This window comes from Xiphophorus hellerii, chromosome 12, assembly GCF_003331165.1.
Source record: "Xiphophorus hellerii strain 12219 chromosome 12, Xiphophorus_hellerii-4.1, whole genome shotgun sequence".
Lineage (NCBI taxonomy): Eukaryota > Metazoa > Chordata > Actinopteri > Cyprinodontiformes > Poeciliidae > Xiphophorus > Xiphophorus hellerii.
The window spans coordinates 7757827-8034363 of NC_045683.1; the positions used below are offsets into that span (position 1 = coordinate 7757827).

The window sequence follows — 276537 nt, forward strand, 5'->3', positions numbered from 1 at the left end:
AAAAAACAAGCAGAAGTATCACTAAGCAGATCAAAGAAAGTAAAATCATCGTCAAAAAACTGCAACCATTTTTCAGTGAGAGCTTAGCTACTGCAGTAAAAGCTGAATTTATTTTAAGAATTTCTTCATGTCTTTCCTAAAGGTGCCAGTAAAAGTGGTGCATAAAACATGATTATTTACTTGGTTTTTGTAGCATTTAACAGGAGTTTTGTGTAATTCTTGCTCGTTGTTATCAAGGTGCAACACTGTAAGGGACATTTATTAAAATATTACTACAGGTGTGTTTATATAGAAAGGTTTTCCTCGACCAGATGTTTCCAGTTTTTGTTTTTTAGTCACCATTAAATATTTCAGACATCATTAATGTCAGTGAATCTGTAGTTTTTCAAATAATTTTATTGATTTAAAAAAAAGCGCTGTCCAAACCAACCCGGGCTTTTGTGATTAATAATCGACCCATGAACATAATTTGTAGTCCCACTCTTGACAGCAACAACTTCCAGCAACATTTTCACCACTATGGAGGAACTTTGAGCCACTTCTCGTTGAAAAAGTGTTTCGGTTCCCAGTCAATTACCTAAAAAATACGACAATTAAAACAACTCAAACAGCTTCAACTCAAACAGCTTTCACTTAAAAACAAAACAGACATTGACTTCTTGTAAATCTGGATTTTTTTTTTTCCACGATGATTCCTTTGTGAAATATAAAAACCATGAAGAAGCAGAATTTGGTTTTCATTCTCCTCTAATCTGGAACAAACTTCCAGAACACTGGAAAACAGACAAAACACTGACTTGCTTTACATCAAAGATGTTTAGCGCTGCCTTTGATTGATAATAACTGGAACATTTATCAATATATTTGATGATTATTTGACAAAATGTAATGTTTATTGCTTACTTCTTATATGTTTTCATTTTAAAACACTGAACTGCCCTTCTGCTAAAATATTCAACAGAAATAAACTTGACTCAACTTAAATTTGACATAAAAACTGCACACTAGTACAAGTTCCCCAAACGGAGGTTTTCTACTCCAGTAAAGTGTTTACAAAGTGTTATTTTAACGCCTCTTAGCTGCTCTGTCTGGTCGCTCACACTAACTATTATGAGAGAAGGTGATAAATACTTTGAATCCACAGGAGGCGGAAGAGTTTGGTGCTGGACAAACATGTTGCAGTGTGTCACTGCAGACATGTTTCTATTTAAAATGCTCCCTGAGCTGCTTTATTTTTATCCTGCGGGATGACAGCTCGGGCTTCTGCTCAGAAGATTGAACACGAACAGATGTGAGTGAAAAAGTTAAAACCTCTTGCAACAGTGAAGATAACTCGGTTACAAAATCTGCTCAACAATGACCTTTACACTGTTTCTGTCTGTTGGTTAGTTATTTCTTATGCAAATGTTTTTTTAAAAACAGGTTTATTTTTGTGCTGACTGGTCTTAGGATAAATGATGAAAATGAGCCATTTTGCTAATAAACTATTTTTTAAAAAGAAGAAACGACACACAATGAAAACAGACATTCAAACAGAAAGTTTTTAACTGCTTTTTAAAGAGAGACAGTAAACATAGAGGAAGGCGGTTCCCCTCCCTTGGCCCCACAGACTGAAAGTCTCTGTCCTCCTGGGTCTGCTGAGTGAAACAACCAGGAAATCTTTAAAAAGCAGCATGTCTTAAAAAAACAAAAGTAGAGCTTCCTGCACAACCAAAAATAATGCAACATGCGGTTTCTGAACGGTAAGTCAACAACAAGACACCTGTGTTTTCCAGCAGCCATTGTACAGCGCATACAGAACCAGTTGCCCAAATGTGCTGGTTCTCTGCCTGGAGAGTGTAACTTAACATTCAGGAGATTTGTGAAACAATTCATTTTCCAGGCACCAAGAAACATTAAATTATTACCAAAAACATGTTTGGATTGTTTTTAGAAGGAATAGAAAACAAAATGGAAGAACATGAAACTTTGAAACTATGTGGAATTTATTTTAAAATTATTTCCACAAATATCAACATCCCACAAAAGAATTATTATTTACAGCTTCACAATTAAATTTTTCACTAATTTAAAACCTGAAATAATGAAAAAAAAATTGGTTCTTTAAAAATGACAACAAATTTCTAGTAGATGTGTCCTTTTTCCTACACTGCAAAAACACAAAATCTTACCAAGTAAGTTTAATCTGGTTTCTAGTGAAAATATCTTAGTACAGTTGAAATAAGACAAAACTATCTTAAAAGTAACTTCTCAGCAAGAAACTCACTTCAATTAAAACATTTTTTTCCATATTACAAATCAGTGGCAAAAGCCTATTTTCATCAATATTCAGGAATTATTGATTTGAACAAGCTCATATTTCGTCTTGAAAGGTTTCTTGTAAGTTAGTTTTGTCTTATTTCAAGTGTACTCAGTTATTTGAACTAGAAACCAAAAATACCTGGTAAGAGTTTGTGTTTTTGCAGTAATATTTGTGGCTTTAAACAAGCAAAAATGTCTCTTTGTTTGATAATAAAGGTTGCAGACCCTTGATTTAAAAAGGCTACTGGATAGGAGTTGAGGTTCCTGCAGGTGACCTTAGAACCAGCGTGTTATGATATGTTTTAATCAATTTAAATAGTCCAAGACCCAAAGACTTCAAACCAGGTTTTCAGCAGACCAAACACACCGGTTGTTTTACACCAGCCCCTAAAACCAGACTTTGAAGATAATCTTAAAGCAGATGAAGTAGTAAATCAACAGAGCAACGGTGGGATCTGTAAAAGGAAAGACTCGAGCAGAACCAGAGACACCAACAGGACTTCAGAACTGAGCTGTGCTGAGCCAGAATGAGAACCCAGATAAGACGAGAGAGAACAGATAAATGCCTGAATGAAGCAGAGCGTGTTTATTCTGCACAGACAGAAATTTGCATCACCGTATCTCTCTTCTTTAGTTATGTGTCTGTTCTGGATCAAACTGAGTGCAGTCATCACTTCCTGTGAAGAGGAGGATGAAGAAAGCTGGAGGGAGCCAAGCGGCGGTGAAGTGGGCAGAGTTCCCCAATAATCAATAATTACAAATATCCTCCCAGATCACTTCATGCAGAGCCTTCCTAAAGGATCCATACCCGTTTTTCACATTTTGTCACATTACAACAGGCTTCAGTTGATTTTGTTATTTCTAGAGAAACATAAAGTAATGAACGTTTTGGAAAATGCACTGCAAAAACACAAAATCTTACCAAATATTTTGTTTTGTTTAGTTTCTAGTGCGAATATCTTCCTACGCTTGACAAAACTAACTTACAAGTAAGTCAAAGCAAGAAAAATTAGCTTGTTTTAAGTCAATCATTCATTAATATTGGTGAAGAAGTACTAGTAATACTGGCAGATCATTTCACTTATAAAAATAATTTTTTCCATGTTATAAGTGAAATAATACAAAAGTGAAACTAGTATTAAGGAATTAATGACTAAAAACAAGTTCATGTATTTTGCTGAAAAGCTACTTGTAAATTAGTTTAGTTTTATTTCAAGTTTTCTGAGATATTTACACAAAATTACGTGGTAAGATTTTGTGTTTTTGCAGTGTGCAAAGTTTTTCTTTTTGTCCATTAAAACCTAAAAACTGTGGAGCACATTTGTTTTTTGTTTTTTTATGTTCTTTGCATTACAGCTCAAGCTTCATCAGCATACATAAAAAGCAGTTTCAGGATTCAGGTGTGGCCTTTGACTAGGCCATTCTGACACATAAATATTCTTTCTTGGTCCTCAATAAAAACAATTTAAACTCTAAATCTGCTAAATGTAAAATACTATAAAAACATACAAACATTTGTGGTATATAACAAACAGAGAAAGTTTAACTGTATTTATAGTGTTAAACTTTTATTAAAACTTTTTTATTAAACTTTTATTCAAAAACTGAACAGCTGTGTACAACTATTGAAAGATTAAACAAATGGTTTATAATTATTTCCTGGCCACTTTAAATAACAAATCCAAGCCCAAGAAACAGTTTAACAATACAAATAAATACAAGGTGAATAAAAGAAAGAGTTAAATATAACAAACACTTAATGAGCAGTGAGACGTTTCAGGAAATAGTCTGTCTTTCCTGTAAGACGCACTTTGAGACAAGATTAGATAATCTGAATGTTTCTGCTACACCAGAACAAACACAGATAATAAACACAAGATCTTCTGACAGTTCCCATCTGGACTGTTTTCACCCAGTTTCCACATTTATATGAGGAACGGATTCCTGTAACAGGAGGGCTAGGGTTAGGCCAAACAAAACTAGCATTTTACTCAAAAATCCAGTTTGAATGTTTTAAGATGGATATTTTTAGTGAAAACTGCAGAGGCGTTTTAAGTCAAATGCAGAAAGAAGATTTACAGAAATGAAAGAAAAAAGCAGAAAAAAGAAAAACTGCAGAATCAATCAATCAAATCAATCAATCGGATTTTATTTGTGTTGCACATTTCAGCAACAAGGCAGTTCAAAGTGCTTTACATCAGAAAAAACACAAAAATCAACAAGGAAGGAAAGAAGGAAGGAAGGAAGGAAGGAAGGAAGGAAGGAAGGAAGGAAGGAAGGAAGGAAGGAAGGAAGGAAGGAAGGAAGGAAGGAAGGAAGGAAGGTAGTTCAAAGTGCTTTACATCAGAAAAAACACAAAAATCAACAAGGAAGGAAGGAAGGAAGGAAGGAAGGAAGGAAGGAAGGAAGGAAGGAAGGAAGGAAGGAAGGAAGGAAGGAAGGAAGGAAGGAAGGAAGGAAGGAAGGAAGGAAGGAAGGAAGGAAGGAAGGAAGGAAGGAAGTCTTCATCGATCAAACTTCCTCTGGAGAGTTTTCAAAAACCAAATAACAGAATTAACAGAAATGATTGTAATCCACAGTCAAATTGTGTCAAACTCCAGTCCTTTATGTGCTGTCCTGCAGTTTTTAGATGTGCCACAGGTACAAAACACTGGAATGAAATGGCTGAATTACCTCCTCTTTGTGTAGATCAGTTCTCAGAGCCTTGCTAATGACCTAATTATCTATTCAGGTAATTAGCGACAGCAGACGTGCAGCAGAGGCACATCTACAAGTTGAAGGCAGCGGCCCTCCAGGATTGGAGTTTGACACCCCTGTTGTAAGCCTTCGTTTTTTCTGCCTGTCATCTGTTACTGATCAGCTTTAAATATTTTGGTTTTGGGTTGGATCTAAAGCAGCTTCTGAAAGTTCAGAAAGTGAATCTCCGTTCAACATACTGGAATAAAAACCTAACAAATGACTAAATCTGTAAAAACGTGTGTGTTGTTCATTACGTCACATGTCAGACTCCCTGGATTAAGCTCTGTTATGTCTGAGTCACACACAAACACAGTCTGTAACGGTTCATAAATTTCCCATTAAAAATTTAATCATCTTACTGACACAAGGAGTCAGCTGCACATTCTTTGTGTTTAGTGCTAGCTGTTGGGGTCAGAGGTCAGGAGGGTGTGGACAGGTGACCTGCGGTTCGATGAGAGTGGGAACGTGTTGTACTTCGCTGAAATCACCGGGCTCGAAGTTAAAAGGCCTGGAAAAGTCAGAACATGCATTAGGGAAATACAGCAAAAATAAGAGACCATTGCAAAATGATCAGTTTCTCTGATTTCACTCTTTATAGGAAAATGTTTGAGTTAAATGAACATTGTTCTTTTATTCTGTGAACTACTTACTCTGAAATTCCAAGCAAAAATTTTGTATTTATTTGCAGAAAATGAAAAATGGTCAAAATAAGGAAAAAGATGCAGTGATTTCAGACCTCAAACAATGCAAAGAAAACAAGTTCATATTAATTTAGAAACAGCAATACTAATGTTTAAACTCAGGAAGAGTTCAGACATCAATATTTGGAGGAATAAAAAGGAGGTTTTCAGTGCAGTGGGCTCTTAAATTTTATAGAGCTGAAGATGGATAAAAAAATTAATCTCACAAAAACGTCTCTCCTTCAGTTTTAGAAAAATTTATTCCAGCCACACATAGAAATTACTGGCATCACAATTATTATTGGTGCTTTTTAAAACTATTTACTCTTCACCTTTTTTAAATTGAAATGAGTGTCTAGGAACGATTATTAGCATTCAATGTCTTAATGTTTCCGTGGGGAACAAACATGATGTGACACAGAGAGGCTTCATCAGAGCTTAGAAACTTTCTCTGCTGTAAACATAGATGGAGTTATTTAAGCAAAAAACTGCAGAGGGCAATATTCTTATTGCCTCATAAATATATACTTACTAATAGGATCAAATAGTTTTTATTTAAGACATTATCCAGTTAAAGATAACATTTGTTATCTTTTCGTCAATGTGAGGGCGAAAGAATTGAACATTTATTTGTGGAGTGTTTTCATACTGTAATGTTTTGGTCAGATTTGCAAAATAAAATAGAAAGAACATTGTTTTATCAAATTTGCAAATATTGCTCATCTTTAACAATTCAACCTTTTATTTAGAATAAATATATATAGTTAATCTATTTATAATCCTAGCAAAATATTATGTCCACAAGATAAAATGGAGAGAATAAGCAGATCCCTGCGTTATATATTATATATTTATTTTTGCTGTAATACACCCTTTTTATACATGTTTGAATGTATTTTTGACACTTTTTGTTAAGAAATTTGCATAGACAAAAAGGTACACATTGTTTTATTTTACCAATTTGTGAATATACTTACTTAACTTTTGTTTTTTGCTTTATTTATTCTACCTTAACATCAGCATTGTCTATATAAAATGAAGATATTTCTTCTGTATTAGCATAGTAAATGTAAACGTTTTGTAGTTTGCTTCAGGAACCAGGGATGCACTGATTAACCTTTTTCACTTCCAATACCGATACTGATATTTGATGTTTCGTATCGGTTGATACCGATCCTATACAGAAATATAATGCTGAGTTAACTTATTTTTTTTAACACAGACATAAACATGCTGAATTTAAGTTTATTTGTAATTCAGTGTTTAAATTAAAGTATGAGATCATGCTGCTGCAATGAATTTATATTAAAATATTTTCTGCATCTTTACAAGGAGAGGCCATTACGGAGGGTGCAGTCACATAACAAAAATAAAAAACGCTTCCAAAGAAGTGGAGTAAATTGAAAACACAAGACAAGAGGCAGATTTACAGCTTACCGTCTCTGTTGTTGACTGTTTGCCGGTCCAGCTCTGTTGCCTCCAGAAAACGTTGCTTACTGTATGCGGCGTTAGCACAAACACACTCAGGTTACGTCACTTTGCTCAGACTGAAACACTTTGTTTAATGCTGTAAGAGAGGAAATGCTGAGAGAATCTTTAAAAACACAACCAGTTGTACTGAATACAGCGGGAAAGACAAACAGAGATGACTCCAGGGAGGGTCGGACAGGCTGCCTACCTGTCAAACGTTTTTCTCCTCACACTGGCGCAGACTTTCAGTCCTTCCTCGTCCTCAGCACTGCGTTAGGTGACAGAAGAAAGTGAACCATTGGTTAGGAGGTTTTCTGTGTATAAATCTGTAGATTGGATCACAGACTTAGGTTGGACTTATTGTGGCTTCAGTTGATGCACTTTTGGACTTTTTAATAATATTCTAATTTATTGAATATAACTGTAGATTTACGGCGTACTGCAGGAATGTTTGTTTACTTCAGCTGAAAGCAGAAACCTCATGATAAAAAAAAATCAAGCAAATATTTTCCAGAATAGCAAAGCCAATATATTATCAGTAGAATATGAAACCAGTGAGTGAACTCAGTCATATGGATCCACACCAGCTCCTCCTGCATTCCACTGACTTCTTGCACAATCAGCAGCATCACATGGTGTTCAAATGTGACCTGGGCTGCGATACAGAGGAAGCTAATCGTGGCAGAGTGTGAGAACGGAGACAGACGTACGAAGCGGAGGCAGCGTGCGGTCTCTCCGGCGCAGACATCCTCCTGCTGGCGGCGCCCTTAGCGCTGTGTGGTCTGTTGTCTGCTTGCATCTCTTTGATGAGAGCTCTGCGCCCGCACTGAGAACTCTCCTGCATTCAACATCCAGAGAAAAGGAAGACGTAAATAAAGTTACAGTAATAACAAACTGATAGGACTTATAAGTCTTGAAAAATTTTATTTGATCAGGTTTTACTTATTGTTTTTGGTTGTGTTTTAGTTATCTTCCAGAAAATAATTGTTCTTTACAAAATTAAAGTTAGTTAATTTTTAGTAACTATGGCAAACTGGCATTATTATAACATTATCAATATTACAAACAACATTATTGTTTATTGCCAATTCGCAATAATTACTGGGACAATTTATTCTCCAGGAAACTTTATTATCATGACAGGCCTACACTTGTGTCAAACTCAAGGATCGGGGGCCAAATCCAGCCCGCCATAGCGTCTGGACTCCAGTTAGCTACGTTAATTGAATCTGGAAGATAACAGTTGTGTGCTTGAATATTATTTTATCAATTAAATCAGTTTTTATCTGTATACTGCTAAATAACATCAGTCCCTCCAATGTTTTGCTGAAGCAAAATCAACAGACACTTTTTTGCACTAATGCATAATTGTGAGTCTATTGCAAATTTTCATCAAAAAGTGTTAAAAAAACATCGGGTTTAAGTAATGCTAACTCCATATGCTTAAAATGAAAAATAACAGCGTTGAGTGGAAACTGGATAAAACAGAAAAGGTCCCACTACCAGTTTGGCAGTATTTTAAATATTTAAAACAGAAAAACTAATCAATAATTATCAATGTCGACTGATAGAAAACACTTATATCGTGATATGTTTTCCAGCAATATCGTCCTGTATTTAGTGAGTTTTAGTTTCTCTCCACATTGATCACAGATGATAACTTGACATGAAGTAAAATTGAGGCAGCAGTGGAGTAGAAGTAAGGAATACTGCCACCCACAGTTGGATGAGGTACGGTGGTGACAACTTAAACTGCTGCCACGCCAGTTACTCAAAAGGTTGTTGCTAGGTAACCACAAGCAACTCAGTAAGCTGTTGCTAGGTAACCAAAGAGAAAGTGAGTTAGTTGATTCCACCATCCCTTTTTAGCTTGCAGTGAAAGGTTGAGCAGCTTAAGCCTTTCTTCTGCCTACATCTCCCAGAGTGCTTAGCAATTCAGCATCGGAGTTCAGTGAATATTCTATATAATAAATATTGAATATTCTATCATACGTATTATCTACCACTTATCCCGTGTATATCGCGGTATATATTGTTATTGATTTATTATCCAGTCCTAAGCAAATATCTTGCAAATAATTCCACAATAGCTCCACAAAAATCACAGATTTTGAATGAAAAATATCCCCAAAACAAACGATGTGAAAAGATGCTCAATATTATTTGATTCTAAGAGGTACATAATGAACTCAGACAGATCTATTTATTAATATTCAACACATTCTGGTACAACCAGCCCTTTGAGAACATTCATGACCTTGACGTGGCTCGAAATAAAAAATTTGTTTGCTTTAAGATAAAGTTGTGTTGAAGTTACCATCTGATTTCCCCTCATGGAGCAGGAATGTGTGTTTGGAGTGTTTCTGATTTAAAGACGAAGCAGATGTGCTGAGCTGGGGCCTTTGCTGCCAGATAAAAACGATTAATCCGTGCGCTCGACGCGCTGGGACCACAGGGACAGACAAAAGGCAAAATGATGTGGGGGGGGGGTTCTGACCCGTACCTTGATCTGGGTGTTGAAGGAGAGCCGGGGGGAGGGCGGGGCAGTCTGTGTAGACCGGGTCCTGCAGTTCAGATCAGATGGAGATGGAGCCAAACATGTGCACAGACTCCCACCCTGGAGTTCCTGCAAGTACAAAAGAGGTTTTGAATGAAGACATGCGAAAAAATCTTCAACATTAAAAGCAATAAAATGAGCATGAAATGATGATGGAAAGTTTTTAGAAACATTCTGACTCTGATACTTGCTCAGATTTCAGTTTTCTACAACCAAGTTGTGCTGAGGTTGGCTCAGTTTAAAAGTTGATTGGGTTTTCTGGGAGTCTGCCCTCCACCAACTGTTTTATTAACAGATCAAGTTTATTTGTTTAACACATTTCAGTAAAAAGGCAATTCAGAGTCCTTTCATCATAAAACCATCATACAGGACCAATTACCTGTATGATGTCAAATATCCTCATCAATCAACTGTTGACATGTTGATCAATGCTCCCGTTACTATGAATTAGACGAAACACTACACGGAGTTTCTGATTTAAAAGAACTCAATGTTTCAGTTGTTTTGCAGTTTTCTGAAAGTTTGTTCCAGATTTGCGGTGAATACAAGCTGAATGCTGCTTCTCCATGTTTGGTTCCGGTTCTTTGTTCTGCAGAGCAGACCAGAACCAGAAGACCTAAGAGGTCTGGAAGGGTGATACAACAGCAGCAGATCTTTAATGTGTTGTGGTGTTAAGCCGTTCAGTTATTTACAAACTAACAGCAGTATTTTAAAGTCTATTCTCTCAGTGTAGGGACTTAAAACTGGTGTTATGTGCTCTGTTGTCCTGGTTTTAGTCAGAACTCCAGCAGCAGCACTCTGGATCAGCTGCAGCTGGAGGATAGACTTTTTAGGCAGACCTGCAAGGACACTGTTGCAGTAATCAATGCGACTGATAAAGATAAATGCATGAATGAGTTTCTTTAGATCTTGCGGGGAGATTTGTCCTCTAATCCTGGAAATGTTATTCAGGTGACAGAAGGCCGACTTTATAACCGTCTTTAAATGGCTCTGAAGGTCCAGGTCACTGCACCCAGATTTTGGGCCTGGTGACTAGTTTCAGTAATAACTGAAGATAATAAATAAACTGAGAAGATTCATTCTTTTAAAAAAAAAAAAAAAACTCTGGCGTACTGGTTGAGGGTGAATTTACCTTCAAGTTCAGAGCATGTTGGAGTTTCAAGCGAAAATGTTCCTGCTCTCTCAGCTGGAGGAAATCCTGACAGTTCGCCAAACTTTCACACATCTTTAGGAACATAGAAGAAAAAAGATGTTGAGACCGAGAACGACGCTAAAGGAAAGGAAGAAGATCTCAGAGTAAATGTTTTTCTTGGGTCAGGTTTAGTTTCTTGTTTCACCTTGTGAAGGATTCCCTCCAGCTCAACGATCCGCTCCCGCAGCTGATGGTCTTTGGAGCGAAGGGCCTTCATTTCACTGCCAAGCTGCCTCTTTTCCTCCCTGACGAAGGTGAGGTCCTGAAGCTGATGGTGTGCCTCCAGGTTCAGGCGACGCTTTTCCTGAAAACAGAAAAAATAAAATAAAAAACAGCAATAGAGTAAATGTTACCTAAAACAGAGTGGCCACTTCCTCATAATATTTCTAGACTCAAATATCAAGAATTATCAGCTCATTTTAAAATATTTATACAAAAGTTCAATATGAATTTAGTACAAATTTACCTGCAAAGGTTTTAAGTATGGAATCCGAAAAAAATCGGATTGTAGAAAGATGGATGGATGGATGGATGGATACATGGATGGATGGATGGATGGATGAGTAAACAGATGGATGGATGAGTAAACGGATGGATGGATGGATGGATGGATGGATGAGTAAACGGATGGATGGATGGTAACATGGTTACATGGATGGGTAAATTGACGGACTATACAGATTTTTCCAGATATTTTTTCTTTGTATCAAATGATTATAAATTAACGGGCCTGCACGATATTATAATAAAACATTTTCTGTTATTATTCTTATTTCTAAGATGTCTTCAGTCAGGAACTCTGCAGGTGTTTCTCTACAAGTGAGAAACTGCAGCACCTGGTCTGCCAGTGTATGAAAAGTGTTGAAAAGTTTTAACCTGGTGCAGTTCCTCCACTTTCTCCTCCAAATGCTGGATTCTGCTCTGCATGGCGTCAACCTTCTCTCTCCTGGCAGTGATCTCCTTCTGCATGTCCAAAGCCACCTGCAGGCCTGGGAGAGCCGTACATTCATTAGCACATTCATTAGCACATTCCTTAAACCTAATGACCAGGACTCCAGATTTTACTAAAAGAAACACAATTAGGGCTGAAACCAACGATTATTACAATTATCGATTAATCTATTGATTATTCCGACGATTAATCGTTTAATCCGATAAAATAATTGCCACATTCTGCAGATTTTTTACCTAAAGCTTCTTTATACAATATTACAAACACATAAAAATGCAAATAAATAACAAAATAAAAAATTTGTTGCCTAAAATGAAACAACGTAGTCTTCCTTTGGTCACGCTTGATCATTTGTACATCAAAATGATATTTCTGCTTTATTTAACATCAATACAGGCTGATCTGTACAACTATATTTTTTCAATAAACCAATTAATAATTGGATTGCAAAAGTTTATTAGTAGATGATTTTTTCACAGAATTTGATCTGGGTGAAGCTAAAACTATGCCAACTGTGTTCTGGGTAGAATAAATTCACAAATTTTTGTTTTTAATTCATCTTAATGCAAAATTTATATATGTTTATATTTGTAGCTTAATTACTGCTCTGACTGTGTTGTTCTTTCAGCAAATGGCCTTTTTTGTGTCTGTGTATTCCAGTTAACAATTAATCAATTACTAAATTAGTTGACAATCATTTCAATAATCGATTCATCCCAATTAATCCGATTAATCGTCTCTGCCCTATTTATCTGTGCTCTTTATTTCATGAGGAAGCATCAAATGCAGACCTGTCACGATAACAAATACTGCTGGATGTAAATTGTCCCAGAAGTTATTGCGATAAACGATATTATTGTCGTTTTGAGACCATTTCCAAGTAATACAGAGGTGATGGCATAATAATGCAAATAATTTCATTGTTATGCCATTAAAGATAGAAGATAACCTTCTGGAAAACATTTTAAATGTACAAAATAAATAAATAAAACAAATGAAACAACATGTAAAATGAATACAGAAGTCAAAATTAAAAAGGAGCTAGTTGAGACCAGTTTTTGGTAGAAAAAGAGACAGAAAAAAAAAACAAATAACAATCATGCCAATGAAAATTATCTAATTCTTTTTCTTTTTTTTTTTTTTTTTTTTTTTGTAACCCCTCCAGGGGGTCTTTTTGTGGGCTCTAGTGTCCCTTTTTATGAAGTAGGCTGACAGGAAGGGGGGAGGGAGAGGGGGGAAGACATGCGGTAAATGTCGCCGGGTCCGGGAGTCGAACCCGCGACCGCCGCGTCGAGGACTTGAGGCCTCCAAATGTGGGTCGCGCTAACCCCTACGCCACCACGGCACGCCCATCTAATTCTTTTTCAATTTATCATGTGATTGATTGAGACTTTTGCTTATTGTGCCATGTCTTTTCCTTTAGTTTCAAATGAAGATGTAACACAAACCATGGCCATCGGCTGCTTTCAGGGTCCTCAAGCTGCGTCGGATCTTGTGGAGCTCATCGTGGGCGCTGCCGAGCTGGCTCTGTAGCTGCAGCACCACGCCTTCGTGCTCCTCGTTCTTACAGCTGTGGAGCCGCTGCAGGTTCTCCAGCTGCTCTGAAATTGCGCCCACAAAAACACGTGAAACGTCTAAAGAGTGAGCGATTGCATATAACCAAACAAATGCAACAATGGAAGGGCTTGGTTGACTTTGTACACATACCAAAGACAGTTGTGCGTTTGGTTTACACAGCTGGACAGAAAGATGATCTGATCTGATACAAGAGCCGATCTTTCTAGAAAAAGCTGTGTGAGATACTGTATAATACAAGCTGCCACTATAACTAGTCCTGTCACGATAAATGACTTGAGATCATTTTCAGGTAATATATTGATAGTACCATAATAATGTAAGTTCACTCACTCTTTAATTTTGTAAAGAGCACTTTACACTAGAACTGGAAGATATTTTAAATATCCAAAATAAAACACAGCTATCAAAAGCAACAAATAAAAAACAACAGAAACCATAAATAAAATAGATTCTGATGTCACTGTGAACAAAATGGCCCTTCAAATAACGAGCAATCAGTTGAAGATATTGTACATTTGCAGGAAAACAGCTCCTTTTTTTTGTTTATTTTTTCCTCCAATAAAAAGAACAAAAATTTCAAAACAGCATTTTGTTTTTACTCTGATGATCGGAAACACTTAAAATCAGAATCAGAATATTCTTTATTGATCACCACCAGGAGAAATTGCTTATTTGTTGACAAGTGTTAAATATTAGCAAATACAAATATAACTTAAGCTATAAGTAATACAGTTTAAGTAAGAAATTATTTAGTATTTTAAATATGAATTAAATAAAAATTGGTAAATAAAATAAAAACGTATGCACATTGAAATGTGTTAATCTCTAAAATAGTCCAGAGTAAACTTAAAGACATTGTATAATCTTAAGCCTTTGTGATGCATTTTTAAAAATGTGATTTTAAAAAAGCTATATCAGAAGAAATCTGCGAGAGGAAAATACTTTTGTGACAATTTTACCTCAAATTAATAAAGTTTTACCCTAATATTTAGTGAAAACAACAGAAATGATACAGAATCAACAGCAGCAGTTCTTCTGTGATGATATAAACTCTACCTACTGTTGACATTGAAAAGCTGCGCGCGCTGCAGCTCCAGCTGCTTCACAGCTTGCTGTTTGTCCAGAGTTTCCTGATGAAGGTGCTGGTTCTGGTCGGTCAGGGAGTTCAGCAGCTGATGCTTCTCACATTCCAAACGCACCAACTCAGACTTTTGTCGGGCTAATTCAGCCTGCAGAGCCTGGCACTGAACAGTTACAAGTAGCTGAGAGTAAACTTGGACAGAATGGCAGGTAAGGAATCAATTAATTAATATAAGGAACAATAGATGACCTGCTAATCATAATTTAGTCTGGGAACCTGCTGGTTTTGTTGTTCCTTTATCTAACATTCTTTGTCTTTTTCCTGCAGAAGTTCCTGAAGTTTCCTTACCTCCTGTGACCTTTGCTCTGAAAGCATCTGCAGGCAGGATTTCTCCTCTCCGGCTCTGAAAAGCTGCTTCCTGGTCGACTCCAGCTGTCCTCTCAGAGCCTTCATATCTTCCCTGAATTCAAGCTGCTGATTCTCACAAATAGACTGAGTGAAAGATGACAAAACAGAGGTGTGATGACATTTAAATGGGAAAATAAAACAGATTCTTACACATTTAAGCTTGTTTAAAACTTATTCTAGACCTGGCATAATAACACATTTTGCTGGGCGTTAAATTGTCCTAGAAGTTATCGCCATAAACAATAATATTGTTGTTTTGAAACCATTTTCAAGTAAAATAATGATAATGCAAGAACACATTCTCACTAAACTTTAAAATCTAATGAACATTTCTACTGAAAGACGTTTTAAATATACAAAATAAATAAACAAAACAAGACATAAAATGAATTATGAAGTCAGTAAACAAAATGAAGACTTTTTACTTCCACTTTTTATTAGAAAGAGAGAAAAAAGAAAAACGATAAATCATGTAAATGAAAATGATTGGGCTAATTTTAATTGATCTTGCAATTAATTTATTTATTGCTTATTGCGACAGGCCTATCTTATATAAGAGCTGCAGTGAATCTTATGCCTTGAACTTTTCATATTCTGTTAATTTATAGTGACAGACTGCAATGAATCTTCATGTCAGACCAACAAAAATTAAAGCAAAATTTTTTAATGGAAGGACAGAATTACATAGCTTTATATGTTTATTAAAATTAGCAATCTGAAAAGTGTGGCATGCATTTATATTCAGCCTTCATGAATAAAATCCTGGTAGTCACTATTACAACTGGAAAGCTTTGGCTGATTTAGTGTGTGGCATTTTGCTCATTCTTCGTAACAAAATAATCACAAACTCAGATTGAATAAGGAGAATCTTCACAATAACTTATAATATTTTTGCAAATAGGTCAAAAACGTTAAGTTTAGGTCTCATCTTACCAGAGAAATTTCTTCCATATTTTAGCTGCTTCTTGTACATGGATTGTAGCGACATAAATGGGACTTCTTATGGCTTTCTTCCATAAAAGCAGTGTAGATAACACATCTAGTTTATGGCCAAAATGATCAAAATCTGTTTAGTAAGGATGATATGGTAATATTTTGTGGTTCTATTGAGATAACAATAAAAAATTAGGATTAAAAAATTAATTTATTACTTCTTCTTTGGCTAATTATATGGTTGTTTCTGAATGGTGCAGCATTCATAGCCTCACAAATACAAATACTGCTATTGAAAAACATTCCCATTTGAAATGGACGCCACCAAACTGCACACAGTAACTCCATTCAGTTATATTTTAAAATTTACTGATTTTAATCGATGCTCTCATGGAACAAACAGTGGAGAAAATAGTAAAGTAAAATTTTAAATAGTACTGTCAGTTTTTTTTCTAACATTGTTAAATGAAATTCTTTAAGACAACAATAAATCAAAATTCTACTTATAAAACATTTATCTCGATAAATGCTCCCCACTACCTTACTTATTTATACAAACTTCTTAAAAATCAAGTGGCATTTTTCTCACCAGCCCAGCAGAAGAAAATAACATTCATTAGTGGATTCAGATTTGTTTTGGTGCCATCTGTGGAATATTTTTGAGGCGAAAATGGGAAATGATTGAAAATCTACTTCTACTTGTCATGATATTTTGACAGAAATGCAGCTATGTATAATTAACAGCATCACATTTCATTAGTTTGTATTTGGTACTTTATAGTTTTATTTGACTTCTCAGCGACTCCACACGCAGATATTCAAAGGAAAAAAGCCACATCAGTGGAAAACAAGAAAAAGACTGACTCACACAGGAGGAGGAGAAGAGGACAACTAAAGAAAGGGAATGAAACATTTTCTGGGAGTCTAAAAATAGAAGTGCAAGAAGGAAACAGCTGATGAATGAAGTGGCACAGAAATAAGTTGATATATTGTAATGCGGCTAAATTTGCAGTATTTAATTATTTAAATCTATCAACTGGATTCACTTTGTGGCCACTTTTAGCAAAGTAAACAACATCTCTAAATTATCACAGAAGCTTTTAAGGCTCTGGCATTTTCACACAAACAGTGAAGACGTTCTTCGCAGAGGCACATCTAATTATCTGCATTTTAAGCATTACAGCTTTTGCCATGATGCTCTGCTTGATGTATATAAAACTTTATTAGAAATTCTTTTGGGTTTATTTCAAAAGATGGAGAACGGTTTAAAGGGAGACATAAGCAGGGGAAAGATAGAAGGTTAGAGAGAACGCAATCAACATCCTAGAAGTCTGCCTCTACACCTGCAGAAAGAGAAAAAAACAGTCAATTTTAGTTTATTGTGCTAACTGCAAAAAAGTTTTCTATCTAAGGGAAATAACCCACCCAATTATTTAGAGTCACTGTCCAGCAATAGGTTGTATTTAATATGTACATGTGGTGACAGTAGAAAGGAAAACTCCATTTCTAAAAAGCAGAAACGTCTAGTAGAACCTGGCTCGGCTGCGTTTCCTTGACAAATATACGCAAAACTTTGTCAATATTCCGCTAATGTTGAAAAAAGACAATTTAGGCATTCAAAAACATGGCGCGCCATCCTCCTCCTACTACTTCCTGTCGTCTTCTTTGTCTTTTCCCCCAGCAGTAACATCTGGTTGTTGACCACATGATTGGTGTGATCTGAAAAAAGTGTTTCCATTGCAGGTTTACGAAACACACCAACTTCCATACAGCTGGAAAACCATCTCATCCTACTTTTACTTATTGAAAACGTGAGTTTTTTCAAAATTGGGGTGTTTCCATTACGCTAATTTATTTTCATAATTAAAGTTTGAGCAATTATATGGTAAATGGAAGCACAGGCAGTGTGAACATTATTTATTTATTCTATTGAACTAATACAGAAAAACAGAGGCCAGGTCTGGGAGTACTTTCTATGTTAGAGAAAAAGTAATAAAGCAGCAGTAAGTAGCAGGTATTGCTCTTTCCACTCTTTAGTCAAGGAACGAGACGCAATTAAACACAAAAAGACAACGCCAAGCGTATCATCTCTAGAGAGAATATAACGTCATCGGCACCAACAGGTTTTAAATACTGTGTAAAACATAAATATGAATTAATGGAAGATATTTATAAAGTGGTCCAACATGAATGATGGAGATTAAAATAAACTACTGACTCGGAAGAAGAGATAATTCAAATTTACCGATGCAAATGTATGAATCTTTCTGCCCTTATAACACGTCTGACATGTTTGGACGTCTACAACAATGAGCAGGAAATAATTTTTAACTGTTTAGGAACGCTTAGGAAAGTGTTACATCATGTAATAATCTGCTGCTTTAGTCACTCACACTGCTTTTCCTTAATCTACTGAAACATCAGTCTGAATGTAGATTTTTAATAACACAGCATGAGAGGACTGAGGCGACGTAAGTAGGGTTTATTCTCGTACTTTAAGTAGTTGAAGCTGTGACTGCAGCTCTTTGACCTGCTGCAGCGATTGGTCTCTCTCTTTATGGGTGGCAAACAGTTCAGTCTCGGTCTCCAGCATCTTCTTCTCCAGGTAACTAACCTACAATGACACAAGCAGGAATCACAAACCTGAGATAAAGAGACTCATTTCTGCATAGGGAGCATTTCCACATGTTAACTGTGATGTTGGGTTGCTTTCTGTCAGGTTAATCAAACTTTAACTGTATAAAACAATGTAATTAGCGCTGTCATTGTAGATAATAACATCATGATTTGACTCTTTACCTTGTCTCTGTAGCTGGAGACGGTTGACTCCAGTTCATTGATCTGACAGAGCTGCAGTGAGGTCTGACTTTCAGCCAGGTTCCTACACAGACAGACTGCTTCAGTGACCAGGTGAAATATTGGTCTAGAATGTCCTGATTAACTCAGCATGAGACACACATTCAACATTTTCAGTAAGAGATTCAACATTTATATATTTACTTTAGCAGCCTCAACTTGTTGCATAAATTCACTCCGCAGTGTTTGGATTTGTCAGTGAACATCGCCATCTCCTGGTCAAGACTTGCAATAAGGTCTTCCACCCTGAGGCAATAAAATGCAGAGGTAGTTTTACAACTGAAACAAAACATTATTCGTTTCAGTTTAACAGGTTTTAACAGCAGTAGTTAGCAACAAGCCAAGTATGCTGTTGATGCAGATGTAAATTCATCCTTTCCAGTTATCTACTAATTGTATTGTCTTCTTGTTTGTGGTTAACTGTGATAGAATGTCGGTTTTATTTCCTATTTTAACAAGAAGGTATGCATCTTGATGTGTAATGCAGCTGGAACATTTCACATTATTTAGCACATTTTCAGAAGCAAGGCAGTTTAAAGTGCTTTACATGAATTAGAAGGAAATACAACCAAAAAAACAAAACCAAAAGAAAGACAATAAAGTAAAGTACAAAACTAAATATTGGTTCCACATGTTTGATAAGAATAATATGTAGTCCATAATTTCTAAAGTAATAGGGGTTTCTCTACAACTTAAGTTTGTTCTGGATTAGTGAGGTATAAAACTAAATGTTGGTTAAGTAAAAACTAGATGTTGGTTCCAGTTATTCTGGGTTCAGTTCTAGATTTGCATGAAGCTAAATGTGGGTTCTCCATGTTTGATTCTTGTTCTGGGATACTAAATAAACTAACAGGAGTTTCGCAATTAAAAGTATGAAGCTAAATGTTGGTCTAAAGTAACAAGTACTATATAGTAATAAGTAATTTAAATGAAACATTTATAAAGTTAATAAGCTATTTAAAAGGACATTGCAGCAGATCGTTTACCTTTCTTGGTTATTTAATCCTTCATATTCGCTGTTCCTCTGTTGGTCTTTTGACTGGTGTGGAAGAAAAGAAACAAAGAAACATCATGCACATCAAGAGCTTAACGGTACTGAATGATATCCTTAGTTGACTTTTACTACTTACTCTAAAACATGTCCAGTGTTGTTTATCTGAGTCCTTGTGGACATTTTCATATCCAGATTGTGGTTCTTGATGCTTCACAGTCTTATTGCCGGCTGAGTTGTCCCCAAACTGCTTTTCATAAAGTATGTGGTAAACCCTCCTTACGCACTTTGCCAGTGATTCTACTTCTCTTTGAAGAGCAAACGCCTCTTCTTCTGTCTCCGGAAGCTTCCAGACCTTCGACGTTTTGACTTTCTGAAGCTCTTCCAACAAGTGCAGCATCTTCGCCATCTGACTGACCTGTTTCCTTGAGTCCTTCAACCTAACAGTAAGAAGATCTGTGGGTCAAAGTAAGTTATAGCACCTTCTGTACAGGAATGAATTAAATATATGTTCACCTAAGGTCAGTCAGGGAGTCGTTCTCCATCTGAGCTTCATGCAGTTTAGACTTCAGGTGCATGATGGCTCTTTGGGGGCTAAATGTCTCCTCTTCCTCACTGTGTGCCTTTATTTGAGAAGGTAAAGAACCAAATTGAGATCCATCAATATAATAGCACAGGGAATCAATGGCTGGAATGAAAATATAAACCTTATTAAGTTGTAAATGAGACAGCTGTTCTGCTGCATTTTCCAAAGCATCCATTTCACTTGAGCCTCGGTCTCGCTGCACCTCGTCCTGTTTTAAAGTATCCATACAGTCGACAATAGCCTGAGTCAGCGCGTCAATGTGGGCTGAAAAACCAGTGGATTCTTCAGCTGAGTCATCTGCCACCAGTGAAAATGTTGTTTAAAACATATTGTGGGCAGCAGCGTTGTAATCATTGAAGAGAGCAGAAAAGAAACACATTAAACAGACTGAGCATTTATCTGTTCTTCTTTGCAAGCATTGTTATTCCAAAAGTCTTTGACAAAAATGTGCAATGAATGCTGGATGACAACACATAATACAATTAACTTTTTAATTAGAGCTAAATGAACAGAATTCTTCTGCTACGTTTCTGCAGACAAAAAGAAATACTTCTAACATCAATATGAAAAGCTCAGCCCTTTCTGCTCGACTTAGCATCAAACCAGGACTAATCTGTTGATTGCTTTTTGATTAACGGATTAATAACTGGACAGCAAAAGGTGCTTAATAGGAGATGTGTTTTTTTATAGAATTTGAACCAGGTGAAGCTAAAACTGTGCCTGGGTAGTACTGATTTAAATTTTTTTTAATCTTAATTGCAAAATGTATATATATTTTTGTACTGTCGTGTTCTTTCAGCAAATGGCCTTTTTCGAGTTTGTATACTCCAGTTAACAATTAATCTATTACTAAATCAGTTGATAATTATTTCAATAATCGATTCATCACATTTAATCGGATTAATCGTTTCAGGCCTACAGTAAATCATTTTGAAGCAGAAAAAAATGGGCATTAAAACCTACTTTTGTGGCAGCTTCGTTCGGGCGATCTGTTTCTGTAAGGAGATCCAAACCTCCTCAAAGCTTCGCTGGATGCATTTTGAATCTCCTCGTGTATGTCTTGTATTTCCATATGCCTGTTGAGTTCTTCGCTGCTCAGAAAATTTACACATGTGTCACCTATAATCTGCAGTTTAAAAGATGTTTCTGCAGACATTTATTCTTTGGAAAAAATAGTCACTTTCCACAAATTTTAATTAAAAAATACACATTCAAGTCATTAAAATCACACCAAACAGTAAAGATTTTGAGTATTAAACAATCTGTCGTTTTATCTTGGTTGTGTAGCAACTCAACCAAAACATTTGTAATATCCATTTAAAATTTTTATTCATCTATATGATGTTTTCCACTTATCTGAGGTTGGATCATAGAAATAAAAGGTTGGAAATACAGACAACAACTGGCAAAAATTCAGGATAGACAATTGTTTCCTTGATTAGTTCTGATTAATTTTAGGCAGCAAAAAAATCTCAGTAAAACAGAGATTTCGACATATCTAACCAGAGCTTTTCTAGCTTTTATATTTTGATCCATTTGTATTTTCTATTATTTGTCTGTTTAGTGTTTTTCATACTTTTCATGTTTTGTGAATCCCAGAGAGAACAGACTTGTTAAGTTGTACACTATTTAGTATACATCGAAGCTACAAACAGATTTGATTTGACAAAAAGGCAAAGTAATATTCAAACGTAAATAACTCAGGTTTTCAGCAGCATTACCTCAGTTCATCCAGAGTCCGATTAAATCTCAGGCTAAGGGAAGTGTTTTGGGTTACTGTGAAGTAAGGAACAAATTAACAACAAAATCACACTGTAAACACAAAGGCAAAAATAAATAATTAAAAATAAAACTTTAGTTAGCTTACCTCTTTCTGTCTCTTCATTAGCCCCAGGAGAATCGCCAAAAGTTAAAAAGTACGAATCAGTATCAGCATGAGGCTTCCGAGGCCCAGGAGGTTTTGAATTAGACATTAATAGTTAAACAAATAAAAAAATAATAACAGAAAAAAAATAAGGCTAAAAGAACAGCCAACAAGTCGTTAAGATTCATCTCCATGGAAACAGCGTCGGAAGCTAAAATGGCTAACTGTTAGCACACGTTCAAAATTACCTCTTAAATATGTCGTAGCACATTTACGGAAACTGTCTCGAATAAAGTCATATCCGGCGTATGGTTTCTATAATATTAATAGGAACTAAACAAGAAAAAATAGTTCGCTTTCTGAGACAGGAAACTGGAAGGTGTTGACATTAGCGCCACCGACACTTTGAAACCGCGCGTCATAGCAACAAATCCAGGCGTCATGACGTTTCAGTTCCAGGGTTGCATGACGGTTAACGTAGTCCAAGAGCAGATTAGCGCTAACTTGTTTATTTAGGGTGTCGCTCTTGGACTCGGGTCGAGCATCCTGGGGATTTTATAACATTTTTAAATGATCGCAGGGATCAAAATGGAACAATGAGAAGGTGAAGGTTACAGTTCGGTGGCAGAGCTGCTATCTTGCATGTCGGCGCTTCTGGACGAGGTAAAATTAGGGGTTTTATATGTATTCAAGCTAGCTGTATGCTACAAAGGCTAACGCTGACGAGTTTATTTCATTTCTGTTTTAATTTTCAACTAAATGATTGCTACTTACCTAAAGATATTATCTACAATTGACAATTAGCACATCATTTACTATTGCCTGCATTTGTCGTACAGTGTTTCCCTTTGTAGGATTTTCTCTGACCCACTTTCTCATAGACACTGAACTACATTAACTTTTATGGAACTGTTTTATTATTTCTGCATTCTTTAACACATCCATCCCATTGTTTTGTTTACAACAGCGTAACAATCAGGACATTTTGTTTTTCTGTTCTAAGAACTTTCAGTTCAGACATCTGACACCCAGTAGGTGTGGTTTGGGAGACAACTTTTAAATACGCTGTTCTCCTCGGCCCTTTGAGGAATCCCTGCTCTAGGGGTCTTCTTGGACTTTAATGTTAATTGGATTTTTAAATATGCTCTTCTGCAGCATGAGAGACCTTCAGGGCATTGACAACCTGCTCTTGAATGAGCTGAAGTCATGCTGTGCAAAGGAGTACAACTTTCTCCCCAGGGAAGCAGGCCTCAACCTGATGGAGTCTACGTCCCCAGAGGTGACCTACTTTTTAGGATTTTCACACTTAATTAGTGAAGACATGATAAATGCTGTTACCACATATTTACTCCAAATGGATAACAATCCTTCTTATTAGATTCACAGCAGAGTGTCTGCAAAATGCAGAGACAGCAAAGTGGAAGAGTTGTGGAGCCTGACCAGTTTCTTTGGCTACAGGACTCAAACCTTTGTGCAAGCTGTCAATTTGCTCGATAGATTTCTCACCATCATGAAGGTAAGAATTTCAAGTTTAACACTTATGTTTTTAAATTCAAAATCTTCATATCCACTTTCCACTTTAGATCTTAGTAGCAAGTTGTAAATCTTCAGATTTTCCATAAATTTTTCTTTTTTAAAGTACATTTCCAAAGACCTTCATGATGCAAATCTTACATTCATTCTATGAACTGCTATGAACTCTGTGTTCCTCTGACATCAGTCAGTTGTTCCAAAGACCTTTGGACATGTAGTGCTCTACTGACATGTTAAAGCAAAGATCAGATGGAGTTGTTGACATCAGGGCTGTACAATATTAGGAAAGCATGATATTGTGCACTGATTAGGCTTTTAATGGCCAAAATACCAATTTCTCTCTAAGCAGCATCATGGTGTATTATTTATTTTACACTATATTTAGAATTCCTAATTGGACTTTCTGAACCATTTGAAAAAAAGTTTGTTGCAGTTTATATTTTGCATGTCTGAACAAGGTTGTCAATCTGTTGTTTCTGTCAGTTTCAGTTTCTTTATTATTTATTTTAAATTGGCCTCCATACTCCTATGACTGAACAAATTAAATTTGTGTTGTTTTTACATTTCTGGCCAAGCTATTGGTATATTTAAGTGCTATATCCTGGTGTAGTTATAAAATAAATTTTTAGTTCAGTACATTTATGTCTGTGTTAAAAAAGAAATATTTAAAGTAAATCCAGAACTGCTTTTCTGTGTCGTATTAGTATCGAAAGAGGAAAAAGTTGATCATCCCTCTTTAAGTTAATCATGATTAAATGAAGCACAGACCATTGGACGTCCATTAACGAGGCGCTGATCCAGATGCATCTCTGCTGTTGGGCAGGTGCAGCCCAAACATGTGCCCTGCATCGGGGTGTGCTGTCTGCACATTGCTGCCAAAATGGTCGAGGAGGAGAGCAACGTCTCACCCAGCCATGAACTCATCCGCATCAGCCAAAGCAGGTTCACCGTGTCCGACCTCAACCGCATGGAGAAAATCATCTCAGAGAAACTCAGCGTGGATCCCGACGTGGTGACGGCCCTGACCTTCCTGCACCTCTACCACTCCGCCGTCGGCTCTCTGTTTGCTGAAAGGTAAGGGCTCTTCTCTTCCTGCTTGTTGTTTTTTTTCTGTGATGGCTCCAGTTTCCATGAAGCCGGTTAAACAGATTCTTCTTCATGAGGTCTGTAACCAGCGGATCACAGTGGGGTTCCCTTTATATTTTAAGGGAGGAGATCCCAAGCATTGGGAGGCTGGAAGCGCAGCTAAAAGCCTGCTTATGCCGGCTTGTTTTCTCTAAAGCAAAAGTAAGGATTGCTCTCAGGTGGCAATTTGTCAGAATAGCGATTTTTGCTTTGAATCTCTGAAATGTTTTTTTTTGTTTGTTTTTTTTTTTTTTACAGCCATCAGTGCTGGCGCTGTCCCTCATCGCTCAGGAGTTTGAAGACCTCCAGTCAGCCACGTTGTTGATGAGCATCCAGCAATTCCAAAAGCATCTAAAGGTATTTAGTCTCTCTTCACACTGAAAGCGTTTGTGTTTCACTTTTTGAGTCAAGAATTTAAAGGTGCGGCATGTACTGTTTACAAGGTTTCCCCCAGAAATCTTGCTAAGCCTGGTGGTTGGGCACCAGGCCAGTCATTCATCCACCGGCTCGTTGTGTTTGTGAGTTAAAAAATGTTTAAAGTTGACGGGAAATTTGAAAATATCACTTGATAATTATGTGTTATTGGAATATTAGAAAATTAATATCTGAACACCAACTATAAGGCCTTAAAAAATGCAAACATTTTAAAAAGACTTATTGCTTAAAAATAATCAATGTTTAGCCTGGTGGAAGCACAAGTAAAGCCTGGTGGCCCTCCAGGCTTATAATACACTGGGGGAAACCCTGTGTTTATAAGAAATATGTTTTTTACATCTTTGTTAAAACTGTCACCATTTTGTGACAGTTTGTTATGAGACAGATAATCTGAGAAAAGATTGATTTCATCCATCTTCACTCTGAACTACTATTGCTGTTTGAAGAAATGCAACACACCTGACCAAAAACAACCGAACAGAACCAGGAGTGTCTTAGCGCTGTCAAACAACCTCATGTAGTCGCTTCTCAGCGTGCCAATGGCAGAGAAACAACTTACCCTTACAGAAAAACCGTTTATCCTCTGTCATCGGTGGCTATGCGAACTACTCTAGCATTCACAACAGGCTATGCTAGCAAGGAGGAGTTATGGAAGGAGGATGAGCAGCGCCACACAGATTGTGATTGACAGTGCTACAACACGTCTCCTGGCTCTGATGTTGTTTTGGTTTAATTCTTCACAGATTTTCTGTCTCATATGGTGACAATTTCAACAAATATGTAAAAAAATATTTTTTATAAAAGTTACATGGTAACTGCTGCTAAAACATGTTAAAGTTATACCATTTATGATGACGGAGTTGCTTTCAGCAACCATAAGAATAATAAATAAGCGCTTTGAATTGCCTTGTTGCTGACAATGTGCTATATGAATAAAATTACTTTACCTTAAAATAGAGAATCCTTTGATTTCTTGATGACAGCATGATTTTTTTTTTTTTTACCAGCAGCCTCTCAGTTGCTTCCTGTTTATCATTTCTTCAGATCGGTGACAACGAGCTGCTACACTGGAAGGAACTCGTGACCAAATGCATGATGGAATATCGCTCGAGTGAATGCAACAAACCAGACAACAAGAAGCTTGTTTGGATTGTTTCCCGGAGAACGGCACAGAGTCTGCAGACCTGTCACTTCAGCGTTCCCGGTCTGCCGACTATTCCTGAGATGAGCTGGGATGAGAGCGAGAGGTTGATAGTTTATTCTAATCCTCTTTTAATATAAGTCAATTAAATGCATATTATTGACAAACTGACAACATATTTTGTTAGATATGATGGTTTGGTGATATTTCAGTCTGAAGCCCAAACTTTGGACTTGACTGTATGAGATTCTCACAGTTTGATAACATTGAATACATTTACCACATCATCCAATAAAAACATAAACATGGAAATCATAAAAGGTGTTACAATGTATAATATAATCACTTTTCTTAAAGGGAACCTATTATATAACATTCATGTTGCACATGTTTATTCTTTCATTTGGGTTTCTCCTGCTTCAAAAAACAGCCCAAGACCTTAACAAAAAATAACCAGTCGATTTTTGGCTATAAGTTCATGTTCTTTGGTGTCTAGAAAACCTCATGTTTGTCAAGTCACATTCAATGGACACTGCACCGTTACCTAGCAACCCAAGTGGAGCTCCGCCCATCACCTAGCAACAGTAGAAACAATGTAGCTCAATACAGGTAGAACTGAGCAGACTAAAATCTCCTTACCTAAGAATGATTTTGAGCAGAAATTGAAATGAAAATGTTTTGTATAGTTCATTCACCTATCCTAACCTGTTTAAGGACGCATAATAGGTCACATTTAAACAGTGAACCAACAATTACTCCTACTGCTGTTAAAATATTCAAAGATACTAATACAGTTAAGATATAATTATTGACAGTTATTAACTTTTTTCAGTTTGAATTCAGAAACTCAATAAAATGGAATTATGACCTACTGCAATGCAGAACATTACACCCTTTTGCCATTTATAAAGTCTAAAAATCTGATATTATATGGTTAATTAGTCAAGCTATCTGCTAAGGAACAGCCTGAAGTCAGCTTTAGTTATGCTACTCTTATCTTTCCAGCTGCAGTTTTAAAACGGTGATTTTAATCAAGATTAGTGAGCGCCTCTCCTTTAGTTTCCCCACCATGACTGTGGTGGCATTTCCCAACCCGAAATATTCCCAAACAGATTTTCTTTCTTGGTAGTTGACTGGCAGCAACAGGAAGGGGCAGAGCGACGCTACTGGCTACGAAAAACCTAAAATAATCTTCTCAAATGTGATATTATCCACAAGTTTAGCCTTCACGGACTAAACAGCTTCTGTGTTGTTATTTCTAGCTATCAGTAATGTACGTCTTCCACCCATAAGAAAGCTCAGGATGTTATTCTGTCTGTGTCTTTGTGTTTGGTTAAAAGAAAATATTGCTTACAGAATATATGAACAGGTCTAAATTTGTTTTCAGTGCTTGTACATATGCAGAGTTAAAAGGAAAAGCAGAATCTGATGTAGAACCGGGAATTTTTACGCAGTCCAGAAAGCTGGAAAAGTGAAACATTTATCTAAATGGATCGTTATGGGAAAGAGAAATTTGGCAAAAACAATTGAGTTTACAGAATGTTTTCTTATTCTGTTATTTAAAACAAGAACATCTGAATTTCTGAAAATAAGGATCTGGATTGGAGTTCAGTGAAATTATTGACATTCTATGAGACTTACTATCTACTGATCTAATGTATTTATCCAAATATATATTGTTATTTATTTATTGTCCAGCCCTAACTGAGGGTGAAAGTGGCTCTTTGTACTGTTAAGATTGCAGATCTTTGGGTTAGACTAAGTTCCCTGGTATTTTTTAGTTTCTGTCTCTAACACTTAAATGTTTTCAGAAAGAAATCTGAAATATTGAAATTGGTTGTAAGTGTTAATATTTGTTTGTGTCTCGCAGCGAGGACTCCTGTGAGGACCTGAGCAGCGTGGAGAACAGTCCGTGCGGCTCTTTAGGAAGCGATGGCGAAGGCACCTTCTTCCCCTCCTTGTTCCACCACTGACCAAACAGCTGACCGATGTGAAGCTACAGCAGAAATCTGCAATGTCTACCAGTTTTATATGATTCCAAAGCAGACACGTGTGTTAATGTGCATGTTTTGGATCTTAAAGGTGAATCTGTGTCACTGCTGCTAGACCCTGCCCTCAATGTATCTAAGCCTGCAGCTACTACTGTAATATCAGAACAAAACAAAAAAGGTTTTATTTTATTTTTGTTTTTGCAACAACAGACCCAAAGTCAAGACAGCTATGTGTGCTGCAGGCAAATAAACCCAAACTACATCAGAAAATATCCAGATATTTAAATGGCAATAAAATTATCCCAACAAAGAAATTACTTCAGTTTGTGAGTGTAGAGCACAGGTGTCAAACTCAAGGCCTGCGGGCCAAATACGGCCCACTGTACCTGTTTATGAGGCCCCCTAAACTCTAGACGGCCACATAAATAATTGTGAACTTTAAATAACAGTTGTGTTCTTAAGTAATATTTTATTTGCCAAATCAAATCAATTTTCATTCGTATAGGACCAAATTGTGTGAAAAGATGCTAAAAATAGTTAAATTTAAGAAATTTTAACAGTTTTTTATTCTGCCTTAACCTACTCTTTGAGGACATTCATGATCCAAGCCAAAATAAAAATGAGTTTGACACCCTGATAGCGGCTGGAGTAGCTCACACCCGGCCAAGCCTCTCCTTTTTCTGCAATTAAAATGCAATTATCTGATTTATATTATTTGTTTTCAACAGAAAGCAGGTAATGTGGTCTCCTGCATACAAGTAAAAGCAAACATGTTCAGGAGAAACTGACATATAAGATATATTTTATTTTCTAGTTCTTGGGTGCCCCTCCCTTTCTGGTGCCGCCCTGGGCAACCGCCCATATCGTTCATATCACAAGCTGCCACTGTTAGCATGCATGTTAGCCCTACTTTTCAGCTTGAACACATAAAAAATAGGGATAGAGTTACAGAGTACCTGGGGATTCAATCAGTGTGTGTGTGTGTGTGTGTGTTTGCAAAATGTCAGATTGTTCATGATAAAGTGCCTGTGTTACATCAGCTTGCTGTCTGTTTCATGATAAATATGACATATCTTAAAAATAGTCTAGAAAATTGTAATACACTTGGCAGCTTGATAATAACAGAACTTTAAAGTCTTCTTCCGAGTTGTTTCTCTTAGTGTTTTTGCCCAGCTGTGACAAATTTAAGGAGAAATAGCGAAGCACAAAGGACCCGAGGATGCCTGTAACGTTGCACATTCAGTGTTGAATACCAGCCAACATCCTCACTAGCTGGTTTTTATACTGTGTACCATTTAATGACATGCAGTGTTCTGTATAAACACACATATGTTTGCTTACATTATTCTCATGTGTCATTGTAATGTTAATATGACTAACCTGTAAATGCATGATGCTTTCAATTGTGAATATGCTTGTTGTTCATGCTAACCAAGATAAGCTCACTTTTAAAACAAAATGTTAAAAAAAAATGTAAATAACATGTGAAAGAGATTATAAAAAGTTGTTTTGTGATGTCACATACTGGCTACTGTATTTATATTTTATGTGGAATAAAGAAAAAGGATACAAATAACCCTTATAAATAAAAACATATATTTTTAACTACTTGTGTGACATCAGTTGCTTTTATTTACAGAACTGTAGAAAGGTGGATTAGATTATGTGACAGATTAGATGTTGGTCATAATTACACCCGTTTATTTTATTTAAATTCAAAACTGTTCTGTCTGAAAGCTGCAGCATGTAACTTCAATTAAAAATATGTTATATATATATATATATATATATATATATATATGTTAAAACTGTCATGTCTTGAAACCAGAGCAGAGTATCCAAAAATTGTACTCAAGTAAGAATAGCAGTACTTCAACATAGTTTTACTCAAGTAAAAATGAAAAGTTAGAAAAGTATTTAGTAAAAAGTCTATTCAAGTACTGAATTACTGATCAAATGATCAATTATTTAATGTCTTAAAATTACATCATCAGAAGGACCAAAACATAAAGTTAAGTGTGAATTTTGGTATTTTAAGACCCGAAATGACAAAAGTAACAAAACATAACAAAATCAAGCAAAAAAAAAAAAAGTTTAAAAATCAGCTTCTTTCAATATAAAACTTTTAAAACTTTAACAAAAACTGCAGGTGTGTGTCTGTGTCTGGTGAATTTTTGGTTCAAACAAGTTTATTTTTTTTCATTCAGTGGGTAGAAAACCCAGAGATTTTACTCAAGTAAGAGTAGAGATACTTCATAATAAAATTACTCAAGTAAAAGAAAAAAGTACAGCATAGTAAAAATTCTCCTAAAAGTAATTTTTTTTCTCCAAAAGAGATACTCAAGCAAATGTAATTGAGTAAATGTAACTAGTTACAACCCAACTGTGCATGAAACAGATTATCTGTGAAAAGATCTATTTCCTCTCTCTAATATTATTGCCATCTGAAGAAAAGCACTGCTCCCGACCAAACACAACCAATCAGAGGGAGGAGGAAGGTCTTAGCGCTGTCAATCATCCTCATGTACTTGCTAATAAATGTACTAATGAATGAGAAACAACTTACAGGAAAACCATTCATCCGCCGTCATCGGTAGCCATGCTAACTAGCCTAAGCACTCACAACAGCTGCTAGGTAGCAGAGATCAAATGCAGGAAGAAAAAAGAGGGATGAGCAGCCCCACGAGGAGAATGATTGACAGCTCTAAGATCCACCTCCTGCTTGTTTTTAATTAGCGCTGGTAGAAGGCGGAGGAGCTAATTTTTTTTCACAGATTATGTGTCTCACAGTTTCAACAAATTGTAAAATATATATATATATATATATATATATATATTTATGAAAGTCACATACTGCAGCTTTATTATGGTAATTTTCCATCAGGCAGCCTGTAGTTGCAGCAGTTCGCCACCAGAGGGCGGATCGAACAGGCACTGACTCAGCAAGCCAACGGAAATTCTGCGCTGTAACGGTTCTTGTAACGGAAACGCTCGTTGACGCTCCTGTCTGTCTGTTAACAGGTAAATACAAATGATCAACTCATTAATAGCAATATACAGGATGTATAAATGTGTTAGAAGTCCATGCTAATGTGGGGAAAGTTGTTTTTATCCCTGAGTGCCTAGTGGTGAAATGTAATGTATTTGTTAGTTTGAGTACGTTTGTAGCTTATCCGTTACCGGTGATACAGAGCAGTGATGCGAATCTTTTTTTTTTATTTTCTAGGAGAAGTGAGCTAAGTAAGGTGGAGTAATTTATTCGTTCAAAAGTTATTAATATTTTTTTTACTTGAGCAAATAAATTATTTATTTATTCATATGAAGCAAGCCAACGGTAATGGCCGTTGGTTAGTGGAGACGCTCATTGTTGCTCCGTTAATAGTCGCCTATAGCTAAGTCGCAAATCCAGACATTTCCATACAGTAGAATTTAAAAATCAAAATACAGAGAGTACATACGTTTTTCTGCCTACATATTCATATAAACTACATTGCAACCTCCTAATTCATATGTAAATATCAAAAATAGAATAGAATAGAATAGAATAGACTGTCTTGATCTCCAAGGGGAAATTGCTTATATACTTACAGCTTCTCCATCCAAAGCGTTAAATATTGGTAAACATAACTATAAGCAATATAAAATATATAAGTGTGATATTGTAAGCAAATTAAATATAACTAAATATATTAAATAAATAAGTTATTTATTTTAATAAATAGATTAAATAAATAAATAATTTAATTAATAACTAAATAAATATTTATTTATTTAAAATAATATATCAATTATATGAATTTACGTATTTATTATTATAAATAAGTATAGTTTTTTATAATAATAAATACTTTGTTTATTATTATAATATTTATTATAGTATTTATTATAATATTTATAATATTTATTTCTAACAAATAAATAAATATTTATTCATAAAAATATATGTATGTAAATAAATAACAAGAGTGCGCGTGGAAATAATCTATGAATAAATAAGAGTTTTAAAAAATCTAATTATTTTGATATATAAAAAAATAAAAAATCATTTCATGCTTCTAATTTATCTGAAACTGTACATGTTTAGTGTAATTTATGTCAGAACAGTCGTGCTTTCTGGTTTTAACTGCATGTTTCCGCTATAAATTAAAAGCCAGCGGCATCCGTGGATGTTTAGCTTTGCTTCCAGGATGTTTCCTATTTTAAAAGCTTCCCTTATCTATTTCTGCCCCTCTCAGCCCATTAGTAGACAAGCTCGCCTTTGTGCTGCAGAGAAGCCTGCATCAGTGTGAGCGGGTGGAGGAGGAGGTGCTGCTGGTGGTGGGGAAGCTGCCGGTACTGTGAGGACTGGGCTGGTCGTGCAGCTGACTGGATGTTGACGCGCATCTCCGCTCAGTCTCATGATTTGATCACCGGCAGCCTGAGGAGGACCGAGAGCGCACCGAGCCGCGGCGTCTGCACCATGCATCATCCGTCTTCTACGCGACTGTACCCGTCGATGCGCCACGTTTCGCCAGCTCCAGCCCCGACCACGGCAACATAAAAGCTGCGGCTTCCTATCGGGAATGACAAGGCTCCCAAGATGGTTCGCATCGCCAAGGCCCTGGGCTTGTTTATCCTGAGCGTCGTGGTGCTCATCCTGTCGCTCATCAGCTACGTGTCTCTGAGGAAAGACAGCCTCTTCGGCTCCGGGAGATATTACTCCGGAGGTCCGCGGATTATGTTTCATGCAGGCTTTAGGTGAGTACGGATTTTCGGCTGCAGATTGAGGGCAGTTAATGAAATGCAGACCAGGGCTGGTGTGAATGTAAACAGAGGAGTGTGGCCTGTTTGTGGGTCCCCGCATCTCCATTTCTCATACTGGACTTCAGCTGAACGGTGAGCTCTCCAGAGTGCTGATGTTTGTGCCTGTACCTTCTTAAAAACAGTCCCAATTTAGGAAATCAGCTGTATATTCACTGTAAAAATATGCAGGTTATCATAATCAGTTTCTGTGTTTCTTTGAACAATGGGGTAACTAATCCACACTTTAGCTCCAATCTGAACTAAAGATGTTGGATCTTATTTCATTGAAATATTTACAAGCAGTTCTTAAAAACATGCAACATGATTCTATCTGCCAGTGTCATTGCTTTTAAACTGTTTTGTAATTTGTTTCAAACTTGTTCATATGTTTTATTTTTTTACTTATGTGTAACCAGGTTGTTAGGTGATTAAAATTTCTGGCCAGGTCCCTTTTGAAAACGAGATCTGGATCTCAGTGAGGTTTTACCCAATTAAGTAAAGGAAAGATAGAAAGAACATTTTAATTTACTAATAATTGGGCACCAATTTATGCCCCAATTTAGGAATTTCCATTTATGGTGAGCAGTTTTACAAAATTTCTGCTCGTTTTGTGTCCCAGGAACAAAACTATTTCTAATAATTTAAGGCAGTTTTTAGAAAAAGATCATTAGAGATTAGGGAAGCATTTTGCGTTCAAACTTTGCAAAAAGAAAGTCTGGAAAATTTGAATGACCAATTGTTTTCTCTTAGTCATTTTTCCTAGAAATGAGATTTTGGATCCTTTTATTTTAGATATTTTATGCTTTTTTTTTTGGTATCTATGTTATGTTCCGGGGTTCTCTGGTTCTCTTGGTGGGGTTTTTCCTGTGCGCCTTTTCCACCTCTTACCACCAGATGGCGACAGGTTCCGGTTGGAGTGCGATGGTGTCATCATTATCCACAGCTGTCATCAATTACCCTCATCAGCGGAGCATACTTAAGGAGTTGACCGCCAGTCCAGCGTCGCCTGAGTGTTTGCCAGTCACGGTACCTCTGAGCCCCCTTGAGCCCTGTCTCTGTGTTCCTCGTTGCCTTGAGCCTTCCAGTGATTCTCTTTGTGTTCCTCTGTTGCCTTCAGGTGATCCCTTTGACACTCTGGACCCGCTGACCAGATCCTGGCAGTTTTCCTGGTTTTAGAACCTCCCTCGTGACGCCGTGGAAAATACCCACTGGTTGCCCGAGTTCCCAGACTCACCTCTCCGTTGTTTTGCAAGTATCTCCTGGACCCCACGGCTGGCGGTCGAACCACTCCGCTGTGTCTCCCTTGCACCCGAGCCTACCTGTCCGTTCTCCGCCGCACTCCTCCGTTTGTTCCTGGACCCACTAAGAGACCGAGACCCTGGACATACTCGGTTACCCTCCAAGATTCAGATCCAGCCACCACCAAGTAAGAACAACCTGCGTTTGATCTGAGATTTCCATATTCCCACGACCCCTGAACTCACCAGTCTGCTCTTTCCCCTCGCAGTGAACCACTGCTGCCCGTTACCGTTGATTCCCTGGACCAGACCTCCTTCCCACACTCTGATAATTGTGTTATCTTAATAAATCACTTGAACTGATTCTTACTCTCCTGTCTTGTGTTCTGCATGTGGGCTAGAAACCTTTAACCCATCATGACAATCTATCAATGTTTTTTGGGTGGAATGAACTGTTCTTGATACGATTCTTAGTATCTTTTTTTAATTCCTTAATTTATTGATTCTTTCTGTTGCTGATTGTTTTACTTTGACTATGCAGAAAGCTTTCTGTTTTAGTAAATTACCTGTTTCATTCAGGATTAGTCATTTTTCTCACTGGCCTGTGTATCGGCAACGCTGTAGATTTTCTGTGCGCTGAAAACTACTCGAGGCTAAATACGCCCACCCACTCTGTCCTACAATAAAACCACAAGATTGATCCACACTGAGCTCTGGTTCCCTGATGCTCTGTTGGTCTGTGAAGTATTTGGACACTGGCTGCTTTTTATCCATTTACACCCACCTTTGTGCATATTCATAATAACTCAGTCAAGAATCAGTCGGTATCTCTCCGTTTTACTTGAAGTGGCATCAATAACATTAAAACAGTCTAACCTAAGCCTAATGTCTAAAGTCAGATTGGGAGGCGGTTCAGACTAATGTTGCAGCTCAAAGATCTTCTTCCCTCAACCCGTCCGGAATCTCAGTAGATTTGTCTAACGTCAAAGTGTTTGGTTCAGGGTGACCTGCAGTTCATTTAGTCACTTTACAATCTTTAAGTTACTGAGATAATATGTGACAAACCAACACAAAGTAGAACAGGAATGTAGAGTGGAAGATCACTTTCAATGACCTGTGTTACAAATAAAAATCTGAAAAGTGTGGCATGCACTGTTTACTTTTCTGTCTTCCATCTGTGTTGCTACGTGTCTGGCTGCAGAGAAACGGCTTCAGATAGATGGATAGACGGATAGACAGACAGATATTCTTTAATGTGATTCCATAAAGGCACAGCAATGAATTTGGCAAAGAATAGCGTTGCTTTAATATCTGAGTCCATAGAAAATACTTAGCACTTAGAATTAGCTCATAACTAAGAGCAATTTGGAGAGATAAATTAATGTTTTTGGACTTTGGGGGGAAGCCAGAGTACCCAGAGGGAACCCACTCATGCACAGAGAGAACATGTAAACTCCATCCAGAAAGACCCCAGCCTCCTATTGCTGCAAGGCTCCGGTGTTATCAGCATGAAACCACCGTAATACCACTACAGAGGAATAGAAACAAGAAGCTTTAAAAGCAAACTGCATTTCTTTTTGTTGTTTTCAGGTCTCAGTTTGCCATGAATTTCCTGGACCCTTCCTTCATCCCACTGACAAACGCCTTGAATGAGGAGCTTCAAGGAAAACCATTCAAATGGAAGTTCAACAGGACAGCATTTTACAAGCAAAGGCAAGAGTTTAACCACCACTTTTTAAATATATATCTTTGGTTGATATTTTTATATATATCAAGGGGTGCAAACAATTTAACTAAAACAATACCACAGAAGAAGAAATAAAGAGGATGGGCTCCCAATCTTAAAGTCACACAGTTATAGTAATGAAGCAGCTTTCTAAGGTGTTTACAGTCACATAAAGGAACAATCCGAATAACAAAAAAAAAAGACATTTTGTGTAATTATGACAAAACAGGAATACAATCCAGTTACAAATGCAGGAAAAATACTAAAAGAAGCAGAAATGAAATCTGTACCTCTGAATGTTTGAATAGACTAGAGGATTAAACCTGCTGGTGGTTTGGTGCTGAAGTCTTTTCTGTTTTTCAGGAAAGAAATCTTCAACTACATCGACATTCCCCACAACTTCTCCCTCACGAAGGACAGTGTGCGCGTGGGCCAGCTGATGCACTTTGACTACTCCAGCCACAAGTACGTCTTCTCCATCAGCAACAACTTCAAGTCTTTACTCCCTGACGCTTCCCCCATCCGCAACAAGCACTACAGTACATGTGCAGTGGTGGGAAACAGCGGCATCCTGACTGGGAGCCACTGCGGCCCCGAGATCGACCAAGCCGACTTTGTCTTCCGCTGCAATTTTGCTCCCACTGAGATCTACTTCAAAGACGTAGGCAAGAAGACCAATCTGACCACGTTTAACCCCAGCATCCTGGAGAGGTACTACAACAACCTGCTGACCATTCAGGACAGGAATAACTTCTTCCTGAACCTGAAGAAGCTGGAGGGAGCCATCCTCTGGATCCCCGCCTTCTTCCTTCACACCTCCGCCACAGTAACCCGAACCCTGGTGGACTTCTTTGTGGAGCACAAGGGTCAGCTGAAGATCGAACTGGCCTGGCCAGGAAATATCATGCATGATGTCAACAAGTAAGATGGATACAGAACCATATATAGGAATAACACTCGTCAATATTAACATTTGATTTCCTCTTATTTCCATGTATTTTCAAACACATGTGCTGTTAAAGAGGCGGTGTTATGTATTTTCCAGGCACATAGTATCATTTTATAGCACAATCAAGTAACAATGTTACCTTCAGTAAAATGCTGTTTACATCAAACATGACTTAAAATAAATTTGACCTTGCAATTTTTTATAGTCTCTTTTATAGTTTTAGTTAATTTGTTTAGCACATTTCAGCAACAAGGCAGTTCAAAGTGCTTTACATCATAAAAACACAAAAATACTAAGTCATAGAAACACAGTCAACAATTGAAACATTACATTTTGCCATCGATGCATATCAGATTGTTGATGAATTTTTCAATAATTATGTTTCAAAAGCAACTCTGAACAGGTGGGTTTGTGTACTGTTGCATATTGTGGTGCTAAGCAGTTCAGTGATTTATAAACTAACATTAGTATTTTAAAGTCTATTCTCAGTGTAGGGACTTTAGAGCTGGTGTTATGTGCTTTATCTTCCTGGTTTTAGACAGAACTCTAGCAGCAGCATTCTGGATCAGCTGCAGCTGGAGGATTTTTTAGGCAGACCCGAGAAGACACTGTTGCAGTAATCAATGTGACTAAAGATAAATGCATGAAGGAGTTTCTCCAGATCTTGCTGAGACATTAGTCCTCTAATTGTGGAAATGTTCTTCAGGTGATAAAAGGCCGACTTTGTAATTGTCTTTATGTGTCTGTGAAGGTTCAGGTCTGAGTCGACTCACACCTTATTACTGAACAAATAAGCACATCTGAACAAGTTTAGAAGTATATAAATGTTTAACTTCCAGCATCCTTGCTGAACCCAAAAAAAGCCAAACAGTGGATGAAGCATTTTTTACCTTCACCATACCTTCCTATTTTTGCATGTGTCAGGACTCCAATCTATGAATGACACGCTGTGAAAGAGCGACAGAAAGAGAAAGAGAATTACTTATCTACAATTTAGAGAAATCACACCTGTTTGATTGATTCCTTACTTAACGCCTCATTTCTCCCACAGATACTGGAAAACTAAGAACCTCTCTCCCAAGCGTCTGAGCACGGGGATCCTCATGTACACGCTGGCCTCCGCCATGTGCGATGAAATCCACCTCTACGGCTTCTGGCCGTTCGGATGGGACCCCAACACAGGCAAGGAGTTGCCGTACCATTACTATGACAAGAAAGGGACCAAGTTTACCACGAAGTGGCAGGAGACGCATCAGCTGCCCAGCGAATTCAAGCTGCTGTACAAGCTGCACAGGGAAGGCGTGATCAAACTCAGCCTAACACACTGCGCATAGACGTACGAGTGCCAGATCGTCTCACACATCACTCTGGAAACCACGACCCATAGATAGCAACCCATTCCCAACATTTGTTGTGTGACACATAAGCATGATAGATGGCAATTGATTTTTAATCTGTAGACACACTCAGTTTATTTTATCTTGATAATGACCATCTTTCTGGGTGTGTAGATCACACAAATGTTCAATATGTTGTCGTGCTAAGTAGAACTGTCATGCTTCTATGATTGTCTTTTGCATGACTCCTTACTATAGCGTGACCATTTGACAAGAATAAACATCCCTTCCAGCTGTAAAGTCAAATCTTCCAGTTCTGATTAATGCAAATGATTCACCTTTAAAACAGTGTGCTGATTATTTACACTGAAATCACTGCCTAATCTCAGGGATTGAGTTAGATCAGTGTTTTTTCTAATCAGATTTTATGCCTCAAGAGTGGTACAGTTCTTCTTTTCAGGATTTTATCCCCATGATTTATCAGACAATCTGCACTGCTCTCTAAGATGGTATTGTTTACAAGATTGTCACTATAAATATCTTCATGTTTGTCATTTAATTTCTATTGATAGTGCCACTATCAACCTTAAATTATGTTGCAATGCTTCACTTATTTTTTCTTACAACTAACATTCCAACAATAAGCCATAAATTCATAAACAGACAATATCTATTACCATTTATTGCAGATATAGGTGTCAGCCTACGTTTTATACTTGGACTAAAGATATTCCACCAAAACGGGAAGCATTTAAAGTCACAGAGCATTCACTTTCCAAAATTAAATATGCTGTTTAATAAACTGACATGAGACATGAGTTCAGTTGTACAGTTACAGAAAAAAAATGTTAGTAGAAAATAAGTGAACGCTAAGTGGATGATTGTTTTCATTCAGTATTTCACGGAATATGTTACTCAAATTTAATTGCTATAACAATATACAACAAATACAGTCTTCATACTAGTTTTAGTCGGTTAACATTCATGTTTTACTTTTATAATTAGCCTGGATTTAAAAAAATATATTGATTGATAATTATTGAACTCAAATAAGTTACAAAATGGTTTCTTCAAATGTTTGAAGATTGAGAACTTTTAACCTGAAAGAGCCCGTTTTTGTATTTCCCTCTTATTTTCAGCTAACATCTGAGCTAAATTTTTAGTTAAATGCTTTAATTATATTTTAAATCTTAACTGCATTTTAAATTTTTAATCACTGCTTGACAATCAAGCGATTCACATTCAAAACTGCTGAATGTGACAAAATGTTTGTCATCCATTCGTTAATGACTGAAAAACTCACATTGTTCACTGAAATAACTTAAAACTGACAGAAGTATGAATAAAACAATATTGGACATTAACCAGTAAAAATCAAACATTGCTTCTGAAATGTGATTTAACAGAATCAGCTGGAAAAAAACACAAAAACTAATGTGAAATGAGCAAAATATTAAGTTATAAGTACCATCATTTCAGGCCTGTTTCATTATTATTATTTTTATTTATTTATTTTTAAGACTTTGTTAAACCACAATTCAAATTCAATGTAGGATTCTCATTGGTTAATTTTCAGTAAATTTTTATTTATTATCAGTTCTGCCCGTTTTAACTTGTTTCAGTGACTATTGTGGACTTTTTGGTCATTAACAGACGGGGAACAACAGTTTTCTCCACGTATGTAAATGGCGCGAGCAATGGGAGGGAATATGTATGCTTTGGATAAAATTGTGTGAAGTAAACAATCTAGAGGTTTAACATGAATTAAATTTAAATATATTAAAGAAGATACAAAACTTTTTTTAACTGCAAAAATGCTGTTTCACTACAGAAGCCTATCTGGGACATTTCCAACCTGAAATGAATGAATTTTATGTGACTTGCTGCATTTTGACTAAACGCATGAGGATTCAATTTACTAACATTGCATGGAAAGCCAACATATATTTGGGCTAGTTTTATAAAAACCTTTTTGCAGATTGTTTGAGGGTAAATTTAGAATTTTGAAGTCATTTATATTCCTAATTGTATAATCCATAATCAAAATCTTTCTATGAGACTAACTAGAGCAAACCTATTGCTATAAAGCGGTGTGGACCAAAATCGCGACATAAAATACAAGAGATTTTTTTATTTTAAAATGTTATCTGAAATAATCCACCAAATCCAACATGAAACAGGGAAAGAACCCAAACAGTAAAAGTTTACCACGTAATTTTAGGCTTCAACTTTGGCTGATGTTCAATACACAGAGCAACTCATTCAGGTTTAAATTGTTTTAGTGTTTCATCGCCACCCTGTCACAGAAGTTTTATTAATTTGTCTAAGTTTCACATTGACATAAACAGTTATATGAACTGTCGTTACTGTCTCTCCTTAAAGCCAAAAACATTACTGTGGATAAATATTTGACCTCATATAGGTTTTTGTTTTGTTTTTCTTTTTGGGCACACTTAAATGTTTCAGATCATAAGACAATTTTTTAATTGAAGATCATGTTGGTTGAGAAAAAATTATGCTTTTATGTAATGAATGAAAACAGGATATACTGTAAACAAACCTTTCTCAATGTGAAAATGTAATTTCACACTGATATAGTTATTAGGTTATTAGATATAGGTGCAATTCTCAATGTTTCATTTTTTACATTTCTGAGGGTCTGTCCAGCTTTTTGTTTTATTAATGAATTTAGCAACAACTTTATATAAAAAGAAGTTTCTTATGAGGTTGTCTGATAGACATTTAGTGTTTCTGGAACATATTTGTGTGTTCAAAATAGTAAAAACAAACAAAATTTGACAGTAAACACTTCTTCATACCTCTCACTGCACATGAAACAACACATTTGCAGTTTGTCATATGGACTCTTACTTGATATCATAGATGTATAGGAATAATTTATGTGGTTCATTTATAAAGGGACTGACACTCATTTTTGATTTTGTATGCTGCATAAAATCAAGCACTAGGTAAGATTTAAAGTTTTTTTTTCTTTAATATTGATGTTAAATTTTTTTTTTTCTTCCTGCTAAATAATGATGTGGTATGGCTCCATGAATGTCCTTCATTTGGACGGATATCTTTGAAATATCTCCTGGTTCTGAGATGAATTGTGGACGGTACAAATTCATGTCAAATGCCGGTACATAGAATGTGTGTAAATTTAGCCATTATAATAAAATCTATAAGGCTTGTAATGCCAGTTAATGTAAAAGCCAGAATAACAGTATATTGCTTTTTGTGCATTAAATGAACTGACACTGACATGTATCGCATAATGTATTTTTATTTTGAAATGCATCACTACACATAGTCTGTCCCAACTCCCCTTTAAGAGTCATGGACTTGTGTTTTCTCTGCACGGCATCTTCGTTTCATGATGCATATGGAAGCTTGGCTGCTTGTGTACATGCCATAAACAATGTACTGGACTGTGGTATCTGGTTTGTTTGAAAAAAGAAAAAAAACAATGGTTCTTAAACTGTCATAAATGTTTTAATTATACTCCATGATAAATAGCCATTATGTGCCTGTGAAATTCCTTCCATTAATGTTCCAGCGTGTCAATAAAAAGCGCTTTTCTCAGTTCAGAGTTGTGTTACCAGTTTGCCTAAAAGATAAAATATATACAGTCTTAAAGTAATCTAGTCTGGCCAGATAATTCAAACTACTTTTCAAAGCATCAGCAATCTCCACACTAAGACTGTCTTAAAATGCTAAGTTATATATATTTCACAATTTATTATTATTTCTATTATTCTGGAATTTTTAAATCAGTTATTTGATTTTTTTTTTCTTACCTGCACAATACTTGTAAACCTATATGTATTTATGGTCACTAAAAAATTTTAAATATTTTTTTCTGACCTTTTGTTGCCAAATTCATCGTTGTGTCTTTTTGCAACAATAAATTGAAATCATGTGAATTTATGACTACTATTTCTAGACAAGCAAACATTTAGCGCTCTTTAGCAGAGGTTATATAGAAAAACTTGACAACATCACAAAACAATTAAAATGTAATGAAGATTTCTATGAACGAAACATTAGCTCTCTCCATCAATTGGAAAACAAATAATTCTCAGTTTACAAGTTGTTTGATGTATAATTTTAATTTTTTCCCCTTGTAAAATGAACAGTGTTTATGATGAGCAATGGTAAACAAATGATCAGAACTGTACTTACTTCTCTATTTACACCTGACAATAAGATCTTAAAAGTCTTACTGAATTAAGTCAAATAAAGTAAGACATATTATAGAGATATATTTAATTGTGGGCAATTGGTATAATTTAAAATAAAAGTGGATTGAAGGTATTTTACCTGGCTTTTCAAACTAACAGTAAAAACTAACTGCAGATTTAGGGGAGGTTGTGGCTTAACTGGTCTTGATTTTCAGACCGTTATACAATAAAGCCGGTTCATGTAAGACCTTGTTTTTCAAGCATTCTAATACGGGGCCCTCCTATCTCTCATTCTAATGTTACCCTGATAATTGCTCCCACTTCTATAGCCTTTACCCAAAAAAGTGGTTTGAATTGTCTGTGATAAAATCTTTGTTTTAGTACCCATAAATGAGAAAAGTTCTGGATAACGTTACCTCTTTATCGGATATCACTCTCATCTATCTTTATCATTTAGACCATTTATTCTTCTATTTAGTCCCTGTAAACAACCTACTTAAACAAGACGTTGCTTGTATTTGAGCTTGGTCATGAAACATTGAGAAAACTACTCATAACAATATTTATGTCTCAAGTGTGATTTCATTTAATCTTATCTTTGCATACACTGCATAAAAATATACATTACTTTTTGCCTCTTCCAGCTGCCAGTATTTCCCCACAAACGGCACAGTAGCAAAAAAGCAAATTAATGGAATCCACACAACAATTAATCTAATTTCCAGGTGTTGTTAATCAAAGGCAATTCTAAATCTAAATATAAATCTAAATATATTAGATTTCACACTTGATTTAAAGAAGCTCGGTGTTCCAACAGTTTTGCAGTTTTCTGGAAGTTTGTTCCAGATTAGATAAATGCTGTTTCTCCATGTTTGGAGGAAGAGTAGAGTTGTACTAGAAGAACTGAATGATCTGGAAGGTTGATACAATGACAGCGGGTCTACGTATTCAGGTTTGCAGCTACTACTGACTTTATGTAGAATTTTATTTGTACAATTTTGTTTCACATGAATGTTAACATGTTTAATGTTGTTTTTGGTGGGGTTTTTTTTTTAATTCTCCTCTGTGAAGATGTTGTGATGTGAGTTTGTAAGTTAACTATCTTGTACCTTCTAGTCTGTACCTCGACACTACGAAAAACTCCACGGAAAGTGTGGAAAGTTATTAAAGCTACCATATTTCTTGTCGTTTCTCTAAGAAATTGACCCTTTCAAGATGGCGGTGTTGGTTACGTACGAAACGTTCTGTGACTGGAAAGTGCGTCGAATGACGCTGGTGACGCCCTGCTTGTTTGAACGCAAAGAGGAAAGCGTGAGTGAAATAAGGTAACAGTCCGGCGACGTGATCTCTGAGGGGAGTTTAAACTTTTTCAGCCAGCAAACGGGTCCCGTACAGCTTTTTAAAAAGTTGTTTCGAGAAAGACTCGTTGGAGCTCAGACTAGTTTCACTTGTCACAAAGCGAAACTTTAACGGTCACCAGTGGCGATTCTAGCCCTTTTTCTCAGCACCCCTGAATAGGATCGCCACCCATCCCGTAAAATATGGAGTCGTCCCATATTTGGCCGTTAAATGTGCGTCCCGTGTTGAACCGATACATAACTGTCCGATAGAAACGCCTATAATACACACATCAACACTAAGTTTAATAATAATGGCCCAAATAAAACACAGGAAATATTAAGGTCAGCTACATTGTCGAAGAGGGAGCTAAAGGACCCCTGAACGCTACGGACCGACGCTGAATGTCACGGTTGCCTAGAGACGGACATTACGCAGCCGCCGTGAGCTGCTATCATGACTAATGGACCTTACCAGAGGGGCCGCTTTTCATTGGCTGATGCCCATTCTACGTGGTCACGTGCGTGGCCGTCTCACAAACATACTTAGCTTCCCGTTAGCAAAGTACAGCATAATGGCAGAACTGATACAACTTCTACACCTTGAAGCCTGTCTGCTACACAGTCTTACGTTAGCTAAACAGATCAATATGCAATGTGTCCTGTATCTGACATACACTAAAGATTTTATTTTAGCAGAAAAGGCTTTGGACTAAACCAGGCATGTCCAAAGTCCGGCCCGGGGGCCAATCATGGCCCGCGGTCAGATTTCATACGGCCCGCAGCTTCAGTCTTATAATGTATTATTTATGGCCCGCCTGCACTGTCAAACAGAATAAATAAATCATAAAACTTGAAACTGTAATTCCTCCTTTCACCAAATGGTGGCAGTACCACTTTAATACTATCAGTCTGCCTTCGTGCAGCGAACCCCTCTCCACTCATTTCTGCCACTGCAAAGAAAACAAGTTGACAGTGAGGGCCGCCGCTTTCAAGAGAGATGGGAATTACAATACTTCTTCACTGAAAATCAAGGCAATTGTGCTTGTCTAATTTGTGAGACGGTTGCCTTGTTTAAGGATTTCAACGTAAAGAGACACTACCAGACTAAACATGCTAACGCATACAACAAGCTAACAGGGAGTGACCATGTTGAAAAAGTGAAGCAGCTCCAAGCTGCACTGGCATCACAACAGCAATTCTTCACGCAGGCCTGAGTCAAAAGAAAATACCACCAAAGCAAGCTACGAAGTGGCCATGTTAATAGCTAAACATGGCAAACCTTTTACTGAAGATACTTTTATCAAAGACTGTGTTATGAAAATGGTGGAGAACATTTGCCCTGAGAAGAAGCAAGAATTTGCGAATGTTTGCCTGGCACGTAACAGTGTGGCACTGAGAGTTGAGGACATGAAATTGAGTATTTTGAACGATAACATCTGTCACTATCAACAGTGAAGAGCCAAAAGAACATTTATGCACTTGGATTTATGGCACTTATTTTTATTAAACTCTTGAGTAAGATTTGGTTATTACAGTTGATGTTATGAACCTGTAGATGTGACACAAACTATTACTTTCTGAAAGATATTGTAAATGACAAGAGCAAAATTAACTTGTTTTAAGATTTAATAATAACAGACAACTTTGCATTACTTATAACTCCTGTTTAAAATGTTCTTGAGGCAAAGATATTTTTAAACTCATGTAAATTTAAGGTATTTCATACAGTTTGTTCAATGTTATCTGACTCTCCAGATATGAAAGAATTGCAGAATTTGTGTTTTTAGAGTTGTTCTCATCTGCCTGAGTGGCTTATATTTGGTTTTTTTGTCATTTGAAAGATAAAGATAATTGTGACAATGAAAATAGTTTTATAACAGTGTATTTGCATGAAACTTTTGTAGTTAAAAAATGTCCGAACAAACTATTGGCCCCCGGGCATCTTCACTTGATCAAATCTGGCCCTCTTTGCAAAAAGTTTGGACACCCCTGGACTAAACTGTTACTCGTGTTAGCCACGCTAGCACCAAGTACAGCTAGTCAGTCAACCATCCTGTGTTCAGGGAAGCGCTGATTAATAATCGAGAAATAAATATCAAGCCTGGAAACTTGATATCGTAACGGACTGAATGTTATGTTTTTAACGTAATCTTTGCTCGTCTTGCGGGGCGCAGGCGGTTGCCACGGTAACAGGTGTGCTTAAACTACAAAGAGAGAGAGAGAGTAAAAAGGTATGAGTGGTTTTGAGTTGATCACCTGTTCGGGTTATTTTACCTTTGTTTCCCTTTGCTGTGGCCCATTACAGCCGCTGTAGTTTCTAAACATTGGACTAATTACCTCGTTCGTTTGTGAGTAAACGTCATTCACAACAAACATCAAATAGAACAAATATATTTCATAAAATTTTAACAAACAAATGGCTTCTTCCGCGATAATTATGTGAAATTAAATTAATTACATCCCAACCTCAGAAGATTTGCCTTTACCTTTACAGAGCTCTTTGGTTCCTCCTATCAGTCTGTAGCTTCTCATATTGACGTCATCAAACCAAATTTCAGATCTACCATAACTGACTGACACCTGCTGGCCTCAGGTTTGCAACCAGCTTGTGACTGAGAAACCAGTAACCTCCTCCCAGTTGATAGCATGAACTTGTTAGTTCCTCTGTCCACTGTAGTAGCTGATATATTGTGAAAATCCGGTAGAAATGATGCACTAATCGAGTCATGTTTACATAGCAACAACGCGTTGCGAGGCTTTGCTTGTGAGACTTGCGGTCATGTGGGTTGGTTGTGGGCGGAGCTTGGTAAGGTCCATTGTTTTATTGGTGGAAAAACTCAACAGCTGTTGTCAGTTTAAATATTCACTCTGCTGAGACTTTCCTCATTTTTTAGATGTAACCTTATAGCCAGCCTTTTCAATTATTGAACAGCCTCCTGTCATGTTTGAATGAAACATCTGAGAAAAATGTTTGTAGCAAGAATAAATTTAATATTTTGGGCATGTTTACACTGCGATTTTTTTGTCAGGACAGATTTCTATGTGGCAGATATATTTTTTTCAACTGTTTTGATGTTTTAAACAACTCTGATTTATGCATTCCTACTACACTTCCCAGGATGCAATGGGTAGTTCCTCTGAGTAGAGCACAAAAAAAGGCTCAAGATGCCACCACTTCAAAACACAGAAGACATTTTGAAAGTTTAATACAATAAAATTAAAATAAAAGATGTATAAAGGGAGTCCTGCTAATGTTTGAAGAAACGTTAACCTGCAGTGACTGGTTGAACCAGCAGGTGGCACAGGAGAGCTGAAATCTCTGAAATGTGACTGAAAAAATGTCCGCTCCTGGATTATTCCAATAAATTAAAGTATTTCTTGATGAAAGATTACTTTTATATCCTGTCTCACTCATCATCTGTGCAGAATCTGATATGAAATAGTTCTTATGCTACAAAAACCCACATTCACAAAGCAAAATTTTCCACTAAAAATGTATGAACAAGTTTGAACATAAGACAATAAAATGCTGGCAGATTGTTTGAAACTACTTTTAACCAAATACTATTTTACTCTTATTTGAATAATTTCTTCAATATTTACTTTTTACCAGAGTAAAATATGTGGGTACCTTACCCACCTCTGGGTGTAAATCAGTGGTGATTCTAAAGAAATTATACTAAATAAATGTCTTTTTTAAATATTCAGTGGTAGATATTTTTTAAACCTTCACAATTTTATTTTAACAATGAATTAAAATAATATTCTGCACTTTTAGCTGCTCTATGGAGATAGGATCACACTTTCCATCTGCTGGGTCAGGATCTGAATCTCTGGAGACACAAGAGATGTGTTTGGTTCACATTATTAAATGATGAAATATTGCTCTGTTTGTGTTTAATTCTTTGTTTTCTCCATAAACAAACACTGTCTGCAATGGGCAATTTTAGGTGGCAGCCTTGTTAATTAGCCTTGTTAATTACTCTTATTGCTCTTTTTTGAAGTTTGATTAGTGACAGTTGTGCTATTTTGTAGTTAATTACCCAAACCTCTCTGGAGTCAATTAAATAAGGTAAAACTAAAGAACAACACAGAATGTTAGGCTGTTTCTGTCTCTGTGAACAGAAAGGTGTTTGGTACTGAAACTATGATAGACTCACTTCATGAACTGTGAACTGAAATATTAAAACCCTGACTCATAATGTCCACTTTTCATGTTTGTCGATAGATGGACAAACATTCATATTTAAAGAAAAAGGCCAACAGCCGCATAACGTTCAGATAAAAATAAGGGTAATGCAATTTCTAAGTATGATTTTCTAAGTATGATTAATTTCTAAGTATGATTTTCAAATAAAGTTCAGATTAAGGACTCATTTTCACGAGTCATTTACCTGACCTTCTACCTTGATAATAAACTGTTTTTAGTAAAATGTTCTTCAAATGACTGGAAATGCATAGTTTTGAGTAGATTTTATTTAAATTTCCGGGACAGCAGACCACACTAGGACTGTGTCGCTCCACAGCTGCTTGTGTCTCATTAATGTTAGCAGATGTTGGCAGGCATGATGTAGTCTAGAGATTCTGTTTCAAACTGAGTTTATACACCTCTGGAAAAAATTAAAAGTTTCTCTGATTTTGCTCTTTATAAGTATATGTTTGAGTAAAATGAACATTGTTCTTTTATTCTATGAATTACTGACAACATGACTCTTAATTTTGTTTGTGAATGTATGTAAATAAGCAGTTAGATTTAGAAAACCGCACCAACAAATATCTTCTCATGGGTCTTAGACCTGCTGGGGGCTAAGCACCCCTAAAGGTCAGATCCTAGAATCGCCCCTGAATGAGCTGCATGTCAACATTATCCTGTACCTGTTGGAAAAGATGGGGGAAACTTCTGGGTCTGAGTGATGCAGAAAGACTCCGTCATCCTCTGGACTTCCCGGCTTGTTATGCAGGGAACTGAGGGACAGCGTCACGTCTCTGTCCCAGCTGTCCTTCGGCGGCGTAACGGCTCCGGCTTCCACCAACAAGCCAGAAACGGCAAGTGAACCGAGGAGAGGAGCTTGGAACCGAAGCACAACAGACACAGAGAAAACAATCTGTTATGTTCTGCTATTGCATGAAAAGGACAGAAGGGGGAGCTCTGAATATGATGTGACAAAATACGCTGTATGTGGTAGAGAAAGAGGAGAAGGAGAACGGACGAGAGTAAAGAGAGGACAAAACCTGAACTACGTCTGATGCTGCTGATTTTCCACTATTTCTATATAGCAACACCACAACACAATCCAACATTAAAAACCTTTATTAAATGTATTTTTAATGCAAAATGTAGAGTGGAACCAGTACTTGGCAGAAGGAGACCAGTGTCGGGATGATCTCAGCCACTATGCGGTAAATCCAGCTGCGTTTCCTGACGCATGGCAGACTTAGAAGCTGAGAGACGGTTGGTCTTTCATTTGGTTCGTCCTCAGGACTAACTGAAGCTCAGCAGACAGGCCTGGAAACAGGCAGAAAAAACCCCTCCTTATTTTATCTGGATAGATTCATTACTGGAAGACGAAGGACGGATGTTATCGCTGATCTCTGGGCTTTTAAAAAATACATTTATACATTCATATGTGGCACCAAGAATTATTTAACTATTCAAAGACACCCCAACAATTTTCTATTTTATTACCTTTGCTTTGATTGCTTACGCTATGTGGTGCTGGCTCACATTCACCAGTATTTGGTACAATACCAATTTATACCAAAAGATGGCAGTAGTGGCGCATGGGAGAGAGACTGACTTCCGAGCTTTATGCAGAAGAAGCTGATTTAAAGCGCGTAACGTAGCACGTAAGACTGATGAGTCAGCAGCACAGTGAAGCCACTACTAAAGAATATGTTTTCTGTTTTCACAGGTGGGTTATTTTTTATTTAGTTTTTCTAATTTTTATAATTTCAGTACCGTGCTTTGTTGACATCAATTCTATTTTGAGATATTTCTGTATATTAGAAGTGAATGTTTACTGCCGCTAGCCTAAATGCTAACTACCGTTAGTGCGACCGTTAATTTCTTGGGGCCAAAAGCTAGCAACAGTTAGCATCTCAGTTGAAGAAGTTAGGCTGTTATACGTTATTTTCCCCGTGATATTGGATTAGAGGACAGTTACAAAGTATCTTGTATCATAGATGTATAACACAGGTCCATTATATGTATAAAATTGAAGATTTATTTATGTTAGTAAAGTAATATATGTTCTCAATTGTCTATCTATGGTGGTTAACAAGTCACTTTGTGTATAATATACTGTACAAACAACAACTGCGTAATTATTAAATTGCTAATCTTAATCTTTGCTCATACATATGATTAAAGCATTTAGATATAATGTCTGTTTTTCTTTTAGTAATTTAAAAAACATTTAAATAAATACAAAGAGAAATCCAAATATCAATAAACTGACTCATATATTCAGCAAGCGATTGATTTGACATAAGAGACTAGGAAAACATCAATTAGATACTAAAGTTTTGTTGTAAAAAGGGTTCAAAGGGTTCTTTGTCAAACTGCATTGATTTCTCCTCCTCTCAAACAGAGTCACTCTGTCAACAGATTTCCTGCTTCCCTCCCAGCCAGAGACAGTTTGTCAGCGAATCCAGTGCTGACTCACCTTCATTGCACAAACTCATGACGTGTAGAGCAGAGATCAGGGTGGACTCATTTCTCTGAAAGTGAAACTTAAACCGTCTCTGAGAGGAAAAATGGCGCAGAAAGGAGTCCAGCTGGACCGAGAGAATTTCTCCTGTTCAGTTTGTCTGGATATACTGAAAGATCCGGTGATGATTCCCTGCGGACACAGCTACTGCCTGAAGTGTATCAAAAACGTCTGGGATGAAAAGAACAAGAAAGGCGTCTACAGCTGTCCTCAGTGCAGGCAGACCTTCACACCAAGGCCTGTCCTGGTGAAAAACATCATGTTGGCAGGATTAACTGAGCAGCTGACTGGACTCGGAGCTTCTCTTACTGAACAGAGTTATGCTGGACCTGAAGATGTGGCCTGTGATATTTGTACTGGGAGGAAACTAAAAGCTATAAAGTCGTGTTTGATGTGTTTGGTGTCTTATTGTGAGAAACACCTGCAGCCTCATTACGACGTGGCTCAGTTAAAGAAGCACCAGCTGGTGCAGCCCTCCAAGCAGCTCCATGACAACATCTGCTCCCATCACGATGAGGTGATGAAGATGTTCTGCCGCACCGACCAGCAGACCATCTGTTACGTCTGCATGGTGGATGAACATAAAGGTCACGACGTGGTTTCGGCTGCAGCAGAGAGGAAGGAGAAGCAGAAAGATCTGGAGGTGAAGAGAGGAGAAATCCAGCAGACAATTCAAGATGGAGAGAGAGACATGAAGCTGCTTCAGCAGGAAGTGGACACCATTAACGACTGTGCTAATAAAGCAGTGGAGAACAATGACGGTATCTTCTCTGAGGTGATGCGTCTCATTCAGAAAAAAAGCTGTGAGGTGAAGCAGCAGATCAGATCCCAGCAGGAATCTGAGGTGAGTCGAGTCAGAGATCTTCAGGAGAAGCTGGAGCAGGAGATCTCTGAGCTGAAGAGGAAAGATGCTGAGCTGGAGCAGCTCTCACATACAGAGGATCGCATCCAGTTTCTGCAGAAATACCCCTCCCTGTCTGCTTTTAGTGAGACCAAACACTCATCCAGCATCGATGTTCGTCCTCCTAGGTATTTTGAAGATGTGACAGCAGCCTTGTCAAAGCTGAGAGATGAACTGCAGGACATCCTGAAGGAGAAATGGACAAACATCTCATTGAAAGTCACTGAGGTGGATTTTCCACTGTCAGAACCAAGAACCAGAGATGACTTCCTACAATATTCACAGGAAATCACCTTGGATCCAAACACAGCTCAGATGAACCTCCTACTGTCTGAGGGGAACAGGAAGGTGACCCTTGTGAAACAAAGTCAGTTCTATCCCGATCACCCAGAGCGGTTGTCAGTTAAGTTCCAGATCCTGAGTAAACAGAGTTTGTCTCAGCGATGTTACTGGGAGGTGCAGTGGGGAGGACAAGGAGGACGAGGAAGTTATGTGGCAGTCGCATACAAGGATGTCTATAAAACAGACAGTGTGTTTGGACAAAATGACAAATCCTGGTCTTTATTTTGTTGCCCAAACAATCATCAATTTTGGTACAACAGCATCCGAACTTCCATCCCTGGTTCTGAGTTCTCCAGAGTTGGAGTTTACCTGGACCAACCAGCTGGTACTCTGTCGTTCTACAACGTCTCAGAGAACATGACTCTTATCCACAGAGTCCAGACCAGCTTCACTCAGCCGCTCTACGCTGGAATACAACTCTGGTTCAGCATAGGAGACACAGCCGAGATCTGTAAACTGAAATAATTATAACTGTATAAGAAATTAATTTAATGAAGTTCATTGTTTTGTTTTTTATTATTATTATAATTTTTTTTTTGCTCTTCCTTAGATTGATTTTTCTTTAAATATCTGCTCATAAAGGTTAAAATTTCTGTCTCTTGAGGTTTTGTGGATCAGACACCAGTCAGCAACTGGTTACAAGGTAGCAACAAATTCCCTTCAGGTTCCTGAAGTTTAAAATACTTTTAATGAGATCCCAGAGAAAGAGCTGGAGGGAATTTTCCCAGCCAAAAGGGGTATAGTGTAGCACTTTGCTGCCCATCCCCCACCTGTTGCTGCTCACTTTGACCAGCTGGACTGCTACAGTAGTCACTCAAAGACAAATTTGGTTGTTTAGGAAATATTTTTCTGGTTGTGAAAAATTGTGTGGAAACTAAAGCTAGCAAGCTGAGTAACATCTTGCAGAATGGTTAGTGTTTGATTTTTGGTTTATTTTAGTCCCAGTGTTAATCTAGAAACAGCAGAACTTTAAAAAATAAAGTACTAAGTTCTGCATTTTTCTACATTCTTCTTAGAAAAAGATTTACAAAATAACATTGAGTTTCCATGACATAAAAAAGTTAGTTATTAGAAGTTAATAACAAAGTTTGTGTAAATAACTGTTTAGAGATTTGCAGCAAATTTAAAGATTCAATCCAATCGACTGTCCTGTTTCTACTTTCTCGTCCTGGAGGAATGAAACTGCAGTGACAGGATGCTATCTCCTGGGATTCCTTGGATAAAACGCTTTTTACAAATTTGAATAATAAACTGATCTTTTGTTCATTGTTTAATAAGAAGGTTTGAACTGTAATCCATGCAGTTGACTCTGAATTTGTCTTTGTGAAATCGATCGAAATGACTGTATATTATATGTATAAACTGGAAGTGACCCTACATGACATTTGTTGTCAATTATATAAATAAACTAACTTGAAACTGAATATCTCTATGAATATTGATTCAAATGCTGCTGTTTTTCATCAGTCATACTGTATATTTGTGTTTGGTCTTCTGAGAACCTTTAAGCTGGAGACATAAACAATAATATATATAAGTTATCTGTTGTCCAGGAAATAACCATGATGTATGTATCAAAATTTAAATGTGTAATACTGCTTTAATTATTCCCCTTGATACAAATACATTATTCTGTATATTTTGTCAGGCAGCACCTCTAATAGACATTAGTACAGCATAATCAACCACTGTAAGATTATATTTATTTTTTAAATTAACGCCCAACTCTTACAGCCTCCCCAAAATAAGAAAATAAATCCATTATAGAAATTAACCTACATTTACATTTTGGCCTAAATAAACTGTTTTTAATCAAGTTTCGTGTATTTCAACACTCCTGTTAAAACAGGTTGGTAGGTTTTTAAACACAAATTAACCAGCAGATGCAATATTGATTAACTTACGCCAGTAGGTAGTACTGAAGTGAGTATTTTTAGATGTGTATGAAATTTCATAGCCTGGATGTGTGTTTACATGGTTGCTCAATCACAGGATGGGCAATCATACAAACACACACACACACACATACTGATACCTAAAGGCAATTACGAACGATCAGTCAACCTAATATTGATGTTTCTAGACTGTAGGAAGAAGCTGGAGTATCTGGAGAGAATCCACGAACACATGGGAGGAATATGCAAACTTTGTGCAGAAAGATCCGAGGCTGGGATTTGAGTCCAGGAACATCTTGTTACAAGGTGAAACCACAAACTATTGATCCACAGTGCAGATGAATAAATGTAAAATTAAAAGTAAATACAAGAGGTATATTTAAGTTTGACTGTAACAGTACACCTTTTTTTTTTGCTGCCATTTTTATTTGATAGTTCATAGCTGAAGAGTTTGACTCAGAAATTAAGTTGGTTGAATAACAGATATACTGCTTTTTGTTGGGTAGATATAGTTTAAAAAAGGTTTATGTTAATTAAAGCAACAACTGTTGCTTCTTTAATTTCCCCACAAAGGCTGTTTGTGGTTGCATTGCTGCCATTTGCTGGATCAAACTTTCGACAAGAAGCAACTGTTCCAACATAAACGTGAACCAGCTTCTGATCAAGCTTGATCCATCTTCCTTCCCAAGATTACTTCCACTTAAAAACATGCTACTATAGGATAGTATTATTTCTTGATTGTTTCATTTGATTTAAACATTTTAAATCTAAATAATCTCACTGAAACACAGGGTATTATTTTCCTGACTGTCCTGTTTTAAAGGAGGGCTATTATGTTCTTCCATTTGGGTCTCAACTGCATCTAAAATCAGCCCAAGCACTTAAAAACAATAATCTCGTTTTTTGGCAATAAGTTAATGTTTTTTGGTAAGCTGTTTCATAAACCTCATTTCACAGGGACCGCACCGTTACCTAGCAATCCGAGCAAAGCCCAGCCTGTTACCTAGCAACCCCAGAGGAGCTCCAACACGTTCGGTCAGCTGGTTAGTAGCTGTATGCGCTGTGCAATGGCTGCTGGAAAAGACAAGTGTTTTGTAGTTGACTTAGCATCCAGAAATATCTGCTTTTCAAAAATGTACAGCTGTGTAATTGCACATCTGTTTGTGAAGTTTATTTGTATTAAAAGTGACAAGAGACACTAAAACAGCTCGTTCTGGAAGGAGCTGAAAATAGTCAGAACTGAACAGATTAAAATCTCATCATCTAAGAATGATTTTGTGCAAAAATTGTAATGAACATGTCTTGTATTGACTAGACGTATCCTAACCTGTTGAAGGAAGCACCTTTTAACAAACAGACATGTATTTGCAAGAGTTATGTGATGAGAAATAATGTAAAACAATAAAGATTAAAAAAATACTATTACAAGTAAAATATTAATACTTTCAAGGATTTATTATAAAATTACTCACAGAAATCAATAAGAATAATAGTGCTTTGTAACTTAACTAAGTTTCTTTGCATAAATTCACTTTGTGCCTCTCAGGTAAGACTGATGAAGAGGTTTGTTTTTATTTTATTTTTTTAAAGTTCATAACTATATACTTTATTGCTTCTTTGATTTGAAAACAAACTAGGAGGAGAAACTGACAAAAGTAGTTTATTCTGTTCTTAACACAACAAGAGAAACCAAACGAAATATAGGAAATTCCAATAAGTCTTTGTCTATACACCACTTTTTAAAGTCTGTTTCTCCTTCGCCGTTGCTGCTGCTGCTGGGAACATTAACAGGAGCACCACCTCCTGATGGGGGCCTCCTCCACCTCATGGCTGGTGGTGGGGCTCCCATTGGGTTCAGAGCCAGGGGCCCCATACGTGCTCTGCTCCATCCTCTTCATCACCAGGTTCAGCAGGGTGAGCACAGCGGCGTCCACATTCACTCCCGACACAGCACTCGTCTCAAAGTAGGGGATGCTGAAGGGAACAGGAACATTTCACAAAACTACAAGATGCAGCATCTTCAAAACACTTCATGAGATCTAGACAAATATTTTTATCTTTACATTTTATTTTGCTTAAATGTCTTTAAAAGGATATCTCATCCAAACGTTGAAACGGAGGTTAAATCATTGATTTAGCCAACAGTTGCTAAATTTAATAAAATTGGGATAGGAAGAAAATCCTATCAACAGATAAAAGGCCAATCTTCCTCACTGATAAAGACTGATCAGTTTCCACTCACCCGTATCTGTCAGCCATCTCTCTGGCCAGTTTGGCGTTAACGTTCCTCGTGTCTCTGATGTCTGCCTTAGTGCCCACCAGCACCACATCTGGGTTATCGCAGTACGCATTGGCCTGAAGCTGACCTGCATAAACACCAGGGAAACTGCTTCAATCAACCTGAAACTGCGAATCAACCAGGCTTAGGAATCAACAGGAGGGAAACGAGAAGACACAACATACTCATCCAGTTCCTGACGTTAACAAAACTTTGCTGATTGGTCAAGTCGAACATCAACAGGAAGCCCATTGCATCTCGGAAGAAAGCAGTTGTGAGGCTGCGAAACCTTGGAGTGAAGGATATTTAACCCTGCTAGCAAAGAGTATCTTCTTAACACAATCAATGTCAAAAATGTCAAACTTACCTCTCCTGACCCGCTGTGTCCCAGAGCTGGAGGTGGACTCTGAAGTTCCTCTCACTCGTCCCATCAGCACCGGTCCCCGTGTAAACCTGAACCAACCAGAACTCCATCGTCATTTGCTTGGAAAACCAGGACAACTTTGTTTTAATCAGGATGAAAAAAAAGTCATCAGGGGTGTTCCTCCAGGCTCTAACTTTGAGCCACTTTCATTCATTATCTTTATTCTCCACTTTGGTCAGATTATATAATTCCAATATGCCTTATGCTGATGACACCAAATTTTACATTTCTTTCACCAAATTACCAACGTCCCTTAGAGTCAACAACAAACCCCAACATGTTTAACATTGGTTCACTCCAAAGAGATGTGGTTTAGTCAGCCATGTTCAATGTTGAAAATACTTTTTTGATCCCAAAGGGAAATTAAATATTATTGTTACTCATTTAATTAAAGAGTTGTAGATGGTAATGGTTGTGGGCAGGAGAAGCCTCTGACTGGAGATACTGTTTTTCTGACGGTCAAACTCTTGTTTCATTTTAGATGTAATATGTTACAGCATCTAAAAAGACAGCAACATGGGAAATTTTGATGTAGAACATCAATTTTACATATGATGTAGAAATTCTAGGCACATATTACATACAGTTGAAATCAGATATTTACATAAACTGAATAAAAACACAAATCAAACCAAACTTTTTTGGTTTTAGCATAGTTAGAATTACCAAAAAGATTTATCTTGGCATGTTTTTGTTCCATATTGAACTTGTTTATATAATGGAAGGACTTTAGCTAGTTTTATCTTCCCCAGCACTCACCACTCTCTTTTCCCTGAAGTCAATTCCCACCGTGGTCGTGAACTTCCTGTTGAACTTGCTGTCCGTGTACCTGTAGAGGAAGGTGGTCTTTCCCACGCCCGAGTCGCCGAGCGCCAGGAGCTTGATCAGATAGTCATAGTCCCAGTCCACCATCGTGCTGCTTGGTTGAACCTGTGAACGACCCTCTGCGGATTTTCATGGGAGTTCAGAAACATTAGAGCGATTTTCAGTAAATCCTGACAGGGTGAGTTAAATTCTTCCATCAAAGCTACTGTTTTCCTTCTGCATGACCACCAGAGAGGCTTAACAGCACATAATAACTCCCTGATCACAGAAGGACAAGCACATGACTGGGGCTGGATTCCACATGAGCAGTCAAATGCCTCTCTGGAGTTTTCCTTGAATTCGCTCAGCAAAATAAGAATCCTTTCATTGACTTAGAGAGTTATGCCACTGAGGTCATCGTTATGAGATGTGGCACTGACTGGGAGCAGCCTGGCCGTCAAAAACTGAGTGGATTCCATTTAAAAATAATAAACAGTCAATAACTATTTCTAAAGTAGGTGCCGTAACAGTTTAAGGTGATTGAAAATTCAACCAAACAGTAGTAAGTAGTATTTCTGTGAAACTGACAAATTATTAAAAGAATGAAGCAGATTTAGTTTCTTAAAATTCTCAGCATCATTGAATGTGACAGGAATCTTACCAATCTATCTGCTGGAAGCACAGGCATCCATTCAGAAGCCGTTCACCACTTTATGAAATAAAACTATTAGCTGTCATGAAGCGAAGGCACATTGCAGACCCTGAACCTTTTTCCTCGCCTCACATGTGATTCGGGGAGGAGTTTCCAGCCTCTGAGATCCAGGCGGAGCCGTGCTTACAGCCTGTGTTTACTGCTTTTTCTCGTGAAGGAAAGGAGGGTGGAGGGGAAGAAAAGTCAGAAAATTCGACTAATAATGTGCCGCCTTGGATTTTAGTAAAAATAAACATCCCAGAGAGGAATGTGGCCCACTTCTACAGACTGAGTAATCCTGCTTCTCTTAATATTTTACAAAAACAACAAAACAAATTTAAAGCTGACCTAAAATTCTTTCTATGGTCTATAGAAAACATTATAGAATTAATTACATTTTTACACAAAATCGTTCTTAGTTAATTTTAGTCTGGTCAGTTCTGCCTATCTTGAGCTTTCAGAATAAGATGTTTTAGAGCCTCTTGTCACTTGAAATCCAAATAAGCTGCTGCTGGCCACGCCTCCCAACTCAATGTTTACACTCACCTGAAAATGGCTGCAAATAGACGCACAATTACACAACCGTATATCATTGAAAAGCAGAAGTAGAGCCTCCTGCACAACCAACAAGAATACAGCAAGTTGTTTCTGGATGTCTTTTCCAGCAGCCATTGTACAGCGCATACAGCTGTAAAACCAGCTCCACAAGTTGGAGCTCCACCTGGGTTGCTAGGTGACGGGCTGGGCTTTGCTGGGGTTGCTAGGTAACGGCGCAGTGTGACTCAACAATAGGGATGTTCTGAAACGGCTCGTTCTCTACACATAAAAAAAAAATAACTTATTGAAACATGAATTTTGCATAATAGTTTCCATTTCAAACCAATTTTTTCCATTAAAATAAAATCATTTATTGAACTTAAGACTCCATAACGTTACATTTAATTTGTTGTACTGACACTGAAAATCAACTTTAACGAGCAGTGAGAAGTTTCTTTTATTTTCCTAGAACCTAAAAGCGAGGACTTTGTTTCTTTAGAGAAACAAAGTCCTCATTATGACCCAACTGTTTTTCTCTAACCGGGTTTGAAATACTTGAGCAGATTATTTGACTGGCTGCTCTTTCCTTCAGCCTTTCTGTCTTTGCCTTTGGAGATGGAGCCTTTTCCCATTTTCCTGGATGACGGAGTCTTCAGAACCGGGTTCTGCTGCTTCCATTCAGACATGAGCTCCTTCTGGACGTCTGGGGGAAGTTCAGAAAACACCTCAGGGTCCACGTTTCCCGGGAAGTTACAGTCAGATGACCGGGGGAGCGATAATTTCTCTTGCTCCATGACGTTTTCTTCATTAATTACTCTTATTCCCGCCGGCTGCTGGTGATTCATTCTGGACCGGTCTGCTTTCATTGATGAATCGTTTCCCAGCGGCTCGTGTTTCGACATGTGGCTTTGCAGGGAATTCAGATAATAAGGAGACAAAAGTTCCTTCTGGATTTCTTCTGGAAGGAGCCGGAACACCTCCGGGTCGACGTGCGGTGGCGGTTTGGTTTTGTCCGAATTTATTCCCTCTGTGCTGCAGGACGCTTCATAGTTTTCCTCTGATTGTTCAGAGTTACAAGTCATTTGACCTTTCGGTGGAACATTTCTGCTGCATTCACTGATCTCATGGTCCAAAAGGCAACTGCCAGTATTCTGGGCTGAATTATTCTGCAGGAACAGCAGAAGAAGAAAAGCTTTAATGATCTAATAAATTACTGTAACAACAGAGCAAGAAAAAAAACCCATAAAATACACAAAAGTAGACTAATTAGATTAGAATATTATAGAAAATTGATTAAAGTACCGTAAATGAGTCAATTTCATGAATAGTTAATAGAGAAATAATTATTTTGTTAGCTCTGGTCAAAAACAGAACTAACAACTTTTATTTTTCTGCTCAAATAGAAAATTTTCTTTTTTATTCATAAAAAATTGAAAATTTTGGTTACGGAATTACAAAAAAATTAACTATATTTTTATTCACTTATGATTAAAAAACTTTTACAATTTTTAGTAGGCCACAAAAACAAAGGAAGTGACATGAAAACAAACATACCAACATTATTGATAAGTTTTGTTTTTGAAAGCTGATGTAATTTCATAAATATTATACACTGTGTTCCAAATTATTATGCAAATGCAAATTTAAGTGTCATAAAGAAAAATTTTTTTGTTGTGCTATTAAATTTATAGATGATATTGTGTGTCAGGGCTCTTTGAATCACTATAATTAATTTCAGAGAGCTGGATTAATTAGTTTGTCTGATGAGCTCAATTAAAGGAAATCTACTTAAGAAGGATGTTCCACATTATTAAGCAGGCCACAGGTTTCAAGCAATATGGGAAAGAGAAAGGATCTTTCCGCTGATGAAAATCATCAGATAGTGTAGTGCCGTATGACAAGGTATGAAAACTTTAGATATTTAACAAAAACTGAAGCGTTATCGTACAAAAATGTGTTTGTACAGATGGAGGCAGAATCAGGAAGGGGTCTGTTAGACAAATTCATCGGATTAAGAGAGCAGCTGTTAAAATGCCCTTACAAAGCAGCAAACAGTTATTTGAAGCTGCTGGTGCCTCTGAAACCTCAAGGTGGAGGATCCTCCAGAGGCTTGCGGTGCATGAATCTACTATTGGGCCACCGCTAACCAGAGCTCACAAGCAGAAACGGTCGCAGTCGGCCCAGCCGAACATGAAGATTAATTTTCAAACAGACTTGTTCACTGATGACTGCTGTGCAACCCTGGATGGTCCAGATGGACGAAGTAGTGGATTGGTGGTGGATGACCACCACATCCCAACACGGCTGTGACGTCAGCAAGGAGGTGGTGGAGTCATGCTTTGGGCCGAAATCATGGGGAGAGAGAGAGCTGGTCGGCCCCTTCAGAGTCCCTGAAGGTGTGAAAATGATCTCAGCAAAGTATGTGGACTTTCTGACTGATCACTTTCTTTCATGGTTCCAAAAGAAGAGCCGTACCTTCAGTAGCAAAATCATCTTCATGCATGACGATGCACCATCTCATGCTGCAAGGAATACCACTGTGTCATTGGCTGCTGTGGGCATAAAAGGGGAGAAACTCATGGTGTGGTCACCATCCTCCTCTGACCTCTGACCTCAACCCTATTGAGAACCTTTGGAGTTTCCTCAAGCAGAAGATCTGAGGGTGGATTGCAGTTCATATCAAAACAGCAGCTCTGGGAAGGTTTTCTGACATCCTGCAAAGAAATTCAAGCAGAAACTTTCCACAAACTCACAAGTTCAATGGATCAAGAATTGTGCAGGTGATATCAAAGAAGGTCCTATGTTAACATGTAACTCGGTCTGTTAAGATGTTTTTGATGGAAATAGCTTTTGATTTTAGTACATGTGACCGCTTAATGCCTCACATTCAAAGAATGACTGTTTGCAGTTCTTTATAATCCATAAAATGTTTAGAAAATCTGCTGTGCATAATAATTTGGAACAGTGCATTTTGAGTTTTTTAATTTTGAAAAAAATACTGTTCTCATGGGGAACTTTGTTCAGTAAAATTTGATTTATACTGTAATAGTTCATGACTTGAAAATTATACTGACCATCATTTGCATTGACCATTTAGGAAAATCTGAGAAAATATCACTTACATAATAATTTAGAACACGGTGTATATTATAGGTGTATTATTTTAGTCCAACACAATATTTCATAAATTTATTATGACAATAGGAGCTTGTTTCAGGTAAATAATTTCTAATATTAATGAAAAAGTAATACATTTTCCCCATGTTATAAGTGAAATAATCTGGAAGTGGAACATGAACTTCATCAAAATTAAGAAATTATTCACTTAAAACAAGCTCCTATATCTTGCTGAAAAGTTACTTGTAAGTCAGTTTTGTTTTATTTCAACAGAGCTAAAATATATAATTTTTGTTTTTTGAAGTGTAAAACATAAAACTAACTCTGACGTCTTTAACTTTAGTTCAAATCAGCAGCTTGATGTTTGAAACTTGGACACAGTTTGTTTTTCTGCAGTTTCTGGTGAGAGAAATTGATTTGCTTGATTACAACAATGGTGTACTTTTTTGTACCCAGCAAAGGGACATTTACCCAAATATTAGGTTTTCAGCATTTCATACCTCCAAAGATATTAGCAGCTAAATAAAGTTAGCATTAAAGACCATGATTACCTGGTTTTGTGTGGACGATATCTGGGATTTCCTGGGTGATGCGTTCTGCGTGAAGAATGACGTTATGGCGCCCTTCCCGCTCGCAGCCGGTCCTCTGCTCTGCAGATTACTGAAGCAGACGTTGATGAGTGTGAGGTGAAATGCCGCGCTGCTGTCCACCATCTTATGGAAGAGCTTCACAGCCAACGGGACCAGCTGCGAAACAGCGTCTTCAATGTTCCCTGGGGATAATTGATCATTTTGAATTTTCCCCAAAATGAAAGGAAAAATAGAATATCTCCATTTATGCAACTAACCTTACGCTTCTAACCTTATTTGATTTTATAAAACTAAGTACAAAGTGCATCAAATTCACTTTTTGGGCTTTACATGTTGAAAAAGTAAGATATTTTATCTTTAATGGATATAATGAACCTAAAAATGGTTTAATTTGGCAATAATAACTGAAAGAATTTAGACGCATGGGGAATTTTTGCATCAAGTTTGTGGAAACAAAGAAAGCTCTTACACTCATCATTTACAATCAAACACTAGACCAAAACCTGAAAATGTTACTTCTTTAACAAAAACATGCAGTTCAAATTTGCACATGTATAAACAGACAACCATTACATCCTTTTGGGCATTCTTCAAAGCGTTATTAATGTTGTATTTCCTGTCACTTCAGCCTACCAGAGACGATCTTCTGCCCGACGGCACCTGGGATCGGGGCCTGGCGGCTCTCCCTACTGAACCACTTGTTGGTCGCTGAGTATCTTCGTATTGTGAGCCTGAAGGTTTGAGGCTGACGGCCATCTTTGTGCATCCTGGTTTTTACAAGCAAAACACAATTTTAAAAGAAAAATTATGTTTCATTCTAGAAACACACGGATTTAGTGATGACCCGACCTTTCCACCAGACTGCCGAGCAGCTCCCGGATCTTTGCCATGACTTCCTTCACTGAACACATTTTCTTAAAGGAGTCTTCATCACTAAGAGACTGGAACATAAAGAGGACAACAATGTGGCCAGTAAATACACCAACATTCACTTATAATATGAATATCAATCACAATATTCGAGTTTGCAAACATTATAACATTACACTTTCTGTATAGAGTTCTTAGTGATAAAACAAATTAATTTGAAAGGACAAAAAGTATTTAGATTTTGCGTCGTCTATGTGTATATATATATATATATACTGTACAGGGGTTGGACAATGAAACTGAAACACCTCTCAGTCCAACCCCTGTATATATATACTGTATATATTAATAATAAGTAAAAGTCACAAAAGAAAGATGATAATTTTTCCATTTATTACAATGTCGATTGACTGCAGAGTTAAATTAACAAGCAGTAAATCGGTAAATTAAGAAGAACTTTCCTTGTTCTTTTGGTTGCAGGATTATTTAATTAATAAGCAATTTAAAAAGTATTCTCAGTAAACCACAATTTTTATTTTGTGGAGGTAAATTTGGGGCTGAGTCCTACCTGTGGGGCCCCAGTGGGTGTGACAGCTGATTCATCAATGCCGAGAGCCAGATTCCTCAGGCGCTGAGCGGTGGTAGCCCCCAACTCCCTCGCCAGGTCACCCAGAGGGTAGAGCTGCAGGTCTTTCACACTGACTAACCCCAAAGCTTGAAGCCTCTTGGCCGTTTGGTGGCCCACGCCTGAAAGAAATCCCAGAAACACAGAAGCGGAACATCAACACCATTTAAAACATCTGAAGGTGTTGCCCAGGGTTGTGTTTAAGCCTCCTTTTATTCCTTATACTTCGAAATGAGATGGGGCAACTGCAAACAGAATCATTTGTACGCCGATGGCTCAGTTATTTATGCTTTTTTAAGTTGCATCCCTTTTACTGAAAGCTGCTTAAGATGAAATTGGTTGTGAATGAAAAAAAGACAAAGTTTATGACTTGTTTCATTCTTTCATCAGGACAGCTGGCCCTACAAATAGATGGCAAAATTATAGGGAAATTAGGACGTTAAGGACAATATAAACATTTTATATTATTTTGACATCAATAATTATTGATTTGTTTTTTGCTTTAAATATCTGAAATACTTCCAAACTGGTGGTGTGACCTTTTCCGTTTCGTTCACAGTTTTTACTCAATGTTCGTTTTTATTTTTAAGCAGTTGTGAGGCACAGTGGTGAAACCTGAAACTGCTGCTGTGCCAGTTACTCAACAGGCTGTTGCTAGGTAACCAAAGAGTGAGTGAGTTAGTTGATGCCACCTTTCTTGGTTAGCTAGCTGTGAGAGGTTGAGCGGCTACAGCCTTTCCTCTGCCTACACTTCCCAGAGGGCTGTGCGTTATTATTGAATATTCCATCAGACGCATTATCTATTTATATTGATTTTGTGTCTATCACTATAAGAATTGTTATTGATTTACTGTCCAGCCCTATGAGAAATTACTTCATATAAATACTTTTGAATGTGGCTGTCTATAAAACAAGATCAGTTAAACTTTTTTTTACTGTTAAGCTTTTGTTTTAAAAGGTTTAATTGTAAAAAACTTTGAATGAGTTAATCCAGCTTTGAAATGTTTTAGGGTGGGTACCTGGTACTTTTCTGAGGCCACTCAAACATCCCATAATATCTCCGACGTTCTCCTGCAGTAAAACCGTTTGCTGGTTTGGTTTGAAGGTGCCTGAAACCAGTTTGGCCAGCAGCTTGTTTGTGGCGACGCCAGCACAACCAGTCAAGCCGATCTTGCTGCGTATCGCGTCTCTCATCTCCGCTGCAATGTGCGAACCAATAGCCAGCCCTGGATGGTGGCTAGCGTTAGCATCAGCACCTGCGCAGGGGAAGGAAAACAGGCTAAAGGAGAACCTGTAGGTGTGAAACTGAAACTGCCAGGCAAATATTTCACAGATGTTAGCGTCTTGGCTCTTTCACAAGCCAGTTTCAGTAAGCCAGATGTTCAGCTGCAAACCAGAAGAACATTTTTAACTTACTGGAATGACTGAAGACATTTCCTTTAAATGAGAGGCTGTCGGTCTCTGATATCCCAGCCAATCTTTGTTCAACCATTTCTGTGACATCCACAAAGTTTTCGTCAAATCCAAGCCTCTCTACCAGTGGACAGTAAGACAGCAGAAGCTCTGAGCAGGAAGCAGAAAGGCAAGGTAAGCAAAGAAATGTAAAATATTTGAGAGTTTTGCTGCAGAAAACACAACTTCATTAATCATCAACAATCTAAAGAGTTTTCCGTTTTACAGCTGCTGACGACAAAATTTCACAAGAAATTTGCTGGCCTTTGCTTGCTAGTTGGCTAAAATCTTTTCCACTAAATTCTGGTTTCTTAAAAATTAAAATCGCCTTTCTTACGACAAACCCAAACCAGAGCTGGATAGAGTACACAAAAATTGTACTCAAGTGATATTAGCACTACTTCAACATATTTTAATCAAGTGAAACGTAACTGTCCAAGAAACTAATCAAGTAAGAGTAAGAAGGTATTTGGTAAAGAATTACTCAAGTACTGAGTAGCTGATCAAAACATCAATCATTTAATATTTAAAAATCACATCAACAAATGGAACCAAAATATAAAGTTATGTGGAAATTTTGGAATTTTAAAAAGAGGGGGGTAATATTGAAAAAGAAATCCCGATATATTTTTAAATACCTCAGTAATGATAAGCAAAAAATATTCAAAATGGTTTGCTTTTCCTTTTTTTAATGTTATTTATTTATTTTTAAACTTTCCATTATACACTTTTAAAAATATTAATATGTAAATACATTACACAATATGTTTAATGCGTCAAAGAAAATACAAAATACATAAATAGAAATGTAAACTAAATAAGCTAACAAAAAACAGTCTGAATGGTTTTTGCTTCTAAAAGATGTGTCTACAGACTTCTAATTAATGGGGTGTTTTATTTATTTCTCACATTTTTTTCTTTTAAAAAGCCTCGTGAAATATTCCTCAAGCTTACCTGTGACTTTGTAGGACATTTCTCTGTAGTGTGTCAGGTCTTCTCCTTTAACCAGCACCAGTTCAGGACATTTCTCCTTAGCATCAGTAACAGACATCAGCTTGGTGACGCCCCGCTCCCTGGCCACATAGTTACAGGTGACTATGATGTATTTCTGCTGTATACCTGATGATAAGAGAACGGGCTTCAATTGTTACCCAGAGAACAATGATTTTTATATTCTTCACCGGCTTTGTACCTAAAGGGACATCTCTTAGAGCTGGGTTTCTGATCATTTCCACCTGAGCATAAAAGCAGTCCAGGTCAAAATGCAGAATAACTCTGTGTGCAGATCCAGGAATCTTAATGACTGGCCCTGAAATAGACCGTAAAACAAATCACACGCAATATTCGTCATAGCTCCAAATGAACTTAGGTTTCTGGCGTCAGACTTCAGAGTTTACCAGAAGCAGCAGCTGGAGAAGTGGCGGGACAAACAGCAGCTGAATCCACGAAACAAGTTTTCCACTCGCTTTCATCTTCCTCCACCTCAACGTCACTGTTATCCATCTCAGAAAGATTAATGTTAGCGAGTCTATTTACTCTGCAGCACCAGGCGTGACGTCCCGAAGGTGCTCGCTGCATAGACAGGGGAGGTAACATGAGCATCCGGATCAAACGTCAACGTCGCCGCCATATTGAGAGTGGCATTTTGTTCTGACTTGAAAAAAGTGGGCAGAAATATTCCAAAAGTTTCAGCTGTAAGAAATGAATTAATAACCAATCAGTAACTATTACAACGATTTACTCTGAAAAATACGGTCTACCTGGTAGTCTATGTGCAGATTAGTAAAACAAAATAAAAATCAAAAAAGGATAATGTTGGATAATAACTGTCAATGAATGAACACTGTCAACTTCCATATGTCTTACTAAGTTTAGATAACCTCTTCATCACCAGACTGTCATATGAAACACTTTAAATAGTGTTTAAATCCTTTCACTATCCTCCCTCAACCTCATTCCCTAATATAGGATTGACTCTAACAATAACAATTTTAAAATGTAGCTGAAAAGTGTAATCACAATAACTAAAACTGAGTTTAATTAATTTATTCTGTATATTTTTGAGGTAGTTCAAGATTGTTAAATACAACTTTATCAGATTTTTATTTACAGATCCCTGTCATTTTTGTCTTACATATCACCATTTTAATAACTACAATGGGCATAAGTCATTGTATATATATATATATATATATATATATATATATATATATATATATATATATATATATTTGGACTTTACCGCCATTGACTTGTGACTTCATTTGGATTTAAGCGTTTTAACTTGAAAATGGTTGAACTTTTGTTTCATACAAAACTTATGTTTTTCAACATATTTCTTTTGCCATTTCTTGAATCAAATAATGTTAATATTTACTGTGAAAACATTAGATGGAGATTTATATATATATATATATATATATATATATATATATATATATATATATATATATATATATATATATATATGATTGTTTAAAATGAACTGTAAACATTAGTGCTTCATTTTTTTGTTCCTTGTTTCCACTCACAATATGAAGAATGTTCAGTCTATTTCAATGGTATACAACAGCGCCATCTAACGTTGTGGATGAATTACTGCGGAACGTAAAATCATAAGGAACAAACAAACAATGTTTAAGTCAATGAAACTAAGCTGAATTATTATAAATATGTATGTGGTACATCTCTATAATTATTTGTTTAATTATTCTAATAATTATTTAATTTCATAATTTATCGCGACTTTTCCAAAGCCTATATAAATCGGTGCTTAACGCCCGGCTGGCTGAGGTTCGCTGTTAATGTAGTCTAATTGTTTCGACAATTTTCCGCCATGTTTCCTTCCTCTGGTCTTTTTATTCACATAAACTGTCCTTTTTCGCTACGTGGGCTTTGTGAGAGGCCTCATTGTTTATACAAACACGCCACAGAATCGAGGGGAACGTTTGGTGGCTTGTATAAATCACCCGTGGTGGATTTAACAGGTCAGTGGAGTTTACATGAGTTAACTTAATGTTAAATTTGATGCGTCAACGCATTTTACATGAAAAGAAACAAAAAGACTTCCGCATTATGTGACCCTTTCACCTGGTTTAAACGTTATCTACTCTCTACTAAGCTTTGAAGTCATTGAGAGATTATGAAAGTCAAGATGAATCAAATTAAGGTTAAAACCAAACATTTTAGATTTATCAAAAAGAAAAAAACGTATTTTATAGTTGTAGATTTGCTGTGCCCAATATTAGCGCTCATAAAGTGATTTCGGATGCTTTAAAGGTAAAGTAAATTTTAACTGTTCCCGTCCAAATCAGTTATTTTCTACACCTGGTAACTATTGGTAGATGATTGTTGAATTTAATTTCATTGCAGTAACATGATCTCACACTGGAAAATGTAGAAAAAAACAACCTTTAACTTGTGTACATTTATTTTGTTGGGGGTTTACTAAGAAAAATGGGTGTAGTATTTTTAAAGCTCATTCTTTATCAGCAGGACAACACTTTGTGTTTTATCATATTTCACAAGTTTGCTTCAATGATCCTAATGTCTCTCTGATCCATGTTTGTGTTGGATCACAGAGTCCTCCTTGCTATAATCGTACACCAGAAACACAGAAGTTAAAGATTTGTTAGTGGAAGTGTTTTGCATTGAGATTTTTTTAATCTAAGCTTTTCTAGATGCATTTCAGTTTCCAGTGGCATCCCAAAGGGGGGGACACGGGGTGCCACAACCCCTTTTTGAAAAACGTTGCCTCCCCAGAGAATCATGTTCAGGTCATAGGAAGGCATGCATACTCATCTTTTTCAAATAAGACATAAATGTAAAACTCAATAAATAAATACATATATGTAGAAAATAAAAAATTCATTGATATTTATATTTTTTACTTGTCTGGCCAGCTCTATGAAAATTTTCTGATGCTTTTCTATTGACCTTAAAATTGGAATTACGAAAATAAATTTGCATAATGGAAACGCACCAATTTAAAAAAAGATCATACTTTTCTATACAAAGGTTTTGCACTTGGATGAAGTTTTATTTTTCCACAGCCATATCAAAACAGAATATTTCGCAAAACTGGAATGGAAACACTTTTTTTTGCACCACACGAGTCACATGATCAACAACCAGATGTTGCCACTGGTGGAAATAGTAGGAGGATGATGGTGTATCATGTTTTTTAAAGACTTATTAAATGAACAAACTCATTCACATGTGATTTTAACAGGTTTTCTTATGTAATGGAAACTTTGCAAAATTGTGTTTTTTCATTGTTAGCAGAATATCGACAAGGTTTTGTGAACATTTGTAATGGAAATTCAGCTACTGTTAATTTCACTGAGGAGTTATTTATACCTGGTGTGTGTTGCACACACCAAATAGTAATATCTATTTTTTCCTGTGGCTAACAGGGGATCAGCGTGACAGCAATTTTACAACAGTTAACGACGACTCCCTGCATGCGCTGGAACGACTCGATAAGGAGATTGAATCTGTAAGGCACGAAGTGGAGCTGGAGCAGCGGCGCCTCTCAAGCTATCAGACTAACCAGGCGGGCAAAAGCAGCAATAAACTCTCAACAAAGTTTGAAACAAACCTTTCCTATGGATTTTCTTCTAGCAAAAACCATAAATCCCACGTTCAAGCAAAGAAATATGTGGTCGACAACTCCAAGCCGAGGACTGATTTAGAGTACGATCCGCTGTCCAACTTTTCTGCTGCTTTGCATTCTTACAGCTCATCAAGAAAGGAAGTGAAGAGCCGACCAGACGGGGAGAGCTCCAGGTCTTTTGGTGAAAAGCTGTCCACTCATCAAACCCAGATGAACCCACCGCAATCCCCAGAAATCCTCGACGACTACTCTACTGAAGATGGTGTCCTGGTTATTGATGTTTCTCTGTCACCTGACAAAACGTTGGATCAAACTGAACACACTGCTGACTTGGGAAAATCCTCCCAAAATACAGAAAGAGACTTGAAGGAGATTAAGACGGTGAATGTTTATCTCGACTCTCAACCTCAGATGGTAAAAACGAAGGTGGTAAATGCTGCTTCCTGTGATGATGCAAGCAAAGTCCCTGAGATCCATCCTGTGTCGTCTACTTTTGATAAAACAAAATATTGCAGCAATGATGACGGGAATGTAGTTGACTTAACTGGATGTTTAGAAGAGCTTGAAAGAGAGTGTGAGAATATTGGTTTCCAGTCCCCTGAAAGGAAAAAGAAACGGACTGAACTTGGAGGTTTTTCCTTCCCCTCAGATCAACCAAGCAATCCTCTGATTGAGCTGACTCATAAAGTTCAGAAAAAAGATTTAAAATCTCAAACTTCGCTTGCTTGTAAACGATCAGATCCCACCACTCAACTTAAACAAACCTCAATAATGGACCAGGACAAACTCCAGGTTCAGAACCAGTTATGCTGTTTACAAAATGGTGAAAAAACAAAGACGAAAGTTTTCACCAACCAGAAACAAGTGGAGGCAGCACAAGGCAGCAGCCAGATTCAGATTCACAAAGTTACATCTTTGAATCGACACAGCAGTTCTGAATCAACAGAGAAGCTGCTGCAGGAGGAAGATGAAACTGTGATAATAATAGACTCCAGTCCTGAGGATGAAGATCATGAAGATGAGGACAATTACTCTGAGCCTTCTGAAAGCGACCCGATGGAGGAATGCTACCGGATCTTTATGGAGTCAAACGCCGAGGAGCAGAGCGGCGCGTCTGTAGGTGTATCGAAATGAGTCTTTAATTTAGCGTGAAGATTTTCTGATTCACTTTTTCTGTTCCAGATTAGAGCCGAAGTGGAAAAACCGGAGGCGAACGATGCAACTCAAACTTTAACCGGGAGGAAGAGGTTGGCTCACGAAGCCAAGAACTCGGAGGTAAACTCTCCAAACATCATAGTTCAGTGTCACGTGACAAACTCGAGGCCCGAGGGCCAAATGTGGCCCGGCACAGCTTGTTTTGTGGCCCTCTAGTAGGACTGAACAATATGGCTGAAAAACGCATCACAACTTAAGCGTTTCATTCATAATTATTGATTAGTTTTTTGTTTTAAATATCTGAAATATTACCAATTTGGTGCTGTGACCTCTCCTGTGTTATTCACAGTTTTCACGCTGTTATTTATTCTTAAGCAGTTACAGGCACTGTCGTGAAACTTTAAACTGTTACTGCGCGAGTTACTCAACAGGTCGTTGCTAAGAAACCACAAGTTACTCAGCAAGTTGTTGCTAGGTAACCAAATGAGTGAGTTGGTTGTTGCCACCAACCTTGCTGTGAGAGGTTTAGCAGCTAAAGCCTTTCCTCTGCCTACATCTCCCAGAATGCTGTGCGGTTCTGGATCGAAGTTCGGTGAAATTATTGAACATTCTATTGGCCGTATTATCTGTTGATATTGACCATGTGTCTATCAGGATATATATTATTGGTTTATTGCCCCACTCTACCCTCTAGACTCCAGAGGGACGCATAATTGAACTTTCAAGATAACAGTTGTGTTCTTAAATATTATTTTATCACATCTAAAGAAAGTAATAAGTGGAAATATTGCAAATATTTATAATTTGGCTCCCAAAATTGGTGATTTTGATTGCAAAAAGTAACTGGAAAGAAACCCCTGAAAAAATGTAATATTTATCAAATGCAGAAACAGCTATTTATTAATATTTTAGCGTTGTGTTAATGGGTTTTAGCTACACATTCTGGTAGAACCGGCCCTTTTAGAACATTATGATCTTGATACGGCTCAAAATGAGTTTACAGTGTTTAACCTTTTCCACTTAGCAGCCACTGGCCAAGATGAGACCTCAGCCTCAGGTTTTGGTTCCTCTGTGGGAGCCTGGAGCTTCAGGGTTTGGCTCCCGGCCGTCCATCTGTTCTAAGGTCCAGCAGGTTCAGTACCGGGCCTCGGCTGCTCCGGCTAAACCGGGCCAGAATCTTCTTTCCTCAGTGAGTCAGAAAACACCAGAGATGCAAACCGTTCCTGCTGCTTCAACTCCAACCCAGAAAAACCTTCAGTCTTATCCAGGTCAAAAGGGTGAGTTTCTGGAGAAAGTAAAGTGTTTTAACGTGCATTTATATGTTAAATTTTGAATTAACGAGTCAATAATTGGATAGGAAAAGGTGCTTAATGCGAGATTTTTTTTAATCAGGAGTTGAATCAGGTGAAGCTAAAACTATTCCACTTGAGTTTTGAGTAGAGCATTAGTTTTTTTAATTTTTATTTGTTTGAGCTAAAATGCAGAATGTATCTATTTTTGTATTGTTTTGGCTTAATTACTGCTCTAAATCAATTGAGCATTTTTTTTTCTTTAAACTCAAAAATTTCAGAGTTTTTCTAGATTTCTGAAATTAAAGGTCTGAGCTCCAAATGTCAAACATTTAAAAGAAGAAAAACTTCGACATGCAAAAGAAATTTAGATTAAACTCAAAAAAAATTCCAGAAAAAGTGGAAATTTCTGAGTTTAAAAAGTAAAAATGTTGGACTTTTGAAACTCAGAAATTTTGAAGTTTGTTTTAATCTAAAAAACTTATTTTTTCCTTGCAAATGTTCAACTTTTCAAGCTCAGAAATTTCAATATCTTTTCTAGAAAATCTCTAAGGTTAATCTCACTATCTCTGATTTTAAAAAGCCATCATAAGAAACTTGTGTTGTACTATTTTAATGTTTGTATCTTCCCCTGAGTCTCTCTGCTTGTTTTTCTGCTCCTCAGCTTATCTGAACTGCGTCCCTCTGGGAACTGCGGTTATCGAAGTGGGAAGCGACCTTCACCTGATCCTGCCTCAGGGCCTCTTCCCTCTCTCTGCCACCTCCTCATCCAGCCCAGTTTCATCGGTTCTGACTCCAGTGAGTCGGGTCCATCCAAACCCTAACGCAGTCAGGCAAACGGCCGCTCCAGCTGCGGTTTCCGCTCCGCCTAAATATCGCTCCATGGCGCCTCTGCTCATCGCTGCTCCGCCTCGACGACCCGCGGTCAGCACGGCTTTTGGATCGTCTGTCCAGGCGACAGTTGGCGCTTCCACAGCTTCTCAAGCTGCGACTCAGGCAGCTGTCAAGGTAGAAAACAAGTAGATGTGGAAAAACGTACAGCCAAATCACCCCAACGCTCTGTGGAAAAGTAATTTCTCCCTAAACCTAATTACTGGTTTGACTGGCAGTGCAGTTTGGAGGATTTTTTTCTCTGCATTGGGGCTTTAATTCATAGAATTTAGAAATTCTGATGTGCAAAAAAAAAAAACGTTAGGCTGGTTTGAATTGTTTATTTTTAATGCATGTAATAATTATTTAAAAATTGTTTGTATTTATTCAGGTTTTCTTTGGCTACGTTAACAAAGGCGGCAAATGCCACCGATGGCCAACTTTTTCACTATTCTCATCTTTTCACCCGAAAAACAAAATCTTATTTATGCTACTTCTGTATGAAACTAATTCAGATAAAAATCCAATTGTTTTCACAGAGATTACAATAAATGCTCCACAAAAAGCCATTTTCTGTTAATCATACTTTTTTTTAATTAGTTTTCTTCTTCTTGTTATGATCTTGTCGGCTCTCGTTGCTGAAGAAACTTTAAAATCGGTCCATAAACACCTCACTGCATTATTACTTCTGTAAACGGTGCGCTGCTGTGTGACGTCAATGTTCTTCTTCTGCGCGTTCTGGTCACTTTTGGGTTGTAAACCGTTCACACAGAAGTCTGATTACGGTTGAGTTTAATTAGTAGTATGAACGACTATCCAGGAAAAAAAACAAACTTATTTCAGCAAAACAATTTAATTGAGCATCAAGATCTGCTGTGTGAACATAGCCTTTGATATTTTAATATGCTTAATATGAACAATTGGGACTAAAAGTATAAACAGAAGACTTTTGAAATGGGGGATGATGCTTTTCACAGTATTTACTTTCAGCCGCTTCCTGTTAAACGTAAACCGAAGCAGCAAAGTGAGGCAGCGAAGGACAAAGTGCCTCATGACGTCCGCCAGCGTTACGTGAACATGTTCACCGAGGAGTTTCTCAAAACGACAGCTGATGTCAATGAAGCTTTTGAGAAGGTGAACATTCAGCCCCCTTTACTGACACGATTCTGAGTATTTATTATGATTCATCCTGGTGCTTACTGACGGCAGGCCCTGTCGGAGGAGAAGAGTGTGTACAATCGCAGCGTGAACAAACTGAAATACCTGAGCATTGCAGTGAACGCCCTCAAGAGACTCAAGAACCAAAGCGCTGCTGCTAAAAGTAGGAAAAAAATAAATGTATTATTGATATTTAGAACAGAGCTGACTCAATGTAACATTTAGCTGAGTTAAATACTAATCTACGTTTTGTCACACAGAGGAAAAACAGACCCAGAGTCAAAGACCAAAAGGCAACATCCCGTTTAACCAAAGGAAGATGAAGGAAAATGGTGAGAATTTTTTATTTCCCTGAATTTTGTAAAAATTTTAACCTCTTCTGAGTGTTTTCTTCTTTCAGCAGGTGATTTTGTGTTGTATGAAATCTTGAAGGGTTACACTTTGACTGACGAACAAATGATAGAAAACAACTATCCTGTCCAGCACCCAGAAAAACCCTGTTCAGCTGTTCTTTTTACTGACAAGAAAGTGAGCACAGGCAGTAAGTAAAGTGATCCAACTCGGCTGTGTTACCTGGAGTTCCCTTATTGAGCCACCAGAGGGCACATTCAACTCGTGGATTTGGAGCAAACTTCTGCTTAAATCTCTTTAAATTACCTTTTTGTGTTTTTAAAAAGCTCTGAAAAGGATCTGCTGTCGATGTGGGGCCACCTACTCTGTTGGCAAAACAGGGAAACATCTCAGAACAGAGGAGTGCAACTACCACTACGGGAAAGGAGTTACAAACCGAGGTCAGCAGCCAGCTTGTTTTCAGGGTCTGCTGTAGTTTGAAGTACTGCAAATCAGGCCAGGGCGACATGGCTGAAAAATAAAATCAGATTTTTTATTGAAAAGGTGACCTTTATTTCAGTCATCCCTTCTGTGACTTGTACTGCGAGAGTATTAGGGCAAGGCTATGAGAAGTTTTGTTTAATTATGAGAATATAGTCATATTAGCAGAAAAGACACAATTTTACCAGAATAAAAACATCTTTAAATTATGTGAAAAATTTTATATTAATGAGAAAGGAGCTTAGTTGTCGGGATCTGATGTCAGTTCATGTCGTCCTTTTTTTTCCCCAACGCCGTTTGCACCATTGTTTCAAAGTCCTGCTACATAATTTGATGCTAAATTATTTAGTATTTCTATTAAAGATTATCTCTAAAACTTATACCAAAGTACTTCACAAACTGCTCATAATTCCTCATTTTTATTTTATTTTTTGTGTTGGCGTTCTCATAAAATTACTTCTTTGTCTGACTTTATTCTAGTAATATTAAAACTTTTTTCTGCTAATATTATGATTTGAAACTATTATCTTGATTTTTTTTTTTTTTTTTTTTTTTTTTAAATCATCGCCTGTCCCTTTATTCTGTCCAAATAAAACACAAGATGGCCGCCCTGGGCGTTCTGACGTCGCTCTGAACTGCGGGAACCCAAGAAGTGAATGTTGGAAAAAATCCAGATTTTCCAAAAATTTAGTTGCTCAATAAAAACGATTTATCGCCCATTCCTACTGCAAATGGGGAAATATAAAATATATTACAAGTGAGACTGAATAAGCCAGTTAAAATGGATTATGTGAAAACAGAGTGAAGCATCAACAGTGTTTTGCTTGCTGCAGTTCCAGGTGGGGTGGAAACTCTCTACAGCTGCTGTCAGGGAGTCATGGGAGCGCCGGGATGTCAAATGTTTAAGGTCAGAACACATTTAGTGGACACACATTTCACTGATTAAAAAGGACCAATAAAAGTTTAACATTAGTTTGATTTTTCTTGTTTTTTCACCCAGCTGCATGTCCATGATTACCTCAGCCTGGATGGGTTTGTATCTACAGCACCCAGACGCCCCTCAGACTTCAGCTGTCCTGGAGTTTATTCCTTGGATTGTGAAATGGTAACTTATAAAAACATTTATTTATGTTCGGCTCTTTCTAGAATATGTGATAAGAGATTAAAACCTTGTGCGAATGGCTTCAGTGTTACACTGTTCAGGGCCTGGAGCTGTCCAGAGTGACGGTGACCAGCTCCAGTCTGCTGGTCGTCTACGACACGTTTGTCAGACCTGATAATGAGGTCATCGATTATAACACCAGGTAACGTCTCTACAGACGGAGTCCAGCGCCTAGTTTATGTCTGCAGTTGGTCTAATTTAGCATTAAAGTTAAAGGTATTCATTCCCTTAGCAGATTTATAGGCAGAATTTTTATTCAGCCAGAATTTGTTTATAGAAAATGACATTGACCTCTTGCAAAAGATGAAGAAATTGCATACATTTTCATAAAAAAAAATTATTTTTATTTGTATGTAAAATACAAATACAAATAAAAATGATCAATGAAAAAAAATCTGGAAAAATTATTGGCATCAAAATCATAAATCCCTTTTTATTATTGACCAGCTCTATGGTCTTTCTTTTTATTTTTTGTATGCAAACAACCAATCAGAGCCAGGAGGAGCGTCTTGGCGCCGTCAGTCAAGCTTGTGCATGTGCCGCTCGACGTTCTAATGGAGGAGAAACAACTTACCGTCCAGGAAAACAGTTTATTTGCCATCATTGTGGCCATGCTAACTATCTTTATTCATTCCCTCCACTCTTAAACTGTCTGTAGGTTTTCAGGCATCAGTGAGGAGGATGTGAAAGGTAACCACACCTCCCTCAGGGAGGTCCAAGAGACTCTGTTGAGCTTCATCAGTGCTGACACTATTCTCGTTGGACATGGCCTGGAAACAGACCTTTGTTTACTGAAGGTGACTGTTGCTAACATTTGGTTTTTTTTCCTCTTTGTTAAAGGAGGATAATGATCTGAAATTTGGGATTCTTGCTCAAATATCAGGCAGTTCTGTATTTATTTTTGTTCTCTAAATCTATTTTAATTCTGACTGTTTTCACACTGGCTGTTCCAGCTGCACTCATCCCTGTTTATTTAAATTAATGCCTAATATTTTAGAGATATGAAGCTTTAAATAAGCCATAATTTTATTCACGGTGTCTTTATCCTTAAAATGTCTTAGACTTAAATTAAGGCCTTAAAATGTCTGAAATTCATTTAAAAATGTAAGTCGGCTTAAATGAATCTCAAGTCTTAAATCTTAGCTGGTAGGACTTTGCAATTTGTAATATTCTATGTAGTTTAGTTTTTGTGCTGGACTTTTCGGTCACGCAAACGTCTTTTATGATTTAGGCTACCGCTGAATAGCTGCTAGCATGCCTTTGCTAGCAAGCTAGCTTTTTTATGTTTATCATTGGAAAGTATAAATTTATTGCCAACTGGCTGGACGACGTTTATCTTTGCTATTGGCTCACGTTCTATTGCAAACCCATATATTACGTGTATTTGTGCTAAAAAGCTTGCAACTACTAAAACATAAAATGTGTATTTTTTTATTTATTTTTTTGTACATTTTTGTCATGATACTGGTCTTAAAGCTGCAGTACAAAAAAATTTTTTTTTTTTCCGTCTGTTAAAACTGTCGCCGTGTTGTAACATTATAATATGAAGATTGATCTCTCCCACCTCGTCAGTGAGCTACTATTGTCAGAAACAACCAATCAGAGCTGGGAGGTGGGTTTTGGTGCTGTCAATCACTCTCATGTACATGTTGTTAAATGTGCTAGTGGTGAAGAAACAGGAAAACCATTCATCTGTTGTCATCGATGGCCATGCTAACTAGCCTTAGCATTCGTGGCAGCCTATGTTGATGAACTTAGCAAAGAGCAAACAGGAGGGAGTGAGCATGAGAGTGATTGACAGCGCTAAGATTCTCCTACTGACTCTGATTGGTCATTTCTGTCTGAATATATTCCTGCAGTAAGTATTGGGAGAAGAAAGAAGAGCTTGATTTCTTTTCAAAGATTATCTCTTATACTGTCATGACAATTTTAGCGAATGTGTAAACCCCCTCAAAAAACCTTTTTCGTAAAAGTTACATACTGCAGCTTTAAGTTTAATCCATAAGGTCCTTAAACGCCTAAAATGTGAGTTGGTGAAACCTGCAGAAACCCTGTTGTATTCAGTACAATGAAATTATTAGAAAAGGCTCAATCACGTTATTTTATTTATGAAGGGTTTTTGAGCAGCAAATGAACGCCTAATGGTAGCATCCATGTGCAAAAGACACCAACCATTCTTCTGACGCGTCACTACTGGCTTTTTTTATTCACCTGTGCATGTTGGAATATGAATTAAACTAAGGAGGGTCTGACAGGAGCTTCTGATGTTTGTTTGTTTTTGTTGTTGTTTTTGTGCTGTAGCTGCTTCATGGGACAGTGGTAGACACTTCAGTGGTCTTCCCCCATCGTCTAGGTCCGCCCAACAAGCTGAGTCTCAACAGCCTCACCGCTGAATACCTCAGGAGGATTATTCAGGAGAGTGGTGGGTTGCCACTTTACAACCAACTGGTTTTGTTTCTAATCATAATCTGTTCAACCACAGCTGCTTTAATCACTGTAAAAGACTAAGTGAATATAAACTAATAAAGGAATGGAGTGTGTTTTAAAACTGCAACATGTTAAATCCGTGTGCCGCTGTTTCTCCCAGTTTGTGGCCACGACACTGCAGAAGACGCAACTGCCTGCATGGAGCTCATGCTGTGGAAGATGAAAGAAGATGGAAAACTGAAAAAATGAGGAACTGCCACTAATTATACATGAAACATGATATGTATAATTGTGTATTTGAAGACAAGTAGGGCTGTTAATTTGTGTTTATAATTTGATATGTTTTCTGCTATTGGACATTTGAGTTAAAGCCCATGTATAATATCTATATGAATATTTATGAGACTCAAGGATAAAGCTACTCTTAAGTGGTTCTCAAATAAAGGCATAAAATAATTTTTTTGTTTGTTGTCCCTCCCTAAGTCATAACCAGCCAATGAGGATTCAGTTTATAATATCTAATTAGCTTCAGGTGCAGCTAGTTAGCGCAGGTGCAATGTATAATGACATCATTCCAAATCAGGAAAGGCCAACAAACCCGATGCTGTTCCAGTTGTACAGGAACTGGGAATTAACGATTTCCCAGTCTGAAAAATTAACTGGAAGGCAATCAGAGGTCGGATTTCCCACGGGGAGCAGCTCCAACTAGTTCCGTGGACTTCACTTTTCAATATGGCCGCTAGCTCCTAGCATCAACAGTAAGAAAAAAATATTTCTCTTTATTTATTGAGAAATAAAAACGTTTATTTCTCAAGACACAAAAACAAGAGTGCGTCTTAAATCAATGTTATATGTAGCGCTTTTATACTGACCCAAATTAAAAGTGTTTTTTTAGAGAAAGGAAAACCGCTTCTAAAGCTGTATGTGCGGTAAAGGAATTGCAGACAATGGGCGTCGCCATATTGAAATTCTGCTACGGAGTATTTGGGGCAACCTGAATATATAAATATATAAATAAATTACGAGAATTATATCGTAATATGAATTTATTTTCAAAATATGACTCTATTCTTAGATTTTTTTAAACTTTTTCTTGTAATATAAGGACTTCGTTTTCGTCGCCTTAAGATCCCAAAATTCAATTTAGCATCGTTATATTTATATTTCTTTTAATTTTGTCCTAATGAGTATACTGTACTTGAGTCAGTTGTTCTTACTGTTTTTACTATTTTAAATAATGAGCACTGGGCCATTTTGGATAATTTTATATTTATATTTATTGTGTACCTGTAAAGTTTCACCTCACCTACCTAATGGAATAACATTGATTGGTCATACTATGACTTTATTCTCAAAATATTTGTCATATTATTTTGACTATTATCGTACAACTTTATTCTCAAAATATAACTATTTTCATATACAGTAGTTTCAACTTTATTATTCTATGACTTTATTCTTGTACAATTTTTTTTTTTTATAATATATTGTCATAATTGTATTACTTTATTTTGGACTTTTTTGTCGTACGACCTTAAACTTCCGTCATAAAATTATGACTTCTTAGCTTCCACATCTCTGTTAACCGTAACACAGCATGAAGCCAGTCCCAGTGGTAACAAACACAGGAACCAGGTCCCAAAAACTAAAATCTACAGTCTGTTACTCAGCTTTTCTCTTTGTCTGTTTTCTGCTGCAGCATCTCTTGAAACAGAAGCTGCAGCTCTTGAAGAGGATGAAGATGAGGAGCAGATCTACAATAAGGAGGAAGGTTAGGACGTCCAGACTGTGGTACTGGTACCAGGTGAGTTCGTGGGCCTGGACCCTCAGGTGTTTGGCTCCTTTGTTTCTCATGGTGAACTCGATCCAGAAGACGGCCTCGTCCCGAGGACTCATGGGTCTGTCATGGTGGATTCTGGACAGTCGCATCATGTTTTCTTTGTAGCTGTGGATGAGTTTGTACAAGTACTTGTCAGTTTTTAACTCATCAAATAGGGAGATTGCCATGATAGGAGCCATTTTTAACCCTTTACAACAATTCAAAGGTGCATCCTAGAGACAATAGCACCTTTTCTCTTTAACAATTTTGAAAATGTGGACTTTTACATTTAAGCTTACAAAGCTAAACGTTGTGATTTTTTTTTTGTGCGTACAGAAATTAGATTATGATTCTTGGTTCACTTTGTGATATGCAAATTCATTGGGAGACACTTGTATTGTCGATTTCTTCAAAAACTGAAACCTTTAAGTCGTCCAAATGAACTGATTTGATAATTTCTTTATATCTGTTATTCAAAACGTACGATTTGTCATTAATGACAGCCTTGATTGCATCTCTGAGACTCTTGGTTGTCATAAAGTTCAGGTTCTGAATGACTGCAGCTCCTTTGGCCTCCATGTGCACCATGTTGTCTGGCTGCTCAGCGAACATGGGGATTCCCACCATGGGAACGCCGTGGTAGATGGCCTCATAGATCCCGTTTGCCCCACCATGAGTGATGAAAACTTTTGTTTTAGGATGACCTGGTAGAAACCAAAGCATGAAACATGTGAGTGTGAGTTAATTTTCAAACTAAAGCCATTGAAGGTCAGCGACGTATAATGATAAAAGCTGTTTTATATAAAGACATTTCAATGGTCTTAAGCCAAGCGGTGAGTTGACCCATTTTTATATTGTACAGGATTTGGCAAATGGCGTGTTTTTCTTTTAAACAGTAAGTTGGCTTTTATTTATTTTTATTCAATCAATAACTTGAACTCTGCAGTAACTTCTGCTGAGCACCTTTGTTAGCAAAACCAGGCAGTCTGACCGCACAAACCCAACATTTCTGTTGACACGGCGTTTGTCTCTGAATGACACGAACTTCACTCACCCAGCAGGTCGTTCTGAGGGATCCAGCTAAATATCCTGGTGTTGGGACCTAAAGTTTTTGGTTTTTCACCGTTGTATCGCCACAGTATCTAGAAACAACACAGAATCTTGAGAAAGCTTAACAGAATTTAAATGTTTTTGATGTTTCGATCTTGCATAGTGATGAGCCAGGAGATTTGGAAAATTTGAGTATTGTCATTCATATTGCCAATCAAAATCCTGCTTATGAAATCGATGAACCTTTCTGTCTTTATTGAGTATTTAAACTACTTTATCTTAGAAAAAAATTGCTCAACCCTTCGAACATGTTTTTTCTTTATCAATCAGGTACATTTAAATGGCTGCTTGTACTTGTTTCTTCCTGTTAAAAGGGAGTTTTTCCTCTCCACTGTTGCTATATGCATGCTCAATAAGAGGGATTGCTGTAAAATCAACGACACAATGTAGGGCTCGCAATAAATAAGTAACAATATATAGACATGTGATCAAATATCAAAATCAATAATTGTTAACTCAAAACACATTTTTATATGTTGTTAGTTTTGTCCTATTTCAAGTTTACTACGCTATTTGCACTAGAAACTAGACCAAAAACACTTGGTAAGATTTTGTGTTTTTGCAGTGAGGTTGGTAGCATCAACTAACTCACTCACTCTTTAGTTGCCTAGCAACAACTTGCTGAGTAATTTGTGGTTACCTAGCAACAATCTGTTTAGCAGCAGTTTAAGGTTTCGCCACTGTGCCTCATATTTGCTTAACAATAAAAAACAGTATTTCAGATATTTAAAACAAAAAACAAATCAATAATTATTGATATTTACTGATATGAAACGCTTATCGTGATGTTTTTCAGCCATATTGTCCAGCGCTATAATTAATTTATTAAGGAGATCCTTTTATATCAAACTACAGCAACCCTAAACAAGAGAAAGGATATAGTTAACTTTCAGAAAGTTAAAAAAATTGTTACATCTAAAGACATTTTTAAGTTTGAAGCACTTTATATCGAAAATGAGATTTTCTACTGCATTTATAAAGGTCAGATAAATTGAATGTTAGATTCTGCTTGTGCCAGTAGTGAACAGTTACCTATTTAGCCAATAAACCTGTAGGTGAGTCTCAGCACCCGTCTGATCAGGGCCAAGTTTGAAAAAGTTGCATCAGACGATAAATGTAGGTCATTTGGAGAAAACCTTGGACAGATTACCAACCTTTTGGGGAAGCTGAGCAAGGGCTGAAGCTATTAGGTTCGCCTTCTCTGTAGTTACATTCTTAATCATGGATCCTAACGTGAAGACAACGATGCCATTCTCTCCAGAGCTCTGCACGAATTCTTCCATGTCCTGAAATATCAGTAAAGTTTTGGAGTCAGTGAGTTTGGTTTTCTATGGAGACAGAATGTGATTCGTTTATAGTGTTTTTAAAAATTCCTACCTTTGGTAAAGGTTTAGCTGGTTTGCAGTGGATCCCTCCAACAAATTTAAAGTTCGGGAGGAACGGACGAGGAAAATCAAAATCCCAGTAGGTTCTCAGTAACCAGATATCAGCTTTACCCATCAACTCACAGGCACTGGTGGGTGTTCCTGATACAAAGCATTTTATGTAGTAAACTTCCCCTAAAACAATTTCCAAACTTCATGTGCCGCATAAGTGTACACATAGTTCTCCGGGAACTTTGTAGCTCACAGCCATTTTGGTAGGTATCGGACACGAACTGTTGCTATGGAGTTGTTATGACAACAATAAACAATCCACAAGCAACTAGCTTGTAAACAATTAAGGACATTACAGCTATTAAGTTTTAAACCTTTTTCACATATTTTCTTTTTGTCAGTCTCTCAAAGACATGGTTCACCTATCCTTTGTGCTGCGTTTGCCTACCAAGATGGCGGTTCAGTGGCACGGATCACTTGCGGCTCAGACTTGTGGGAGCTATGTATGTTGAGGATTGTTGTTGAATTGCTCACCTTTGACTTCTGAGTAGTATTCATCGAACATATTCCACATAACATGGTCGATCACGACGTCCTGCAGAGCGTAGAAGAGGACGTTCCACAGTCTCTCTGAGAAGTCCATCTTGTCCGTGAGTTTGCTCATAACTCCAGGGACGAAGGATGGAGGAGCAGGAAGCTGACCACACATCCTCTCCCAGTTATGAGCCAAGGAAAAACGTAAAGAAAAGACCAGAGGGATTCCCAACATGTCTGCTGTCAGGTCACTGCCAGGCAGGAGGGGATCAGCAAAGAGCAGGTCGTAGTTTTCCTTCTTCAGCTTCTTCATCAGGGTTTCTGATTTCACCACGCCGTCTAGCATCTTAAGACTATTCTGTAGGTCAGTCCTCATAATATCCATATATTTGATATAAATCTGGAAGTAGTTCATGTGATCTATCTCGTACATAGAGAACTGATTGAACTCCTCCAAAAGATCCTCCATGTCCTCTAATGGAACAGAAACATTAAAAGGTTCGTACTGGAAGCGAGACGGTTCGCTGCTGTTCATGAACATCGACGCACTCGGGATCAGTACCGTCACCTGGTGTCCTCTGTCCACCAGTGTTTCCAGTACCGGCTTCATGTTGATCCAGTGGCTGGCCTCAGTGTACCACACCAAAATCTTCCCTCCATTTGAGCTTCTGGTTGCACAAAGCAGCAGCAGGACGCAGATGGAGAGACGCAGCTCCATGGTGGCTGTGTGTCTGCAGAAATACCAGCTGTGGTCTTTTCAACAGGTTCACCTGAAAGATATTTATTAACTAAATGAACTCTGACTCTGTCCTGTTGGTACTGAAGTACAAAAGATAACGGCCTCACCCCATAAAAACAGCTGCAGGTAAAGGATTATAACAGCTAACTTAGCAGTGAGTGAATCAAATATGTACAGGAGGATTTTTATTGAGCCTTTAACTGGTACACTGCAAAAACGCAAAATCTTACAAAGTATTTTAGGTCTGGGTTTTAGTAGGACTGTGCAATAAATCAACAGCAATATATATTGTGATAGACGTGATCTATAGATAATACATCTGATAGAATTTCACTGAACGATCCAGAATCGCACAGCATTCTGGGGGATTTAGACAGAGGAAAGGCTTTAGCTGTGCAACCTCTCACCGCTAGCTAAGAAAGGTTGGTTAACTCAATCACTTTTTGGTATATACCAAATATATACCATTAAATGTGTCATTAAATAATGTACAGTGGTATACCTTAAGACTTATTTGACTCTTTTTATTTTTTTATAATATAAAGTATACATAATATTTTACTACTAAATGTGAAACCTCATTACTTTGCGTTCAACACACATAATACACATGTTTTTTATTTCATGTTTTTATTTCAGACATGAATTTGAATTCAAGAGTGATTGCTTAATAAAGCTACTTCCATGAACAAACTGTTGCTTAGCACTTTTATGACAACTATCAATATGCTAATCTAATATTTGTTTAAAGACATTTTGTGCCATGTTTTCTCTGAATATTTGTGATAGTTGTAAAAGGTTTGGTAGAGATATTTCAATTGAAACCATGGAAAGAAATGAGACAAAACCATACAACTGTGCATTTTTTAAAGACAATTTTAAGAATACAACACATATTGGTACAACTTTATGTTCTGAAATGTCCTTTTATTCAGCGATCAGATTTATTCACTTCAGTCTGTTACTCAGCTTTTCTCTTTGTCTGTTTTCTGCTGCAGCATCTCTTGAAACAGAAGCTGCAGCTCTTGAAGAGGATGAAGATGAGGAGCAGATCTACAATAAGGAGGAAGGCTAGGACGTCCAGGCTGTGGTACTGGTACCAGGTGAGTTCGTGGGCCTGGACCCTCAGGTGTTTGGCTCCTTTGTTCCTCATGGTGAACTCGATCCAGAAGACGGCCTCGTCCCGAGGACTCATGGGTCTGTCATGGTGGATTCTGGACAGTCGCATCGCATTTTCTTTGTAGCTGTTGATGGATGAGGAAACAAATTAACAATAATTTTTTAAAACATGTATATAATGATCTTTGCATCGCAGTTCTTTAAAAACAGCTGTTTCTACAGTGCATCTTATTTTGTGACACTTTTTCTTCCACTCCAAGCTGTAATTTGAAAGCATGACTCTTCCATAAATAACAGAGAATTAGCAGCTGGTATAAAATGTACAGCGTAATTTCACAGTTGTGCTGTTTTTCACTATGATTCTGTATTTTCTATAAATTACTAATAGATTAATTTTTTAGGTAAATGTGTAGGTATAATAGCAATCACAAATACTGGCCTTGAAAAACATTCCCCTTTGTAATGCACCACTACAAAAAGAAGTGTAGTTTGTATCATATTTTCAAACAAATTAATATTTATTGGTATCTTCATTAAACAGTGGAGAAAATGGCAAGACTAAAGATTCTGTCAGTACGAACAGTTTTGACAGAATAACTGTTTTTTTTAAAAATAGCATTAATTGGAATTTATCACAATGTACGATAAACGGTACAATAAATGCCCAACAATAGCACAAAGTAACTTACAATTTGTCATTGATGACGGTGTTGATTGCATCTCTGAGGACTTCAGTTGTCATGAAGTTCAAGTCGACAACAACTGCAGCTCCTTTGGCCTCCATGTGCACCATGTTGTCTGGCTGGTCAGCGAACGTGGGGATTCCCACCATGGGAACGCCGTGGTAGATGGCCTCAAAAACTCCATTTGCGCCGCCGTGAGTGATGAAAGCTCTGGTTTTAGGATGACCTGACAGGAACCAGTTATAACACATTTATTGTTCATTTGTGTATAACAGTTCAGACGCAAAGGCTTTTTGATACGCGTAGGCGCTCCAGATAAAAGTCACATCTTGCTGCAGTTTTCTAAACAGTGTTGTGCTAGAAAGTCTGTCCAGACCTGCTTGTCACACTTCCAGTTGCACATCCTGTTCATAGCAGTTTTTTTTAGCGCTCATTTTTAAAAATGTTTTTGCTTATCCTTTAGTGTCATAAGCTTAATTTTTATTTTTTTCTTGGATGACATTGTGATTTCACTGTAAATTTACCAATAGACATTATGTTTTTGGTGTACCGTACTTTTGCTTCAAGCCGTTGGGTTTACTCACCAAGCAGGTCATTTTGGGGCATCCAGTCATAAAGTTTAGTGTTGGAACCCAGAGTGTCTGGTATTTTCCCACTGTATCTCCATAACACCTGCAGACAGAGAGCATTTCAGTGTGGCTAGCAGAGTCAGTGCTTTAGAGTGACCATCACAAAGCCCCAATCTCAATTCAAGCCTGACTCCATTACACCAGTTCTGTCTGGAGGAATGGGCCAAATGTCCAGCAAACTATTACTAGAAGTCTGAAGTACTATCTGAAAGGTTTTACCCAAGCCATGCAGTATTGAAATAATTTGACCAAATATTAGGGAGTTACATTCGCTCTTCTGAATTTCAAAGCTGGGGCATTTAACCTTTATTAAAAAAAAAAAAGTTTTTTCACACATTTGTTAAAACTGTCATTATGTGAAGAAATCATAGTATGAGACAAATAATATGTGAAAAAAAAAATCAAGATCCTCTACCTTCTCCCAGTGCTAACTAGAAAATGCATAGTATGGCCAGAACCAATCAGAACCAGGCGGAGGACTTTAGCACTGCCAATTATACTCATGTATGCACCACTCACACCCTCCCAATTGCTCTCTGTTAGCAGAGTCAGCCACGAATGCTAAAGCTAGTTAGCATGGCCATCGATGATGGTGGATAAACAGTTTTTCTGGAATAGTGAGTTGTTTCTCTGCCATTACAACAGTGAGCAGCACATACATGAGGATGATCGACAGCGCTAAGACCGTCCTGGGTCTTAGTGGTTGTTTTTGGTAAGGAGTGGTGCATTTGCACAGACACTAATAATAGCACTGGGAAGAGGTGTAAGCATTTAGGAAACAAAAATAGTTTTAGTAATCCTAATTGATTAAATAAATATCAAAAGTTAATTCTGATTTGATGTCAGTGAGAAAAAACAGCTTTTATATTATATTTTTTTATACAGGCTATTAAAATATCTGAGTTCAACGCTATTCTCAGTTTGGGAAAATTTATCTAAAGTTGACAAAACGTCCGTGCTACTCAGTGGTTGATTATGATGACAAAGCAAGAGAGGCTGTACAGACTATAGTGTAAAATCCTGATTACAGCTGACATATGGAGATCCTACTGACCTTCTGTGGAATCTGAGCGAGCGCCGAGGCGATCATGTTCGCTTTATCTGTGGTCAGGTTTGTTACCATCGTTCCTAAAGAGAAAACAACGATCCCAGCATCTCCAGAGCTCTGGACAAACTTTTCAATTTTCTGTAAAATAGTTACATTTTCAGCTTCAGGAAACCAGTTAGTTGGCTTCAGTCAGAATTGTGTTTGTGATGTGGCTTTGTTTACATCAAGATTTAAGAGTGTTTAATTAAATTGGTGGATTATAACTGCACCTTTGGCAAACGTTTAGCTGGTTTGCAGTGGATCCCTCCAACAAATTTGAAGTTGGGGAGGAGTGGACGAGGAAAATCAAAATCCCAGTAGGTTCTCAGCAGCCAGAAATCAGCATTACCCATCAACTTACAGGCACTGGTGGGTGTTCCTGTTATAGTAGACAATGGAAGGGTTATGACACCTATTTTAACAAAATATTATCCACATTTCTATGTATTTTTGTGATAATTTTAGATTACTTACCTCTGATTTCAGAGTAATATCTGTCAGCCTCTTTCCACATAACGTGTTCCAGGACAAAGTCTTGCAAAGCGTAGAAGATAACGTTCCACAGTTTCCCTGAGAAGCCCATCTTGTCTGTTAGTTTGCTCATTGAACCAGGGACAAAGGAAGGTGGAGCAGGTAGCTGACCACACAGCCTCTCCCAGTTATTAGCTATTGAGAAGCGTAAGGAAAAGATAAGAGGAATGCCCAAAATGTCTGCAGTCAAGTCACTGCCGGCGTAGATCGGATCCGCAAATAGCAGGTCGTAGTTTCCCTCCCTCAGCTTCTTCATGATAGTTTCCGATTTCACCACTCCGTCCAAAAACTTAAAAGTTATCATCATGTTGCGTTTCATCAAACTTATAAATTTAATGTAAATCTGAACAGGGTTCATGAAGTCCATCTCATACATGTTGAAATGTAAGAACTCCTCAACAAACCTTTCCACAACATCCAGGGAGATGTTGACGTTAAAAGGTTCGTACTGGAAGCGAGACGGTTCGCTGCTGTTCATGAACAGCGATGTGCTCGGGACCAGAACCATCACCTGGTGTCCTCTGTCCACCAGTGTTTCCAGTACCGGCTTCATGTTGAGCCAGTGGCTGGCCTCAGTGTACCACACCAAAATCTTCCCTCCATTTGAGCTTTTTGTCGCACAAAGCAGCAGCAGGACGCAGACGGAGAGACGCAGCTCCATGGTGGCTGTGTCTGTAGATAAACCAGCTGTGGTCTTTTTAACAGGTGGACTGTACAGATACTTATTAACCACATGAACTCTGACTTGCTCCTGTTTGTACCGAATGATGTAAGATAACAAGTTCACCCCAGGACAATGACTAAAGAGGTAAAGGGCTATAACTGCAAAAGTTCAAAAAGGACAGCTCAGAGATGTAAAAAAAATCAGGGCAAGTCGGTAAATAATTAGCTTGGACATTGAGAATAGTTGAGCCTGGTTATTCAGTATTTAATTTTTCTTTATCCATCTTTTTGTCTGATTACTCAGGGATTTTTAAAGGTTACCAGATACAACTTGTCACTGATCGGCTTCCAACTGTTATCACATTTTTAAAGGTAATTTTTACTCACAAGTTCATGAGGATGTACATTTGCCCTTGAGTGAGTTGTAAAAATATACAATCTCCATTGTGCTTTTGTTTTATATCTGGTGCAAATGTTTCTTTGGTTTTTTTTTAATGATTATCCGAGATATATTCATTGAATTTTCCCAGGACTTATTGTCATTTTATAGCACAATCAAGTGGCTGTGTTAAGCTATATTTTTAAATCAAACAGATTATGTTTGATGTTTTTAGCTTATGTTTAGTTTAACTGAAATTTGATTTTGTGTCATAGCTGTTTCTGGCACCTTGAATTCGACCTCTATCTCTTCAAAAATCTCCTGATAGTTAAGTCACATTCCATGGATATTGCGTCGTTACCTAGCAACCTCAGCCAGCCCAGTGCATCACCTAGCAACGCAAGTGGTCAGCTAGTTTTACAGCTCTGTTCGCTGTTCAGCGACCGCTGGAAAAGACAAGGGTTTTCTTGTTGATTTACTATTCGGAAGCCGCTTTCTGAATCAGAGCAACACTGCAGGAATGTTTTTCATGAGAGAATTACATTATAATATGATGTAAAGCATAAAACACCCTGTTTGATAAAATTGATGCTCTGTTAAATTTATGTAGCAATTTTTAATGATCAGTTTTAACTTGGAGTGCATTAGAGTACAATTAAAAAACATTTAAACACATTGAAACAAACAAAAGATGTTTTTTAAAAAAACGCCAACTAGCTACAGAGCATACTCTCCTCACAGATAAGCATAATGGTGGCCTGGTCATGCTGAGGTGAAATGTTTTTTGGCTTTAAAGATGTTTGTATTTGATATTTCAAATGGACATATATCAGAAAATGTAAACATTAGTCATGATCACACATGTAATTTAAAAAAAAATTAAGATAGCTCTTAAACAGAAAAGTGCTACAAACACAACTCTCACTTCAATATTTTCATTCAGCTTTTCTCTTTGGTTGTTTTCTGCTGCAGCATCTCTTGAAACAGAAGCTGCAGCTCTTGAAGAGGATGAAGATGAGGAGCAGATCTATAATGAGGAGGAAGGCTAGGATGTCCAGGCTGTGGTACTGGTACCAGGTGAGTTCGTGGGCCTGGACCCTCAGGTGTTTGGCTCCTTTGTTCCTCATGGTGAACTCGATCCAGAAGACGGCCTCGTCCCGAGGACTCATGGGTCTGTCATGGTGGATTTTGGACAGTCGCATCATGTTTTCTTTGTATCTGTGGATGAATTTGTACAAGTATCTGTTAGTTGTTAAGTTGCCACGATAGCAGCCATTTTTAACCAATTACAACATTTACAAAATGAAGGGGGACACATTGTGAAGGGATAAAAATGTTATTTAAAAAAATAAATCAGAACATTTATTTATGATTTGAACAAATCATAAATATTTATAAATAAATATGCAGCCTAGAAATTGGGGGTGCACCAATTTATCAGCCAGCCGATTTATTCTTGCCGATTTCCTTAATTTTGGGAGTTCAGTGATGGCCGATTTTTACAAATGAAGCTGATCTTATCCACCGATCTTATCTAGCTTGGCAGATTGTCTAAGAATCAACCACTGTCTTCTTTTGCTCTCTTGTGAGAAAGGTTTGACTGACAGACTGGACCTCCAAGTTACTTCTGCACGTTTATAATCAACAACTTTCTTACTATATTGTGCAACATTTCAGACAAAAAAAATTGTATCGGCCAAAATCGTAATCAGCAGAATAAGCTTTTTAATCGATGATTGGCCAGAAAACTGCAATAGATGCACCCCTAATATAAATTGGTGTGTATTTAAATGCCTTCAAAACTTCGTCTTTTATATTGTATTTTTGATTTCCAGGAAAGAAAGAAAAGTGTTTGATTATAGTAAACATCATCAAAATAGGAAAAAATAAGATGAAGTACTGACGATTTGTCATTGATGATGGTGTTGACAGCGTCTCTCAGGCTCTCAATAGTCATAAAGTTTAGTTTAACAGTAATTGCAGCTCCTTTGGCCTGCATGTGCACCATGTTGTCTGGCTGGTCACCAAACATGGGGATTCCCACCATGGGAACGCCGTGGTAGATGGCCTCATAGATCCCGTTTGTTCCACCGTGAGTGATGAAAGCCTTTGTTTTAGGATGACCTGGTAGAAACCGAGGTTATTAAATATGTGCTGTTTATTTTTCATGGTGTAATAATGATGTAGGCGGCAGCTCTGAATAAAAGCAAGTCATGGCTTTATAAAACATCAGCTTCTTTTTGCATTGACATAAATGTGAGCAAACAGAAAATCTGATATGGATCATTGTCTAATTTTAGATTTATGTCTAGGCTTTTATTCTTAAACCTTAGAAAAAGCTGTTTTTTTACGTAACTAAAGGGTTTTGTAAATATAAACAATATTATTGAGATTTTTCAAAAAGGGCTTTTTCCTCCCGCCAAAGCACAAAATCAGCCCTTTTAATTTTTATTGACATCCTACTGGTCAAAGACTGTGATGATATTGTGGTTTCTTTTATGCTATTTGAGTTGGCTCCAACCTTTGATTCAATTCACCAAAAAATAATTGATCTCACCTGGATAATCAAACAATAGTTGTATTATTACAAGGTTCTGCCCTGAGCTGGTTGAAGTGAAATAAGTTTTCTTTTAGTTTTATCTTTTCATCACCTTTCTTGTGGGGTGCCACTGGGCTCCATTCTTGGCACTCTTCTTTTTACATTATGTGTACTTGCCTTAGGCTCTATTTTACATAACATAGGATCTTGATATTATGACATGATGATGACGGCACTTAAGACAAGGCCTGTTTCAAAGACTCGACCTGTATCTTATGTCATAAAGAGAGCTACAACCACTCCAATTCATTATATGTTGGTTATCTAACTGTGCAAGTATTATGTTATGCTTTTTTAAATAGCTGTTTAAGAAATGATGCTTGTGTTTACTCACCCAGCAGGTCATTCTGGGGAATCCAGTCGTAAGTTCTTGTATTGGAACCCAGAGTTTGAGGTTTTTCTCCGCTGTATCTCCAGAGCACCTATAAATATTTAAAATAATTTGTAACTTAATTTTTTAGAACAACTTGAGAAAATCAGACAGTTAAACTTTGCTCTTTTTATAAGAAGCTGATGAAATGATAAATATTCAGAATTTAAATAGCGCTATGCTAGTCACTCCGGTGTATCAATGTGCTTTATACTAGAGTCGTATTTATCCATTTCTATTTGAATTGACCGCATGCACATATTCATTTCAAATGCCACAGATAGAAAAACGACTTGGGTTATTCTCATTAAAAGCTGAATTTAGCTGCTTGGAAGTTTAAATGATCAATTCTTGACCTTTTGTGGAATCTGAGCAAGGGCCGATGCGATCATGTTCGCTTTCTCTGTGGTGAGGTTCTTAACCATCGATCCTAAAGAGAAAACAACGATCCCAGCATCTCCAGAGCTCTGGACAAACTTTTCCATTTCCTGCAAAATAGTTATAAACACTTCGTAAACCATTTAGTTGACCCTTACTCAGACTTATGTGGGTATATGAACCTATTTTACATCAGGAATATTGTTGTGATGTAATGGGGTTTAAATTGGTGGATTATAACCACACCTTTGGTAAAGGTTTAGCTGGTTTGCAGTGGATCCCTCCAATGAATTTAAAGTTGGGGAGGAGTGGACGAGGAAAATCAAAATCCCAGTAGGTTCTCATCAACCAGATATCAGCTTTACCCTTCATCTTACAGGCATTGGTGGGTGTTCCTGTTTTGCAGTGGACGAGTAAGACATGGACATGTTAATCTTAATTACACTGAAGACTTTTAAGCTTTATTTGACATTATATAATACATATAGTTTGTTTCTCTGCTGGGATTCTTTATAATTTGCTTACCTCTGATTTCAGAGTAATATTTGTCAATTTCTTTCCACATGAACTGGTCTACTATGATGTCCTGCAGGGCGTAGAAGAGGACGTTGAACAGTCTCTCTGAGAAATCCATCTTGTCTGTGAGTTTGCTCATAGCAGCCGGGACGAAGGACGGTGGAGCAGGAAGTTGACCACACATCCTCTCCCAATTATGAGCCAAGGAAAACCGCAAAGAGTAGACGAGAGGAATGTCCAAAATGTCCGCAGTCAGGTCACTGCCGGGGTAGACGGGATCAGAAAAAAGCACGTCGTAGTTTCCCTCCTTCAGCTTCTTCATGATTGTTTCTGATTTCACAACTCCATCCAACATACTGAAAGAAAACTTCATGTTGTTCTTTATCAGTTCTATAAATCTAATGTAAATCTGAAAGTAGCCCATAAAATCCATCTCGTAAATGCCAAAGTGAAGAAACTCCTGAAGAAACTTTTCCATATCCTTCACGGAGAGAGAGGTGTTAAAAGGTTCGTACTGGAAGCGAGACGGTTCGCTGCTGTTCATGAACAGCGACGCGCTCGGGATCAGGACCGTCACCTGGTGTCCTCTGTCCACCAGTGTTTCCAGTACGGGCTTTATGTTGATCCAGTGGCTGGCCTCAGTGTACCACACCAAAATCTTCCCTCCATTTGAACTTCTTGTTGCACAAAGCAGCAGCAGGACGCAGACAGAGAGCCGCAGCTCCATGGTGGCTGTGTGTCTGTAGAAAACCAGACACAGCCTGGTTTTTATGAGCTTTACCATAAAGATACTGATTAACTAAATGAACTCTAACTTATTTCTCTTTGTACCTAATGATGTAAGACAACAGCCGTCCATGTACCTCTAATAGATTTCCTGGGTTGAGCCTAAGCAAACAGAGGAAGTTCAAACAGATAAATGTGATTCACATTGGTATTGTTTGGAATTTAATTAATATACTGTAATGCACAGTTTGGCATTAAAAATGAATGAATTGGGATTCCTTTAATTTACCAGGATGAATTATCACCCAGCATTCTTAGAGTAAATTAATATACTTTCATGCTAACTTTGACTGACATGTCAATATAGTTATTATATGCAAACTAATGCCTTGTTAATTTAATGGAAGGCACATCATTGTATTTGCACCTTAAGGAGGACCTACACCATCTTCAAACTACCTATAATCATCAATCTACTACTATCACCTAAAGTTATCCTCTTACTACTTCCTGTCCTCTCATCTTTTCGACCAGGAGTAACATCTCCCCATTTTCTTGTGTTCTTGAGATCATATTTCAACATTTGTCTAATTTTGTCGTAATTCCGAAACAAAACGGAAAAATAAACCTAGAAATAAGAAGTTATTTTCTAACAGACCCTGATACTACTTCTCAGTCTCTGCTCTCCAAGTTGTGATATAAGCAGTGTGATTATTTCTGTCTCATAAGACATTTAAATACATACAGTATGAGGGAGATGAAAAATAAAAAAGCCTGTGTTTTTTTTTTAACGTTTTATTTCCCATGTCTCCTTTTTCTTGTCTGGGTAAAGGGTTAAATTCAGTCAATAACAAAAAGCCAGTGTAGATATATGTGCAATTCAGGAGATGGTTGTAACAAAAACAAATAAAATAGATTATCTTATTACTATTATTTCATTTGATTATTTCTTCAGTGTCTGAAAAGTATGAGCAACTACAGCTCCAGTTTTACAGTTTTGCTACACAGATACGCCACTGGAGGGCGCACTGTGTCCAGAGGCACCAATCAACAGCAGCGTTACCTTGGTAAGTCCAGAACAGGCTGGTGTCTATTTCGGCTCGTTTGCTGGTAACAAGCTCATAGGCTCTGCTCTGCTGGCGCAAAACAAGGAGGAGGCAGATGAAGAACTTGTCGAACTTTATTTCTCTTCTTGGCAAAAACGAGACAACTACAACCACTCCACCTCTCGAGCCTCTAGCTAACACACTTACTCTTCTTCTCCGTGCTACTACTGATTGCTCTTTACCGCCCCCCCTCGGGAGAGGCTGGGCCTGTAACAGCAGGCAGGCGCGCGGTAGAATAAATCCTGCCAACGGCTGATCCCAATGTGCACCTCCGACTTGTCTATCTTAACCAAACAGATGGGTTGTATGTCTCCAGAATTAATCAGTTCAGGTAGAACTTCTATAAAAAGATTGATAAAACTGTGAGGAGTTGACCGATGACGAGCTGGCTCTAACACTTGTGTTAAATACAGTGCTAACGGCTAACTAGCTAAGGTACAAATGATGGGTTATGTTTAGTTTATGCCTAAAGTGTACACTGAGTAATGCTCAAAGAGCTAATTTACTTCGATTACTTGTACATGCGATTCAGTTAATGCGTTTGTTAGTGTGAGAAATCCAGTTAGGAGGAGCTTTGGGTAAATACCGAATTGTATGAGGAGACTAATGGCTGCCACTGGAAATTCAAGACATTCATAAAAGAGTCCCAAGTAACTCCAGGTATGCTTTTGATGAGGAAATGACATACCATGATGTTAAGTTTAAAGTCTATTTCTAATAATACCCCATTTTATAAAGATGTAATTGAAAAAAGTGATGCTCTTTGAACATTTGCTAAATATCACTTTTTAATGATCAGATCAGAGTACATTATAGTACAAAAAAAAAACTTAATACATGTACATACTTAAACACATGTAGGAAAATAAGTCCTACATGTGCTAATAAACACTTTTTTGTAATTAAAAATGTTTCAGCTCTGAAAGAGCAGTGATACAACACCAAACATAAATCAATATTCAGTTTGGAAAACACCAGAACAGGAAAACTCGCTTCTGTTTTTTCATTCAGCTTTTCTCTTTGTTTGTTTTCTGCTGCAGCATCTCTTAAAACAGAAGCTACAGCTCTTGAAGAGGATGAAGATGAGGAGCAGATCTATAATAAGGAGGAAGGCTAGGACGTCCAGGCTGTGGTACTGGTACCAGGTGAGTTCGTGGGCCTGGACCCTCAGATGTTTGGCTCCTTTGTTTCTCATGGTGAACTCGATCCAGAAGACGGCCTCGTCCCGAGGACTCATGGGTCTGTCATGGTGTATTTTGGACAGTCGCATCGCATTTTCTTTGTAGCTGTTGATGGATGAGGAAAAAAAATTAAAGAGCTTGGGATATTTTACTAAGTTTAATGAATGGTTGCTTCCAAGTTAGCATTTGTGTAAATGATGTTTGGTTTTTGTGGATTATTTACCAAAAAACCCACAAACTTTATGTTACATCTTCAGTTTTTTCATTAAGGAATTTTTCTTCTTTATCAAAAGTCTCAGAAAGTGAAAATTTTGCCTCAAAATTATAAGAAGTGTTTATTTGAATTATCTTTCTGATGGAGGTGGACTGATTGATCAAAAATATTGATAAGATAAATACAAAGTCAGTATTGATCAGTATAGGATCGATACTTTAATTTCAGGTTTCCTCTTGAAATGTAACTTAATTTTTATATATTAGTTTCTCACATCTACTTCACAAACGATTTTCTTTTGATTTGCACTTTGTTTTAAGATGAAATCATCACTAATTTGTTTTTCTATTGTATATTCATCATGTCAATATATTAAAGTATTTAATCGACAAGAAGAAGCCTACAAAACATTTGTTACAATTTTGTCCAAATTCTGTCCTACTTTTTAACAAACTAATTCAAAGGGAAAAACAAAAGTTTGATAATATTTCAAACCTAAATCCTAAAAAGGATTTATCAGTGATAGTGCCCCTGTTATTTACTTGGTTTTGGATTGATACTAAAGTAGAGTCACACATCTCTACTGCCTGAACCAGAAGGCCAAAATGTTGAATTTTGCTAGTGCTTTACATCATGACTCCATGGTCATTCTAACCAGTTAGGATAAATAAAGCGTGTTTTGTTACCATAAACCTGAGTGTTGCCACATAAGGAAAGAAAACTACTTACGATTTGTTGTTGATGACCATATTCAGGGCATCTCTGAGGCTCTCAGTTGTCATAAAGTTAAATTTAACACTAACTGCAGCTCCTTTGGCCTCCATGTGCACCACGTTGTCTGGTTGGTCAGCAAACATGGGGATTCCCACCATGGGAACGCCGTGGTAGATGGCCTCATAGATCCCGTTTGCTCCACCATGAGTGATGAAAACTTTTGTTTTAGGGTGACCTGAAAACAACGTTATCAAACATTCTTTATTAATTATCTTGAAAACTGTGCTGTATCAAATCAAACAAAAACCAAGTTAGGATTGTATAAATCAGATTTTATAAATTACAGTAACTACACATATTTGCATTTTTGTCTGAGGTACTTCTATTCATCAAAATAATTAATATTCAATAATTCATTATCTTATGAAAAAATGTTTTCAGTTGGACCATTTGGAAATTAATCAAGTTAGCAGTATCACAGCTGGACTTGCAGTGTAGTTTTTCCTGTATCTCATTTCTTTTTATTTTAGCATAAATTATTCTACAGTGTTGTGGATGCTATTATTTACCCACCCAGCAGGTCGTTCTGTGGGATCCAGTCGTATATTCTGGTGTTTGAACCCAGAGTCTGGGGTTTCTGGCCACTGTATCTCCACAGCACCTAAAAATGGTCAAATGGGTTTTTTGTAGAGGGTTGAGCAATGGCTACAGGAAAAGTTCTTTAAAACAGTATCACTAATCAGAAGTATTCTTAGCTGTTTTATTCCTTTTATATTGTGTACATGCAACTTTTTATCAGTAGAGGGCACTATTTGCAGGTCTGCCAGGAATAATATTTCTAGGTCTGAGCATGCCATAACATTAACTGCCAAAATGTTAATCATTGTGAGAAGACGAAATGCTTTTGTCAGTTTGGTTATTTTAATTTAAGCCAACATTTTCTTTTATGAATAACTTTTTAAATTATGTTGATACAATATTTTTCAGTTTTTAAAAAAAAGTTGATTCTTATCTCTATTTTAATATTTGCAGGTTTCATTTTGTGTCTTTGTGAGTACTCAAGACACTGTTGATTGTATTTGTTGGAAATGCATCTCAGGATAAATGATCTCTGGCCGTTTCAACATGGTAGCTTCTGTCTCCCCTCCCTCAGTGTGTATTGGCTACACATTGCTCTGCAGCCTATGTGCCACTTGCTGCTGACCAAGACTTCCCTTCCCTGACTTTTGATGCCAGCAACACAACAAATCTTGATGTCTGGGATAACCTACATCAGAGCTTTTAGAAGCTGGGCATGCTGCCTCTGGAGGGCGCCAGAGCTCTTCAGCAGGAGCCATTTGAGGGGAAACAATAAACCAGAACAATTCAATGCAATCATTTAGCCAACTTCACCAAGCCTATGCTTTGAAGAGACAAAATGTATAGATCTTTAGGACCTAAAGCTGTTATCAGTAAGGAGAAAGAGTCTGGGCTTACAAAATAAAAGGAAGTTTGAAGTTGATTGTTTAGGTTTGGGTTGGATCTGAAGATGCTCCTCTGACAGTGTGGTCTGCCAAACCCTGGGAACTTTTTGACCGGACGCAAAATGAACTGCGATCACAGCAGAAAGCAGGTCACACTCTTAATACTAAATGACAAGGCAGCTGAAGCATCATGAGGTGCTACGCATAAAGCAGGTAAACCCCATGACATGAGTGAAACATGTATGAATGGAACATCAACTCTCCATCACTTTGAAAACCCCTGACTTACATAGGTCAAAGTTGGCTAAATAAACTCTACAAGTCTTCAACACATGATCATTTATCTGGATCTTCTTGACCTTTTGTGGAAGTTGAGCGAGCGCTGAGGCGATCATGTTCGCTTTCTCTGTGGTGAGGTTCTTAACCATCGATCCTAAAGAGAAGACAACAATGCCAGCATCTCCAGAGCTCTGGACAAACTTTTCCATTTCCTGAAAAATAGTAATATTTTCGATCATTGAGCCAGTTAGTTGGTTTTAAATTCAGAATTTTGTTGGCTGATTATTTGAATTGGTGGATTATAACCCCACCTTTGGTAAAGGTTTAGCTGGTTTGCAGTGGACCCCTCCAACAAATTTAAAGTTGGGGAGGAGTGGACGAGGAAAATCAAAATCCCAGTAGGTTCTCAGTAGCCAGATATCCGCCTTACCCAGCATCTTACAGTGGGTAACGGGTGCTCCTGTTATAGTGGACACAGGAAATCAAATAAAATTTTATTTGTCTGGCACATTTCAGCAGCAAGGCATTTCAAAGTACTTTACATCATATCAAACACAGAAATACAATGCAACATAGAATCAACAATCAAAACACGACAGTAAGTCAAGTTCCATCAATAAATTTGAAATTGATTACATTTCAAATACAATCCTAAACAGGTGGGTTTTTAGTCAAAATTTAAAGGAAGTCAGTGTTTCAGCTGTTTTACAGTTTTCTGGAAGTTTGTTCCAAGTTTGAGGTGCATAGATGCTGAATGCTGCTTCTCCTTGTTTGGTTCTGGTTCTGGGGATGAAGAGCAGACCAGAACCGGAAGACCTTAGAGTCTGGAAGGTCGATACAACAACAGCAGGTCTTTAATGTATTGTGGTGCTAAGCCGTTCAGTGATTTGTAAACAAACAACAGTATTTTAAAGTCTATTGTTTGAGCTACAGGGAGCCAGTGGAGGGACTTTAAAACTGGTGTTATGTGCTCTATTTTCCTGGTTTTAGTGAGAACACGAGCAGCAGCATTCTGGATCAGCTGCAGCTGTTTGATTGATTTGTTGGACAGACCTGTGAAGACGCTGTTGCAATAATCAATGTAACTGAAGATAAACGCATGGATGAGTTTCTCTAGATCTGGCTGAGACATTAGTCCTTTAATCCTGGAAATGTTCTTCAGGTGATAGAAGGCCGACTTTGTAACTGTCTTTATGTGGCTCTGGAGGTTCAGGTCAGAGTCCATCACTACTCCTAGGTTTCGGGCCTGGTCGCTGGTTTTTAGTTGTAATAACTGAAGCTGTGCATTGACTCTAGATTGTTCCTCTTTAGGTCCAAAAATAATAACTTCAGTTTTGTTTCTGTTCAGCTGGAGAAAGTTTTGGCACATCCACACATTTATCTGTTCTAAGCATCTGTTCAGTGATTGGATGGGGTCAAAGGTCACCTGGTGACATCGTAATGTAGAGCTGTGTGCCATCTGCATAGTTGTGGTAGCTAATATTATTTCCTGTTATAACCTGAGCTAGTGGGAGCATATAAATATTGAATAAAAGGGGTCCTAGGATTGAACCTTGTGGTACTCCACATGTGACCTTTGACCTCTTTGATGAGAAGTTTCCAATTGAAACAAAGAAATCCCTGTTCTTTATGTAAGATTCAAACCAGTTAAGCACTGGACCGGAGAGTCCGACCCAACTCTCCAGTCGATTCAGTAATATGTCATGGTCAACAGTGTCAAAAGCTGCACTGAGGTCCAACAGAACCAGCACTGTGGTTCTCCCACAGTCCGTATTTATATGGATGTCATTGAACACTTTTACAAGGGCGGTCTCTGTGCTGTGGTGAGCACGAAAACCAGACTGGAAGGAGTCAAAGAGGTTGGTTATCGTTAGGAAGCTAGTTAATTGTTTACACACAGCTTTTTCAATAACTTTGCTGATGAATGGGAGGTTGGAGATCGGCCTGTAATTCTGCAGTAGTGATTTGTCCAGATTGTTCTTTTTTATAAGTGGTTTGATTACTGCTGTTTTCAAAGCCTGGGGGAAAACGCCTGATGAGAGCGATGAGTTTACTATTTGGATCAGATCAGTAGCAATAACAGGCAGGACTTTCTTAAAGAAATGTGAGGGTAAAACATCCAGACAGCAGGAACTGGAGCTTAGTTGACTTTTAATTTCCTCTAAGGTTTTATAATTAAGTAGTTGAAATTGCGTCATTTTTCCTGTATTTGTTTTGTTTGGGCACAGAATTGGTACTGACTTTATAGTGGATGTACAGATTAATCCTCTGATTTTTTTTATTTTCTCTGATAAGAAGCTGGAAAACTGGTTGCAGGCGGCAATACATTGGAATTCAGGCGGTAACGTCACAGGAGGGTTTGTGATTCTGTCAACTGTTGCAAATAAAGCTCGAGCGTTGTTAATGTTTTTGTTTATGACATCTGCAAAGAAAACCTCTTGCATGTTTTAGTGTTAAATGATAATTACGTAGTCTTTCTTTATAGATGTCACAATGAACGTGGAGTTGAGTTTTACTCCATTTTCGTTCTGCCCTACGGCAGAGTTGTCTTGCAGATCTAACTGTTTGTGCATTCCTCCATGGAGATTTCTTCCTACCAGACACAACCTTCATTTTAATTGGGGCAATGGAATCAATAATATCTGAAACTTTAGACTGAAAATCATTTACCAACTTATCTACGTCATTACATCTTAAGGGTGAGGAAGAAGAATAGATTTGATTAAATGTTTCTGCTGTGTTTTCAGTGAGAGAACGTTTTGTGATGGTTGCTGTTTGTCCAAGTGGGTTAAAAGATAAAGAACTTTCAAAGATAACAGCGAAGTGATCCGACAGGGCGACATCAGTTACAGAGACATTGGAAATATTCACACCCTTACTGATAACCAGGTCCAGTGTGTGTCCTTGAGTGTGTGTTGCGTGTTTGACATGTTATGTTAGACCAAAAGTCTCTAAAATATTAGCGAGCTTTTTTGCCCCTCAGTCTTGGGAGTTGTCAACATGAATGTTGAAATCACCAACAATTATTAAACAATCATAATCAATACATATGAGAGATGGAAGCTCATTCAAGTCAGTAAAGAAATTTTCCACGTATGTTGGAGTTTTGTATAAAGTTAGTGTCAAAGTTCGTTTGTGGCCTTTAACCTCAATACCAAGATACTCAAAAGAGGTGAAGTGACCCAAGGAAATTTTACTGCAGTTTATGGTATTCTTAAATATTGAAGCCACGCCTCCTCCTTTTTTATGTTTTTTATTCTCACTTAAGAAATTGTAGTTAGGAGGCGCTGATTCAATTAGTATGATTGGTACATTATTGTCATTCTACCATGTTTCTGTCAGAAATATAACATCGATATTATGCTCAGTGATGAAATCATTAATTAATAGAGCTTTAGCACAGAGAGTTCTGGTATGTAAAAGAGCTAGTTTAAGTGACTTGGAGGCCAAAAGTTCTTCACTCTGAGGTTCCTTTAGGTAGGGGAACAGTCTGATGTTTGAATTAGGTCCGCTGTATTTTATATTTCTGTTTTTTGTAAATTTTCTTGTAGTGATCCGGACAGTTAATGTCCTGTTTGCAGTGCCGGGGGGCCAGACACATTCTGGAGTAAGAAGACGGGTGTAAAGATAATATCTGGACCCCGGCCTCAGACCTCAGAAACGCAGAGTGATGGATTCTCTGGGAAGTCAGAGGCAGGTTGCTTAAATGAAGTGAGCTCTGCTACACATAACATAACAAAAAGCAAGAGATTTTAAAGCTTTTATGGTAATTTTGAAAAATTTGATTACTCAAAAATACTAATGGAACACTTACCTTTGACTTCAGAATAATATTTGTCAATATCTTTCAACATGAACTGGTTTATTACGACGTCCTGCAGAGCGTAGAAGAGGACGTTGAACAGTCTCTCTGAGAAATCCATCTTGTCTGTGAGTTTGCTCATAGCAGCCGGGACGAAGGACGGTGGAGCAGGAAGCTGACCACACATCCTCTCCCAGTGATGAGCCAAGGAAAAACGCAAAGAAAGAACGAGAGGAATTCCCAGAATCTCTGCCGTCAGGTCATAGCCAGGGTAGATCGGATCAGCAAATAACACATCGTAGTTTCCCTCCTTCAACTTCTTCAGGATGGTTTCTGATTTCACCACGCCATCCAAAAACTTAAAAGAAATGTTCATGTTGTTCTTTGTTAAATCTATAAATGTCATGTAAATCTGAATGGGGTTCATAAAATCCATCTCATACATGGAGAAGTGAAGAAAATCATCAAAAACCTTTTCTATATCTTTTACTGAGACGTCAACATCAAAAGGTTCATACTGGAAGCGAGACGGTTCGCTACTGTTCATGAACATTGACGCGCTCGGGACCAGGACCGTCACCTGGTGTCCTCTGTCCACCAGTGTCTCCAGTACCGACTTCATGTTGAGCCAGTGGCTGGCCTCAGTGTACCACACCAAAATCTTCCCTCCATTTGAGTTTTCTGCAGCACAAAGCAGCAGCAGGACGCAGACAGAGAGACGCAGCTCCATGGTGGCTCTGTGTCTGTAGATAAACCAGCTATGGTCTTTTTAACAGCTTTATTTTAAAGATACTGATTAACTAAATGAACTTTGACTTTCTGCTCGTTGTACAGAATAATGCATGATAACAGTTCACCCCTGGAAAACGTTTAGTAAGGCAAAAGGCAACGACTGCAAAGATAACTTCCTGTCTTTATGTAGACACACCAGTGCCATTGCTAACCTTTTGGCTGCCCCAAGCACAAATGCTTTGCAGTGCACCTTCACCCAAAAATGTATGCATTATACCACAAAAATTATTTTGTGGTATAATATTGAACGACTCACTTAACTGTAAAAGCGTCATCCTAGGCAAATTTGAATCTTTGAGAATCGAGGTAAAATTCCATGAGTGAGCTCTGTGCCAAATTTTTCAATGACTTCAGTGAACTCCTACCTGTTATATATCGGTGTTGACTATAACTGGTTAATATTTGTGGGAGGCTTCAACACCTATGGTGAAAACCCCCAAGACAGAGGGGCAAAAAAGCTGTCTGATATACTTCAAAACTTTGGCTTTGACTCAACATGTTAAACAGGCAACACAGAATTGATGAAAACTCTGGACCTGATTATCAGTAAGGGTGTAAATATTTCCAGTTTCTGTGTAATTGATGTCTAATAATTTCTGTTGTATTTGAAAGCACAATCTCTGTTTACTCATCTAGCAAAAGGGATATAACAAAACAACACAGCTCAAACTTTTAATGAAATCTACTCTTCCACCTCGTTTCTATGCTGTAACCCAGTAGATGAGCTGGTAGATGACTTCCATTTTAAAATTTCAGGCTTCATTGATTTGATTGCTCCCTTTCAGGTGAAGATCGTGTCTGTTAGGAAGAAGTCTGTGTGGAGCGAGAAATGAAAGACACCTTTGTCGAATGTAAATGGTGTAAAACTTGACTTTATGTTTATTATGGGATCTACAGAGAGACTGCAACGCTAGCACTCAACACCGCCTGTCTTGGTTTACTCGGGTCTAAGGCTGTTGTGGGACAAAAATCCATTGACACTGTTGGATGAAAATTCCTCAGTCAGATTTATTTATACCATAAGCAGGATTTGACAGTTTACAAAACAGTTAACCATGAGCAGGTAACTAAAAATAACTCTACTAGCTGGCCGATAACAGAGATTTTTAGGGACAGTAAACGGGTGAACAAAATCAATACTGAAAATGATGTGAAGGTGTGGATTTTTGCTTTACTGAAGGTCATTCAGCAAAACCCCTTCAGTGAGTTTGCTCTGACAAATTACCCACTGGGAAAGCACAACCCATGTTTGGGTTGTGCTTTACCCCTGCGTTATCAAAAACTTTCAGATCTCAAGTTTTACTCACTAGTCCAGCTCTGATTGGCTGTTCAGTCCAACATGACACCTCTCAATAATCTAACATTAGTAGACATGAAAACAAAAAACTCAATAATTACCACAAATAAACTGAGAGTTTATACAATATTTTTATGACTGATTTTGAATAATGTGATTAATTTTTCTGAGCTAGAAAAGCAATGGAAATGAGCATAAAAAATTTTAATCTGATTATTAATAGAAGTGTCTGAAATGTCAATAACTGCAGTCATTTTTACAGCTTTGCTGAAGCTTTGTTTGTACACTACAGAACGAAAGCAAAGCACACTAAAAACATGGGTTCAGTTTACTAATAATAGTAATACCATTTTATACATAAATTGAAAAGAAAAGTATCATTTAATACATGATTTAGTATGACAGAGTGAAAATGTGATTGGGAAAATAGTTCATGGTTTTAAACTCGGTTAAGAAGACCGATTTATGGACTGGCTTTTTCTTAAGAGAAGCCAGTCCATAAATCGGTTTTCTGTCAGAGGCATTCTAGATTTTTCTCAACATTTTGCCACACCATGCCACATTGTGCCACATTGAAGCATGGTAGTGGCAGTGTCATAGTTTGGTCATTTATTCAGCAGGACCTGGAAAGTTGCTCAGAATTTGAGAAATGGAATAAGGAGCTAAATACAAAACTACAAAAAAATAATCAACACTAATTTCTCTTCAGTCCTGATTTTTTTTTTTTTGTTGCTATTGTTTAAATGTGTACACTTTAAAACCACCAAATAGAGTCTTATTCTGTGTGAAAAGCACCTGAACAGTAGATCTCACTTCAGTCTGTTACACAGCTTTTCTCTTTGTCTGTTTTCTGCTGCAGCATCTCTTGAAACAGAAGCTGCAGCTCTTGAAGAGGATGAAGATGAGGAGCAGATCTATAATGAGGAGGAAGGCTAGGACGTCCAGGCTGTGGTACTCGTACCAGGTGAGTTCGTGGGCCTGGACCCTCAGGTGTTTGGCGCCTTATAGTGCAGAAAATACGGTATTCACTTGAAATGAACTCTGGCTCAGTTCCAATGCATATGTGGACACAAGTGGACCAGAGACTGCAGAGACTGCTCCTAAAGCAGAAAGTAGACTACAACGCAAGGCATTCTTGGAAGTTACAACCACACCAAATCACTAGAGGGAGAAATGGCTTGTGGTCTTTTATCAGCAATAAAAGCAAAATCCTATAATTACTAAAGTTTGACATCATTTCACCTTTGTTTACCTTTCGTGAAGAAGGAAGTGGCACTCTCAGTCTTCTTCTAAGGTTCTCATGTCATTTCCTTTAGTATTTCTTGGTGAAGCGCCACCACAGGCGAGGGCTGGAACAGGTTTTATTTAAACGTTTGGTTGGTTTGACACAGTGCAGTGTGAAAGTGAACTGCACCAGCTGAAAATTTAACAAATGTTGCAGTTTTGGTTCCTAATCAAACCAAGTCTACTGGACTGTCAGATGTGGAAACACCTAAAATCTAAACCTGTTTGCTTTCAAGAGGCATTCTAGGTTGGCATCACAGTGAAACGTGGTGGTGGCAGTATCATACTTGAGTTGGTCAGAATTTGAGAAATGCTGTACTGAGAATAAAACGAAAGAATTAATGAGAATACTTATTTTTATGTGTCCTCAATCCTGATGTTTTAATGTTTAATATTTGTAAATTTTAAAACTGCAATTCCATGAACACCTGGAAATACTTTATTATGTTAGAAAAGCACCTGAACAGTAGATCTCACTTCAGTCTATTACTCAGCTTTTCTCTTTGTCTGTTTTCTGCTGCAGCATCTCTTGAAACAGAAGCTGCAGCTCTTGAAGAGGATGAAGATGAGGAGCAGATCTATAATAAGGAGGAAGGCTAGGACGTCCAGGCTGTGGTACTGGTACCAGGTGAGTTCGTGGGCCTGGACCCTCAGGTGTTTGGCTCCTTTGTTTCTCATGGTGAACTCGATCCAGAAGACGGCCTCGTCCCGAGGACTCATGGGTCTGTCATGGTGTATTCTGGACAGTCGCATCGCATTTTCTTTGTAGCTGTTGATGGATGAGGAAAAACAAATTAAAGAGCTTGGGATATTTTACTAAGTTTAATGAATGGTTGCTGCCAAGTTAGCATTTGTGTAAATGATGTTTGGTTTTTGTGGATTATTTACCAAAAAACCCACAAACTTTATGTTACATCTTCAGTTTTTTCATTAAGGAATTTTTCTTCTTTATCAAAAGTCTCAGAAAGTGAAAATTTTGCCTCAAAATTATAAGAAGTGTTTATTTGAATTATCTTTCTGATGGAGGTGGACTGATTGATCAAAAATATTGATAAGATCAATACCAAGTCAGTGTTGATCAGTATAGGATCGATATTTTAATTTCGTGTATCCTCTTGAAATTTAATTTAATTTAATTTTTATATATTAGTTTCTCACATCTACTTCACAAACGATTTTCTTTTAATTTGCAATTTGTTTTAAGAATAAATCATCACCAATTGTTTTTCTAATGTAAATTCATCATGTCAATAGATTAAAGTATTTTATTGACAAGAAGATGCCTACAAAACATTTGTTACAGTTTTGTCCCAATTCTGTCCCACTTTTTAACAAACTAATTCAACGGGAAAAACAAAAGTTTGATAATATTTCAAACCTAAATCCTAAAAAGCATTTATCAGTGATAGTGCCCCTGTTATTTACTTGGTTTTGGATTGATACTAAAGTAGAGGCCAAAATGTTGAATTTTGCTAGTGCTTTACATCATGACTCCATGGTCATTCTAACCAGTTAGGATAAATAAAGCGTGTTTTGTTACCATAAACATGATAGTTGCCACATAAGGAAAGAAAATAACTTACGATTTGTTGTTGATGACCATGTTCAGGGCATCTCTGAGGCTCTCAGTTGTCATAAAGTTAAATTTAACACTAACTGCAGCTCCTTTGGCCTCCATGTGCACCATGTTGTCTGGCTGGTCAGCAAACATGGGGATTCCCACCATGGGAACGCCGTGGTAGATGGCCTCATAGATCCCGTTTGCCCCACCATGAGTGATGAAAACTTTTGTTTTAGGGTGACCTGAAAACAACGTTATCAAACATTCTTTATTAATTATCTTGAAAACTGTGCTGTATCAAATCAAACAAAAACCAAGTTAGGATTGTATAAAGTAGATTTTATAAATTACAGTAACTACACATATTTGCATTTTTGTCTGAGGTACTTCTATTGATCAAAATAATTAATATTCCATAATTCATTATCTTATGAAAAAATGTTTTCAGTTGGACCATTTGGAAATGAATCAAGTTAGCAGTGTCACAACTGGACTTGCAGTGTAGTTTTTCCTGTATCTCATTTCTTTTTATTTTAGCATAAATTATTCTACAGTGTTGTGGATGCTATTATTTACCCACCCAGCAGGTCGTTCTGTGGGATCCAGTCGTATATTCTGGTGTTTGAACCCAGAGTCTGGGGTTTCTGGCCACTGTATCTCCACAGCACCTAAAAATGGTCAAACGGGTTTTTTGTAGAGGGTTGAGCAATGGCTACAGGAAAAGTTCTTTAAAACAGTATCACTAATCAGAAGTATTCTTAGCTGTTTTGTTTCTTTATATTGTGTACGTGCAACTTTTTATCAGTAGAGGGCACTATTTGCAGGTCTGCCAGTAATAATGTATTTCGAGGTCTGAGTATGCCATAACATTAACTGCCAAAATGTTAATCATTGTGAGAAAACGAAATGCTTTTGTCAGTTTGGTTATTTTAATTTAAGCCAACATTTTCTTTTATGAATAACTTTTTTAATTATGTTGATACAATATTTTTCAATTTTTAACCCTTTCATGCATAGTGGTCACTACAGTGGACAGATATCTAAAAGCCATTTTCTTGTGCTTCCTGTGGATTTTTATGTTATAAATGCACACAGACCACTGAAGTGGACACTGATGCATCATACAATATACCATCAACTACTGGCCATCAGCTGCAAATGCAAGAAATTATTTTTGTTAAATACAATATGGCCGACAGACAAAAAAGCATGAGAACTGACCCGGTCTACTGTAGACGACTCTTGCAAGTAAAAAAAATATTGTGACATCAGATAACCCCTAGGAACAATACTACTGATGTATTTTTCAAATAACAACTTTGTATTTGGACAAAATTACAATTGATCACATAAAAATAAAAAAAATAAAAAAAAATATTTTTACAAAAAAAAATTCCTACCTTTTTTATGCCTTAAGAAAAAAATTTAAAAAAATGGAAAAAAAAATTCTGACACAAAGGATCATAATTCATGCATGAAAGGGTTAAAAAAAAGGTGATTCTTATCTCTATTTTAATATTTGCAGGTTTCATTTTGTGTCTTTGTGAGTACTCAAGACACTGTTGATTGTATTTGTTGGAAATGCATCTCAGGATAAATGATCTCTGGCTGTTTCAACATGGTAGCTTCTGTCTCCCCTCCCTCAGTGTGTATTGGCTACACATTGCTCTGCAGCCTATGTGCCACTTGCTGCTGACCCAGACTTCCCTTCCCTGACTTTTGATACCAGCAACACAACAAATCTTGATGTCTGGGATAACCTACATCAGAGCTTTTAGAAGCGGGGCATGCTGCCTCTGGAGGGCGCCAGAGCTCTTCAGCAGGAGCCATTTGAGGGGAAACAATAAACCAGAACAATTCAATGCAATCATTTAGCCAACTTCACCAAGCCTATGCTTTGAAGAGACAAAATGTATAGATCTTTAGCACCTAAAGCTGTTATCAGTAAGGAGAAAGAGTCTGGGCTTACAAAATAAAAGGAAGTTTGAAGTTGATTGTTTAGGTTTGGGTTGGATCTGAAGATGCTCCACTGACAGTGTGGTCTGCCAAACCCTGGGAACTTTTTGACCGGACGCAAAATGAACTGCGATCACAGCAGAAAGCAGGTCACACTCTTAATGCTAAATGACAAGGCAGCTGAAGCATCATGAGGTGCTACGCATAAAGCAGGTAAACCCCATGACATGAGTGAAACATGTATGAATGGAACATCAACTCTCCATCACTTTGAAAACCCCTGACTTACATAGGTCAAAGTTGGCTAAATAAACTCTACAAGTCTTCAACACATGATCATTTATCTGGATCTTCTTGACCTTTTGTGGAAGCTGAGCGAGCGCTGAGGCGATCATGTTCGCTTTCTCTGTGGTGAGGTTCTTAACCATCGATCCTAAAGAGAAGACAACAATCCCAGCATCTCCAGAGCTCTGGACAAACTTTTCCATTTCCTGAAAAATAGTAATATTTTCGATCATTGAGCCAGTTAGTTGGTTTTAAATTCAGAATTTTGTTGGCTGATTATTTGAATTGGTGGATTATGACCCCACCTTTGGTAAAGGTTTAGCTGGTTTGCAGTGGACCCCTCCAACAAATTTAAAGTTGGGGAGGAGTGGACGAGGAAAATCAAAATCCCAGTAGGTTCTCAGCAGCCAGATATCCGCCTTACCCTGCAACTTACAGTGGGTAACGGGTGTTCCTATTATAGTGGACACATAACAATAATCAAAAGATTTTAAAGCTTTCATGGTCATTTTGAAATATTTGAACACTCAAAAATACTAATGGGCCTCTTACCTTTGACTTCAGAATAATATTTGTCAATATCTTTCAATATGAACTGGTTTATTACGACGTCCTGCAAAGCGTAGAAGAGGACGTTGAACAGTCTCTCTGTGAAATCCATCTTGTCTGTGAGTTTGCTCATAGCAGCCGGGACGAAGGACGGTGGAGCAGGAAGCTGACCACACATCCTCTCCCAGTAATGAGCCATGGAAAAACGCAAAGAAAGAACAAGAGGAATTCCCAGAATCTCTGCCGTCAGGTCATAGCCAGGGTAGATCGGATCAGCAAATAACACATCGTAGTTTCCCTCCTTCAGCTTCTTCATGATGGTTTCTGATTTCACCACGCCATCCAAAAACTTAAAATAAATGTTCATGTTGTTCTTCATTAAATCTGGAAATTTCATGTAAATCTGAATGGGGTTCAAAAAATCCATCTCATACATGGAGAAGTGGATAAGATCATCTAAAACCTTTTTTATATCTTTTACTGAGACGTCGACGTTAAAAGGTTCGTACTGGAAGCGAGACGGTTCGCTACTGTTCATGAACATCGACGCGCTCGGGACCAGGACCGTCACCTGGTGTCCTCTGTCCACCAGAGTTTCCAGTACTGGCTTCATGTTGATCCAGTGGCTGGCCTCAGTGTACCACACCAAAATCTTCCCTCCATTTGAGCTTCTTGTTGCACAAAGCAGCAGCACGATGCAGACAGAGAGACGCAGCTCCATGGTGGCTGTGTCTGTAGAAAACCAGACACAGCCTGGTTTTTATGAGCTTTACCTTAAAGATACCGATTAACTAAACAAACTCTAACTCACTGCTCTTTATACTGAGTAATGCAAGATAACAGGCTGAGCCCTGTAGAGCTGCTAGTAAGAGAAAAAGTAACAGCTGCAAAGGTAACTGTAGACACACCTCTAATTCGAGGGAAAGAGGTGTGTTCTTTGCTGACGTTCAGTGAGGGGAAAGTTGAATCTCTGCATTACGTCAGCTTTTTATGATTGCCAAATCTTAAGGTGTGGTGAAAGCTAGAGTAAATCTTATTTGTCTATCTTGTTTCTCTTTGAGACTTGAATCTTTTTAAGTAGTACTTTGATGGCAATACAAAGCACATGAAAACCACAGATTTCATGTTTCAACTGGAAAAGCAACTGACCCAAAAATGTCCTTGTTGGGCCTTATAGATCTAGTTGTAATACATTGTTTCCATGCAGGTGGCGTCCAGTAACTTATGTAGTTTGAATGTTTTTTACTACTATCACAGTTTTTATGCACAAGAAGAGTTTTGTCAGAATGCCGGTTATTATGTGTCAAAGGTTTCTTTGTACTGATTGTACTATTTTGATTTTTTTTTTTTTTTTCCCAAAATATCTTTATTAGAATTTTAGTGGTTTAAACAAACAACTTGATCAGTATGCAAATTGTGGCAACAACAATAGTAGTATTACTGTTCAAGTCAAAATAAAATACAAACAAAAAAGTACAACAAAATGTCTCTCACAATCCTGGTTCCAATACAACCCATCACATATTTTACATATCGTCTTTAAATTGAGATTTTAACAGTATATGTCCTCAAAAAGAATTGTCTTTGGGAACTGCAGTTACCATGTTCTTCAGTCACATACCGTCTTCCGAGATGTTCAGATCCTTGACATACCTAATGAAGGGATTCCAGATGAACTCAAACAAATCTTGTTTTCCCTTTAATATATACGTAATTTTTTCCAGAGGGAGGGCAGATAACATCTGCTGTACCCATTGGTTTATGGTCGGTCCAGGAGTCTTTTTCCAAAACATTGATGTACATCTTTTCTCATTAAGCAAACTTAAGTTTATAAATGTCCGTTCATTTTTAGTATAATTATGTTTTTCAGGGTACAGTCCAAACACAAACAGCTTTGGCTCAAGAATTATTTGTTTGGAAATTATTTTCTCAATTACATCTTTTACCTCTTTCCAAAACAGTGTAATTATCCTACAATACCACATGCAGTGAACCAGAGTTCCTCTGTCCTCTGTGCATTTCGGACATACATCAGGAATCTCCCTGTTATACCTATTAAGGTTCACTGGTGTTATATAAACCCGCATTAACCATTTGAATTGAATCATTTTGAGAGATGTGTTGATAGAACTGGTGTGGGCCAGTTTACATGCTGTTTGCCAATCTTCCTCAGATATCTCTAGCAGTAAGTCTTCTCTCCAAGCCTTAAGTCTATCATGAGATCCTTCTGATATATGTAACATTATTGAGTGATAAAATTCTGATATGATACCTTTCTTCAAACTGTCCTTTGTTAACATTTTTTCTAAAGTTGACTTGGCAGGTTTTGTCAACTCATTATTTTGACTCGTTCTTATGAAGTTTCTGAGTTGAAGATATTTAAAGAAATGTTTCCTATCTAGGTGAAATTTATGTTGCAGATCCTGAAAGCTCATTAGTATGTCTGAGTCTGGTACATAAAGATTCTGAATCATTTGGAGTCCTTTGTCTTTCCATACTTTAAATATTAAATCAGCTCTACCAGGTACAAAAAATTGGTTACCCCACACTGGACTGAACAGCGATAAACAATTTGGTTCATTTAAAATTTTTCTTACATCTATTTTGATTATTTATTAAGTAAGAATCTTTTAGATTTTCTCATGATAGCTTTAAATACTAATTAATGATATCATAAACTTTAAATGTTGCTGTTTTTCTTAAGTTGAATCATTGCGTTTGAAACTTCAAAAGTGAAAAATAGTTTCAGTTTCGCGTCGTTCTCATGACCAACTAGAGGGAAAAAAGAGGGTGAGTGTGTTTTAGGATGTAGGTTTTATTAACCTGGTGTCACATTCATGCTGTGAAACTCTTCCTGTTGAAACTGAAACTGTGTTAATGCAGAGAATTGAGGGATTAAAAGCTCTCTCACTGACCTTCTATAGTCAGTCCTTCATGGCTGGAGTCACAACATTCACACCTGTTTAATCCGCTTTAATCAAACTCTAGTTCGTTTGCCATGAAAGTCTGATGTGGACCAAAAACGAGGACTTACAGTATTTTCCACACTATAAGGCGCACCTAAAAACCTTCAATTTTCTCAAAAGCCGAGAGTGCGCCCTATAATCCGGTGCGCCTTATATATGGACCAATATTGAGCCACAACAGGTCTCGCAACTACGGTAAGCAGCCGCCGACTTCATTTTCCCCCGTAGAAGAAGAAGCGCGCGGTGCACACTGGGTTTTGTGTAAAGGCCCCAAAATGGCTCCTATTAAGAGACACGCTTACGACGCAGAATTTAAGCTCAAGGCGATCAGTCACGCAGTAGAACACGGGAATAGAGCAGCAGCGAGAGAATTTAACATGAACGTATCAATGGTGCGGAAGTGGATATATATTGTGATTGCACTAACGTTTGATTTACCGTAACAGTATCAGACTGTTTTTTAAATCGAGGAAAAGTTCCCCTCCACTATATATTATACCTTGCTGTTGTTAAAAGATAAACTGTGTCACGAAAATACCACTTCACTTACTTTACCTCGGGGAAAATAATAAAACAGCTGTTTATTCATTTTGGGAATGAACAGAGTTTTCAGAACGCTGGTTTTAATCTATTAATAAAGTTTGACTGACCTATCTGACTATTTTGTTGACATTCCCTTTAGCGCAGTTCCATCTAATGGATGCATAACTTAACCCCAGCCTCTACTGTAGCATCTATTCTATGCGCCTTATAGTGCGGAAAATACGATAGTTCATTTGAAATGAACTCTGGCTCAGTTCCAAAGCATATGTGGACACAAGTGGACCAGAGACTGCAGAGACTGCTCCTAAAGCAGGAAGTAGACTACAACGCAAGGCATTCTGGGAAGATACAACCACACCAAATCACTAGAGGGAGAAATGGCTTGTGGTCTTTTATCAACAATAAAAGCAAAATCCTATAATTACCAGTGTTGTATAAAGTACTGAAATCTCAGAGTCAAGTAAAAGTACCTCTCCAAAATACGACTTTGGTAAAAGTCCAAGTCACTGACTGAAATGTTACTTGAGTTAAAGTCTTAAAGTATCTGAAACTTCTTGTACTTAAGTATGGAAATTACTGTAAAAATGGATGTACTCAAGTAATGTAATGAAAAGTACAAGTAAAAAGTAAAACAAGGCAAATGCAGTTTGAATGACTTTTTTTATATTTTGGTAAACTTGTCAAATACACTTAAAATAATGTACACAACCAAGTGCAGGCAAAATTAAACCTGCTAATAAATTGCAGTGTTGGCTGCACAGTGGCACAGTTGGTAGCACTGTTGCCTTGCAGCAAGAAGGTCCTGGGTTCGATTCCCGGCCGGGGTCTTTCTGCATGGAGTTTGCATGTTCTCCCTGTGCATGTGTGGGTTCTCTCCGGGTACTCCGGCTTCCTCCCACAGTCCAAAAACATGACTGTTAGGTTAATTGGTCTATCTAAATTCTCCCTAGGGGTGTGTGTGTGTGTGAATGGTTGTTTGTCCTGTATGTCTTTGTGTTGCCCTGCGACAGACTGGCGACCTGTCCAGGGTGTACCCCGCCTCCCGCCTGGAACGTAGCTGGAGATGGGCACCAGCAACCCTCCCGACCCCATTAGGGACAAAGGGTGAACAGAAAATGGATGGATGGATGGATAATAAATTGTTCCAGTTTTAAAGAGTAGCACGTTAATGGTTTGTGGTTTTGAACTTGCATGCCTTTCCTATATTCGTTAAATTTAGTCTAAATTGCTATCGCTATGGCTTCTGTCCCCCCTTGAACAGAGGAGTCTAGGTAGCCTGCTACAGTCAACATTAGGCCTAAGCTAAATACACCACGTGTGGAACTGAAACAATGCCAAACAAAGTTCATTTATACAGGTAACGTTATGCTTAAGATTTCACAATAGTGCCTAGTGACCAAGCTATAGTTACTGAAACAGGAGGATTATAACCATTTCATAAGACGTTACCTCGATGTGTTTCTTCAAGTGGGACGGGGAGTTTTTGTAAGATAGAATTTCCACATCTTTGGGCAGGAATAACATACACTGCATGCGCTACGACGAATCTTTAACACCCACGAAAGAGTATATTGTGTTTAAATAAGGCCATGGGCTCTCATCACCAGCTGGTGGTTCCCCTGGAGCCGTGTCCGACGTAGTTGCAGTCGTTGTGGTCTCCGTCTCCTCCTCCATGTGGCTGCTGCTGATTGCGAGACTTGCTTTGTGTTTAATGGGAGAAGCGAAACAGGTGTATCCTATTGGAGGTGATGAACAAGCCCAGGCAAGCAGGCTACCGACTTTGTTGCAGTCAATCAGTAGGTGGGGTCAAAACACTTGCGTTTCTCTCTCTCGCTTTTTTGTAACGAGTATCTAAACCACACATTGAAAATGTATCGGAGTAAAAGTATGCGATTAAGTTCGGAAATATAGTGAAGTAAAAGTGAAAGTCATCAAAAATTTTCATACTCGAGGAAAGTATGAAGTACTCAAAAATATACTTAAGTAAAGTAGTGAAGTATTTTTACTTCGTTACCATACAACACTGATAATTACTAAAGTTTGACATCATTTCACCTTTGTTTACCTTTCGTGAAGAAGGAAGTGGCACTCTCAGTCTTCTTCTAAGGTTCTCATGTCATTTCCTTTAGTATTTTTTGGTGCAGCGCCACCACAGGCGAGGGCTGGAACAGGTTTTATTTAAACGTTTGGCAGTTCACTTTCACAGTGCAGTGTGAAAGTGAACTGCACCAGCTGAAAATTTAACAAATGTTGCAGTTTTGATTCCTAATCAAACCAAGTCTACTGAACTGTCAGATGTGGAAACACCTAAAATCTAAACCTGTTTGCTTTCAAGAGGCATTCTAGGTTGGCATCACAGTGAAACGTGGTGGTGGCAGTATCATACTTGAGTTGGTCAGAATTTGAGAAATGCTGTACTGAGAATAAAGCGAAAGAATTAATGAGAATACTTATTTTTATGTGTCCTCAATCCTGATGTTTTAATGTTTAATATTTGTAAATTTTAAAACTGCAATTCCATGAACACCTGGAAATACTTTATTATGTTAGAAAAGCACCTGAACAGTAGATCTCACTTCAGTCTATTACTCAGCTTTTCTCTTTGTCTGTTTTCTGCTGCAGCATCTCTTGAAACAGAAGCTGCAGCTCTTGAAGAGGATGAAGATGAGGAGCAGATCTATAATAAGGAGGAAGGCTAGGACGTCCAGACTGTGGTACTGGTACCAGGTGAGTTCGTGGGCCTGGACCCTCAGGTGTTTGGCTCCTTTGTTTCTCATGGTGAACTCGATCCAGAAGACGGCCTCGTCCCGAGGACTCATGGGTCTGTCATGGTGGATTTTGGACAGTCGCATCGCATTTTCTTTGTAGCTGTGGATGGATGAGGAAAAACAAATTAAAGAGCTTGGGATATTTTACTAAGTTTAATGAATGGTTGCTTCCAAGTTAGCATTTGTGTAAATGATGTTTGGTTTTTGTGGATTATTTACCAAAAAACCCACAAACTTTATGTTACATCTTCAGTTTTTTCATTAAGGAATTTTTCTTCTTTATCAAAAGTCTCAGAAAGTGAAAATTTTGCCTCAAAATTATAAGAAGTGTTTATTTGAATTATCTTTCTGATGGAGGTGGACTGATTGATCAAAAATATTGATAAGATAAATACAAAGTCAGTATTGATCAGTATAGGATCGATACTTTAATTTTGAGTTTCCTCTTGAAATTTAATTTAATTTTTATATATTAGTTTCTCACATCTACTTCACAAACGATTTTCTTTTAATTTGCAATTTGTTTTAAGAATAAATCATCACCAATTGTTTTCTAATGTAAATTCATCATGTCAATATATTAAAGTATTTTATCGACAAGAAGATGCCTACAAAACATTTGTTACAATTTTGTCCAAATTCTGTCCCACTTTTTAACAAACTAATTCAATGGGAAAAACAAAAGTTTGATAATATTTCAAACCTAAATCCTAAAAAGGATTTATCAGTGATAGTGCCCCTGTTATTTACTTGGTTTTGGATTGATACTAAAGTAGAGTCACACATCTCTACTGCCTGAACCAGAAGGCCAAAATGTTGAATTTTGCTAGTGCTTTACATCATGACTCCATGGTCATTCTAACCAGTTAGGATAAATAAAGCGTGTTTTGTTACCATAAACATGATAGTTGCCACATAAGGAAAGAAAATAACTTACGATTTGTTGTTGATGACCATATTCAGGGCATCTCTGAGGCTCTCAGTTGTCATAAAGTTAAATTTAACACTAACTGCAGCTCCTTTGGCCTCCATGTGCACCATGTTGTCTGGCTGGTCACCAAACATGGGGATTCCCACCATGGGAACGCCGTGGTAGATGGCCTCATAGATCCCGTTTGCCCCACCATGAGTGATGAAAACTTTTGTTTTAGGGTGACCTGAAAACAACGTTATCAAACATTCATTATTAATTATCTTGAAAACTGTGCTGTATCAAATCAAACAAAAACCAAGTTAGGATTGTATAAAGTAGATTTTATAAATTACAGTAACTACACATATTTGCATTTTTGTCTGAGGTACTTCTATTCATCAAAATAATTAATATTCAATAATTCATTATCTTATGAAAAAATGTTTTCAGTTTGACCATTTGGAAATGAATCAAGTTAGCAGTATCACAACTGGACTTGCAGTGTAGTTTTTCCTGTATCTCATTTCTTTTTATTTTAGCATAAATTATTCTACAGTGTTGTGGATGCTATTATTTACCCACCCAGCAGGTCGTTCTGTGGGATCCAGTCGTATATTCTGGTGTTTGAACCCAGAGTCTGGGGTTTCTGGCCACTGTATCTCCACAGCACCTAAAAATGGTCAAATGGGTTTTTTGTAGAGGGTTGAGCAATGGCTACAGGAAAAGTTTTTTAAAACATATCACTAATCAGAAGTATTCTTAGCTGTTTTGTTTCTTTATATTGTGTACATGCAACTTTTTATCAGTAGAGGGCACTATTTGCAGGTCTGCCAGTAATAATGTATTTCGAGGTCTGAGCATGCCATAACATTAACTGCCAAATGTTAATCATTGTGAGAAAACGAAATGCTTTTGTCTGTTTGGTTATTTTAATTTAAGCCAACATTTTCTTTTATGAATAACTTTTTAAATTATGTTGATACAATATTTTTCAGTTTTTAAAAAAAAAGTTGATTCTTATCTCTATTTTAATATTTGCAGGTTTCATTTTGTGTCTTTGTGAGTACTCAAGACACTGTTGATTGTATTTGTTGGAAATGCATCTCAGGATAAATGATCTCTGGCTGTTTCAACATGGTAGCTTCTGTCTCCCCTCCCTCAGTGTGTATTGGCTACACATTGCTCTGCAGCCTATGTGCCACTTGCTGCTGACCAAGACTTCCCTTCCCTGACTTTTGATGCCAACAACACAACAAATCTTGATGTCTGGGATAACCTACATCAGAGCTTTTAGAAGCGGGGCATGCTGCCTCTGGAGGGCGCCAGAGCTCTTCAGCGGGAGCCATTTGAGGGGAAACAATAAACAAGAACAATTCAATGCAATCATTTAGCCAACTTCACCAAGCCTATGCTTTGAAGAGACAAAATGTATAGATCTTTAGCACCTAAAGTTGTGATCAGTAAGGAGAAAGAGTCTGGGCTTACAAAATAAAAGGAAGTTTGAAGTTGATTGTTTAGGTTTGGGTTGGATCTGAAGATGCTCCACTGACAGTGTGGTCTGCCAAACCCTGGGAACTTTTTGACCGGACGCAAAATGAACTGCGATCACAGCAGAAATCTGGTCACATTCTAAACACTAAATGACAAGGCAGCTGAAGCATCATGAGGTGCTACGCATAAAGCAGGTAAACCCCATGACATGAGTGAAACATGTATGAATGGAACATCAACTCTCCATCACTTTGAAAACCCCTGACTTACATAGGTCAAAGTTGGCTAAATAAACTCTACAAGTCTTCAACACATGATCATTTATCTGGATCTTCTTGACCTTTTGTGGAAGTTGAGCGAGCGCTGAGGCGATCATGTTCGCTTTCTCTGTGGTGAGGTTCTTAACCATCGATCCTAAAGAGAAGACAACAATGCCAGCATCTCCAGAGCTCTGGACAAACTTTTCCATTTCCTGAAAAATAGTAATATTTTCGATCATTGAGCCAGTTAGTTGGTTTTAAATTCAGAATTTTGTTGGCTGATTATTTGAATTGGTGGATTATAACCCCACCTTTGGTAAAGGTTTAGCTGGTTTGCAGTGGACCCCTCCAACAAATTTAAAGTTGGGGAGGAGTGGACGAGGAAAATCAAAATCCCAGTAGGTTCTCAGTAGCCAGATATCCGCCTTACCCAGCATCTTACAGTGGGTAACAGGTGTTCCTATGACAGTGGACACATAACAATAATCAAAAGATTTTAAAGCTTTCATGGTAATTTTGAAAAATTTGAATACTCACAAATACTAATGAGACACTTACCTTTGACTTCAGAATAATATTTGTCAATATCTTTCAACATGAACTGGTTTATTACGACGTCCTGCAGAGCGTAGAAGAGGACGTTGAACAGTCTTTCTGAGAAATCCATCTTGTCTGTGAGTTTGCTCATAGCAGCCGGGACGAAGGACGGTGGAGCAGGAAGCTGACCACACATCCTCTCCCAGTGATGAGCCAAGGAAAAACGCAAAGAAAGAACGAGAGGAATTCCCAGAATCTCTGCCGTCAGGTCATAGCCAGGGTAGATCGGATCAGCAAATAACACATCGTAGTTTCCGTCCTTCAGCTTCTTCAGGATGGTTTCTGATTTCACCACGCCATCCAAAAACTTAAAAGAAATGTTCATGTTGTTCTTTATTAAATCTATAAATGTCATGTAAATCTGAATGGGGTTCATAAAATCCATCTCATAAATGGAGAAGTGAAGAAGATCATCAAAAACCTTTTCTATATCTTTTACTGAGACATCAACATCAAAAGGTTCGTACTGGAAGCGAGACGGTTCGCTACTGTTCATGAACATCGATGCACTCGGGACCAGGACCGTCACCTGGTGTCCTCTGTCCACCAGTGTCTCCAGTACCAACTTCATGTTGATCCAGTGGCTGGCCTCAGTGTACCACACCAAAATCTTCCCTCCATTTGAGTTTTCTGCAGCACAAAGCAGCAGCAGGACGCAGACAGAGAGACGCAGCTCCATGGTGGCTCTGTGTCTGTAGATAAACCAGCTGTGGTCTTTTTAACAGCTTTACTTTAAAGATACTGATTAACTAAATGAACTTTGTCTTTCTGCTCGTTGTACAGAATAATGCATGATAACAGTTCACCTTTGGAAAACTTTTAGTAAGGCAAAAGGCAACGACTGCAAAGATAACTTCCTGTCTTTATGTAGACACACCAGTGCCATTGCTAACCTTTTGGCTGCCCCAAGCACAAATGCTTTGCAGTGCACCTTCACCCAAAAATGTATGCATTATACCACAAAAATTATTTTGTGGTATAATATTGAACGACTCACTTAATTGTAAAAGCGTCGTCCTAGGCAAATTTGAATCTTTGAGAATCGAGGTAAAATTCCATGAGTGAGCTCTGTGCCAAATTTTTCAATGACTTCAGTGAACTCCTACCTGTTATATATCGGTGTTGACTATAACTGGTTAATATTTGTGGGAGGCTTCAACACCTATGGTGAAAACCCCCAAGACAGAGGGGCAAAAAAGCTGTCTGATATACTTCAAAACTTTGGCTTTGACTCAACATGTTAAACAGGCAACACAGAATTGATGAAAACTCTGGACCTGATTATCAGTAAGGGTGTAAATATTTCCAGTTTCTGTGTAATTGATGTCTAATAATTTCTGTTGTATTTGAAAGCACAATCTCTATTTACTCATCTAGCAAAACGGATATTACAAAACAACACAGCTCAAACTTTTAATGAAATCTACTCTTCCACCTCGTTTCTATGCTGTAACCCAGTAGATGAGCTGGTAGATGACTTCCATTTTAAAATTTCAGGCTTCATTGATTTGATTGCTCCCTTTCAGGTGAAGATCGTGTCTGTTAGGAAGAAGTCTGTGTGGAGCGAGAAATGAAAGACACCTTTGTCGAATGTAAATGGTGTAAAACTTGTGGGTAATGAGATAGAGGGAAGACAAGGGGCAAAGGTCATCTGGCTGCGAATGGAACCTGTGGCGGCCGCATCGAGGACTAAGGCCTCCATGTTTGGGTTGTGCTTTACCCCTGCGTTATCAAAAACTTTCAGATCTCAAGTTTTACTCACTAGTCCAGCTCTGATTGGCTGTTCAGTCCAACATGACACCTCTCAATAATCTAACATTAGTAGACATGAAAACAAAAAACTAAATAATTACCACAAATAAACTGAGAGTTTACACAATATTTTTATGACTGATTTTGAATAATGTGATTAATTTTTCTGAGCTAGAAAAGCAATGGAAATGAGCATAAAAAATTTTAATCTGATTATTAATAGAAGTGTCTGAAATGTCAATAAATGCAGTCATTTTTACAGCTTTGCTGAAGCTTTGTTTGTACACTACAGAACGAAAGCAAAGCACACTAAAAACATGGGTTCAGTTTACAAATAATAGTAATACCATTTTATACATAAATTGAAAAGAAAAGTATCATTTAATACATGATTTAGTATGACAGAGTGAAAATGTGATTGGGAAAATAGTTCATGGTTTTAAACTCGGTTAAGAAAACCGATTTATGGTCTGGCTTTTTCTTAAGAGAAGCCAGTCCATAAATCGGTTTTCTGTCAGAGGCATTCTAGATTTTTCACAATGGTGCCACATTGAAGCATGGTAGTGGCAGTGTCATAGTTTGGTCATTTTTTGAGCAGGACATGGAAAGTTGCTCAGAATTTGAGAAATGGAATAAGGAGCAAAATACAAAACTATTAAAAATAATAATCAACAATAATTTCTCTTCAGTCCTGATTTTTTTTTTCTATTGTTTAAATGTGTACACTTTAAAACCACAAAATAGATTCTTGTTCTGTGTGAAAAGCACCTGAACAGTAGATCTCACTTCAGTCTGTTACTCAGCTTTTCTCTTTGTCTGTTTTCTGCTGCAGCATCTCTTGAAACAGAAGCTGCAGCTCTTGAAGAGGATGAAGATGAGGAGCAGATCTATAATAAGGAGGAAGGCTAGGACGTCCAGACTGTGGTACTGGTACCAGGTGAGTTCGTGGGCCTGGACCCTCAGGTGTTTGGCTCCTTTGTTTCTCATGGTGAACTCGATCCAGAAGACGGCCTCGTCCCGAGGACTCATGGGTCTGTCATGGTGGATTCTGGACAGTCGCATCACGTTTTCTTTGTAGCTGTGGATGGATGAGGAAAAATAAATAACTTAGCTGTGTACTTTATGGTTTACCTTAGGTTTTTTTTTTCAAGATTTTTATTTGCATTCTTTTTTCAAAGGTCTCAAGTTGGAGAACTTCTTGACCAGACCCCTATTGTGATGCATCTCACTGCTTTCCACCGTAACTCCATGGCCATTTTTGCATTTGCCCACTCAAACTCATCAATTGACGAAATAAATTTATGAGTTTTAATTAAACTTGTAAATGGGTCTGGGTTGGGCTTTTCAAAGTGTGGACCCAAAATAAACCACAAAAATTGACTGCAGATATTCAGCAAAGTTCACAGGGCCTATGAGAAAATGGATACATTTTCAGTACCTAAAGCTTCGGTGACATGTCTGGGCCAAGAAAAATTAATTCAAAAAACAGGAAAGTATGACCATGACTATTTAACGTTCATGTTATGGATATTCACGAGCTGTTTTTTTGTTTTGCCATTGTAAATGATGGCAAACTGAAACATCATAGATATGCCGGTAAGCCCCACATGTAAATAAATGTAGTTAAGCAGTTATTGAAAAAAAATTATATAAGCCTAGCTAGCATTTAGTTTGACTTGATCCACTATCATTTTCATGAAAAATACTTATGAATGTTTAACAACATCAGAGAAACATTTATGAATGGAACATCAAGTACATCAACAGCAAACAGTTTACAGAAATAAAAGGGATAATTTAGGAAAGGAATACTATTTAAACTAATAATCTGTAAGTGTTATGAAAGACTTGCCAGTCATGACAATACTGCAACACTTAGTGATGACTTCATCATTGACTCGTTGTTAAATTCATGGAAATAAACAGTCAAAAGGCGTCACCACCTCTCAATTGTTTTGAGATGGTGTGCTTACGACGTGCAGTTTGCGCCTAATACACAGGATTATGTTTTAAAAAATCAATGCCAAAAGGATTACTAACCGATTACTCTTTCATTCACAAGGGGCTTTTTCAAGTTGTGAGATCCTTCAGAATAAACATGGTTTTGCTCAGAATGACTTTTACAGATATTTGCAGGTTAGACACCTGAAAGTAATCTTTGAAAAGAAGAATTTGGGCTTTTTACATTTATTCCTACCACTAACAAGTCTAAACTATACAACTATAATATATCCAGGTTACACAAGGATTCAAGGAAAGTAAACATGACAGCTCTGAAAGTATAAAGAAAAGGTGGGAAATATGAGTATCTCAAAGGGGAGCTGGATCAAAATATGCCAACTACAATTGACAACAACAGGGTCTGACACAAAGATACTTTATCACTCCCATACAAAAATGCCATCAAGGTAGAGGATATATGCATGTTGCTGCCAGTTACTTTCATATCTTCTGGGGCTGTCAGGTTATAACCAACCAGTGTGAACACTTTAATAATATACTTGGAGCTAAAATTTCCTTCAAATGTGAAACAATGTACTGGGGTGATGTATGTCTAACTAGAATGATAGAGATAAAAAAATATAGAATATGTTGCTTGTTGCAAATAAGAAAGCTATCTCTAGAAAATGATTTAAATTGGATTCTCCTACTACTGATTTATCCAGTGACAAACATTATACACAACATACAGTATACTGTATGTCATTGAAAAGTTTTCATTCTCCATCAGAATCCCCCCAAAATCTGGACTAAACTGACTGAGTGCATAAAACTCTTTTGGTCAAATTTCCTTTAAAAATTGAGTTCAGGATTCAAAACTTAGTCTTGATTGATGATATACGTCCTTTGACTGTTGTGTGTTGATGCATGTTTGATTTGATACACTGAAAATATATATAAAAATTTGTAACTTTCACATAAGGAAAGAAAATGACTTACGATTTGTTGTTGATGACCATGTTTATGGCATCTCTGAGGCTCTCAGTTGTCATAAAGTTAAATTTAACACTAACTGCAGCTCCTTTGGCCTCTATGTGCACCATGTTGTCTGGTTGGTCACCGAACATGGGGATTCCTACCATGGGAACGGCGTGGTAGATGGCCTCATAGATCCCGTTTGTCCCACCATGAGTGATGAAAGCCTTTGTTTTAGGATGACCTGGTAGAAACCAAGATAATCAAACATAAGTAGTTTTCATGAAAATTATGGTGGATCGCGTCAAACTAAGTTCTTGCTAGACTTGTATAAAAATTGTTTTGAATAACTGCTTATCTACATTTATTTACATTTCTTGTTAGCTACATGCATGCATCAAAGTAATGAGTCTTATCCATCATAGCTATACGGATATACAGTATATTTGTGTCATTAAAAACTAAGGCCAAATTCTCAGTTGAACAATTTGAACAAGAGTAAAGTTAGCAGAGTCACAATTGTCGTTGCAGTGCTGTGTTTCTGTATATCTCATTTAGCATGGTTTTTATTTTAACTCTAATGATGCTAAAATCTGATGGACTCTCTTATTTACCCACCCAGCAGGTCATTCTGTGGGATCCAGTCGTATATTTTGGTGTTGGAACCCAGAGTCTGGGGTTTCTGGCCACTGTATCTCCACAGCACCTAAAAATGGTCAAAAAATTATTGTTCAGTTGTGTGGTTTGATGTTTTGTTCATGTTTTTAACACAGAACGAGTGAGTCATACAAAACTTAATGTTTGGAGTAGCATACATGGTTGAAAGTTGGTTAAATAAACTCTACAAGGCTTTAAACACAATCTTTTTTCTGAATTTTCTTGACCTTTTGTGGAAGCTGAGCGAGCGCTGAGGCGATCAGGTTCGCCTTTTCCGTGGATACGTTCTTGACCATTGATCCTAAAGAGAAGACAATAATACCAGCATCTCCAGAGCTTTGGACAAACTTTTCCATTTCCTGCAAAAAAAGTAATACTTTCAGTCATTGAGCCAGTTAGTTGGTTTTAAATTCTGTATTCTGTTGGCTGGTTATTTGTTTAGTTCAGGCCTTTAAGCAACTTTTGAATTGGTGGATTATAACCCCACCTCTGGTAAAGGTTTAGCAGGTTTGCAGTGGATCCCTCCAACAAATTTAAAGTTAGGGAGGAGTGGACGAGGAAAATCAAAATCCCAGTAGGTTCTCAGCAGCCAGATATCCGCCTTTCCCACGAGCTCGCAGGCACTGGTGGGTGTTTCTGATACAGTAACAAAAAGCAAAAGATTTGAAAGTTTTCATGTTAATTTTGGAAACTTAGAATCCTAACTTTGACGTTTGATTGCTTACCTTTGATTTCAGAGTAATATTCATCAATCAATTTCCACATGAACTGTCCTATTAAAATATCCTGCGAAGTGTAGAAGAGGACATTGGAGAGTCTCTCTGAGAAGTCCATCTTGTCTGTGAGTTTGCTCATAGCAGCCGGGACATAGGAAGGAGGAGCAGGTAGCTGACCACACATCCTCTCAAGATTATGAGCAATGGAGAAACGCAAAGAAAGAACGAGAGGAATGCCCAAAATATCAGCAGTCAGGTCATAGCCAGGGTAGATCGGATCAGCAAATAACACATCGTAGTTTCCCTCCTTCAGCTTCTTCATGATGGTTTCTGATTTCATAACACCATCCAAAAACTTTAAAGAAACATTTATGTTATTCTTCATTAAATCAAAAAATTTGACAGAAATCTCATAGGGGCTCATGAAATCCATCTCATACAAGGAGAATTGAATAACATCTTCAAAAAGGTTTTCTAAATCTTTTACTGAGACGTCAACATCAAAAGGTTCGTACTGGAATCGAGACGGTTCGCTGCTGTTCATGAACAGCGACGCGCTCGGGATCAGGACCGTCACCTGGTGTCCTCTGTCCACCAGAGTTTCCAGTACCGGCTTCATGTTGATCCAGTGGCTGGCCTCACTGTACCACACCAAAATCTTCCCTCCATTTGAGCTTCTTGTTGCACAAAGCAGCAGCACAATGCAGACAGAGAGACGCAGCTCCATGGTGGCTGTGTGTCTGTAGAAAACCAGACACAGCCTGGTTTTTATGAGCTTTACCTTAAAGATACTGATTAACTAAACAAACTCTATCTCACTGCTCTTTATACTGAATAATGCAAGATAACAGGCTGAGCCCTGTAGAGCTGCTAGTAAGAGAAAAAGTAACAGCTGCAAAGGTAACTGTAGACACACCTCTAATTCGAGGGAAAGAGGTGTGTTCTTTGCTGACGTTCAGTGAGGGGAAAGTTGAATCTCTGCATTACGTCAGCTTTGGATGATTGCCAAATCTTAAGGTGTGGTGAAAGCTAGAGTAAATCTTATTTGTCTACCTTGTTTCTCTTTGAGACTTGAATCTTTTTAAGTAATGCTTTGATGGCAATGCAATGCACATGAAAACCACAGATTTCATGTTTCAACTGGAAAAGCAACTGGCCCAAAAATGTCCTTGTTGGGCCTTATAGATCTAGTTGTAATACATTGTTTCCATGCAGGTGGCGTCCAGTAACTTATGTAGTTTGAATGTTTTTTACAACTATCACAGTTTTTATGCACAAGAGTTTTGTCAGAATGCCGGTTATTATGTGTCAAAGGTTTCTTTGTACTGATTGTACTATTTTGATTATTTATAAAGTAAGAATCTTTTAGATTTTCTCATGATAGCTTTAAATACTGATTATTGATATCATAAACTTTAAATGTTGCTGTTTTTCTTAAGTTGAATCATCATGTTTGAAACTTCAAAAGTGAAAATAGTTTCAGTTTCGCGCCGTTCTCATGACCAACTAGAGGGAAAAAAGAGGGTGAGTGTGTTTTAGGATGTAGGTTTTATAAGCCTGGTGTCACATTCATGCTGTGAAACTCTTCCTGTTGAAACTGAAACTGTGTTAATGCAGAGAATTGAGGGATTAAAAGCTCTTTCACTGACCTTCTATAGTCAGTCCTTCATGGCTGGAGTCACAACATTCACACCTGTTTAATCCGCTTTAATCAAACTCTAGTTCGTTTGCCAAGAAAGTCTGATGTGGGCCAAATAAGAGAACTTAGTTCATTTGAAATGAACTCTGGCTCAGTTCCAATGCATATGTGGACACAAGTGGACCAGAGACTGCTCCTAAAGCAGGAAGTAGACTACAACGCAAGGCATTCTGGGAAGATACAACCACACCAAATCACTAGAGCAGGGGTGTCAAACTCAAATACACAGTGGGCCAAAATTTTAAATTGAACAAAGCCGCCGGCCAAGGTTGAACAAATGAATCTTTTAATATGGACCCAAACAAATTTTGATTTAACAATAAATATTGAACAAGCAAGGCTTATATAACTTAAAAGTGCAGGCGTGCATAATTGAGTTGCTAAAAATATAAATAAAACATATAAATGGCATTTTAAATAAAAATTGAATGCCTCCTTTCTGAGGTAAATGTCAAAATTAGCTTTGTACACAGGCTAATAAATTTGAAAATAAAATAACATAACAACTATGAATAAATCATTAAATAAACTATGAATAAACCATTCAGTCCTTGGAGTAACAAGAAAAAATGCGTAGAAAACTTATTTATTGCTCATTTTGCGACACACTGATCTGCTCTGATGCGGCCAAGCCAGATACCTGGCGTCTTTTCTTGGATGCCAGTTCATCAATGTCGGGGCTCAGGGTTTGAGCTGAGGAAACCTTCATTATCGAACAAAGATGTTCGTCAGTCAGACGTCTCCTGTGAGACGTTTTCGTCATCTTCACTGAGGAGAAAAGTTGCTCACATACATATGTAAATAGATATTCTGTCTCCCACCTGTCCAGAAAAGTTCTATTTACTGCCTTTCTTTTCACCATTTTTTGGTAGGGTAACACAGTGACAGCTGTAGTTTGAGGTCGAAGTGTGGTTTGGGGGAGAGGCACGGGGATGCGGGGTGCGCCGGGGCTTTCAACCGCAGGAGTGCGCAAGAAGACGGATCACCACCTACCTAATACATCCATGTCCGCTACCATAAGTGCTACTGACACAGGAGGATGCGTGTCTGCCTCTGACCTGATTGACGCGCCAAAAAACAGCCGAGCATTATGGGATTTGTAGTATAAGCGGTGAATGCGGCGTTACCACCGTATAATACCGGCGGGCCGGCTCTAATATTAATTTGAAATTGCCTCGCGGGCCAAATATAATTACACTGCGGGCCAAATTTGGCCCGCGGGCCAGAGTTTGACACCAAATCACTAGAGAAAGAAATGGCTTGTGGTCTTTTATCAACAATAAAAGCAAAATCCTATAATTACTAAAGTTTGACATCATTTCACATTTGTTTACCTTTCGTGAAGAAGGAAGTGGCACTCTGAGTCTTCTTCTGAGGTTCTCATGTCATTTCCTTTGGTATTTCTTGGTGCAGCGCCACCACAGGCGAGGGCTGGAACAGGTTTTATTTAAATGTTTGGTTGGTTTGACACAGTGCAGTGTGAAAGTGAACTGCACCAGCTGAAAATTTAACAAATGTTGCAGTTTTGGTTCCTAATCAAACCAAGTCTACTGGACTGTCAGATGTGGAAACACCTAAAATCTAAACCTGTTTGCTTTCAAGAGGCATTCTAGGTTGGGGTCAGTGGCGTCACAGTGAAACGTGGTGGTGGCAGTATCACACTTGAGTTGGTCAGAATTTGAGAAATGCTGTACTGAGAATAAAACGAAAGAATTAATGAGAATACTTATTTTTATGTGTCCTCAATCCTGATGTTTTAATGTTTAATATTTGTACATTTTAAAACTGCAATTCCATGAACACCTGGAAATACTTTATTATGTTAGAAAAGCACCTGAACAGTAGATCTCACTTCAGTCTGTTACTCAGCTTTTCTCTTTGTCTGTTTTCTGCTGCAGCATCTCTTGAAACAGAAGCTGCAGCTCTTGAAGAGGATCAAGATGAGGAGCAGATCTATAATGAGGAGGAAGGCTAGGACGTCCAGACTGTGGTACTGGTACCAGGTGAGTTCGTGGGCCTGGACCCTCAGGTGTTTGGCTCCTTTGTTTCTCATGGTGAACTCAATCCAGAAGACGGCCTCGTCCCGAGGACTCATGGGTCTGTCATGGTGGATTTTGGACAGTCGCATCGCATTTTCTTTGTAGCTGTGGATGATGAGGGAAAATAAATAACTTAGCTGTGTACTTTATTATTTACCTTAGGTTTTTCTTTCCAAAATTTTTTTTTATATCGTTTTTCAAAATTCTCAAGTCAATGAGCATCTTGTCCCAAAATTGAAAGAAAAAATGATCTAGAAGGCCACAGTTTTACTGTTGCTCAATTATTAATGTGGACCGCACAAAATCATTTCAAGGGTCACAAATGGTCCACTGACCCTTGTTGTATATGATACATCTGTTTATAACATAACTACATGGCAATTCTTTTCATTTGCCTATCAATAAATAATGAATGTTTTGTTACCATAAATATGATAAATGTAAGAGCCTTATGATTGAAATGAGCAATTACTGATGTGGCAGGAGCACACGGCTTTGACACTTGGGTGGTGGGTGTGTCGAGGTGGGCGTGACTGTCACTAAGGTATGAATGGGAGCCATACTGGCGCGCTGATTTGTATGTATGAGGAAGCGGGTGTGCCGGTGGTGGTCATAATTTCTGTTGACCGTTGTAATGTCGTTTATTGTTAGCCACATTGTATGGTTTAGCCTGGTCAGTATGTCTCAGTTAGGCCTGTCGCGATAAACGATAAATCGATTAATCGTACGATAAATTAAAACTATCGATGTCATTTTAATTATCGGCATTATCGTCTCTCCCGGCCTTTTTCTCTTTCTGTTAATGACACTGAATGAAAAAAGGCTCAACTCCGGTGCTCTCCACTGACTCCTCCCTTCCTCATTTCCTCAGTGTAAAGCCCAGCGCACACTACACGATCTTAGAGCTGTTGGCCGATTGTCGGCCCATTTTCAAAACCTGACAGACCACACATGAGCCGACAGAAATCCTAGGTATAACGGTTCGATCGGGTTCGTTCCTGCCGTGTGGTGTCCAACAATGGGCACAAAATAATGGCTACAAGTCCAGTGAACTAATTTTAAAACAAGGCATTAATCAATGCTTTACTGCAATCTACCTGCAATGCATGTGGCTAGTGTCAGCGTAAAGTCCTGACTGAATGAAAATCATTATAACCTATTTACGTCACGTTAACGAAGAACAGCAGAAAAGTTACCGGGTTTATCAACTGCGGTAGCAATTTCGCTCCAACTCCTCCTCTTGTCATTTCTATATTCTTTGCATGTTGAATAAACATTAATGTTGTTTCCACATATCATCTCCAATGTCCGCTGGACTTCGGGTTGCGCCGTTTCAGCTGTTTGGGATTCCCCGATGTAATTTCCCCTCAGAAAGTGCGGAGGAGAATCCGCGCTTTCTGATTGGCTGCCTGTCACATTCAACAGGCTGCGTTAAGCTCCCAGTCTGGGAAAAACCCTGATTTGGATCAGAGGACGATCTACCGTAACACACCACACAATCTTAGAAAGATCAACGTTTTAAGATTGTTGTAAAGGGAAAAATAGGAGCAAAAAATCATGTAGTGTGAACTATTGCATCAGGTAGTCGATGTGCCCATCTTCTCTATTTAAATCAGTGACGTGCGGTCAGGGGAGGCAGGTGAGGCAGTGCCTCACCAGCCATCATGGAAAGAAACAAAATATATAATCATAAAGTAATTTAAATTGTTATATTCATCCGGTGGTTTGTACTAAAAAATATTTATTTTTCATGTAGCTTCACCAATTTCGATTTTTATTTGTTCAAAATCGCTGAATTTTCTTATTTTCCCATTCAAATGCTTGGAAGCGATGCCGGTGAGGCAGCAGCGAGCTCTGCCTCACCTTGGATTGCGCAACCCCTGGCTCTGCGCTGGCTGCTAAGCGGAGAGAGCATGTTGCTGTACGGCGTCAATAAAATGGTTTAAACAAATTTAATATGTGAACTTATTTCCAATAATTTAGCTTATGTATATAATGTACAGTGCTTTTTGTCACCAACTGTGTTTGTGTAACGTGTTTCGTGTAATGAGCGATTATAAACGGCAGAGAACAGGTTCGAGGTGAGGCAGGCAGTTCTCTTGCCTCATGGCAGGGGGCGCTCAAGATCCCAGACGTTCGTCTTGTTCACTCCTCAACTGCCGAGTAAGTGACAGCGAGCTAGGCTAAACGATTCGGGAAGCAAGTCAAGTGCTATAAGTAAAGGTAAGACAGTAATAACATTTATTTTGTTTTGTTTTTTAAGGAAATGTGTGTTTTGTGAGCTACAGTTTGTATGTGTAAGGATGCAGAAGTGAAACATAACCTGTAAACTGCTGTCAATCTATGCATCTATTTGCAAATCTGATTCTGATGACGTCAGTGCCTCACCAGCTATGAACCTCACCGCACGTCACTGATTTAAATCTAATTATTACTGAAGGGCAACATAATATACAGACTTCATAATCTGCACTCTTTTGGTTGAATGCAGTATTTATTTCCACTTTTACTTTATGTTGTTTAGTTTTTTTTTTCAAGTGCGTTTTTTGTTAATGGAGACCATTTTATTTTCGTTTTTGGTTGTTTTGTTTATTTTGTTTATCAGTTCCAATGTTTAGTGTTCTTTTGAAAATAAAGTGTATCTATCTTTGGCAAGAAATCACATGCATTATTATGTCATTTACATTAAATCAGTGTAAAAAGGTCTTCAAACAATATTATCGTTTATCGCAATAATTTTTGAGACAATTAATCGCTCAGCAAAATTTGCTATCGTGACAGGCCTAGTCTCAGTCCTTGTAAAGTCTGAAGTATGGCTGTCGCAGTGGAATAAATTGATGATTGCAACAACCTGAAGCGACTTGGAGTATATTGAAGCACGCGTCGGACAGTTTGAAATTCACCGCGTTAACCCAGTGCGGCCCTCTACAATACCGCTAGTTTGCCGCACATTTAATAAATGTTGCATAAGGAAAGAAAACTACTTACGATTTGTTATTGATGACCATATTCAGGGCATCTCTGAGGCTCTCAGTTGTCATAAAGTTAAATTTAACAGTAACTGCAGCTCCTTTGGCCTCCATGTGCACCATGTTGTCTGATTGGTCAGCAAAGATGGGGATTCCCACCATGGGAACGCCGTGGTAGATGGCCTCATAGATCCCGTTTGCCCCACCATGAGTGATGAAAACTTTGGTTTTAGGATGACCTGGTAAAAACCAACATTATCAAACATTATCAGTTAATTTTCATAGAAATTATGTTGGATGAAATCAAACTAAGCCAGTTAGGGTCACATAAAGTTGTTATTTTAAATGCATAACTACACACATTTACATTTCTTCTGAGATACGTCTATGCATCAAAATAATGAATTTTTAGAAAAAATTAACTTAGAAAAACGTTAGCAATGTTAACAAATGTTGCAATGGGGCATTTCTGAGTATTTCATTTATCATTGTTTATTTTAACTCTAATGATGCTAAAATGTGATGGATGCTATTATTTACCCACCCAGCAGGTCGTTTTGTGGGATCCAGTCGTATATTCTGGTGTTTGAACCCAGAGTCTGGGGTTTCTGGCCACTGTATCTCCACAGCACCTAAAAATGGTCAAAACCGGTTTGATGATTTGATATATCATGATTTTAAAATGAAGTATGTATAAGTCATTCAAATCTTGATTTTTGGGATATTCTACATATTTAAAAGTTTACTTTGTAAGAAATAAAGATTGAACTATTGCAACACACCCAGACCATTGGGAACCTTTGCCCTGCACCTCCTGGTGCAGCTTAATGGATCAGCTGCACCTTTAAAATGCTCTTTATTCACTAGGCGGTTTTGGACTGACTGTACAGGTAACCCTTTGTTACTTCCATCATTGCTTTTTGAAGATCATTTAGACTTTGAACCATTATGCTAAATGGTTCAATCAATGTTTCAATCAGATTATTCAATCTGATAATCTAACAGTCTGTTAGATTATCAGACATTTCTGCAGTTTGAAACCAGCATTAGTTGCAGGTTGGGTGGTGCTTCTCCACCATGTTTTGTTTGGTTTGTTTTGTGGTAGTTTAGAAATATTGAATGTTTTATTTTCAGTAGATATATTTTACCCAGCTTACCAAATCTTTGTTTGGTTTTGATTGTTTATCGGTTTGAGTTGTACCTCCAGTCGCCGATGTTTCTTGTAAGAAACCTTTTAAATCCTTTTTTTACCACCTGGAGACTTTGTGTTACCTCCCCTGACCCTGAGCAGAGTTTGATTGTCACATGGATTTTCTTGACCTTTTGTGGAAGCTGAGCGAGCGCCGAGGCGATCAGGTTCGCCTTTTCTGTGGATACGTTCTTGACCATCGATCCTAAAGAGAAGACAATAATACCAGCATCTCCAGAGCTTTGGACAAACTTTTCCATTTCCTGCAATAAAAAGTTATATTTTCAGTCACTGAGCCAGTTAGTTGGTTTTAAATTCTGTATTCTGTTGGCTGGTTATTTGTTTAGTTCTTTAAGCAACTTTTGAATTGATTGATTATAACTATACCTTTGGTAAAGGTTTAGCAGGTTTGCAGTGGATCCCTCCAACAAATTTAAAGTTGGGGAGGAGTGGACGAGGAAAATCAAAATCCCAGTAGGTTCTCATCAACCAGATATCAGCTTTACCCATCAACTCACAGGCACTGGTGGGTGTTCCTGATACAGCGGACACAACAAAAAGCAAAGATTTTTTAAGTTTTCACTTTTTAAAAAAAACGAATAGTCTGGAATTACAAATGGGTTTCTTACCTTTGACTTCAGAATAATATTTGTCAATATCTTTCAATATGAACTGGTTTATTACGACGTCCTGCAGAGCGTAGAAGAGGATGTTGAACAGTCTCTCTGAGAAATCCATCTTGTCTGTGAGTTTGCTCATAGCAGCCGGGACGAAGGACGGTGGAGCAGGAAGCTGACCACACATCCTCTCCCAGTAATGAGCCGAGGAAAACCGCAAAGAAAGGACGAGGGGGATGCCTAAAATATTGGCAGTCAGGTCACTTCCGGTGTAGATTGCGTCTGCAAATAGCAGGTCGTAGTTTCCTTCCTTCAGCTTCTTCATGATGGTTTCTGATTTCACAACTCCATCCAGGAATTTAAGAAAAAACTTCATGTGTTTCTTTATTAAATCTAAAAGTTTTATGTAAATTTCAATGGGGTTCATAAAGTCCAACTCATACATAGATAAGTGAATAATGTCTTCAAAAATCTTTTCTAAATCTTTTACTGTGACGTCGACGTCAAAAGGTTCGTACTGGAAGCGAGACGGTTCGCTGCTGTTCATGAACAGCGATGAGCTCGGGACCAGAACCGTCACCTGGTGTCCTCTGTCCACCAGTGTCTCCAGTACCGGCTTCATGTTGATCCAGTGGCTGGCATCACTGTACCACACCAAAATCTTCCCTCCATTTGAGTTTTCTGCAGCACAAAGCAGCAGCAGGATGCAGACGGAGAGACGCAGCTTCATGGTGGCTGTGTCTGTAGATAAACCAGCTGTGGTCTTTTTAACAGCTTAAAGATACTGATTAACTAAATGAACTCTGACTTGCTGCTCTTTGTACAAATTAAGCAAGATAACAGGCTGACCCAATGAAAACTGTTGTGAAATAAAGTCTAATACATAGCATAGTGAGTAGGTGAGTGTTTTCAATTTTTAACTTTGAATAATATTGTAAAATCATCGTCCAGTGGCAACCATTCCTACCAGCGCTCAGTGTTTGTTCTAACTAGATGAAGAGTCTCTACCTTTTATATCGGTGTTGCCAATGAGAGGTGTTACACCGCTGTATCTTAGCTGAGATATGGGAATCTTCAGCCTGGATTAGGTGAGCAGCGTTGTAAGTCTTCAGTTAGACAGTTGACAAAAATTGACCTTTGAACCCAGGAGGGAGTGCTGTCCTTATCTATATGTCCCTGATCCCAGTCAGGGACATATAGATAAGGAGGGTGAAATACAATAAGCTCAAGCATAAATCTGTCTGGCATCAACAGGAGGGTGAATACTTTTTTCTTTTTTTTAGCCCTCCAGGGGGTCTTTTTAGTGGCTCTAGTGTCTCTCATACGAAAGTAGGCCGACAGGAAGGGGGAAGGAGAGGTGGGAAGACATGCGGCAAACGTCGCCGGGTCCGGGAGTCGAACCTGCGCCGGCCGCGTCGAGGACTCAAGGCCCCCAAATATGTGCCACGCTATCCCCTACGCCACCACGGCACGCCCCAGGAGTGAATACTTTTTATCAGGTTATGAAAAAGTGTTAAAAAGAAACTATTTTCTAAAATTGACCAAGGAAGATTACCTGTCAAATTTTACTCCTCCGCTTCCACTATCGACAGTAAATTATCTTTTAGCGGTTGAATTTTACTTTTGATCATTTGTCTTCATTAGTTTATGATTCTCAAAGCGAATGCTTGAACTTCCTCAGCTCCCTCTTTGGATGATGAGTAGTAGTAGTTTGACTTTATTCTTTTATTACACTACGTTCAATAAAAGAATAAACAAGTTATACACAAACTAAATAAATTTAAAACGAAATCAGACAAAACAGAAGAAGAATCTGAAAAGCAGCAGCTCTGCTTATAGCTTTACTAAGACGACAACCATACACCATATTAATAAGTTATTGTGGTCTAAAACCAGGTGTTTCAGTTTCATTGTCCAACCCCTGTACATGGACCAGTGAAATGAGAACTTAACTTTTTAGCTCAGTTGCGATCAAGAAACCAAGATAGTTGAAGTACTTTGATTGGCAGAGTCCAACCTGAACAAGGTACTCAACTTATTTGTTTCAGATCATCGTGATTTTGTTTAGACAGTCGGTGGAGAGTTATCTGTGGTTTGTGAATATTCAGGAAGAGTATAGTTTTTCGGAATCAGTGTTTCTAGGGTAATGTCACTTCTGATTGTTTCAGCACCTAAAGTCTTAGACATCCTCAAATGTGGGCACTTTGTCCCCTTCATGACCCATGCAGATTACTTTCCTGAATGAAACTGGGTCCAAAGAAACAATAACACATTTGAATATTGGTTTAATCCCTTTTGATGGAGTCTGTAGTGTTTCAGGGTGTTCAATGAATAATGTTTTCAACCTCGGACCTGCCCTCCAGTCAGAAGTGTTTACTCAGTTTGACTGTTTCAGATTAGAGCCAAAGAGGAGGCAGAAACCCAAGATTCACCAGCAGAGAAGAGAGTTACTGAAAAAGATGAAATAATGACAAAGGAAACACACCGGTGGTTGTAATGTGAAGCTGTTCTTTACTGTCGCCCTTGGAAAGCTTTCATGAGGACACCGGAGTTATCAAGACAGTTCAGATCAAATCTTGGAATAAATATTTGAGGAAATACTTATTTTTCTTTCATTAGTATTAATAATTCATAATTTTAAAATATATATTTAAAAAATTACACATTGCTATGATCAATAGCAATGTAAATGACACATTGCAAATGTCTTTTTCTTCTTTTCAAATTTTATTGTACAAAAGCGATTAATCTTTTTTTTGGTTTTTACTCAGCTTTTCTCTTTGTCTGTTTTCTGCTGCAGCATCTCTTGAAACAGAAGCTGCAGCTCTTGTAGAGGATGAAGATGAGGAGCAGATCTATAATAAGGAGGAAGGCTAGGACGTCCAGGCTGTGGTACTGGTACCAGGTGAGTTGGTGGGCCTGGACCCTCAGGTGTTTGGCTCCTTTGTTTCTCATGGTGAACTCGATCCAGAAGACGGCCTCGTCCCGAGGACTCATGGGTCTGTCATGGTGGATTCTGGACAGTCGCATCACGTTTTCTTTGTAGCTGTGGATGGATGAGTTAAAAAGACATTGCTTACAAAATTTTACTATGTTTAATGAATAGTTGTTTCCAAGTTTGTGTAAATTAAGCTTGGTGTTTGTGATACTATTAACTATAAACCAAATATTTTATGTTGTACATAAGGTTTTAAATTCTCAGGTTAGAGAAAACATTTCACACCAAAATTAAAACAAAAAGGTTTTCATCCTCATATACTGCCTGACCTATAAGGCCAATTTGTATTGTTACTAAGTTTTAATAGTGAACTGCACATAATTATTCCAAGAGTCACAAATGACCCACAGACCTCTGCTGTGTATGATACATCTAACTGCTTTACACCATAACTCATCTACATTCACCATTCCCTCGTCTACTCATCAAGAATAATGATCAAAACAATAGTTTTGGTTTAAAAATTATAAATGGTATATGATAAAAACAAAACTACTTACGATTTGTTGTTGATGACCATGTTTACAGCGTCTCTGAGGCTCTCAATCGTCATAAAGTTCAGTTTAACAGTAATTGCAGCTCCTTTGGCCTCCATGTGCACCATGTTGTCTGGCTGGTCAGCAAACATGGGGATTCCCACCATGGGAACGCCGTGGTAGATGGCCTCATAGATCCCGTTTGCTCCACCGTGAGTGATGAAAACTTTGGTTTTAGGATGACCTGAAAACAATGTTATCAAACATTCATATTTAATTTTTATAAAATTATGCTGGATCAACTCAAATTAGCTGCTATTTAAAATATTTGCATTTCTTCTGACCTACTTCTTTGGATCAAAATAATGAATCTTTGCAAACCAAACAAATCTAAGATCCATTTGTGTAGCAATCAGAATAACAATTTTCAATTGAAACATTTGGAAAAAATTTTTGCAGTGTCACAATTGTTGTTGCACAGTGGTGTTTTGCTCATTTAGCGTTTTTTTGTTGTTGTTTTTTTAGCACCAATGATGCTAAAATGTTATGGACTCTTTTATTTACCCACCCAGCAGGTCGATTTGTGGGATCCAGTCGTATATTCTGGTGTTGGAAGCCAGAGTCTGGGGTTTCTGGCCACTGTATCTCCACAGCACCTAAAAATGATCAAAACTACTTTTTTTTTTCTGGTATTACGTGATTTGATGTATCTTGTTTTTAAAACAAAGTATGTGTAAGTCAGACAAACTTTGATGTTTGATATGTCCATAGTCGTAAGTTGGATAAATATACTCTGCAATGCTTTAAACAGATAATCTTATTAAAAAAAATTTTTCTTTACCTTTTGTGGAAGCTGAGCGAGCGCTGAGGCGATCATGTTCGCTTTCTCTGTGGTCAGGTTCTTGATCATCGATCCTAAAGAGAAGACAACAATCCCAGCATCTCCAGAGCTCTGGACAAACTTTTCCATTTCCTGCAAAGTAACTACATTTTTCAGTCAATAGGCCAGTTAGTTGGCTTTTATTCTGTATTTTGTTTGTGATTATTTTTTTCAAAACTTAAGATAACTTTTGAATTGGTGGATTATAACCCCACCTCTGGTAAAGGCTTAGCTGGTTTGCAGTGGACCCCTCCAACAAATTTAAAGTTGGGGAGGAGTGGACGAGGAAAACCAAAATCCCAGTAGGTTCTCATCAGCCAGATATCCGCCTTACCCATCAACTCACAGGCACTGGTGGGTGTTCCTGATATAGTGGACACAACAAAAAGCAAAGGTTTAAAAGTTTCTATGCTGTTTAAAAAAATTTTTATTTGAGGTGCAAGCTATCGATTAATGAGTTAATCTAAAGTTGATTGACCTTATTGATAAGAAGTCATTTCCTTAAAAACTTGAGTTTTCTCTTGTATCAAGAAGGCGGTTTCCATAACATAAAGGGTTAAATGTTTCAAAAATGTGCTGACTTTAATCAAATAAATAAAAAAATAATTAAATCTTAATCTGTATTGCTAAATTAGTAAACAGAACATTGTGATTTTCTCACATTATTAAACATACGTATTTATAAGGTATAATAAAACAGGAACCTTAAAGGTTGCTGAAAAGAAAAATAAAATATGAAAAGAATATTTGAAATAGTTAAATTAACAAAAAGATGTCTTATTCTTGAAGGAATACTAAAACTTCGCTCCATGAAGCGCATTAACTAAAGACCATCAGCTTATTAGCATCATGTCTTTTAACATCAAGTTATAATTTTTCGCGTTATTCCCCCCGCTTCCTGTTTTCACTACCCGCTGCTCAGCCACGCATCACGGCTGACTGAGCGCTACTAAAGATAAAACTTAAACAGCTTGTTAAACAAATCTTCATATTTCAAAACAAAACCACATAAAGTGCATTTGCAGGCCTCTATTTGCAAGTTCACCTCACTGCAGCAAACAGAAAGGGTTGGGGACGGACCACTGTCACTCTCGTACCTTAATTGCACTCCGGAAGTGAAGGGGGCGCTATAACCTATATTATGAAAATGAAAATATATGGTGTTTTATAAGATAATTTATCTTTAACGGTGCCAGAAATGCCGAAATGAATAGTAAATAATAATTTACTAAACCATTAGACTTTGTGGTATTCTGATTTAGTAATAGCATTTGATTAGTTTTGTTACCACCCCTAAGCCACTAGCAGGGCCGAAAAGAGGTGACGAAGGAGCAGATTTAGAAGTACACCGAAAGGTACAGAATTTGTTAAAAACTGTGAGCTGCGTGGAAGTAAATAAAAGAGATCAGTTCAAATACATGCTGAGACTGAAAATCCTTCCCAAAGGTGAAGATATAGCACAGATTTAAAAAAATAAAATAAAAACGGGAGACCGCGGAAAATATAGGAAATATCGCCCCCTTCACTTCCGGAGTGCAATGGTCCCATTTCCAAATAAGGTATGAGACTTACCGCCCCCTTTCTGTTTGCTGCAGCGAGGTGTACTTGGTTTCTCTTAACCGTTCTGGGACAGTGCCGCCATCTTTAATTCTGTAACAATAGTCTGGATGACCAGCGGCGCCCTCATCAGGATGGCGGGTAAACTACAACACTAAAAGAATGTCTGAGAGGATATTGGTTAATTGATTGGAAATAATTTTTTACAAATCTATAAAAAAAACTTTTTATTTCTAGTTTTAATACTCTGCAATTACTAATGAGTTGATTACCTCTGATTTCAGAGTAATATTCGTCAACTTCTTTCCACAGTATTTGATCCATCATGACGTCATGCAGGGCGTAGAAGAGGAAGTTCGACAGTCTCTCTGAGAAGTCCATCTTGTCTGTGAGTTTGCTAGCAGCACCGGGGACGAAGGAGGGTGGAGAAGGCAGCTGACCACACATCCTCTCCCAGTTGTTTGCCAAGGAAAAACACAAAGAAAAGACGAGAGGAATTCCCAAAATGTCCGCAGTCAGGTCGCTGCCGGCGTAGATCGGATCAGCAAATAACAGGTCGTAGTTTCCGTCCTTGAGCTTCTTCATGATGGGTTCTGATTTCAGAACGCCATCCAAAAACTTAAAAGTAAGGTTCTTATTGTTCTTCATTAAATTATAAAATTTTATGTAAATTTCTAAGGGGTTCATAAAATCCATCTCATACACGAAGAAGTGAATAATAGTTTCAAAAATCTTTTCTAAATCTTCAAATGAGACGTCGACGTCAAAAAGTTCGTACTGGAAGCGAGACGGTTCGCTGCTGTTCATGAACAGCGATGTGCTCGGGACCAGGACCGTCACCTGGTGTCCTCTGTCCACCAGAGTTTCCAGTACCGGCTTCATGTTGATCCAGTGGCTGTTATCACTGTACCACACCAAAATCTTCCCTCCACTTGAGGTTTCTGCAGCACAAAGCAGCAGCAGGATGCAGACGGAGAGACGCAGCTCCATGGCGGCTGTGTGTCTGTAGATAAACCAGCTGTGGTGTTTCTAAGAGGTGGACTGTACAGATACTTATTAACCACATGAACTCTGACTTTCTCCTCTTTGTACCGAATGATGTAGGATAACAAGCTCACCCCAGGCTGTGTGTCTGTAGATAAACCAGCTGTGGTGTTTTTTTTTTCCTTCTTCTTTTTTATGGCGGTTGGCAAGCAACTTACTGATGTGCATTACCGCCATCTACTGGAATGGAGTGGGGATCGGGATGCTACATAATTCCCCCCCTCCCAAAAAAATAGAATAATAATAATGAAATAAATAAGTGCAGTAATTATTTTACATTTTTTAATACTGAATTCTGGAGCAATGAATGACATCCCATTATTGCTATTTGAGCAGTAATGGGATGACGTGGCCAGCTCTGTCTGTTTTCTGCTGCAGCATCTCTTGAAACAGAAGCTGCAGGTTTTGAAGTAGATGAAGATGAGGAGCAGATCTATAATAAAGAGGAAGGCTAGGATGTCCAGGCTGTGGTACTGGTACTAGGTGAGTTCGTGGGCCTGGACCCTCAGGTGTTTGGCTCCTTTGTTTCTCATGGTGAACTCGATCCAGAAGACGGCCTCGTCCCAAGGACTCATGGGTCTGTCATGGTGGATTCTGGACAGTCGCATTGCATTTTCTTTGTAGCTGTTGATGGATATTAGGTCAAATGAAGGGAACACATTCTGTAGAGCTACATTTAAAATTTTTCTCCTGTATAAAATATTAAACCAGAAACCAGAACCTGTTTAACTCAACTCTGTCACAGCTGGAGACATTTGTTAAAGAAATAGTGCCATCTAGTGGCATTTAGTCTTTCTACAACATTGTAAATACCCTAAACCAGGGTTCACAAACTTTAAAACAGCTTTGACTCTGGCCAGGGACTTTCTTTGCAAACCCACAGACAACAATACAAAATATGTAAAAAGAAACAAAACAAAAACATGTATTCACATTTCCTCCAACTTTTACTGATTTAGTTTCACTTTAAAATTATATAATATGTTTACATTTTCTTGCACTACAACCACAAATGTATTGTGTCGGTATTTTATGTGAATGAAGTGGAAGAAAATTGACTATTAAAATTAGAAAAATTTAGTGTACATTTACATTCAGCTCCACCAACGCATTACTTTGAATCACCACATTTTGCTGCATGTTATTTTCTTTTTTTGGTCCCCAATCGAACCGAGTCTACCGAACTATCAGGTGTGAAAACACCATCATTCTTGGTTCGAATCCAGATGTGAACATCAAGCAGACTGGAGATTAAATCGCTGGGCATTCTGGGTAAATACAACAAAAACAAACTCACAAGAGTCTTGTTCTAGTGGGAGAAATGGCTCGTTGTCTTTTACCAGAGATGAAATTTAAATCCTACCGCCATTAAAATCTGACGCTATTCCATTTTTGTTTTCATTTTTTCAAGAAGGAAGTTTCGCTCATGTCTTTTTTTTTTTTTGGAGGTTTCTGTGTCGTTTCCTTAACGTTCCCCTCCTTCCACAGGCGAGGAGGGGAACAGGTTTTGGTGTGAAACAGAACTGCAGCAGCTGAAAATGTCAAAAAAATTTCCAACTTTGGTCCCCAATCGAACCGAATCTATCAGGTGTGAAAACCCCCTAAAGCTGTGCACTTCGTCCCCCTCATTAACATCGTAGATTCCCTTCTGACGCTGGATTCAGGGGTGGCAGGAAAAACAATGGCTATTTGAATACTGAATTCAATCCCTGTTGAGCGAGTCAGCATCCATTCACACCGCGAATATCTTCCGTTCTTATTCCTACGCCTCCCCCTGGTGGAACACAGCAACCTGAGATGGAAACAGCAAAAATCCTTGATTTCTGATTTATTTAAATTAAATTTTCATAGGAATTTACTGTGCATTTGCTCACATTCCTGCTGCTTCCTCTGCCTCCTTTGCACCACTTGCTGAGGGTTACAGAGTGTTGCCTTTTGAAGTAGACATTTGCATAATCAGATTAGGGTGCGTGATTGTCTCTGCGCGCCCCCTGCTTCCTTCACAGGGTGCTCCAGAGGAGAGAGGGTGCTGTCCAGCCCAACAATGGAGGACTCCCCTCCTCTGGCAGTGGACACGCAGCCCTTGCACCTGCATCTTCTGCTCCCACGTCGCAGGTCGATTACAGCCGCTGCTCAGCCCCGGACCCGCTGAGATTGGGAGGAGGAGGAGGAAGAGGGCGGCTCGAGTGCGATGGGAGAGGAAGGGCAGGGGTTGAGCTAAGATATTTAAACATGCAAAGAGTGAATTGGCTTTAAGGGGATAAAGAGCTCAGGGCCTATCGGCTGGCGCCCAGCTCCAGAAACGCTCTCTTTATGGAGCCGGGAGAGCGTGGGGCTGCCTGCGCCGATCTGCTCCATTGTGATAACGGATTCAGACAGCATGCCAGACGCTGATAAGGAAATGTGCTCTCAATAGACGATTACCCGCATGCTCGCGAAGGAATAGTCAATCAGGAAGATGTGGAGGGAGTGAGAGGCATGCAGATTTGTTGTTATGTTGTTTTTTTTTACACATCAGGTTTTTCCTAACTCTGCAGAAACACCGTAATGTTCCGACCTGATTGGGAGGAATCTGTAAATAAAGTGTTACCATGACAGCATTTTTACCTCATATTCCAGTTTTCGAAGAAACCACAAAGCTTATCACTGCAAAAACACAAAATCCTACCAAGTATTTTTGTCTAGTTTATAGTGAAAATATCCTAGTTCACTAGAAATAAGACAAAACTTACTTGGAAGCAACTTTTCAGCAATAAATAAGAGCTTGTTTTAGGTAAATTATTCCTTAGTATTGATGAAAAATGCCTAGTTCCACTGGCAGATTATTTAACTTATAACCAAACATTTTTACCATGTTTAAATTAAAATAATCTACCAGTACAACCAGTACTTTATTTATCAATATTAGGGAATTATTGACTTGAAACTAGTACATATTCCTGAAAAGTTACTTGTGATTTAGTTTTGTCTGATTTCAAGTGCACTTAGATATTTTTACTTATTTTAGAATAGAATAGAATAGAATTCAACTTTATTGTCATTGCACTGTCACAAGTACAAGCAACGAGATGTAGTTTGCATCTATCCAGAAGTGCTCTACGAGATATAAATATTTATTTACAGATGTACAAGACTATGTATGTATGGACTATAAGGGGTTATAGCAAGGGGTTATACCATAAATACTTGTTAATATTTTGTGTTTTTCCAGTGTTACAAAGGTTCAGCTGTCATTTCTCTCCAGTCGTTGAGTCCAGCTGCTCTGGCTTCGTTTAGTCAGAGTTTAGCTCCCCCGGTTGAAGAGCCTGCAGTCAGATCAGTGTTTACTCTTCAGCTCAGTTAGCCGCCATGTTTGGTCTGAGGATCGGCCACAATAGATGGTTAAGCAACTAAATGTTGGCCAGGCAGCTGAAATGAACCGACTGCTGCCGTTAGCTCAGCCGTTAGCAAGACAATAACTCAGAAAATCACAGATGTCTGTGGTAGCAGTTGTTCATTCTCAGGTTTTCATTATGGAAAATTGTTACTTTTCTGTAAAGGCAGCCTGGAAAATCCTGAAAAAACCTGGAAATTTAGTTTCTGTAATATGGATTAAAAATCCATCCAACCAGTCAATATACATCCATCCATCCAGTCAATATACATCCAACCATCCATCCATCCAGTCAATATCCATCCAACCAGTCAATATCCATCCATCCGTCCGTCCGTCCGTGTTGTTTTCTTTTAGGTTTATTGTTTTTACCTTTACATCATCCTGTTTAAATAACTTTTGTTTCTGTTTTTCTTCCAGGAATTCCTTCGTTCGCTCTCGGCGTTTATGACATCATCCCTCCAGCAACGCCGTCCGCACAACGACCAACTGGACAGCGTTTGACTTCAGAGCGACCTCTGACCTCAGGGGTTACAAGTTAAGCAGGCACATCGAGCCGTTCCTCTGTCTGGCCTCTGGTCAGCGGACAAAGGGCAAAGGTCAGCCTTGTGTCCACATGGCTGCAGAGGAACAAACCTCTGAGCTTTGATGACACAAAGCAGCAGCTTTTCTTCTTTGCTTCAGTGATCACAGTGTGACAATATAAGCGGGCAAAATGGCGGCCATCTTGAAAAATGGCTGTCATCCTGAAATTCAAGTGGTTTTGCTTTTTGAAAATTTGGAAAATTACCTTCATAGTTTCTTTATTTCTGGATAGTTATGGAAAACAAACTAATAAGGAAAAATATAAATTTTCGACAACTTTATTGAAGTAGGATGAATATTGAATATTAATTTATATAATAATAATAACTGCCAGGCTTTACAAAAAATAAAAATGTACATTTAGATTAGGAGTGTCTATTTCAGATCGACTTGCAACAAGAGCAATGAAACGACTCAGAGCTAAACATCAGAAGCCTTTTCTTATTGTTTTGTTTGATAATTGTGGTACTTTTAGATAATTGAACCTTACTTTTAGTTGATGTTTGAGGTGAAAACTTTGAACACAAATACCTAGAATGTTATTTAGAAATGTAAAAAAATATCTGGAAATTTATAGCCTTAAAGTGTTGAATGTAATGAAAACTGGGTCAGAACTTCTGTCAGTTACAGTGTTTCTGTGTAAATATTTCACAAAATGCATAAAGGAAAAACACCCAAATAATTAACAAATCCTTTATTGAATAAATAGTTAAAATAAATAAGATACTATGTGTCCACAAGTAAATCAAAAATAAATTAGCAAAGACGTATAAGATTGATAATTTACACACTCCTCAGGGATGCAAACATGGAACAATCAGTTCAGTATCTTTGGCCATCATATCACATGCATATTTACAAAAAATAAATTAATTTAAAAAAGCAAAAATTCCTTTGAAATCTGATATTTGTGAGCAATGACTGAAATCAGATTGTCAGTTTCATCCAAACATCAGAAATTAGCTGCTGATTTTTGAGAAAGAGGAAGAAAAACAGGAAATCTGGTTTCTCTGAAGCCTCAGAAACTTGATAAATAAAAAAAGGTCAGATTAGATATTAGGACTAAGAAATGATGAAAGAAAACTTCAGAGAATAAAGTCATAATATTATGAGAGTAAAGTTGTATGAGAATAATCAAAATAATATGAGAAAAACGTCAAAATAGTGAGAATAAAAACAAAGTCTCGAACAAAGTCATACGAGAATAAAGACATAAATTACCAGAATAAAGTCATATTGTGACTTTATTCTGGAAATACTACAACTTTATTCTCATATTATTTCGAATTTATTCTCAATATTTTGACTTTATTCTCAAAATATTAACTATTCTCATATAATTGTGACTTTATTCCTGTATTACTTTGACTTTATTCTTGTAATTTTCTTATTTTTTATTTTCTTAGCATGGCCCTAGTACTCTGTTGTTGATTGAGTTGTGGTATTTTAAAGGAAAAAAAAACTAAAAGTGCTCGTTTGCAGTCTGGAGACGTATCTGAGCCTTCATCTGTTGCTCATTTAATCTAAGTCAGAATAAGAAAATCCATAATCCTCCATTTCCCTCATTGGAAAACCAGGAATTCTTTCAAAATTAAATCAGTTCCAGCAACAAGGGATGCAAACATGGAGACACGAAGGGAACGTGGGACACTTCCATGCAGAAAACGTATAAATTGCTCCTGGAAATTATATTTTATAAATAATTAGCGTCGCAGGAAGGACGCTTCTCGTCTTCCACAACACAACAAGTTTTTATTCTCCCGTTAAAAAAAACAGTTTGAAAAGTCCTCCATGTTCTTCTCGTCTACCAGGCCTCGGAGCTGTCACTCCTGGATCCGGGCGATGGCGCCTCGGTGTCGCTGGTGGCGGTCCAGGTTCGGGGAGGCGAGTGCAGCCGCTCCATGTTGCCCCTCAGGAAGCTGAGCAGGGCGGTGGAGGAGTGGCCGGCCGGCTGGCCGCTCTGGCTCTCCAGCAGCTGCACCAGGAAGTTGATGTAGCGCATGGCCAGGCGCAGGATCTCGTTCTTGCTCAGCTTCTTCTCCGGAGGATGGGTGGGGATGAGCTTACGGAGCTCTGCGAAGGCCGTGTTGACGTTGTGCTGGCGCCAGCGCTCCCTGGTGTTGGTGAACACCTTCCTGGTCATGATGCTGGAAGGTAATCGGGATTGAATGAAGCCTTTTAGCACAGTTTATTCATCTGTTTTAGATTATATTGATTCAATATTTATGCTTTGTGTAAAAATAATTGTAATCTTACTAAACATACAGCTCTGGAATAAATGAAGAGCCCACTGCACTAAATCCCACTGAAAACCTCCCAGTCATTCCACCAAATATTGGTTTCTGAACTCTTCCTGAGTTAAAACATCAATATTGTTGTTTCTAAATTAATATAAACTTGTTTTCTTTGCATTATTTGAGATCTTAAAGCACTACATCTTTTTGGTTATTCTGATCATTTCTCATTTTCTGCAAATAAATGCAACATTTTTGAGACATGTCAGGAGTTCATAGAATAAAAAAACAATGTTCACTTTATTCAAACATACACCTAAAAAACGTAAAATCAGAGAAACTGATCATTTTGAGTGGTCTCTTACTTTTTTCCAGAGTTCTATTTGGTCTAGTTTCTAGCACAAATATCTTAACTAACTTGAAATAAGACAAAACTAACTTACAAGTAACTTTTCAGTAAGATATATGAGCTTGTTTTAAATAATGATATTAATGATAAAAAGTTCCAGTTCAACTGGTAGGTTATTTCACTTATAAAATGGGAAAATGTATTGTTACGAGTGAAATAATCAGACAGTAAAACTGGTCATTTTTCATCAATATTAAGTAATAATTTACTTAAAACAAGCCACTATAATTAATTGAAAAGTTACTTGTGAGTTTATTTTGTCTAATTTCAAGTTATTTGTAGAAACTGGACTAAAAATACTCGCTTTGTGTTTTTGCAGCTTTACAATGTCTTTAGTTAAATTTAGTATCAGACAGGAATGTGACTGTTTTCTGTTTATATGTTTGGTTTCTGTTGGTACACATTAGATTTTGCAGCATTGAATCATATTAAGAACAAATTTCAGTTGAAGGATTATTTTATCCTTTTAAAGGTACTTTAGGAAAAGTTGCAGAAGCAGTGTGTGTCTCATTGCTTTATAGCTGATTTACGACCTGAGTTTTTAATTTTAAAGACAGTTTTGTTGTTGTTGAGTGACGGTATTTATTTGTCAGTGACTTCTTGTATCTGTTCTGCTGTCACGACTCTCTTGTGAAAATAGATTTTGAATCTCAAGGAGTTTTTAAAATCTTGGTTAAATAAAAGTTGATGATAATTTATTGTGTATTTCTGTATCATGAGTCCAGTTTTTCTTTAAAGCACCTTTAGGTAAAATTTCCTCAAAATCTATATAAATGCGTTCAATGTAATTTCAACTCAGTTTAATATACAAGTTAATTGAAATTATGTAAGTAGATAGATCTGAACAAATGCATTTTACAAGACACTTTGATGTAAGTAATCAAATTAATCTAATAATATAGAAAAATTATAAATTCAATCTTGGCTATAAATATGAATTCAATTTAAAAAGATGCATATTTTATATTTTTATCTTTGAAAATAGCATCTTTGTTCAATGTTCAGCCCTGATCTGTGTGTAAGTTTTTGTAGAATAAGTTGTTTTTTTTAATTCATGATCATTTAGTGAGAAATATTAAGTGAAATTATTTTCAGCAGGTTTTCTTGCAGAAAAAGGCGAATTTTCAAAAAAGAAAAATATAATTTTCTCCCACTATTTCTTATAAATGACATCTATAACCAAAGCAAACATGAAAAATATGAAATATCTGACCTGTTTGTGTAGAAATGTGCAGAAATCTCAGAAGGCAGGGCTTTTGTCCGCAGGTCTGGGAGTCCTTGGTCGAGGCTGCGCTCAGCAGAGCCTCCTCATCCTCACTGGATCCGGTGGAGCGAGAGGGAGAGAGAGGAGCCGGGGTGAGACGCGGCGCCTCCATCCCACCTTTTATAGCCGGGCGGCCCCATTGTGTGACGTGTGTCGTGGTGGTGCTTCATTGTGGTCGCTGCTCAGTCCCCACCTCCACCTCCTTTATTGTTATTGTGAATAAATTGATGTGAATTATTGATGTTGCCCCGCGGAGGTCGTGACTTTAGATGGTTTTAAAATGATTTTATCAGGTTTTTGTGTTCAACTTTTAAAATGTCTGAAAGTAGGCCACCTTTAAGGTGATTGTTTGTGTCATTTAATCCCTGAATGATCCCACTGAAGGTCATAAACTCCTATTGAGGTGAAACTGAGACGTTCGGATCATTCTCTTACTATTCTGGACACTGATTCCTTTCTGCTCCTCTGACATTAGGTGTGGACGCCCCACCAGGAGAAAAACCTGCTGCTCTGCCTTTAAACTCCGCCTGATTGGCCCACAAAAGGTAAAAACACCACATGCAGATTGACAGTCGAACAATATGTGTTTTGTTATGACTACGGTAATCTTGTAGAGCGATTCCAAGGGGCCACACATAAATTAGAGGAAACATGGAGGCCAGAGTCTGACTCCCGTCTCAGCGGCCACTCTGCACTTCTTTATTTTCCCTTCAACCCCCGTTCAGATAAAATAACAAGTCCAGTTTAACCAATTGTCACTGTTTCTTTTTACACCCTTCAAGTGTTGTTTCAAAGACGCAGCCTTCCAGAAAACCGTGTGTGTGGAGTAGGAATTTACATAATCCGATTAGGCGGCGGGATTAGCCGAGGGCCTGGAGAACGGGCCCCGATGGGGCCGTTTGCTCTGAATCGCCCATTCATGGGTACTGCTGCACGTCCGAGAGATTGCACCTGCAGGCCGCCGTCCGCCTCCACTCAGGTCTGCAGACGCACTCGGAGTCAGGTGGTTCAGTTTGGTGACGCAATGCCCCGACCAAAACCCTTTAAAGGCACGCCATCTTGATTATTTACATTTGTAACATTTTGCACAACGCAACCCTGCGACACTGGCTTAATCTTTTTCACATTTTGTCAGGTTTCATCCACAATCTTCAATGTGTGCAGGGGGATTTTTAAAATGTGACGGAGCAACACAACGTGGTGGTGGAGCTGAACGATACGGCTGAAAAACTCACCACAATATAAGCGTTTCATATCAGTTGATAATTATTGATTTTTGTTTTAAATATCTGAAATGCTGCCAAACTGTTGGCGTGAACTTTACTGCTTTATCCTTCTTTTTTTTTTGCACTTTTCAGAAGTTATGAGGCACAGTGGCACAACCTTAAGCTGCTGCTACTCAACAGGTAACCAGAGACTGGTTGCCTAGTGACTCGATACTCTGGTTGCCTAGCAAATCTGCTTCTTTTTTTTTTTTTTTTTTGCCTTAGTACGACCTGTGTTAAGGTCATATTAATTTATTAATACAGGTCATGACAGTCTGAACAACACAGATCGGATTCTTAAATGCGACTCAGGCCGCTTGGATATCCGATACGTACCGATCCAAACGTGACCTGAACGTCATTGATACTTGACAAACGTCACTATTCTGCGCCCTGATACTCACAAGCGGGAAGAAGAAAAACAACGACCATGGCGGACTAGAATGAGGATTAAGTTGTGAAAGTGCTGGCTCCGGTCGGACAACAACTTCAAAATCGTAAGCTATGCTCCACCGTTAGCGTCCATGTTTACTTGCCGAACACTGAGCACTTCTGGTTTTTTATAGAACTCTGTGAGTGACGTTATTGCGCCCTCTACTGCGCATGCGAGGTACTTTTAGGTTCTTCACGCTGGAGATCACGTTCAAGTCACTTATAGTTTGAAGTTTGAACGATCACGACAAAAAAATAAATAAATATGGGAATTTAGCATTAAGACCTGCAATGTGAACGTAGCCATAGTCTCCTCACCCTTAATTAATATAATAAAAAGTTATTAGTAATTTATAAAGTACTTATAGATAAATTCACGTCTACGAACTATTTATTAGCCTTCTATAATCAAAGTTAGTAAATAGTTACATTTACTTAGTTACATTTACCTGAGTAACTATGGAAAAAATGTACTTTTAAGAGTATTTTTACTACGCTGTACTTTTTACTTTTGAGTAATCATTAGGAAGTATTGCTTCTCTTACTTGAGTAAAATTTCTGGATTTTCTACACACCGAATGAAAAACAAATGTTTTAATCAAAAATTCACCAGACAAAAACACACACCGGCAGATTTTATTAGTTTTTTTTATTAAAAGAAACTGATTTGGAAAAATTTTATTTTATTTATTTATTTATTTATTTCGATAATTATACAAATTATTTTCATTTTGGTCCTTAAAATACCAGAATTTCCTCTTAACTTTTTGTTTTGTTCCATCTGACGATGTAACTTTTAAATATTAAATGATTTACAATTTGATCAGTTACTCAGGATTTGAGTAGACCTTTTAACAAATACCTTTGTACTCTTGAGTAAAATATGTTCAAGCACTACTACTAGAGTATGATTTTTAGGTACTCTGCCCTCCTCTGCCTATAACAGAGCAGAGTACCAAAGTGGTACCTGCATATTTATAGGTTTCTTTAACTTTCGTTTGGTCCTGATCTGTAATCCGACCCGGAGGTCGTATTCCTCGAAACTTGAAAACACACAGGTGACGGTTTAATTGCCGTCTGCGATGAGAGATAACGGCAGTGTGACCTTTTCAGCTGAATCCAGAGTCGGACCCGGTCGGGTTTAAACAGCCTGTTAATTCCCACATTATCTCTGCCGGCCCATTCACTCCAGCGCTCAAATATGTTCAGGAACCATTACTGCACCATTAGGCCGCTGTTTACCTCACCCTCAAAGAGAGACTCCGTTGACCACCCGACCAGCTGCTTTTGTTCCTGAGCAAGTAATAAAACGAGCCATTCCTCTCTCTTTGTCCGGCCGCCGCTCGGAAGGCCGGGCTGAGGCGCAGAAAAGACGGCGGCGGGTTATTGATGGCGGCTCGGCGGTGGCTGGCCGGAGGCCGAGAGTCCCCAGGGCTCTTTGTCTGGGGATCATTCCTGGGGGAACTGGCTTCAGTCTGCTGGCTCGTGCAGATAAGCACTCTCTTCACACGCTGAGAGAGCACGATAAGGGGATTGCTTCACTAAATTATATATAAAAAAGAATCCCCACCAATGGAGCTGCTAAAATGAGAGACTTTATCAGTGGAGATGGGAAAGACCCTCAATCCCAGCCCTCCACCCATAAATCACTGCTTCCTCTGCCACTGAGCGCGCTCAAAAAATGAACAACCAACTGCAACTTTTACTTTAACCATTTAATTAGGGCTGCAGCTAACCACTGTTTCAGTAATCAATTTAATAATCACATTAAAAATGGGAAAATTCTGCAGATCTTTTTTTTGACCACATAAGTCTTTTTATACAATTTTAGAAATGCATTTAAAGTGCTGATAAATAAACAAATTACTTTTCTTCCAAAAGAAAACATTTTATTGCACAAAATGCAGTAACAGCATTCCTTTAGTGAATGCTTGATCGTTTGTAAAATAAGCTAAAGAAATCCTAACATTTTAAAAGTTCAGCGCTTTCTGCTTCACTCATCAAAACAACGTAGAGCCGATCTATTGATTATAAGCCAACTAATAATTAGATAACAAAAGCTACTTAATAGGATTTCCAGGTGAAGGAGTTCTGGCAGAATTTATTTACAAAGTTTGTTTTTAAACCTTAAATGAAAATATTTTTATTTTTATGTGCTCTGAATATGTTGTTTTTTCAGCAAATGGCCTATTTTAGAATCTGTATACTCTATTTATTGGTTGACGATTATTTCAGTAATTGATTCATCACAATTAATCCTACATTTAATATTTACTACTTATTAATTGAACCTCCTTATGCCAGTAAATGTTATATAAATATGTTTTTCAATATAAAACTTTATATTTATTTAAAACAAACTTGTTCACTGAAGTCACAGTTTCCAGAAATTTCACTCAAGAGCAGCGATACTTTTATACTGCATAGTACAAATACTCCTAGAAGTATTTTTTCAAAACGTTACTCAAGTAAATCTCAGTAAATGTAATTAGTTACTACTCAACTGGAGGAAGTAAAGGATATGATTTAATCCACTCATAATTTCTCCCAGATTAACAAGACGAGCTGATCTCATTTTATTAAATCTTTTCTGTCAAAATCTTTCAATTACAATGAATTACATATGAGTGACATGTTTTACATCACAGCTACTGAATTTACTCAGTTTCATTACATTTGAATTTATTTTTTATTAACTTCTAAAGTGGAACTGGTAAAACTCATAAATATGGAACAGTAATGTTGGAAAAATTTACAGCTACAATAAAAAGAAAATCTTATTTTTAAAAGAAGATTAAAACAGTTTAAGCCTCGTCTGTCCGTCCTTTCTGCCGGGAACCCTCTCATAGCTCAGCCTTCCCCTCTTCAGTGGCGTCAGCACTGCAAAACAAAACCACTTACATAAGAAAACAATTTATTTTTAGAAACAGAAAACATGAAATAAACATTAGCTGTGTTTCCATTGACCATATAGCTGCACAAATTGACATCTTGAAATCAACTTGCTTAATGGAGACACGTCAATCTAAAAAAAAAAAACTGATTTGGTGTTTTTTAAAATATTTTTTGTATTGAAATTTGTGTTTTTTTTTGCAAAACTGCAGTGGAAACATTTTTCTCAAATTGTACGAGTCACATGATCAACAACCAATGGTGCAAACCACAAAGATGAAGACAGGAAGTAGTGGGAAGATGATAGTGCTGCGTGTTTTTTATGTCTTATCACATGAACTCAAAGTTTTATTACAATATTTTATAGAACCATTGTGATAATGATACAAGTGTCAATAAGAATTATTTATTGCATTTACTCTTTGTGACTGAGTGTAACAGCAATCAGCTGCTCTAGAAAAAAATTGTAATATAATTTTTTTGGACACCAGTCACATAAAAAAAGTGTGATTTGTACCACTGAGCTGCTCACAGTAACTGCATTAACACTAATCATATTTTAACATTTATTGATTCTCTCAATGAAAAAACTGTGGAAAAAATTGTAAAATTAAAAATCCCAACACTTCCAGGAGATTTTAAACATCAACTGAAATTTATCTTGGCAGCGTTAAATCAAAACTCTTATAGTAATAAATTTATCACGATAAATGGAAAACGATGCGATAATTGCCCAACTCTAGCAAAACTTATTTTAAGTGTTTCTTGTTTAATGGAAACGACGCAATTAAGAAATTAATTGATTAGCGAAATATCAACAAAGTTTTGCTTGTTTGTAGTGGAAACGCAGGAAGTGAGCTGCTCTGACCTGATTCAACCAGATCGGCTGCGTCTCCGCTCCTCTTCCTCTCCTGACCGCTCCAGAACTTGGATCCAAAAGAAGAAGAACCGCTGCTGGTCAAACTGTGATAGCTTTGATCCAAGACGGCCGCAGTAGGAGGGCTCTGACTGAAGATGAAGTGAGCGCTGTGGGGATGCTGGAGGTCACTGTAAGAGGTGTGACTGGAACTGAACCGAGAGTCCAGTAGAACCGGGCTGTTTGATGTCTGAAGGTAAGAAAAATCGGGGGAATCTCTTGGGGTCCACAGATCACCGACTCGTTCAACGATTCTCCCTGCCGCTCCAGCTCTGCCTCTCCACACAGGAAGCCTCTCCTCCTCCTTCCAGGGATCTGGACCGGTCCAGTCCTTAACCGGACTCCCAAAGGAATCGTTCAGGTCCAGTTTGAAGTTCGAAGACTCTGGGTTCTGGTTGGGGAACAGGTCCTCTGGGTTCATAGCTTCACATAGGAAGCTGCTGTTAGGCTCTGGATGCAGAAGGTTCATGAACTCGGACTCGGTGCCGAAGGTCTGAGCGGTTCTGAAGGGTTGTTGGTTTGTCTCGTTAATCTGAGGGGTTGCTGGTTCTGTGTTGCTCAAGTACAAGGAAGTGATGTCACTGAATAGCTAAAAACAGGAAAAAGAGAGGTGAAATAAATCACTCATGCAGCATATATGTGGTTTCCAGATGCTCTTCATCTGTTTGCTTTTCGTAGACATAAATAAAGCCTCTTCTGTGCATGTCTTCACTGCAGTGGCTGTCTGCAGTGAAGACATGTTTGTCAACAGCCTTCAGTGTCTGCTGCCCGTGCATCAAGTAGGTGTAGAACTGGGCTGGGTCGGAACCACAGCAGATGACGGAGGACAGGTATTATCACTCCGTTCCACATTCTCCTGTGTCATCAATGCTCGGGTTGGGAATGACTCTGTGTTTTGAGGAATTACACCTGGCCGACTGTGGCAGAAAAAAGACCAGAACATTGTTGTCGGTGAGGCAGTGTTTGTGATTTAACACTGAGCAGCCTAAGCAACAACCTTTGAGCCCCAAATCCACCCAACAGCTAAAAAGAGATGCTATGTTGTCTGGCGATGTGGAAGGTGAAGTACAACCAGGGGGCCGTTACTCAACAGCTCTAAGGAATCCATTTCACATGTCGCACAAGTGCTTGCACTGTACAACTCCCTATCTGTACCGCCACCAAAAGAGTCGAGCCAGACCAACACGGATTCCAGTAAACACGATATCTCACAGTCTTTTCCTGTGATAAAATAAAGCAGAGGCAACGCGCAGAGGCGACGCGCAGAGGCAACGCGCAGAGGCAACGCACAGAGGCTTCAGCCGTGTGATTGGTCCGCTTTCCAGCTTTAAATGCATAAAGTATAAACCTATCTTCTATAAGCCTATATTTTAGGAATAAATATGCTCTGCCAGTGAAACAACAGATCTTGCAATCCAGCTTGATTTAAAAAAAAAAAAAAAAAGCTAATTTAAAATTTTTTTTCCTAAAAACAAGCAACGCTTGGCCTGGCGGGGGGGCTAGTAAAGCATGGCGGGCCGCCAGGCTTATGTTACACTGGGGAAACCCTGCACTAATCTTTTTTTTGTGCAGCATTATTTATTTTCCAGGCACATAGCGACATTTTACAGCACAATCAAGTAATTATGTTACCTTCACTTGTTCAAATCAAAGATGACTTAAAAGAAGTTTGACTTTGTAAACTAATGCCTTGAAATTGTGCCTCTGACTCTTTAAGAAACCTTTAGTCTTTCAGAATCACAACATGTCTCCTATATTAACCCTTTAACGTTTTTACCGGCGTTGCTCTGAGAAGTAGCTTCTATAATGAGCTCAGCTGATGTGCAGTTCCACTAGTTGGCTGTTTGCTAATTGCTGCTGGCTAGTCTGAAGGAGCTGAGTGGAGAATTTGTAAGGAAAAGGTCCCTAAAAGCTAGTTTTACATATTACTGCCCCTTTAATAGTGGTGGCGTTACCTTAAGGACTTTCTGTGGGACTTCAGGAAGTAACAGTGAGAGCTGAGGCAGGTCGGCCCCCAGGAGCCACTGCAGGGAGGGAGCTCTGCTCAGCATGAGCTGACCGACCAGAGGACTGACACACGGGAACTGGGACAGACACGCCTCCTCCTAAATGAAACAACACGCAGCATCTTTACAGCTACATTTAACTAAAGTTACAGACCGTTTGCTGAACAACTTTTATCATGCAGTAGGAAAATTCAAACCTAGATGATTTATTAGAATAAAGCTCAGATTTTTCTCTCAAGTTTGAATCCTTGAACATTTGACTTCAGGTGTCCAAAGACACTTATAAAGCTAAGATGTGAAAATTGAAAAACGTTTAAAGCTTTTTGGTGAGTGAACTTTATAGGAAACTACGACGGAGTATTAGAGCCAGACTAAGAGATTTTCTTTGTTGGAAATGATTAAAGTAATAATATTATCAGCATAAATAGGCCTGTCACAATAACAAAGTTTGATGAGCGATTAATTGTCTCAAAAATTATTGCGATAAACGATAATATTGTTTGAAGACATTTTACACTGATTTAATGGAAATGACGTAATAATGCATCCGATTTCCTGCCAAAAATAGATACACGTTATTTTCAAAAGAATATTTAACACTGGAACTGATAAACAAAATAAACAAAACAACCAAAAACAAAAATAAAATGGATTCTCAGTCTCCATTAACAAAAAACGCACTTGAATAAAAACTAAACAACATAAAGCCAAATAAATAAAGTGGAAATAAATACTGCATTCAACCAAAAGACTGCAGATTATGAAATCTGTATACTACATTGCCCTTCAGTAATAATTAGATTTAAATAGAGAAGATGGGTCTATCCGACTACCTGATGCAATAGTTCACACTACACGATTTTTTGCCCCAATTTTTCCCCTTACGACAATCTTAGATCTTTGGTCGTTCTCTAAGATTGTGCAGGTAGTTCATCCTGTAGTGTGTGGTGTGTTACGGAAGATCGTAGTGGCCGCTCCGATCTAAATCAGAAGTTTTTTGTACATCTTTATTCTCATATTATTATGATTGTATATTGGTAAATTATGATTTTTTTTCTCATATTATTCCAGTTTTATTCTTGTATTATTACAGCCTTATACTCATAAAATTACTTTGTTGTACAACTTTATTCTTGCGTTTTTTTGACTTTATTCTGATAATATTATGACTTTTCTGGTATTATTTCGACTTACTGTTGTACAACTTTTTCTCACTATTTTATGACTTTTTTCTCATATTTTATTTATTTTTATTTCTCTAATACCTTGTCGTGGGAAACAATTCCAATTAAGCATCGTTGAAATATTTAAAGCATTTTTCAAGAGAAAACCAAACCTAAATAATTTATTTATGTCCTTATCTACTGCAGGAGAGGAGCAGAGATGCATTTAAACATTAAATATAATAAAACTTGAGTTTAGTGTCACCTGAGAGGGGCTGACAGTCAGCCAGTCTCTGTCCAGGTAGCTCACAGGATCTCCATATTTGGACATCAGGGAGCTGAAGCAGATCTGATTGATAAACTCGGCCATTTCCAACACTTCTGACACAATCAGCACCTGAAAACCAGTTGAGAGAACTAACTGGAAACAACTGGTGAAACTGTGACGGTCATATTTTAGTAAATAATACTGCAACACAATAATACAACAAATTAAACACTTTCTATACCTGAACAGTTTGCTTGATATTAATATAATTATGAGTCACTAAGACATAAAGTCATATTCAGTAAGGTAGAATATTACTGAAAGGTTCATTTATTTCAGTAACTGACACCCACAATGTAGGTTAAGTTAATTATGATGCTTTTTCATTTACAGCTGATAAAAACACAAAGTTTAGATTAGAATACTACATCCAATCAGACCAAAATAAACCTTATTAAACTAGAAATGTTGCTTAATTAAAACTATGTATACACTGCAAAAAACAAATCGTACCAAGTATTTTTGGTCGAGTTTCTAGTGCAAATATCTTAGTAAACTTGAAATAAGACAAAACTAACTTACAAGTAACTTTTCAGCAAAAAATAGGAGCTTGTTTTAAGTCAATAATTCCTTAATATTGATAAATATGTAATAGTTATAAATCAAATAATCTGCCAGTGGAATAAGACATTTTATGAGAAAAACATTTTTCTCATAAGTTATGGCTTAAATATTTCTTCTTCTTGAAAAATTACTTGTAAGTTAGTTTTGTCTGATTTTAAGTCTACTAAGATATCTAAAAGAGAAACTAGACCAAAAACAGTTGGTAAAAGTTTATGTTTTTGCAGCTAATTTATTAAATATGACTGTTCATTAAAACTTTAACATATTTTAGTTTTTTATGTGAGCCACTCCAGGCAGAAAACCTAAAAACATTTGTGTTTCTACCTTCACATCCAGCTCCTCGGACTTCATGCCGAACAAAACCAGAGACGAATAAACCAACACCAAGTTGCTGAAGGTTTCTCTTGAAAACCTGCAATTACACATAAACTTTAAAGTACAACTTAGTAGGTTTTAAAATACTCCTAATTTATTTAGAGGTAAGTCTGGTTATCCAAAAGAGGCTTCAGTTCACAGATTCATAAAAAGAAAATCATTAAAATAATAAATAATTTTAATTTATTATTAAACAAGTTTAGATAATAAGCTGTAGAGCTGGATGATATGGCTGAGGTTCATATCAGTCGGTATTGATTAGTTTTTTTTTTGTCTCAAATATCTGAAATGCTGCCAAACGTCAGAGGAGAAACTCAAACTGCTACTGCACAAGTTACTGAAAAGGCTGTTGCTAGGTAACCAAAAAATCAGTTGCTAGGTAACCAGAGAATGAGCGAGTTAGTTGACTGTTAAATATTCTATATATTCTATATTGAATATTCTATCAAACATATTATCTATTGTTACTGATTTATTGTCCAGCCCTAACAGGTCGTCTCCATATTGGTTAATCCTTTGAGTTTAGGAGCCTTTTTATGCCTAATTAATTGAAAGTTTTGAGTTTAATGGCTTATATGGCAAAAATATTTCTCTGAAATTGTCAGAAAGTGAAGCAATGATGAGTGAAAAACCAGCCAAAGTATGAAGATCTACAAAAACCCCCCCCCAAAGAGTTATTGATCAAATCAAGTTCACCAAGTTATAAGAAGGTCTGCTAATAGGAAGGAAGGACTAGTTAGTGCGTAATGAAGTTTTAGTGAACTCTGACCCTCCGCCCCGGCCGTCAGGGCAGTGCAGGACGAGCCAGCAGCAGCTGTACTGCAGAGAGAGCGCGCTCAGCCTCATCACCAGCCTCTCACTGGCTCGGTCTTGACCCAGTTCATCCTGCTCCTACACACACACACCAAACAGCAGAGACTAGATGAGTCAGTCATCAACAATGATGTCACTTACGGTGGAAAACTGTGTCAGTGACAGACACGACAACCAAAGTCACCACATTCCCTTACTTTAAAACATTAAGCTTTATATGTTGGTTTAATACAGACTTTTCCTCTATTTCCATTTAACTCTGTGTGGAGGTGAGGTCAGAGCCTGGAGTTGGTCTGACTGATGTGTTGCTCTTCAGTGACACGATTAGTTCATAATTATAATTTTTGTTTACGTCCAGATTTACCAAGTCTGACTTTTTATATTGCAGAATTATGACACGTTTAACACCAGTGACATAAAAGTTGAATAAAATAAAACAGTTCAGACTGAAGACGCTTTGCAAGTTTTATCCGAATTAGTATTTAAATGTTGAGGTGGAACAGATACTGCACAGAGACTGGATACACCAGAAGTCTGATGTGTTACCTGAATGACGATAGCTGTACTTTCGTCTACAGTGATCACGGTGTAGTTATGGATTCCTCCGAGTTTCTGCAAAGTCGGACTGTGGCTCCTCTCCATCACAGTTACACCGAAGCTGCAACACAGACGGACACTCAGAACCGCGAAGCTCCAAGATAAAGTTTAAAGCCAACATTTTAAGACATTTTTCTGGCAAAATTGCATTTCTTAGCCAATATTATGACTATATTCTTGTAATGAAACAAAAATGGTCATTGCATGGCCCTGAAACACCACACAGACAGGATGACTAAAATAAAAGCATTTTAAAAAAATATTTTCTGTCATTTGTAATTTTCTTATTAGAAAAGAAAGGAGGGGTGTTGATTAAAATCATAAATAGGATCTGTTGTGAAAAGAATCTGAGCTTTTATTTTGAAGCCCTAGCGGATGTTGGTGCTGTGTGCAATTGTGATGATAACAATAAAGGTGACGATAACTATTTATATTTATAGTCAGCCCCAATAAACTCCATACAGTAACTTCATTTAATCATATTCTCATATTTTACTGATGCTCTCAATGAACAAACAGTGGAGAAAATTACAACAATAACAATCCTGACAGTTTTTTTTTTTTTTTAAACAACAATAATTGGAATTTATTGTGATATCGATAAATCAAAATTCTCATCATGACAAGAAATTTATCACGATAAATGATAATGGATGTAATGAAAGTCTCACCTTGACTCAAGTGTCTGCAGCAGCAGAGGATAATTCAGAAGCCCCTCGGTCACCAGCAACACAAACGGGACGTTTTCCTCCAGACGCCAACAGATTTTCTCTGCGTCTTTAAGGGAAGAAACAGACATTTAGAGAGAAAAATAAATAAACACAACCCTTTATATCCCCTGCATGTTATTGTTCCATGTGCGCACAATGCTGAGGGCAAACAGGCTATTCTTTACATGCTGCTGCGGTAGAGCAGTTCAGCTGTTAGCTAAATGAAACCTGGAGATGTAGGTATTGCCAATGTAGTGCAGTGCGCCACATTTAAGGGAAAATAACAGAAAACCGTTGAAGAATAACTCAAAATTCGTATTCTCATCTTTTCTCGCTTTCTGTGCCGGCTTCGCTATTCGTTACCATAGCAACTGACAACAACGCCACTAATGTATCAGGATTCAACGCCAAAAAACACTCAAACTTTTCCCACACAAAGAAAAGAACATTCAGTCCGTTAGTTTTGTGTTTATAGGCTCAGTGTTTATTTTACAATTATTGTAAATGCCATTATCTAAACTAACACAGATGTGGTAGATTAGCTAATTTACCCCTTCACTAATGAAGGACCCATGTTTGGGGGCAATAGCCTTGGTTCCAAGAGACTCGAGGGGTCAAAGGTTTAAACTCTTGCTCTAACGATGATCTGTCAGAGTTGTGTCGCCTTTTTTAATTTTGTAGCTGAACTGAAACGCACCAAATTCCAGATTTAGCACATTATGTTGACAACTTAACAGCTAAAACCAATGCTAGCCATCGTCTGCCAGCAGCCTTGCAGCAGGGATGTTGATGGTTGACAAGTGAACAGGAATCAAACCGGAGTCGGACAGGCTGGTGATGAAGGAGAGGCGGCTGATGCTTCGGTCGCTGCAGATCTGGGACCAGCGGGACGGGCCCGGATGGTCAAACTCCACCAAAACTGAGAAGCAGCTCCAGGGAAAATCTGGTCCGATGTTCTCCTCAAATACCAAAACACAGTCGCTGCCGCAAACTCTGGGAAAACAGGACAGGAAGACAGAAACAAAGTAAAGCTTCTTACAGGAGCCAGGCATTTTTCTGTCTTTATTTTATCTTAAAGTAAAATAATAAACCAAAAGAAGAGCCAGGCGATACGGTTTAAAAATAAAATCTCACATATCCGATTTTAATCTTTTTTTGTTTATTTCTGTTTAATTATAAGAATATACTCAAAATATTCACAGAATAATATTCACCTAAATAAAACATTAACAAAACAAAATGGCGGCTGTGCTGATGACATCACTATGGAAATCCAAGGAGCGCATTGGGGAAAAAGTGACTGTTACATGCCCGGCAGGCTGTTTGTTTCTTTTTCCCCTCCCCCTTTGTTTCTTCACAGGTACTAGGGAAAGCTGGTGTCAATCTCCCCTGATTGATCCTCATCAACTGTGGGCCAATCAGCATGCAGGGAGGCCTTATTTAAGCAGCCCAGCTGGGGAGAGCGGCCCGGCTGGCTTTGTTACCTGACGCATGTCTTGTTGCTCTTTGTGTGAAGGTTTGTGGTGGGAGTTAGAGGGCGAGGTAAGTTTGGGGTACCCTGTACGTTTCATCACGTAGGTGTTTTTCTGTTAGATACACTAGGTAAGGAGGTGGGTGCCACCCATGTAAAGTTTTGGTGGAAACTTTTGTTAGATAAAATAAGCAGGGTTTTTGTTTTCTTTTTGTTTCTTTAGTTCAGACGGTAGTTAGGCCCTGTTTTGTTTTATTATTTTCTATGATTTGGCACCCCCCTAACCGCCCCTTTCTCCCCCACAGTTTGTGTGAGCCTTCTGGGATTTTCGTTATCAATAAATCCCTCTTTTTTACAACATTCACCTGGACTCTGTCAAATGATTGTGGCTGTCGTGTTACTCCCCTCCTCATAAAAAGTCGGGGGTCTGTAACAGTGACCAAAAATTAAATTGATTGATAGATAAAACTGATTAATTGCCTGTCGTAGCCGATAGATTCACATCCAGCCTGCTTGTTGTTTGTTTCAGCGTCATAAAAAACGTAAATGAAGGAAGAAGTCTAGAGTTTTGCCCGAATGTAAAAAATAATGACAAACTTTTTTCATAATAAATGTAGTACAATATATCAAGTTTAAATAGTAATTTAACTTAATATAGCATTCATGTAATAATTATTCTCACAGTTTGGAAGAAAACACTGATTGAATTTAATGCTTTCAGGACCTGCTGACCACAGAGGCGCCGTTTAGTTTCTTCTTCTCCTCATCGGGACAAACTGAACTCACTGCAGCTCCTGCAGCAAAACAACAAACTCAGCTGAAAATGGTTCCAGGTTAATTTATTTTGTGTAAATATTGCAACAGGAAATGAAAGTTAATGAGAATTTCTGCTAATTAAATCTGAAACCTGCTCACCGGTTACTTTGCTCAAGCTGGTGGCGACCTTTGAACTGGTTTCATGAGATTCCACAGAGAGAATGACGAGAATCTAAAGAAACGCAGGAACTGATTTATTACTCTGCCTTGCAAAAGTATTTAAAACCCTTAAATTTTGTCACATTTTAGCTACAAACCCCAAATAATTTTTAGATTTTGTTTTAAACCAACAAACAGTAGTTTATATTTGTGAAATTGAAATCAAAATTACTTTTATTTCCTCGCTTTCTTCTGCACAGCTTTATAGAGTACAATAAAATTACTATTACACTAAATATACAATTAGATAATATAAAACTTATTTTCAAAGAGAGTATCTATGGAAGTTCATTTACACCATGAAGGAAAAAATTTAAACCCAACAGGAAGTCGTGACTACAAAAATAAAAGTTTCAATCATAAGAGTCAAAGTCCCGATTTCAACTTCATGCTGCTTTTCAAAGCACAATCGCTCCAGTGGAAGCCCAGATCTCATAATTAAGAATTTTAAAGTCATGACTTTGAAAGTTGAAATGACTACTTTCTATCTCAAAATTATGACTCTTTTTTTTTTTTACCCCTCCAGGGGGTCTTTTGTGGGCTCTAGTGTCCCTTATATGACAGTGGGCTGACAGAAAACGGGGAAGGAGAGGGGGGAAGACATGCGGCAAATATCATTGGGTCCGGGAGTCGAACCCGCGATGGCCGCGTCGAGGACTCAAGGCCTCCAAATATGGGTCGCGCGAACCCCTACGCCACCACGGCACGCCCAAAAATTATGACTCTTAAAGTAAAAAAAAAAATCACTCTGTATCTCAAAATTATGACCTCAAAATTTAAAATGATGACTTTGACTCTCAATTATGCCTCCCACTGGCATCAGAGTAGACAGGGCCTTTGATAAACGCACGGTTTTAAAAATAAAAACCACACTTTCATATTATGCACTACTTTTGTTTTGATGTATTAAATTGAATCCTATACATTAATTTCTGAGACTACAATCTGACCAAAAGTTGGAAGCTTACAAATACTTTAGCAACTATTTAAATATGCAACAAAATCTTTTGTGAAATCCGACTTTCTCTGTAGAGTTGCTTCCTTTTCTCATTTGCAGCATTTCAGCCAGAAGCTGCTGCAGCTCCAGCAGTTTGAAGTCGGGTTCTTCCTTCCTGTAACTGAGGAAGAGGATGATCTGCAGCCTCTTCCTCAGCTGCCTCAGGCGGTGATCCTCACACGTCTCAGCTGCTTTGGTCAGGTACTCTGAAGAGTCACAAAATGTCACATGGCAACAAATAAAATTGTTTCACTTCCTTCACTTTATTACAAAACTTGGTACGGTTTTGGTTTTGTTATAACATATTTCATTATTTAACCCTCTGTGTGTGTGTGTGGGGGGGGGTTTAATGTTATTTCCACAACATTTTAATAGGTTTCCAACATCTTTACCTGTGATTAACTTAATTCAAGAACTAGGACTGTGACTCATGATTATTTTAGTAAACGGTTATTCTGATGATTAATTGATTAATCAATTAAACAAATTAAAAATTCAGTAATTTTTTTATCTAACCACTTAAGTCTTTTATGCAATATTAGAATTAGATTAAACATGCAAAATGCAGATAATCCAATCCTCTTAAATACAATAACATTTATTCCTTTACTGTTTGTTTGATCATTTGCAGCTAAAACAAAATACTTCTAACGTCAACATGTTTATAACTGGAGAGCAAAAGCTGCTTAATAGAATATTTTTTTCACAGAATCTGAGCCAGGTGAAGCTAAAACTGCCACTTTAGGAGTTTTGGAAAGAACATATTTGCAGACAAAGGTTTATTTCTACCATAAATGCAAAATGTGTATGTTTTTTATACAGTTTTGGAATAATTACCACTTTGAGCGTGTTGTTCTTTCAGTAAACGGCCTTTTTGAGTCTGTTAACAATCAATCACTAAATTAGTTGACGATTATTTCAATAATTGATTAATTACAACAACTTGGTCTAGAAAACGAATAAATTTATTAATGTTAGCTTACATCTCAGGAAACATTTTGTCTAAATCTTCAGAAAAGGTAAAGTATGATCAATAAAAAACAGGGTATCTTCAGTCAGAGGCTTCTTCAGATTCACTGTAACACAGACTGCTACAGGAACTCTTTCCTGCCAACAGGCATCAGTATCTACAATAACTGAAGAATCTGAATTAATGAGTTACAGCAACATTTAATTTTCCTTTGGGATCAATAAAGTATTTTTAAATTTGAAATGTTCACCTTTTGGCTGAACCTGAACGACTCTGCTGTGACGTAAATTAATTGACGATTATCTCAATAATCAATTATTCACGATAAATCCGATTAATCATTTCAGACAGGAGATTTCAGTTCACACTGACCCACAGCAATGCTCAGGTCACACTTCAGCAGCAGCTCTTTGAACGTCACTAACACATGGACGAGAGCCGCCAGGTTAAAAAGCTGCTCCTGATCTGCAGCAATAGGAACACAATTGTGAATATCTGATTAAAAAACATAATAAAATGTCAGATCAGTGAAAAGAAGAGCGGTCGTACCTCTGACCAGTTCGGAGCTCCCTGCCGGGGTCCTGCTGAGGGCCTGATCCTGCTGTTTGAGCAGGAAGTGCGTCTGGTCTGGGGACAAGCAGCTGAAGTCTCCCCACGACGGGAAGTGGAGCCCCAGCTGCCTGGCCGAACTCAAACAAGGCACAGCGACGGCCAGCAGCTCGCCGTAAGCTCGCCGCTGACTCTCTGCAGGGCAGCAGCGACTTTTAGGAACATTTCAGACATTTTTCTATGATTGTTCAACAGACAGCAGTGGATTCGTTAGTAAAAATACTAACTATTATTTTAGTAATCGATTATTCTGACGATTAATGGGCTAAAATATTGTCACATTCTGCCACTTTTCTATTTATCAGAAATACTTTTTAAAAATGCCGATAAATCATTAAAAAATAAATATGTTTTATTGTCTAAAATACAACAAAACAGCATTTAGTTTACACTTTATCATTTGTAGCAAAGGATGTATCTGCATCTAAAGAAAATACTTTTAACATCAACAAGTGAAAAACTGCTCGATTTATCAATACCGACTGATCGTGTGATTATTTTTAAGGTGGAACATATTTACAAAGATCTTGTTTGGTAAAATGTATACATTATTGTACAGTTTTGGCTTAATTACTGCCAAAGTATTTTGTTCTTTCAACAAACAACCTTTTTTGAATCTCTTAACTCCAGTTGACAATTAATCAATTACTAAATTAGTTAATGACTAATTGATCATGATTAATCAGATTAATCGTTTCAGCCTTATTTATAACCACTAGTTATTAGTGGCACAATAGTGATAATAAAGCCAATATATTTCTGTTTCTCTGACAGGAAACAGTTGATCCAAACGTTCACCTGTTGGCTGAACCTGAATGACTCGGCTGTGATGTTTGAGGTCCGAGTCGCCGACAGGACGACCGTCGATCCGACCCGCCCTCACAGCGGCCGGGTTCTGCTCTCTGACTGCGTCTCCCATCACAGCGAGGCTCACGTACGCTGGCTTCCTGTCAGTCGTCTTCATCTCTTCTGGATGATGATGATGCTGCTCTGGTGTCTCATGGTTCACCTCTTCTTCTTCTGGTACTATTAACACGATGGAAAGAGATCACAGAGAGAAACTTAACATAAAAAGAAACTGAGATTCTGTTCTTCAATTAACTTTAGAAAGAAGAACTTATGGCACAAATTTGGATGGATTTTCTCTAATCCACACATGGTCATAATTACACATACAGGTAAAATATGAATAATAACTCAGTTAGACGTCCTTTAGTAAACTGCGCTTCTGTAGTCACCAACGAGCTGCTGGTATAATTCTTACTGCATATCTCACTTCACATGTGAGTATCAGCCGGTCTCACAAAATTAAGGAAATTGGTGCAGATTTATCGATGCATCTTTACTGAAACTGTTTGTCAAATCGTATCGTCCTGAAAAAGAAAGGTCCAAATAAATGATTAAAGTACTAAAATCCAAACCGAAGAGTGTCCACGTAAACTTTTTACCGTCACTATAGGAGATCTTTCCGGCCAACAACCATCATTGACTCTGAACATTTTGAATCAATATGAGTTACAATAACATTTAGTTTCCCTTTGGGATCATTAAGGTGTTTTTGAATTTGAAATTTAAAAAAACTAAAACTTTTTGTTGAAGGTTCAGAAAGCATCAATGCATCAATCTAATTCAAATATGATCATTTGATAACTGACAAAAAATTAAACCTTTTTATTTTAAATTAACCAAGGCAACACAAGATAAAAAAATACTAATTTAAGTGTTTTACAATTATAAGAAGAGCTTGGTAAAAACCTTAAAGACTTTGAATTGTTGTTGAATGTGGAAATGTTCCTGAAAAACACATTCCTAATTTCTGGCACTGCTGAATTTTTAGTGACAACTTTCTCCTTACAGAGTCAGCTACGATTTTAGATTATTGTCAGTGTTTACAGAAGCTTTTCAGCCTTTTTGTTGTTATTAAAAGTGCTATTATTATTTAAAGTAAGAAAAGCTCTGCTGTATTAACTGTTGAGGAGAGAAATGTTAAAAATGCTGTAAACCACAGGGGTTTTTTTTAGAGAAAAGGAGCTGATAACTGTGTGGCTGTACCTGCAGAGATGCTTGTAGTCGCAGCAGCTGCAGCCAGCTGCTGCGACCTCAGCGTCATGAAGTCGGACAGAGGGTCCAGGTTCTTCTCTGGTCGATGTTTCGTGAAGATCAAACTCTTCTGATTATCTCCAATGTTTGATCTGGAGGGCAGAGAGCACCCAGAACCGCCGGAGCTCCTAAACCAATCAGTTACGCCACTGCTGACGTTGACGAGAGCAGGAGAACCGGCAGCAGGTTCCGAACGTGTCTTCTCTGGACCGGTGCTGGTGGTGCTTCGTTCCCGACTGTTTGGGCTCGAGGACGAGAACCGGGGTGAACCAACAGGGCTTTTTTTTAGGAGATTGGCGTTGTTTGGAGAATCCACATGGAGAAATTCAACTAAAAACAAATATTAAAGGAGACTTATTATGCTTCCTTGAACAGGTTATGTTTATGGTTTTTCCCTGTATTTGTTGTTTGCATATACATATATATGTATGTATGTTTATATATATTTGTTTTTATTTAATCATAATTTAGAAAGAAAGAAAGAAAGAAAGAAAGAAAGAAAGAAAGAAAGAAAGAAAGAAAGAAAATCTTTATCTCTTTTAAGAAGATAGAAAGAGATTTTATCTTCTTGTCCCTTTAAATCCTAATAATCTGCTGCTGGCCACAGCCCCTAACTCAACGTTTACACTTGCAGCTGAAAACTGCTGCAAACACATGCAGTATTAAAAACATACATGTTTGAAAAGCAAAAGTAGAGCCTCCTGTACAACCAACAAGAATGCAGCACATGGTTTCCAGAGGATAAGTCAACAACAAATCACTTGTCTTTTCCAGCAGCCATTATACAGCATAAAGCGATAAAACCAGCTGACCAAATGTGCTGGAGCTCTGCTTGGGTTGCTAGGTAACCATAGCTAGGCTCTGCTGATTTGTTACATTTGAAAGTTTTATTAAATGGATAATTTTCTGGACACCAAAAGCCATTTAACTTATTGTGAAAAACCCCCCCGAAACAAAACCAAAAAAAAACAACTGGGTGATTTTATTTTTTAAGCGTTTGGATTGTTTTCAGAAGTCGCTTAGACCCAAATGGAAGTACAAAAATGTGCAAAAATAATGTATATTTCTGCTTATTGGCTTATTTATATGTTATAAAAGAATTCAAATATTTATTTTAAAGAACAAAACTTCTGTAAGAGACTGTCATAAAAATATCTTTATACAGATCCTCACCCTCCTCATGTTCAGGTGTCATTCTGTTGAAGTCTTCCTTCTCGTTCTGTCCGTTTGTAGGAACCTCAGTCGTCATCATTTCAATCAACTCAAGGTTTTTACCCAGAATTATCTCTGGTTTTCCTGTCTCCAAACGTAGTTCCAGTTTGTCAACAGCACTGCTGAAACTTTGTTTTTCTAGTTTAATAACTCCCAACGCTTCATGCAGAGGATGAAACCCGGAGGCTGCTTCGTGTAAAGCAGGCTCTGTGAGAAAATGAAAAAGAGTCATTTGGGGAATAAGAAGATATATTTAATATGGATGATATTGATGAATTAATCAGTAATTTAATCTATAAAAATAAATAAATGTGAAGGATGGAACAAACTCTAACATATAGAAATAAGAAAGTGGAGATTTTTGTATATTTCTCTGGATTATAATTTACTTAAAATCAAAACAAAGATTAATCAATACTTATCCTAACGAAGAAAGATGGATGAAAGCCAATCATTATTGTAATCAATAATTTATTATTAAATAACCAATATTAGACTAAGAAATATCTACACTCTACTGATTAACAAAGTAAAAGTAACAAATAAAGTACATAAACCTTTTCCTCAGGAAAATACCGACCCCTGGTGGTTCACAGAGACTACTGCACTCACTCACTTTTATTGTACAATAAAAGTCCAAAATTTTGACAGATAATAATAATAATTAAAAAAAAATACTTCAATGGTTTTAAATATCAGCACATAATAAAATATTTTGTGACGGCAGGTGAATAAAACCAAATCATTACTGGACTAAAACAAGATAAACAAACCAAAATAAAAGCCTAAATGGATTCTAAGCAGGTTAAATTAATCAAATATTAATTGGTAAGTGTGAGAATTTTAATCAAAGATGATGTTTTGAAAGTTTAGAGTTACAATCTGTGTTAAATTGATCATTTGAAAGAACATCAGCAACAATTTTAGTCAAATAAAGGTTCCTGCAGTACAGAGGAGGTTGTAACGTCTCTGAACTGCAATATAATAGACTTTTTGCTATCAAACAAACAAAGATCAATACCTTTGTTTAGCAATCTGTAATGTTTTTTTTGTGCACTAATTGGTGAATTAATTAAAATAATCATAACAATTCTTGAATATTGTTAAAGTATTAGCTCCATTTGCAGATTGCTAAACATCTATCTTTTTTCATTTATTTTAAGAAGAGAATTTTTTGCAGTGAAATTAATATGGCAAGCAAAGTTGTAAATTTCTCCAAATAGCTATAAAATACAAATAAAATCATCCAGATATAGTATATCCTATAATGAAAACACTTTTTGCTGCATAGATTTTTCTTGGTATTATGTTTTCTGTAGTATTTTTTAATTAATAATGTAGTAGTAAAGTTATTCGTCCCTGTTTTGCAGTGACGGTTTCTAACGTCTGATAAAGTTTTTACCTGACAACAGGAAGCGAAGGACAGAGGTCAGATGCTTCTCTGAGCTCCAGACTGTTTTCTTCATCTCATTTTTGGTTCTTGTTGAGAGCAAAGATCTGAAAAACAATCATGATAGTTACTTCTCTTTAAAAAGTGCATCAACATAAAGAATGTTACAGAAGTCAAGTGTTTGTTTCTGTAATAAAAAGTCGACTGAAATTTGAGTTAATCTCACGCTGGTTTGAGATTTCCGGTTTTGAGTCGTTTTTATTATGAATATTATTTTATTTTATGAAATGTAGATGAAATTTTATCGTCTTTTGGAGAACTTAGAGTTTGAACAATGAAGCTGAAATATTTTCTCACGTTAGTGTGAAAGGAGAAAGTTTTTCTTCCTGGAGATGAGATGTGGACAGACGGATGTGGGTTCGGTTCTTCTTAGGAATCGGGCTCAGAATAAAGTCCAGCTCTGTTCCAACTGGAGATGCAATACTCCCTTAAAAAAAAAAACCCGTTTTGGGCCAAATCACAGTTTGGACTCCAGACTGCAGAGATTTTTTGTGTGCATTTACCTGAACATCCTGATTCGATCAGTTTTCCACTCTGTTTCTTTTCTTTTATTTGTTTTTGTTGCAAATCAAACTGTGAAATTTCCACTGGAGACTTTGAAAGAGAAGCTACAGGAAAAAAGAGAAAATTATAATTAAATACACTTCCTATACACTTTTACACAGTAAAATTCAAACATTTTTCAGGCATTTTTAAGGTAAGTTTTCAAACTTTTCCATCATTCTAGATATAAAAACTATACAAATTAAAAAGGTAAAAATATAATAAAATTATATATTTTGAAATGTCTCCCTCTCACTCACCGTAAACACCTGATGGGTCTGAGAACAAAACACGAATTTAACAAAAAAAAAAAAAATCCCCATTTTCAACAACGTTTCACTTATAAAATAAAAAACAATCTCTATTTCAAATACACAGATTAGTCATTGAGGAAAAAGGAATAATACATATTAATTACATTGAAACAATCCAAACACATCGACCTTCCTGTTCAAGTTAAAGGCTTAAACACAATAAAGAGAGTTACATAAAAAAATCTCTAAAAAAATGTTCTCCCTACATTTTCTGGCTTTTGTCAAATAGAAATAATTTTGGTAATTCTAACTAACATAAAACAAGAAACGTTTAGTCTGATTTAATTTCAAACTGTGAGAAAAAAAATGTGTAATGTATGAAAATATCTGATTTCAACTGTAAATAACATTTCCCACATTTAGGCTTTTAATCAAACATTAGATTGAACTTTATTTCCAGACTGAGCATTTTGAATACCAAGCACTTTCCAAACCTTTAAAAACATCTCAAGGAAATTCAAGGATTTTCAAGGATTTTTAGCACCATGGATAATATCTGTTACTCACTTCTACGAAGTAAATCCAGGACAGAACATTCCTCGTCTACTGGTTCTGGAGAAATGCTCACACAACCACCGACACCAGAAAAAGCCGTGAAGTTTTGTGTTTTAAGCTGGGAACTGTCGACTACAGGCGGTAACAGCAGCGACTGCAGAGAAGATAATAAAAATATATATATACATAACCAAACAATCTCACACTAATGAATATGCTTAATAATAATTTATCATTGATTTTATGCAATAAAACAACGATAAGTAGTCCATGCATTAAAATTTTTTACACACTATTTGCAGAGTCCTGTACCTCTGTCTGCAAGAGAGGAAGTTTAAGAAACGGATCTTGAAAATCTCCACATGTGACATCACTGATGGCGTTGGCGTCTGCAGGTTTCTGGTAGGACTCACATCGTCTGAAGCAGCTGGGATGAAACATAATCCTGGTAACAAAAAGCTCTGGAGGCAGCAGAAATGATTCTGGATCAGAAGAGCACCTGAACATGGCGTCCTCAGAGATGCTGATTCCTGTTGAGTTCAGCAGCGGGTCGGACACAGGAAGCGTCTTCAGCCTGGACAGTTTGGCTTTCAAAGACGGTAAATGTCTTTTTAACTCTGCCACCAAATCTGGAGCAATGAAGTCCTCAGAGAGGAAGAGATCTATGTATGTAAGCAGGTTTGGGAGAATAAAACACATTAAAATATCCTCTAAAAAGATATTTGAGGGAAGCACCAGTGTAATTAGTTACCTTTGCTCTTAGTTTCTGGACTCGTCTGGTCAGGTCTGCATTTAGAAAACGTTTCCTGATATGAATCATTAATCTGCTTATTTAGGAGGAAAATAAACTGATCCTCATCGAAGGAGTCGGGATTAGAGCTGGGAACTATCTCCACATCCTTTTCCACAATAAATCTGAAATTTGTACACAGATGTTTACAAAATTCATTTAAGAAGTTGAATTTGTTGCATTGTAGTGCTGATACCTTTCCAATGAATTAACAGGTTGATTTTTCTGTCCAAGGTCATCAAGAACTGAACCACTGACAAAGAGCTTGCAGGAAGAAATCACCTTTCCTGTAGATAAAAGTAAGGAGTAGCTGAATAAATACAGCAATTTGTGTAATTTCTCTTTCAATCCCAGTTAGGATTATTCTAAAAAATTTAAAGATTAACAAATGGAGAAAGAAGTCTCTGTAAATTTACTAGTATTTATAAAAGTTGCTTATACATTTATTTCTTTCCAGCAGAGATTCAATACCTGGCTTTTCACCAAGCAATTATTTCTTTTGGTTCTGAATCCATGCTCCGATCTTAAACCCAAAGAAAACCTTTTTCCAATGCATACAATATTATAAAAACATGCAAAGTTTGCACATCGTGGAACAAAAAGGTAAATACTGGCGATAGATCAAACTCTACTTGAATTTTTTGAAATTTGTGATGCATCAACAGTGCCTCCTTTAGGACTTCTACAGCTATGACCAAAAAATCTAAAAAAAAATCTCTTGTGGAACCAAAAACTGAGTAGCTAAACATTTTTACATAGATTTTTGAATGCAATAAACAAGTCCTGAAACATAGTTTTAACAGGAATGGGTTGAAGGAGAAATTTCCAATCTAATGTCCTGTTTACGTGACAATGCCAGGACAATAAAACACAACATTTTTGTTGCGTTTTGCCTCTCACTTATAGACTTACAACTTATCAGTTATTTACCTTTTATATATAACTTTGTGAGAGTCCCACTCAATAAAATATGTATTTTGTACCAGGAAAGTGTTTGTTTGGTCTAGTGTTTCAGTTCAAGATCAAAACGTGACGTCCAGCTGAACAAAATTTGAAACAAGCAAAAAGAAAACATGAGAAAACTGATAATAATGGGTTACTCAAAGATTGCACTTGGTGCTTCTAAAGAGTACAAAATAGATAAATTGATGCGTTTTTAAAAAGCCTGATGACCTGCAACTAAATAAAGCAAACTATAAAAACAAATCAACTGTTTACACATTATTGCTACATTATTGCAAAAAGTCTTAACACTTTTGAGTATGATAAACAACAGGACAATTATCTTTAAAAAACAGTATTAAGATAACAATTTATTTCCAATAGCCTCTGCTGCTCCACATAAATAAATTGATAACTGTTTAAATGTATCTTTGTGTTTTGTTTACCTCGGATCCATGGCTTCCTGTAGGTGTCATCAGGTAACCTGCCACTGTGGGGGTAAAGGTCACCGGTACCAGTTACATACGGCGCTGGTAGCGACAGCAAGTTTATGGAGATCTTCAGAGTGGTGCTAGCCTAAAAAAGAAGATTTAAAAAACACTAAGGTTTAACTTAGGGGTACTGTCAAGTTAAAGCAAACGCCAAACCTCACCACAAAGACATAAACTCACCTTAAAGGCAAAGACTCACCTCAAACACATAGTCAAGAGCTTTAAACCGGACAGCGGAGAAGAGTTCATTTGATGCGTTCTTATCACACCTTTAAAATGTAAAAAAATCAATTTTAAAAGGACAAAAGCTCAATTTCTCCCACCTTACAGCAAGATATTTGACTGTGTTTTCACTCTACGGAAGTATGCCCAATACTTAAAATTAAACTGTTAAATGCTAATATATTTTTAGCCTATTTAGCTAGCTAGTTTTTAAGCTAGCAGTAGCTGACTTGTTAGCTAAAGCTGAAAAGTTATTTTCTGTTCCTTAATTTTAGACTTATAAAAAATAAATACTTAAAGATAATAGATATAGACTTTTATAATAATAATTTGTCACATAGCATCAAACCTACATGTCTTAATTGGGGGTTTATCAGTATTTTAATTCGGAGCGGAAACGGTGTCGTCGTGCCAGTGGTGACAAAGATCGTCTATTGTGGTTCGATGGGGTGATGCGCTCCTGGACAATCTAACAAATATCTAAAGTAAAAATAATGTATGTGCCCTAATTACTGTGTATGGTTTCGGTGCTATATACACAAAAAAGTGTATATCACATCTGCTTAGACAATAGAACAAAAATAAAGTGATGTAAGATTTTAAAATTACATTGTAAAAAAAAAATATAAAATAAAAAGATGTTAGATGAGAATTCATCAGTTTTATGAAGAAAACTTAATAATTTAGGTTAATGGAACAAGTTGCAACAGATATGAGAAACTGACTGATCAGAAACTGAATAGAAACTTATAAAGATATTAGAAAGATAAGACAAAGATATATACAGATACTGTCTGAAGCCTGCACATGTTTCAGCTAAAATATTAGTCTATATGTTTCTTTTTGAGTACTAAACGTACCTTAAAACTGAAAAATCATTTTAGTTTTGCAGCTGAAAGTATCTATGCTTTTTATAATAAATCTATTGTTATGCAACCTACAGTTTAAAATTACAGAACAAAAACATTAAAAATAATCAGAAAGTCTAGGGATTTAGAAGAAAATATATAAATAGGATATCTTCTGTCTAAAAAAAAAACTAATCAAACTTCAATATTGAAAGATTTGACTTGATTCAGCTTTCCCGGGAGAAATCTATTTCATTTAATATCACTAGATGTCACTATTTACTACAAAATCAAGATGCAGTCATAGAGCAGATTAGAGAACAAATGAATCAAAATATGCTCACATCTAAGGAGTTTTCAGTTACTTAGTTCTTTCTAATTAATTTCAATTCATGTGTGAGTGTGAAGCGTTTTTCTTCCTTTCGCCAAACATTCCAGCTCAATGCTCTAAAGCTGTAAAATTTTGCTCATGACCTGATTGGACGGCTTCATCTATGTTTAGTTTTTACATGTCTTTCATCAAGGTGAGAAAAATACTGTGTTTAACAAGCCGGGGGTTTGTGCATGATTTGAGACCTGATCCTCTGAGTAAATGTGTTTTCACACTGAGGTGACGACCTGCAGATGAATTCACACTAACGCGACGCCCCACTGAATGCAGGCGTGAGCCCAATCTTTTTACTTCATCCTCACTTTTCTCACAGAAGATCCACAAAACACAAAGTAATGAAATATGACAAGAATCTCACCCCACATATTCATTTCTTAAAACTAACTAAAAATAGCTTATTCTTAAATAAAATTAGTTTGAATAAAAGAAGAATCCACCGAGGTGTTTGTTTTTTCTTATTATTTCACTTATGGCAAGACATTTATCTAGGGCCATGAGTAAAGTAATCTGCCAACAGAACTAGTACTTTTACGTCAACATTTAGAAACTATTGACATAAAACAAACTCGTATATCTTGTTGAAAATTAATTTGTAAGTTAGTTTTGTTTTTGACTTTGCAGCAAGAAATAGATCTTTCTATGAAATAATCTGCCTGTGGCGCAAGACAGTTTTCACATAATATAAATTGAAATGTTTTGTTCCACTGGCAGATTATTTCACCTTTAACTAGAACTTTTTCATCCATATTAAGCGACTATTGACTAACAACAAGCTCCAATATCTTACTGAAAAAATACCTATATGTTAGTTTTGTCTTATTTAAACTGTACTACATAATTTGCACTACAAACTTGACAATGATATGTTGTAATAGTTTGTATTTTGCAGTGTACTGCAGCCTTTTTTATATAAATACCATTTGAGATATTTAGAAAGACATTTCACTGCAAAAACACAAAATCCTACAAAGTATTTTTGATCTAGTTTCTAGTGCAAAGCATCTCAGTAAACTTTAAATAAGACAAAACTAACGTACAAGTAACTTTTCAGCAATAAATAGTAGCTTGTTTTAAGTCAATAATTGCTTAATATGGATGAAAAAGTTCTAGTTAAGTGAGATAATTTACCAGTGGAACAAAATATTTCAACTTATATTATGTGAAAACTGTCTTATTCCGCTGGCAGATTACTTCACAGCAAGATTTATTTCTTGCTACAAAGTTCCTTGTGAATTAGTTTAGTCTTGTTTCAAGTATACTAAGATGTTTGCGTGAGAAACTAACCCAAATCTACTTGGTTAGATTTAGTTTTTTTGCAGTGTAGCCCCAATTAACCCTGGGCTTTCGTGATTTTTTAAAACTTTTTCCTCTTCCTGTAGTGACAAATATGTCTCATCACATCAGAACCAGGACAAAAGGACTTTTGAGTGCTGGACAAAGCGAGAATCTGTTCGTCCACAATAGAGCTGTGCTGGGTGGAGCTTGGTGGAGTTAAATCTAACAGTCAGTATCATTTAGTGATCTGATATATCCTGGAGAATAATGCTCAGGGCAATTAAAAGTGATACATGTTTATAGCACATACAGCAAAAAGGAGATTACGTATTGTAAAGGTGTGGAGATAGTTGACCTGTATAACGTTTGTGAGGTTTCCAGTTCAGCCAGGTCTGCCTCCGCCCTGCATTTCTCTGTACATTTCTCAGGGGTTTTTACTTTCTTTTCACTCCATCCTTGCATTGTTCTCCCCTCCAGTCATCTGAGTTGCTGTTCAGCTTCTCACATCTCACCAGCAGCCATTGTATTCTTCCTCAGTACACCTGGGTCTGGTGCGTGCAAACCACACAGGGCTCTGAGGAAGAGCTTATCATTGTTTGGAGATGTGAGACCAAATATTGCCCTGAAAACTAGTTTGTGTGCTGCCAAAACGAACAAGGATACTGTTGCTTTACTTAATTTATCTCACTATAAAAGCACAAAATCTTACCAAGTATTTTTTGGTCATGTAACTAAAATGCAAGTACCTTTTCAACAGGACATAAGAAGTAAATAATTCCTTAATACTGATAAAAACATACTAGTCCCACTGGTAGATTATTCCACCTTTAACAAGCCAAATTTTTATAGAACACAGTAGAATAGAAACAGCCTTTATTGTCCCGCAAAGGGGAAATTCAAGTGTGACAGCAGGAACAAATAAAAAAACTAAATTAATAATAATATTAATATACTAAACAAGACTATAACATAAAATACTGTTTAGTTATTAGAAATAGGCAACTGAACACTTTTTCAAAAATATAAGTGAAATAATCTGCTACAGTAGAACTGGCACTTTTTAATTATTAAACCTTTATTGACTTAATTAAAACTTTCATATCTTGCTGAAAAGTTGTAAGTCAGTTTTGTCTTATTTCAATTTTACTAAGATAGTTGCACTAGAAACTGGACCAAAAATGCTTAGTAAGACAATTTCCTGCAAAATATCAGTTTTAACCATATTTAAAGTGTGTTTAAAGGTAACCATGCACCTTTCCTTCCTTAAATTAAGCTTTAAAGGTCATGTTTGCTGAACTCATGACTGCCTTCAGGTATTCTGCTCGGTGTCATGTTGCATCCCTCTTCTTGTTTGCAGAGGGGCTGGATTCCCCGGCGGCGCCTCCTCTCTAAATACGGTCACCTGTGTTCAGCTGCTGCAGCAACAGCAGTCACTTTCACCTCCGAGAAGCAGAAAGTCGGCCGAGCAAAGCAAAGAAAGACCCACTGACGCTCTGAAGCACATGTAAGTACTGCTTCTCCTTCAAACAGCAGCTCTAACACAAAAACTGGAAACTTTTCTGAAGAAATTATCACTCTCTAACCTAAATATAACGCATAAGATTCAGTTTTCACAGGAAGTTTAATAACTTTTTATCATTCTATTTTTTTTAAAAGGGGAGACATGTAAAGCAATAATTTGCTAAAATAATGGCCTATGTAATTTTTTTTGCCAAAATGGCCTAAATCAACTTTTTGAAGCCTATTTTAGTTATTTATCTTTGCTAAATCACTTTTGGCAAAACATGGCGTGGGCCATTATTGTAGGAAGGTGACCACATGAAAACGTTAAAGTTATGTTTCAAGCAATGGGCTGGGCTTTACTGGGGTTGCTAGGCAATGGGCTGAACTTCTCTGGGGTTACTAGGTTACGGCACAGGACTGTGACTTAACAATCAGGAGGTTTTTGAAACGACTCCCTTTTCAGACACTAAAAACATTAACTTATTGCCAGAAAAGTCTGGGTGGTTATCCAGTTTTCACAAGAAGTAAAACTCCTATGAAAACTTGAGTTTTCACTCGTGTGAAAACCGGCTCCCGTTGCCAAGCTTGGGCACCGGGAGCCCAAGCTCCTTGGTGCTTGGGCACTTAAAAAAGCCAGAGCAGTTTTTAGAAGCAGTAAAAACACAAATGGAAGTATAAAAATGTGCAAAATGTGAATTGTGCGTAATATGTGCCCTCAGTAGCCAAATACGGCCCATAATAACTTTTTCTGTGGCCCTTACATGAATATAACTTCCGAGATAAGAGTTTTGTGTTTAAATATTATTTACTCCATCAAATCAAAGCTGTTTTTATCTGTATTGCCAAATTACATTATTGTGAAATGATGTTCATCAAATACAAACAGGTATTTATTCATATTTACAGTTTGTTAAAGGGTTTTATCAATACATTCTGCCTCAACACCCCTGCCTTAAGGGAAAAGCTAACTCTAATCTAAACTTTCTACAGAAACCACAATGGCCTCCACCCTGTCGGTGCGCAGCCTCTCAGTGCATCAGCCCTCCTTCTCCAGCGTCACGGTGAGAGACAGCGGGCGCAGCCTGCGCTCCAAGCCCCCCGTCTCCTCTCTGTTCACCGTCAACACGCTGTCCCTGTCCCGCTCGGTGTCCATGGGAAACGGCCTCAACATGCTGGGCTCCAGCCTGTCCCTTAACGGCCTTGGGGCCAGCGAGAAGGAGACCATGCAGGGCCTGAATGACAGGCTGGCCAACTACCTGGACAAGGTACGGTCACTGGAGCGGTCCAACGCCGAGCTGGAGGCGAAGATCAAGCACCTCATGATGGAGAGAACGCCAAAAGGCCACGACATAGAGGGCATGATGGCCCAGGCACATACCATCGGGCAGGAGGTTAGTGACTCAGCAGAAATACTTTCCATGGTCACTGCAAAAACATAAAATATTACCAAGTAGTTTTTAGTTCAGTTTCAAGTTCAAACTTCTTAGTAGACTTGAAGTAAGATAAACCTAACTTACAGGTCACTTTTCAGCAAAAATAGGAGCTTATTTTAAACAATTCCTTAATACAGACGACAAAGTATTTGTTATAAGTGATAAAATTTGGAACAAGATATTTTTCTCATTATATAAGTTGAAATGTCTTGTTACACTGAGAAATGATTTCACTTATAATAAACTTGTTCATCAATATTAAGTAATTATTAACTTAAGATAAGCTCCCATTTCATGTTATTTGTAGGTTAGTTTTATCTTATTTCAAGACTTTTTTGGTTTTGCAGTAAAATCTTTTGTCTAAATGTACCTCAAATGGCTGCAAAAACACAAAATCTTGCCACGTATTTTTGGTCTAATTCCTAGTGCAAATATTTTAGTACAAAACTAATTTACAAGTAACCTTCCTGCAAGACACAGGAGCCTGTTTTAAAGTTGGAGAATCTTTTATACAAAATGTTTTCACATATTTGTTAAAACTGTCACCATGTCATGACTGTATGAGGCAGATAATCTGTGTAAATATTGATCTCCTCCTTGAGCTTCTCTTGCCGTAAGAAAAAATGCTCCACTCCTGATCAAAAACAACCAGTCAGAGCTAAGAGAAGGGTCTTAGCGCTGTCAATCAATCACATGTACTAGCTGCTCAACATGCTCAAGTAAGACATTTGCACTAGAAACAAGACCACCAATGCTTGGTAATATTTTGTGTTTTTGCAATGCGACTTTCTCAATCACACGTTTTCCTCTACAGATGAGAAAGAGGACGCTGGAGAACGCCCGCATCATGCTGGAGATTGACAACGCCAAACTGGCAGCTGATGATTTCAGGGTGAAGTGAGTGTCATGCAGAGGTTATTTTTTCTCTTCTGCCTTCCTGTGAGTGTTCACACTGGAGTGCCAGACAACAAAGCATGAGAATAAATGACCTTTCTGTCAGACTGTGAAACAAGAGCCCCCTTCTCACGGAGCTCAGGTACTGAACAACCAAGAAACACCAGTTGGAGCTGGTAGAGATAGATTATGCAGGTCAGAGGGATCCCATCTATCTCCAAAGAGACCAGAGCTGGTAAAGAGGGTAGACTCAAAAATCACACACTGGGTTTTCATGATGTACTGACGGTATGTTGCTTGGTTTCATGTTTATTACGACATGGTTTCTGTTAGGATGAAAAATGTATCACGATATAAGCATATAATTTCAGTCATTATCACTAATTATTGATTAGCTTTTTGTTTTAAATGTATAAGATACCACCAAACTGATGGTATAACCCTTCCTGCTTTATTCAGTTTTCACTACATGCTGTTGTTGTTTATTTTTAAGCAATTTTGAGACATGGTGGTGAAATGTTAAAATGCTGCTGCATCAGTTACTCAACAGGCCGTTGCTAGGCAACCACAAGTTACTCAAAAGGCTGGTACTAGGCAACCGAAGAGAACACGAGTTAGTTGATACCACCAACTTTGATTAACTGTCCATGAAATGTTGAGCGACTAAAGTCTTTCCTCCGCGTACATCTCCCAGAATACTGTGCAGTTCTGGATTGGAGTTTAGCGAACATTATATTGAATATTCTTTCGATGTATTATCTGTCCATTCATATATATTGTTATTGATTTATTGTCCAGTCCTAGCTTCTGTTCATTTCAGCCCAATTCCTCTAAGTTCCCATCACAGCATTAGAAATAGTTGGCTAATGGCAGAATATTTTATTTATAACAATACATTTTTACATGGTGTGAGTGAAATAATCTGCCAGTGGAACTAGTTCTTTTTCATTTATATTAAGGAATTACTCACTTAAAACAAGCTCCAATATCTTGCAGAAAAGGTACTTCTAAGTTAGTTTTGTCTTATTTCCAGTTTACTAAGATACATTTCAAAGTAAACCAAAAACACTTGGCAAAATGTTACATTTTTGCAGTGCACAGCCAAAACCAAACAGCAGACCAGGTGTAGCTTCTATGGAGAGAATAAACACTGATATAAAACAAAAACTTAACATTTGAAACACCATCAAATAGTGCAAATTGGAGAGTAGTAGAAGACGAAAGCAGAGTGAGGAATATGGTCAAACTCCTCTTTCTTGGTCTTATTTGTCCAAACGGCATTATTCCAAAAGTTTTTTGCAATTGTATAAGCCGGGGTCATCCTGACAGTTTTTATTCTTCTGTAAAGTCAGATTGGTATTGCGTCAACACACACTAAACTCTGCAGAAATTATCAAATTTTTTTGATTCTTGGATAAAGCATTAGTAGCGTCTGGCAGCTACTGTCACTCTGAAGTTTTGGAAGCAACAAAGACCCACTTTTATTTTTTTCTGCAACTATTTATTTCCTATCTCTTTCTTTTTTCCTGCAGATGGGAAGCAGAGGCCTCCCTGTGCCAGTCGGTGGAGAGGGACTGTCAGGCTCTACGGAGAGCAAAGTCAGACCATGACCAGATCATCGCCACTCTGAGAGGAGACCTGGACAGCCTGAAGGAGGAGATGTACTACCTCAAGAAGAATCACGACGAGGTGAGAAAGAATTGGCGGTCTGGGCAGAGCGGAATGATTTTCCCACAGAAAAACAGACGCCAAAGTTGTTCACAAGCAGTGATTTTAAACAATAATGCCTCACTAGCCGCGTTTCCTTTACAAACATGCAAATATTTGTATTTCGCAGATTCGGTGTTTTCATTAAATAAGAAATCAAATGAAAATCACACGTAGATCAGCTTTTTCACGCGATAAGCCGTTAAAAAACATGGCGACGACAGATGTAAGCAGTTATGGTGACGCTCATCACTCATCTGTGAGCCATCAGGCGGCAGCGGCTACGCAAGCGGCGTTTAGGGGAAATTGTAATTTGTGATTTTTACAGAAGAGCTATGGATTCAACACGTTAAAATACACAATTTCCTCATAAACTGTGTGATGTTGTGACAGCTCTGGTGGTTCCAGCTGCACATTGTTCGTAAAAACATAAACAAACCTTCATCTTCCTACCACTTCCTGTCGTCTTCTTCTTCGTGGTTTTTGTCGGTAATAACATCCGGCTGTTGATCACGTGACTCTTGTGACGCAAAAAAGTGTTTCAATTGCAGTTTTTGTGAAATACAAGTCGTATCAAAATGTTGCGCAAAAACGTTTGATTGAAATACTTAACCTTTTCGAAATTGCCGTGTTTCCGTTAAGTGAATTTATTTATTTCTTTAATTTCAAGATGCTCTATTTTATTTTATGGCTAATGGAAACTCAGTTACTGTTAAAATTTGACTCTGTTTGATATTTTTGGGATAAAACTAAAATGAGACACATTTGACCTCCTGAGCTGGACAAAATGTTTTTGCTCCTCTGATCTCAAACTGGTATGAAACTGGGACAGACAGTGTGTACTTTCTCAGTGTTCAGCAGGTTTATCAGTGTCTGAAACATAATAATCATATTATACAGTATGAACACAGACACTCCCTTCATCATCAAACTGAGAGTGTTTAGATAGACAGGCGTGGTGACCAGGATGTCACCTCAGACTTAATTAAGCTTTGCTTTACAGCTTACATAGTGCACTACAAAGATCAAGAAACAATTATTATCCACTTTAAATTATCCACATTGATGGGAAGAATCCTGCCTAGCATTACTTTATTGTTTTCTTTTGGGATCTGAACTTGTGAAGTTAAGTTTGGAACATTTTGATTTTCCTTTAAAGGAGTCCAACACAGGGTAGGTCTCTGCTTTTTTTTCTCTTCTTCTTCTTTTTATTGGGTGACAAAGTAAAGCAGGGACGGAGATTGGGAACAGGTGTATGACCCATCAAAATCACTAATTTAAACAAGATTTACCCTTTTTTTTAACACGTCTGACAATGTGGCTCTCAGAAGTGTTGTCTTAGACAACAGATTTACTTTTACACATGGAGCATTATGGCTTTTGCCATGGTGCCACATTAGATATATGAATGAAACTTTATTAGAAATTTAGCTTTAGCTTTATGTCAAAAGTAATGAACACAGAGGTGGAAATAAAAGAAAGATGGGGAAAGAAGGTGAAAGGAGTGGAAAGAAGCATAAAGAGAACACAACTGAACACTAAGAGTCTGCCTCTACACCTGCAGAAAGAGAAAAAACAAAACTGAGGAACCGCAGTAACAATACATTCATATGTACTACAACCAGATTTCTGTGAATTTTATCCAGCTTATTCTTGGACAAAATGCCTACAAATGGAAAGTAATTGACAAAGCGTAAATAAAAACAGAGAAAATGTCCTTTAAAAAAAAATACAAAAAACTATTTTAATCATTTTGGGCTCAACTTAATACATGAGCACTCCAAATCTACAAAAAGAAGACAGATAATTATCTTGCAAACTACATATATCACCCATTTGTTTGTCTTCACAGCCATTCTGGTTGCAAATTGCTTAAACACTTTGTCATCATTGTTCAACTAACTTAACTCTAATGACTTGAAATATTTCAGGTTTTTCTTCTTCCTTTTCTCATATTTTGATGTTCATACTCTAAAGATGCAGAGGAAATCTGATAAACATATTTTAGTAACCGATTCTTCAGCTGAGAGAGTCTGCAGCTTCAAGGGTCGGTTATTATCGGTCTTTGTGTGAAATCAAGGCTCCATTGTTTAAATCTTTGCCATGTATTCATAAATACATTCAAAGACTATATGTGCAGTTGGAAAACTGTGCTGAAGAATTATGCTGCCTTCCAGTTGTACTCAGAACTGGGAAATTCTGACTTCTCAGTCGAATCTGGGAAACTGGGAGCATCTCCAACTACCCCCAGTTGAAAACTTATTAGGCCAACTTTGCGTTTCAATATGGCCGCTCCTCACATCAACAGTAGTAAGATGTAGTGGAGACATTGCCAGATATGTAAAAGTATGTCTTAAATCAATGTTGCATGCAACACCTGCAACTCTAAACTGGACAAATTAAAAGTTCTGTTTGGTTTTGGATAGTTTGTCAGAGGTAGCAGACAATGTTTATTGGGATCGCTAAGTTGAAATTCCAACTTCTTAACTAGAACGCTGTAGAGGGGCAGTGCTCCCAGTGCTAACTAGAAACAACTAATCAGCACCAGGATGAGGGTCTTAGCGCTGCCAATCATGCTTGCGTGCACGCCGCTCCTCTAGATCCCCGCTTTCTGCTACGATAAAGCTTTTCCCGTGAGCAGAACCTGTTGTAATTGCTAATTCTAATTAGCATAACCACATGCCGAATATGTCGGCATAAACGCCAGCATATTCCGACAAATGAAGTTGTTTCTCCACCATTAGCACATTTAACAGCACGTTCACAAGGTTGATTGACAGGGCTAAGACTTTCTTCCTGGCTCTGATTGGTTGTTTTTGGTTGGGAGCGGTGCATTTCTTCAGGCGGCAATAATAGCTCAGGGAGGAGATTCATTTTTCACAGATGATCTATCTCATAACATTCTGTCACAACATGATGACAGTTTTAATAAATATGTAAAACCATATTTTTTTATAAAAGTTACATACTTCAGCTTTAACATGAGTCTGACGTCAAACCCAGCTCCAAGTTCCCACTTCCCAGGTAGCTGGACCGCAACATTAATACCAACTGCACATATTGCAGGAGAAGAGCACCCTGAAGGCCCGACTGGCCACGGAGCAGGTGAGCGTGGAGGTGGAGGCAGCTCAGGGGCCCGACCTGGGGGCCATCATGGCTGAGCTGAGGGTCCAGTATGAGGGCATCGCGCGCAAGAACAAGGAGGACGCCGAAGCCTGGTACCTCAAGAAGGTTGGTGAAAATTGTTCTTGTTTCTGCTGTGATTGTTGCTGAAAGCAGAATCTGTAAGCGATGACTCGTTTTACCAATGCTTTTCCGCAGTTGGATGCTGTTCAGTGTGAGGTGAAAGAAAGCAACGAGGCGCTGCGCTGCGCCCAAGGAGAGCTCAGCGAGAGGAGGCGCTTCCTGCAAGCTCTGGAGGTGGAGCTGGACAATCTACGCAAACAGGTAATCCAGAGTTTATGGGTGGTGTGAATATGTGTCACCTAGGACTGGACAAATAAATCAATAAAAATATACATCACAATATACATGTAGTCAATATCAATAGATAACACTTCTGATAGAATATTCAATAGAATATTAAAGATTGGTGGAATCAACTAACCTACCTGGAAAATGGGTTGTTTCCTAGCAACAACCCATTCCATTTGGTTACCTAGCAACAACTTGTTGAGTACATTTAAGGTTTTGCTACAAAGCAACAAAAAGTAATGGAGTGAATACTGTGTATTAAGGAGGAAAAGTCATATCACCAGTTTGGCAGTATTTCAGATATTTAAAACAAAAAATTAATTTAAAAAAATGATCGATACACTGATATGAAACGCTTATATCATGAGAAGTTTTTCAGCAATATCGCCCAGCCGTGATGTAATGTTTCTTGTTCGTTGCAGGAACAATGATTTGACTTCACAACAGACTCAGATTCACCCTATTTGTTCTTAAAAGACAAAAGTAATCAAGTTGGTGGAATTTAGCTCAAATTTACATCAAAAACACAAAGTTAATAGATCAATTTTTCAGCCAGTTTCTGCACCAAAGAGTTAAGAATGTATAAACATGTTTTCATTGAGGCTCTTTAAAAGGTAAATATATACAATTTTATCTAAAAGAATAGAATAGAACAGAAATATACATTATTGGAGAATATTTTGTGCAACAGTGGCAAAGTTACATGCAATTTAAGCAAATAGTCACACAAATATAGGCTATTTATATAAACAGAATAAAGAATAAAAATACAGTAAGGGCAAAATTTCAACATAAATACTGTGTAGTTATACAAAAAATACTCTAGTCCAGAAGAATGTGGATCTGTGTTTGTTAAAATGTGCATGTCTCTTTGACACTTTATTTATAATTAGTGAACAAATTTACATTTTTTATCACTGTCACTCTGCACAAAATAGATCAAGGTGTATTTGCTAATTTATTATGAAGGAGTGCACTACTTCTTATTGCAAAAATGAAGTACTCATCGCAATAATAGTGTTTTCTTTTTTTTTAAGTAAGAAAATATTTTTTTTTTTAAAAAAGATTGTCTCTCATTAGCCCACCTGCTTCTCCTCATCCTCACCTCGTCTTCGGAGGTGCAGACGTGTCGGGACAGTCAGTGGAAAACAGCTGCTTGTTCTTTGTGTATAAAGAGCTATTAATGTATAGATACACAAAGTGTGGAGCAGATTCACTAAACTACTGTGATCAATCAGCATGTCAGGACATTGACATCTGCTGGAGAGGCACATAAAGCTCTTAAATGTTTGCGCAGCATGAAGGCAGGAGGTTGACATCGTCATGCTGACAGATGTGTCAGGCTAAGAACTGTGACTGAGTGGAAGGGTGAAAAGGGTGAGCTTATTGTCAATAATTTGTTTATGATGATTCAAAAGTTTCAATCTTTTATCCTCACCTTTTGTCTCACTATTCATGTTGCGACATGAGCAGCCTGCTTCATGCACGGTATATAAAGATTCAATGGTATTTAAGTGTGCCATATTATTTTAACTGTTGGAAAGTAAGATGAGCTGATAAACACTAAATTTACAGTAAATAACAAGTTTGATATCTTACATTTCAGAGGCAGCAGCCATCAACATGATGTGATTTCTATATTATTTTTATAGTTTTTATTTTTTCCACGTGTAAAAACTTTACGTTTGTATTATTCAATGGTATTCTTGGTGCTCCTGGAAGACCCTTGGTGGTGTGGGGGGGGGGGGGGGGGGGGGGGGGGGGGCTATAGCAGTCGCTTAACTTTCATATGCCTTGGGCCGGTCTTCTGTTTATCTGTGCTATCCACGAAGCATGTGGGGGAATAGTCACAGCTCACTGTGATTGTATGGCTGGGTAGGTTATATTTAATTTATTTAGCTTTTTATTTTTATAACATGAAAGTCCCACTAAATAAACATTATCTTTTCTGTCCGTGACTCGGCACTGAGCTAGCTGCTAACAACATTAGCACTCTGAGGACAACCACGCTAGGGGATAAAAATAATATGTCTTACCTTACATATGAATGCTTGGCTTTCTAAGTAACTATCCAATAAAATATCTGTAAATACAATTTAAACAATGGATCGTTACCTGTTAGAAAGTGAGGCTGCAAGCTCTGGCGTTAGTTTCCGCACTTCCTGTTTTTAGCTGTAGATTGTTGATCCACTTTTCTCCTCTTTTTCAGTAAGCTTTTTAAAATTAACTTCTTTCTGACCAACTACCGGTTGGAACAACCATGCAGGATACAGACTTTAGACATTTTGATGCTGGATCAACAGAAATAAATGGGCTGCATTTACTTCCGGCCCTCCATCTGCATTGGGTGACGTCGGTGCTATGTCATCTGAAACCCAGCAATAGACTTAGCCATTTGTGCTACGGCAGGAAACTCTGACGAGGTAGCACTGATAGTCAGAACACCGGCTCTGAACATAGCTTATCTCATATTTCACATAAATAGTAATGAAGGTATATTTTTAGTACTGGAAATAAAATCACAAATATATGTTAAGGAAATTTATTTGCATTAATTTGCATCAAAAACAAAAGAAAAAGAATTTGAGTTTGTAATTATCAGTCCAGCAGCTTCTGCCCTTATATTAAATAAAATGCAATAAATAACCCTCAACAAACTACTTAGGAATGGTTCCCAGTGAACAGTTGACAATAGTTAATAATCGTAAATTAAACACAGCTAAAAAGCACAACATTATAACAGTTAAAAACTTAAACAAAACATGGCAAAATTACACCTAAAACCCTGTATTAATATAGTTATATCTTAAAAGTATTACTTGTAAAGAATACATAGCTGATCCCAATACTTACCACTTTACAAACAATGAAAAAGGGGAAGAGCTGACAGTTAGTGGTTGCTATGGTAACCACCAACGGTCAAGAGCAGCATAACTCATACAGCTATGAAAATCAGGATAAAATAACTTTGACTAAACAAAATGAATTTGAAGAATAAGTAAGCCAACTTTGACAAACTTCACATCTATAAAAATGCTAAAACGAAACCTGTCAGTTACTGGTTTCTATGGTAACCACCGACTGTCAAGCGCAATGGGCCTAATATAGACAGAAATCAAGAGAAAATAACTTTTTTGACGAAAAGAAAAACAATTGAAGCATAAATAAACCATTTTGGACCAACTTCACTTCAATAATAATGTTAAATACAAAGCCTATTTTAATGATTTTACATTTCGTGTCACCAGGTCAGCGTGTTGGAGGGAAACCTAGGAGAGACCGGACACAAATACACCGTGGAGATGGACCGCCTCCAGGCTACCCTGACGCAGCTGGAGGACGAGCTGTCCCAGCTGCGTTTGGACATGCAGCGCAACAAAACCGACTACGAGCAGCTTCTGCGCATCAAGCAAAACCTGGAGATGGAGATCGCCACCTACAGGCGGCTGCTGGAAGGAGAGGAAATGTAAATACGGAAGGGCAACTGGGAAAAAAATTTAATCAAAAGTAAACGCTTAAATTAGGATTTTTCTGTCCCAGATTCTGACTAGAGCTCTTCATAACTTTGGCCAAAATGATAAAGAAGGAATAGTTTTAAAAATTTATTAGTTTTTATGCATAGAATTACAGCAGAAATCATTATATTTGTGTCACTTTATATTTTACAAGCATAAAATAAAAACATTCATTTCATTTATGTAAAAGTTTGATGCTTCTCTTCTTTGAAAATATAAGAATCAAAATAAAATAGCTGATTTTTGATAACATATTATTAATTTTTTTTTAAAAAGTTTTTTTTAAGTGTCCATCCATGAACAAAAGTTGTTTAGCAGGACATTTTAATTCGAGTTAACTGCAAGTGGAAAAAATAAAAATGTACTCTCTTGGTTTATAAACTTGTCGAATCAGGTCACATGACACAGAAGCTGCAGCAGTACTTTTTTTACTGTAAGCATCATTGGAAAGAGTGGAAAACTTTGAGATTGTTAGAGAAAATATGTCCTCACAGAAAAAACAACTGATGTTAGGAACTACAGTTAGGATTATTATAGAGATTGTTTAAAATGGCCTCATCAGAACATCCAAAATGTTCTTTAAAACTGCTATATTCAACTGCATGTCATTTTGTTAAAACAACAGACCTTTGATTACTGGGAATAATCCTTTAAATTAACCTTTAAAACAACTTTAAGCTCAAATTTAGCCAAATTTAAAATGCTGTCTTATTCCTCTAGTAAATAGTTACTATAAATGATTATATTTTAGTCTAACTAAGAAGTAATGAAAATAGAATAGTCAAGTTTACAGTAGCAACACTGCTTTACTAATATTTTACACAATAAAAGCATCATACAGTAACCAATTATGAAACAAGCAATAATTACATTTAGTCAAAAGTCAAATCATTAAGCAAATATATGTCAAATATATTGATCAATGTTCAAGTTATTATGAGTCAAAGGAGGGTTTCCAGCCTTGATTTAAAGAACTCAGTGTTTCAGCATTTTTGCAGTTTTCTAGAAGTTTGTTACAGATTTGTGGTGCATAGAAGTTGAATGCAGCTTCTCTAGAATATAATAGAATATAATAGATCAGAATGGTTTTATCCTTTGTAAAAATATTCTGCTTTTGCACAATTTTTGTGAAAAAGCCTCCAAGATTAAACTAATGATTTTTTTTATTTATCAAACGCAGATCTGAAGATAAATGAAAAAGGAGCTCCTCATAGAATAACATTCATATCTTAAATCTTAGAGATAAAAAAAGTCCATTTGTACAGCACATTTCAGCAACAAGGCAGTTCAAAGTGCTTTACATCATAAAACACAAAAATAAAACGTCATAAAAACATCATTGAGAAACCAGTGACAAACATGACATGAAGTGGACCTTGTTGTACTTTTTAAGTTTGTGTTTGTTTCATTAATGCTGTAACTTTTTATTACAGGGTGAAAGAAACGCTTCCGCCTCCCAAAAGTAAGTTTAGACTATTTTATTTCGCAAACATTTTTAAAAAATCTAATTTGTATCTTTTTCACTTTACCTTCGGAAATTCCAGCAAGATAAGAAAAACATTTGATCCTTTATGGAGTTTTTTTTGTTCACTTGATCCCCACAAAAGAAAAGAAATGAAATCTCTCCCTGTTGGAGTCACTGACCCAGATCATCCAGTCATTAGATTTCAGTCCAGCTTGAGGATTTCCTCGTCGGCGCCGGTCCAGCTGGTATCAGATATTTGTTCTTCTGTTGCAGAAGACCCCGAGGTTCGGACCAGGAAGATCGTAAAAGTCGTCACGCAGACGATGATCAACGGCAAAGTGGTCGAGGAGTCCAGTGAGGTGGAGCAGATTGAGGACAGCAAGAAATGAGCCAAAATAAAAAACTCTGCTGGGTTTTATAAGCCAAATAATCCGACCTGCTTCTCTGAAAACTCTGGAAATGAGGATTAAAATTTTGGTGGAAAGTTTTCACTCATAGTTTATTTCATTTAAATTCTTATCTTTACATTAATCTGCTGGTTTCTAATGTTTTGTTCAACTTTTACAACATTAATTGATCAATTATTGGTTGTATTGAACAAGCATTTTCTATGCAATTCAAACACTCTGAAGTTTTTACCCAAACAGAATCGGTTTTGAACTTTATATTCTTTTTTTAAAATTATTTTACAAATTTCTGTAAAAACATCAGAAAGATCTTACTGCCATTTATTTGTTTATAAATTAAATAAATGTTCTTCCACTTAGAGTGTAAATCTGAATGACTATATAGATATTGTTGCAAAAGTATAACAGAGTTTTATGGTCACACTAAAAAGAATAACACAAAAAAAATTACAAGAATAAACAGTCATAATATTGCCAAAATAAATTTGTATGAGAATAAAGTCAAATATTAACAAGAAGTCATAATATAACAAGAAGAAACCCATGCAAAAATAAAGTCATATTACAAGAAGTCATAATATAAGAAGAATAAATAAATCATAATATTATGAGAATAAAGTTGCAATAATGTGAGATCTGCTGTTTTTATAGAAAAAAGGTTAAATATTAAACATAGAGTCAGAATTATGTCAGAAACTTGGCAGGTTACAAAACCTCTATGATTGAGGCAGAAAAAAAATCACCATAAATTAAAACTTGTGCGTTTATTTCTTGCTTTTAAAAACGATTGAAGTTGCATAATGTATAATTATTCCATCCTGGGAAAAGAAGTAGTTGAAATAAATCTGAAAAAGCCTCTAAATTAATGCATTCATGCAAATGGTGAGTGGATGCAGATTTTTATCTGTAATGTGACAGACACTTAATTATGCATTACTTAATAACAGTTACAAATGAATCAACCTGGAAGGATTTGAGCTCAAACTGAAACTCTGACTGATACTCAGAGAACAAAAGGAGAACCAGAGAAACACGATTCGGCTCCAGCAGGGCACAAACAGCAGCAGTTTCACATTACGACCCGGTGGGAGAGTTTGTGTCAACACATTCACCACCTCAAATATTTCCAAATATTTCAGAGAGAGACGGATTGGAGCAAAATCCTCCAGAGCTGAAAGTGGAATGTGTTTTAAAAGAAGTTAAATGGAGAGATGAAGACCAAAGAGACCTTTAAAAATCATTCAGAAGTTTTTGCTCTCCACCTGAAACCCGATCATGTCCCCGGAGACAGAACGCTCCGAGATCCTTTGGGGATTTTTGTGTAAATTTTAAGTCTAATATGTGAAACTTCTTGTTTGGTAAAAGTTTCTCAGAGGTGTTGCCGTGTTTTCTAAATCAGGGATGACAAACTCATTTTCGATTTGGGCCACATCAAGATCACGAATGTCTTTAAAAGGATAGAATATATTAATCAAACTTCCCAAAAACAAACTGTTAAAATATGAACAACAGTTAATGAGAAAAACTTCTTGAAATTAAATAATATTAAGGATCTTTTGGATCTGCTTCACCAGAATACAGGAAAAACTGCTGTTTGGATTGATAAAATAATATAAAATAATATTTAAGCACATAACTGTTATGTAAAATGTTCTATTTCTAGAGTCAGAGCAGAGCTGGGCCTGTTTATCTGTAGAAAGTGTGACTAGACTTACTGTGCAGCACAAACGCCTCCTTTTTCTGCAGTTCTTTGTCATGTTTTCGACAAAACGGGGTTTTTATGGAAACAAAAACTTGACAACAATTAAAAAATGCATGGAAAACACGTTAAAGAATGCAGAAAAGAACAATATGAGCTTATATGCTGAGAGAGACGTGGAAATGACAAGGCAACCAGATAATTGGAGAAATGAGGAACAGCTGCAGCAGAGAGCAAGCAGGAAAACATTTACAGTGGAGCTGAATGAAGGAGAAGAGAGGAAAGAACAAAATACAAACATTAAAACAGAACATAATAATAAATGATTAAACTTAATACTAAGGAATGAACATATACAGAAACACCTTAATGGCAATAATTAGAAACAAAAAATATGGCAAGACATATTGAAAATAAATAAACCTCAAAGAAATGATCAAAACACCTGATTGTGATTTTCTTAAACAGTTAACTTTACAGGTTTCTTCCTTTTTGTTTTAAACCTTCGTTTTTATTGTGTGATGTCACAATAAATATGAGATTATCACTTATACTTGCAGGATTTCAAGCTGTCATCGGGTAATGCTGCAAGCAGTATGGCTAACCACTGCGCCACCGTGTGGCCTCCGCCATATTTACATCCCATTGATTTCAAAGTAAAACTTCCGAGACAGTTTGAATAGTTTCAATAAATAAGGCACAAATTATATATATATAATGCTGTTTGCATTTTTGTAAATGTCAACAATTGTAGTATTGATTATATTTAACGGCATTATTGCTGAGATGTTCCAAAAATACGCATTTTTAGCCGGAGTGTCAATAAATGCGAAGAGTTCATCAAATGTTCCAGCTGAAGTTAATTATAAGGAACTTAAGCAAAGTTATTAGTTCATCATTTTGTCCTTTAATCTTTGATGAATCATCATTAATCTGTATGAAAACAGTTGGTGCAACATTTTAGCCGGTGTATCTTAGAAACATCGCCCTCTTGTGGATGGAAAACATAATACACAATCGAACTTGTAACAAATACAAGATCAATAGAAACAGAAAAAAACACATCATCCACTTTATAAATATATGTAAAAATATGGTTACAATTTCATAACGTAATACGTTTTTATTGTGGATAGAAACTTAAAAAACTGAATAAGTAAATGAACAACTAAATAAATACAAGTTAAAACTGAGCTAAAATGTTATTTAAAATTAACATAAGTAAATCTAAGGTTTCTTCTACTTTTATTTAAATATAAATATTATTATAATGTGCATAAAAATACATGTTGAAGCTCAGAAATACTGTTGATTGATGCAAAATTTAAATAGCAAACACATGTCTATGTTATTATGAACAATAAACTCAAGTAAAAAAAAATACTACTACTAATAATATTTGATCCAGTAAAAGAGAGAAGACAACTAATGAGAGTCAGAGATGCATATAATTCAGGTCTTAAACTAACAAAATTGCTGCATAAATAGTTTCTTTTCAAAATAAGAAAATTAGAAATTTCACCCTTAGTTTTTGTCGACACTTTTTGTCTGTGCTACTGAAAGTGTAATTACTTTTCATTTAATAAGATATAATGTTATCTTGAAGTTCTTGTGCAATTTGGTGTAATTCAAAAAATCTTGTAAAAACAACTAAAACTATAAAAATATACACCCATTTTTAATCTTTTCATGCAACTTCTCATTTAATCCTTAAAATCATCACAAATAAATCATGTCTGTTATTTATCAAAAAACACATTTTTAGCGCAAAAGACGATATTGTTGAATCTTTACGTGCTGAAGTCAGGACACTTCTCGTAATTCAGCTGCATGTTTTAGATAAACTTTGTGAGTTTTCTTGTTTAATTCCAATTTGGTGTTTGGGAAAGTGACTTTATTTAACAAAAAAAGCCAAACAGTAACATGGACGTCTTTCTGCAAAACGTTTCAGTAATTCCCAGGAATCTTGGTTTTCAGGTTTACTGTATCTCCAGCCTGGCTTAGGAGAGTCATTTAGATTTTACCACAGCTTCTTATAAACCAAACAGAAGTGCTGTGGTGTTTCAGACCCAATGCTGTCCTTTCAGAAACACGCATCCTGGGAAACTGCGGCGGACTCCAGTGTTTATTTTCACATAGTGCACAGTTGGCTGTGAGCCTGGATGAAAGCTTTTGCTTCGCTTTTTGTCAACTTTTATTTTCAGTGCTACTGTAAGAGTAATTGTTTAGCCATGAAACAGATCATTTATGTTTATTTCTCCAAATTTTCTAAAGTACACCATTCACTGGTGCATATTTCAGGAGAAAATACATTCGTTCGGGTTTGTCTTAGCTTTGCTTGGAAACATGATACTGAATTTGGTTGCACAGAGCCTTAGGATAAAGTTAAATACTATGTCTGGGTAATATCTACTTAGAAGACACACACAAAGCCAAAAAGTAGATTTAGCTTACGTAAACTTGTGCTAAAATGTTGATTTATACGCTGTTATGCAAGTTTGGGTGACAAATTTCATCACATCACGATGCTCTTACTCTTAGTTTGGAAGCTTAATAGAATAAAATGAACATATTCCACAAAGCAGAAGCCAAACAACCCAAGTGTCTTAAAGTCCTTTATTTATGTGAGTTGCCGTTTTAGTGTCTCTCCTCTTACATTTATATTTAAACAATGTGTATTTTGCAGATTACATTCTCAGTGGTTGATCTACTATTGTTTAATCATGAGAGTTTATTATAAGAAAAAGTAAGTAATAAAGATTGAAAGTAAATAGTGAAGAACTGATTATGTTGGCAACTTTTGGTATAATAGTGGCAGCTGCAGCAGTGTTTTCTTTTTTCTCTTCAGATAATTATTTGAGATGTAAAAGTTATTTTTTTAAACTTGTATTTGTTCTGCCAGACATTGTTTTACATGAAAATATGGGAGCAATGTTTTGTTATAAGTTAAATAATCTGCCAATGAGACAAATTTTCATTGATATTGAGGAATTATTGACTTCAAACAAGCTCATATTTCCTGCTGAGAAGTTACTTGCAAGTTAATTTTGTCTTATTTCAACCATGCAAAGATATCTGCACTAGAAACTAGACCAAAAATACTTGGGGATATTTTATGTCTTTGCAGCGATCCCAGTTCATTGTCACCAAACATAGCGCCATCTACTACAGCATGACAACTCAACAACAAATGATTCTTTTATGTTCAGCACTTGACTGAATCCTAAATGGCCTTCGGCTCGATGTTGTTATTTAGCATTTTAACACCACAGTCAAGGATGTGAACAATAAACCGCCTGCGCTAAAACCAAGGTGAAACCTCGAACAATCCTATTAAAATCCAGCCTGGCTTCACAGCTTCGTCTGTAAAGGTTTCCATTTTATGAGGCTCCATTGACTCAAAATCAGGGTGAAATTGTTCTACTAAAGTGTTTAGATGAAGCACATTCATTTTTACTCCATTTTAGCTCATTTTTTAGTTAAAATTTAGAATTTTTCTTCAATAGCTTCTGGGAAATGTGACAAATTGACTCAAAATCGGCGTGAAATTGTTCTACTAAAGTGTGTAGATGAAGCACATTCATTTTTACTCCATCTTAACCCTTTTTATATTTTTTTTAGCAATTTTTTTTCAAAATTTAGTCCAAATTTAGTAAATATATTTTTTTAGCAATTTTTTGTCCATATTTTCTAAATTTGGACAAAAAAATTACTAAAAAATATACTTACTAAATTTGGACAAAATATTGCTAAAAGTATATTTACTAAATTTAGACTAAATTATTGACAAAAAATTGCAAAAATAAATAAAAAGGGTTAAAATGGAGTAAGAATGAGTGTGCCTCATCTATACACTTTAGCAGAACAATTTCACACTGATTTTGAGTCAATGGAGCACATGACTTGGAATCTATTGAAGAAAACATTATATTATTTAATATTAAAATTATTTAAAATGTTGAATACGGCTTAAAATTCAGTAGAGGATGGTGTGTCTCGTGTAACCCTAACTACCACTTTTTGTGTCAGTTGGTCACAAGGCAAGGCATTTATTTACATTTGTTTGTCAGGAGTGTTTGCTGTTGACAGTCCCTAAGTGAACCTCCGAGCGCTTGAGGACGAAGCGAGAGGGAGCGGTGGATTAATGCCTGAAAGAAATACAAGGTAGAAATCTAAGCATTTTGAAAACACTAATATTGAAAGACCAATATTTTTGTAATATCTAATAAACTCTTTGATCAGACATGACCTACTTCAACACTGGCAAAGAGAACGGGCAACAGCAACACCGACCAACGACATGGACCAATCACAGAAGTTACATCAAAAAACAACTGCGAAGGGTTCGCTGCTCTACTGCAGATGAACTGACAGGGTGACAGTGAGTAATAACGACGCAGCTAGAGACATAACGTATGCATCACCTACATGCAACATCTACATATCCATAAAGTACTAAGACCGTATCAACCAAAGACACATAGCAACGACATAGACCAACAACATCTACACCTATGACTTGTACTTATTTTTGACACAAATGGAACCCCATAGTATTTTACCAGGCTAGCAAAAAATATTATGATTTCTGTGATTAGCAAACCAAGTAATTGGAGACTTGAATGACAGTCAACAACATATAATGTGTTTTTGTTTCAATTCTGGATTTTATATTCAGAAAAACAGCACAAAAGTTCTGCAGAATTATAGATTTTATGGTTATGCCTCATAAGAAAAGTCACACAGTCCACGATCTGCCTTATTGTTCCTTTTGTTCTTCTAAAGCTTTCAGTCTTCATTGACATTTTATCTCCCCGCTTCTATTATTTAATCGTTTAAATTGAGTCATTATCACCCTAATCTTCCCTTCAGACACTTTGCAAGGCGTCTTCAGCTCAGTTAAATAATATATTCAAGACCAAAAAAAGCTGAAGAATTAAAATATACCCAGAGCATCTGAAATGAACTTGCATGAGGAGGAGGAGGCTGATGATGAAGATGGCTCATGCTGCAATCTTCCACAGAGGTTTTGTTGACTGTTGTGCGGGGAAGAGCTCATCAGTTTCAAGGAGAAAAATGTGAATACGTGGAGACGAGGGGCTCTGTAGCGTATCTGCTCATTAGACAGCCGACGCTGTAATCCTGCAATCAGCGGCCTATTCATTAGCATTGTAGGAGGGGGGCCATGTTTCATCTGCAACCACTTGAAAATGCCAGTCAGGGGTTGGGGGATGTTAGGATGACAAACCCGGGCGGCTTAAATGCGCAGGGATGCACATGCATGGAGGGAGACTTGTATAATTTTTTACAGTGCAGTGCTGGCAGGTGGCCCAAAGTGTGTCAGCCTGATAATCATCTCAGCTCAGCAGGAAGACGGCTTTTGTTTCAGGGTTTCACGAGGAGCGGAGTCATTTTCCAGCTCAGGTTTCCTCCTGCGTTGAATTGATTGAAAGAGACTGATTTAAAGATTATTCAAAGGCAAAATTTAAGAAAGAATAGGAGCTCATTTCATTTCCTAATGGCATCCAGAGACTCGCACACACCTGGTCATGAGACGGTTTGGGGGTTTTAAGTGAATATTCAGAGCTTAAAGGAATTTCTGCTGCATTTTGTTCGTGGTTCTCTATAAAAAACAGGAGCTGTTCCTTGATAATGTTTAACAATTTTACATTAAACACCCTTACCATTTTTGAACTCATTATTAGACATGCAAGTCTTTCAGCATCTAGCAATTTCATTCAAAATTTCACTTTTACGCTCACGATTAGATTCAGAAACGATTCAAATGGTCTAGAAATTAAATTATGTGATTAGAGGGAAAGAAATGCAAACAAAAATAACATTTAAAACAATTCTTTAAGGTTACACGCAAAGTTTGCAACTTAAAATCACCATTTTTAGGTTAGCTTAGCTGCTTAGCATGTTCTGAAATAAGAACCTATCAAAGAAATATATAAAATATGTACAGTGGGCAAGTTTACACGTAGAAATAAATTTTTGAGTGTTTTGAATCGATTCGGAATTCCCAGATTTAGGATTTGTGATTCTTTATAGAATCATTCTTTTTTTTCTGCACCTCTATAATATTATTTTATTCATTTTACTTTCCAGTTCAGAGTTTGATGAGGAGAAATAATCCAGTCTGCAGCCTGAATCTGTCTGGAAAATAACAAAGAAATCCTGAGAAACATTGTCGCTCCAAGAAAATGCTAATTCCTAAGCAGAATTAGCATTTTGTAAGGGGTCGGTTCAAATATTATTACCTTATTTCATCATAAAGTTACATGTGATGTATGTCTAACATAGCCTTTATGAATAAACATAGCAGATTGTTTCTGCTGTGTGTTGTCAGCCACACACAGCAGAAACAATATTTGTTCTTTTACCAGAAACTCTAGATTTTTGCATTTCCACATGGTTTATTTTTAATAATTTTTTCTTATTTCTTCAGTTTAGGTGCTTGTATTGAGTATGAAAAAAAGAAAAAGAGAGTATAACTTCTAGCCTCCCCTGTTGTCTCATTTGAACTTTGACATTTTACTCATTTTATTATTTTTGATGCTGCCTATATACACTGCAAAAACACTATTTTTGGTCTACTGTCTAGTGAAAACGTCGTAGTACAGTTTAAATAAGTCAAAACTAACTTACAGGTAACTTTTCTGATTGTTATTCCTTAATAATTCCTTACTATAGATGAAAAAGTAGAATTTTTCATCAATAATAAGGAATTAATTACTTAAAACAAGCCCTATGTCTGGCTAAAAGTTTACTTTTAAGTTATTTTAGACTTATTTCAAGTGTACTGAGATATTTGCAGTTGGTAAAATGTACTTGGTAAAATACTTGGTATGATTTTGTGCTTTTGCAGTGTAAGTGTCTAGAATCATACATTTTAACCACTAAAGTATAAAAACATAAATTTGAAGGCCTTGCTGGGTTTTTATTTTCCATGCCATAATCTATCAAATAAATGACACGTAATTATTTACAAACTGATTGCATTTTCATTTTTCATTTAGTTTTCTCAATAAAGAAACACATTGTTTAGCTCTTGTTTCAGTTTCTGGTCTGTTTTTCTAGGTTTGAACAAATGAAAAGAAATATTGATCCATATTGGAACATCAAAACCAAATAATATCATTAAAATGCCTCTAAGGTCTGAGTAACAGCAGCAGGTAATGCATCTTAAATGAGCTCATAAAGGCCTGAATGAAACACAAATCGATGGCAACACTTTAACTGAATTTGGATTTAATTGATTGATCGTATTTCCTGTAAGTGACGCGTTTTGAATTGGTTTAATGACCAGGATGTTGAGGTCCAACTGACAGTCACAGCAGGTACAATCTGACTCTATATTCAGTTTTTTTTTTCTATGACCTTCAAAACACACACACATGAAATCAGTCTCGTTTTTGCTCATTAAATAAACCTGGTGACAGATCTGATGCGGTTTATTTACACACACACTTTAAAAGTGCTTCAAAAACAAGAGGTTTTGATCTGAATAAATAAGAGTTCCTGTTTTTCTGACAACAGCACAACAACCAACAACATTAAAGCTGCAAAATGTGCTGATCGTGAAAAAAGAAGTTGAGGTTTCTCCGTCGTACTGCTACAATGCTCCTCCGCTCTGCCGTTTGAAACCGCCTGACATACGAACAGGAAGAAAGTGAAAAAAATTTAACGCAAAAACGAGTAGTCTTCTGTGCTTCGTTTAGAACAAAGACAAAAAAAGAGAGAAAAAAATATTCCCAATGTTTGCTTGAATGTTTCACCACAGTTCAGCTCAACAGTCTGACAGCCAGCTGAAAACGGAGGTAACCGTGGCGACAGGCGTCCGTGACATCATCAGGGCGGTGACGGGTCAGCGGCTGATGGGAAGCTGCGGCAGAGCGATGGAGGGATGAGTCAAGTGTCCGGGGGCGGCGAGGACGGAGAAGGGGTGAGCTGGAAACGAAGGAGAAACGTTAAAACGGCGTTTCAATTCAGCCTGCAGACGATGATGATGAGGGATGAAGAGGGAGGAAGAGCGTCTCGACCCACTTCAGAGACCCGCAGAATCAGAGTCCATATGAAGCTATAATAATATGAAAATAATACCACTTCACAACAGAGGGTCTTTATAAATCAGATGAAAATAAAACACTTTAACATAGAGAGTAGAAGACAGGAATAATAGAAACAATTATTTGCCCACAAGCTAATTTTTTTTTTTTACCAAACCTAATGTATGAAATTGATTAATTAAAGATGATTTAACTGTTTTAATCTGCTAATCTCTAGAATAGAGCATAATAAACCAAAACATTTTTATTTATTCTTGTTATTCTCTCCTCAAACAATATTTTATCAAACCTCGTGTATGAAATCAGTAAATTACAGATGATATAATTGTCTTTTATTTGTTAAGATCCCGTAAAAATCTAAAAAAGTTGCTCCTTAACTGCTGAGACAGACTTCTTGCTTTGAGAATAAATGTTTTGCATTTTTATTTTCAACAGTTACAACAATCAATCTGCACGTCTTACTTGCCAAAACTGTTTTCTCCTAATTTTTTGGAATTACAAAACATTGCATCCACTTTTTTGGCATCTCCTGTAACCCCTCCCCCCCAAAAAAAACAAACTTAAGATAAATAAAATTTGGTTGTTACAGGCTTCATTTGTAACAATAACTGAGGTTAATGAAAAGTCAAATAAAAAAAATCTTAACATTTCCCTCACTTAGCTTATTTGGGATTAGATCATGATAAAAGCTGAACAAGTTGCTTAATAATTATAAAAATCCTCTTTACAGGAATGCAGGTGTGCCACTGACCGTCCAGGTATCCGTGCAGAGCGAGGAGGTGCGGTCGGTCCGGGCTGCTGAACGAGGAGTAGTGGAGATCCTCTGGCAGTGACGGCGGCATCCTGGACAGCGGCGTGCTCTGAGGGAAGCTGCTGCTCTGCAGCGGCGGCTGCTTTTTGTGTCGGGCGCGGCAGTTCTGGAACCAAACCTGGAGACGGAGACAGTCAGCATCAACGTAACGATCTCTTCCAACCCAAAGACTCACTGGGTTAAACGTGTAAGACTCATTATTCTGCTCTTCTGTAAAGATTTTAGATGGATTTGGAGAATTGTTACCTAAACTTTAAGATGTTCTAAAGAACATACCAGAAAACCGCAAATTAATCTTTCTTGTTAACAAAGGGGACCTATTATGCAAAAGTCAAATTTTTAAAGTTTTTATGCTTCCATTTGGGTCTGAACTGCTTCTACAAACAGCAAAAGCATTTAAAACCCCACCCGGCTGATTTTTGATGGTTTTTTAGTGTCTGAAAAATGAAACATTTCAAAAACCTCCTGAATCTTAAGTCACATTCCAGGGGCACTGTGCTATTACCTAGCAACCCCAGCAAAGCCCAACCTGTTATTTAGCAACCCAAGAGAAACTCCAGCATGTTTAACCAGCTAGTTTTACAATGCACTGTACAATGGCTGCTGGAGAAAAAAAAGTGCTTTGTTTTTGACTTACCACTCAGAAACAACTTGCTGCATTCTTGTTGATTGTGCAGGAGACTCTACTTCTGCTTTTCAAAGATGTACGGTTGTAAAATTGTGCATCTGTTGCAGCCAATTTCAGGTGTGAGTGTAAATGTTGAGTTGGGGGCGTGTCCAGGAGCAGCTTATTTGGATTTAAAGTGACGAGAGTCTCTAAAACAACTCAATCTCAATCAAAACAGGCAGAACTGACCAGACTAAAATCTCATTATCTAAGGATGAGTTTGAGGTAAATATGTAATGAACATGTTTATTGTAGCCCATAGATCTATGAAACCTGTTCAGGGAAGCATAATAAAAAAACATAACAAATTAAAAAGTCATAAAAACATCCCTGTCGTGTGAAAATAAATACCTAGAAACTCATTCATCTGAGTAACTAACTAGTTACATTTACTCAATTACATTTACTTGAGTAACTTTTGGGGGGAAAATTACTTTTAGGAGTATTTTTACTATGCTGTACTTTTTACTTTTACTTGAGTAATTTTATTATGAAGTATTTCTACTCTTACATGAGTAAAAGTTCTGAATTTTCTCCCCACTGAATGAAATCAAACATGTTTTAACCAAACATTCATCAGACACAGACAAACACCTGCAGTTTTTTATTTTAAATAACTGATTTGGAAAAATTTTATTTCACCTAATTTTGTTATTTTTGTTGTGAATTATTGTCATTTTGGTCCTTAAAATACCGAAATTTCCACTAAACTTTATGGTTTGTTCCATCTGATGATTTTTAAATATTAAACAATAATTACTCAGTACTTGAGTAAACTTTTTACCAAATTCTCTTTTACTATTACTTGAGTAATTTTATTATGAAGTAGTTCTACTTCATAATAAAGTAAATGTTTTGAGTACTTTACTCTCCTCTGCCTGTTACTGACTCACTGATGGCTCAATAAGGATTCAGATCTTTTCACATCTTTATTAAATCCTCACTAAATGGGACTTTACAATAGTAAATAGCTGTTTTTCTTACTTAAATCCTTAATTTTTAAATATTTTTATTATTATTACCTCACAATATCTTTTATTTGGTTGATTCTTAGAGAAGTAATGTCAACACCTGCCTGTATCACTCTCCTGCTCAGTCCCGTCATTTCTGCCAGTTTCTGCAGCGTCTGAGCGTCGGGGTTGTTGTCCTGAGCAAACTGCGTCTGCATGACCTGCAGAACGACAATCCGGCGCGGATTAAACGACAAACTCCTGCGGATTAAACTCAGATTGAAACAGCTGGAGGGCGGCGACCAACCTGCAGCTGCTCAGCCGTGAAGGACGTCCGCGCCCTCTTGGCTGGTTTGGGTTGGCAGTCCTGATCCGACGGCAGCGCTCCTTCCAGAGTCAGACCTGTCCCTTTGAAACGAACAGATTATAATTCAGTCATCAGATTATGTGGAGATAATGTGAATGCAGAAGGAAATGTTTAAGTAACCATTCTCCAAACAACATGGAGCATAATTAAGGTAATTTGTAGCAAACATTCACAGTTTAAAGCAAATATTAAATATTTTCAAGAATTAGAAACAAAGTGAGAAAATTCAGGAAAATTGGATCTGGGTTCGATTTATGTATTATTATTTCTCTCTTAATCCTCAATGAAATGAGGCACAGATAACAGAAACAAATCCTTTTAGTGATGAATTTAAAATTTTATTAAATTTGGTCAAAATGAGTTTCATTGTAAAGTGTCTTCAGAAGGAATTTGTTGCTATTAACTAAAATATTATTGTATTAAAATAACAGCACAAAGAAAAAAACAACTTTTGATGCTTCAGGAAAAAACACCTGAGGTCGAGTTTAACACAAAGAGTAAATATGGATGTTTAGACATGCAAGCATCATTAAAAATCACTTTTTGTTAAGTTTGTGCAGCTTTTGTTATATTCTCAGATAATAAATTAAATATTTTTTTTCCTTTAGATGTTTGACATTTAACATACTTAATTAAAATAAACTTAAAGATTGAAATATAATCTCTATAAAGCTGCAAAAACACAAAGTATTTTTATGTTACTATTCTTGGAAATAAGACAAAACTTACTTTCAAGTAACATTTCAGCAACTATAGGAGCTTTTTTAAAAAATAATTCCTAAATATTGATAAAAAGTGCCACTGAAATAAGACATTTTAAGTTGTAATATTTGAAACAATTATTGTTCCACTGTCTCATAATTTCACTTATAACTAGCACTTTATTTAAATTCAATATTAAGGAATTATTGATTCAAAACGAGCTCATAGCTGCTGAAAAGCTTCTTATTTAAGATGTTGTCTTGTTTCAAGCGTACTAAGATATCATGAACTGGAAGGGATTGAAAATACTTTGTGTTTTTGCAGTGTATCACAAATAAGACAGCCAAATAGTGATCATATCAAACTTTAAGTAAATTTAAACTAAGCATGTTAAATGTTAAACACTTAAAGGCTAATAGAAGTTTAATTTATCATCTGATAACATCACAAAAGCTGCACAAACTTGGCAAAATTATTTTTACAGCATTTTCCCAACAAAATAATGATGTTTACACATCTCATGTAAACATCTAGATTATTTTTTTTTACATTTCTCCTCCCTACAGGTGGTAGCTGTTGAATAGAGCAGCTTGCGGTTGATGCTGAGGGCTGGGTTACCGTTCTCTGCGGCCCTGCGGAGGTTTTCCAGCATGATGTCGTAGTGGCTGCGGCAGAGCACCCGGCCCTCCACCAGGCCGAACTCCTCCCCGGTCGACAGCTGCCTCTTGCAGGAGAAGCAGGCAAAGCAGGCCAGGTGGTAGACGCTGCCCCGCGCCCGCCGCACCCAGTCGCTGGCGAACACCTGCCGGCCGCACTGGGCGCACTTGGTGCCGAACCTACTGTAGGGGAGGAGGTCAAAAGGTCAGGATGTGCCGTGGTTGGTCAGTAATCCCATTCAATTCAACAGATACAGTTGGTTTAAGTCTGTGCTGATTATCAATGCTAGTAAAGTAAAAGTTTGTTCAATTTACTTGATTTTATTTTTTTACATTACATGTGTCAAACTCAAGGCTCGGGGGCCAAATCTGGCCCGCTGTAGGTTTTTATGTGGCCCTCTAGACTCCAGATTACATCAATACGTCCCTCCAGTTTTTCACAAATCTACAAAGTTCACACAAAATCAACAGATCACCAAATTTGTGATGAATTTACTGCAAATTTTTGTCAAAATTGGTCAAAAACTTAGGGCTTAATTGACTGCTGCCTCAGCTTGATGTCAACTTAATGTTACAGCGAGGAATAAAAATTCACATTTAACATCATACATTAGCGAAAATATCCTAAAAATTCAAGGCATTTCTAAAATAGACATTTTAAAATATGTGATTTTGATTACAAAGAAACACAAAAACAATCGTAAAGTCCTGCAGAAACAACTATTTATCCATAACAATATTTTTGATTGACAGAACTACTCAGTGTAATTTAATTTCCCTTTTGGGATCAATAAAGTATTTTTGAATTTGAATTGTGTAATTACTGTGTAGCTATGTTACTGGAACACATGTTGCAAATTTAAATCCCACCTAGTTATTATAAAAATGCTCTTCTTGTTTTCTTGCTAATGGAAATAAAATTAATAAATTACAAACATGAAGAAAAAATGCAAGTGCTGCTCACCTTTATCAAACTGCAGTAAAAGCAGGAAGCTGCCATAAACATTGAGACGACTTAGTCCTGAATTAATCCCACAGATGTGAAATTTACTTTTTACAGCAGCAAGGTGACAATATATTCCCCACTGATTGCAAAAATATCTTTAAAAACAATATAATCAACAGCATATTAATAAAGTACCAGATAACAAAACTAAAATTAAACAGAAATCTGAAAACCTGGAGATTTTCTACTTTACAGTTTCTGACAAATTGCCCTTTAGTGCTGCTTCTTCTAACTGGAGCCTGGAAGGCAAAACGCAGGGCAAAAGAAAAATATTTACTACAACGATGCAGAGAGAGACAAACCTGTGGAAGCTACAGCTAGGCTTTAAAAATGTGGAGCAAACATTTATATAGCAAAGAGAAAATAAACTTTCTGTTTGTTGTGACATTATGAAAAATGTAGAAAAGAAATACAGAATGTCAGCAGATGCGTTTGTTCATATTGCAGAGATAAAGGAGTTAAAACTAAGACAAAAGTGATACACTGCAAAAACACAAAATCTTACCAACTATTTTTGTTCTAGTTTTTAGTGCAAATATCTCATTACTCTTAAAATAGCACAAAACTAACTTACAAGTAACTTTTCAGCAAGATATAGGAGCTTGTTTTAAGTAAATAACTCCTTAATATTAGTAAAAAAGTATAGTAGTTTCACTGGCAGATTATTTTGTTTATAACATTTTCTCATGTTATAAGTAGAATAATTTGCAGTGCAAATAATACCTTTGAAAATCTATATTAAGGAATTATTGACTTAAAACAAGGTCATAATCTATCTGAAAAGTTACGTATGAATTAGTTTTGTCTTATTTTGAGTGTAATGATATGTTACACCATAATTAAACAAAAATACTTGGCAAGATGTTTTTGCAGTGAAGAGAAAGTTGAGATCAGATCCTAAAACATCAGTTTGATGGATGTGCTGCTTCATTCTGCAGGTCAAACTCTAATAACTCAATTAATTTGGGTTTGTACCACCAAAATTAATTATCTGTGACAACAATCTGAAAAATGAACCAAGTTATGCTCGGAAACAAATCACTGAAATATTATTAAGACATTAAACTAGAGAGAAATAAATGATTTACCTTCAAGGAGACCCAAACTCCAGAGACAAACATAAATATTAAATCTAAAAGTTCATAATTTAGGGCCATTTCGTAATTTGTTTTTTAGTTTTATTTATTTTTAAAGCCAATAAAACTTTATAAAAAACATATTTTATAAGGAATTTTGGAATGTTGTTTTCAAAAAATTAGCCGGGTTCCAAAAACATCAACAAATAATATTTTTGAGTGTGTTTTAAGATGAAACAATGATTTTAAGACATATTTATTCTATCTAAAATAGTCAGACCAAAAATCTCTTTAGCTTCAGTAAAATCAATATATTAACAATAGGCACAATTGGATCAAAATGTATAATTTTAAAAATAAATCCCTGTTAAGACAGGAAGGTTTATGTTTGAAGTATCTTTTATTTTACCAATATCTTAGCAATATTATTTTGAATCTAATAGAAAACAAGAAGCTAAAAATTAGGGTGATGGCAAAGAGGCCTTCCAAGCCCAAAGACTTAGAAAAAACTAACAATAAGCGAATAATCAGTTTTATGATTGTAATCCCCCAAAAAAAGAGAATTCAAAGAGATTTAAAAATAAATCTCATATTTAAATAAAATTTAAAAATAGATTTAAAATAGTTGGGTTTTTTTTTTTTTTACATTATTTCATTACCTTTTGTGTTATTTTCTGGTTGAAATTAACAAATGATAAATAAAAATAATGTTAGATCTAAATCAGCAGGGGTATTAATGCTTGTACCTATCCATTATTAATTTACAAAACTCTGTAATAACATAAATTTAAATTTAACTGATACCAAAAAAACCCAAAAAACACGTAACTGTTTAAGATACATTTCAAAAGCCACTTGTTTTAATTTTTTTTTTTTTTTGTTCCTACCTGAAATAATCCAGTTTGCAGAATATTTCTTTGTTTTTGACGTAGCAGCTGCTGTGTTGGCGCAGCGACGCTCTGCAGACCGAACACTCCAAGCAGCCCAGATGCCAGTTCAGGTTGTTCACCTGCAACAATTAAATGCAGCACGCATGCGCTAATTAACGAACAGTTTGCAGAGGTATGCCTTCCCTCAATACATTTCAGACTAACTGGTTTACGTGTCAAGTTCCTGCAAAGCGGAGCAATGACGTTTCGATTCCTTTAAATGTAAAAAAACAAGAAAAAGAATGCATAATATCAAAATCGAGGTAAAGAACGGATAAAGGTTAAAATGCGTCACCTTCAGCAGGTAGCGGTCTTGGATCTCCAAGCCGCAGCTGGCGCACTGGTTCTTGGCCGCCGGAGGAGAGCAGAGGCAGGCCGCCTCCAGCGGGCTGGACTCCCCGGACTCCTTCTTCACCTCCGGCTTAGACTGATCCACAAAATAAAATAAAACACTTTAGAAAGAGCAGGACGCACCGAGAACAGAGTGAAAACTAAATATACACATATAAAAATCTGCGTGCGCAACAACCCGGATCTCTGTTTTCTTCTTCTTTTTTTCTTTTCTTTGCAAAGCAACGGCTGTTTCTCCTTTCATTTTAAATCTGAATATATTTCCTAAAAACTATCAACTCAAACTTTATAGAAATTACGCCAAATTCCCCCGCAAAAATATGTAAAAATTTGAGACAACATCAAAAATCTATTTAGTTTTTTTGTTGGGATTTGCATTATTTCAAATGTCTTTTCCTTATATAACAAAATGTAATGCATATTTAGCGATGATTAAAATGTAAGAAAGACAACATCATTTTAAAATTAAGAACCGGAGAATATTGTTCAAAAGCTCGTTCAACTTTAATTTATTAAATTTTTGAGGCAAAATTCAGCTTAAGCGCATAGTGGGTTCAAATAACAGAGAAATGGTTTAACTGTAGAAGAAAAATATTAATTTATAAGCTCACATAAACCGCCCTGTTGTCTGTTGCAGAAAACAATTACAAGAAAATGTTTTGAATAAAATAACAAGCAGTTTTAAAAAAATCAATGTAACTTAAGCACAGCAGTCTGTTTCATTAGTTTTCCGTCCATTAACACTGTTAGAAGTTAAACTATCTTATGTTTTAAAGTCAGAATGTATATTTTTTTAAATTAAAAGCAACATGATGCATTGATGATAAAGCAGAGAAAACGCGTAAAGCTATTTATTGCTTCAGCAGTAAGTAAAGTAAACCAACAAAACAAAAATTACTTATAGATATGGATTCATTCATAGTTTAGCACTTCCTGCAGGTTTTTTTCTTTAGATATGATTAATTCATTTTAAATTAATTTCTCCATTTCCATCATTATAATTCCATTAGCACGCACTGAGGTAAAGGAATAACAATTATTATTTTAGCGTTTAGTTGTCGGTTTTGCAATGGTTTGAGCAATTCCACTACGTCTCTTATGACGCTCCTGTAAATAAAATTACTTTAAATAACTTTTTGTGTTTGTGACTCACCATTTTCGGGTCTTGCTCGCTTCCTATTCGGAGTGGAGACCCAGTTTTCTCTGCGCATTACGCATCTCTGCTCCAACCAGCGCTACACCCGCTCCGAAACAACATCTTAAAGTTTCTCCTGCATTTAAACCCTGGCAACAAAAGAAATTTCGATGCAATTAGACATAAAAAAAAACACACACACTACATATGATCGATCATTCCTCTTGTGCGCAACGGAAGGTTGCGTGTTGCAATCACATGCGGTGAAAAGAAAGGATGGCACTATATCTGCAATTAGAGGCGGATTGAAACGCAGCGCTTGATAAGAGGCAACCCGAGTGTCAATTTCATCTGTCAATCAGGGGGAGGCAGCCGCGCCACCAAGCTGAGGAAGGGGGGAGGCGCGGCGCGTCCTAATTTCAATAGCTGTATAATCGAAAATCGAAAAATCTCCAAAGTGAAGAGGCTCAATTGGAGATCGCTCTATTCATAACAGACAATGCGCAGAAACTGCTGCTGATCTCGAGACATAAAGGAGCCTGATTGTCTCTTTTCTCGTGATGGACCCATTTAGGTACTCCAGGCTCCCCTCAGTGATTACAGCTGCATTCATAAAGTGCCAAAAATCTGCGTTTGGGGGGCAATCTGGACCCCGTGTTGTCCTTCACTTCTCGAAATTAACAAGAATGCAAGATTATTTTAATTACCGGCTTGGATGTAAACACTGGAGGCAGCAAAACGAGATGAGATGGTCTGCAGAAACTTCAGAGACAGAGGAGCTCCGAAATGCGGCGAAAACATCATTCAGGGGTGTGAAACAGTTTCTCCAGAAGGAATAAAAAGCGTCCAGATAAATCCGTGGGTTGGTGAAGAGAAAGTCCAACGCTGATCCACGCAGAGGAAGTTTGCGGGACTGGAGCAACGCACTGTGACCTGATCGGATCTGATCTCCCGCCTGGACTCAGAGTTTACACCCAGTTAGCAGAGGCAGGATGTGATGCTGCGCCTCCTCTTTTACTGGGAAACACACGTCCTAAACTGGTAACACAAACTGGGTAAACACTGAACATGTGTTGTTTCTAAACATAAGAAGCTAATTAACTTTGCCTGGTGTAGGAGCGAACTGAGGACTGATTGTTCAGCTCTCTTTAAAGAGGCAATATTAAGTATTTTCCAGGTAGATAGCAAAATTTTATAGCACAATAAAGTAACTATGCTCCCTTCAGTTGTTATAAAAATGCTGCATATATCCCATATGATTTATAAGAAACTGGGTTTTGTAATTTAATGCCTTGAAATTGGGTCTTTGTCTTCTGCTCTTTCTGAAACTTCGCGTTCAGGAAGTCATCACAACATGGCTCCTCTTTTAACCCTTTAAAAACGTTTTCACCAGCGTTTTACTCAGAAGTACCTTGTAATGCTACAGCTTGACCAGGTGTTTGCTAATTTCTGCTGGCTAGTCTGAAGGAGCTGAATGGCGCCTCAAAGCGGAAGCTCGGTTGTTTGGAAGCTTCAGCTCTGAGGAGGAGCTGCGTCTCGAAGGCGGGGCTAGGTCCACCAAGACGTTTAGTACAGCTGAATGGTTGCCATGGAGACTAAAGGATTTCTCAAACATTTGTGAAAGAATCAAATCAAATTTCCAGATGTGTTTTTAATGAAGGAAGACCATTATAACATGATGTAAAGCTAAAAAGAGTGAATTTTACATAATACTGCCTCTTTAAATGTTTTCCCAATACACTTTTAATCGATTTGATTGCCTTGTTGATTACCCCAGTAATCGATTATTCTATCAATTATTTTGGCGATGATTCAGATAAAGTATTGGTTCATTTTGCAGACTTTTCATTTAACCAGTCAAGCTTATTTTATACACTATTAGGAATACATTAAAAGATGCAAATAAACAAACTCCTTTTTAAAATAAGTAAGTAAACATTTTATTACCTAAAAAGCAATACAATGACATTACTTTTAATGAATGCCTGGTTATAAATATGCATCTGCAGTAAAAGTACTTCTAACATCAACATGTGAAAATCTCAGTACTTGTTTGTAATTGTTTGTTTCTTTAATTTATTCAGATCATTATAGAATAAATCTTTATGACAACATTTATTACGTTTTCAACTTGATTGGTCTAATTTTCATTTATCATACAGTTTCTCCAACTGCATCTCTACTATTATTTAGCAAATATAGAATAAATATTTCTCAGTGACTTTGAGAAAATAGAATAATTCTTTAGATGAGGGTGAAATATAAAATTTAAAGTAGCTTAATTATGCTCCAAAAGGCTAAATGACTGCAACAAGCTCAAGAAATGTAAACATTAATAGTGATATGTAACGTGTTTTATGAAAAATGGCAAATTTCGTTGTTAGCTTGACGTGATGCAACATGACTTTGCAAGACAAGAAAAAGCATAGAAAACTTTGGATTTAGACCTAAACTTGCAGAACTAAACTAAAAAGTGTAACCTAATCCACATATGTTAAACAATTTAATTGATTTTGTTGTGACACCAATTGATTAGGTGCTGTTTTATTTTTTTATTATTGCTATTATTGCTGTTATTTGTTCTCTTATCTTATTTATTTTGTAGATTAACAGCCCCCTTTTTCGCTTTTTGTTAGTCTGTAATATTTGTTGTCTATACACAATAATTAGTGAATATTTTTCCAAAAGATTAAAAAAAACATGAACAGGAAGCTGATGAATGGGTCTCTTTGGTATATTATATTTTTTGTAACCCTTGAATCTGAACTAAAAACATTACTCTTTCATTTACTGTTTTACATTTTGCTACTCTTCAGTCATTGTTGAATTTTATTAATACTTTAATTTTATTACTGTAATTCTTTTTCTCTTTTAACGTCACAGGAATACCAGATTTTAAGCTGTTGTAAAAACACCCATAAAGTTGTGGCCTTTTTGAAATATTTCCCAGTTTTTTTCAGACTTTCTTACATCGTACAAAAAAAAAATTTCCTCCAAAGAGACGTTAATGGTTATTGACCAGCATTTTGTAACGTCATCGTCTCGCTCTGCTTGAATTGTTCCTGTGATGCTCCTCAGCCTCTTTGTGCTTCGGCTGTAATTACCTGGCAGCAGAAGTGAACTGGTCCTGATGAAGGAGGACTCAGACAGGGAAACGTGGTTATTTCACCTCCATTATCGCCGCACTTTAGTGACATTACCAACGCACCGGTTTGGACTATTGTTGACTGGTTTTGACCATTTTCACTGGTGTAAAGTGGATCCATTGAGTGATATTTGAGGACCTCTTCGACTCACAAAAGTGTTACGAAGCATGTTATTTGCTAAAGTAGTGCAATGAAAAAGTTGCTTGCTCAAATGATTCTTAAAAATCAACATTTTTTAAAGATGAGATTATCTAAATCCAGGCATTTTTTAATACAGTTTTGCTCTAAAACTTAATTTCTGTGGATTTTCTTTGTACCACCAATTTAAGAGTTCAGTGAAACGTATGTGAGCGCATATCTTTATGTAAACAAACAATAACTTCAGTCAGTTGCTAAAGCTCCACCATATTGCATTTCCTTTGTATGGAGTACCAACAGAGCTAAGAAGATGTACAATTTCAGGTGTCTTTCACATACAAAGTACAAACTACATTCACAACTGAATTTTATTTAATTTCCCTTTGGGAGCAATAAAGTATCTTTGATTTTAATTGAATTTGAAAGTGTATGTAAATAAACCACATTGGCAGCCAATCACTGGATATTTCTTTCTTCATTTCAAGTTTTAAAGGATAAAATGAATCATTTATGGTTAGGGAATTTGTTGTTGTTTTTTTACTATGGTTTAGATTTAGGTTACTTCCTTGACCTTATTATTTGTGACAAAGTTTTTTTTGTGATTTGTCCAGTTTACCCAGTTTCAGAAATTGTAGTGATTGTAGTCCAATCAGAGTATTGGATGAAAAAGAGCCAATTACAATCAAGAAGTCAAAATACTCCAGGAAGTTGCAAAAATAACCAAACAAATGGTAGCTGTCTCTGTTCTCTTTTTTTAAAATGTGCTTTCATTTTGTCATGATAAAACTAGAAGTGGTTTTTTTTTTTGCTCCTGAAGCTGCAGAAACTTAAACATGGAGTTTGAATACTGCCTCTCAATATTGTAAAATAACATTGGTTAAGAAGCAGGCCAAAGTGGAACGTTTTATGCATACTTTCTTTAACTATATTATCTTCAGTACTTTATAATTCTATTTTCTTTACTAACATTATGTACCATCTTATGTATGTTTTGTGCACTTTAGTTGCATGGGGTTAATAAACATCAGTAAAAAAACTGTTTAGCTTTAAGAAAAACACAACAGAACATGATACATTTGAAATCTGTAGGCTAATAGCGCATCTAAGCAAACAAATAAGATTAGTTTCCGTTTCTTGCTCTTAGCTAGCTAGCTAGCTGCTTTAGCTATCTCAGCTATGATAAAATCTGCAGATGGTTCACCAGTAGCAGCTTCAACCGGACAAACAATAGGTGACCAACGAACTGCCAACACAAACACAAACCTACTGAATAAGTGTATCTGTAGAACGAGTCCCAGAGGACAGATCGAGCGCCGTTATGTAAACAATGAATGACGTCGGAGCAGAGCGGAGGTGTGGGTTCACATGCGGACAAAGTCTTCACAGCTCTGAGAACAGGGAAGCCCCGAGTCCAAAGGTGGGGACCTTTTGTCAAAGTCCAGTAACAATGCTTGTGTAACAGCTTTACACAGGCTTAGTGAAAGTCTCCTGGACTTCCACTAAGAACTGAAAGTCCAGGAGAAGGAACCAATCCCAGAACTCCCAGTTAAACCGGAAACCAGATCCGCAGGTTTTAAAACCAGTTTGAAATATTTAGGTCAGTTCCATCCATCCGTCCGTTCATCCATCCGTCCGTTCATCCATCCATCCGTCCGTTCATCCATCCATCCATCCATCCATCCATCCATCCATCCATCCATCCATCCATCCATCCATCCATCCATCCATCCGTCCGTCCGTCCGTTCATCCATCCATCCATCCATCCATCCATCCATCCATCCATCCGGTTTCATAAGGACCCGAAAGTCCTTAGAAACAATGAAACTTGACTTTTATGTGCTGGATGATAATTTATAACTCAAAGATTTGTTACAGTTCAAACAAAGTTTTATGTTTCAGAGTTGTTGTGATGACAAGACCAAGAATTATTCTAACAATTTGTGAAAGTCTTTTTCCAGGATTCAAACTTTAAATATTTTAGAAACCGGCGGCAGGACATCAAAAACCACAAAAGGCTCGGTTATTACAGAAAACCACATCTTTCTTGTCTTATAGCGTCTTTGTTTGGAAATTAATACTTTGAAAACATTAAAACAATCTTCCATCTTAATGACATCAAAAAGGAAAATCCACCACTGCTTTTCTTTTGCATGTCTTTTTCTAACACTAGTACTAGCAGCAGATTTTAGTATTAGTTTGAGAACCATTGCTATAGATAAATTCAGCTTTATTGATTCAAATAATTGCATTAGTTTAATTAGTAGTTCTGCAGAAGCCTGGTAGTGATCCATTCATCAAAATCAGGTTTGTGGCAAAAAAAGAAGCCTCTGAAAAATACAGACCAGAGGTGGAAGCAACAAATATAAGCCTTTTTTCTATGCTTTGTCTTTTTTCTATCACTGCCATGTTATAGATCAGAAACATTTTTCTGGGTTTTGCGTTTCTTATATTTACAGATTGCTTTATACACTAAGAAATGAACTTGAGTTTCATTTCTGGTTTGTCGATGCTTGTCTCTGAAACAAAGTTACAGAAGGATGGATGATTTTCTGTTTGACATGTTGGCTGAAGGAACATGCCGCTGCAGTCTTTTTCAGGGATTCAAACATTAGATGTTTAAACTTTAACCTTTAACAACATGATAGTTTAACCTTTAAAGACACATGTTGATGTGGATTAACTTTTCAACAAAAATCTCTGGCTACTTTGTGATTTGTTTTACTGACAAATATGTCGTCTGAAGGAAGCAACATATTTATGTTGTTAAAGGTTAAAGGGAATCTATTGTGCAAAAGTATGTTTTTGTAATTCCATTTGGGTCTGAACTGTTTCTACAAACAGCTCAAGCTTTTAAAAACCCCCACCCAGCTGTTTCTTGGAAAAATGTTAATGTTTTTTGGTGTCTGGAAAATGAGCAGTTTCAAAAACATCCTGAATCTTAAGTCACATTCTAGGGCCACTTTGTCGTTACCTAGCAACCCAAGCCTAGCCCGTCACCTAGCAACCCAAGGCGTTTTGCCAGCTGGTTTTACCGCTGTACAATGGCTTCTGGAAAATAAAAGTGTTTTGTTGTTGACTTTCCATCCAAAAATCACTTGCTACATTCTTATTGGTTGCACAGGAGGCTCCACTTCTGCTTTTCAAAGATGTACAGTTATATAATTGCGCACCTGTTTGCAGCCATTTTCATGTGTGAGTGTAAACGTTGAGTTGGGGGGCGTGGCCAGCAGCAGCTCAGTTGGATTTAATGTGACTAAAGGCCCTAAAACAGCTCAGCCTGAAAGGAGATCAAAATAGGCAGAACTGTCCAGACTAAAATCTCATTATCTAAGAAGAAGTTTGTGTTAAAATGTAATGAACATGTTTTGTATAGACCAATCCTAACATGGAAACAAGGAAGCATAATAGGTCAGATTTAAAGTCAAAGAGCCAAATCTGAATTCCTTTGTAACTCAACCAAAAGCTGATCCCCTTGTACAGTTCAAAGATGTATCCTGAAAAATCTTCAAACTTTCTATTCATTACAAATAAAAATACAATCAGTACATGATGCATTTAAGATGGTAGTTTAAAACCACATGCTGTGTGCAGAAGGAAATTCAGGATTTTCCAGGAGTAACCACAGAGGAAACAGGGATATGTGGCGAAAACAAAGAGATCTGAGTCTGTAAATGTTTGATTGTTGGAGATGAATTTGATGTCTCCAGACTCGACATCCAGCAGCGTCCAACGTTCAACAAGCTGCATCCACCGAGATCAAACCCGTCTAGATTACAGTCCTGCAGCCAAGCTTTCAACAAACAAAGGAAATGGCACATTACCCCATTGCTCTCTCTGAAAAGTTGCACTGAAAGAAAAAAAAATCTCTCTCAAAATATTCAACAAATGCAAGTTTATTTGAAGTATACACAAGGAAAAATGAAGGGCTTTTTTTCTGGGCTTGCACTCCATATGACAGCAATTTGGGAGCATTGTGTGTTTTGGCCCAGGCGTGTGGTCCATGATAGATGACAGGGGAGAAAATCACGAGCCGCTGGCTCGAGCACAGACATGCAAATTGCTTTCAGCTGATTGCTGAATTCTGCTTGATATTTATCAAGCGGATTACAGCATGTGTCTTTATACGCAGACAGGAAGCAGCTGATCCGCCCCACCACAGGAGGGCGAACTGGGAGCTGAAGGTTTCCTTCCACCAGGTGAAAGTGCACAGAGAGATCTAATGTTTCCCCAAACTAATTTGCTTTAGCACAACAAAATAAATGCAATCCAGAGATCCAGATGTCTGAAGAGTATACAGAAATCCAAAATCTTCTTTGATTAATGAGCTTTGACTTTTGTGGACATTTTGCAAACACTTTTATCAGTTCTGGCTACAGGAAATATTCAGCATTGTTTATTTTATTTCTCTGCATCCACCTGGGGAATTGAGCATGCTTTTGTTCTCTGCAAACTACAACAACACATCAGCCTCCTCAGTGGCTATATGCCACAACAGCTTATTGTGATCAGTGGAAAATAGATTACAGAACATTAAATTCCACAGAAAAGAAACTTTCTTCTTAGATCAAAGGTACAAAATGCACAAAAAAACCCTAATTTACAGGAAGCGTGTTTTGGCATTGGTTCATATAAGTCGGTTGGATCAGCTTCAACACAGCACACATGTGGCTGCCTGCCATGTAGTCAAATTACAGCAGAGAGAACCAGAAAAATGCATGTTTGGCTTCTGAAAAGCAAATAAAAAATTAAAACGTGATAAAATACATTTCTTCCGTTCTATGATTTTATTCTATATTTGCAGGTTAAAGAAAAAGTTCCTCTTGCAATTTGAACATTTCCATATTTTGTCACAAACAAAAATACATTTAAGGGCTTTAATGCAATAGATCAACGCAAAGTGGTATACAATTCAGTTTTTTTACAAATAAAAAACTGAAAAGTGTGGCGTGCAAAAGTATTTTACCACCCTTTGTCTCAGAAGTTGCCTGATGACTGCCAATAAATAAATATAATTCACCTGTGTGTAATCTAATCTAATCTAATCTAATTTAATCTAATCTAATCTCAGATGCTCTGTGACAAAATATGGAAAAGATATGAATACTTTTGGATTTGTGTCAGGGTTTGTAGACTTTTCCCAAAGTAAAGTTTCTACACTTTTAAAGCATTTTCAAGGAAAGTTTTTCAACTTTTCCAGCACAAACACTTTAGAGATACAAACAATGCAAATTAATTAACAAAGACCATTTAACTATTATGATATAATTTATTACTATTAGTAATGTCTTGATAGTATTTTTCATTCTACGGGAGGCAAAAACTTAAAATTTATGTTTATCCAAACAAATCAAGTTAAGGTAAAAGACCTTCATGCTCAAATTAAATGCTTAAACACAACATACAAAGAGAGTTGCAAAATAAATCTCTAAAAAATTTTCTTGCTAAGTTTTCTGGCATTTAGAAAAAATAAATAATTTTGGTAATTCGAACTTAAAACAAGAAAACTTTGGCCTGATTTAACATCAGACAGTGAGAAAAAATGTCTCTCGTTTTGCGAGGTTTATGACGATATCTGGTTTCAACTTTAAATAACATTTTCCAAATTTAGGCTTTTGATCAAATGTTAGATTGCACTTTATTACAAAAGTCCAGCCTATTACCTAGCAACCCCAGTGGAACTCCACCCGTTACTTAGCAACTAAAGTGGAGTTCCAGCTCCTTTGTTCAGATGGTTATACAGCTGTAAACGCAGTACAATGGCTGCTGGAAAGGACAAGTGTTTTGGAGGAGGCTCTACTAATTTAATACTTTTTACAGATACGGTTGTGTAATTGTGAATCTGTTTGAAGCCATTTTCATGAGCAAGTGTAAACGTTGAGCTTGGTGGCGTGGCTGGCAGCAGCTTAGTTGGATTTAAAGTGAAGGGAGACCAACATATTCAGCACTGAGCAGATTGAAATCTCATTATCTAAGAATGATTTTGTGCAAAACATGCAATGAACATGTTTATAGCCCATAGACCTAGCCTAACCTGTTCAAGGAAGCATAAAGGTCACCTTCAAAACTACAAAATTTTAGTATTTTTGACTTGAATTGCAATGTCTCTTCTCTGACTTTAGAAATGGCTTCTAAAGTCAATAAAATATTCAGCGTGATCGGTTGTTTCAGTCTTTGAAAATGACCCAACTCCTTTCTTTAGCCCCGGATTTGTTTAGGTTCTCCGGTCAGAGTCAGAGATCAGGCTGTTACCTAATCTGGCAACAAGCTCCAGAAGGAAAATTACTTCCTTCCAACTCACCTGCAGTGACCCGCAGCAATCAGAGCTAAACGGGTTTCTAATCACAAAGAAAAACCCTGTAGGTCAGCCGACGCACGGCCCACCCAGCCTCCTCCAACACCTCCTCCCTCGATCGGCCGAGCTTTGAGTGCAAGTGTTTAAACTGTCACTTCAAATAGACTCAGCGTTGGGATTATTTAAGCAGGACCTATCGTGTTCAGTTTGATGCCGGCTACAATATCCTGCGGCTCTGCTGATTCCTGCGGCTCGGAGTGAGGGGCGGCAGTCGAGTCGAGTCAGGGAAAGGTGAACGGAGCTGGGAATCAACCCGGAGAAAGGTGGAAGGTGGGGCAGGAAATGGCAGCAGAAGATACAAAGAGAAGCAACGGATGCTGAGTTTATTTACCAGTGTCAGCATTTAGGACGGAGTTTGGGTTCAGAGTAGCCTTTCTACTGGGGGCGTGTCTGGAGGGGAGGGGGAGCACACTAAAATTTATATTTTATATAAATGCACTGCAGTCTTAGATTACAATAAGCAGTGGACTAAGATTTGAATAACAATGCTATTTGTTTAGCCAAACAAAAACACATGAATCTGTTTAGCAAACGTTTGTTTGTTACAGTGGCTTATAGGGCACAGGCTAATTAAAACGTTATGTTTTCCGGGCGCATTGTGCCACTTTGTACCGCAATCAAGTAACTATGTTACCTTCAGTAGTAAAAATCCCATATACATCAAATTTCAAATGAATGATTTAAAAGGAATTTTACTTTATAATTTAACGCCCTCAAATTGGGTCTCTGTCCCTTTAAAAACTCCTGCTGTTTCTGAAGCTCCACCATCAGGTAGTCATCATAGCAGCACTCCGTTAGCAATGTCTTTACCGGCACCGAACTGAGATTTAGCTTGTCAGCTGATGTGTTTGCTAATTGTTGCTGGCTAGTCTGAAGGAGCCGAGTTGGGGAGTCACAGGGGAAGAAAATGCAGCTGAGGGGGAAATATCTCAGAATTCTTTCAGAATAAACTAGAAAATTTCTGAGTTTAAAATTTCAAAAACTTGCAAGATCAAACCTCTTGGGAAAAAGAACTTGGAAATATCTGAAATATCTAAGACTGTGGTCAAAAGTTTGTAACTTTTGAAATTTTCTGGAGTTCCAAAAGTTGAAAACGTTTGAGTTTTTAAATAATAATTTTTAAAAATCACTTCTTTTTTTTTAAATTCTGAGATTAATATACAAATTTTTCAGTGTTTTCTAGCAAATCTTTGACTTTACAAACGTAAAAGTTTAAAAGTTTTTTCCCCCAGAGTTTTTTGGTGGAAATGTACTCTTCTTTTTTAATATCTATAATGGCCCTAATAATTATTCTAATATTTTATGGTTGCTGTAAGCATTGGCTGAGACATGTAACCATCTTGCTGAGTTTGGAGGTGGTTCGTCATGGCACTTTAAATAATCTATTGTTTAGATTAGTTGTGAAGTTCTGAGTAGATTTTAAGTGTTTGGATTAAACCACCGGTGGACTTTAGAAAAGTTAGCATCACCTGCAGCTGCCAGACCTGTGTAAAGACGCCGGCTTTGTGAGTCCGATTGGACGGCTCTCCGACTGAACAGGAAGTCTGCTAATCTGTAACCTGAACCGGGGGAAGGAAGAAGGAACCATCCTCCATTGCTTTCACCGATTGTATTTATCACCAGAGCCTCATTTACAGAGCGCAGCGTGGCTTAACTAAACATCTTCTCCGTAAAATAAATGCTTCCAGGTTACTCCCGGCACAGGTTTCAACTCAGGGCAGCATCTGATTTCAATTACCAGAAACGCCATAGGAAGCGGCAGGCCTAGCCCGCGCCAGCATCACCATGGCAACGGGCATAGGAGGCTCGTGCCAAAAGGAGCCGTGCTCGTAAGGCGGGAAACGCTGATTTGATAATTAGTTCCCGATGCGTCTCATTTTTTATCACATCAATCATGTCTAAGAAAGAGAGTGAAACACAAATACTGTTGGGTCTTTGAAGACAGAGATGTTAGTCGAATCCTAAACGCCTCCAAAAAATGGCGTCTGAAAATTGATTTTATATATAAAAAAAGAAAAAGAAAAAAAAATAGAAAGGGATTTGAAAAAGAAATGAATTGAAAAGATGTCCAACAAGGATTTTCTGGGGAAGAAACTGGTTTATGTTGAGTCTGAAGCACCATGTGATGTATGTTATTTTGACCACAAACAACAAAAATGCGTTTGGCAGGTTGGGAAGACATCACGAAAGCTAAAGATTTGCTTTATTTTGCTTCTTTCTGATTATGGCATGGATAATTTGTCAAAATTGGTAAACAAAAGACAGATCCTAATCCTGACAGAAAACCTGTGGTGTAAGTTGTATTTTACAGTCAAAACTGCAAAATTTTGACAAATCAAGCACCATTAATTTGATTGAATCCATTTTATGCTGCATGAATACGCTGGAAAAATGCGTTTAAATTCACGTTCATTTTAGGATATTAAAATTAATGTTTACTCCACTTTTTGGTTAAATCATTACATGAGTTTTTTTTGTTTGTTTTTTCTCTTGATCTAATTTAAAAAGGAAAAGACTGAAAATTGGAAGTTGTGAGATGGGAACATAATACCAAAAATATACATTTCTAAACATTGTTTATGTTAACTTTAGTTCTGTGAAGCGGAATAATCAGTAAAAAAAATAAACAATTAAATGTAACAGTATTTTTTATTATTATTTTGACAATAAAACAAATTAACCTCACAAGCCACGTTCCTTTCTTTGTTGGTTGCCATGGTTACTTTTAAGGGTACATTGGATTTTGGTTGGGAGCTATTGCAGAACAGAAACTGATACATAATCGTGATTTATTGAAGATAAATCAGGCAAAATACAAAAGTAACTAAAACTGAAACGCAGTACATATTGGAATTATCATTAATGCCAAATAAATACTAAAAATAACGACTTTATCACTTTTTTCTTGTGGAGAGACACGACTGCAGGTTTACATACTTCACATTTTTAAAGAGAGGACACATTTAAGATTTAACAAAGGGGGAACATTTGGAAACAAAAATAAACTTTCTTACAAAATATCATTATAAATTTAGTGACTCATGAAAAATCAGCATTATTGGTACTGGGCAATATTTCTCAATTTTTAACATGATGTGTCGATTCAGTAAGTATAAAGTACGTTATCTCAAATAATATCTCAGTAGTGGTTATTGTCCATAAGAGCAATACTATTAACTTTATCCCAAATTTTCTTATTGGTGTATCATTAATCAGCAAATTGGTTAAAAATGTATTCTGAATTTTCTTTTGGTTAAAAATGTATTGTGATTTTGTTTCAACACTGAAAGAGGAAATAAAATTTACAAAATTAAAATTTAAGTGACATTTTTTTATTCAAATCCTGGTGACACATATGTACTTCCATACAAACTTCCACTTTTCCTATTTTTTTTCCGTCAGTGCTGCACGTACTGCAAAACAAACAAAAAAACAACAACAATAATATCTAGGTATAAAATGAATAAATTAAGCATAAAAATATAATTATGGGTGTTATTTATGCAGATCATTTTTATGGAGCAGCAAAGAATCAGTCACTTCGCTAATAGTTGTTACACAAATTCGCCAGTAGGGGGAGACAAAGCTATTTGATTCTGTCAACTGTCAGCTGATGTTGGGCGTTTGAATTAATAAATAAATGAAAAGTTTATTAATTTACACGCAATTTTGGTTTCATTTGAATAATCTCTATGCCAAATACTTATAATTCTTAACAGGAGAACAATTTGTCTTGAAATACAAGCATAAAAAATTTAATTTAAAATACTCTGAAGTGCATTAGGTTGTATTTAAAATCTATTAAATAGAGGAAGTGGAAGGCACAGGGTGAACGCCCACTTTTGGTATCTCATAAAGCCAGTGAGACTCAGACAGTCGGATGGAGGAAAGAAACCTTCAACCGTTTGTCAGAACAATTCTGTCTGTGAAACATCTCCAGACAACTTTAATTTAATTCCAGCAACCATGAAATGTGAGTGCTAAAAGTACAAATTACACAATTTGGATGAACTGTATATGTTGCATCATTATTGTTTCTCTGTAAATATTTGCAGGGTTTAGCTTGTTTTCCATCTTGGTGGTTCTGCTGCTGATGAAATCATCCGCAGGTGCTGCTGAATCAAGTGCAGGTATAGTAGTTTTTAAAATGACACATTTCTTCTGTTTTTCCTTTTTTGAGTCACACTTAAAGGTTGTAAGCCAGTTTAAAATCAGGAAAAGATAAACGTTAAATGTAAACATAGCTTTCATTAAATTTCTTACTGAAAGCTATGTTTTTGAGGAATTATGGCACACTTTTGTTTGCAAAATTGCTTTAAAACAGAGAGAATTTGAGATTTTTGAGCACAGACAGTCAGTTTAAGTCGAACTTTAACTAGGCCACTCCAAGATAATCTTTATTGAGCCATTTAGAGGCGGGATGGCTGGTGTTTGTCTGATTGTTGTCCCGCTGCAATACCAACAGTGTCGAGGTCAATAATCAATAAAATCAATTCTGGAAAATGTACTTAGGATAAAATTTAATCCTAAATATTTGAACTGAAACATGCACAGGTTTCAACAGCGCAAGATAGGAAATAACATGCAAGGTTGTATTTGTATTATATGTAGTTCAGAAATTGTGTGTTAGCGGCTGTTATCCTGCCTACAGATGAACTCTGACCCCAGTCTCAAGCCTTTACTTTCCCACAGGATGACACTACCATCGCCGAGTTTGATGTGCAGTGTTAGTTTTCATAGATTTGTTCCAACAGCGGTTTTGTTGTTGCCAGTCTTTCAAAATGGCCTTAGTTCCAGAGTGTGCAGCTGTGCATCTCTGCAGCTCCTCCAGAGTAGATGTGAACCTTTTGGCTGCTTTTCTGATAGATGTTTCCTTATATCAACTGTTGGTGCAGATATTCCTTAGCATATTGCAGTATTGGAGTAAAATGTCACCATGTGGCAATGCTTAATATGATATCAAATAAAACCACATAGCCAATTAAAAAAAAACACTTTTTGTTGCACCTAAGTTTTCAGTTTTCATTTGAGAAGATATAAATGTCTGTCTGCATCAGCTCCATTTTGAGGCATTCTTTAACTGCACACAAAATTATACCAATAATAGATTTGGGAGTATCAAAATACAAACAGTATTTTCCCGCTTATCCTTTCTGCTGGTCTATTCCATATAATCCCAATAAAATACAGCTGGTCTGTAGTTGAAATGTGGCAAAATGTGAAAATATGTGCAACATCTTGGAAAGCTACTACAGTGAACTTATGAGTAGCTTATTTTTAAAAGCAATGCCAAAGAGTCAACTTTAAGTCATTTGCAAAATAAGACAATAAAAGACATGAGATATTCTTTTCACTGTGAACCTCTTGAATACGTTACGCTAAGGAGATTAAAAAGGAAGCAAACGAGGGGAAAAAAAGAAGCTTGAGATGTGCAAATATTGTGGCTAAAGCTATCAGTCACATAATCTGTAAAACTCAGCCTTGCCTTGTTTCACAACATAGTTTTGGCATCATTAAACATCATCATTTAGCCTGCAAGTAAAAAACCTGAAACGTTTTTAAGAATAAGAAATTATTTTCATTGCAATCCACAGAACTGGAAAACTTGACATAAGACAAAATGCAGTTGAAGAGCCCGTGTGACTGAGTGTCAGGAAAATAAATACTGCCTGTGCAGTAATTATATAATGAATGCAAATTAAAATATTATCTCAAACATCACCTATTTGTATGCTTTCTATTAGAAACCTTGTTATTACTATTCATGGGGCTTTTCTATGCGACACCAATAAGAAGTCACATTATCGCATTGAACTTCTGTAAGGAGGCAGGACAGGAAGCCCGAATACAGCAAGTGTTAAAGATATGTGGAAGTGGTTGGGGTGTGAAAAATAGACGTTAACAGCCTTGTATATATAGTCAGTTCCTGTAAAAATGGCGACAGCTTAGAGTTAAAGCATTGTCACCTGTGTGTGAGTGTTGGTATTTCCTGGTAAAGCTATTGGTTACAAATGTTGGTGGTGACTGGGCATAAATGTACTGCTGGGAAGCAATAAGAGGTAATCTGATGTGTGTGTGTGTTAAAGGCCTGGATGCAGAGTGTGTTTCTAAGCATGCTGTCATGCTGCTCTTTAGTGTCAGAGCTTGGTTTCCCTATCTGACTGAGTCATTGCACTCAGTGAGATAGTCTGAAGTTACGTCATGCCAGAGTAACTTCAGACTTCTGAATGAAGAAAATGAGTGAAATTAGGGTGAAGAAAAAGTGCTGAGAGCAGACAAGAAAAGAAGAGTTAGACTGAACATGCTCCAAATATGTTGACTTCACACCAAAAAAATACAGTTTAAATATTAATTAAATATTATTTCACTTCAGATGTAATCCCTTGTTAAATTTTCCTCATCTCTGTTTTATACAAATTAATCACTGTGGATGCAAGAAGGACTCCAGTGTGAAGACGCAGTAGAACTGCTGACATGCAGCAGGAAAGTCCTGGATCTGAATTTGCATGGAGTTTGCATGTTTGGGTTCTCTCTGGGTTCTTCATCACGTTCTTCCCACAGTCCACGGTTACTCTGAATTACCTCAGGTATGAGTGGAAGTGCGTGGCTGTTTGTCCTGTGATGGACAGCCAACCATACTGGACAGCCATAAGCTTTATCTAAACAGCTGAGATAAATCGTTCTCACCTCCATGTCCAATCAGAGAAATGATCTGTGTAAAAAAATCTAACTCATTTTTGTAGATGCTACTGTGGGGGTCAGAAGAAATGAGCCACTCACAGTCAAAAACAACCAATCAGAGCCAGGAGGAGGGTCTTACCGCTGTCAATCATCCTCCTGTACAATGCTTAATGTGTTAATGGTGGAAAAACAAACTTACCATTACAGGAAAACAACTTATCCGCCATCATCTGTGGCTATGCTAACTAGCATTAGCATTAATAACAGGATATGCTAGCTGCAGCTTAGCAGAAAGCAAGGAGCTTTGAAGCTCCAGTATGTCACTTTTATTTAAAAAATTGGGGGGCCGGTTACATATCTGTTAAATTAACATTTATGTCATTACAGCATAAGACAATTTGAGAAAATTGTCTTATGTGCTCCTCTGTCTTCTCCCAGTGCTCCCAGTACTAATTACAGAAATACATCTCCAAGTCAGAAACAACCAAGTTAGTCAGGAGGAGGGTCTCAGCACTGGCAATCACTCTCCTGCTCACCTCTTCCTGTTTGCTCTATGCTAAGCTACAACCAGTTCACCACAACATAGGCTGCCATGAATGCTAATGCTAGTTAGCACAAATGATAGCAGATAAATGGGTTTCTTCTAACAGTAAGTTGTTTCTCCACCATTAATACATTGAGTAGCTACTACATGAGGTTGATTGACAGCGCTAAGACCCTCCTCTGGTTTTGAATTGGTTGTTTTTGACTTGGAACTGTCAATATGGTGACAGTTTGAACAAATATGTAAAAAATATTTATTAGTTACATACTGCAGCTTTAACTATCTTCAAAAATTGTTTGGTTTCATGTAATGTACATTTTTGTTAGATTTCTGTTTTGTTGTGTTGCTACAGATGGTGTTAGGACAGTGTTATTTAAAAATTACGATTTTGTTCTTTAAATGGTTAACAAGCCAGATATCCATCCAGCTGCTTAAACAAGATGTGCTTTAGTGTAATTATTCATTATTTGTATAAACTGTTTTTTATTTTTTTCAGTGAATCCTTGTTGCTACTATCCTTGTCAGAACAGAGGTGTGTGTGTGCGATTCGGTACGGAAAACTACAGCTGTGACTGCACCCGAACAGGCTTCCATGGAAAAAACTGCACCACTCGTAATTTGTTGTTTTGTAACTTCTAATGAAACAATTTTTATGGTTTATTGTCCGCGTAGCACCTTAAATATTTCTCTAATGGTGCTTTTTCAAAGTTAAAAGGTATGTTTTGCTTTTATTTCTGCACAGCGGAGTTCTGGACCAGAATATATCTGATGCTGAAGCCCAGTTCTGGAGCGGTTCATTTCTTTCTGACCCATTTTAAGTGGTTCTGGACCATCATCAACAACTCTTTCCTGCGAGATACATTCATGAGGATCGTGCTTACTGGTAAGTTAAGACATCAAAACCATTCAGTCTTTAAAACACATCCAGACTGAAACAGCAACACTTTTACATTCTGTACTTCAGTTCATTTTTGATATATTGACTAATTTTTTTTTCTAGTTTTGTTCATTTGTGGTCAGAAATGCTTGGTGGAGGTTTATTTTTTAAGCCATACAGAGATCTGAATAGTGAGCGAAATCAAAAGCTGCTTTTCAGGGTCATAGTTTCAGCCCTTGTCTTGTAAGCTCATTCCGTCCACAAAGTTTCAGGTGTTACTCATTTGGTTTAGGTTTTTGGATGAGTCACTGCTGGTTCATCTGCTCAGTCATCTTAATATTCATGGTTTATTTTTGTGGTCTATTTATGTTTATGTTCTTCAGTTTGCATTTTAGGATTTTGGAACTTGGACTTTATGATTGTAAGCTTTGGTTTGTCTTAAATGTAAATAGTAAATAGTTTATAAACTAACAACAGTATTTTAAAGTATATTCTCTGAGCTACAGGGAGCCAGTGTAGGATACATGTGCTCTATCTTCCTGGTTTTACTCAGAATGCTAGCAGCAGCGTTCTGGATCATCCGCAGCTGTCTGATTTTTAGGCAGAGCTGTTACAGTAATAAGTACTGTACATCCAAGCGAATGGATACGTTTTTCTAGATCTTGCTAGGACCTTTAATCCTGGAAACATTTTTCAGGGGATAGAAGGCCGACTTTGTAACTGTCTTTATGTGACTCTGAAGGTACACAGTTGAGTTAATCACTACCCAAGGTGTTAAAAACATTTACCAAGATTTGTACACCAGCCTGATAAAAACCTAAAACTGAATGCCTACATTATGGTAGTAAAACAATAAGAGATTTAAACTTCATTGGATAATGCTCCTTATTATTTAATCTCTTGGACAAAATTTTTTAAGTCGGCTTGTTTCCTATGTAAAAAAAAAAACAAAAACAAAGTTCAACTCAATAACATACAGAGAAATAATGTATAATCACCATTAAGCCATTCTTTATTTTTGTATTTTCACCCTTTCAGTTGGCACGACAGATGTATCTGTTCAGAAATGTTGCAACATGAAAACCGTCTGAAAACTCATACAAACAAGCTAATCCCTTTCTTATTACAGTCAGAAATGAACTTATTCCCAGTCCACCAACCTACAACACGAAGTACGAGTACATCAGCTGGGAGTCGTACTACAACCTCTCTTACTACACCCGCCTCCTCCCTCCCATACCCAAAGATTGCCCTTTGCCAATGGGAACCAAAGGTGAGGCCTTTACAGCTTCTAACAGTCATTTAGCCCCAATGCAATCTAAAACTGAGCATAAATTCACAGGTAAACCCGATCTTCCTGACCCCAAAGAGTTTTGTGAGAAATATTTTAAAAGGCGGGAATTCAGGCCAGATCCTCAGGGGACCAATCTGATGTTTGCTTTTATGGCTCAACACTTCACCCACCAGTTCTTCAAGAAAAGTCACAAAGCTACCGTAGGATTCACAAAGGCTTTGGGGCATGGGGTGAGACACAAGTGCAATAAGCAACATAGATCTGGTTGTAGTCAACATCTGTTGAGCTTAATACCTGATTTATGTGTTTCTATCCAACTAGGTAGATGCAAGCAACATATATGGAGAAGAACTTGAAAGGCAGCATCAGCTTCGGCTTCATAAAGATGGAAAGCTAAAATATCAGGTAATCTTGTTGGACATGTAAAGTCGGGCTGTTGAGTCTGTTTTTCTGTGCCCAATCACGTAATGTTGGGCTCAGCTGCAATAAAATGGAAATAATTTACAACCATAACCCTCACGTTAAAAAATATCAGCTAAATTCACTGATCAGATAAAAGGCTGGGCAATATGGCTGAAAAACGGATCACGATGAAAGTGTTTCATATCAGTCAATATCAATAATTATTGATCACTTTTTTATTTTAAATTTCTGAAATACTGCCAAACTGGTGGCCTGTTTTTTCCTGTTTTCACTCCACAGAGTTGTTTTTAATTTTTAAGCAGTTATGAGGCTATGAGTGGTGTAACTTTAAACTGCTGCGGTGCCAGTTACTCAACAGGGTTGAGTAACTGGCACAATGGACATCTATCACATGTCCATTGTGATAGATGTTATTGACTTATTTTCCAGCCTTAGAAGGCACTTCCTCTTTATCAACTTTTATTTTAATAGACAAAATTATTCTAAAGTAACTTTTTGAGTTCTGTCAACATGTAATATTTGCTATTTGGCCTCAACATATTTAGCTTTTGTTTCTTTTTTTTATTTTCCAGCGCTCATATTTTATTTTAACATTACTAAAGTTGCAATAAACATATTGACAGTTGATATTCTTATCAGAAGGCAAAACAAGCTACCATTCTGAGTGAAATGCTGTTTATTAACACTATTTTTGTTTTCTGACCACTATCAAAGTCCTAATTGTTTGTCCTTTAAGTTAACAATATGCTGATATTTTAGGTGTCAACTCCACCCTCTTTTTGCAATGCACAACTTCTGTAAAGTTATTTTAGAAACGGTTTCTATGGTCAGAAAGGAAAAAAATTAGAAAAGTTATGTTTCAGCTCTTTAAAATAAAGGCCTGGGTAAGATTTAATTGGACAATAAACACATTTTTGTTGCAATCTTTACATTTAGATTTTTACAAGTAATTTTCTTCTTAATAGTAAACAAAGAACTGTTTAATTAAAAATATCAAACTAAATGATAAACTAAGGTGAAAGCAGATAGGGAAAATGGGGAGATTTGCTGGAAAATGACAAATAAAATAAATAAATAAACCAGGGGTGTTCAAACTGTGGTCCACGGGCCATTTATGGCCCTCGGGATGTTTCTGCATGGCCCAACCAAATGCAACTGAAGAATGGCCAAACTCAGCTGACCAGCAGAGACAGTTCATATGTTTCTGCAAGAATTTTCCAAAAATAAATAGCAACCCATTTCCTGTTCTTGTTTCTCAGAATAGAATATGAAAATTGACCCTAGAGTTTCAGAAATTATATATATCTATCTAAATAAGTGTGAGACCCTTTTTCATATTTCAGATCCAGCATGACTTACAAATCCATTTTCTGCAAACAGACTACTTAATTTCTTTCCTCGAAATATTTCACTTTTAGCTTATTTTGCATGTAACAGGTAAAATAAAACAAAACCAAACATTTGTGTTTTAAAAACCAAACTCTTTGTGGCCTGTGAGAACTAATATAAATGTTAAACTTAAGACAAAGACTACAAACTAAACAGGGAAAGCAATTAGTTATTAATTACAAAACACTGAGGTGATATACGTAAGTACAAAATGTAATACATATACTACTGTATTACACAAAATGTAGACATAAGCCTGAAAAAACTCAAAGTTTTGAGGAACATAACACTACTAATGTCCTTCGGTGAAAATATTGATTTATAGTTGGAGGAAATAGTTTGAATTCTAATGTATATTTGAGTAAAACATATTGAATTATGTTGTACTTTGTAATAACTTCTTTAGTTTTACACAATTTTCAGTTCTTCTGCCCCTGCTGTGACATCTGTGCGAAGAAACTCTCATTTCCTGTTGCTTGTCGACTTCTTAGAATCATAAGTCAAGATAACGACAGCAGTGGTTGAAGATAGCTTCACCGTTGGTAGCTGAAAATCTATTATCGTAAAATCAGATTTTGGTTTAGGAGAGGCCAGTTTATCTGAAAACCTCTCTGCCTGAAGATGTTGTTTCATCTGATGAAATCGCCACAGTTTGAGGTCAAACTGGAAACTAAGTTGATAAAGAAATTGCTGGTGAAATGACTCCTTATTGACGCTCCACAGCTGATCAATGGGGAGATGTACCCTCCCAAGGTGTCTGAGGTCCCAGTGGACATGGTGTACCCTGAAGGTTTCCCCGCTGAGCAGCGGCTCGCCGTCGGACAGGAAGTGTTCGGGCTCGTCCCAGGCCTCACCATGTACGCCACCATCTGGCTGAGGGAGCACAACAGGGTGTGTGACATCCTGAAAGGCGAACATCCGACCTGGGATGACGAGCAGCTTTTCCAGACCACCAGACTTATCATTATTGGTGCGTATGACACATGTATTTTAAAATATTTATTCTGGTTTATTATTTTCAACCAGTTTATTCTGCTTATATGATGCAAATGAGTTGGATGATGTGAAAGAGAAAAGTATCTAAAACCTGCTTAGATGAGGGCTGTCCAAAGTGTGGGCTGGGAACCATTTGTGGCCCTTGAAATTATTTTGTTTGGCCCCTGACCACAAGTCAAGGATGGAATTTTTTTTGCCAAAATAGACATGTTTCAACGTAATGTCAGGTGTGGCAGAACCTGGCCCAATCTCCCTGCTGCAGCAGAAAAGCCGCTCACTAACAATGACCACCACTGCTTTTAGCTGCCAAGTTGTCAACATAACACGCTAAATCTTAAATGTACACATAATATACAAAGGAAAAAGGGATGCAGTGCTTTGCTACTAATTGTCAACACTATGACAACTAGATTAAAAAGGCAGGAAAAAGAAGTTTTAATTAAGAAAAAAATGAGGGAGTGGGAAGTAGTTAAGTTATGCTAGCTTGACTTTGACAAACTTAACATGTACAGGTGCTGTGGATTTCTGTGTGTTTCGGTTGAGTTAAAAAATATAAGGCGATCCACACACCGACTCTGACAGAGCAGATGTTTCAATTAGCTAATGAAATACCGATATGTTCAGACAATCACTTATTAATAATCACAAAATAAACTTCAAGTGTGAAAACACAAAACTGTAACGGACTGAATGTTCTGTTCAATGTGTAGGAAATGTTTGAATCCTGATACACATGTGGAGATGTTGTAAGTCGGTTGCTATGGAAACAGGTCTGTCATTGGCGTAGCCGACACAGAAAGCTAGAAAAAAGAAGAATAAAAGTGGTTTTGACTTGTTCTCCAATTATTTTTCTGCATTATTTTTTTTTCCTTTACTGTGGCACACTGCACTAAATTAATAATCTCTACATCCTCAAGTTTCATTTAGTTAATCGAATTGTTATATGTGGCTAAGGATGGCAAGGAAAATAATTGTCTTTTTGCTCTCCACTGTTTCTGGATGTAAATATTTGTTTACATCCACAACAAACATTACCAGGTAAAACAAAACAAACAAAAATAAACAAACAAAAAGGACCCAATAAAACTAATTTTTGCATTTTTAACTTAATTTTGTGGCCCAGCAGTAGTTTAAATTTGCCAGCTATGACAAAAAGTTTGGACACCACTGGCTTTGATGTACAGCTATGCTCCATCAGATGTTAAATTTTAAACAACTCAACAGATTCAAAATAATCCTAATGTCAAGTCAACAAACCAATCAAAAACAGACAAACAGGATTTGTATGTTTTTCATGGGAAAATCTGAATTCAAATACTATTTTATTATTTCAGCTAGCAAACAACTCTGAATGACTTTTAGAGCGTTTTGAATGAGTCATGCTTTTGATTAGCTACTTCCCAAATTTAACTCATTTGTTTAGTCTAACTGAAGCAATGACTGTGCTGGATGGCATGTTATTTAACAATATGGCAACAATAGAAACTGTTTAAAAGCACAAAGGCAATTTTAAAATCAATTCATGACATGACAGCTTCCTATAAATGCTTCATAGTTCCTTGCATCTAAGTGAAACTGACATCTGGGAGGGCATCTGACATTTAAAGTTTTGGTATGAAGCCATAACTAAGATACTCAAATATTGATGGCATTTTCTTCTTGTTCTGTGTCATTTTCTCACGTTACTTGTTACAAAATAAAAAATAGACCAGATGAACCACAACACCAGTTTAAACTTTTAACTATTTGTGAAAAACTGTGGTCTGCAACAGTACATTAAGTTACACAAATGTGGAACCGAAACATGGATGATATTTTAACATCTGTCTATCCACATAAGTAAATTTAAATTGTCATGGAACAAATGATTTGGTGGTTCACTCTGTGTGGTTCATGTGTGGTAAGTAGGAAGTTGATCTAAGGGCACTGAATGGTTTTCAGGTGGTGAATGTACTCCACCTGCTGGTCAGATCATTTTACTGAAATATTCTTAAATTCAGCTATCAGGAATTTGAAATGCATTACATCATGGCTTAAAACAACTTCTTGCTTTGAAAAGTTGCCAGAGTACTGACCTACAGCAGATCATTGGCAAATCATCATTGTTATTGGTTAGGTAGGAGGTACCACTTCTGCTTTTCAAAGATGTACGCTTGCATAATTGCGTTTCCGTTTGCAGCCATTTTCACGCGTGCGTGTAAAAGTTGAGTTTGGAGGCGTGGTCAGTAGCAGCTTATTTGGATTTAAAGTGACAAGAGGCCCTAAATCAGCTCATACTGAACAGAGATCAAGATGACCTGACTAAAATCTCATTATCTAAGATTTTGTGCAAAAAAATGTACTGAACATGTTTTTGTAGCTTTTAGATCTGTTGTAATCTATTCAAGGAAGCATAATAGGTCACCTTTAATTCCCAGGTGAGATCATCAACATTATAATAGAGGAGTACGTGCAGCACCTGAGCGGCTACCACCTGAAGCTGAAGTACGACCCCTCCCTGCTCTTCGGAGTGCGCTTCCAGTACACTAACCGCATCGCCCTGGAGTTCTCCCACCTCTACCACTGGCACCCACTCATGCCGGACAGCTTCCTCATCAACGGAGAAGAAATCCCATACTCCCAGTTTTTGTACAACACCTCCATCCTGACGCATTACGGCGTGGAGAAGCTGGTGGATGCTTTCTCTCGGCAGTCTGCAGGACAGGTAAAAATATAGCAACTTACATTTTGTTGTGTGTGGGAATCATGATGATCATGCATGCAGATATGTTCTGAAAGACAGCTGTGTGAAACATGCGACAAGCAAACTAGCAAATAAAAAACAAATTTAGTTAATTGCATAATTCATGTTTCGTCTAAAAAACCTACTGATAACTGTTTCCTCTTGTATGAGTCTAGACAGCCATGTCGAAATGCAAGGTTATTGAGACATAAAGGGAAGTTATTTCAAAACTCTTTCTTCATATGGTGTGGTAAAAGTAAACATCCTTCAAATTTCAAATGAAAAAACAAAGAATATGTTAGAAGGGAAAAAAGAAAAAGGTGGAAAAAACTCCAATGTAAGCACTTAAACTTATTCATTCAGCTTCGATAAGAGTCCGTCAACATCCCTCTTTTTTACTTTTAATACAATATATAATTATAATATAATTTGTGTTCACTCTGCCTTTTCAATATCATTCACATTGTGGGGAAACGTGTTGTTCTGTCAGATTTAGCTGTAGAATTTAACTAGGCCATTCAAAATCATATTTTTCTATCATTTACTGATTTCAATGTCCACTCTGACTCTCTGTGAAGCACAAAATATTTAAATATGTTTTAAGTTTTTGACCTGATAATTTCATCCACATCGAAAGAACCCTTAGTTCCAAACGCCCGATCATGATCCTACCACCACCATTTATTTTTGACTGAAACTTTAACTGCAGCTGAATTTTCAGGCTTGGTTTTTATCAGGTTTTAAAAGATTTCAATCAATCCTGGATGTTTTCCAGGCTTCTGTTTTCCAGCAATGCTTTTCAGACCAGACATATAGAGAAAATATAACATTTTTAACCACATTTAACTGCTAAACCGTTGAAACTTGGACACAGTTTGAATAATCTTAGCACACGTCACATTGCGCCACTTTAAAGTCCTATTGTTGTTTTTCTTAATTTCATGATTAAACTGAATTTTTTTTTTCATGAAAACAACTCAAATGAGCTACTTTGAGATGAATGTTGAAATATGCAGCCAGAATAATGCCAGACGGCTGTTTAAGTTCAATTTGAGATGAAACTGTTAATCCAGTGTAAGTCAGGTTCTACATACGTTTGTAAAGCTTTTGTCCTGTATGGAAAACCCTAAATAAATTTAAACTAGTTCGCCTAATTCTATTTTTGTAAACATTAATTGAATCTGTATGCTGTATAATCGTTCCATGCTGAATGAAAACTGTTTAAACAAGCCATCAAGTCCCAAAAGTAATGAGGTTCATGCTGATGAGTAACTTTATCTCCTTTATTGTGTCAGAAATAATTGGTCAGAAAGATTTGTATCCACTAGAATGAACAATCTTCAAATGATTTAAGAGTTCAGTTGATTTTTTTAAATACACTCTGTTGATCTGTTAAGTTTCTTTCTGAATGTAAACTTAAGGCTTATTGAAACGGAAGTACCAACTGGCAGAACCACAGTTGCACAAAGTAGCTGCTGCTTTTCTCTCCAATTTCTCAAACTGTGGTTTTCTTTCTCTTGCCACAGTCATGCAACGTGTCAGGTAGTGGCTTGTAGTCTACTATACTGAGCAATGAAATACGTGTTATCAACATTTCTAAGTAATTCTGGAGTTAAAGCGATTAAGACTTGATTAAGACTCGTCAAAGAGATGTATATTAATGTGCAGAAATGTTTTCTGATTTTTGTCTGTGGTTGACTTTTCTCAACCCACAAAAGCCAAACTTCTTTTTAAATACAACAATCCTGTATCATGCACAGAAATTGTTTACATGTCGCTCACCTTGAGTACTTGCTGAATAAAAAAAATTAAGAATGTAAAACTCACTCATGTATGCTGTGAGTTTTTCAAGTTCATGATATGAATTGCAACATAAGCTGTTCTCAAAACTGTTGCTTATCTTTCTAAATTAGCATCAACGTTCAGTTCCTCTTTAAAAAACACTTCCTTAACTAATTTCTGGTGTTTTATCTACTTTCAGGGTAATCTCCCTTTGCAAGTATAATAACTGGGTGCTACAGCCCATTAAGCAACAGTTGAGCATACTTTCCTTTCTTATTTTTAATAAATAATAATAAAAAAAGATTGAAAAAGACTTACTGTGTGTCTTTCAGATAGGCGGCGGTAGAAACATTCACCAAGCGGTGCTCCGAGTCCCAGAAATATTGATCAGAGATTCCAGAGCTGCACGCCTGCAACCTTTCAATCAATACCGAAAAAGGTTCAACTTGAAGCCGTACTCCTCCTTTTATGAATTAACTGGTAAGTTGGTGAAATGTAAACTCATCAAAACTTCATACACATATAGGTGTGAAGAAAGTTGATGAAATCTGCTGCATGCAACGTTCGTGCCCTCCATGATTATAGGCCTGTAGATTAGCATAATAGCACATGAGATGCGTAGAAAAGCAGTAGAATTTAATTACTGCCATACTTTTACACTTTTTAAATAAAATAAGCTACGGAGAGTCTAAATCATATGGAGAATCTGGTGTCATATTTTAACAGGGAGCTCTGGATAATAACTACTCTCCTGCTCACTTTGGATGATGTTTGGATCCTTGTTCCCACTATTTGAAATTGTATTATTGTTCTGAATTAGCTGTGCAAGTTATCGATTAATGAGTTAATCTGAGGTTGATTGTTCCTATCTAAGCGGCCATTTTCTCAAAAACAAAAAGTTTTCTTGGTAATCGACGGTCTTTCCAAAACATGGAAGGCGAATTTTTCATGTGCTGAATTTAAAAAAAAGAAAGAAAAAGAAAAGAAGCACATCATTGTACAATTATTGTGTCATTTGTATTAAATAAACAGAAAATTGTGGTTTTCTCATAAATTTCAACATTATATGTTGAAATTTAATATATATTGCTTTATAGAAAAATACAAATATGAAAAGAATAAAATATTTGAAAAACTAAATCCCCCAAGAAGAGAGTGTTGAGGAGGCAGCAGACTTGACTTGCCACAGGGTTATCCACTCCGCTTTTCTGTCATCACATCTGTAATTTTTGCTTGAGAGAAAGTTACCTCTACTACGTCACGCAGTTCGGTTGAATGAGCGCCTTTTAGGTGATAAATAAAGGAGCTTGTCGAGTGTTTATATTTTAAAACAGAACCGCATAAAGTCCATTTTCCATCCCTCAAAGGACTCGGGACCGTTTCTCTGTCAGCAGTCTTGTATAACTCCGCCATCTTGAATTCTGTATCGGACTCACTTTGCTTTCACGCCCTCTGCTGGATGGCGGCCAAACTGCAACACTAAAAGAAGGTCAATGTGGACGTTATTAGTTAATCGATAGGAAATAGTCTTTGTCTAATAAACCATTAACTGATTAATTGTTTGCTTTCCTACTCTGAATATATTGGTAGGTTTAGAAAAGAGGCCATTTTCTTCTGGAAGTTTCCTCCCTCATTGATATCAATACACATCAGGCTTTTTTGAATGGCTCTTACCTTTTGAATTTTGTGTCTCACCATATTCTTATTGTGCAACAAAAAACTAATTTAAACAAATCAAACGTTCCTGGACTCTCTGAACTTCAGTAGTGAAAAAAAAATAATTTTTACATTTATTAGATCAAATTATTAAATGTTACAGTAATATTTTGTTAAAAAGATGTGTATATATATATATATAGCTCATTCAAAGCTGTGTTTTCTCCAACAACCTAAAAAAACCCTTCAAACGTCTTTTGATTTATTTGAGGTGCAGCAAAACTTTCCATCTTGACTGATGTTTGCATCACCATCTTCCTGTGTTTTTTTAATCTGCTACCATCTAATAAAAAAGATAACGAAAAGCTTATTGTTGCAGTGTGTACATGTCAATTATGTGGTAGTTTTTATGCCTACTCAGATATTCCCCCTATATAATAAGGTTACCAGCAACACTGAAGTATACCAAGATGTCAGGAAATGCATTCAAACTTTAAAATTTTTCTGCAAACAGGTGATGAAGAAACAGCTCGAGGTTTAGAGGAGCTCTACGGCGACATTGACGCCCTGGAGTTTTATCCCGGCCTCATGATGGAGAAAACTCGCCCCAACTCCATATTCGGAGAGAGCATGGTGGAGATGGGAGCCCCTTTCTCCCTGAAAGGCCTGTTTGGGAATCCCATCAACTCTCCAGAGTACTGGAAGCCCAGCACCTTTGGAGGCGAGACGGGTTTCAACATCATCAAAACGTCGACTCTGAAGAAACTGGTCTGTCTGAACACCAAGTGGTGCCCGTACGTGGACTTCCATGTCCCACGAAACGAGGAGGTGAAGCCGAGGAACCCGTCCACCGAACTTTAATGAACAATCGTCTGCTGAAAAATAGAATTTTGATACTAAAGGAGTTTATTCAGCTTGTTTGTTCATTTTAATTCAGTGGAAAACTGGTTATTAAGCAGGTCTACCTCCTGAAAATGCAGCTGACATGTTTTTAAAAGGCCTGTTGAAAGTTTCAACTGATGTCCATTAAAGTCGTTATTCCTCACAAGTTCTCATGCTTGTATTTTCTATGGAAGGAGCATAGCCTCATTGGCAACTTGTCATTTTATCTCCTAAAATGTAATAACATTAATTTGACATCCCTGATTTAAAGGCTGCATCTGCAGATAAAATATACTTCTAAAAGCTCAGCCCTTTTTGCTTGACTAGACATTATTGTTGACTATTTTTTTAAAAATTATTAATTAATAAATGGATAGCAAAAGGTGTTGGATTTTTTTTTTCAAACAGAATTTGAACAAGGTGAAGCTAAAGCTGTGCCACTTGAGCTGTTCTGGGTAGAATATATTTATAGACAAAGACTTTTTATAATCCATCCATCCATTTTCTGTTCACCCTTTGTCCCTAATGGGGTCGAGAGGGTCGCTGGTGCCTATCTCCAGCTACGTTCCAGGCGAGAGGCGGGGTTCACCCTGGACAGGTCGCCAGTCTGTCGCAGGGCAACACAGAGACATACAGGACAAACAAACATGCACACACACACTCACACCTAGGGAGAATTTAGAGAGACCAATTAACCTGACAGTCATGTTTTTGGACTGCAGGAGGAAGCCGGAGTACCCGGAGAGAACCCACGCATGCACAGGGAGAACATGCAAACTCCATGCAGAAAGACCCCGGCCAGGAATCGAACCCAGGACCTTCTTGCTGCAAGGCAACAGTGCTACCAACTGCGCCACTGTGCATATAATCTTAAATGTACATTGTACTTAAGTACAATTTTGGATTAATACCTGCTAGTTTGTCGTAAAGTGAAAAGTCTTTTTGTCTATATTGATTATACATTCAGATGAAAGTTTGTGACTAAAATCATTGAAATGTCCTAAAAGTGTATCTTTCCTCTTTTTAACAAACTACAACTATATACAAATATGCAAACTGTATTATAAGAATGTGACAGCATTGCACCACTAGTGCCAAAAGTTTATTTTCATCCATTTTTTTCCTTTTGTGTGACAGTAAAAGTGAGCAGTCTGTTACTCAAACTTTCTGTCATTCAGGGAGCAAAGCGGCGCCTCCAGTCATGAGAACAGACTTCTGTGGTTTTGTTCCATAATGTTACTTCTGTATTTCATATGTAAATTAGTGACAACAATTTAAGACATGTCAGAGGTCTGTGCAGAGGGAAGAGCTTAAGGGTGACATGGAAATTGGTGCCAAACAACAGAGGAATGAAACATTAAATTAAGTAGTTTCAGTCCATCAGAAGTTATTTAGATATCATTTTCTTGTGACAATATTTTAAATAATGTTAGTTTCTGGTATTTTGGGTAGCAAATTGTATAAAAATGTACCTTTTTATAACTGTTATTGGTAACTAAAACTAATAGTTTTTGATCAAACGGACTCACAGACTTTTTATCCAACCTAAACTCTGTGATAATAGCAGATACCTGTTCACATATCAATTTACCGTCATAATATGTGATTATACTGACCTCTGCAGGCTGCATCTGGGTCACTACTGTGTGTTTTTACTAGTGTACTCTTCATTCAAGATGTAATTATTTCTGCTCCTATGTATTTCTTTCCTCTTTTTAACACTCATCTTTCTTCAGTACATTGGGAAAACAAGGCCAGAATGTATTCCTTCATTTAGGTTGGATTAACTGGTTTCTCTAAATTGTCCTTAACTGTGAGTGTATGCATTGTTGTTTGTCCTGTATGTCTCTGTGTTGCCCTGGGATGAAATGTCGATCTGTCCAGGGTCTACACCACGTCTTGCCCAATTACATACTGGATTTTAAATTTATAAAGTTAATGTAGTTGTTGAGAATAACCCGTACCTGCATGAAAAAGTTGAAACCAGACATGTAGATCTACAGAATATAAAGTCACATAACGACCTAATATGAAAACAAACTAAACTTTAAGCTGTTTTAGGTCAGTTATGATTACTAAAATATTTGTATATGCTAAAATCGGAGAGAGATGCTTTTAGGTTGTTTTCAAACTTCCTTCAATTTCAGAAATGGACAAAAAATATTACTTTTTAAAGGTGACCTCATGAACAGGTTAGAATAAATCTATAGGCTATAAAAACACATTACTTACATTTTGTGCACAAAATCATAATGAGATTGTAGTCTAGTCAGTTATGTTTTTAGCTGTTTTAACGGCTCTTGTCACTTTAAATCCAAATAAGCCGCTGCTGGCCACGCCCCCAACTCAACGCTCACGTCACATATTTGAAAAGGAGAAGTTTCTGAACGGTAAGTCAGCAACAAAACACACCGCATACAGCGGTAAAACCAGGCGGCCGAATGTGGTGGAATTCTTCTTTGTGTTGCTAGGTGACGGGCTGGGTTCGGCTGCGGTTGCCAAGTAACGGCGCAATACCCTTCGATTTCGTCAGTTATGCTGACTTTGCTAGAACCTCCAATTAAACATGAAACATTCAGCCAACACTTAGGGTGAAATGTCAGGGTTTTATTGACAGTGACCCTCCTTTGGTAAACAAAAATATCTCGTAACAGTCAAATACCTTGTTATAAAGAATGAGATGTCATAAATAAGGGTTCCTTGGCTGTTTTACTAAACACAAAACATTTAAAGGATTTTACTTGAACTATATACAGATATGATAAAGAATAAATAAATAAAAAAATTAACATATTCAAAGACAAAAAGATTTTTATCCCCAGGGTGCAGAGATAAAAAAAAATAGAAACCTGCTTTACCCAAAAAGTTTTATGTACTAAAAACATGTTTTAATTCAATAATGCGTCCTCCATTTTTATTTTCCTTCATTATATCGTTCAGATTCATTAATGTTATGTTGTTTTTTCTTTGTTTACCACTCATGATTTATTGCCAGTCAGCATCTAAACAGCACTCAACATCTCTGAGATGAATAATATACTACTGTGCCCTTGTTCAGCAATAACCATAGCAGAGTAGAGAATATAAATACCAAATACCAAAATATTTTTTTGCCATATAACACTGGCAAAAACCCCCAATCAAAAGTCATGTGTGTTCGAGTATAGGGAAAATAGGATAAGAAAGGTAATATCTTTCAAATTAACATCAAGTTTTCATCTAATAAGTCTAAGGATTGTAGCTACTGATTGATGCTGACATTATGTTTAAAATATATCAGAGTGTGCTTTGTGTTATTGTTTTGTACATTCTTCTGACAATTTTTACTTTTGGGTGGACAATGAGCAAAAATGCAGACAAAATCCAAAACGAAACCTTGAAAATACTTCAGAAAGTCAGAACAGTTGTGTGTGGGCGTGTGTGGTTAAGAGCAAAATAAACTCAAAAAGACTAAACATGTCTAAAGATGTACAATATGTAACTTTTAAACCAGCAAATCAATCTCTCAGCATGAATTAAAATAAACATACTTTCTATTTGAATACAATATAATTAAGGCTGTAACTAACGATTATTTTAGTAATCAATTATTCTATCACTATTCTGATGATTAATCAATTAATCTGGTTTAAAAATTGGCACATTGTAAATTTTTTTAATTTAATGACAGAAATCTTTTTATACAAAATAAAAAATACATTAAAAGATGCAAATAAATATGCTATTGCCTACAATGCAATAACATAACATTCTTTTAGTGAAAGCTTGATATTTGTAGCAAACAATGCTTCTGCAGCGAACAAAATACTTCTATCAACATGTTAAAAGCTCAGCGCTTTCTGCTTGACTTATCAGTATAGTGCAGCTATATCTTTATATTTTGGATTAACCGATTCATAACTGGACAGAAAAAGGTGCTTAATAGATTTTTTTTTTTACACAATTTGAACCAGATGAAGCAAAATCTACGTCACTTGAGGAGTTTTTTTTAAATCTTAAATGCAAAATGTATAAAATTTTTGTACAGTTTTTGGTTTAACTACTACTCTGACAATGTTCTTTCAGCAAATGACCTTTTTTAGAGCCTGTATACTCCAGTTAACAATTAATCGATTACTAAATTGGTTGGCGATTATTTGAATAATCGGTTAATCACAATTAATACGATTAATCGTTTCAGCTCTAATGCTAAGTATTTACAGTTTGTTTATGATAAGATACAAATGCTCACAGTCTCCTCCTTGGTCAAACGTCTGTCAGAAGCTACTTACTCTGATGCAACCTGCCCGTCGATCGATCGTCGTTCTCTTGGCTGTTGAACAACGGAGGACTAAACAACGGCGCAGTCACAGAGGCTGAGTTCGAAGCTGAGTTGATGTGAGTGCTGCTGCTTACTGCCGTTGAAGCAGAAGCTGCAGGATAGACCTGGACGTCAACAGCAACAGAGGTGAGGCCCAGAGAGACGTGATGAGAGACGAGCAGAGGAGGGCTGCCGTGTGAGATGCTGAGGCTGTGGTGGATGGGTGCGGCACAAGGCTCCGCGCTGCGCAGCGTTAGAGAGGAGTGTAGAGCGTCTTCTCGTCTGGAGGGCGGGGACGGGGAGCGAGAGGGTAAAGAGGATGGAGGGGGAAAGGCGTCCTGGCATGCGCTGTGGTTGTCCCCTGAGATGCTCGTCCAGTCCTCAGTGGACTGCAGCTGGATGCTGGGCAGCGACAAACTGCATCTCTTATCTTCCTCCAGCGACGAGTCAATCTGAAAAATACGGAAGAAGATCAGGGCCATTAAAAAAAAAAAAAGAATTTTGACTTTAATCTTAGAATCAGAATTGTTTAAATTGTTTATGCACCATCAGGCAAATCTAATCTTAAAACTAGAAAAAAATCTACCAAATACTTGTGAGACAGGCTAAAAAGCAAAGTCTTACAAATCCTATGGCAAGAAAGAAACAGTTGTGATTATTTTTATATACTAACAACATAATTAACGTACACCTGAGAATGTTTGGTTATTTTTATTTTGACAGACACACAATTATATTTAGATTTAGAGTTTAAAGTCAGGATTCTTTTTTTTAATTATTGGCCCTAATCGTCGTCCATAGAAAAAGGAGTTAAGTGGATCCTTATAGATATCTTAAAAATGGGGGGGGGAAAAGAAAGAAAAAGAAATCCCCAAAAAGTATTGATGATTTTGTTGAAGGGGACCTATTATGTTTTTGTATTTCCATTTGGGTCTCAACTGCTTCTAAAAACAGTTTAAGAAAAACATAAAGCCGATTTTTGGCAATAAGTTAATATTTATTGGTGTCTGGAAAATTACCTGTTTTAAAAACCTCCTGATTGTTAAGCAACAATGTGCCACTTTCTAGCAACCCCAGACAGAAAAGACAAGTGTTTTGTTGCTGACTTACCATCCACAAACCACTTTCTGCATTTTTGTTGATTGTGCAGGAGGCTCTGCTTCTGCTTTTCAAAGATATACGGTTGTATAATTGCGCATCTGTTTGCAGCCATTTCCACATGCAAGTGTAAACATTGAGTTAGGGGGCGTGGCCAGCAGCAGCTTATTTTGATTTAAAGTGACAAGACGCCCTAAAACAGCTCATTACGAAAGGAGCTCAAAATAGGCAGAACTGATCAGACTAAAATCTCATAATCTAAGAATGATTTTGTGTAAAAATTGTGAGGAACATGTTTTGTGCGGCCCATAGATCTAACCTGTTCAAGAAAGCCTAATAAGTTCCCTCTAATTTCCAAACCTAATGCTTGGAAATTAGGTTTAAATTAGTAAAATTAATTTCATATGTGTGATTTCAGACCTTGGTGTCAACAATGGGCTCAGGATGAGTCTCCACAGTCACTGAGTAGTGGTCCGCTGCAGGGTGGCAGACATCTTGAATCTCCTCAAACGTTGGCTCCATCTGCACAATGACCAGACTGGGCCCTGGAGGTCGGGCCCGAGTATCTGACGTGTTGGGGCTCTGCTCAATCACGGTGACAGAGTCATCATCCTCAAAAGCTCTGCACACACAGACAGCTGATGTTTAAGTTACGTTATGTTTGTTTAAGATCCTCAGGACTGCCTTTTGCATGTTTTTGTGTTTTGTAGTTTTATATTCACCTGTTTTCATACGTGTGTCCAGCAGCTTGGCGGTCAGCGTGTCTTTTTGGGACTCCAAGATTCCTTTGAGCTGCCAAGGATGTGGCTAACATTAAAATTAAGGGGGGTTTTGTTAAGTTTGCTTAGACGATAAGCAAATTTAGCCAATTTTGTCAACATGAAAAAAATAATAATAATTGAGGAAAATAACAGCCACGTTTTTTATGAATAAATTACTTTACCAGTAACAAGAGCTAAATGTTGAAAGTTGCTTTATTTAGCTGATTAAATGTTTTACCAAGTTTCCCTTAAAGTAATCAAAAAAAGCTAGTTTAGTTAATTTAGTTAACTAATGTTTTACCAAGTTTCCCTTAAAGTAATCAAAAAAAGCTAGTTTAGTTAATTTAGTTAACTAAAGTGAGTTCGGTAATTGGGTTTTCCTGTTTCACATAGAATGTTTTGTTTTTTATTAGTCTTCAATGTAACTTTTTAAAGCTGTTTTCATTAGTTGATAGGAAAAACTAAACAATGAAAAGCTTAGATTTAGTTTATGTTAGCATACATTAAATAAGCTAAGAAACTGATTTAGATAAGATTTTGGTAAAACAGAAAAGATGTAAAGGTTTAATTTTAAAATAGATTTAATATTAAAAGCACCTGGATGTTACTTAGCTTTAAGAGGTTGTTAAACCTTTATGTGGAAAATGTTATTTAACCTAAAGCTAAACAGACTATGCCAAGTCGGCTAGCTTTTCTTGGCTCATATAAAAGCATGTTTAAAAGTAGTAAGCAGTCTTTATTTGAAACTCATTTAGCTTTCTATGAAAAAGCAGAAATGTACCTACATTTAGATTGTTTTAGGATAAATAAATTAAATTAATTTAGTTAATTCTCTTATTTCATAAGAGTATTAACATTTTCTGGGGCATATTTTACATAATACTGTCCCCTCCATGACCTTTACAACATTAATGCCTGTTTCACATCAAGACAAGAGTTCAGCTTGTCAACCTGTTACTGTAAAGTATTGACAGCTAATTTGTTAGCACATGTTGTGTGAAGCAAGCCATTTTTAGGTAAAAAAACAAACTTTATTTTTACATGTAACTGTCAGATATATCTTGTTGCTGAGTCAAAATAGAGAATTGGAAGTGAGAGAAAATTTTTGAATGACAAATTAAATCTCCAGACATAAATCTGTCTTGAAACCTTTTTATTTAAAAAAGAATTTAAAGGATTATTGTTTTAGTATATCTGTGCATGTATTGCAGATCACTAATACAATTTAATACATTTTAAGTTAAGATGTTTCTACTAATGGCATTTAAAATAATGCTTCTTGTCTTTTGACATGTAAACACAGTGATTTCAATGTGTTGTGAAAGTAAGGACACTAATCTCGATCTGCTAGTTTTGTGGAAAAATCTTCATTTTTCAGCCATTTAGGACAATCAGAAAATAAAATAACGTGCTACCTGCTCGGCCTGGAGGTAAAGGTTCGTTCTTCTGGACGACTGAATAAAACGTGACGGTTATGAAGATAAAAGCCAGGGATATGCCGACTCCCACCACAATGGGGATGTCATGTTTCTCAAGTGCAGGCAGCCATGATGGCGACTGTTGTGTTCCTCTGGGAGAGAACACAAATTAGATTTCTCACACAACAAGCAACTTCTACAATAATTTGATACATTTTAAACTAATCTGGGAATTTTTGGCTTATACTTACAGGAAATCTTTGAAAATGGTTTTAAATTAAGAGTACTCTAAGTGTTCAATAAGTGTTTCAAATATTTTTCTTTGGCTGCGTTTACATCCCTGTTTTACATGCTTTGCTAAGCATATTTTGAAGTGTGTTCCTGAAAAATAAGGAACGGTCATAAAAATGAGTAAAAAAGCATCAAAAAATGGAAAACTATCATTCAAAACCATTTACTTCTATAGAGTTGATTCTTCTTTTGCAGAAGAGAGCTGTTAACACAAACCCAATACTTATACAGTTAAATAATTGATAGAGTACATCATCTTAAAATTTATGTTCTTTTTTTTTTTTTTTTACCAAGCAACATTAAAAACAGATTTGTAAAAATAGAAAGCAAATAAGACTTGACGAGAACTGAGATTTTTGTCAAATTTATATTGAGAACAATGACGATAGAGAGATAAATTTAAATTAAAGGTGTCGGTTTATGCAGATCTGAATCTTTCTCTACCTAAAAGAAATGTGGAAATCATTTTGATGGAGCGAAATTGATAAGCTGAGAGTTTGTTGTGTTTTGAAATATGAGTTGAAAAAGCTAATTTTAATGTCTGAATTAACAGGCAGATACTCCTTTCTGCTCCTTTTCATTCAAGATTTCTTATAGTTGTTACATGAACTATTCTTATTTAATATCGAGTACATTAAATAAAAAATGAAATGTAGAGAAAATATTCAAAAGATTGAATAAAAACTGCTTATTTCACCCACCTGGGATTGTTGCTGGTCATTGGGGACTGGGAGGTGTTCCTCTTTTTCCAGTCTGTCAGCTTTGTGCTGTTGGATGCTTGATCTTTCTGTGTGGAGTTCGCCTGATTCAACCAGTACACATGACTGGTGTTTACTGGGTCTGATACTGGGTGGTGCTGCTGAGATGATCCAGGGTTTAACGTTGCTGCTGTGGGTCGATCGTCAAACTGTAATGGCGGAGGTCTGGTGATTAAAGATGGTGGAAGTTGCATGTCGGGGCTTTCAAGATGAAACTTTGGGAGAAAACTCAATGGTGTGGCAGGCCAGTGAGTTGTTTGTTGGGGAGAAGCTGAAAAGTGCAAAGCAGTTGGTTTATTTGGAGAAATGTGTGACGATGTCTCATTTTTGGAGAGGATATTCCTTTGGTGGAAAGAATGGGGTTTTAAATGGTACAATTCCCTTTCTGAAGTAACTTTCACTGAATCAGAGGGTTTAATTTTAATCTGGGAAACAGAAATCTGTGTTGGCACTGGTGTTTCCGACCACATCAGTTTGTCTTTTAGATTCACTGGAGATTCATTATTTTCTTTAGATTGCAGAAATTGATGTGGTGACGTCGATGTCGGACTGAAACCCTGACTGGTAGCTGCCGGCGTTGAACCGAGTGGTCGACTAGTAGAAGTTAAATGTTGATCCTTTTCCAGAGGAAGTTTGGGGTTGAGATCTCCTGACAGGAAGTTTGGATGCGGCGGAGGCGGCAATATTGGAGGCTGTATCTGCGTAACAACAAGCTGCTGGGCCGGATGGATCACTTCCTCCAAAATCTGATCAGGTCTCGACGGCGGCGCCTTTAACTCAGCTGTGAATTTTCTTGAAAAAGCTGGAGATGTGGTTGTGTTGCTGCAGCTGAAACCTGGAAATGTACAGAAAAATGGTTAATGTTTCTCTTTTATTGAAATGTGAGATATAATTAATCATGAAGGAAATGTTCATATGTTGGTTTTTACTAAAGTAAAAAGTTTTGTTTTTAATACTGGTTGAAAAACAATAAGAAATATCAGATTCTCAAAGCTTTGTTTGACAAGTTTATAAACAATTCTTACAAACTTTAATGAGTGGTGTATGGAAAATGTAGGTACACTATAAAAACATCAAACATCAATGATAAAATACCAGCAGCTGTGGCAGAATTTTACCATATAAATATGAATTTTAATGTATTTGTACAGTAAAATCCATATAAATTCAAATTTGACCAGATTTATACAGTAAAATTGGCAACCACAGCTGACAATTTCTTTTACTTTACTTTTGGTTTAGTACACTTGGTCTTAGTACATTTGAAATTTGACAAAACTAACTTAAAAGTAACTTTTCAGAAAAATATGTAACTTTGTTTTTAGTCAATAATTTGTGACATTTTTTCACATTTTTCCTGTTTTAAGTTAAAACAAATCTGCCAGTGGAAGTTGTACTCTTTGCATCTATAGTCAATAATCACTCAAACCTAACATAAGCTTATTTAACTTGCTGGAAAGTTACTTTTAAGATAGTTTTGCCTTAAGGTGGACTATAATAGTTGCACTAAAACTTAGACCAAAGATGCCTCTGAAGATTTTGTGTTTTGCGGTGTGGATGGTTTCATGCATTTGCTGTTTTTTCTATCAACACACACCGTTCACCTAAGAGAGACTAAAGTTTGATCTTGGTTGTCAGTTTTATGTTCATAAATATTTTTCATACCATTTATTTAATTGTTTAGTGTCACTGGAGGCTGATCAAGCTGCAGCCTTTTAATTCCTTGTCATAAAAGTAAAGTTATTCAAACAGTGTAAAGGAAACCAAATTTACTTTTTTGTGGCTTATTTTGTTTAGCCTTTAAACTGAGAGATTAAATCATTTCAAGAATATTGTTAATCCCAAATGCAGTGGAGGAGAAGTTTGGTTTAGTCTTTTGTGTTTTTGATTTGCAACAATTTTACTAATTGCTTTCTTCCATTTACCAAAACGACTAAAATCTGTCAAAATAATTTAATAAACACAACGAGACCAGGCAAGTGAGTCTGACATGCTCTGCAACAACTTTGGTTCAAAGAATTTGAAAAATTGAAGTTAAAAATAAAATAAAGGAAAGAAAACCTATGTAAGTCGATGTCTTTAAAATCTTGAAGGAATGTTTTGTCGCTGAATCATAACCATTCAAAAAAATTAACGTCACACCCAGAAAATAAAACAACACAGGCTGACAATCATACAAAAACAAAAGTAGTTACTGTTACCTACAGAGAGCTTTTTCTGGAAATACGTACATGTTAACTTTTGCTGAGCCATCAGATGGGGATGATGAGCTGGTTGAAGGTTCTGCTCAGCTGAAACATGATGATCCTCGCTAACATTAGAGCTCTTAAAAATATCAAAACAAAGGATTTCATGACAACAAATTCGTTTGACCCTGAAACATCATTAACCACAAAGGTAGCAAATGGATGAAAACCACAAATGTTGCATGTTATAATGATAAATAAGGGAACGTCGCCATTTATGAAGCTTTGTTGAGAACTGAAATGATGCATGAAAAGCAAATAAACAATCTGCACAATGATTTTCCACACAAGCCTGAGGAAAAGTTTTCATATCTTTACTCACAGCAGACAGAACCAGCTTTGTCTGTTTCTCTCTATAAGCAGGACGATCTTCAGCTTAGCAGCGAAAACAGCATCAAGGAGAATCAGAAACAGAAACATTGTCTGCATGCTATTTTTATGACTTATCGAGTGAACAAACTTATTTACGTGATTTTAATTGCGTTTCTCATTTAATGGAAACACTACAATTGCGAAATTGTTAGTTTTTTTCAACATTAGGGGAATAACGACATAGCTTTGCGCACATTTGTAATTTAAAACAGCTTCTGATGAGGAATAAACACACCTGTGACAGTGAGGACTGTGCATCTCTGGTGGCGTCCAGCTCTGTTCTCAGCAGTACAGACGAACTCTCCTGCATCCGAATGCTGAACTCTGGAAATGTGCAGGGCTCCATTTTCTACATAAGTTATGAATCAAGCAGAGCTGGCATGTAGTTGCATCTAGGCTGAGTGTGGAGATGAAACTGTTCGCATCCAGGACTCACCATCAACATGTTCGGTTTCAGTGCGGCTGATGGGAGAGCGAGTCTCTGCTCTGGTCCAGCTGTATGTGATGGGCTGAACCCCAACTGCTCTGCAGGGCAGAACCACTGATGACCCGGCGGTGCTGCTCACTCTGCTTACAAAAGTCACAATAATGGGACTCACTGGAAATAAGAAGAAAATAAACAAAAAACAAAGGATCCATTACGTACATACGACTGCTGCAAGTATAATTGCCCAAACAAAACATGGAATATTTTGAGTTATTAGTTATTTATTGTCCATGTTTGACAAATTTATATTTCTTTTTCAATGTGAGCTGTAGTTAATCAAAGAGATAAATCCTGGGGCGGGCTGTGGTGGCGTAGGGACAGCGCGACCCACGTTTGGAGGCCTTGAGTCCTTGACGCGGCCGTCGCGGGTTTGAATCCCGGACCCGGCGACATTTACCTCATGTCTTCCTCCCTCTCCTTCCCCCTTTTCTGTCAGCCTACTTTAATATAAGGGACACTAGAGCCCACAAAAAGACCCCCTGGAGGGGAGAAAAAAAAAAGATAAATCCTGAATATATAATGATTAGGGCTGAAACGATTAATCGGATTAATCATGATTAATCAATTATTCAAATACTCGTCAACTAATTTAGTAATCACATATTTGTTACCTGGAATATAAGGACTCAAAAAAGAGCAGTAATTAAGCAAAAACTACACAAAATGTATATTTTATGCATTTTAAGACAAGATGAAAATGATTTGATTACTGATTTGTGGATAACTGTGCTTCATAGCCACAGAAGGTTGTGTTTTTTAGCTTATTGTATCACAACATCATCATGAATGTAGACTTTTCTTATTTTGGATCCAAGAACCTTTAGATATAAATTCAGTACAAAGTAAGAGTAAAGGTTACCAGCAACTCTCAGCAGGGCTGTGCTGTGGCTTCTTCCCAAAACGTTGGAGGCTTCACACACGTAGACCGCCTCGTCGTAGATCCTGGCTGACTGGATGTAGAGAGTAGTATTTCTCTGTCTGGATGAGAGAGGCACACGGTACGAATGAAGTCAATTAATAAGTAAGAAATTATATTTTTCAAATACTCAAGCACTGGATACAAAGTTAGAGAAAAAGCAGATCAACACTGTAGTAGACAGCTTTAAGGGTGAAATATTATGCTTCCTTGAACAGGTTGGGACAGATCTATGGGTTATACAATATATGTTCATTAGATCTTTTGTGCAGATTCATCCTTAGATAATGAGATTTTAGTGTCGTGAGATGTTTTAGGGCCTCTTGTCATTTTAAATCAAAATAACCTGCTGATGGCCACGTCCCCAAACTCAACATTTACACTCATGTGAAAGTGGATGAAATAAAATGTGCAATCATACAACCGTACATCTTTGAAAAGCAGAAGTAGAGCCTCCTGCATAACCAACAAAAATATAGAGAGTGGTTTCTAGATGGTAAGTTAATAACAAAACACTTCTCTTTTCCAGCAGCCATTGTACAGCGCATATAGTGGTAAAACCAGCTGAACAAATGTGCTGGATCTCTACTTGTGTTGCCAGATTACAGTAAGGTCCATGGACATTTTGGAAATGGCTCATATTTCAGATAGTAAAACAACATTAACTTACTGCCAAGAAATGAGTGGGTGTTTTCTAGAAGCAGTAGAGACCCAAAAAGGAAGTACAAAATGTGCAAAAGGTGAATTTTGCATAACAGGTTCCCTTTAAAAACATGGAAAAACAAGACAGTTGTGTTCTTCACAAGAGTAAAACAAAAGAACGAGATTTTAAAACAGTATTCCTTTTTTAAAATTTTTGTTAAGTGTTTTATTCAACACACCAACATGGCAACCTACCCTAGTGCCACTTTCCCTCCGGTTTGCTTGGAGTGGCCTCTTTTCATCCAGCTGATGGAGGGCAAAGGATGACCGGACACCTCACACTCCAGCACTGCTGGGGCTCCCACAGGAACCATCAATACTGTGGGCCACAATTTCACTAAAGGAGGGGCTACAGGAAGAAAGAGAAAGAAGAAATAAAGCTTTCTGAAACCCAAACTCATTTTTTTCATGCGACTCTGGAAAAACCCAAAATCTTAACAAGTGTTTTGGTCTAGTTTCTAGTCCAAATATATTAGTACACTTTGAAGTAAGACAACTTACTTTCAGAGTGAGCTGTTTTAGGGCCTTTTGTCATTTTAAGTCCCAATTACTTGCTGAAAAGTTACTTGTAAGTTAGTTTAGTCTTATTTCAAGTGTATTAAGATACTTGCACTATAAACTAGAACAGAAACACTTAAGATTTTGTGTTTTTGCCCTGCATTCTGGGGCAGCATTTGTAGTTTTGTGTTTTTCCCACACCCAGCACAGTCAGAGTCGCTCTTCTAGAAGTAAGGAATCTTTGGAGGTGAGAGTTCGACGCCCTGCAGAAGTAAACGCCTCCATCACGCTCCTGGATGCTGAAGGAAAAGCATGAAAAATGCAGAAAGTTTTGCTAGAGTGGAAGATATTATAGTAATTTATCCAATTATATGTGTTTTAAAAGAGAGACCTGTGAAAGAAGAGGTCTCCACTGGGTAACACAGTCATGTTTACTGCTGGAGAGAGAAGCTGGTTGCCTTTGAACCAGGACACATCAGCTTCTGGTCGACTGTATGGAGGTCTGCAGGTGAGCGTCACGTTTTCTCCTCTCCTGACAGTCAGGCTTGAGGGCTGCTGCACAAAACTCCAATGCATGTCTGAAAACACATGACTGCATGCTCAAATGTGTGACAGTAATTGCTTTTTGATAATTTTGTTAAAATTCAAAGTACCGGCTAGAAGCAGGAAAGCTGACCGTGACTTGATAGTCTCTTCCTGGATTGATGCTTCACAGTGATACCAGCCTTCGTCCTGCTTTGTCACATTTCTAATACAAACACAAATGAAACTTTTGATTTCAGCAGATAAAAACGCAAATTCAAAGATTCAAAATATTCCGTTTTTGTCTTAGTACTCATACTAATAGGATTTACTAACGTTGCTATGATCTTCAAAGACAGAACTCATGAAAATGTAATCAAAGAACTGTTTGCAAAGCTGCAGTAAACTCAAAACTAAACACTAATGTTGAAAGAAAATCATTCACTTTATGAAAATAAAGACTGATGTTGAGCTTTGTGGGTTTGTAAATTGCAGGACTTTTATTTAAATACAAATACCATTTTCATCAAGATTAAGACCAGATGAAAGAAACTGTAGATTTTGTCAGCTGCTTCTCCAACATTATAATCCAGAGCATTAATATTTCAACCTATATATTCTATAATTTTAACAAATTAACCCTCTATCGCATGACTTTTTAGTTTTTTTGGGGAAAAAAATATTTTCCTGCATTATTTGGGAGCTTGTGGTCCCTAATTACATATCCATCATCAAATCGGATCCTGACGCCTCCCGGAACCAGATCTGGGTTTGTTGCCTCAGGGCAACATTGTGCTACCAGGGGTCTAAAACACCAAGGTTTTCTACAGTGATTATGAGAAATGAAATACAAATCAAACAAAAACTAAATTCATAAAAAACTCTTTTTTTTTGACAAAAATAAATCAGACATGGTTCCAACTCACCAAATATAAAATAAACAACCAACGTTCATTAATGAATGCTACATTTAAGCAAATCACTAAAACGAGTATTTGTGTGTGTGTACATGTATGTTTGGTGGAGTTAGAATCACTAAGGATGTTGCCATCAGTCTTTTTCCCTACTATATGTGAAACATCAGGAAGGAATTGAGTGTATATCACATTTCTGGTACTTGATTATTGACGTACCTGTGAATCACCATCTGTTTATCTGATTATCTATGGGTTGTAGCGACCAGATTCACATCAGTGACTGGAGTTAGGGCTGCAGGTTCTTTTTTAAAAAGTTTTTTATGGTAGAATTTGAGACAAGCAAAGGACAACATTTCCACCAGCTCAAACTCAGTTTCATTTTGGGCCATATCACTAATCTGAGCGCTCTTAGAGGACCGGTTGTGCCAGATTGTATTGATAAAACCCAATAAACTGTTAAAATAGTAATAAATAGTTGCAGTGACTTGCGGTCAGGGGAGGCAGGTGAGGCTCTGCCTCACCTGTAATCATGGAAAAATAATAATGATAAAATCATTTATATTGCTATTTTCACCCTGTGGTTTGTACTATACCTATTTTTCATTTAACTTAAAAAAAAATTCAGATTATTGTTTCTTCAAAATTGCTGAATTTCTGCATTTTCCCATTCAAATGCTCGGAAGCGAAGCTGGTGAGGCAGCAGCGAGCTGAGCCTCACCTGGGATTGCGCAACTTCTCGCTGACTGCACTGGCTGCCATTCTGAGAGCATGTTCGCCAATAAAATGGCTAAAAAAACATTTAATGTATGAACTGATTTTCCATAATTTAGCTTATGTATATAATGTACAGTGTTTTTGTCACCAATTGTGTGTGTAACGTGTTTCATGTGCTGAAGAGCGATCAAAAACGGCAGAGAACAGATTCGAGGTGAGGCAGGCAGTTCTCTTGCCTCATGGCAGGGGGCGCTCATGATCCCAGACATTGTGATTCTACAACTGCAGAGTAAGATACTGTAAGCGAGCTAGCCATGGAGCTAGCCATACAGTAAAGTCAAGTGCAGCGATATATTTATAGTTTTCTCCTCTTACCACAGCAATTAATTAATAATCGCAAAATAATACTACAACAATACTACTGCAACAGACTGAATGTTCTGCTTTTTGCTTGGGAAATATTTGAGTGTTTTTTATTGTGGCGTTGTTGTCAGTTGCTGTGGCAACGAGTCTGTGCGTAGCTGCGCTGATACCGAGAGCGACAAAAGACGTGGTTTTGAGTTGTACTTTAACGGGTTTCCCCTTCGCTGTGGAGCACAGCACGAAATGAATAATATCTACATGTCCAAGTTTGATTGAGTGAACGGAAATAGTCTTTTTGCCCTCCAGCGTTGTCCACATGCGAGTAATAATTTCCTTACATAAACAATAACATGCAGGGGGTCTATATTTGTAAATCTGAATATGATTAAGTCAGTGCCTCACCAGCTATGAACCTCACCGCACGTCCCTGAATAGTTGTCACTCCAGGATTTTGATTGTTTTTGTGTTTTTTTTCTAGTCAAAATTACAGATTTTGTGGTGCTAATTTAGAAATATTTGTAAGGAATCTTTATGATATTTGCTCTAATGTATGATTTTATTCCTCGCTGTAACGGTCACAGACTATAATCAAGTAAGGCAGAGGCGGCAGTCAATTTAACCCAATGTTTTTGACCAATTTTGAGAAAAACATTTTCAGTGAAATTAGAAAAAATGTGGCGATCTGTTGATTTCATCAGAATTTTGCAGATTTGTGAGAAACTGGTGGGACTTATTGATGTAATTTGGAGTCTAGAGGGCAACATAAAAATCTAAGGCGGGCCAGATTTGGCCTCGAGTTTGACACATGCTTTACGACGTGTTGTGCAGCATTAAAACGAGCCTGTCAGGAGAGCAGAAACCGAATGTTTCCCTGCTGTCCTGTGGAGTGTCTGACCTCAGTATGAGCAGCTGCCCATTGTTCAGGAGGCTGAATGCGGCCGAGCACCTCGACAGGAGGCAGCCGTCTTTGAACCAGTGCACCATGGGAACAGGGAAGCCACGGACTGTGCACTGCATGGAGACCTCAGTTCCCATGGTAACCGTGATGTTGTCAGGGCCCTGGACGAGCTTCGGACCCAGAGGAACACCTACCGCACAGACTGAGTTAGTCATAAATGTTGTGGGTGGACCAAGCGTTTTTCAGGAAGTGGCTGTTTGTGTTTGAAAGAGTTTGTTCTCACCTTCCACAGTTAGCTTAGCTGGTTTACTCCTCCTGCTGATGTTCAGCAGAGAGTTGTGTGCGACACAAACATATATCCCATCATCCTGCAATGTTGCATTGAAAAGGTGAAGCGTGCCTGAAGTTTTCTTCTGTTGTCCTCCTCCATATTCCCCCTTAACAGGAAAGAAATCAGAAAGCTTTGTTAAATTATCAGTAAAATGACACTTTTTATCTAAATGTGTTATTTTTCTCTGCATCTCTTTCCAAGCTACCAAAAACTCCAGATTTCAAAATAAGCGATTCGTCTCATCAAATATTTAAGATTGATTGAGAAAGTAGCAGGTAAAGCAAACACATTCTGACAATGATTCATCTAAATGCATTCAGCTTTTTATGCTGATACAAATACGAAGAAAAAATCAGCGTAAAAATCCTGAGCAAAAGAAAAACATCAAAAGAAGAGAACAAGGACGAAGTTACAAAAAGATAAATAATGTTTTTTTTTCACTTAATAGAAGAGAGTTTATCAGCAGCAATAGATTCAAGATTAAATTAGAATATGACCTTGTTGACTGAATTTGGTTTTTATTAATTGAGTGAGTTCTAGAAATCTGGAAAGTAAAGATAATTGGCATCATTAGCATCATTGAAAGTGATGCTAATGATGTTCAGTCAGAGTTAATCAGGAGTTTTTAAACAGACTGCAGATAAATTAAAATGTTAAAAGTTTAGACAGAACTTAGAAGTAGAAGATCTAGATAAAAACATATTTTTTCTGCAAAAAAAAATCTGTTTAATGTCTCTCTAAGCGATCAATTAGGATGTAAAAACCAATTAAAATGTTCTGTTTCGACCTGCCTCACCTGAAACTGTCTGCCTCTTGTGACGATCCGTCCGTCTTTGAGCCATGAGACGTTTGCTGCAGGCGAACTTTCTCCAGACACACACTGCAGGAAAACAGCCTCTCCTTCTTTCACTGTCTGGTCCTGGGGACTAAAGAAAACATCCTCCAAACCTGGAAACCAGAAATATTAGAGACACGTTTAACAGATATTTAATCCAGTTATCATTCAGAAATGCAACCACTGGGGAAGTTTGGAATCTCTCACAGAATATGTGCTTATTTATTTGTTATTTGTTTTCCATTTGGTTTATGTAGAAACTATCAGGATGATGAAAAGGATAGAAAAAAATATTGTTTTTGAAGTGACTATGGATAATAAATGCCTCAAGTTCAGGCAAATATGTATGGTAGAATTCAGATAAAACAATTCATAAAAAGGTTCATAAATTAAATTTCCTGGCAAATTAATAGAACTAAAGGTTGATGGAGTCAACATTACTGGGTGAATCAATATATGAAAAGCAAAGCAGGGTGTAAATTGCATCAAAAATGCAATAAGTGTAAGGATTTGTTTTTTGTGTATGTTTCTATATTACTGAGTCTTTCCCTTGACTGTCTCCAGCTGTTCCTTGTTCCCCCTGATTATCTCCCTGTGTATTTAAACTCACCTGTGTGCCCTGCTCCCTGTCGGATTCTTGTCGTACGTCGTGTCTGGTCTACCCTGCTCTGGTTCATTCGTGTGCTGGTCTCCAGTTGCTACCAGTGACTGAGCTCCTAGCCTCACTGCTCACCTGTGCTGCCTGGATTTTGTGTTTCTCTTCATTAAAACCATCATTTTCACCAATACCTGGGTCCACCGCATCCATCCTCCACCACAATAACCACAGTTCATTACAATAAGAAACATCCAGTGGTAACAATAAAGCATAAATTCATGCACAGTGACACCGTGGATGCCTTTTGTTAAAAATACAAACCAAAAGGAGTCGACATTTTCTGACTAACAATCCTTTCTCAGAGCAGTATTTTAAACTTCTGCAAAAATATTTTCTCACAGCTAAAAATTGTTTTCTACATAACGTATATTTAGTTTTTACTATAAATATTATATGGTGCAAGAACTTTATGATGCAAACTAAAGCTGCTATAAATCCTATGGATAGTTCAATATTTATGATGCATTTTGCATCTTAGTGCATACATTGTGTTGCTGAAGAATTATTTAAATGCTTTGTCCTGGACATAAACATGCATAAAATTAAAAGAAACTGAATTAAAAGGTAAAAGTCATTTATGAACCAATATCAATCTTTCCAAGTTGAGAAAAAATTTTCCTACATCATCTTAATTCTATGATATTTCAGTTAAATTTGTTTGCTCTTTGTTAATTGTGGATTAGCAAGACAACATCATTGTGCACTCCTCAAATCCAAACTAGGATACGGTTAGGGTGTAAATCCAATGCATTATTATAATTAAAGTTATTTGGTGTATAATGGAAAAGAGAAGCCTGCAGGACTCACCCAGAGGAGATGCGACTGCCGAGCCAAACAGGATGAGCGAGCAGAGCAGGGAAGTCATCTGTGAAAACAAACAGATGGAGACACAGACCTGCATCCTACTGCAGAGCTCCATCGGAAGAAGAAGAAGGAAACCAACATGCAGCTTCATCCATGGTGTCTGTCTGTGATGTGCATATAAAGGTAAAGTGAATCTTCTTAAATATTTTCATGCAAACTGATGCATATTGAGTCCTGCATAGTGTTTGTATTATTCCGATGAGACTCAGCGCATGTCTTCAGGCATCAACTATATGTAATATCCGTCACTTTATCTCCTTTAATAAGTGAAATGTCTCTGAACAGAGGTCTAGTATTTGATCAGTTTCCAGTAAATGTATTCAGCAGATGAATTTAACATAATTCACTCCCCGCCTCTTGTTCTCTTGAGCCCTCCCTTGTCGCTTTGCTTCGTTCCTATTTTGGTTGTGAGTCTGTGTGGCACCACGGCGAGCTCAGCTTTGTCCTCTTTAGTCCCTTGAATGGGCACAGCCTCTTTACAGAGCTCACACCGTGGCCCTCCACTCAATGAAAGTGACATGAAAAGAGGCTGCGCAGCTTTGTACTGTGAAGATCAGTTATTGGCCCCTGCGAGGACAGCTACCCGTCTGATCGGTCGCGCTTTCATCGAAGGGTCTGATCCCTTTTAGTTTGAACCTGACACAAATTTTTGGTTCTGCACTGATGAAGTTGCAAAAAAGTTCTACAGTTTAAAATTTGCAATGTGGTAAATACTCATAACAGCAGTCAGCAGCCAAAAAAATTGTCTGGGGTGTCAAGAAAACTGGCACAAGGGTATGAGATCTTTCCAGGCACACGCAGAAAAAGATGCATAATGGCTTGGAAGAAATAAAGTAATCCTGTAGTTTGATTAAAAGTTAATTAAGTTGAATAAGTCTGAATAATAAGAGTATACGTAATCACTCCATAACTTTCTGCAAAGAATTTTTTGATTAATGATCTGTGATGATTTACCTATGAAATGATTATGTTAATGATTAACAATAAGGAAAAGATGTGATTTATTGTCAATGAATATGAAGTTGTAATCATTTGAAATCAATTCAAACAGCTTGAATGTGTTTAATGAGTTATAATAAATAATAGTGAGTTATAGGAGAAGAGAGGAATGCAGTACAGCCCTGAAACAGGAAATATCGCAAGCAGTTCTGAACAGATGGCCAGAGCGCACAGGATGGGTGGTGCGGTGAGTTTGGCTGAGGCAACGGAAAAAGAGGAAGTACGGGAACTTCCACTATGGTCAGCAAAAACAGGTTGAGAAATGTGGGGACTTTTTCATGAGAGACAGCAGATGTGAAGCAAGTCACGTAGACCAAACCTTCCCATACACACACATGGTGGAGAGAGGCATAAAAAGGGGCTGAAAAGAGGAACCAGCTGTTCCCAGTCCGGCGGCGCAGAAGGAGAAACAACTCACAGAGGAGCAGATTAAGCTACGGACCGCACTTCAGAACCACGGGGAAGCTCGGACTTCACACCGCTAAGAAAGGACTGGGTCCCATCGCCCCATCTCTGGTTCTTTATTCGACCGCTGGTCTCGTCTCAACCCAGCATTTTCAAACTCTGCAACAAGACTTGGAGGAAGGACAAAGGTCCCTCAGGGATAAAGAACTGGGTTTTGCAAAAGGATTCAGACCCTTTCTGCTTTGCTTCCTTTCTGAGGAGGGTTTTTCCACACCAGGCAAAGACCTCAACCAAGGACGCAAGAAATTCCTGCTGCCAAAAGATCCACCATCTTCTGGGTATGAGTTGAATCTGCTCATTGAAATTCCATTTCAGAACGCGCGACTTAAAAGTTAGGGAAAGGAGATAGGGTAGTATGATTGTACATGTAAATCTTATTACACTGTTTTTGAACTATTTACAATTGATTATTGATTTGTATGTCGCATATCCCTGCTTAAGCTTGCTTAATAAATTTATACTATAAAATTCTAATGAGGTTGGTGGACATTGGAATTAATAGAGTCATTTAATCTTTGTCCTGTTTTTTTAATCAAGGTAAAACTAATGTACATGATTCCAGTAAATAGGAGGCTTCATAATTTCCTTTGGTGAGAGTAAATAATGACCCTGGGACTTACATCTAAGTCACTAAACATAATCTAGCCGGTTCCAAGTGCAAGTTATGATTTAGAAAGTGGGCTACCGTTAACAGAAGTGGTTATTGGAATTATGCAGCTGCGAGGGCTACTCAGCTGATTGTTTCTTAACTGTAAAGGGTCATAACTTCTGGATTGGAGGTAGTTAGAGCTAGACGAATCACTTTCGCCACCAGTTTAAATAGATTATCTCTTATAGAGTACTCTTAGGGTAATACCCAGGACTCAGAGATTTTCCGGACCTGTTAGACGGAGAACTGGTCAGTAGGCAGCCCTGGGGAGTAGTGAGGAGTGGGCGGGGCTGACTATTGCAGGATAACCTTCATGGCGCCCAACGTGGGGCGGCGCACAACTGAGTAGGCGGGCCCCAAAGACACCAAGTCAGTAAAAACAGATGTGAGACTCTGAATAGCGCACTTGGGTTGCTAACTCTTAGGGAAGAGAGTTAGTGGTGACTGATAAGGCCATCAGTCACAACCCTCGCAGTAACTGTATAGCATACAGGTGAGGGAAAGCTTCTACTGAGGATAGAATGACCAGATCCAGACAGTGAAGCCAGTAGCCAACACAGCCTGGACCCATCCCTACTCGAAAGCGCAAAGAGAGGCTTTGGGGGATAGGCGACTCGAAGACAAAGACAACTATGAGTGAGGAAGAAGAAAGAGGGGAACTGAATCCCCTACAGAAGCCAGCGATGGAACGAGAAGCAAGCAACATCAGCCGAGACGAGGGGAGTCATCGACCTAGTCTTTCCCAATCCACGATATCACAAATTCCTGTGAAGCTGATATTGCTCGGTGATGGATTGGATTCCTGGACTGAGATAAACAAGAAAGCTTTCTATGAATCCCACTACACCCTCGACAAGGAGGTGGCCCAGAGAATGATGAAGCACTTAGTGCAAACTCGGATATACTTTTGCACCCAGCTTCAACACGGTCACCGTCTGGGGGTCGTCAAATGCCCGGTGAAGGTTGCTAAGAAGACGGAGGTTAAAGAATGGCTGGAATGGTTCGCTAAGCTCCTTGAAGAGTGGGAAGCTGGTGAGCTGCGGACTGTCTACAGTCCCTCCGAGAAGTATGACAGCGTAGTAAAAACCGCTACATTGGCAGCGGGCATTGACGGGATTCTAGTAGACCATCTTGCCAAGGGGGTGCGCAAGTTTCAAGAATATAACGAAGCCCTGCAGAGACTTAAGTTATACAAGGAGATTAAGGAAAAAGAGCGAGCCCCGGACAGGGCAGAGTCGGAGGTGGCTGAGGCTCCATCCCAACTGCCCAGCAGAGCCACGACACCGACCCACCAGCAGAAGCAACCTTCGAGGGGTCTGATAGATCTGACGGGCGGCAGCGACGACAACGACGGTGGTGACAGCAGCGACGACAACGACGAAGGTCCCTCGGCTCCACCGGGTCCATCGCGGAACGAGGACATCCCACCTGCACCAGCCAACGAGGAGGACCCAGAGGGACGGCTCGTCGGCAGTCTCTCTGAGGAGCAATGGGAGCAAGCGGCCAGGAATTGGTCCACTCAACGGGATCGGGAGCTCGGGTTTCATCCCCGAGTCCACAGCACAGAAAGGAAGCATCCACTGCCATTTACGGAGACCCCAGCGGCCAACAGTTCCGATGAGGAAGGAGAAGAATCGGATGAGGAGCTGTGGGATCCCGGCCGCCCCAAGAAGAGGACTCAGAAATCGGACACCTGGAGGATGGCCCGAGAATTAGCCGAAATACCACCGGAGGCCAGCAACTTTAGACTGCAGACCGGCCTCCGGATTTATCAGGTTATTGGAAGAATATGGGATCTTGAAGGTGACGGACTGATTGTGTTCACCAATGACAGATACAAGATCCACAATCGAAAATTCAGACGCAGCCTTGAGGACCAAGCAGGGCAATGTTACATAACAGATTTAAGATTGCTGGAAGCTACCTATAGCCCAAAAACAAGGGGAGAAGTAGTCTTGATGAACGGCTATAGTCTCCCTTATGGTGCGGTAATCCTGGTCCCGATTGACGTCTACCAAGAAGGAGAGAGTCTGGAGGAATATCGGAAGAAAATGTGGCACGGACTCGAGCGGGGCCTGGTGGCAGCTAGCAACGAAGGCATGAGAAGAGCGGTAGTGAGTGTACAGGGACTGAGATCACCGGATCTGCCAAGGGACACCGCCAGATCAATTGCGGAGAACGGGGTGGTGAATATAGCCAAGAACAACAGCCATTTCTTTGTGTTCAAAGAAGTGGTGGTGGTGGTTGACCCCCGTCTACATCGACTCCGCACTGAGCAAGGGGTGAAATTGGCGGCTGAGATGGAGGAGCAATGCCGCATTAGCCATCCATCACAAGAAATCAAGAAATATCCCTTAAAAATTCCCCAGAGTGAGGTTTCAAACACCACCCAGAAAGGTAAAGCCAAGGCCGTGCAGCCACACAGGATAAAGATAAAGGAGGCACCTGTTGAACCAGGGTCCTCCACAGCAAGGTACATTAAGGAATTCTCGTTTGAAGAGAGCCGCAGTGAACTGAAAAAACCCAATGTGGGAAGAGTCAAGAATGAGCAACTGACGGTCCCGAAAGAAGAAGGACCGATGAAACCAGCTAAGATTCGACCGCTGAACTCCCCTGGGAGAGAACCTCTTCGACAACAGCAGTATGAGGACCTCAGCGACTCGGAGGACGAAGAGGAGCAGCCGGAGATCGAGCATCCTGGAGAAGAAGAAGAAGAAAGTGATCACGGCAGTGTCTTCTCCGACCCGAAGCAACCACCGACAGAGCACAAGGCACTCCGAACAGGACAGCACCGGGGTAAGAAGAAAGAAATGGAAACCTTTGACATCGAGAAACCTTCTGAAAGACTGGCAAGAGACGTGACCTGGGGTCCAGTGCAGGCTAAGGACGGACGGCGTACGTATGTACCCGAGGTCGGCCAAACCGAGTACCAGATCCCGGCAGGATGGGCCAGCAGATTGGGAGACCGGATGCAGCTCGAGGTGGAGGCGACAATCGGAGAATGGGCTAACATCCTGATGACACCATCCTGCTCCACTCTGACAGCACACTATTCCCTGACTACCAACTTCAGGAACGCATACATTGGAATTATGTATGATGTGATGCTGCGACGACTGAAGAAAGCCGCCTACAAGTACTCCAGGGAAACTCAACAGCAGCTGGACGAAGTGTCGGCTGATGAAGAGGAACCTCAGGCGACGTCTTCGGAGCCAGGACCGCAGATCCCGGCGAGACAACCAGAGGTGTCAGCTCAGCTACCTGCCACTAATACGGGACAGGACGCTTACGCCGAGCTGAAGAATCTAAGGCTGGTGATTAGGAGTAAAAACGCAGACGAAAACAATGAGGAGTATCTGAAAGATGTTTGGCCAACCGTGCTGTCTACCACCAACCACGAGGGAGCCAAAAAGTTGTGGCTGACCAGCGTGACCTCGGACCCGATGGTTGGAACAGATTCAGCACAGAGCAACTATGAAAGGCTGGTGTTGGAGGACATGGATGATGAAGAGTCCCAGGTGAAGAGGGCCAGAGGACGGCTGGACAGGGGAAGCCGGCTGGAACCGCTGTGGCACACACTTAAGCAGACCGTTTCCCCTGCGAGATATGTGAAGGTACTGCGTGAGGTGACAAAAGGACGCAGAGGAGAGATCGTGTTCGTAAAGTTGCCAGTGAGAAGCACAACAGTCGCTCAGATGGATGTAGCAGTGCAAGGATTCGACCTGGAACAGCAGTACTACGAGGACAAAAGGAAGAAGGAGGCTAGCCAACCGGCAAAGCCACCCGGAAGGGTTAACATCAGACAACCACCCAACTTCCAGAGCAGACCGTTTCAACAAGGAGCACCGCCATCCAACTTCCAGAGCAGACCGTTTCAACAAGGAGCACCGCCATCCAACTTCCGGAACCGGCCGTTCCAGCAGAAACCACCGGGACCACAAGGGAAACCGACCAACCCTCCGGCTTCATCAAACCAGCCAGGAAAAGGTCAGTTCCTGACAGATGAGGAGTATAGGAAATTGAGCCCAGAAGAGAGGACGGCCCTCCGTGAGTCCCGTAAAGCCGGGGCCGGAGGGTCACCAAAGTAATGGCGTCCAGGTCGCGGGTCATTCTAGAAAATGCCTACTGGGAGGGGGACGAAATCTACGCTAAAGTGGAGGGAGTACCCTACCTGGTGGACACAGGAGCGGAGGTGTCTATGACCCGCAAAGACCTAAAAACAGCAGGACACCTGAAGGTTCAGTTTGCTAATGGAAAAGTAGAAGAAATGCCGTATGGGACCTGGAAAGGAGTAGTGTGGGTGAAAGGTCCCTACAATCTCCTCACAGTAAAAGACTTAGACGAACTCAGTAAAAAGAAAGGCACACATCGCCGACTGGAGCGAAGGCTGACAAGCTTGAAAGCAAGATTGGTGAAAGTCGGCCCGACCCAAGCAGGATCAGAAAAGCAAGACTGGTACAAACCGGTCGACATACCAACGGTGACAGAACAGAAACTTGAAGAGAGTGACTTCTCCCCGGCTGGGAAAGAGAAGCTGCGTGAGATCATCGTTACGGCGCAGGTGGCACGGTTCAAGAACGATTGTGGAGATTTGGGCCCAAAGTTTGTTCATCACATCGAAGGTGGGGTTCATCCACCTGTTCGGCAGTACCCGTTGAACCCAGGAGCAGTCGAGGAGATGGACAAGATCGTGAAGGAACTGGGTGCCCTAGAGATCATCAGAGAGGAACTCAACCCGATCACCAACAGCCCCATCCAGGCGGTGAAGAAACCTGAATCGGCTGGAGGGGGTTGGAGGCCAGTTATCAACTTCAAGGCCCTGAATCGGAGAACAATAGCAAACCGGGCCAGTCTAATCAATCCGCAAGGAGCGCTGAAAACTCTTCGAGTCAAGAAGTTCAAGTCTTGCATCGACCTAGCTAATGGGTTTTTCTCCCTACGCCTCGCCAGACAATCGCAAGGTAAAACTGCATTCACCCACAAAGGCAAAAGCTATGTGTGGCAAAGGTTACCCCAGGGCTACAAGAACTCCCCAAATGTGTTCCAGTCAGCAGTGATGGAAGTACTGGGGGACGTAGGAGCAACTGTGTACATTGATGATGTTTTCATTGCTGATGACACAGAAGAAGAACACTTAGAAAGGCTACAAAAAGTAGTTGAAAATCTCACCAAGGCAGGTCTGAAACTAAACCTCAAGAAATGTCAATTTGGACAGTTCCAAGTGAACTATCTGGGTTTCCAAGTCACGTCGGACTTGGGACTCTCTGATGGGTACAGAGAGAAACTGACGAACATTCAACCACCTCAGTCAGAAAATGACTTACAGAAAATATTGGGACTGTGCAACTATGTCAGAGACCATGTGCCCAACTATCAGAAATATGCCAAACCCTTGTACCACTGCCTGAGGAAAAGTGAGGACGATGAGAAAGACGGAAAAAGACCCTGGGTTTGGACAGCAGCCAATCAACAGAACCTAGAGGAACTGAGAAGGGCCATTCAAGCAGCTGTGAGACTGGAGCCAAGAAGTTTGTCAGAAAGACTAGTGGCAGAAATCAGCTGCGAGAATGACGACGCCATGATCAAAGTGAGTAACGAAAATGGAGGCTTGGTTACCCTGTGGAGTTACACCCTGACTTCTGTTGAAAAGAAATACCCGCAGGAGGAGAAGGAGCTAGCGGTGATAGCTCGATATTGGGGCGTGCTGAAGGATTTAGCACAAGGACAACCAGTTAAAGTCATCACACAAAGTCAAGTTCACAAGTACCTAAGAAAAGGGACTGTGGAAAGTACTAAAGCAACCAATACTCGGTGGGGAAGATGGGAGGACATCCTGCTGGACCCGGAGCTTGAAATTGGGCCAGCACAACCCACCAGTAAGAAAAAACCACAAGAAACATCTGAGAAGCCAGGACAACCGGAATGGACAATCTACACCGATGGATCCAGAAAGGGGTCCGACCAGTCGGCATACTGGGGATTTATTCTGAAGCAGGATGGCAAAGAGAAATGCCGTCAGAAAGGAAAGGCCCCCGGTAGTGCTCAAGCCGGAGAAGTGACGGCAGTACTGGAAGGATTGCTGGAGCTGGTGAAAAGGAAAATCAAAAGTGCCAGGTTAGTAACCGACAGTTACTACTGTGCTCAGGCCCTTAGAGAGGACTTGGCCATTTGGGAAGAAAATGGTTTCGAGACAGCAAAGGGCAAGCCAGTGGCACACAAAGACTTGTGGAAAAAGATTGCTGAGCTAAAACTACAGTTGGAAATAGATGTTGAGCATCAAAGAGCACACACGCATGAGGGAGCTCATTGGCGTGGGAATGATGAAGTGGACTGTTATGTCCAACAAAGAAAGATCGTCTTTGTCGGTACCGAGAAGTGGGACAGAACTCCCAAGGGACGGGAGGTCCCAGAAGAATACGTGGTCGAGGTCGTGCGGAGCGTGCATGAGGCCCTTGGACATGCAGGCGTGCGACCTACCCGTAAGGAACTGGAGGAGCAAGATCTTTGGATCCCAGTAAAACAAGTCCAACGCGTGCTAAGGGACTGTGAAGTGTGTGGTCAATACAACGCACGTCGCCGAGGGCAGCGGATGGATGGGTTGTCCATCAAAAGCACGGTCCCCTGGGGCTCAGTCTGCATGGATGTTGCAGGTCCCATGGGGATAACAGGAAGGAGAGGTGAAAAGTACCTCTTAGTGCTGGTGGATTCTATGTCGGGGTTTGTAACTACAAAAGCGGCCAGGAAAGCAAACGGCAATAGCGTTGTCGGCATGCTGGAACAAGTATGCAGTGCCCTGGGAATCCCGAAAGAGCTGCGCACGGACAATGGGACTCATTTCCGTAATTCACAGGTTGACCAGTGGTGTCAGAAGTATGGAGTAATGCGAGTTTACTCGCCACCCTACACCCCACAAGCTAACGGAGTGGTGGAACGAGCCATTGGGTTAGTGAAAAGCTGGATAGCTAAAAATGCTAACACCAACAGCTGGAGCACCCAAGCGGTGGAAATAGGGCAGGCCCTGAATGACAGAAGCAGAGCCGAAAGACCCGCCCCGGCGATGGAACTCAACCAACGGCCGTTCACCACGAAGGAAGTGGGGCGGGGCTCCAGCGACAAAAAGGAGAAGCTGACGCCCAGAGTGCCATTCCGAGAGGGACAGCGCGTGTGGGTCAAAGCAAGAGAGCAACCTGTGCATGCAGCAGTGAAACCCAAGTTTGACACAACTGACATCGTCAAGCAAGTACTGGACAGGAACACAGTATTGCTGGAAAGAAAAGGGATCCAAGGAGTTGAGCAGCTCAAGCCAGTTCCTGACTAAAGTGAAACAAAAGCCGGTGAAATGGCCAGTGAATCATGTACCATTCCACCCTATCTCGGACTGGCCACCGTGAAAGGGGTGGTTGTAATTAGAAGAACACCTTCAGGGATTTGGGCAGGACGAGCCCTGAAGAAATTGGATTGGGCTAAAAATGGAGTCCTGTCGGAGGAGAGAGAGATGCTGGTTTGGGGGAAAGCTAAAAGCGGCTGTCCAGTTTGTTTAACGGACCACCATCTCCCCATTATCTGGGAAGGACCAGGCCGTGAGAAGCCAAGGCACCAGGGGGCTACCGCAGAGATGCTACAACATCTTCGCGTCTCCCCGGTCACGGTATTGAACAATACAATCTGTGGGAACTGCCGAGTGGGTTATCTGCCCAGGCTTAAGTTGGAAACCCAATGGGGGTGGCTCAAGGAAGAACCAAGAACTTGTTATTGCACGTGGGATGGAAATGAGCTACACCACTGTCCTGTGTGCGAAGAACAGCTGAGGAGCGGAGAGGTAACACTGACAGGCGAAGCTGAAGGGTGGCAAGTGACAAGGTTCTACAGCTCGCTGCGGTATTACAGAACCTACGGGCGAGTGCAATCGAACTATGGGAGCCCCATACCGATAATATTACCAGGACCTTCCGCTCCTCCGAACACTCCAGAAGAACTGGACCCATGGGTGTGGAGGAGGGAAGAAGGACCGCATGATGTCCTGTGGGATTCTGTTCAAGCCGCCTGGCCGTATGACGCTGCTAGAGCTTCCCTGTCATTTCCACCATTGAATGCCAACCACTCTCCTGTGGTCTTCCGGGTACATCGGCCTCATGCATACCAACCATCAGCTGAGGAGCTAAGTGCACTCCCAGATGAAGCCCGAGAGCAAGCCGTTAATGGTGGGTGGACAGGCCCCTGGGAACTGACCACCTGGGCACATCTGATTTTGGAGGTCATCAATGACTGCACAATACCAATAGTAGATCTGCCAGATGTACCAAGGGAAGATGGGGTGCGCAGCTCAGATATGTATTACTACACCACTGAGGTGGACGGATGGGGCAGCAATGCGGTGAGACCAAAAGAGAAGTCTTGCCTGTACTGGGTGACAGCGGAATCCCAGTTTCGGGATGGAGTTTTGCAACACCCGGGAGGCGTGGCTCACAGGGCGGGCACGCCCTCTGACCCTAGCACCTCCTGTCAGGTCCAGCTGTCAGTGCGCATGATCACCGTCCCCTATAAAGGGATCTACTCAGTCGGAGCAGCCATCAAAGAGGTACCAGACGAGCAGACTTACGCCACCGTGTCCAGTACGGAGTCGGAGCCTCCCAAGAAGAAACCCAAAACTCACGCCTGGCAGAAGCTCGCCTCAGCATTTCCATGGAGAAAGACAAACCAAAACTGATGGACGCACCGGAAGGAGAAAAACGAGTCGTCAAGTCTAAAGGTCAGCAAAAAACCAAAAAGCGAAAGGGGAGACAGTGTTTCGTGACTAGATTGTTCAAAGTGGGGGTTGGAGTCTCATCGGGACTATCAGACAGAGGCCCGTTTTTAAGACTCCCCACCACCTCCATTCTACTCGATATGCCAAGAGAAGATTTCACTGTTTCCAATCCGCTCACCGAGGCCTATTTTCTCAAGTATCTCATATATCTCCGACCCACCAATTTCCAAAACGTAAAACAGGTGGGGGAAAGTGAAGAGTACACGACGCCCCCTTCCACGAAGCCACATTTATTTATCCCTACCGCACCGCCTGCTTGGCAAGGAAGAGGATCCGACAACACGGTTAATTTTGCATCAATCTCCCCTATGTGTCCAAGATCTCTACCATGGACTTTTAATACAGTGTATGTCAGGGTACGGGGGATCGAGCTACGGATTAGGTGGGGTCCCCATTATCTTGAACCACTGCAAGGACTGTATTGTGAAATTGCACTCAATGATATGGTCATTTGGACCACTTCACGAAGTATGGCGAAAACCATAGTAAAGAGGGAAATAGATCCAGAATGTTATATATTTAATAACACCAGGCTTCCATTGAGATTGGAAATTGACAGGGTCTACCCCAATCCGCCACACCAGAGGATTTATACTCCGTCATCCTGGGGGTACCGCACCAGACTAACTCTGCATGGACAATCATTGTACACCTACATTTCAGTGCCTGCCCCAATAGGGTACAAACACGAATCCTGGTATGACCAGGCGCTGAAAACTGGCACCGCCCAAGGCCCGTTTCCTCGGCCGGATTACTGGAGGGTGTTCCACTGGAAGTGGGTGTGGAGGGGGTTGGAACCTGATTTACCCTACCCCTCTCCCATACTTACAGCCCTGCAGCAGAGAAGAGCCACCAGACGGGTTGGAAAGAACCCTGCCAACCAGGGCCACCTCAAGGCTTTGAGGAAAGTCTGTGCAAAGCCTGACACATCGGATCCCAGGGAAGCACTAATCTGGCCAGGATGGATGCTATCGGCATGAGACGCCGGCCTACAGACCCGGAGTTGCTGGATGTTACATCGGAATCGGACAGCTCTACTGACACTGACGACGACTCGGAAACCTCTAACGAACCTTTGCTACGGAAAACGACTACGATAACCGGAAAATCCCTATGCCTGAGAGGGCTGCTAACGCTTCTTGCCCTGCTGTTTGCTGCTGCTGTTCTTGCTACTATCTTCTACTTCATCGGAGTTGGACCGTGGTATCTTACGCATACAAGAGTCACCTACGGACATTCCAAGTACGCCAACTTCAATTGTTGGAATACAAGCACCACGGCTATTTTTGTGCCATGGGACAACGAAACTTCTGTCCAGAACCGAACCGGACTGTTCGCCAAAGACAACGGGAAAAAGTACGTGGAACGCCGAGCTTTCGGATTGAACGACTCCACTCTGGACGACCTTCTGAATCGCACCTGGGAGATCTACAACTATGACTTCCTCGACACCGGAGTGCTCTGCTGGATACGGGTTCTGCAAAACAAAGAACGACGGACCGTCAGATGCAACTGGATTCACCCGGACCGAGGTATGCCAGAATGGCATTGCAACATGGCTTGTCGATCGCTGCTATTGTTGCCAAGTCAAGGGTACTGGGATACCGAAGTAGTATACCCAGCCCCACACAGGTCCTCAGGCTGTCGAGCCTGGCTTCCCCGAGAGGAGTTTTGGGGAGATTATCACCTGAATTGCAGGGTGGATGACACCATCCCAACTGCACCACCGGGGAACTGGACCTTCCGAAATGCCTCCCGAGGCACTCTTCCAGTCAATGCAACGATTTCGCCTACATCAGCCAATTTGACTAACATGACGGCTTTCCTGATCAGGCAAGGACCTAGACGGTTTATGTATGACAACGATCAAAAACACTGCTATAAACACCACTTTAGTTGGTTAAATCCTTGCCTCTGGAATAAGTTTGTGAAATGTGCAGGACAGAATTATATAGTATCGGCCATAGAAGAGTACTGGGCTGATTTTTGGCACTCTACTCGTCCACACCGTACAGAAATTGAACCCTGGCTGAACAACACGTTCCCGTGGACGTACATAGCCAAAGACCAAACGTTCTTTATGGGAGACTTCCCAGAGGGGACAGTTCGCTCTCACACTGGATTAACGGATCTATACATTGCCAACTTGCGCACGCAACCCCTTCCGACTCCTGATGACCTTCTCACCGTTCCTAAAACGGACTTTGCAAAGATTGACAAGTGTGTTGCAAAAAGAATTTTTGAGAGCCTAAATGACACCTGCTGGAAGAAAACCCTCTCATCGCCACGGTGCGACCTCTGGCAGGTTGGCAACGCTTTGCACTCTACCTGGAGGTATAACTGCCCTGATCCTGATAATGCTCCTACGGCTAAATGGGCCCTACGAGCCTGGTACGAGGATTACTATCGAAAATGGGACTACGAGTGGTGGGGACTCCAACAACATGAGTTTGAAGCCTGGGTAACACCATGCCTTACAGAATCAACAAACTATTGGGTAAAGTACCAGTACATCGCTACGGTCTACTCTAAGGAACGCATGATTTGGCCTACGATTTTTTGGAAACCGGACAGTTACGTCAGCCCAAGACCTTGGCGCATGACTTGTAAAAACAACACCAGAAATATCCTTGAATGTGTAATAGGTTTGGCCAGACGACCCTGCGGGGAGCTCCGAGGTTGGGAAAGTCACTGCAAAGACCATTATGCAGACGAGTATGACACTCACTCTTCCGAGGTTACTTGGCGAAAGTTCAATGGAACATGGCGAAGGGCGATAGTGAGTGGAGGGACCTGCACCGATGCAATTCTAGGATATCATCTCCAGAAGCGTAAGACTATACTTGGTCTTCCTGTACCGTTCATCCCAGACTCCCTTATAGCCATCGCAGAAGGACATGCTTTCCGTAAAAGTCTGTGTGATGGCAACATGGACTCAGGGTTTGACTGGGTAGGACCTAACCTTTTGTATTCCAATCTCACCTGCTCAACCACTACAGAGAATTGGCAAAAATGTGGCGAAGGCCCTGATCAACATGATTGTTACTGGTACGAGACTATGGGGGCAACATTGGTGGCCGCTATTTCTGAGGTTGCGGAAGAAGTTGCTCATGTGGTGGAAGAGGGCCTCAACATTGTTGAACAATGGTTGATGAGTGCTTTGAGTCTGCTGTGGCCATACCTCTTGGGCCTCCTGGGCGTCGCTGTCGCGTTGATTATCGGTAAAATCGTCCTGGAGGCGTGGCTAAAAGCACTGTGTCGTTGTAAAAAGAGGAACTACCAGCCCCTCCCCCCGAAGGAGGAGCCTACTTCTGCATAAGAGAGAGCTGCCGTGCGCCTGCGAGCCATTCAACCTTCACCGCAGCTGCCGAGACGACCTGATCCAGAACAACCATCATCGGACATCATGGAAACCAACTCTTCGACTAACTCTTCAACCAACTCGTCGAATCCCAACTCACTTTTTGCACCGATTCAAGTGAGTACCCTTGAGCATTTAGGGATTACCCTGGCCTGGGTAGTCTTCTGCCACACCGGTCCTTGGCCTAAGGGACACCCTATGAGGATCTTCGTCGCGCTACAAGGATATGCCAAGCTGATCCTCCGTCCCGTCGTTCTCCACAAATGGGGGTTGGCTTCATCCCTTTTTGCTTGTTACTTGATGGGCCGTACCCGCATTAATTGGCGCAGGGGCGTTGTGGTTTGCCTATGGCTCATCACCGACACCATAGCCCTGATACTGGAATTGGTCATTGGGGGCACACAAGCTACCCGAGCAGCCCCATTTAAGATCCTCACAGCTATTCTAGAAGGGCTATTCGCAGTATCTATCCTCATCTATTTAGCGCGCCAAGCCTCGTCTATCAAGGGTCAGGGAAGGCGAATTTGGATGCAGAAATGGATAACTCTGGCTCTTTGGGCAACGGTTTGGGGGATCCTGGTGGTCCTCTACTGGCTCCGTGAGACCTCGGACCTAGCCATTGTTGTATGGCTGATGACCTACGCGGCAATATTCCATGATTCAGCTCATGTCTATGATCGAGGTGAACCCGCTCCGGATCATGACATTCCGGCTCCTGTGATTAATTCACCTTGGCTCGCAAAACAAGCTGGCACACGGGCTTAAACCAGCCTACTCTCTCAGCTTTCGCTTCGCATTTTCGTCATTGTAAATAAATGAAGTTAATCAATAACCACTGATCATGAAGTTACCTGGGTTACTATTTCTCCTCAGGCATCAACCTGCTGTGTGGGGTGTGGAGTCACTGCAGAATCTTATGGATTCATTTGGGTTGCATCGTCTTCCCGCTGGTGTCACAAATGCGTGAGCAGCCATTTTAGCAATGTAACGGCAATCCTCTGCGCCACAGGGCTGGAGGATTTGCCCTACATAGCGGATTCCACATCTAGATCCCTGGAACGGGTGCACAAAATCGTGTGGACCTCTGCATTTGGCCTAGATGACGACGACTTCACAGCATCTCCGTTGTATACGGGACTACGGCTGCCCGTGATTCATAAGTTATGGGAACACCAACTTACTCGGCAATGCCTCCCAACTTTGCATCTGTTGGATGGCCGAATTGTGGCGGTGGGCGACTACCTTCCGCCTACACGTCCCGTGTCTCCAGATTTGTTTATCGACGTCGGATGCCAAGCCAGCAGTGCGACTAACGAGAGAGGTACCCAAACTGAGAACCTCAGTTCATCTCCCCAAACATGCCAGACTGAGGACATCCTTTCCCCTTCATCTCCATCACCAAGTGATATGGATTTCCAGGATCTGCTGGCAGAATTGGAGGGCTACTGCAACAACCCGTCCGCGCTGCCAGACTTTGGCATGGACTTGCCTTCGCCTCTGCAGCCTCCGCTGGAACGTTCCACCCTTTCCGTCTCAGGTGAATCTACACTTGACAACGATTTGGGTGCAGAACACTGGCTTTCTCCGCCATCCAATCTGTCGGGGTATGAGGTTGTGGATTCCTGGACACCTTCATCGTCTCCGGTTACCTGCTATGAGCGGGACATCCTCACTACCGATTGTGGTGATGGACTTGATCTCTTTTGACTTTGGACTTTGTGGTTTCTGCGAAGCACCGTCCGATCTCATGGAGGGGGTGTCAAGAAAACTGGCACAAGGGTATGAGATCTTTCCAGGCACACGCAGAAAAAGATGCATAATGGCTTGGAAGAAATAAAGTAATCCTGTAGTTTGATTAAAAGTTAATTAAGTTGAATAAGTCTGAATAATAAGAGTATACGTAATCACTCCATAACTTTCTGCAAAGAATTTTTTGATTAATGATCTGTGATGATTTACCTATGAAATGATTATGTTAATGATTAACAATAAGGAAAAGATGTGATTTATTGTCAATGAATATGAAGTTGTAATCATTTGAAATCAATTCAAACAGCTTGAATGTGTTTAATGAGTTATAATAAATAATAGTGAGTTATAGGAGAAAAGAGGAATGCAGTACAGCCCTGAAACAGGAAATATCGCAAGCAGTTCTGAACAGATGGCCAGAGCGCACAGGATGGGTGGTGCGGTGAGTTTGGCTGAGGCAACGGAAAAAGAGGAAGTACGGGAACTTCCACTATGGTCAGCAAAAACAGGTTGAGAAATGTGGGGACTTTTTCATGAGAGACAGCAGATGTGAAGCAAGTCACGTAGACCAAACCTTCCCATACACACACATGGTGGAGAGAGGCATAAAAAGGGGCTGAAAAGAGGAACCAGCTGTTCCCAGTCCGGCGGCGCAGAAGGAGAAACAACTCACAGAGGAGCAGATTAAGCTACGGACCGCACTTCAGAACCACGGGGAAGCTCGGACTTCACACCGCTAAGAAAGGACTGGGTCCCATCGCCCCATCTCTGGTTCTTTATTCGACCGCTGGTCTCGTCTCAACCCAGCATTTTCAAACTCTGCAACAAGACTTGGAGGAAGGACAAAGGTCCCTCAGGGATAAAGAACTGGGTTTTGCAAAAGGATTCAGACCCTTTCTGCTTTGCTTCCTTTCTGAGGAGGGTTTTTCCACACCAGGCAAAGACCTCAACCAAGGACGCAAGAAATTCCTGCTGCCAAAAGATCCACCATCTTCTGGGTATGAGTTGAATCTGCTCATTGAAATTCCATTTCAGAACGCGCGACTTAAAAGTTAGGGAAAGGAGATAGGGTAGTATGATTGTACATGTAAATCTTATTACACTGTTTTTGAACTATTTACAATTGATTATTGATTTGTATGTCGCATATCCCTGCTTAAGCTTGCTTAATAAATTTATACTATAAAATTCTAATGAGGTTGGTGGACATTGGAATTAATAGAGTCATTTAATCTTTGTCCTGTTTTTTTAATCAAGGTAAAACTAATGTACATGATTCCAGTAAATAGGAGGCTTCATAATTTCCTTTGGTGAGAGTAAATAATGACCCTGGGAC

The 276537-nt window shown here is 37.9% G+C and overlaps 17 protein-coding genes and 2 long non-coding RNA genes across 35 annotated transcripts; 8 read left to right on the forward strand and 11 right to left on the reverse strand.

Moving 5' to 3' along the window:
* Positions 1-5367: 5367 nt before the first annotated feature.
* LOC116729976 (coiled-coil domain-containing protein 158) lies at positions 5368-22596 on the reverse strand. Of its 4 annotated transcripts, none has more exons than XM_032578896.1 (21): positions 22192-22594; positions 22046-22100; positions 21288-21415; positions 20446-20621; positions 20255-20361; positions 19878-20178; positions 19734-19786; positions 18892-18993; positions 18691-18772; positions 18386-18505; positions 14899-15042; positions 14530-14713; positions 13340-13492; positions 11816-11928; positions 11085-11243; positions 10880-10972; positions 9694-9816; positions 7901-8028; positions 7399-7458; positions 7158-7216; positions 5368-5548 (listed from the first exon to the last, which is right to left on the reverse strand). In XM_032578896.1, exons 1-21 carry the CDS (start codon positions 22295-22297, stop codon positions 5439-5441), a joined length of 2556 nt encoding a protein of 851 aa, XP_032434787.1. In that variant the 5' UTR covers positions 22298-22594; the 3' UTR covers positions 5368-5438. The 4 variants fall into 4 exon arrangements, with proteins under 4 accessions (XP_032434787.1, XP_032434790.1, XP_032434788.1 ...); XM_032578897.1 differs by lacking the exon at positions 5368-5548 and adding an exon at positions 5760-5918 and having other exon boundaries at positions 22192-22596; XM_032578898.1 differs by lacking the exon at positions 5368-5548 and having other exon boundaries at positions 7164-7287; positions 22192-22596.
* Positions 22597-22684: 88 nt separating this feature from the next.
* Positions 22685-29529, forward strand: LOC116729977 (cyclin-G2-like). The gene is made up of 8 exons (XM_032578900.1): positions 22685-22851; positions 23344-23467; positions 23567-23704; positions 24545-24795; positions 24930-25008; positions 25105-25203; positions 26326-26528; positions 28293-29529. The coding sequence occupies exons 2-8, from the start codon at positions 23345-23347 to the stop codon at positions 28393-28395; spliced, it is 996 nt and encodes a 331-aa protein (XP_032434791.1). The 5' UTR covers positions 22685-22851; position 23344; the 3' UTR covers positions 28396-29529.
* A 3151-nt stretch (positions 29530-32680) lies between these two features.
* LOC116729790 (sia-alpha-2,3-Gal-beta-1,4-GlcNAc-R:alpha 2,8-sialyltransferase-like) lies at positions 32681-42035 on the forward strand. Its single transcript, XM_032578573.1, has 4 exons — positions 32681-33150; positions 36024-36146; positions 36523-37080; positions 38160-42035. The coding sequence occupies exons 1-4, from the start codon at positions 32993-32995 to the stop codon at positions 38440-38442; spliced, it is 1122 nt and encodes a 373-aa protein (XP_032434464.1). The 5' UTR covers positions 32681-32992; the 3' UTR covers positions 38443-42035.
* A 7472-nt stretch (positions 42036-49507) lies between these two features.
* LOC116729789 (tripartite motif-containing protein 16-like) lies at positions 49508-53346 on the forward strand. The gene has a single exon (XM_032578572.1). The coding sequence runs from the start codon at positions 50726-50728 to the stop codon at positions 52385-52387; it is 1662 nt and encodes a 553-aa protein (XP_032434463.1). The 5' UTR covers positions 49508-50725; the 3' UTR covers positions 52388-53346.
* Positions 53347-55459: 2113 nt separating this feature from the next.
* Positions 55460-58234, reverse strand: LOC116730059 (ras-related protein Rab-27B). Its single transcript, XM_032579035.1, has 6 exons — positions 57985-58234; positions 57279-57463; positions 56463-56548; positions 56281-56384; positions 56060-56183; positions 55460-55791 (listed from the first exon to the last, which is right to left on the reverse strand). Exons 2-6 carry the CDS (start codon positions 57429-57431, stop codon positions 55602-55604), a joined length of 657 nt encoding a protein of 218 aa, XP_032434926.1. The 5' UTR covers positions 57432-57463; positions 57985-58234; the 3' UTR covers positions 55460-55601.
* A 671-nt stretch (positions 58235-58905) lies between these two features.
* poli (polymerase (DNA directed) iota) lies at positions 58906-72004 on the reverse strand. Of its 3 annotated transcripts, XM_032579024.1 has the most exons (11): positions 71987-72004; positions 66603-66777; positions 66398-66514; positions 66160-66324; positions 65170-65316; positions 64773-65009; positions 63697-63875; positions 63108-63199; positions 62892-63025; positions 62220-62440; positions 58906-59717 (listed from the first exon to the last, which is right to left on the reverse strand). In XM_032579024.1, the coding sequence occupies exons 2-11, from the start codon at positions 66706-66708 to the stop codon at positions 59088-59090; spliced, it is 2028 nt and encodes a 675-aa protein (XP_032434915.1). In that variant the 5' UTR covers positions 66709-66777; positions 71987-72004; the 3' UTR covers positions 58906-59087. The 3 variants fall into 3 exon arrangements, with proteins under 3 accessions (XP_032434915.1, XP_032434917.1, XP_032434916.1); XM_032579026.1 differs by lacking the exons at positions 66603-66777; positions 71987-72004 and having other exon boundaries at positions 66160-66316; XM_032579025.1 differs by lacking the exons at positions 66603-66777; positions 71987-72004 and having other exon boundaries at positions 66160-66313; positions 66398-66513.
* On the forward strand, positions 67735-78989 carry LOC116730055 (RNA exonuclease 1 homolog). 3 transcript variants are annotated; one of them, XM_032579023.1, is made up of 16 exons: positions 67735-68192; positions 69621-70936; positions 71003-71095; positions 72000-72252; positions 72929-73272; positions 74125-74268; positions 74344-74455; positions 74553-74624; positions 74693-74833; positions 74970-75083; positions 75957-76030; positions 76124-76228; positions 76312-76427; positions 76944-77082; positions 78587-78707; positions 78873-78989. In XM_032579023.1, the coding sequence occupies exons 1-16, from the start codon at positions 68042-68044 to the stop codon at positions 78959-78961; spliced, it is 3384 nt and encodes a 1127-aa protein (XP_032434914.1). In that variant the 5' UTR covers positions 67735-68041; the 3' UTR covers positions 78962-78989. The 3 variants fall into 3 exon arrangements, with proteins under 3 accessions (XP_032434914.1, XP_032434912.1, XP_032434913.1); XM_032579021.1 differs by lacking the exon at positions 67735-68192 and having other exon boundaries at positions 69917-70936; positions 74696-74833; XM_032579022.1 differs by lacking the exon at positions 67735-68192 and having other exon boundaries at positions 69917-70936; positions 72003-72252.
* Positions 78990-78992: 3 nt separating this feature from the next.
* On the reverse strand, positions 78993-106122 carry LOC116730057 (UDP-glucuronosyltransferase 2C1-like). Of its 7 annotated transcripts, none has more exons than XM_032579032.1 (7): positions 88279-89124; positions 83552-84174; positions 83019-83167; positions 82796-82927; positions 81586-81673; positions 81016-81235; positions 80375-80657 (listed from the first exon to the last, which is right to left on the reverse strand). In XM_032579032.1, the coding sequence occupies exons 1-7, from the start codon at positions 88998-89000 to the stop codon at positions 80375-80377; spliced, it is 2217 nt and encodes a 738-aa protein (XP_032434923.1). In that variant the 5' UTR covers positions 89001-89124. The 7 variants fall into 7 exon arrangements, with proteins under 7 accessions (XP_032434921.1, XP_032434923.1, XP_032434920.1 ...); XM_032579029.1 differs by lacking the exons at positions 80375-80657; positions 81016-81235; positions 81586-81673; ... (2 more) ...; positions 83552-84174; positions 88279-89124 and adding exons at positions 84904-85534; positions 86099-86318; positions 86677-86764; ... (2 more) ...; positions 102742-103472; positions 106071-106122; XM_032579027.1 differs by lacking the exons at positions 80375-80657; positions 81016-81235; positions 81586-81673; ... (2 more) ...; positions 83552-84174; positions 88279-89124 and adding exons at positions 84904-85534; positions 86099-86262; positions 91450-91505; ... (2 more) ...; positions 92975-93123; positions 93254-94056.
* On the reverse strand, positions 104505-116091 carry LOC116730058 (UDP-glucuronosyltransferase 2A1-like). Its single transcript, XM_032579034.1, has 9 exons — positions 116028-116091; positions 114446-114447; positions 110457-111185; positions 110210-110358; positions 109979-110110; positions 108244-108331; positions 107686-107905; positions 106562-106871; positions 104505-105613 (listed from the first exon to the last, which is right to left on the reverse strand). Exons 3-8 carry the CDS (start codon positions 111172-111174, stop codon positions 106589-106591), a joined length of 1590 nt encoding a protein of 529 aa, XP_032434925.1. The 5' UTR covers positions 111175-111185; positions 114446-114447; positions 116028-116091; the 3' UTR covers positions 104505-105613; positions 106562-106588.
* A 456-nt stretch (positions 116092-116547) lies between these two features.
* Positions 116548-127595, reverse strand: LOC116729641 (uncharacterized). Its single transcript, XM_032578313.1, has 12 exons — positions 126042-127595; positions 125804-125952; positions 125544-125675; positions 125278-125365; positions 124684-124903; positions 122542-122821; positions 119953-120709; positions 119706-119854; positions 119475-119606; positions 118226-118313; positions 117668-117887; positions 116548-116830 (listed from the first exon to the last, which is right to left on the reverse strand). Exons 1-12 carry the CDS (start codon positions 126757-126759, stop codon positions 116548-116550), a joined length of 3216 nt encoding a protein of 1071 aa, XP_032434204.1. The 5' UTR covers positions 126760-127595.
* Positions 121856-141581, reverse strand: LOC116729642 (uncharacterized). Its single transcript, XM_032578314.1, is given in 14 exon segments — positions 121856-122511; positions 129566-129875; positions 132759-132978; positions 133284-133371; positions 134060-134191; positions 134316-134464; positions 134558-135286; positions 137031-137076; positions 137303-137591; positions 138044-138263; positions 138588-138675; positions 138861-138992; positions 139115-139263; positions 140729-141581. Coding segments are annotated over 13 exon segments (3243 nt in total). The 5' UTR covers positions 141447-141581; the 3' UTR covers positions 121856-122511; positions 129566-129592.
* Positions 141582-146137: 4556 nt separating this feature from the next.
* tal2 (T-cell acute lymphocytic leukemia 2) lies at positions 146138-149453 on the reverse strand. The gene is made up of 2 exons (XM_032579036.1): positions 149315-149453; positions 146138-147605 (listed from the first exon to the last, which is right to left on the reverse strand). Exon 2 carries the CDS (start codon positions 147599-147601, stop codon positions 147263-147265), a length of 339 nt encoding a protein of 112 aa, XP_032434927.1. The 5' UTR covers positions 147602-147605; positions 149315-149453; the 3' UTR covers positions 146138-147262.
* On the forward strand, positions 147509-154840 carry LOC116730063 (uncharacterized). Its single transcript, XR_004341246.1, has 3 exons — positions 147509-147612; positions 149841-149910; positions 154794-154840. It is a non-coding gene; the product is annotated as an uncharacterized LOC116730063 (long non-coding RNA).
* On the reverse strand, positions 153615-175415 carry shoc1 (shortage in chiasmata 1). Its single transcript, XM_032579037.1, has 28 exons — positions 175361-175415; positions 174985-175054; positions 174741-174870; positions 173549-173639; positions 173314-173477; positions 173062-173224; positions 172875-172989; positions 172575-172716; positions 171714-171818; positions 171508-171637; positions 171163-171257; positions 169722-169967; positions 168501-168878; positions 167247-167474; positions 166389-166583; positions 166212-166304; positions 164894-165075; positions 163813-163885; positions 163622-163691; positions 162244-162419; positions 161388-161493; positions 160666-160777; positions 160076-160197; positions 159256-159343; positions 158305-158436; positions 156826-156975; positions 154823-155459; positions 153615-153942 (listed from the first exon to the last, which is right to left on the reverse strand). Coding segments are annotated over exons 1-28 (4281 nt in total). The 5' UTR covers positions 175363-175415; the 3' UTR covers positions 153615-153856.
* On the forward strand, positions 165012-167707 carry LOC116730064 (uncharacterized). The gene is made up of 2 exons (XR_004341247.1): positions 165012-165070; positions 167223-167707. It is a non-coding gene; the product is annotated as an uncharacterized LOC116730064 (long non-coding RNA).
* A 3493-nt stretch (positions 175416-178908) lies between the features above and the next one.
* On the forward strand, positions 178909-192003 carry krt1-c5 (keratin, type 1, gene c5). Its single transcript, XM_032579585.1, has 9 exons — positions 178909-179025; positions 180015-180415; positions 181272-181354; positions 182884-183040; positions 186125-186289; positions 186380-186505; positions 189781-189998; positions 191481-191509; positions 191786-192003. The coding sequence occupies exons 2-9, from the start codon at positions 180023-180025 to the stop codon at positions 191899-191901; spliced, it is 1287 nt and encodes a 428-aa protein (XP_032435476.1). The 5' UTR covers positions 178909-179025; positions 180015-180022; the 3' UTR covers positions 191902-192003.
* Positions 192004-197957: 5954 nt separating this feature from the next.
* Positions 197958-211312, reverse strand: lhx6b (LIM homeobox 6b). Of its 4 annotated transcripts, none has more exons than XM_032577428.1 (9): positions 211048-211312; positions 210359-210489; positions 209150-209281; positions 208813-208934; positions 205806-206023; positions 204426-204526; positions 204240-204339; positions 202442-202619; positions 197958-201571 (listed from the first exon to the last, which is right to left on the reverse strand). In XM_032577428.1, the coding sequence occupies exons 2-9, from the start codon at positions 210359-210361 to the stop codon at positions 201406-201408; spliced, it is 1020 nt and encodes a 339-aa protein (XP_032433319.1). In that variant the 5' UTR covers positions 210362-210489; positions 211048-211312; the 3' UTR covers positions 197958-201405. The 4 variants fall into 4 exon arrangements, with proteins under 4 accessions (XP_032433319.1, XP_032433317.1, XP_032433320.1 ...); XM_032577426.1 differs by having other exon boundaries at positions 205806-206026; XM_032577429.1 differs by having other exon boundaries at positions 204244-204339; positions 205806-206026; positions 211048-211311.
* A 12536-nt stretch (positions 211313-223848) lies between these two features.
* Positions 223849-239386, forward strand: ptgs1 (prostaglandin-endoperoxide synthase 1). The gene is made up of 11 exons (XM_032579803.1): positions 223849-223950; positions 224033-224107; positions 227699-227815; positions 227945-228085; positions 229209-229352; positions 229422-229603; positions 229695-229778; positions 231909-232155; positions 234599-234885; positions 237018-237165; positions 238856-239386. The coding sequence occupies exons 1-11, from the start codon at positions 223944-223946 to the stop codon at positions 239200-239202; spliced, it is 1779 nt and encodes a 592-aa protein (XP_032435694.1). The 5' UTR covers positions 223849-223943; the 3' UTR covers positions 239203-239386.
* Positions 239387-243456: 4070 nt separating this feature from the next.
* On the reverse strand, positions 243457-259500 carry LOC116729176 (uncharacterized). The gene is made up of 19 exons (XM_032577547.1): positions 259116-259500; positions 257612-257763; positions 256768-256921; positions 256482-256674; positions 253724-253818; positions 253462-253648; positions 253272-253369; positions 252768-252921; positions 251814-251932; positions 250904-251065; positions 250703-250816; positions 250418-250470; positions 250081-250174; positions 249840-249842; positions 247793-248684; positions 246798-246952; positions 245344-245428; positions 245042-245243; positions 243457-243975 (listed from the first exon to the last, which is right to left on the reverse strand). The coding sequence occupies exons 1-19, from the start codon at positions 259261-259263 to the stop codon at positions 243487-243489; spliced, it is 3549 nt and encodes a 1182-aa protein (XP_032433438.1). The 5' UTR covers positions 259264-259500; the 3' UTR covers positions 243457-243486.
* Positions 259501-276537: the final 17037 nt, after the last annotated feature.

Excerpts from the sequence above, each read along its gene's own strand:
- LOC116729976 (XM_032578896.1), bottom strand. The coding sequence starts at position 22,297 with ATGTCTAATTCAAAACCTCCTGGGCCTCGGAAGCCTCATGCTGATACT. Across the intron at positions 18,994-19,733 it reads GGATTAAATAACCAAGAAAG|GGTGGAAGACCTTATTGCAA; the intron begins GTAAACGATCTG and ends TTATTGCCTCAG. Across the intron at positions 9,817-10,879 it reads AACATGCTCTGAACTTGAAG|GAACTCCAGGGTGGGAGTCT; the intron begins GTAAATTCACCC and ends TTGTACTTGCAG.
- LOC116729977 (XM_032578900.1), top strand. The coding sequence starts at position 23,345 with ATGAGAGACCTTCAGGGCATTGACAACCTGCTCTTGAATGAGCTGAAG. Across the intron at positions 23,468-23,566 it reads TGGAGTCTACGTCCCCAGAG|ATTCACAGCAGAGTGTCTGC; the intron begins GTGACCTACTTT and ends CCTTCTTATTAG. Across the intron at positions 24,796-24,929 it reads GGCTCTCTGTTTGCTGAAAG|GGAGGAGATCCCAAGCATTG; the intron begins GTAAGGGCTCTT and ends TTATATTTTAAG.
- LOC116729790 (XM_032578573.1), top strand. The coding sequence starts at position 32,993 with ATGGTTCGCATCGCCAAGGCCCTGGGCTTGTTTATCCTGAGCGTCGTG. Across the intron at positions 33,151-36,023 it reads ATGTTTCATGCAGGCTTTAG|GTCTCAGTTTGCCATGAATT; the intron begins GTGAGTACGGAT and ends TGTTGTTTTCAG. Across the intron at positions 37,081-38,159 it reads ATCATGCATGATGTCAACAA|ATACTGGAAAACTAAGAACC; the intron begins GTAAGATGGATA and ends TTTCTCCCACAG.
- LOC116729789 (XM_032578572.1), top strand. The coding sequence starts at position 50,726 with ATGGCGCAGAAAGGAGTCCAGCTGGACCGAGAGAATTTCTCCTGTTCA.
- LOC116730059 (XM_032579035.1), bottom strand. The coding sequence starts at position 57,431 with ATGGTGGACTGGGACTATGACTATCTGATCAAGCTCCTGGCGCTCGGC. Across the intron at positions 56,385-56,462 it reads GACACAGCGGGTCAGGAGAG|GTTTCGCAGCCTCACAACTG; the intron begins GTAAGTTTGACA and ends CTTCACTCCAAG. Across the intron at positions 56,184-56,280 it reads TAACGTCAGGAACTGGATGA|GTCAGCTTCAGGCCAATGCG; the intron begins GTATGTTGTGTC and ends GTGTTTATGCAG.
- poli (XM_032579024.1), bottom strand. The coding sequence starts at position 66,708 with ATGGATAACAGTGACGTTGAGGTGGAGGAAGATGAAAGCGAGTGGAAA. Across the intron at positions 65,317-66,159 it reads AATGTCCTACAAAGTCACAG|AGCTTCTGCTGTCTTACTGT; the intron begins GTAAGCTTGAGG and ends CTTCCTGCTCAG. Across the intron at positions 63,200-63,696 it reads CACCCACTGGGGCCCCACAG|TCTCTTAGTGATGAAGACTC; the intron begins GTAGGACTCAGC and ends TTTATGTTCCAG.
- LOC116730055 (XM_032579023.1), top strand. The coding sequence starts at position 68,042 with ATGTTTCCTTCCTCTGGTCTTTTTATTCACATAAACTGTCCTTTTTCG. Across the intron at positions 72,253-72,928 it reads GTCTTATCCAGGTCAAAAGG|CTTATCTGAACTGCGTCCCT; the intron begins GTGAGTTTCTGG and ends TCTGCTCCTCAG. Across the intron at positions 74,834-74,969 it reads CAAGAAAGTGAGCACAGGCA|CTCTGAAAAGGATCTGCTGT; the intron begins GTAAGTAAAGTG and ends GTTTTTAAAAAG.
- LOC116730057 (XM_032579032.1), bottom strand. The coding sequence starts at position 89,000 with ATGGAGCTGCGTCTCTCCGTCTGCGTCCTGCTGCTGCTTTGTGCGACA. Across the intron at positions 83,168-83,551 it reads ATACTACTCAGAAGTCAAAG|GAACACCCACCAGTGCCTGT; the intron begins GTGAGCAATTCA and ends GCTTTGTATCAG. Across the intron at positions 80,658-81,015 it reads GCTGTCATTAATGACAAATC|CTACAAAGAAAACATGATGC; the intron begins GTACGTTTTGAA and ends ACTCATCCACAG.
- LOC116730058 (XM_032579034.1), bottom strand. The coding sequence starts at position 111,174 with ATGGAGCTGCGTCTCTCTGTCTGCATCGTGCTGCTGCTTTGTGCAACA. Across the intron at positions 110,359-110,456 it reads ATATTATTCTGAAGTCAAAG|GAACACCCGTTACCCACTGT; the intron begins GTAAGAGGCCCA and ends CCACTATAATAG. Across the intron at positions 107,906-108,243 it reads CCCACAGAACGACCTGCTGG|GTCACCCTAAAACAAAAGTT; the intron begins GTGGGTAAATAA and ends CGTTGTTTTCAG.
- LOC116729641 (XM_032578313.1), bottom strand. The coding sequence starts at position 126,759 with ATGGAGCTGCGTCTCTCTGTCTGCATTGTGCTGCTGCTTTGTGCAACA. Across the intron at positions 122,822-124,683 it reads ATGGTCATCAACAACAAATC|CTACAAAGAAAACGTGATGC; the intron begins GTAAGTCATTTT and ends ATCCATCCACAG. Across the intron at positions 116,831-117,667 it reads ATGGTCATCAACAACAAATC|CTACAAAGAAAATGCGATGC; the intron begins GTAAGTTATTTT and ends ATCCATCCACAG.
- tal2 (XM_032579036.1), bottom strand. The coding sequence starts at position 147,601 with ATGACCAGGAAGGTGTTCACCAACACCAGGGAGCGCTGGCGCCAGCAC.
- shoc1 (XM_032579037.1), bottom strand. Across the intron at positions 171,638-171,713 it reads GATCGAATCAGGATGTTCAG|GGAGTATTGCATCTCCAGTT; the intron begins GTAAATGCACAC and ends TTTTTTTTTAAG. Across the intron at positions 159,344-160,075 it reads CCTGACGGCCGGGGCGGAGG|GTTTTCAAGAGAAACCTTCA; the intron begins GTCAGAGTTCAC and ends GTGTAATTGCAG.
- krt1-c5 (XM_032579585.1), top strand. The coding sequence starts at position 180,023 with ATGGCCTCCACCCTGTCGGTGCGCAGCCTCTCAGTGCATCAGCCCTCC. Across the intron at positions 181,355-182,883 it reads GCTGATGATTTCAGGGTGAA|ATGGGAAGCAGAGGCCTCCC; the intron begins GTGAGTGTCATG and ends TTTTTCCTGCAG. Across the intron at positions 186,290-186,379 it reads AAGCCTGGTACCTCAAGAAG|TTGGATGCTGTTCAGTGTGA; the intron begins GTTGGTGAAAAT and ends GCTTTTCCGCAG.
- lhx6b (XM_032577426.1), bottom strand. Across the intron at positions 208,935-209,149 it reads AAGACCGCTACCTGCTGAAG|GTGAACAACCTGAACTGGCA; the intron begins GTGACGCATTTT and ends TAATTGTTGCAG. Across the intron at positions 201,572-202,441 it reads TCTGCACGGATACCTGGACG|CTCACCCCTTCTCCGTCCTC; the intron begins GTCAGTGGCACA and ends CTTCGTTTCCAG.
- ptgs1 (XM_032579803.1), top strand. Across the intron at positions 228,086-229,208 it reads CATGAGGATCGTGCTTACTG|TCAGAAATGAACTTATTCCC; the intron begins GTAAGTTAAGAC and ends TTCTTATTACAG. Across the intron at positions 237,166-238,855 it reads CTCCTTTTATGAATTAACTG|GTGATGAAGAAACAGCTCGA; the intron begins GTAAGTTGGTGA and ends TTCTGCAAACAG.
- LOC116729176 (XM_032577547.1), bottom strand. The coding sequence starts at position 259,263 with ATGAAGCTGCATGTTGGTTTCCTTCTTCTTCTTCCGATGGAGCTCTGC. Across the intron at positions 253,370-253,461 it reads GGAGACCTCTTCTTTCACAG|CATCCAGGAGCGTGATGGAG; the intron begins GTCTCTCTTTTA and ends CTTTTCCTTCAG. Across the intron at positions 252,922-253,271 it reads AGCGACTCTGACTGTGCTGG|CCCCTCCTTTAGTGAAATTG; the intron begins GTGTGGGAAAAA and ends TTCTTCCTGTAG.